The following is a 203,539-nucleotide window of genomic DNA, read 5'->3' on the forward strand; positions in this document are numbered from 1 at the left end:
AAGCAGATAACAAAGATAAACATCAGTATATATTAATTTAATACTGGTTTATACTGTCAATTTAATGGCAGTCAAATTGGGAACCCATACCCCCAGAAGGATGATGGTTCCTATTTTTCCAAATCTTCAAATAACTGTTTCCCCTATACAGGAGAAATGCTAGACTTTTGTTCATACATTCTCCTACTGAATAATGAAGACTAAATTCTCCTTTGTGGAGACATAATGAGTTAAAAGCACTCTATAGTAACCCTGGTACAATCACGTGACACAAAAGGAAGGGGTGTCCTTTAAAATTTTTTTGAAGCACTTTTTTTTTTTTTTTTTTTTTTTTGAGACGGAGTCTCGCTCTGTCGCCCAGGCTGGAGTGCAGTGGCGCGATCTCGGCTCACTGCAAGCTCCGCCTCCCGGGTTCACGCCATTCTCCTGCCTCAGCCTCCCGAGTAGCTGGGACTACAGGCGCCCACAACCGCGCCCGGCTAATGTTTTGTATTTTTAGTAGAGACGGGGTTTCACCGTGGTCTCGATCTCCTGACCTTGTGATCCGCCCGCCTCAGCCTCCCAAAGTGCTGGGATTACAGGCGTGAGCCACCGCGCCCGGCTGAAGCACTTTTTAAGTGCAAATATGGGAAAGACTAGCATCTCTAAGTAGTGACATTTGTCAGAAAATGTGTAGGGGAGCATTAAATCTGTAATGTAACTTTTCTAGACAGCAGAGCATGGTAAGTTTTGACTGCTGAGCTGCCCACAAAATGATCAGAGATTATTATTGTTAGAATAGGGGAAAGGAAAGTGATGTTTACTTAAGGAGAAGTAGCAGAGATTAACGTAAATCAAAATGTATATATTAGATAAAGGTCCCTGAGGATAGAAGAAACAGAATCCATAGGAGAAAAAAAACACGCCATGTCAAAAATACTAGGCTGGGCGCGGTGGCTCACGCCTGTAATCCCAGCACTTTGGGAGGCCGAGACGGGCGGATCACAAGGTCAGGAGATCGAGACCACGGTGAAACCCCGTCTCTACTAAAAATACAAAAAATTAGCCGCACGGTGGCGGGCGCCTGTAGTCCCAGCTACTCTGGAGGCTGAGGCAGGAGGATGGCGTGAACCCGGGAGGCGGAGCTTGCAGTGAGCCGAGATCGCGCCACTGCAGTCCAGACTCCGTCCGTCTCAAAAAAAAAAAAAAAAAAACTGAATGAAAAACATTATGAATTGGAATCTCAGCTTCAACTGCCAATATCTACGTTGCAGAACTTCACCCAATTCAGTCTAGAAAACTATACAAACAATGTTGAGTTTACATTCTAGTGAGGGGGAAGAAAACAAGTGTATCCAGTAGTTATAAATGTACTAGAAAGTGAAACAGTAAGAACAGAGTGTGACTGGTGGAGGGAAACCTCAAAGGACATGGCATCTGAGTTTACCAGAATGATGGGGAACCAGCCATGAAATATGATCGTACTGCTGAAACTAACAGATTTAAAATGCATGCTTTTGAAGATATGAGGCAATGTTATGAGATTTTTACCTGCCATAACTATTTTAATCTTAATAATAACGCTGTGAAATAAGAGCTATTATTGTCACGATTTCTCAGATGAGGAAGCTTGAGGCAGTGGAACTGGGATTTAAACCCAGGTAACATGACCAGAATCTGATATTAACCACTATGTAGTCATGACAAACTTTTATGGTGAATGGTTAAACACAAAGACCCTGAGATACAAAAGACGTGGTTTAAAGAAAGAATGCACTTACTATGCCATATTGTGATATTTAAAACACACATGCACATCCTTTGAGCTTCTGAATAATATGGAGTGTGTCTTGTCTTGCCCATAATAGATTCTCAACCAAGGCTCTTATTCACTACTTCTTATTATTTTCACAGCTATACTTTTCAAGTTTAGCACATGTACTGCATCCACTTGGTGAGTATCTTTTTATACCCAGTAGGTAAAAAGTATTTATATACAGTAGGACTATTACATTGAGTAAAATTGCAAGCTATTTGATATGGTTTGGCTCTGTGTCCCCACCCAAATCTCATCTCGAATTGTAATTCTCACGTGTTAAGGGAGGGACCTGTAATCCCCACGTGTCAAAGGAGGAAGGTGATTGGATCATGGGGGGCAGTTCCCCCGTGCTGTTCTCATGATAGTGAGTTTTCACAAGATTTGATGGTTTTATAAGGTTTTGGAAGTTCCTACTTTGCTCTCTCTCCTGCCACCCTGTGAAGAAGGTGCCTGTTACCCCTTCTGCCATGATTGTAAGTTTTGTGAGGCCTCTCCAGCCATGCAGAACTCTGAGTCAATTAAACCTATTTCCTTTATAAAGTACCCAGCCTCAGGTAGTTCTTAATAACAGTGTGAAAACAGACTAATACACTACTGCTATAAGAAACACACACTCGGCCAGGCACGGTAGCTCACGCCTGTAATCCCAGCACTTTGGGTGTCTGAGGCGGGCGAATCACCTGAGGTCAGGAGTTTGAGACCAGCTTGACCAACTGGAAAAACCCCGCTCTACTAAAAATACAAAATTAGCTGGGCGTGGTGTCACGCGCCTGTAGTCCCAGCTACTCAGGAGGCTGAGGCAGGAGAATCGCTTGAACCCAGCAGGCGGAGGTTGCAGTGAGCCAAGATCGTGCCACTGCACTCCTGCCTGGGTAACAAGAGCCAAACTCCGTCTCAAAAAAAGGCCAGGCGCAGTGGCTCACGCCTGTAATCCCAGAACTTTGGGAGGCCGAGCCAGGTGGATCACGAGGTCAAGAGTTCGAGAACAGCCTGGTCAACATGGTGAGATCCCCATCTCTACTAAAAATAAGAAAATTAGCCAGGCGTGGTAGCGGGTGCCTGTAGTCCCAGCTACTCGGGAGGCTGAGGAGGAGAACTGCTTGAACCCGGCCGGTGGAGGATGTAGTGAGCCGAGATTGCGCCACTGCACTCCAGCCTGGGCAAGAGTGAGAATCCATTTCGAAAAAACAAACACAAAAACAAAAACAAAAAACACTCATTTGTATGGTTAGTTATTTTCACCTGTACTTCTAAAACAATTACAATTCCTAATATAATCTTACCACCTGTGGTGCTACCCTATGGAATTCAGGATATCAAGGCATACAGGACCTGGGGAACAGATTTCCCCCACTAGCACTGAACACAATGCAATATTCCTTGTGAACAAGAGAACAATTTCATGTTGCTTTCAGAAGCACCAAAGGATGTCATAGTAACTGCTGCCTACTCAGGCTGACCTCTGTGGCATCCAGGATATAAATTAGGACAATACCCTGTAGTTTTTTCTTGGAGGCCTTGAATAGCAATGAAAACTAGACTCAAACTAGAGAGAGAGCTATATTCTGCCATCCTACTGTCCCTGTCTCTGTTGAGCTACACAATGGGAATCTCCAAAAAAAGTTATTCACCCCTTCATGTTAGCAGAACCCAACTGTTTTGTTAGCAGAACCCATACAGTGACTAGAACCCCCAAGATTAATAAGGTCTTTATTATTGTACAAACCAAGGCAGTAAGAGGCAGGTGGTTCCCACAGTTGGTGATTTGGAGGCTGGAAAACTCTATCAAGAGTCATGTGACACCAACAATATCCTGAAATATGTAGTCCTTCTTTTCAGGTCACCAGCAGAGTCCTCTGGGCCAAACCGGGTCAGGTCCATGGCCTAACTCATCAGAAAGGGAAACAAAAAAGAAGGGAATAAATGCTTAGGCTATTTACAAATTCCTCCCATGAATGGGAGAACACCAAGGTTCACTTACCTGAATACACTGGGGTGGGTGAGTGGTGCACACTGGTGGTCACTTGCCAGGTGGTAGAGGTAAAATGGCTTCCACTATAGTATCAGCAGAGACATACATCTGACATGGGCCCTGGGCGGGGCAAAAGGTGCAATGCAGTTCCCACATACCTGGAATTTATGCAGATGTTCAGATAGAGGATGTTTAATTCAGGCTGATGCCACCCTCATAAGGGATCTCCTTCAGAACTGTTATATCAACTGGACATCCCTACATATCAAAAGTGTCTTTCCCTTGTGCATTCTGTGGCACTCAATGAGATACAGCCTTCAGCTGAAGCTTTCTCACATTCACTGTGTACTCAAGGACTTTCTCCAGGGTGCTAACAGATTTTCCACATTTGCCACTCAAGGCTTTTATCGACTATGAATTCTCTGATGTTTAATAAGGCTGGAGTTATGGCTAAAGGATTTCCCACATTCAGTGCACTCATAAGGCTTCTCCCCAGTGTGAACCCTTCTGTGCTTAATGAGGCCGGAATTTTGAGTAAAGGATTTCCCACATTCACTGCACTCATAGGGTCTTGATCCAGTGTGAACTCTCTGGTGTTTTCGGAGACTGGAGCTGTAGGGAAAGAACTTCCCACATTCACTGCACTCATAAGGCCTCTCCCCAGTGTGAACTCCCCGATGTTGAAGGAGCGCAGACCTTTGGCTAAAGGATTTCCCACATTCGCTGCACTTATAAGGCCTTTCTCCAGTGTGAACTCTATGATGTTCAATGAGGCTAGAGTTTTGGCTAAATGACTTCCCACACTCGCTGCACTCATAAGGCCTGGATCCACTATGAACTTTCTGGTGCTTTATGAGACTGGAATGATATGTAAAGAACTTCCCACATTCACTGCACTCATAAGGCCTCTCCCCAGTGTGAACTCCCCGATGTTGAAGGAGTGCAGACCTTTGGCTAAAGGATTTCCCACATTCACTGCACTCATATGGCCTTTCCCCAGTGTGAACTCTCCGATGTTTAATGAGGTTAGACTTGTTGCTAAATAATTTTCCACATTCATCACATTCATGAGGTCGTACTGCAGTGTGAACTCTCCGATGCTGAATGAGACTAGAGCTTTGCCTAAAGGACTTCCCACACTCTCCACATTCGTAAGGCTTTTCTCCAGTGTGAACTCTCCAATGGTCATTGAGGCTGTAGCTTTTGCTAAAGGATTTCCCGCATTCACTGCATATGTAACATCTTTCTGTAGTGAGTGTTCTCTGCTGCTGAACAAGTGTGTGTTTACGGCTGAATGCTTTTGTGTACTCTCCACAGTTGTAATGAGTTTTTCTTCTGTGACTGACGGCCCCACCGTCGCTTCTGCTATTTGATTGCTCCCCAGTGTGAGTGGCCTGTTGATGGAGAAATCCCAACTTGGCCAGGAAGTCCTTCCCAGCTTCTCTGCAGGTGGAAGGCTCCCCTGACACATGGAATGTGCAGGTCTTCACAAACAAGGCTGTGCCCACATTGCTTCTGAAATGTTTTTCTCCAAGGTGCTGCTTCCGGTGATGAACATCTGCAATGAAATACAATTACTTCTCACATGCCCCACCCCTATATAATTTCTGCCTATGATGTGTCCCCTTGGACCCAGCCAAGAGCAAAATGTCTCTCAAGACCAAGCTACACGTCTCACGGTGGGGGCCTTCTGGGGAGAAAGACCTGCCTTGGAAGTCCTGAGTTGGGTCTCTCCTTCTAAAGAAATGCTCTGCTCAGAAGATGCCTCCTCATCCACCACTCTATGCCAAAAACCTAAAAGCAAGAAATGCAAGTGAAGTGCACATTAACTATGGTGGGAGGGGGCAGCCCCTATACAACTGTGTGTATGACAAACTCAGGAACAAGTCCATGGGATTGTTTGCATGACAGCAGAGTTGGGTTCGGGCTGCAGATGAGGCTGCATAGCAATTCTAGACTATAAAGATTACGAGAATGGGCTGGGTGCGGTGGCTCATGCCTGTAATCCTAGCACTTTGGGAGGCCAAGGCGGGCAGATAAACAAAGTCAGGAGTTTCAGACCAGCCTGGCCAATATGATGAAACCCCATCTCTACTAAAAATACAAAAATTAGCCTGGCGTGGTGGTGGGTGCCTGTAATCCCAGCTACTTGGGAGGCTGAGGCAGGAGAATCGCTTGAACCTGGGAGGCGGAGGTTACAGCAAGCCAAGATTGTACCACTGCACTCCAGCCTGGGCGACAGAAGGAGACTCCGTCTCAAAAACAAAACAAAACAAAACAAAACAAAACAAAAGATTACAAGAATGTAGGAGAACTTAAGAGGTAAAGGCCACAACCATGAGGTATCACAAAGAGAGAGGCAGGGTGTAATACTAAATCCTCTGAAGGCCGGGCGCGGTGGCTCAAGCCTGTAATCCCAGCACTTTGGGAGGCCGAGGCGGGCGGATCACAAGGTCAGGAGATCGAGACCACAGTGAAACCCTGTCTCTACTAAAAATACAAAAAATTAGCCGGGCGCGGTGGCGGGTGCCTGTAGTCCTAGCTACTCAGGAGGCTGAGGCAGGAGAATGGCGTGAACCCAGGAGGCGGAGCTTGCAGTGAGCCGAGATCACGCCACTGCACTCCAGCCTGGGCAACAGCGTGAGACTCCATCTCAAAAAAAAAAAAAAAAAAACAAAAAAAAAAACCTAAATCCTCTGCAAACAACTTTTGCAGAAGCTTATCTGCTGGTGACACTTGAGTGCTGTGTAGAATAGTATATGCAAGCCCAAGGAAATATGACTGCAACGCAGCAGCTGGCCTTCAAGGACTGTTTAAGAGTATGTGCAAGGACGGGCGCAGTGGCTCACACCTGTAATCCCAGCACTTTGGGAGGCCATGGCGGGTGGATAACGAGGTCAGGAGTTCAAGATCAACTTGGCCAAGATGGTGAAACCCCATCTATAAAAAAATACAAAAATTAGCTGGGTGCAGTGGCAGGCACCTGTAATCCCAGCTACTCAGGAGGCTGAGGCAGGAGAATCGCTTGAACCTGGGAGGCAGAGGTTGCAGTAAGCCGAGATCACGCCACTGCAATCCAGCCTGGGTGACAGAGTGAGACTCAGTCTCAAAAAACAAAACAAAAAAAGAGTATATGCATATCTCATGACGTACTATGTAGAGACTAACGTTGGAAAGAACTGCAGATGTAGCAGTGAGAAAAACAGGTAAAATATGGAGTCCAGAGATGTGAGGATTAGCCCCAGGCTGGATGTTAACAGCAGAAGTGACAAGTAGAGCTGACATGTCAGCAAAATGTCAAGAATGGTGAAGGGAAACCGGAAGTGAGCTGTGACCACTGGCATTGGCACCAAACTGCTCGCCAAACAGAATAGGTTGCTGCTATGATACGGCATCTGGATAATGTAAGTACTAAGGAAAGAAAGAACAGAAGAGCAGCCTGCACTGTCCCACAAAAAACTCAGCACATGACAGCCCACAGGAAAAACACACACACACACAAATACTACAAAGAAGATTTCAGAGGAATACTTTCTAAGAAGAGTCCATGGTCTACATAAGTAGTGACCATGTCAGTGACAATAACCCCTGGCATAGGCAGGCATAATGAAATGCCAGCTACGGGATGGAAGTAGTAGCTGGGGCACACAGGATCCTCAGATCTGGAAAAAGTCACCCAGACATGGAGGGGACAATCAAGGTGGGATGCACTTGGGTGACTGCAAGACTGCAGACTCTGCATCCTTCCCTGTGAGACTGTGGGGAGACAGGTATGGGGGCTCCTCAAGGAGAGGAGAAGACAGTATGCACACCTTAGTCTTACACATTAGTCTTACCAATGACAGAACTATGCAGGGAACTGAGAAAGAAGCAGAGCCCATAGTCTTGTCATGAGAAGGACAGACCTGCCGATAGGGAAAAGAGGAAGGGCACAGACTAGCTAAGGGCACGGGTAAAAGAACCTTACCTAGGGAGGTTAAAAGAGCCAAGTTCTCCAGCATCACATCACGGTACAGGCATCTTTGAGCCTCATCAAGGAGACCCCATTCCTCCCAGGAGAAGTGTACGGCCACATCTTCAAAGGTCACAGTGCCCTGCCACAATGGGAACAGATGAAACCACCAAGACCCCCTATCCCAAGGACCCATAATGCATACCCCCACATCTTTTTTTTTTTTTTTTTTTTTTTTGAGACGGAGTCTCGCTCTGTCGCCCAGGCTGGAGTGCAGTGGCGCGATCTCGGCTCACTGCAAGCTCCGCCTCCCGGGTTCCCGCCATTCTCCTGCCTCAGCTTCCTGAGTAGCTGGGACTACAGGCGCCCGCCACCGCGCCTGGCTAATTTTTTTTATTTTTAGTAGAGACGGGGTTTCACTGTGGTCTCGATCTCCTGACCTTGTGATCCGCCCGCCTCGGCCTCCCAAAGTGCTGGGATTACAGGCTTGAGCCACCGCGCCCGGCCTCATACCCCCACATCTTTACCCCATGCCCATTCTCTTCCCAAGCTCCCCAACGGAGAGGAGAAACCAGCACATGGATAAATAGGCATCTAAGCTGGGGGCCTGGCATGGAAGGATCCATACTATCACATCATGAAATCCCCTGGAATGTCCAAGGTCATCTAAGTCTCAATACCAGAGCCCTGCAACTGTCACTTACTCCCTTTCCAGATGCACATCATTCTTCAGAATACACATCCCTCCTATCTCCAGACACCATAGCCCCAAGCCCAGGGCTGCTACCTCACTGCCCACACCATAGGCATCTCCCTGTTCTTACCCCCCGTGTCACTGTTTTAATCTCTTCCCCTTTACCCCATTAGTGAAGGCAGGATTGCCACACTAGGGTTATGGATATGGCCAAATACACAAAACCTGACACTAGAAAGATGATACAGCAGCAGGGCACGGTGGCTCACGCCTGTAATCCCAGCACTTTGAGAGGCCGAGGTGGGTGGTTCACGAGGTCAGGAGTTCAAGACCAGCCTGACCAATATGGTGAAACCCCATCTCTACTAAAAATACAAAAATTAGCTGGGTATGGTGGTGGGTGCCTGTAATCCCAGCTACTTGGGAGGCTGAGGCAGGAGAATTGCTTGAACCCGGGAGGCAGAGGTTGCAGTGAGCTGAGATTATGAAACTGCACTCCAGTCTGGGTGACAAAGCGAGACTCCGTCTCAAAAAAAAAAAAAAAAAAAAAAAAAGATGATACAACAGTTTATTAATCATATGTCCATAGAACCTGGGAGATGAGGACAACATGTACCACACAGGGTCACATGGGGGGTCTAGTCCAGAAAAAAAGTGAATAACCAAAAGCTGTGGAATGCAAGCACTTTGAAAACAAAAAGATCAAGTGCCCCTGGTTCCCACAATGGGCTTCTTTGGAAAACTCCATGGCCTGGTAGGGAGCTGAAATCTGCTACAAAGTGATAGGCAGAAACTGTGCCTGGTCCCCTTGATAAAAAGAGTTGTCTGTCTGGGAGAAGGGTAGGGAGGGAAACTTGTACTCAGGCCATTTGATGTCACCCTGATTTTACCAGAGGTCATACTGGGCCTTAATTTTAGACTTTACACCATAACTTAGCACACAGCATCGAGGATATGCTTGACAAATTCAAACTAGGATCTAATACTACCCTAGATCTCCCAGGGCATCCACTAGTGGTAGCAGCCCCAAATCCTATGAAGGCTCCTTGGCTGGCTCCATTTTTTGCCTCAGACTTAGGCCACACAGAACCACATGTGCATCTCAGATAACCATGGCCGTATTACACTTCTGTGATGTACTTGCTATCCCCTCGGCAGTGACAACCTTCTTCTGTCCACTTAACACTCAAAGACTAGCTCCACTGATCACCTGCCCGAGGCCAAGTGACTGTCACAGATGACCACATTGGCACCTGGCCTTATCCTCCAGGTTGAATTAAACACTCCTGGCCCCATCAAAGTTATCAAAAAATCCTGATGATTCCACAGAATGCCAAATAAGCACTAAGGAAAAAAAGGACAGCCATTTGCCTCAAATACACCTATGCCTCTGCATTCACCTTACATCCACTCTTTCCTTGAAAGCGTATGCCACCTGCCCAACTATCCTCTCCAAACACCCTACCTCCATAGCCACTAACCTCCCTTACCTCTGTTTAGAAAGCCCAAGAACATCACCCACTTACCCAACCAAAAGGCTTAGTTGGTCTTTAGCCCCCACTCTGCCCTTCCTGACCAAATAACCTGTACCACCATGCCTAAAGATTAACCATTCTAGGCCGGATGCGGTGGCTCACGCCTGTAATTCCAGAACTCTGGGTGGCTGAGGCGGGTGGATCACCTGAGGTCAGGAGTTTGAGACTAGCCTGACCAACATGGAGAAATCCCATCTCTACTAAATAAATACAAAATTAGCCGGGTGTGGTGGCGCATGTCTGTAATCCCACCTACATGGGAGGCTGAGGCAGGAGAATTGCTTGAACCTGGGAGGCGGAGGTTGTAGTGAGCCAAGATCACACCATTGCACTCCAGCCTGGGCAACAAGAGCAACACTCCATCTCAAAAAAAAAAAAAAAAAAAAAAAAAAAAAAGATTAACCCTTCTAAATGTAATCCACAGCTCACTCACCTTAGTCCACACAATAACCACCATATTTTGGGTGTCTCCATTCTGAAGCACTCCCCAGATTTCCAGACCTGGGTGTTCACCCACCTACTTAATGCCTACTTAATGTCTCTGAAACATCTCAAACTCTTACATGACCAAATAAAGCTCCTGTTGTCTCCAGTGAATATTACTGTTAATACCAACTTCTCCATCTCAGTTGAAGAACTGTGGGGGTCATCGCTGAATCCTGTTTCACTCCCTCGCTGTCTACATCAGAAAATTTAGTTGCCCCCTTTAAAAATTTGCATCCAGAATGCAACACATCTAATCAATGATTCTGGTTCATTACCCTGGACTGGCTGTAGCTTCCACTCTGATCTTCTTTCCTCCTCCCTCAACCCCACAGTCTGCTCTCCACGCTAACAGGATGGACCCTGTTAGGACTTTAGCAAGATCACCTCCCTCTTTTAACCCATACCTCCTATTACCTCCAGAATAGGTACCCAGCTTTTCAGGCAGCCACTGCAGTCCTGACTCCTTTCCCCTGCTCTTTGTTCCCAGCTAAAAGGAAAGAGATCTATGGTTTCCTCAAAAATCTCAGCTTAGTTTTACTAAGCACTTGCGCCTCCTGATACCAGTGCCACAGATACCTTTCACAAGTTTCCACTGGCTGCCAAAAATGGAAACACCTCAGTATAACCCCTGCCATGGACTTAGAGCCCTGGGCTTGGAATTTCTCCAGGGCACCAGACCCAGGATTGGGGTAACAGCACTTAAGAATACTAGAAAACCACAATCCCAAGAACATGTGGGTGCAGGTGGGGGCTACTCAGGGACTGGAACACTCTCCACTTCCTGTGTGAGTTCAGTACGCCCTTCTACAACTAGGAGAACCAGCGAAAGAGGAATGCATCCCTGGTGAGGCTCGATGGGCTCAAGCCTCCCTGTACCCCTGCCTGGCCCTGAACTCAGGCTGGCTGTTTTACTTTCCGGCCTCAGTGCTGTCACCTCTTGCCAACTGCAGGGCAATGAAAAAAAGTTGCAGCCTCCCACTATCTCAATGTCCTCATCGCCCCATCGCTGCTCTTCCTGTGAACAGTCTTTGGAAAAGTTTTTAAACCCTAACATCGGGCGGGCGCGGTGGCTCACGCCTGTAATCCCAGCACTTTGGAAGGCAGAGGCAGGCGGGTCACTTGAGACCAGGAGTTCAAGACCAGCCTGGCCAAAATGGTGAAATCCCGTCTCCACTAAAAATACAAAAAAGTAGCCGGACGTTGTGACGGAGGCTTGTAATCCCAGCTGCTGGGGAGGCTGCGGCAGGAGAATCGCTTGAACCCAGGAGTCGGAGGTTGCAGTGACCCGAGATCGCGCCATTGCACTCCAGCCTGGGCTGGGAAACTCCGTCTCAAAGAAAAAAAAAAAAAAAAACTAACATAAATGGCGTCCCTCCTTTGTTCAAAACTCTCCGTGGCTTCTAGCGTCCTCACAAGAAAGGTACAACCCTAGGAGTAACTCCGCCTCATATTATTCGTTCCCTGCAGAAAACAGCTTTCCGAATTCTCCCGGCTCAGTCGCGCCTCCGACCTTTGCACGCGCCGGTTCCTCCGCCTGTCACGCCCTCCCACACCTCGTCACACGCAATGTCAGAAACAGGGCCCCACCCACGAGCGCCTCAGTGTCCCCGACCCTGGGCTGCGGAGACGCGAGCAGGCGCCCCTCACTGATGGCTTTAGTGGGTGGGGGAAGGCGTGTGAGGCGGTGAGACGCGGCACTCACCTGAGCTGGCGCCCTCAGAGCGGCCGCTGCCATCAGACTCTGTGGGGAGAGCTGGGCCGGGAGCGGCGGGCGACCAGGGTAGGGACCCGGGGACAGGCCTGACGTGGGTCACCCAGGGCGGCGTCGCGAGGCTTAGACGCTTTCGTGCAGCAGGGACGACGACTCCCCTCACGCCTTCGTGGCCCCAACCCGGCGCTCTGCTGTCCCTGATCCGGTGAACACACCCCAGAGAAGCCAAAATGGCCGCCACGAAGAGGACCCCCCCCCCCAAGTCCCTCCCTTTCTTTTTGTGACTCTCGTGGAAAGTCGGTCTTCTGAGCTCTTACCGGCTTAGTAGCGTGGCGTTCAACGCAGAGCATTCTGTGTAATGTAGTTTCCACAGATTCCCGAGGTCGGGGCTGGGGACCCTCTGCACCAGCCTCTTGGAGTAAAAGCGAAGCTCCAGGGCGCTGGGCGATGAGAAATGGCTTATCCAGGTCCTCGGGCAGTGAGGGGCTTCGCCCTTTCTTAAATGGGTTGTAATCAGACAGCGTATCAGAGGTGCCATCTGCAACTGATCACCCAAGTGTTTGGGGAATATTATTTCAAACTTCGTGAAGTTCAGCAGGCTCCCAGAGGCTAAAATTATTATCAGACGCTCCCTAAGGCTGCCAATCCAAATATGCAAATCATTCCATAGAGCCATTCAGACACGAAATATATCCACTAATAGGGAAGCTAATAAATATTACCATATTAAGTTTATTACTTTTTCTTTTCTTTTCTTTTTTCTTTTTTTTTTTTTTTTTAAGACAAAGTTTCCCTCTGCCCCCAAGGCTGGAGTGCAGCGGCGCCATCTGGGATCACTGCAACCTCCGCCTCCCGGCTTCAAGCGATTCTCGTGCCTCAGCCTTTCAAGTAGCTGGGACTATAGGCGCACACCACCACGCTCGGCTAATTTTTTGTATTTTTAGTAGAGATGGGGTTTCACTATGGTGGTCCCAAACTCCTGACCCCAGGTGATCTACCCGCCTCGGTCTCTCAAAGTGCTGGGATTACAGGCATAAGCCACGGCACCCAGCCTCTATCATATTACATTTCAAATGTATGCACTCGGAAGCATTGAAGTCAGTCTGTGCACTCTTGGTCAGGGACAGGTGAAAAACTACTTCAGATAGTGGCATGATAGTGCCTCCAGAAGATAGAAGAGAAATGTTGGGTCACCTTGAAGCGGTAGTACAAAGGTAGAATTCTGTCTGTGATTCCAACAAAAAACATCTTTTGTCTGCATAGTCAATTATTGTGTCCAATTACTGTGTCCAGTCAGTAACTGTATCCAATTCACTGAGCAACACTTTTATCCATTTCATAATTCTTACTTGATATCTGAGATATATTCAATTCCTTTTTTTTGTTTTTTTGTTTTTTTTTTTTTTTGAGACAGAGTCTCGCTCTGTCGCCCAGGCTGGAGTGCAGTGGCCGGATCTCAGCTCACTGCAAGCTCCGCCTCCTGGGTTCACGCCATTCTCCTGCCTCAGCCTCCCGAGTAGCTGGGACTACAGGCGCCCGCCACCTCGCCCGGCTAGTTTTTTGTATTTTTTTTAGTAGAGACGGGGTTTCACCGTGTTAGCCAGGATGTTCTCCATCTCCTGACCTCATGATCCGCCCGTCTCGGCCTCCCAAAGTGCTGGGATTACAGGCTTGAGCCACCGCGCCCGGCCTATTCAATTCCTTTTAGAAGTCTAACATCAATCTCAATAAAACAATGAAAGAAATGCTGCTTTGATAAGAGACAAAGGGGAGAGGTGGGACTTCTTAATCAGAAAGCCGGTGAAATGCACTTGAAGGAAGTGAGAGAAGAGCCATGTGCGTGTTTTTAGAATAAATTCCAGGCAGAAGAAGCAGGTTACTAGAATGCCTGCATGGATGGAGACTTCACAGGGCTCTTCAGCATTGGAGGGCCTAGGGCTTCAACCCAGAAGGCCTTCATCTGCTTTGCTGGCTGCAGAGGCACTCAGGGTATATAGGTGAGAAATATCTATGGGATGGAGCTTGATTTCAGAAGAATTAATAACAGAAATTCCCAGTAGGGACTTTTATGTCCCTCTGGCTGCATGACCCAAGCCAGCCTAGCCATTTATGCCAGGTAAAAGACAGCCGTAAAGACACGGAAAAATTTCAGAGTTTAAGCAGCACATTCTAACTCCCACTGCCTTTCTTTGCCAAGAGTCAAACTAGATATCCAGATGTCCCCAGAGATAAGCATAAAATTGTCCTATTTCAGCTATAAAGTATCTCTATTCTCCACAGTCATCCCTTTGTTGGCTGGGTATTTTTAATTACAAATCACTCCATCTTAATATTACCCTACATCATTTTCTCTATTTATAGAACAGAACAAACAAAAAGGGCAGCTGTCAAAATACTTTGTGTGCATTATTTGAGATGTGGGTATTGCTTCAAAGTATTTCAGAAAACGCAATAGCTCAGCACAAAGGTGTTCATAATCATGCACAAGATTGGCAACTATTTTACCTCCTTCCATCATCAACTTTAAGAACAGTATCAATAGATTCATTCAATTCAAAGTTAATTCTAGTTCCTCTTCTAGCCAGTATTTTCCATAGATAGAACATCTTGTGGTTGTTTTAATTCAATTTCTCACTTTATTTTATGATCTATATCAATATTATCATAAGCTTTGTTTGAATGTGATGCCATAAAGGAATACCTGAGATTGGGTAGTTTATTAAAAATTATAATAAAATATATAAGAATATAAAATAAAAATATATAAGAGGGAGATGTATTTGGCTTACAGTTCTGCAGACAGTACATGAAGGAAAGTGCAAGTATCTGCTTTTGGTGAGGGCCTCAGGAAGCTTACAATTATGGCAAAAAGTGAAGGAGAGCCAGCATGTCACATGGTGAGGGAGGGAGCAAGAGAGGTAGGGAGGAGGTGCCAGGCTTTTCTAAACAACCAGATCTTGCATGAATTCAGTGAGAACTCACTCACTACCATGAGGACAGCACCAACCCATTCATGAGGGATCTACCCCCATGACCCAAAGACCTCTGACTAGGCCCACCTCCAACGTTGAAGGTCACATTTCAACTTGAGATTTGCAGGGAACATACATCCAAACCATATCAGAACCCATCAAATTAATTTTACCAAATACACCAGTATTACACCAAATAGCAAATAACATTATGAGTCTGATCATGATCATTACAAAATAAGTCAAAATTACAGTATATTCTCTACCTTTCCTCCAAATTGGGGTTCTTGCACGTATACCAAATATATATGTTTTTTAGACATAGGTTCTCACTCTGTCACCCAGGCTGGAGTGTAGTGGCACAATCATGGTTCACTGCAGCCTTGAGCTCCTGGGTTCAAGTGATCCTCCCACCTCAGCCTCCCAAGTAGCAGCTCATATACCATATATTGTCCTACAAAAGGGTTTAAATCCAGGGCCAAGTATCATCAAGAGAATTTATTTATTTTTATCTATTTCTTTATTTGACTCTCGCTCTGTCACCCAGGCTGGACTACACTGGCACGATCTCGGCTCACTGCAACCTCTGCCTCCCGGGTTCAAGCGATTCTCTTGCCTCCACCTTGAGTAGCTGGGATTACAGGCACCCACCACCACGCCCAGCTAATTTTTGTGTTTTTTTTTAGTAGAGACGGGGTTTCACCATGATGGCCAAGCTAGTCTCGAACTCCTGACTTCAAGTGATCCACCAGCCTCGGCCTCCCAAACTGCTGGGATTACAGGTGTGAGCCACCATGTTCAGCCCAGAGAATTTATATGTTCTTCTGAGGGCAGAGTAAATGCATACTGGGGACTATCCCGAATGAATGAAAATTGGCTTTGGTTTCCTAACGGAAAAGAAGGCATGAGCCAAATCTAGTACAGAATACTGATCTCTCTGAGCTTGTAGCACAGCTTTAGTTGTTGATGCCATATTAGACATAGCTGATCAAATGGAGAGACACCAATTTATCAAGTCTTCCATAATCTATAGTTAACTTACCAGATCCATCAACTTTTCTTCCAGGCCATCCTAGACTGAGGCTGGAGTGCAGTGGTGCAAATACAGCTCACTGCATCCTCAAACTCCTGGCCTTGAGTGATCCTCCCCTCAGCCTCCTGAGTAGCTAAGACTATAAGCATGTTCCACCACACTCAGCTAATATGTTTTCAATTTTTTTGTAGAGAGGCGGTCTCACTATGTTGCCCAAGCTGGTCTCAAACTGCTGGCCTCAAGTGATCCTCCTGCCCTGGCCTCCCAAAGTGTCGGGATTACAGGCATGAGCCACCGCACCCAGCCCATCCTAGACTACTAAATAGGGAATTTTAGTAATATACCTGCATCTAAAAGATGCTCAATTCAAGCCAACATTTATTTCCCCCCAGGAATTCTATGGTGTTATAAATTAATCACTTGAGTGAGATTAGCCAATTCTAAAGGTTCCCATCTAGCACGCTCAATTAAAACAGGACTAAAAGCAGATTTACATGGCATTCTATCAATTCCAATAATGCCTTATGGTAACAGTGAAGCAAAAATCGTACCTAATTTCTGTCCATAAATTCCTCTATAGACCATATTTCTCCCGCTGCAAGCCTTCTCTAGCTGTATCACTATATTCGTGTAATTATATTTCCTTTTAAGTTTACATTAGCTAATTAAGTTATTGCAACATCAGTCATCAATTGTAGTAAAGTTTTCTCACTGCCTGCAGACCATTTACTTCATTCCAATGAAAGTGAACTTCAAGTCCCAGCTGGAGGTCATGAGACCTTAACCAGGCCATTGTCAAAGGAAATTAAATTTTGGGACCCCAAACCTTTTTAGCCAAGGGGAAAAGTCAAGCTGGGAACTGGGTCACACAAACTTGCCTCCACCTTTTGGTTCCTAAACAAAATGGCTACAAGATGAAAAGCTACCCACCTTCACCATATTTTGCCCACAAGGAAGTTACTGGTGAGCTGTTAAAACTTCACCATGGTGGCTGGGTGCGGTGGCTCATGCCTGTAATCTCAACACTTTGGGAGTCCAAGGTGGGTGAATCACAAGGTCAGGAGTTCAAGACCAGTCTGGTCAAGATGGTGAAACCCCATCTCTACTAAAAAAAAAAAAAAATACAAAAATTAGCCAGGTGTGGTGGCAGGTGCCTGTAATCCCAGCTACTCGGGAGGCTGAGACAGGAGAATCACTTGAACCCAGGGAACGGAGGTTACAGTGAGCTGAGATCATGCCACTGCACTCCAGCCTGGGGGACAAAAGTGAAACTCCATCTAAAAAAAAAAAACTTCACCATGGCAATGCAAATTGATAGTTTATCTTTACAGGTGCAGTCACCCCGGCCTGTCAGACACAAAATGCCTATCCGATTGTTCCCCTACCCCATTTCCTCTGTGTTATCTTACGTAAAATGCAGATTCCCCACATCTTTCTTTTGCCCCTTTTGTTTATGTGAAAACTGTGTGCTTCTCAATATCCCATCCTTTCTCCTTTAAATTTGGAGCCCTAAAAATCATCTTCGGAGAAAAGCATAGACTTGTCTCCCGGGTGCATCCTTAACTTTGGCAACTAAATCTCCAAAATGAGACTTGTCACTTTCTTCTATTGACATCATCATTCAGTCATAATACTCCCAATTTCCCTCCATGGTTATAATCAGAGCAGGCTCTGAAGAGATTATACTTGTCATTTTTTAATAATTTTGACATTTTGAAAAATTATCAAGACTAGGGTGAATTAATTAGTTCCAGATCTTTGAATAGACCAATTATTTTTAGTGATTCAATACTTTTTGTAACTACTCCATCTTCCTTTCCTGTTTAAGGTCATTTGTAATCAACCATCTAAACAATTTTATCCAATTCTGTTTTCCTGAGGTTTCTTCCATCTCTTTGATTTATTTATTTATTTATTTATTTATTTATTTGAGATGGAGTTTCACTCTTGTTGCCCAGGCTGGAATGCAATGGTGCAATCTCGGCTCACCGCAACCTCTGCCTCCTGGGTTCAAGCGATTCTCCTGCCTCAGCGTCCTGAGTAGCTGGGATTACATGCACGTGCCACAACGCCCAGCTAATTTTTTTTTTTTTTGTATTTTTAGTAGAGATGGGGTTTCACCATGTTGGTCAGGCTGGTCTCGAACTCCTGACCTCAGGTGATCCTCCCACCACGGCCTCCCAAAGTGCTGGGATTACAGGCGTGAGCCACCGCGCCCGGCCACCTCTTTTTAGTTACCTTTCTTCTGAATGATTCTTACTTTTCCTTCCCCCTCCAGTATTAAGTCTAATTCAAGAGAGTTCAATAAGGAGGTCCATAACATCATGCCTCATATCATGTTGTCTCCCCTTTTACCATGACATCAATTAGCTGGGTCCGCAGGATGGAGTTAGGAAAAGGTATGGTAGTGTACTTAATTACAGGCTAGAATCTACAGCTGATATAGTTTAGATGAGTGTCCCTTCCAAATCTCATGTTGAAATGTGACCTCCAGTGTTGGAGGTGGGCCTAATGGGAGGTGTTTGGGACTTTTGCAGGACATTTAGTTATCCCTGCCGACCTACAGACTCCAGGTCCCACTTATGTTCTTCCTCCTGTTTGTGAGTCAATCACATAACTTGTGCAATCTCAACTCAAGGACTAGAAGCCAACCTATTCACAAAAAATCTTCCTCACCAGCCTCTACCATATTTCATTCTGCCCAATAACTCCTTAGCCATTATTATTTGAAATGGACTCAGAGATCACAGCAAATATCTCATCTTCACCAACTGAAAACATTTCAAAAACGTAATTGAAAATACTCACGGCCGGGCGCGGTGGCTCAAGCCTGTAATCCCAGCACTTTGGGAGGCCGAGACGGGCGGATCACAAGGTCAGGAGATCGAGACCATCCTGGCTAACCCGGTGAAACCCCGTCTCTACTAAAAAATACAAAAAACTAGCCGGGCGAGGTGGCGGGCGCCTGTAGTCCCAGCTACTCGGGAGGCTGAGGCAGGAGAATGGCGTAAACCTGGGAGGCGGAGCTTGCAGTGAGCTGAGATCCGGCCACTGCACTCCAGCCTGGGCGACAGAGCAAGACTCCATCACAAAAAAAAAAAAAAAAAAAGAAAATACTCACAAAACTCTACAGAGCATACTCACATGAGGTTTTGTTAAGGCAAAGGGTATGGTGCAGCAAGAGAAAGAGAATGCATGCCCATATGCTATGTCAGACACAAATCCAGGCAGTTTTCCAGATTTCCCAGTCCAGATGGCACATTGATGTGATTCACTTCCAGATCAAGCCACCAGTATCTGAGAGAGAAATCCTGGCTTCAGGAGAGCTCAAGTCAGAGGATCGCAGCAGGCCAGCAGGGATTTTATGCCCTTCTGGGGTAATATAGTTGAGCCAGAGTGCCTACCTAATCACATATGCCAACCAGAAACCATCAGCAATCAAACTCACCCTCCATATTGTCATGGGATTTTTCCAGATGTTAAACAATACATAATAAAGCTCACTGCACTAAATGTCAAAATGAAATGAGATACCTGAAGTCCCTAGAGACAAAAGTAGAGCTTTTCCAGCCCAATTTTTTTTTTTTTTTTCGAGATAGAGTCTTGCTCTGTTGCCCAGGTCAGAGTGCAGTGGCACGATCTCAACTCACTGCAAGCTCCGCCTCCTGGGTTCACGCCATTCTCCTGTCTCAGCCTCCCAAGTAGCTGGGACTACATGCGCCTGCCACCATGCCCGGCTAATTTTTTGTATTTTTAGTAGAGACGGAGTTTCACCGTGTTAGCCAGGATGGTCTCGATGTCCTGACCTCGTGATCCACCCACCTCAGCCTCCTAAAGTGCTGGGATTACAGGCATGAGCCACCGTGCCCAGCCAACTAATTCCATCTTACACAAAACGAATGCACACTATATCAAAATTTGGGGGATGCTGCTAAAGTAGTACTTATAGGGAAATGTCTAGACTATATTATTATATAAGAAGAGAGTTCACAAATAAATGACAATTTATTTTAAGAAATTAGGAAAACCAGCCAGGCATGCTGGCTTATGCCTGTAAACCCAGTGCTTTGGTATCGCTTGAAGCCAGGAGTTCAAGACCAGCTCGGGCAATACAGTGAGACTCCATCTCCAAAAACAAAAACAAACAAAGAAGTTAGCCAGGTGCGATGGTACATGCCTGTAATCCCAGCTACTGAGGAGGCTGAGGATTGCTTAAACGCAGGAGTTCAAGGTTACAGTCAGCTATGATAGTGCCACTGTATTCTATCCTGGGTGACAGAGAGAGACCTGGTCTCAAAACAAAAAAGAAAACTGGAAAAACAGACAAGTCCTATAGGTAACCCTATATTGACTCTATTCTCTTGCCTCTTGCTTCAGGAGCAGCCCTGCCTCAGTGATAGCAAAAAGTGGCAACCAAGAAAGCTATTTCCATGATTCACCAGGAACACTGGCTAAATTGCAAAGCCACATCCCTGAAATGCTAGATCTTCCTTCTTTCAATCTTGGTTTTCCTACCCACTTGTGCACCCAGCGATGGTCTTCAGTTGAGCCATCGAGTCTTTGGGAATCCACAGAATGTTTAGATTTGCCCTGGGAGTGATGCTGACCACCAAAGAGACACAGCTGTGGCGGTTCTGAAACTTTCTGTACACTCTCATCCTATATAGCCATAGTATGGGAACATCTGAGCATGTACCTTTAGAAGTGGCACATCCGGCCGGGCGCGGTGGCTCAAGCCTGTAATCCCAGCACTTTGGGAGGCCGAGACGGGCGGATCACAAGGTCAGGAGATCGAGACCATCCTGGCTAACACGGCGAAACCCCGTCTCTACTAAAAACACAAAAAATTAGCCGGGCGAGGTGGCGGCGCCTGTGGTCCCAGCTACTCGGGAGGCTGAGGCAGGAGAATGGCGTGAACCCGGGAGGCGGAGCTTGCAGTGAGCTGAGATCTGGCCACTGCACTCCAGCCTGGGCGACAGAGCGAGACTCCGTCTCCAAAAAAAAAAAAAACAAACAAAAAAGAAGTGGCACATCCTAGGCCGGGAGTGGTGGCTCATGCCTGTAATCCCAGGACTTTGGGAGGCCGAGGCAGGCAGATCACCTGAGGTCGGGAGTTTGAGACCAGCCTGAACAATATGGAGAAAGCCCCATCTCTACTAAAAACACAAAATTAGCCAGGCATAGGTGACGCATGCCTGTAATCCCAGCTACTCAGGAGGCTGAGGCAGGACAATCACTTGAACCCAGGAGGTGGAGGTTGCAGTGAGCCAAGATCGTGCTACTGCACTCCAGCCTGGGCAACAAGAGCGAAACTCCATCTCAAAAAAAAAAAAAAAAAAAAAAAGAAAAGAAAAAAAAAAAGAAGTGGCACACCCTTTGTAGTGTGCTGCAATCTCCTCAACTCCCTATTAGTCTCACCCAGTGTTTCTATACCAATTGTAATTACCACCTGGCTCCTAGAGGTACTCCACACAGGGACACCTGCCTACTAAATTCTGAACACAGACTCCTTGACAAGAAGCAGGGGCCAGCTTCCCACTAAGTGCTTGGAAATATGGAACACTGGATGGGAACCAGTGACCAAACTCATGCTCCCAGGTGCTCTAGAAGTTGTTACAGCTGATCTCTCTTCATGGTTACCTCCAAACCCATAGAAAAACTGGCATCCAGGTCACATGATTTGTCTCACAAAGCCCTGCAGTCTGTCTTAGAAGGCCTTGAACAGCAACGCAAATTAGGTCAAAGCTGTAATCAGAGCTGTTCTCTGCCATGCTGTTCTTTGCTCTAAGGGACAGAAAACAAGGACTCCCAAAGCTGTTAACTTGTTCATGCTGAGAAGACAACTGTTTCCTCAATAGACTCCAAACAATAAACAGAACCCACAATATTAATTGTGGCTTAAAGAACACGCCTTTATTATAATGAGCAATGTGAAGCAGGCAGTTCGAGAGCTGGGTGACTTGGAGATTGGATATATCCATAATGAGCATCATATGAAACCAAACAATCAATGCAGGTAAGCCTCTGCAGGCTATTTGCAGAATCTTTTTGTGTCCTCTTGAACAAAGCTGATTATTTCCATGCCATTTACATCAAAAGAGAGAAAATTAAGACCCCTAGTGGGCTGTGAGACCACTTACAATCCTTTTAGGGACTGGGGAGAGAAGAGAGGTCTGCCTGTCATAAGCATGCTGGGGTAAATGGTAAACGCAGTATGACTCTGCCAAATGGTAGGGGCAGATGGCTCCTGCCCCAGCAAAGGCCAATAGCCATTTAAAAAGTGCGACACAGCTGTTGAAAGCATCTCACATACTTGGTGCTCACAGGGAATCTCCCCAGTGGGAATGTCCGTATCTATGAAGTTTCACTTCTGACTGATGGTTCCCTCACAATGGCTGCTCCCAGAGTTCCACTCTAGGGTGAGCTGTTAGGCTGAACAGAGATAGCACATTGCTTGGACTGCTAAGGCCTGTGTCTGGTGTGAAATTTCCAGTGGCGGGTAAGGTTCAGCCTCCAAGGAAAGGCTTTCCTGTATCTGCTGCACTCATTAACTACTGCTAGTTCCCCACCATACAGTAAGTTGGGGGCATTGGCCTAAGAGTTTCCCCACATTTGCTACACTCTTAAAGCTTTTCTCCAGCGTGAACCCTCTGGTGCAGAACAAGTGTCTGTTTCCGGATGAACTCTCTCCCGCACTCACTACACACATAAGGTCTTTCCCCAGTGTGGACTTTCCAGTGCCTGATGAGGTTGGGTCTTTGAGTGAAGGCTTTCCCACACTTGCTGCACTCATAAGGCTTTTCTCCAGAGTGAACTTTCTGGTGTTGAATGAGTTTAGAGATGCAGCTGAAAGCTTTACCACATCTGCTACACTCGTAATCACTGCTGTGAATTCTCCAGTGTACATTAAGGTGGGAGCTTTGGCTAAAGGCCTTCCCACATTCACTGCACTCATAAGGCCTTTCTCCAGTGTGAGTTCGTTGGTGCAGAACAAGTGTGTGTTTCCGACTGAATTCTTTCCCACATTCGCTGCATACGTAAGGCCTGGCTCCTGTGTGAACTTCCTGGTGTCGAATGAGATTAGACTTACTGCTAAAGAATTTCCCACATTTGCCACACTGATAGAGTCTTTCACCTGTGTGAACTCGCCTGTGCTCAATCAGGCCAGAGATTTGTCTAAAGAATTTCCCACATTCGCTGCACTCATATGGCCTTTCTCCAGTGTGAACTGTCTGGTGTTTAAAGAGGTCGTAGCTTTGGCTGAAGAACTTCCCACATTCGCTACACTCATAAGGCCTTTCTCCAGTGTGGATTCTCTGATGCCGAGCAAGTGTGTCTTTGCGGGTGAAGGCTTTCCCACATTGACCACACTTGTGATACCTCTGTCCCATGCGAAAGCCATTCACAAGCTTGGTGCTCTTGTGGGGCTTCATCCTGCTGTGAGAGGCCTGATGCTGAAGAAGGCCAGATGTGGCTGAAAAGTCTCTCCCACTTTTCCCACATGTGAGGGTCTTCTCTGGCACATGGACTCTGCAGCTTTTCACCGAGTCTCTACTCTCCTTCCTTGGGAAGAGTTTCCCTTCATTGGGCTGGTTCTGGTCAAAGTCTGTACTGAACCAGAATTGCTTTCCACATGCCCCGCACAAGTATGGTTTCTGCCTGGCTTTTCCCCCATGGTACTTAGCCGGGTGTAAGGTATCTTTCAATATTGGGCCACATATGTCACATGGGTGAGTCTGCAGCTCTGCCGTGAGAGTCCTGACCTGTGACACTCCTGCTACAGAAATGCTCTGCTCAGAAGATACCTCCTCATTCTCCACTCCATACCAACAACCTGAAGACACAGAAATGCTGATTAAATGCATGTTTACGGGTGGGAAGGGGCAACCCCATCATATATGTGCATTTGACACACGCAGGAGTAAGTTCATGAAACTGTTTTCAGGATGAGAAGCATGGTCAGAGTGAGGAAGGGACGGCTTTGAGGTAGTGAGCCTCTGGAGGTCATACCATGGGGGAGGGCCAATGAAGGGCCAGGATATAAGAATGGAACCAAACAGGCTGGCCATGGTGGCTCACACCTGTAATCCCAGCACTTTGGGAGGCCGAGGTGGGCAGATCACGAGGTCAGGAGATCGAGACCATCCTGGCTAACACGGTGAAGCTGCTTCTCTACTAAAAATACAAAAAAAAAAAAAAAAAAAAAAAAAAATTAACCGGGCATGGTGGTGGGCGCCTGTAGTCCCAGCTACTCAGGAGGCTGAGGTCAGGAGAATGGCGTGAACTCAGGAGGAGGAGCTTGCAGTGAGTGGAGATCACCCCACTGCACTCCAGCCTTTGCCACAGAGCTAGACTCCGTCTCAAAAAAAAAAGAATGGAAGCAAACAAATGGCTTCCAGTAGGGCCTTGACTGTTAGTGACTCATGAATGCTATGAAAAATGTATCCAGTTCCAGGAAAATCCAACTACAAGTGAGCAGTTGGTGTTCAAAGACTATTTAAGAATATATGCACATCTTGTGAACATTAATAGCAGGTCAATATTGCCAAAAATGCAGACAGACTAGTGGGAAAACATGGGTGTGAGGTGAAGGCCAGTGGTGAGGATGGCAAGGGGCTAACAAACTAGAAATGATATGTCTTCATGTCAACAACAGGGAAGGACAGATAGAAACGCTGTGTGGCCACTGGCCCTGGAAACAAACACTGATGTGAACAGTTAATGTTGACAGTTCTGAACCCAGCTTTGACATACATCATGCCCTTCCCCAATATCCACTCACCACGTCTAAGTCCGCTCTGGGCCTCTCTTTCTGTGGCTGAAGTCATATCCACCTGGTCATACACCCAGGGCTCTTCTGCTTGCTCTAGTTTAATGACTGCACATGATCTAGAAAATGCAATTCCTAAGAGAAAGTCAGAACAGGTGAGCAGCCAGCACAGGTCCATGGCAACCCACCCTATGATGAACTACAGGTAAGAAAAGTAACCTGGGAGGAGTTGTGCAGGAATAGAGCAAAGGTCCCTGTAAGTGACTATGTAAGTGCCTATAACTCCTGACAGGGTCAGGCCCTAGAAAATGTCACCTGGGCTGGGCGCAGTGGCTCACGCCTGTAATCCAACACTTTCAGAGGTCAAGTCAGGGGATTACTTGAGCTCAGGAGTTCAAGACTAGCCTGGGCAACATGGCAAATTCCCATCTCTACAAAAAAATTAGCTGGGCGTGGTGGTGTGTGCCTGTAGTCCCAACTATTCAGGAGGCTGAGGTGAGAGGATGGCTTGAGCCTGGGAAGTAGAGGTTGCAATGAGCTGAGATCGTGCCACTGCACTCCAGCTTGGGCAACAGAGCCAAACCCTGACTCAAAAAAAAAAAAAAAGAAAAAATGTCACCTGGAGAAAGGGGGCACAACCTTGGGCACAGAGGCATCATAATTTTGGACAGAGTCACCAGTACAGAAAGTGAACAGACCTAGTGAGAACCACTGGGCAAACCACAAGTCTCATGACCCCAAACCCTTGGCTGCATGGCTTCAGGACTGCTCAGCAAGTAGGAAGGACACTCCATACAGCTTAGCCCTGGCACCCTGAGCACTTGCTCCAGAAAACTGGTGAAGGAAGCAGTGCTCATGATCCGACCATGGGAAGAACAGAGTGGTAAATGGAGAAAAGCATGAGGACCTTACCTAGTGAGGCTAAAAGTGCAAAGTTCTCCAGCATCACATCATGGTACAAAAGTCTCTGAGCATCATCAAGTAGCTCCCATTCTTCCCGAGAGAAGTATACAAACACATCCTCAAAGACTACACAGCCCTGCAACAAAAGGGACAGGAAGGGTCATAAAAAGTCTCTTGACCCATGATCCCCTGTCTGCCTACCCACAACATCCTGCTAACTGACCTCCCAGGTTCCCAAGTCAGAGATACCAGGTACTGGTACCACTGGTTCTCACTCTCTCCTGATTACCCCAGAAATCACTGTGTCAGCCCACCGCAACAACAGGCAGGCTGACAGATAAATGCCATTTACACTCTGAGCCAGCCAACTCCCCTGGGGTACCCAAGAGCACAAATCCCAGGTATGAACCTAGGTTCATTTTTCTCAGTTAAGCCCCAAGTCACAGGACCATCAGCTCACACTTCCTCCACTCATACACATCACTCTCTGGACTACATCTCCCTCACATCTCCAGCTTTCCCACCACCCTACTGGCCCACCCTATCTCCCTGGACTCCCCAGTGTCACTCTACATATAGCATTAAGAGTGTTTGCCAAGGGCGGATCACAAGATCAAACCCTGTCTCTACTTAAAAAAAAAAAAAATTAGCTGGGCATGGTGGTGTGTGCCTGTAGTCCCAGCTACTTGAGAGACTGAGGCAGGAGAACTGTTTGAACCTGGGAGGCAGAGGCTGCAGTGAGCCGAGATCATGCTACTATACTTCAGTCTGGTGACAGAGCGAGACTCCATCTCAAAAAAAAAAAAAAAAAAAAAAAAAAGTGCTTGCCAACAATCAGTATCCCATCTTGCCCCAAACCACCAATGGCCCCATTGCCAAGGAAAGCCCTATTGTTGCTCTGAAAGCCTCCCAATCTGGCCTTTTTCCTTTTTTCAATCACAGGCACCTCAAACCACATGAAGATCTCAGGTATCCTCAACCCTCTTCCATTTCTTTGTTGCACATTGTACCACTGCTTGATATGGATTGGATGTGTATCCCCTACAAATCTCATGTTGAAATGCAACCCCTAGTGCTGGAGGCCCAGGGAAGCCAAAAGACTGGACACCCCTGATTTAAAGTGAGAGATGTGTAACTACTCCTTTAACTTGAACTCTTAGAGCCCACTGTAGGGTTATTAACTGATCTGATTTCAATATTGCTGTGCGTCAGGGAATAGGAACACTTGAAGAGAGGGAGAAGGATGGGGATCAGCTGGTCAGTGAGGCAGTCAGAAGACACACAATATTTAACAATTAAGACTGCCTGTCTCATATAAGTGTGGCTCGTGGTGCCACATGATGGCCCAAAACAATTACAGTAGTAACACCAAAGATCACTGATCACAAGAACAGGTATAATAAGGATGAAAATGTTTGAAATATTGCAAGAATTGCCAATGTATGACTTCAGGGATGCCACAAACCTTCAACTTGTAAAAACAGAGTATCTGCAAAGTGTGATAGAGTGAAGCACAGTAAGACAAGGTATGCCAGTATAGGGAATGTGAGCAGAAACATTTCCCGTGTTAGAACAATTTACCTTAGAGTAAACCTTTGGTAAGAACTTGCTGGCAGGGCATGGCTGCTAACACTTATAATCCCAGCACTCTGGGAGACCAGCCTGGCCAACATAGCGAAACCCTGTCTCTACTCAAAATACAAAAATTATTGTACACCCGCCAGGGCGTGGTAGCAGGTGCCTGTCATCCCAGCTACTCGGGAGGCTGAGGTAGAAAATCATTTGAACCTAGGAGGTGAAGGTTGGAGTGAGTTGAGATCACACCATTGCACTCCAGCCTGGGCAACAAAAGCAAAACTCCGTCTCAAAAAAAAAAAAAAAAACAGAACTTGCTGTGAGGCAGCTGCCCCCAATGAGCCTGTCTTTCTTGGGAAATGTATTTAGTCAAAAGAGCTAATGGATGGTCAGGCACGGTGGCTCACACCAGTAATCCCAGCACTTTGGGAGGCCGAGGTGGGCAGATCACTTGAGGTCAGGAGTTCGAGACCAGCCTGGCCAATATGGTGAAACCTCGTCTCTACTAAAAATATAAAAATTAGCTGGGCATGGTGGCACACACCTGTAATTCCAGCGACTCCAGAGGCTGAGAATAGCTTGAACAGGAGGCAGAGGTTGCAGTAAGCTGAAATCGCACAGCTACACTTCAGCCTGGGTGACAGAATAAGACTCTGCCTGAAAAACAAAAAAATGGTTCTAAAGGAGGTTGAGACAATCTATTGCATGGCATTTAAGGTATTTTGTGGCTTTGGCAACACTGAGTGAAGCAGGCTCATTCCCTGCACTGAAGGAACTTATCAGTGTGCGTTTCTCTTAGTTCAGGTGGTTCAAAAGTGAGGCTGAGAGAGGGGATGTCAGCAACATGGCGGAATACGAAGCTCCTGACTCTTTCCATCCACGGACACATGAAATACACGCCTATTTACAGACCATCCCCTCTGAAAGTGAGAAACTAGTTGAGAGACTGCTGATCACCAGGTAACGGAGAAAACATCTGTCTTAAACAGGTAAGAAAAGCTGAGGAACACTCAACCATGGACCCCACTGTGGGCACTGTTCATACAACGGAGAAAGGAATCCCCAACACACACCTTCTCCTGTGAAGAGGATGGTGTGGACCTCACATATAGTTCCTAACTCTAAGGTTATCCATGATTCGGCTCTTAATTCACCAACTCTAGAGAGCTAAGGGGAGGAGACATCAGCACCTCTGTACTACTCACAGGGAATGAAGACCCTGGAGTGCTAATGTGCCTATATCGAACTACTGCTTTTTTCCTGTGGTCTCTATAGACCACAGTCCACACAAGTGTCCCAACTTGTAATTCTTCTCTCCGAAGAACTGCACTCTAAACCTCCTGGCTCTGTGAACAGAGGAGACTGGAATACACATCTTTCTAGATCACAGAAAAAAGTTTGGCCGTTTGCTGGGCGCGGTGGCTCACACCTGTAATCCCAGCACTTTCGGAGGCCGAGGCAGGCAGATCACCTGTGGTCGGGAGATCAAGACCATCCTGGTTAACGTGGTGAAACCCCGTCTCTATTAAAAATACAAAAAATTAACTGGGCATGATGGCACGTGCCTGTAATCCCAGCTACTCGGGAGGCTGAGGCAGGAGAATCGCTTGAACCTGGGAGACAGAGGTTGCAGTGAGCCGAGACGGTGCCATTGCACTCCAGCCTGGGCAACAGGAACGAAACTCCATCTCAAAAAACAAACAAAAAAAAGTGGCAGTTTGATATGGGCACTCAAGCACTTCCAGGGTCTTCATGCCCTGTAAGTAGTGCAGAGAAGGGGCTTTAAAAAAACAGCCCTTCGGCCGGGCGCGGTGGCTCAAGCCTGTAATCCCAGCACTTTGGGAGACCGAGACCATCCTGGCTAACCCGGTGAAACTCCGTCTCTACTAAAAACTACAAAAAACTAGCCGGGTGAGGTGGCGGGCGCCTGTAGTCCCAGCTACTCGGGAGGCTGAGGCAGGAGAATGGCGTTAACCCGGGAGGCGGAGCTTGCAGTGAGCTGAGATCCAGCCACTGCACTCCAGCCTGGGCGACAGAGCGAGACTCCGTCTCAAAAAAAAAAAAAAAAACAGCCCTTGTTTCTCCCCAGAAGAGGTTTATGCCATGCATAGAGTGCTGCATCTTTTACAGCTACCTCCCGAAGGGCTCCATCGTAAACCTCTTACCTCTGAGAGCAGAAGGAACTAGGCAAGTCTTCCTGGATCACAGAACAAATAGGCAGAATTAAATGGGCATGAAAATATTTCTAGGAGCTACACCTCCTTGGAGCACTGCAAAAAAGGGGCAGGAATGTGCACCTCCAATTTACTCTCCAGAAGGGGCTTACAGCACACACTTCTAGTGGCTACTTAACAGTCTGGCTTCTACCAAATTTATATCAGGGAGCTGATAGGGCAAATAAAACAGCCAGAGCTGGCCGGGCACGGTGGCTCATGCCTGTAATCCCAGCACTTTGGGAGGCCGAGGTGGGCAGATCACGAGGTCAGGAGATCGAGACCATCCTGGCGAACACGGTGAAACCCCGCCTCTACTAAAAATACAAAAAAAATTAGCCGGGCGAGGTGGCAGGCGCCTGTAGTCCCAGCTACTCGGGAGGCTGAGGCAGGAGAATGGCGTGAGCCCGGGAGGCGGAGGTTGCAGTGAGCCGAGATCGCGCCACTGCACTCCAGCCTGGGCAAAAGAGCGAGACTCCGTCTCAAACAAAAACAAACAAACAAACAAAAAACAGCCAGAGCCAAAGCATGGCACTTCATGAGGCTTCCATATGGCTCAATGATAAAATCCAGGCCTACTCATTCTTCCTTTGGCCATGCACTGAGTATCACAAGTTCTGTAACTCCCACCCAAGAGACTGTCTCCTTAAAAACTACTCTGGAAGTCAATGGGGCTTTGCATTTCTGAGTGGCCCTAAACTACAGAAAATAAAAAGGTGGATACACAATGAGTCTACTTCCAGAGGCTATCTCCCGAGAATCAGAGGATGCTGCCCAAACACGACTTTAGGCATTTAGTCCTCTAACTAACTTAATGCAGGCAGCAGGAGATAAATACCCATGCTCAGCTGCATCATGAAAACAGAAGAAACCGGAACACATTCAACACCCTCAACACATCCCAGCGACATCAAGAGAGTCTGGTTCCTACCTTTTTTTTTTTTTTTTTTTTTTGAGACGGAGTCTCGCTGTGTCGCCCAGGCTAGAGTGCAGTGGCCAGATCTCAGCTCACTGCAAGCTCCGCCTCCCGGGTTTACGCCATTCTCCTGCCTCAGCCTCCCGAGTAGCTGGGACTACAGGCGCCCGCCACCTCGCCCGGCTAAGTTTTTGTATTTTTTAGTAGAGACGGGGTTTCACCGTGTCAGCCAGGATGGTCTCGATCTCCTGACCTCGTGATCCGCCCGTCTCGGCCTCCCAAAGTGCTGGGATTACAGGCTTGAGCCACCGCGCCCGGCCTGGTTCCTACCTTTCTGGCCTCAGGATAATGACAGAATGTAGTACACCCTAAGTTCCAGAGAGTTACCAAAAACAGAGACAGCATTCTGGACAAATACAAAGATTAGAGAAGCACCTTAAATCTTTGGCCAGATGGATTGGTGAGATCCTTCTACTACACTTGGCAAGACTGGGAGAGGTAGTGAACTTTTTTTTTTTTTTAAATGGGGTCTCAGCCGAGCGTGTGGCTCACGCCTGTGATCCCAGCACTTTGGGAGGCTGAGGCGGGTGGATCTCCTGAGGTCAGGAGTTCAAGACCACCCTGGTCAACATCGTGAAACCCCATCTCTACTAAAAATAAAAACAAATTAGCCAGGCGTGGTGGCGGATGCCTGTAATTCCAGCTATTCACGAGGCAGAGACAGGAGAACTGCTTGAACCCAGGCGGCAGAGGTTGCAGCGAGCCAAGATCGTGCCACTGCACTCTAGCCTGGGCAACATGGTGAAACCCCATCTCTACTAAAAATGCAAAAATTAGGTGGGTGTGGTGGCAGGCACCTGTAATCCCAGCTACTCAGGAGGCTAAGGTAGGAGAATTGCTTGAACCAGGAGATGGAGGTTGCAGTGAGCCGAGATCGCGTCACTGCACTCCAGCCTGGGTGACAAGGGCGAGACTCCATGTCAAAAAAAAAAAAAAAAACCTTGGCCAAGGCATGGTGGCTCACTCCTGTAATCCCAGCACTTTGGGAGGCCAAGGGGAGTGGATCACCTGAGGTCAGGAGTTTGAGACCAGCCTGGCCAGCATGGTGAAACTCCATCTCTACTAAAATACAAAAATTAGTTGGGCATGGTGGTGCATGCCTGTAATCCCACCTACTGGGAAAACTGAGGCAGGAGAATCACTTGAATCCAGGAGGCGGAGGCTGCAGTGAGCTGAGATTGCACCACTGCACTCCAGCCTGGGTGACAGAGGGAGACTCCATCTCAAAAAAACGAATAAATAAATAAATAAATAAATAAAATAAAACTAAAGCCAAGTGCAGTGGCTCACACCTGTAATCCCAACCCTTTGGAAGGCTGGGGCCGGTGGATCAGTTGAGGTCAGGAGTTCGAGACCACCTGGGCCAACATGGCAAATGTCCCCCTCCCCGCGTCTTTACTATAAATACTAAAATTAGCCAGGGGTGGTTGCGGGCTCCTGTAATCTCAGCTACTCAGGAAGCTGAGGCAGGAGAATTGAATCCAGGAGGTACAGGTTGCAACCACTGCATCCCACCCTGGGTGACAGAGTGAGACTTGGTCTCAAAAAAAATAAAAATAATAAACTAAAAGAAAACACACAAAATGAGGGTGAGATAATCAGATAGTAGCAAATTTATAGCACACCACACATCGTTGCCATCCCAGGCCAAACTCCTGATACCCTACAGCTCTCTCCTTCTACAAACACTGAAAAGAACCTTTTCAAATGCCAGGACCCTTCTCTTCTGGGGGGAGTCTCAAGAATGCCCACTCCCTTTTCCCTGTCCTCCAGTCCCAGCCTTCTCATCTCTTACCCCAGAGATCATCTGAAATAACATACTTAAGACTGCCCCACTTAAATCTGACCTCCTGGCCTTGACCTAGTCCAGACCACTCCCTTTACCCCAAAGACATTTTAAGCCCAGTCCCTTCCCCACAATTTCACACCTTCCTCTCTAGTTGCCTAAGTGAGGACGCCTCCACTCTGAGACATATCAGAGTCACCATTCCAAAATTCAAACGTTCATGAAAAAACACAACAAAAACACCTTGCTCTTTCATGCCTTACTTTCAATCATAGCTGCATATGCTGGAGCAGAAAATCCTGCTGGTTTCATATTTAAAACCTACCCAGAATATGATCACTTCTACCTACTCACCTGCCATTACTCTCGGTACATCCACCACCAAAGCATTCCTGGAATCCACTGCAGCCGTCTCCTTACCGGTCTCCTAGTATCCATCCTCACAGTCCCCACCCCGAACTAAAGTTCTCCCCTGAGCAAATTTCGAGACACTTAAAATCCCAGCTAAGATCACTTCCTTCTATTCAAAACCCTCAGGTAATCTCAACGCCCTGAGAATGAAGGGACAACTTTTCAGCCTGCCATTCCAGGCACAGTTCCTCAAACTCTGCTCCGTGTTGAAAAGAACACTGTCTCCCAAATGTCTGGGGATCAGCAGCACCCCCGAGCCTTTACCTGCGACGTCCCCTCCGCCCGTAACTCTCCCACACCCACCCACAGCGAGATAGAACCCCGCCCAAGAGTGCGTCGCTGTCCTGGGACACAGGGGCTGCAGGAACTTTACGATTCGGAGTCGGAGAAAGAGTGGCTGAGGGCCGGGAGGATGCAGCACCCACCCGCGCGGAGTCCGTTAGCTCCGCCACAGGACCGTGGGCGCGGACAGCTGCCGGGAGCGGCAGGCGTCTCGATCGGGGACGCAGGTACTTCCATCCCCGTAGAGCTTCGGACGCGTCGCGGGACGCTGGGGACAACATCTCCGCGCTTTCCTGACACCTCCACCTGCGGTCCACCCAAGCGTTACAGAGACCCAGATAGACGCAGTCTGACAGAAACAAACAAAATGTCCGCTAGGAGGAGGAGCCGGAAGTCCCGCCCACGCACCCTCCGCACGCACTGAAACACCCCTCTCTTGGGCCCTCATTGGATATGCAACGTATAGGTTTGTGGGTAGTGTAGTTCCCACGGAGACATCCTTCAAGGCGGAGGATTCTCGGCCTGGGACGGGGGCCAAGGTGTTTGGGGAAAGTAACCCGAGTTTCAAAGGACTGGCAGGACTTCCGTCCTCTTTTTTTTTTTTTTTTTTTTTTTTTAGGCGCAGTCTCGCTGTGTCTCCCAGGCTGCAGTGCAGTGGCGCGTTCTCGGCTCACTGCAACCTCCGCCTCCCGGGTTCAAGCGATTTTCCTGCCTCACCCTCCTGAGTAGTTGGGACTACAGGGGCCCGCCACCACGCCCGGCTAATTTTAGTACTTTTAGTAGAGACGGAATTTCACCACATTGGCCAGGCTGTACTCCTGACCTTGGGATCCGCCTGCTTCGGCCTCCTAAAGTGCTGGGATTACGGGAGTGAGCCACGGCGTCCAGCCCGACTTCCGTCCTCTGAAAAGGCCTGGACCTAGACTCCCCGGAGGGTAGAATGCACTGGTCGCAGAAATGTGGAGACATTTCAGATGTTCCCCAAAGCTGCAAAACTAAATAGACAAACCACAACACAATGTCTCTTTGCCTACACTCATAGCTAGGAGCTAATAACTATTATCTTGTTGCTTTGCAAGTACGGGTGCACTCAAGCTTTACGGGAACTTTTGTGAGCTTCAGTTTGGTCAGAGAGGGAAGAGAAAATACTCCAAACAAGGCCTTGCAGTGGAAGAAGGAAGAGGGATGATGTGGAGTCTCCCTGAAACCAGTGGGCAGATTTCCTCAGAAAACTCTTCCTGCCTAGGTAATCAGTGAGTGTATCCACCACTGCAAAACACAGTGCCATTACCATTTAATCTGTCATTGTAGGTACGGTGTCTGTATTAGGAGGTGAGATTATCCCGGAGGGGGAAAATCCTGAAAGCTATTAATAATGATTCTGTAGTTATTTGAAGATAATGAAAGACATTACTCCGAGGAATTATCTGTGATAGATGGACAAAGTTAAGATCTCAGTGAAGTTTGAGCCTGAATACTAAAGTATGAAAAGTGAAAGAATGAAGTTAAGCACGTGGTTGTATTGGGATCTTGACCACACTTTGTCCACAGAATGTGACTCTTTTTTCCTGAAAATGCTGAGCAGTTGTGAAGTTGTGCTGTCTTGATAATTCACTGTTAAAATATACATCCAAGAAACACCTACAAGCTCTGAGTAGGTGCTTTTCAGATGTATTAGTAGTGTGAGAGACATCACTAATAAAGTTTCCAAGATTCTATACATACAGGACATGTCCTGCATATAATGATTTTTGTCCTGCATCACCTTTTGACTTTGTCACAATACCCTAAATGATCCGTGCTCAGCTTTTTTTTTTTTTTTTTTCAATGAACTAATACAATTTAGCAGTTAGGGCTATTTTTCCATCACAGGAACTGGCTCTTAACTCATTTAAATGGCAACATTAACTGAAAAATCATACCTCCACGAATAGAGACCTAAACAATATCTATGACAGGGGTCCCAAAATCCCAGGCTGCAGAATGGTACTGGTCCATGGCCTGTTAGGAACCTGGCAGCACGGCAGGAGGTGAGTGCTGGCAAGCAAGCATTACCACCTACGCTCCGTCTCCTATCAGATCAGGGTAGCATTAGACTATCTTAGGAGCACAAGCGCTATTGTGAACTGTGCATGTGAGGGATCTAGGTTGCATATCCCTTGTGAGAATCTAATTAAAATTCCCACCTCCACCCCTTCACCCTGCATCCCCGTCTGTGAAAACATTGTCTTCCATGAAACTGGCCCCTGGTGCCAAAAAGGTTGGGGACCACTGGTCTATGGTGTCTCTGCAGGTTTGGCTAAAGGAAGACCAATAGGTGGCACTTAGAATTTAAAGTTCTTATTTTTTCAAATTCAAGAATAGAAAAGACTGTTCTTTTGACAAAGTCCTAAACAACTAACTCCAATTAATTTGAGATAACTATGGATCAATACACATGCTCTGAAAAATCAGCCTATCTGTGACAGCCTCACTCAGGTATCACACTTTTGAAAGGTAGCAGACGAATCACACTATCAAGCTTCTGAAAATCAACCAATGACACAACCCAGTCCAGAAAGACAACCAACACTGCACTCTAGCCTGGGCAACAGAGTGAGACTCAGTCTCAAAAAAAAAAAAAGTAAAAAGAAAACCCTACAATGAGATATCATCTCACCTCAGTTAAAATGGCTCATCTCCAAAAGACAGGCCATAACAAATGCTGGTGAAGATGTGGAGAAAAGGAAACCCTCATACCCTGTTGTTGGGAATGTAAATTAATACAACATTATGAGTAACAGTTTGGAGGTTCCTCAAAAAACTAAAAATAGAGCTACCATATAATCCAGCAATTTCACTACTTGATATATACCCAAAAGAAAGGAAATTTGAATATCAAGGAGTTATCTGCACTCCCATGTTTGTTGCAGCATCATTCACAGTAGCCAAGATTTGGTAGCAACCTAAGTGTCCATCAACTGATGAATGGATAAAGAAAATGTGGTACATATACACAATAGAATACTATTCAGCTATGAAAAGCAATGAGATCCTCCAGTTATTTGCAACAACAAGGATGGAACTGGAGGTCATTATGTTAAGTGAAATAAGCCAGGCACAGAAACAAAACAAAACAAAACAAAAACAAACATTGCATGCTCTCACTTATTTGTGGGATATAAAAATCGAAACAGCTGGGCACAGTAACTCACGCCTGTAATCACAGCACTTTGGGAAGCTGAGGTAGGTGGATCACGAGGTCAGGAGTTCCAGACCAGCCTGGCCAACATGGTGAAACCACTTTCTACTAAAAATACAAAAAATTAACTGGGTGTGGTGGTGCTCGCCTGTAATCCCAGCTACTCAGGAGGCTGAGGTAAGAGAATCACTTGAACCCGGGAGGCAGAGGTGGGGTGAACCTAGACTGTACCACTGCACACCAGCCTGGGCAATAGAGGGAGACCCCGTCTCAAAAAAAAAAAAAAAAAAATCAAAACAATTGACATCATGGAGATAGAGAGTAGAAGATAGTTTACCAGGGGCTAGAAAGGGTAGAGTAGAGGGTAAGGATGGTTAATAAGTATTAAAAAATTAAATCGTTAGAAAGAATGAATGAGATCTACTATCTGATACCACACCAGAGTGACTATGGTCAATAATTTAATTGCACATTTTAAAATAATTAAAAGAGTATAATTGGATTGTTTGTAACACCAAGGATAAATGCTTCCGGGGATGGGAACCCAATTTTTCATGACGTAATTATTCATTGCATGCCCGTATCAAAACAGCTCATGTGTGCCATAAATACATACACCTACTATGTACCCACAAAAATTTTAAATTACATTTTTTTTAAAAAAAAGAAGAATGAAATCCTCTGCAAGTCTGGCTGCTGAAACTGCCAGCTATAATGTAAACCAGGTTTACGTAACAGCTGCTGACAAAACCTCCTGCAACTCTAAGAATACTTTTTACTCGTTGCTGTCACTTACCAATAAAAACTTGCCAGCTCCACAAGACATTAGTAGTGCCAATGACCTGTGTGTGTGTGTGTCTGTGTGTGTGTGTGTGTGTGTGTGTGTGTGTGTGTGTGTGTGTGACGTGGTCTCTATTGCCCAGGCTGGAGTGCAGTGGCGCGATCTCTGCTCACTGCAAGCTCCGCCTCCCAGGTTCAAGCCATTCTCCTGCCTCAGCCTCCGGAGTAGCTGGGACTACAGGCACCGGCCACCACACCTGGTTAATTTTTTGTATTTTTAGGAGAGACGGGGTTTCACCGTGTTAGCCAGGATGGTCGAAATCTCCTGACCTCGTGATCCGCCCGCCTTGGCCTCCCAAAGTGGCACCTCTCCCACTCACTCTTTCTCTTGCTCCCTCTTCAGTCATGTGAGATGCCTGCTCCCCCTTCTTTTTTTTTTTTTTTTTTTTTTTTGAGATGGAGTCTCACTCTGTCACCCAGGCTGGAGTGCAGTGGCGCGATCTCGGCTCACTGCAACCTCCGGCTCCCAGATTCAAGCAGTTCTCTGCCTCAGCCTCCCGAGTAGCTGGGATGACAGGCGTGGGCCACCACACACAGCTAATTTTTGTATTTTTAGTAGAGACGGGGTTTCACTGCCTTGGTCAGGCTGGTCTTGAACTCCTGACCTCGTGATCCACCCGCCTCAGCCTCCCAAACTGCTGGGATTACAGGCGTGAGCCACCGCTCCCGGCCTCCCCCTTCTCCTAAAGCCAGGATTGTAAGCCTCCTGAGGCCTCAACAGAAGCAGATGCGAGGTCTATCCTTCCTTTACAGCCTCCAGAACTATGAGTCAATTAAACCTATTTTCTTATAAATTACCCAGGTTCAGGTATTTCTTTTAGCAACGCAAGAATGCTTAATACACTGACTCTCATGCTTTAGAATGCACGCATTTGAATTCAATAGAATGATTATTAGCTTCTGCTAACTGTAGACGCATTTTGTGTCTGAATGATCTGTTCCTTTGAATTTGTAGCCTCTGGGAGCATGCTCGGTTCCAGACCCTGAAATACTATGTCTCCTAATACTTGGGTAATGAGTGCAGAAATCTGAGTCTTGCCCACTTGAGAAGGTGCAAATCCGCTGCTCGGCCTTTGGACGTGGGGAGTCATTTCCCAGCGTCCCTCGCGGTGGCGCCTAGCCTTTCCTCTAGAATCCGGTGAGAGGCCCCGCCCCGCGGTTTGTGGATCCGGGAGAGCTGTATTTCCCAGAATGACCTGCGTTGGCGGCGTTTCCGTGTACGCAGCGTAACAGCTGAGGCGGGATTTTCGGCGTCCTCTTTGAGGCCGACAGTTTGGCCTCCCTCCGGCTCCTTCACTCTATCCCCGGTTCCCGAGCGCTGCGGCGGAACCCTAGAGACGGGACCGAGAAGGGTCGTTGTCCTCGCTGCACAGTGGCGGGGCTGAGGCTTGGCGCCGCTCCGAGTGAACCGGCCAACCCTGGGATAGGGACCGCCAAGCCCGGGTCTCCGTTGTTCCCAGAGTCCAATGGAGGCGGCCGCGCTGAGGGCCCAGGCTCAGGTGAGCGCTGCGGCCTCCTGGTCTCCCCCGCCCTCCCCACCCATATCCTAAAGCCCAGAGTGAGAGGGGCCTGCTCGCATCCCTGCCTTCCAGGCCCCAGAGTTGGGAACAGGGAGGCGATGGTGCTGGGGCCCCTGTTTTGTACACCTGGTGTGGTGGGGAGGGGGCAAAGCTTGAGAAACACAGGGAACCGCACGTGCAAAGGCTTGGAGGCACGATTGAGCTGGGAGGATTGGGGAACCTGGGCTCCTCTTTGTCCTGTGAGGACCTGTATGAGGCAGAGTTAAGCCTGGAATAGCAGAGTAACGGTTGTACCTTTGGTGTAAGGATTCTAGAAGCCGTGGAGCTTTCGAACAAAAGGAAGGCACAGTCTACGTTAGGATTTTAAGTTTTCCAAGGGCTGTTCAGGACTAGTGGGAGTGATGAGGGAGGGCATTGAAGCACTGGGTGTTTGAACCTTTGTTCAAGGTCACACAGCTGGTAAGAAGAGACACTGAGCACTGAGGCACAGTGCGTAGGCATTCAACTAGAAATCATCTGGTTCCAGGGCTAGGCAAAGACACAGGTAGGCATGAGCTCATTGAACCCCACTTGGACACATTCTTATAAGGCCTGCCTCTTCCCACAGGTTCCTGTGGCTGCAGAAGCTCTTATGGAACCAATACAGGTGAGTGGAAGGTGTCCCAGTCCCTCACTGGTCTCAACCCCCACCCACATGTTCTGAAGAACTCTCAAGTGCTATTCCCCAGGTCTTTGGGTCTGAGAACACTGGGGAAACCCCAAACCGGGGTCCTAAGCTCATGTCAGATTTTCATATAGAGGTGTTCACATTTTTTCCCAACCAGTGTAAACAGGTGTGGAGGATTACACCAGGAACTAGTACCAAGACATGCAAATGCTTAGAAGTGAAACTGCATTGGGATCAGTATAGCATGCTTGCCTGAAAATTAAAATTGCTATTCTGGAGGTTTGGGTCAGGAGAGGGAGAGGAGAGGGAGATCTTAACAGACTCCCTCTGGTGGCAGAATGGAGAACAGAGGGGGATGGAGGGAGGTCCTAGGAAGATCAGGGTGGAGGCCACTGCCATTATCCAGGTGAGGGTTAATGGACCAGAGTGTTGGTTTAGGAAAAGTAGTTAGATTCTGAATACATGTTTGAAAAGGGTGCTACTAGGTTTTCTGATTTGTACAGTGAAGTGGTAAAACAGGATTCAGGGATGACCCCAGAGTTTTCAGTCTTAGCAACTATAGGGAAGGAAGTTCCATCATCTGTGATGGAGAATATTGTGGTACGCCTATATTCACGAGGGACTTCAGGTGCTTTGTGTGGCCATAGTAAGAGTCTGAGGTGTTTCATCCACTGAGTAGAGGTATGAAGAGGGCAGCTGTACACACAGGTCTGAAAATCTCGGGGGTTCACAGTAGAGACATCCATAATGTGACTACTCTGTGGACTAAGGTGCGTGAACTGTGGTCATTTAGGAGGAGCAATCTTCAAGATAATGGTGAAGCTACAGAGGAACAGGAACAGAAGAGCGGGGGATGGGGGCTGGATCTCTTACTTCAGTACCTGGGTGATGGGATTAGGATTCACAGATACAGATGAGGCACACAAGTGACTATGCAGGGAAAATGGATTGGCAGCATAGTTTGACAGGTGGCATGGAGGAAGAATGGGCATGGGATGGATCAGAGGCAAAAGAGAGAGGTATTGAGAGAAGATGACATTCAGGCCAAAGCTGGTGCTTATTCACCACTTTATAGATGCATTTGGATTTTGTAATGACTTCAGTAGGGCCTGAGGTCACACGCATATGTGGTCATCTATGAGAGTCAGTAGTCTTCCGGTGGGTGACCAGTGCAGTTGGACTTTTAATAAGTGTTAGGTGGATAGAGGAAGGTTGTGACTGGTGAGAGGTTGGCAAGTGCAACACAGAAATGGAATAGGGCCATGGGTATCTGAAGGAACATGTGGTTCTGTGTGGCAAAGTCTCAGATGAGGAGTAGAGCCAGCCTGGGAGCAGTGGTTTACAGCTGTAATCACAGTACTTTGAGAGGCCATTGCAGGTGGATCATGAGGTCAGGAGTTTGAGACCAGCCTGACTAATGTACTAAAACCCTGTCTCTACTAAAAATACAAAACTTAGCCAGGCGTGGTGGTGCGTGCCTGTAGTCCCAACTGCTTGGGGAGGCTGAGGCAGGAGAATTGTTTGAACCCGGGAGGTAGAGGTTGCAGTGAGCTGTGTTCACACCGCTGCACTCCAGCCTGGGCAACAGAGTGAGACTGGACCTCAAAAAAAAAAAAAAAAAAAAAAAATCAAACATGACCAGGCACAGTCGGTCACACCTGTAATCCCTGCACTTTGGGATGCCAAGGCAGGTGGGTCACCTGAGGTCAGGAGTTCAAGACCAGCCTGGCCAACATGATGCAACCCTGTCTCTACTAAAAATACAAAAAATTAGCTGGGTGTGGTGGCACGCACGTAATCCCAAATTGCTTGAACCCGGGAGGCAGAGGTTGCAGTGAGCCAAGATCGTGCCACCGCGCTCCAGCCTGGACAACAAGAGCAAAACTCTGTCTCAAAAAAAAAAGGGAGCAGAGTCAGGCGGGGAGGACTACTTTTGGAGGCCTCATGCTCAATTTGAAAGAAGCCTCCTGTCCTGCAGGCAATCCCCTGGACTTCTTTCTGGGTGTGTTAAATACATATTTGTACTGGGGCTGTCTCCTCCTACACTGTCAGCATGCACTTCACTGTCATTTCATTGTCTTTAGATTGTTGGTGTGAAACAGAGGATGAGGAGGTACCTTCTGAGCAGAGTGTTTCTGTAGAAAGACTGTCACAAGTTAGGGTTCCCACACCAAGTTCATCTTCCCAGCAGGCCCACTCCTGTGAGATATGCGGCCCAATCTTAAAAAACATTGCTCCCCTGGCTGAGCACAAGGGAACACATCGAAGGGAGAAAATGTACATGTATTGGACATGTGAGAAACAATTCTTTTCCAATATAAATCATCAGTGTCAGAAGCAGCACATTGGAGTGAAACCCTTCAGAAGTGAGGTGAACAAAGTGTCATTAGTGAAGAGCTGCACATGCAGTGAGTCTCAGAAGCCCTCTACCTGCAGGGATGTTGGGAAGGACTTCCTGGCCAGCTCAAGATTTCTCCAGCAACTGGCCACTCATACCAGGGAAAAATCAAATAGCAGAACCTTGTGTTGGACTGCCTTTCACAGGAGAAAAATACATTACAACTGGGGAAAGATCAACAAAGCCTTCAGCTACAAACACATACTTCTTCAGCCTCAGAGAGCCCTCACTAAAGAAAGGTGTTACATGTGCAATGAATGGGGGAAGTCCTTTAGCCATAACTCTAGCCTCATTGAACACCAGAGAGTTCACACTAGAGAAAGACCTTATAAATGTGGAGAATGCGGTAAGTTCTTTAGCCAAAGCTCAACCCTCTTTCAACATCAGAGAGTTCACACTGGAGAAAGGCCTTATGAGTGCAGGGAATGTGGGAAATCCTTTAACCAAAGCTGTAGCTTCAATAACCATTGAAAAATTCACACTGGAGAAAGACCTTATGAATGCAATGAATGTGGGAAATCCTTTAGCCAAAGGTCTAACCTCATTCAGCATCAGAGAATTCACACTGGAGAAAGGCCTTATGAGTGCAGCAAATGTGGGAAATCTTTTAGCTAAAGCTCTGCACTACGGCAACACCATACTTACTGTTCACACTGGAGAAAGACTTTATGAGTGTGGTGAATGTGGAAAATTTTTCACCTACGATTCCAATCTCATAAAACACCAGAAAGTTCACACTGGATTGAAGCCTTATGAGTGCACCGAATATAGGAAATCATTTAGTCATAATTAAAGCCTCACTCTACGTCTGAGAGTTCACACTGGAGAAAGACCTTATGAGTGTGGTGAATGTGGAAAATTTTTCACCTACGATTCCAATCTCATAAAACACCAGAAAGTTCACACTGGATTGAAGCCTTATGAGTGCACCAAATATAGGAAATCATTTAGTCATAATTGCAGCCTCACTCTACGTCTGAGAGTTCATACTGGAGAAAGGCCTTATGACTACAATGAATGTGGGAAATCCTTTAGCCAAAGATCTGTGCTCCTTAAACACCAGAGAGTTCACACTCAATAAAGGCCCTATGAGTGCAGTGAATGTGGGAAAACGTTTAGGTGAAGGTCCAACTTCAGTGATCATTGGAGAGTTCACACTGGAGAAAGGCGTTATGAATGTGGCTAGTGTGGAAAATCTTTTAGTAGAAGCTCTGGCCTCACTCGACACCAGCGAGTTCACACTGGAATAGGGCCTTATGGGTGTGTTGAATATGAGAAAGCCATCCACCAAAGGCCTTACCTCATCACGTACCACAAAGTTCACATGAGAAAAACACCTTCGATATACTGGGAATGTGCTATTTCCTTATTCAACATCACAGCATTGTAGGAGATCCAGTAAGGGTGCCATCTGCCTGAATTGAACCTCATTCTTTCAGACATCCACATACATTCCAAGTACGTGGGAGAATTTGAGGAATTGTGTTGTGCTTTCAAATCTGCGTGGGGCTCTTGCCAGATTTTTATCACTCTTAGGATTGTAGCCCAAGCCATTTGACTTCTACTAGCTGGGTGGAACACACAGTGAGCATCATTGACCCACCTTAATTTGCTGTAAGGAAGTGTCTGTGTTCTCCCATTTGTTGGAGGGATTTGTGAGAAGCCTGAGCACTCACTTCTCTCTCTCTCTCTCTCTTTTTTTTTTTTTTTTTTTTTTTTGTGACAGAGTCTTACTCTGTCACTCAGGCTGGAGTGCAGTGTCGTGATCTTGGCTCACAGCAACCTCTGCCTCCCGGGTTCAAGCAATTTTCCTGCCCCACCCTCCCGAGTAGCTGGGATTACAGGTGTGTGCCACCACGCCTGGCTAATTTTTGTGTTTTTAGTAGAGACAAGGTTTCACCATGTTGGCCAGGCTGGTCTCGAACTCCTGACTTCAGATGATCTACCCGCCTTGGCCTCCCAAAGTGCCTTGATTACAGGCGTGAGCCACCGCGCCCAGCTGCGGATTAAACTTAAAAGTGTATGGTAAACCTGGGCAATATAGTGAGACTTTGTCTCTACAAAAAAAAAAAAATAAATTAAAAATTAGCCAAACATGGTGTCGTGTGCCTGTAATCCCAGCTATTCAGAAGGCTGAGGTGGGAGGATTGCTTGAGCTTAGGAGGTAGAGGCTGCAGTGAGCTAAGATCATGCCAATGCACTCCAGCCTGAGTGACAGTAAGACCCTATCTCAAAAGAAAATGATGTGGTATAAATGTCCATTACATTGTGCACAGCACAAAAACAATGAAAAGAATTACGAAATATTTTTCCAATATTCAAAGCGATTATTACATACAGCAAGGAAGTCATTCACATCTTTCAAGAAAGAGCCCAGCATGGAACCCCCATCCCCACATCGGGTGCATTGAGGACCCAGGACCCACCAGCTCGTGGGACTGAGTCCTTCAAATCAAGGCTCTTAAGTGGATGGGGGTGACCTGCTGTGGCCCCAGCTTCTAGCATGACTTCCTGGAGTCAAGGTGTTTGGAAAAGCAGCCCAAAGTGGTGGTGAAATCCATCTAAGGTGAATACCTGTTGGAGACCAACAGTCAAGTTTGGGAATGGAAAGATGAACATTACTTTAAGGAGAGGGTTCAGAGAGCGCACACCCCTTACAAGGTAAGAGGTAGGGTCAGAGAAACCAACCCACAGGGAGTGTTGCTATGCTGGCTGCAGGGGGATCTCTCCCAGCCCCAGTTCCACTCTGTCCTCTACCCCTACACTAATCCAGTTCCTTGGGAGAGGAAAAGTATCTGCTAAGATGTAGGGTTGTTCCTAATGTGGAAGGCCTCCACTGACCACTGGATGCTCGGAGTGGCCCACGCCCTCTGGCCAGCCAGTGTCTCTGACACTATATGGCCTCTGCAGCTTCCATCCAGCTCACAGGCTCAACAGCTGTTCTCTATTGAGCCTGGTAAAGTCTCATTCTACACAAGCTAACTTTCATTTTTCACAATAGACCTAGGCGATCTGGAGTAGATTTTTGCAGCTGTTTTTTGGAACACATTCCAGTCTCTTGCTGGAAGAATTTACAAGAGGAAACTTGGTAAACACTACAAACAAGGACTAGATTTGTCATATTTTTAATAGCCTGGATTTAAGAAAATCATGGAGAATATGTTAATAATACAGACTAAACCAGATGTGATGGCTTCTACCTGAAATCTCGGCTACTTTGGGAGGCTGAGGCAAGAGGACCACTTGGGCCCAGGAGTTTCTGACCAACCTAGGTGATACAGCAAGACCCTGTGTTAAAAAAAATAATAATATAGATAAATAAGTTAAATGTGTATAATGTATGTTATGACTTTGTGCATAACACAAAGAATTTAGGGAAAAACTGAGAAAATGTTCTGCAAGCATTTCTTTTTATTTTATTATTTTTTGAGACAGAGTCTCACTCTGTTGCCCAGGTACAATGAATGGCATGACTCACTGCAACCTCCGCCTCCTGGGTTCAAGTGATTCTCCTGCCTCAGCTTCCTGAATAGCTGGGATTACAGGCGCCTGCCACCATGCCCAGCTAATTTTTGTATTTTTAGTAGAGATGGGGTTTCACCATGCTGGTCAGTCTTCCTGGTAATACAGGGAGTTCTTCGAGATCTCATCCATGACCACCACAGTGCTATCTCTAGAAGTCTGCAGCAGCCACGGCATTACTGGGCTTGGGGTTGCTCCCTAATGCAAATACAGCTGCGGTGACCAAAAACTTAGATCACAACACTCAAGCCCCTGTGAATACCTGGAAAACCTTCCCAAGAAGGATGCGTCCAAACAAGCCCAGGCTTGTTTGTGAAGACTACAACAGATACTTAACTCTTCAATGTCCAGACACTGATGAATGTCCATAAGCATCAAGACCATCCAGGAAAAAAAGACTTCACCAAATGAACTAAATAAGGAACCAGTGACCAATCCCAGAGAGACAATGATATGTGATCCTGCAGATATAATTCAAAATAACTGTTTTGAGGAAACTCAGTGAAATTCAAGATAACACAGAGACGGAATTTAGAAGAAATTCCATCTGTACTATCAGATAAATTTAACAAGGAGATTGAAATAATTAAAAGGATTTTCAAGGCTGGGCGTTGTGGCTCACGCGTGTAATCCCAGCACTTTGGGAGGCCAAGGCGGGCGGATCACGAGGTCAGGAGATCGAGACCATCCTGGCTAACATGGTGAAACCCCATCTCTACTAAAAATGCAAAAAATTAGCCAGGCTGGCAGCGGGCGCCTGTAGTCCCAGCTACTTGGGAGGCTGACGCAGGAGAATGGCGTGAACCTGGGAGGCAGAGCTTGCAGTGAGCTGAGATCGCGCCACTGCACTCCAGCCTGGGCAACTGAGCAAGACTCCGTCTCAAAAAAAAAAAAAAGGGATTATGAATTCCAGAGTTGAAAAATACAGGCTGGGCGCGGTGGCTCAAGCCTGTAGTCCCAGCACTTTGGGAGGCCGAGACGGGCGGATCACGAGGTCAGGAGATCGAGACCATCCTGGTTAACATGGTGAAACCCCGTCTCTACTAAAAAAAAAAAAAAATACAAAAAACTAGCCGGGCGAGGTGGCGGACGCCTGTAGTCCCAGCTACTCGGGAGGCTGAGGCAGGAGAATGGCGTGAACCCGGGAGGCGGAGCTTGCAGTGAGCTGAGATCCGGCCACTGCACTCCAGCCTGGGTGACAGCGTGAGACTCCGTCTCAAAAAAAAAAAAAAAAGAAAAATACAGTTGACAGGCTGGGCGCGGTGGCTCATGCCTGTAATCCCAGCACTTTGGAAGGCCAAGGCTGGCAGATTACCTGAGGTCAGGAGTTCGAGACCAGCCTGGCCAACAAGGCAAAACCCTATCTTTACTAAAATTACAAAAATTAGCTGGGTGTGATGGCAGGCACCTGTAATCCCAGTTACTCCAGAGGCTGAGGCAGGAGAATCGCTTGAACCCAGAAGGCGGAGGTTGCAGTGAGCCAAGATCACGCCATTGCACTCTAGCAACAGAGTGAGAATCTGTCTCAAAGAAAAGAAAAGAAAAGAAAAGAAAAATAGGATTGACATACTGAATAATACATCAGGGTCTTTTAATAGCATATCTGATCAAGCAGAAGAAAAAATTAGTGAGCTTGAAGTCAGGCTACTTGAAAACACATAGGAGACAAAAAAGAATAAAAAAGAATGAACCATGCCTATGCGATCTAGAAAATAGCCTCAAAAGTGCAAATTTAAGAGTAATTGGCCTTAAACAAGAAGTGGATAGAGATATAGAAGTTGAAAGTTTATTCGGAGATTTTCAAGATGGTTGGCCAGATGCAGCCAGGAGGAACATCTGCCACCAAGGGACCAGAACATTGGGAAGACTGGTGCACTCGTAGCAGATTTTCAGAGGGATGACAGGAGTGCATGGAGGGAAGACACAGATGCTGAGTTGTAGTGGGAGGAAGCTAGGACCCTGAACGTGGCTACAACTCACCACTCCCCAAGACTTGTTCCTAGCTCTCAGTGACGCCTAGGGAAGGGGTGAATTGAGCAGGCACAGAGTAACCCACTCTTGCCATTGGCCTCTGGAAACCTGCCAGCAGGAGACTTCATGACCCCAGTGGAGCACAGCCAGACAAGCCCATTCCCCAAGGCTCACCTTGCTCCCCATACACTGAGCATTCCCATACACTAACAACATTCAAGCTGAGACCGAAATCCAGAATGCAATTTCATTCACAATAGCCACAAAAAGAGTAAAACACCTAGGAATACAGCTAACCAAAGAGGTGAATGATCTCTACAATGAGAATAACAAAACACTGCTCAAAGAAATCAGAGATGACACAAACAAATGGAAAAACATTCCATGCTCATGGATGGGAAGAATCAATATTGTCAAAATGGCCATACTGCCTAAAAAACAATTTAAAGTTCATATGAGCCGGGCGCGGTGGCTCAAGCCTGTAATCCCAGCACTTTGGGAGGCCGAGACGGGCGGATCACGAGGTCAGGAGATCGAGACCATCCTGGCGAACACGGTGAAACCCCGTCTCTACTAAAAAATACAAAAAAACTAGCCGGGCGAGGTGTCGGGCGCCTGTAGTCCCAGCTACTCCGGAGGCTGAGGCAGGAGAATGGTGTAAACCCGGGAGGCGGAGCTTGCAGTGAGCTGAGATCCGGCCACTGCACTCCAGCCTGGGCGACAGAGCCAGACTCCATCTCAAAAAAAAAAAAAAAAAAAAAAAGTTCATATGGTGGCAAGACGTGGTGGCTCATGCCTGTAATCCCACCACTTTGGGAGGCCAAGGTGGGCAGATCACTTGAGATCAGGAGTTCTATTGGGGGAAACCCCACCCCCGATATTCAACATGGGTTTTTTTCTATTTCCCTAAGTGTTGGCTAGTCTGAGAAATAAAGGGAAAGAGTACAAAAGAGAGAAATTTTAAAGCTGGGTGTCTGGGGGAGACATCACATCTCAGCAGGTTCCGTGATGCTCCCTGAGCCATAAAACCAGCAAGTTTTTATTAGTGATTTTCAAAAGGGAAGGGAGTGTATGAATAGGGTGTGGGTCACAGAGATCACATGCTTCACAAGGTAATAAAATATCACAAAGCAAATAGAGGCAGGGTGAGATCACAGGAGGGGGTGAAATTAAAATTGCTAATGAAGTTTCGGGCACGCATTGTCATTGATAACATCTTATCAGGAGACAGGGTTTGAGAGCAGATAACCTGTCTGACCAAAATTTATTAGGTGGGAATTTCCTCATCCTAATAAGCCTGGGAGTGCTACAGGAGACCAGGGCTTATTTCATCCCTTTGGCTTCAACCGCAAAAGACAGCCACCCCTAAAGCGGCCATTTCAGAGGACTGCCCTCAGGGGCCATTCTCTTTCTCAGGGATGTTCCTTGCTGAGAAAAAGAATTCAGCTATATTTCTCCTATTTGCTTTTGAAAGAAGAGAAATATGGCTCTGTTCTGTGTGGCTCACCAGCAGTCAGAGTTTAAGGTTATCTCCCTTGTTCCCTGAACATTACTGTTATCCTGTTCTTTTTTCAAGGTGCCCAGATTTCATATTGTTCAAGCACACATGCTCTACAAACAATTTGTGCAGTTAGTGCAATCATCACAGGATCCTGAGGTGACATACATCCTCCTCAGCTAATGAAGATGATGGGATTAAGAGATTAAAGTAAAGACAGACATAGGAAATCACAAGGGTATTGATTGGGGAAGTGATAAGTGTCCATGAAATCTTCACAATTTATGTTCAGAGATTGCAGTAAAGACAGGCATAAGAAATTATAAAAGTATTAACTTGGGGAACTAATAAATGTCCATGAAATCTTCACAATTTATGTTCTTCTGCCACGGCTTCAGCCAGTCCCTCCGTTCGGGGTCCCTGACTTGCTGCAACAGAGTTCAAGACCAGCCTCACCAACATGTTGAAACCCTGTCTCTACCAAAAAATACAAGAAGTAGCCCGGCATGGTACTGCACACCTGTAGTCCCAGCTAGTCTGGAGGCTGAGGTGGGAGAATCGCTTGAACCTGGGAGGCCGAGGTTGCAGTGAGCCAACTTCACACCACTGCACTCCAGTGTGGGCAGCAGAGTGAGACCCTGTCTCTAGATTAAATAAATAAATAGATGAATAAATTTTATACGGAACAATAAAAGGCTTAAATAGCCAAAGCGATCCTTGGCAAAAAGAACAAAGCAGGAGGTGTCACAGTACCCAATTTCAAACAATACTGCAAGGCTACAGTAACAAAAACAAGGTGATATTGGTACAAAAACAGGCACATAGACCAATGGAACAGAATAGAGAGCCCAGAAATAATACTGCACACCTACAACCATCTGATCTTTGACAGACTCTACAAAAACAAGCAATGGGGAAAAGACTCCCTATTCAATAAATGGTGCTGGAATAAATGGCTAGCCATATGCAGAAGATTGGAATTGGACCCTTTCCTTACACTGTATACAAAAATCAACTCAGGATGGTTTAAAGAATTAAATGTAAAACCTAAACCTATAAACCCCCTAGAAAGAAAACTAAGAAATACTATTCTGGACATAAGGTCTGGCAGTGATTCATGACAAAGACTCCAGAAGCAATTTCAATAAAAACAAAAATGGACAGTTGGGACCTAATTAAACTAAAGAGCTTCTGCACAACAAAAGAAACTATCCACACAGTAAATAGACAACCAACCGAATGGGAAAAAATATTTACAAACTATGAATCTGACAAAGTTCTATTATCCAGCATCTATAAGGAACCTAAACAAATTTACAAACAAAAAACTAACAACCCCATTAAAAAGCAGGCAAAGTATATGAACAGACACTTTTCAGAGGATGACATTCATGTAGCCAACAAGCATATCAAAAAAAAAAAGTTCAACATCACTAATTATTGGAGAAATGCTAATCAAAAAAACCCTAATGAGACACCATCTTGCACCAGTCAGAATGACTATTACTAAAAAATCAAAAAAATAACAGATGCTGGTAAGGTTATGGAGAAAAGGGAATGCTTATGCACTGCTTGTGGGAATGTAAACTAGTTCAGGTATTGTGGAAAGCAGCTTAGTGATTTCTCAACTACTGTTTGATCCAACAATCCCATTATTGGGTATATGTGCAAAGGAATATAGATTGTTTTGCCATAAAGACATGCACACATATGTTCATTGCAGCACTATTCACAATATCAAAGACATGGAATCAACATAAATGCCCGTCAACATGAGACTGGATAATGAAAATATGGTACATATACACCATGAAATACTATACAGCCATAAAAAAAAATGAGATCGTGTCCTTTGCAGCAACGTGAATGAAGCTGAAGGCCATTATTACAAACTAACTAATGCAGGAACAGAAAACGAAATACTACACATTCTCACTTATAAGTAGAAGCTAAACATGGAGTACATATGGACACAAAGAAGGGAACAACAGACAGACACCGGGGCCTATTGGGGGAACAAGCCTCCAATGTTTCGATGTAGGTTCTTTCTATTTTCCCTAAGTGTCAACTGGTCTGAGAAATAAAGAGAAAGAGTACAAAGAGAGGAATTTTATAGCTGGGCCTCCGGGGGTGACATCATGTATTGGTGGGTCCGTGATGTCCCCTGAGCTGCAAAACCAGCAAGTTTTTATTAGGGATTTCAAAAGGGGAGGGGATGTACGAACAGGGAGTAGGTCACAAAGATCACATGCTTCAAAGGGCAATAAAGATCACAAGGCAAAGGGCAAAGCAAAGATCATAAGGCAAGGGCTAAATTAGAATTATTGATGAGAGTCTATGTTCCACTTTGCACTTACTGTCTTGATAAACATCTTAACAGAAAACAGGGTTCGAGAGCAGAGAACTGGTCTGACCAAAATTTACCAGGCTGGAATTTCCCAATCCTAGCAAGCCTGAGGGTACTGCAGGAGACCAGGGTGCATTTCAGTCCTTATCTCAACTGCGTAAGATAAACACTGCCAGAGAGGCCGTTTATAGACCTCCCCCCAGGAATGCATTCCTTCCCCGGGGTATTAATTCTTAATATTCCTTGCTGGGAAAATAATTCAGCAATATCTCTCATACTTGCAAGTCCCTTTAAAGGCTCTTTGCAAGAAGAAAAATATGGCTCTATTCTGCCTGACCCCACAGGCAGTCAGACCTTATGGTTATCTTCCTTGTTCCCTGAAAATCGCTGTTATTTTGTTCTTTTTCAAGGTGCACTGATTTTATATTGTTCAAACACATATTTTACAATCAATTTATACAATAGTGGCCCTGAGGTGATGTACATTCTCAGCTTACGAAGATAACAGGATTAAGAAATTAAAGACAAGACAGGCATAAAAAATTATAAGAGTGTTATTTGGGAACTGATAAATGTCCATGAAATCTTCACAATTTATGTTTAGAGATTGCAGTAAAGACAGGCATAAGAAATTATAAAAGTATTAATTTTGGGAACTGCTGTATGTCCATATTAAAATGAAATCTTCACAATTTATGTTCCTCTGCTGCAACTCCAGCCTGTCCCTCTGTTTGGAGTCCCTGACTTCCCTCAACAGAGGTCTACTTGACTTCCTGCAACAGGATGGGAGGAGAAGGATTGAAAAAGTAACTTTTGAATAGTATGCATGTGACCTAGATGATGAAATTGTACATCAAACCCCTGCAACATGCAATTTGCCTATATAGCAAACCAGACCATGAACCCCTGAATCTAAAATAAAAGTTTTTTTTTTAAGTTTATTCAAAGGGATAATATCAGAGAATTTCCCAAAGATATTAGGAAGGAAAAGCTTTCCAAGAGAAAGATATCAATATTCAAGTACAAGAAGGTTATAGAATACTAAGCAGATTTAACCCAAAGAAGACTACCTCAAGACATTTAGTAATCGAATTACCAAAGGTCAAGGACAAAGAAATGATCCTAAAAGAAGCAAGAGAACAGGAACAACACACAAAGGAGATCCAATATGCCTGGTAGAAGACTTCTCAGTGTAAATCTTATAGGCCAGGAGAGAGTGGCATGATGGATTTAAAGTGTTGAAGGAAAAAACTTATATCCTAGAATAGTGTATCTGCTGAAAGTGTCCTTCAAACATAAAAGAGAAATAAAAACTATTCTGGATGAACAAAAACTGAAAGATTTTTGTCAACACCAGACTTGTCTTACAAGAAAAGTTAAAGGGAGTTCTGTAATCCAAAAGGATGTTAATGAGCAATAAGAAATCATCTGAAGGCACGAAACTCACTGGTAATACTAACTATACAGAAAAAAATATGGTAACACTGTAATTGTGATGTGTAAACTCATATCTTGAGTAGAAAGACTAAAATATGAACCTATCGAAAACAATTACAATACCTTTTCAAGACATAGACAGTACAGTAAGCTATACATAGAAACAAAAAATGTAAACGCTGAGGGACAAAGCTAAAGTGTAATGTTTTTATTAGTTTTTCTCTTTGCTTGTTATTTTTTATGCAATCAGTGTTGTCATCAGTTTAAAATAATGAGTTGTAAGATATTATATGGAAGCTTCGGCCGGGCGCGGTGGCTCAAGCCTGTAATCCCAGCACTTTGGGAGGCCGAGATGGGCGGATCACGAGGTCGGGAGATCGAGACCATCCTGGCTAACACGGTGAAACCCCGTCTCTACTAAAAAAATACAAAAAACTAGCCGGGCGAGGTGGCGGGCGCCTGTAGTCCCAGCTACTCGGGAGGCTGAGGCAGGAGAATGGCGTGAACCCAGGAGGCGGAGCTTGCAGTGAGCTGAGATCCGGCCACTGCACTCCAGCCTGGGCGACAGAGCGAGACTCCGTCTCAAAAAAAAAAAAAAAAAAAAAAAAAAAAGATATTATATGGAAGCTTCATGGTAAACTCCATTCAAAAAACCTACAATGGATACCAAAAATTTTTTTAAAAAGAAATTAAAATATACAACCAGAGAAAATCACCTTCACAATAAGGAAGACAGGAAGGAAGAGAAGACCACAAAACAACAAGACGGGAGTAAATCCTTACTTATTAATAATAACAATGAATGTAAATGGACTAGTCTCCAATCAAAATACACAGAGTTGCTGAATGAATAAAAACAAAGACCCAATGCTCTATTGTGTACAGGAAACATACTTCACCTATAAAGACACACATAAATTAAAATAAAAGGGATAGAAAAAGGTATTTCATGCCACTGGAAATCAAAAAATAGGAGGAATAACTACACACATATCAGAAAAATAGATTTCAAGAGAAAAACTGTAAACAGACAAATAAGGTCATTATATATAATGCTAAAGGGATCGATTCAGCAAGAGGACATAACCTTTGTAAATATGTCTACACCCAACACTGGAGCACCCAGATATAAAAGCAAATATTATTAGAGCTAAAGAGACAGATACACTCCAACACAATGATAGCTGACAATGATAACACCCCACTTTCAGCGTTGAACAGGTCTTCCAGACAGAAATGGACTTAATCTGCACTATAGAACAAATGGACCTAATATATATTTATAGAACATTTCATCCAACAGCTTCAGAATACATATTCTTCTCAGCACATGGATCATTCTCTTTATTTTTATTTTTTTATTTTTGAGACGGAGTCTCGCTCTGTCACCCAGGCTGGAGTGCTGTGGCCGGATCTCAGCTCACTGCAAGCTCCGCGTCCCGGGTTCCCACCATTCTCCTGCCTCAGCCTCCCGAGTAGCCGGGACTACAGGCGCCCGCCACCTCGCCCGGCTAGTTTTTTGTATTTTTTAGTAGAGACGGGGTTTCACCGTGTTAGCCAGGATGGTCTCGATCTCCTGACCTCGTGATCCGCCCGTCTCGGCCTCCCAAAGTGCTGGGATTACAGGCTTGAGCCACCGCGCCCTGCCGGATCATTCTCAAATACTATATGTTAGGCCATAAAATATGACTTGAAAATTTTTTAATTGAAATAGTATCAAATATCTTCTCTGACCACAATGCAATAAAAGCACAAGTGGACTTTTCAAAATGCTACAAAGAAATGGAAATTAAATAATTGGCTTCTGAATGACCAATGGGTCAATTAAGACACTGAAAAGTTGGGCTGGATGTGGTGGCTCATGCCTGTAATCCGAGCCAGGAGGATCACGAGGTCAGGACTTCAGCCTGACTAGGGAAAGGGGGACAGGAGAGCATTAGGAGATATACCTAATGTAAATAATAGTTAATGGGTGCAGCACACCAACATGGCACATGTATACATATGTAATAAACCTGCACGTTGTGTACATGTACCCTAGAACTTAAAGTATTTAAAAAAAAAAAAAAGACCACCCTGACCAACATGGTGAAACCCCGTCTCTACTAAAAATACAAAAATTAGTTGGGCATGGTGGCACGCACTTGTGATCCCAGCTATTCAGGAGGCTGAGGCAGGAAAATTGCTTGCACCCAGGAGGCGGAGGTTGCGGTGAGTGGAGATTGCGCCATTGCACTCCAGCTTGGGTGACAGAGCAAGACTCCATCTCAAAAAAAAAAAAAAAAAGAAAGAAAAGAAATCGAAAAGTTTTGAGGCCAGGCGTATTGGCTCATGCCTGTAGTCCCAGCACTTCGGGAGGCCAAGGCAGGTGGATCACCTGAGGTCAGCAGTTCGAGACCAGCCTGATCAACAAAGTGAAACCCTGTCTCTACTAAAAATACAAAAATTAGTCGGGCGTGGTGGTGGGCACCTGTAGTTCCAGCTACTCGTGAGACTGAGACAGGAGAATTGCTTGAACCCAGAAGGTGGAGGTGGCAGTGAACCGAGATTGTGCCACTGCACTCCAGCCTGGATGATGGAGGGAGACTCCATCTCAAAAAAAAAAAAAGAAAAGTTTTTTGAAACAAATGATAATAGAAACACAGCATGCCAAAATCTGTGGGATACAGAAAAAGAAGTACTAAGGAGAATGTTTATAGCTATAAGTGCCTACATTATAAAAGTAAAAAAAAAAAAAAACCTTTAAACAAACAACCTTATAATGCATCTTAAAGAATTAGAGAAGTGAGAGCAAACCAAACTCAAAGTGAGTAGAAGAAAATAAATAGCTGCGCGCAGTAGCTCATGCCTGCGATCCCAACACTTTGGGAGGCTGAGGCAGGTGGATCACCTGAGGTCAGGAGTTCGAGACCAGCCTGACCAACAAGGTGAAACCCCATCTCTACTAAAAATACAAAAATTAGGCATAGGGCAGGCACCTGTAGTCCCAGCTACTCAGGAGGCTGAGACAGGAGAATTGCTTGAACCCAGGAGGTGGAAGTTGCAGTGAGCCAAGATCGGTCACTGCACTGTAGCCTGGGTAACAGAGTTAGACTCCGTCTCAATAAATAAATAAATAAATAAATAAATAAATAAAAATAAAATAATAAAGATTAGAGCAGAAATAAATGAAACTGAAACAAAGAAAACAATACGAATGTGTTCAACAAAATGAGAAATTGTGGTTTTTGTTTGTTTTTTGTTTTTTTTGAGATGGGGTCTTGCTCTTGTCGCCCAGCCTGGAGTGCAATGGCAGGATCTCAGCTCACTGCAACCTCTGCCTCCTGGGTTCAAGTGATTCTCCTGCCTCAGCCTCCCAAGTAGCTGAGATTACAGGTGCCCATGACCACGCCCGGCTAATTTTTTTTTTTTTTTTTTTTTTGAGACGGAGTCTCGCTCTGTCACCCAGGCTGGAGTGCAATGGCCGGATCTCAGCTCACTGCAAGCTCCGCCTCCCGGGTTCACGCCATTCTCCGGCCTCAGCCTCCCAAGTAGCTGGGACTACAGGCGCCCGCCACCTCGCCCGGCTAGTTTTTTTTTGTATTTCTTAATAGAGACGGGGTTTCACCGTGTTAGCCAGGATGGTCTCGATCTCCTGACCTCGTGATCCGCCCGTCTCGGCCTCCCAAAGTGCTGGGATTACAGGCTTGAGCCACCGCGCCCGGCCTAATTTTTGTATTTTTAATACAGACAGGGTTTTGCCAGTTAGGCTGGAGTTGGAGACCAGCCTGACCCTGTTTGTTTTTAGTAGACAGGAGAAATTCTACCTCTACTAAAAAAAAAAAATAATACAAAATAGTCCGGGCCGGGTGGCGCATACCTGTAATCCCACCTACTCGGGAGGCTGAGGCAAGAGAATCGCTTGAACCCGGGAGGTGGAGGTTGTGGCAAGCCAAGGTCGCGCCATAGCACTTCACATTGAGCAGCAAGAGCGAAACTCCATCTCAAAAAAAAAAAAAAAATTAGCCGAGCGTAAAGGCACTGTAATCACAGCTGCTTGGGAGGCTGAGCCCTGAGAATTGCTTGAACCCAGGAGGTGGAGGTTGCAGTAAGCTGAGATTGTATCACTGCACTCCAGCCTGGGTGATACAGCAAGACTCTGTCTTAAAAAAAAAAAGGGGGGGGGAGGGATAGCATTAGGAGATATACCTAATGTAAATGACGAGTTAATGGGTGCAGCACGCCAACATGGCACATGTATACATATGTAACAAACCTGCACGTTGTGCACATGACCCTAGAACTTAAAGTATAAAAAAAAAGGCCGGGCTCAGCGGCTCACGCCAGCACTTTGGGAGGCCGAGGTGGGCGGATCACGAGGTAAGATCGAGACCATCCTGGCTAACACAGTGAAACCCCGTCTCTACTAAAAATACAAAAAATTAGCAGGGCGTGGTGGTGGGCGCCTGTAGTCCCAGCTACTCGGGAGGCTGAGGCAGGAGAATGGCGTGAACCTGGGAGGCTGAGCTAACAGTGAGCCGAGGTGGCGCCACTGCACTCCAGCCTGGGTGACATAGCAAAACTCCGTCTCAAAAAAAAAGTCAAAAACCACCATGCAATGATAAATAATAATGGATCATTGCGGAAGAATTCATGGGACTTACATAGTCCTTTGTATTTGTGTATATATTTGGAAAAATCCATTACAAAAGTACAATATGGTCTTGCATCAATAACTTTATACAGGCATACTTTGGAGATAAAGCAGGTCAATTTTTTTTTTTTTTTTTTTTTTTTTGAGACGGAGTCTCACTATGTCGCCCGAGCTGGAGTGCAGTGGTGCCATCTCGGCTCACTGCAACCTCTGCCTCCCGAGTTCAAGCAATTCTTCTGTCTCAGCCTCCTGAGTAGCTGGGATTACAGGTGCCCCCCCATCACGCCCGGGTATTTTGTATTTTTAGCAGAGATGGGGTTTCACCATGTTGGCCAGGCTGGTCTTGAACTCCTGACCTTGTGATCTGCCTGGCTTGGCCTCCCAAAGTGCTGGGATTGCAGGCGTGAGCCACCATGCATGGCCGACAGGCTTCTTTATTCCATAAATATCTCTAAATCCCATCGTCAAGGAGGCAGATTTGGGAACTGTTCTCCCACCTCTGCACTTGGCAACCTTCTGAATACATGCTTTTCTGCTGTAAGACTTGTCATCTCAGTGATTGGCATACTGTGAGATGGACAGAACAGGCCTGGTTCTATATCAATAGTGTGAAGGAATTGTTTCATTTTATAGACTGGTATCCTCAGCTTCCTGAGGAACTTTTACTAACATGGATAGTGAGAGTAACTTATTTAGGGTAAATATCTTTGGTTTTAAATAATGCAGAGTGGAAGAACATATTTGGATTGATGTAGGACCTACAGCTCACTCTTGAACAATTGCAGATAGGTATGTATCATCCACACACACAGGAGTTTATTCCTGAAGGAACAGCCAGCCTGGGAGGGTGGATAAAAGCTACTCTAAAGTCTGTCTACTCGGCAAAGCGGGACTGTCTGACTCCACCTAAAATGCCAAGTGGGACTCCCCAGATGAACCAGCTTAATATGCTTCCCATGCAAGCCATGTGGCACTAACATTATGATGATAGGAATATTTTACCTACTGAATATGTTTATTACCCAGGTCAAGGTAAATGTCTTGGTTTGAGGAACCCCATTTTCTTGGGCACCTCATGTAAACTTATTGCTGCAAAATTGAGCTATAGTCAATCTTACCAAACTTGCTTCCTATTATGGGCCTTTCAGATGCTAATAAAACCATTAGAATAATTAATAAGAAAATGATGAAAGGTATGGGGAGAATCAAATACCTCCTTCCAGGAAGGTAGAAATTTTTAAATGGTTATAAAGAAGTAAGACAAGTAGACCGGGCGCGGTGGCTCACGTCTGTAATCCCAGCACTTTGGGAGGCCGAGACGGGCGGATCACAAGGTCAGGAGATCGAGACCATCCTGGCTAACGTGGTGAAACCCCGTCTCTAAAAACACAGAAAATTAGCCGGGCGAGGTGGCGGGCGCCTGTAGTCCCAGCTGCTTGGGAGGCTGAGGCAGGAGAATGGCGAGAACTTGGGAGGCGGAGCTTGCAGTGACCCGAGATCGCGCCACTGCGCTCCAGCCTGGGCGACTGAGCAAGACTCTGTCTCAAAAAAAAAAAAAAAAAAGACAAGTAAAGAAAACATGGATAGGAATGAAACTAAGAGGTAAAAGAAAAGGTGGAAATCATGATACTCATCCCAGCATGGTGGAAATCTTTGGATGGCTATTAGATTAATAAAATAAAAACTGATGGGATTAAAACAAAGGTCTGAATATAACACTATTCAAGGTTGGATGGACCAAAGAAAGTTCCTGTTGATCCCCCAACATTAAAGGGCCTTAAGCTAAGTTGCTGTAGTTCCTGAAGTTTGGATAAATTTGAAAAGCCAGAAGGTAAAGATACTATGAGAAACTCCACCTGGAATTGCCTAGGGTGATGGTTAGACTGGTTAATCAAGGTAGCACTTGGAAAAAAGGCCAAAGTCTCCTGGCCTGAACCCTGGGTGGAAACCTGAAGATGTCTGCACAAGACAGGGTAAAATGGTCTGGAGAGAAGAGTCCTGGGACTAGAACATAAAGTAAAAGTTGACAGGATTATGAAAGTTGGAAAGTTAAACATGCTTTTTTTTTTTTTAAGTTGTACTACCAATAAACTGAGTTCTTTCCCTACTTTGTGTTGGTCACAAAAAAAAAGAACACTCAATTTGAAAAAAAAAAAAAAGGCAAGCAGGTTTTATTTCTGACCAGAAATGGAGAATGAGTAGTTCTTGCCCTAAATGCCTCTTCTCCCTGAACATAGAAGGCATAGGGTTTTTAGGGCCAGGCATGGTGGCTCATGCCTGTAATCCCAGCACTTTGGGAGGCCGAGGCGGGTGGATCACGAGGTCAGGAGTTCAAGACCAGCCTGGCCAACATAGTGAAACTCCGTCTCTACTAAAAATACAAAAATTAGCTGGGGGTGGAGGCGTGCGCCTGTAATCCAAGATACTCGGGAGGCTGAGGCAGGAGAATCGCTTGAACCCAGGAGGCAGAGGTTGCAGTGAGCCGAGATTGTGCCATCACACTCCAGCCTGGGCAACAGGGCGAGACTCCGTCTCAAAAAAAAAAAAAGAAAAAGGTGTGGGGTTTTTAAGAACTGAGAGGCCAGGCGTGGTGGCTCATGCCTTTAATCGCAGCACTTTGGGAGGCCGAGACAGGTGGATCACCTGAGTTTGAGAGTTTGAGACCAGCCTGACCAACATGGAGAAACCCCATGTCTACTAAAAATACAAAATTAGCTGGGTGTGGTGGTGCATGCCTGTAATCCCAGCTACTCAGGAGGCTGAGGCAGGAGAATTGCTTGAACCTGGGAGGTGGGGGTTGCGGTGAGCCGAGATCGCGCCATTGAACTCCAGTCTGGACAACAAGAGTGAAACTCTGTCAAAAAGAAAAAAAAAGGACTGACCAACGAGGTGAGAGGAATGTTAGCATGTACAAGGTGGGACTCCAGATGCACAAGCTCTGTTCATAAACATGCTTTTTCATAAAGCCCATGCATGCAAAATGTCAGTGATTACATTTGGGGGGAGGAAATTTTAGAGTTATAATGGTATGTTAATGTTGTAAAGGCAACCAGGGGTCATCTATTCCAGTTGCACCAGTTTGGGAGTCTTATTTTTTTCTGGTACCAGTCAGGACAATCTCTGTCCTAACCACAGAATACAAGACAGCCACAGTGAAGAATCCTCACTGCTCCCTCCTCAACTCGACACCAGACACTGAAGCCTAACCCACTCCAAACCACAAAAGATGATGATTCTGGGTTTCCTGGACTGGAGTGGCATCAGCAACCTCAAAATACTATGCCAGCACTACCTGTTCCTGGTTTTCAATCCATGGGACACCTGAGAGAAGGCAGGTGGACAAGACACATCCACAAGAGCCTCCAAGAAATTTTCCATGACTTTGGAGGTGAAAACTTGCAGGGACCAACAGAACAGTAGGCTGGCCAGATACCCACATCAGCTAGCCAGCCATGGAGCTTGAATAAAATAAAATGCAAAGCAGTCTAAAAACAGGCATGTTTAGTTCTACTACATGTGGACATAAGGAGATATTAGATTGTCTGGGATGATGGGTTTTTTGGTTTGTTTGTTTTAGAGACAAAGTCTCACTCTGTCTCACAGGCCAAAATGGAGTGACATGATCATAACTCACTGTAGTCTTGACCTTATGGGATCAAACCATCCTCCTGCCTCAGCCTCCCGTGTAGCTGGGACTACAAATGTGCACCACTACAGCCTGATAATTTATTTTTACTTTTTTTTTTTTTGGAAGATACAGGGTCTCAATATTGTGCCAAGGGCAGTCTCGATCTCTTGGCCTCCCAATGTTTTGGGATTACACCCGTGAGCCATCATGCCTGCCAAGTTTATGTGTGGGGGTGGGAGTTATTTTCTTTTAGTTTAGAGAGATTGAGTCTTGTTATGTTACCCAGGCTGCACTTGAACCCTTAGGCTCAGGTGATCCCCATACCTCAGTCTTCTGAGCAGCTGTTATGACAGGCACATGCCACCATGGCCAGCATGTCTGAGAAATAGTCAACTGAGAAAACAAAACTGCATATCTGTAGGCAAAGTCTAACCGTATTGTATTGTATTGTATTGTATTGTATTGTATTGTATTGTATTGTATTGTATTGTACTGTATTGTATTTTTTTGAGATGGAGTCTCACTGTCACCCAAGCTGGAGTGCAGTGGTGCGATCTCAGCTCACTGCAACCTCCGCCTCCCGAGTTTAATCAATTCTCTTGTCTCAGCCTCCCGAGTAGCTGGGACTACAGGTGCATGCCACCATGCCTGGCAATTTTTTTGTATTTTTAGTAGAGACAGGGTTTCACCATGTTAGCCAGGATGGTCTCGATCTCCTGACCTTGTGATCCACCCGCCTCAGGCTCCCAAAGTGCTGGGATTACAGACGTGAGCCACCACACCCAGCTATTATTATTATTATTTTTTTTTTTTTGAGATGAGGTCTTGCTCTGTCGTCCAGGCTGGTGTTTAGTGGCACAATCTCGGCTCACTGCAACCTCTACCTCCTGGATTCAAGCAATTCTCCTGCCTCAGCCTCCTGAGTAGCTGGGATTATAGGCACCTGCCACCACACCCAGCTAATTTTTGTATTTTTAGTAGAGATGGGGTTGTACCATGCTGGCTAGGCTGGTATCAAACTCCTGACCTCAAGTAATCCACTTGCCATGGCCTCCCAAAGTGCTGGGATTACAGGCGTGAGCCACTGCGCCCGGCCTAGTTTATTTTTGATGCAAGGTTTTTTTCAGTGCCTCTTTGCCAGTCAGAAACTTCTGTGGCTGAGGGGGCTTCTACTCATTTGTTCCTGTTGCCTCACTTTGACCCACAGCTACTGGGCTGGTCTGGCCCTGCTGCCACTTCCTGTTGCATGGGGTGGTCGCCTGGCACCAGCAGAGGACAGGAGGGCTCCTGCATTACAGCTTCTTTTGCACCCACTGTTTGGCAGGTCCCAGGTTCTTGTCCCATGTCGAAGAAGAATGAGGTTACCTGGACAACTGAAGGATGAGAAGGGTGGAGAAGAGTTTTTATTGAATGATGAAACAGCTCTCAGCAGAAAGTGAACCCCAAGTGGGTGGCACCTACCTGAAGTAGACCTCCCCACTCGAAGGTAGGCAGTTCCCCAGTGTGGCAGTCCTGGACTTGTATGGGTTCAGAATGGGGGAGTGTATGCTGATTGGTTTGTGAGTATGCAAAAAAGGTTAAAACAAAGTCACAACTCAGAGGTGGGCACAACAGTGTAAATAACCAATTAGGGAAGGGTACGCATATGTAAAATAGGTGAAGGGTGGGGAACAGAGCAAAGTGTGCCAGACAGGAAGAAAGGTTCTCAATCTGGTCCATGGATTTATCCTGGATTGTAGCTAGGCTTTAAACTGTCTTTGGCTTGAAGGTCTGGTTTCACCAGGAATCTGCCCCTGTCTGCCTAGGATTTGTCTGCCTGCTGCTGCTATCATTTTAGCTAAGATTAACAACTTTTATAGGACTATAGTGGAACACACAACACAGAATAACAAACATATGTGCAGACACAAGTATTATAGTGCAAACCTTGGCTTCTCTGTGTATGTTTACATTTCTGCCTACCTTAAATATCTGCATTATTGTTTCTATCCACACTGGTATTGCTCAATACTCTCAAGAATGAAGACGAATCTCATTTTAGAGACAAAACTATCAGAGTGATAATCCTAATCAGGTACTGGTCTTAATTCTATCTCTCCTTAGATATCACTACTAAAAGTTTTATCAAGATTTAATTTTTAAAATTTTATTTATTTATTTATTTTATTTATTTTTACCATCCACTAATGTTGCAACAGCTCTATTTCTATTTTCTTTTTCTTTTCTTTTCTTTTTTTTTTGAAACAGAGTTTTGCCCTTGCTGCCTAGGTTGGAGTGCAGTGACGTGATCTCGGCTTACTGCAACCTCCGCCTCCTGGGTTCAAGCAATTCTCCTACCTCAGCCTCCTGAGTAACTGGGATTACAGGTGTGTGCCACCATGCCTGGCTAATTTTTGTATTTTTAGTAGAGACAGGGTTTCACCATGTTGGCCAAGCTGGTCTCGAACTCCTGACCTCGTGATCCATCCATCTCAGTCTCTCAAAGTGCTGGGATTACAGGCGTGAGCCACAATGCCTGGCCTTCTTTCTTTTTTAGAGACAGGGTCTGGTTCTGGTACCCAGGTTGGAGCGCTGTGACCCTCTCTCCCTGGGCTCCTAAGCATTGGATTTACAGGCATGAGCCACCGCCCCTGGCCTCAACAGATCTATTTCTGTCACCACCATTAAATCAAATCACTACGTAATTATTCTATAATTCTAAAAATTTTTTATTTTTATTTTTATTATTTATTCCTTCTAAAAAAAAAGAAGGAATACATGTGCAGAATGTGCAGGTTTGTTACATAGGTATCTTCTCTTTAGTTGTTGTTGTTTTTTGTTAAGGTGGAGTCTCACTCTGTTGCCCAGGCTGGAGTGCAGTGGAGCGATCTCAGCTCACTGCAACCTCCACCTCCCGGGTTCAAGGGATTCTCCTGCCTCAGCCTCTAGCTGGGACGACAGGTGCACGCTATCACGTCCGGCTAATTTTTGGTTTTGTTTTGTTTTGTTTTTGAGATGGAGTCTCACTCTGTCACCCAGGCTAGAGTATAGTAGAGTATAGTAGTGTAATCTCGGCTCACTGCAACCTCTGCCTCCCAGGTTCAAGTGATTCTCCTGCCTCAACCTCCCAAGTAGCTGAGACTACAGGCATGCACCACCATGCCTAGCTAATTTTTGTATTTTTAGTACAGACAGGTTTCATTATGTTGGCCAGGCTGATCTTGAACTCCTGACCTTTGGATCCACCCGGTTCAACCTCCCAAAGTGATAGTTTTTTTTGTTTTTTTTTTTTGAGACGGAGTCTCGCTCTGTGGCCCAGGCTGGAGTGCAGTGGCTGGATCTCAGCTCACTGCAAGCTCCGCCTCCCGGGTTTAGGCCATTCTCCTGCCTCAGCCTCCCCAGTAGCTGGGACTACAGGCGCCCGCCACCTCACCCAGCTAGTTTTTTGTATTTTTTAGTAGAGACGGGGTTTCACCGTGTTAGCCAGGATGGTCTCGATCTCCTCACCCGCCTGTCTCGGCCTCCCAAAGTGCTGGGATTACAGGCTTGAGCTACCGCGCCCGGCCAGTGATAGGTTTACAAGAATTTTTGTATTTTTAGTAGACACAGGGTTTCTCCATGTTGGCCAGGCTGTTCTGAAACTCTTGACCTCAAATGATCCACCCACCTCAGCCTCTCAAAGTGCTGGGATTATAGACGTGAGCCACCATGCCGGGTCTTTTTTTTTTTTCTTTTTTTTTTTTGAGATGGAGTTTTGCTCTTGTTGCCCAGGCTGAGTGCTACAGCATGATCTCAGCTCACTGCAACCTCTGCCTTCCCGGTTCAAGTGATTCTCCTGCCTCAGCCTCCCGAGTAGCTGGGATTACAGGCATGCACCACCATGCCTGGCTAATTTTGTGTTTTAATCGAGACAGGGTTTCTCCATGTTGGTCAGGCTGGTCTCGAACTCCCGACCTCAGGTGATCCACTCACTTTGGCCTCCCAAAGTGCTGGGATTACAGGTGTGAGCCACTGCACCTGGCCATTTTTAAAAATTATTATTATTTTTTTCACTTTTTTTTTTTTTTTTTGAGACAGAGTGTCTGTCTTCCAGGCTGGAATACAGTGGCAGTATCTTGGCTCACTGCAACCTTCACCTCCCAGGTTCAAGTGATTCTGCTGCCTCAGCTGGGATTACAGGCGCTGTTACCATGCCCGGCTAATTTTTGGATTTTTAGTAGAGGTGGGGTTTCACCATGTTGGCCAGGCTGGTCTCAAACTCCTGACCTCAAGGGATCCTCCCACCTCAGCCTACCAAAGTGCTAGGATTACAGTCCTGAGCCACTGCACCTGGCCAACATAGTCATTCTTAAAAGAGTTTTGGAATTTATATTTTACAACTGTATTCCTTTTTTTTTTTTTTTTTTTTTTTTTTTTTTTTTTTTTTTGAGACGGAGTCTTGCTCTGTAGCCCGGGCTGGAGTGCAGTGGCCGGATCTCAGCTCACTGCAAGCTCCGCCTCCCGGGTTTAGGCCATTCTCCTGCCTCAGCCTCCGGAGTAGCTGGGACTACAGGCGCCCGCCACCTCGCCCGGCTAGTTTTTTGTATTTTTAGTAGAGACGGGGTTTCACCGTGTTAGCCAGGATGGTCTCGATCTCCTGACCTCGTGATCCGCCCGTCTCGGCCTCCCAAAGTGCTGGGATTACAGGCTTGAGCCACCGCGCCCGGCCTACAACTGTATTCCTAACATAACGTTAATTCATTATGCAAAACACTCCTTGCAATGGAAACAGAAATAAAGAATAGCCACTTCACAGCAATAACATGAACTCCTGGATTTAAGACACAACCAATATCAACAGGTGGAGAGCATCTTCTGCATACGTGCTCCGCCTTTGAAAACTGCAGCCATTTATCACTACCAAATAGCATTTCTTTCATTGGTCTTCTTGTAAGATTGATAAATCTTAGATAAATTAATCCAGAATTAACTGAATGTAAGTTAGAATCTCAAGCAAGGGATACTAAGTAGATAAAAGTGTTGCTCAATGTACTGGATACTATGATTGATTTTATAGGCAGGAGAGTTGTTTTCTGTGGGAATCACAGACAAGAGATTCAGCGTGTATTCCTACTTTAGGCAACACAACATTTCTCCTTTATCTTCCTTTTCTTGTCCTATCTGGATTAGTTCTCTCTTGTCCCTGACAGACTGAGAAACTGACTCTAAGGCCTCAGAGTGCATTCATGTGAATTTATAACACAATAATGTTTATCAGCCTTTGCTCCCAGTGCAGGGATTTTGCGACTGAAAGACTGTTCAAAACATGATAATTTGGATTTTTAGTCTTTGGGGGCATCCTAAATAATAAGTTTAGCATCGGAGAGCTCGAGTTCCCCAAAATCTAAAATAATATTTTTTCAAATACTTGAGTGATCAGTTACAGACGCTAATCTCCAAAACTCCCAATACGGGTTCTAAGGCTAGGTGAGACTATCCTCTACCCCAGAAGAACGTGCAGTTTAAGGACAGACCGCTGAGGTGGAGCTGGGCCTTTCCTGCAAGTAAGTGAATATGATGGTAGGGTATACCTGACAGCATAGTTTGACAGGGGACATAGACTTTCAAGGAGAGAATAGACATGAAATAGACACATGCGGAAGTATAGTCAAATTGAGGAAAGATGACACTTAAGCCAGAGTGATGGTTATTCACCGCTCTGTCCAATCAAGCGCCTCTGAGAAGCGCTTTCTTTACCGCCTGGGAACCGTCTTGGAACCTGAGGAAACTACATAACCCAGAAATCTCTGCGTCGAATGACAGCGCGTCAGAGCCAATGAATGCTCAAAATAAAGGCGTTTCCGCGGAAACAACATAAAGGTGGGACTTCCGGCGTCCTCTACTAGCGGCCATTTTGATTGGTGTTGGATGTATTTTCCCGTAAGAGCCCGCGGGTTGCTGGGGCGTGTAGAAGGTGGAGAAGAGACGTTGTCCCGACTGCACAGAGGCTGCTCTGCAGTTCCTTAAAGGCGCTAGGCGTGACCTGCGCCAAGGCCGAGATCGGGATCATCGTGCCCGGGTACTTGCCCTGCTCGCCCTCTGCTTTCGACCCGCTTTCTCCACCCAGTCGGATGGCGGCGGCCGCGCTGAGGCCCACGGCTCAGGTAATTGTGGCGTCTTCCGTGCCTTCAGGTCACGTCATCTTTACCTAAGTCCAAAAGCAGAGAGGAAGCGGCGCCTGCCCAAGGCTCTACAGCCTGAACCCGGCGTCGGGACACAGGCGCTCGCGTGATGGGCCCCCGTTTTTAACACCCGCGGGATGCGCTGAGGAGAGCGACAGGCACAGGGACTGGTGCAGGCAAAGGCCTGAAGATGAACTGAGCCGAGAGGATCGGAACCTAGGGTCCACAGGCACCTGTCGGGAGCAAAGTGTGAGGCAGAGCTCCTCCTGGAAGAGCAGGCTGGGGACTGTGTATTCACCCTGGGAACGCTAGAAGCCATGGACAGCTTCCAACAAAGGAAGGGCAAGATAAAAGTCCAGGCTTTAAAGGTTTCCCAAAGTCCAGCCAAAAAAAGAACACAGAGGCCGGGCGCGGTGGCTCACGCCTGTAATCCAAGCACTTTGGGAGGCCGAGGCGGGTGGATCACGAGGTCAGGAGATCGAGACCATCCTGGCTAACACGGTGAAACCCCGTCTCTACTGAAAATACAAAAAATTAGCCGAGCGTGGTGGTGCGCGCCTGTAGTCCCAGCTACTCGGAGGCTGAGGCAGGAGAATGGCGTAAACCCGGGAGGCGGAGCTTGCAGTGAGCCGAGATCGCGCCACTGCACTCCAGCCTGGGCGACAGAGCGACAGAGCGAGACTCTGTCTCAAAAAAAAAACAAAACAAACAAAAAAAAAAACAGGGCATGACTTTCGCGCCCTGGGAGGTTGAATTCTTGTTCAACCTCTATAGATCACATAGGTGCTAAGAGATGACATTTTGTACTGAGGCGCTCAGTTCAGCCAATCAACCCGCGTTTACCTGGTTACAGGGCCAAGAAAGGGTTCAGGGAGGCCAGAGCTTATCAAATCTCATCAGGGACACATTCTTGTAGCTTGTACCTCTCCTCACAGGAACTCCTGGCTGCAGAAGCACTTGCAGAACCTCCACTGGGAAGCGGAGGATGTTATTCCCTCACTGGCCCTAACTCCTATCCACATGCTCTTTAGATTGGGATGTCCTGGGACTGTTGGGTACCTGTTTTTTTTTTGTTGTTGTTTTGTATTTTTTTTTTTTTTTTTTAAGTTTTTCGATCTGGGACCCCTGGAGGAACCTTAAACCCAGGATCCTAAGTCTGTGACACAGGATATATGGTGGTATTCCCATTTCTGTCAACCAGTATAAACATACTTGGAAGGTTAACCCAGGAGTTAGTACCAGGATGTGAAATACTTAGAGGTGAAACTGAACAGAGGGAAGAGGTGATGTTGCCACAATTTCATCTGGCTGTAGTCTCCTCTGGCTCTACAATGAACAGACAGTGGGGTTGAGAGAGGAGGAAGTAAGATGAGAGTTGAGGCTTTTGCCATAATCCAAATGAGGATTAACAGACTAAGATTCATGGCTAAGGAGATGTGGCTGGATTCAAAGTTGATATTTTGTAACAAGCATCTAGGTTTCCTAATACACAAAGAAAGGGCATGAAGAGAGCAATCAGGAGCCCAAGGTTTTTGGTCTTAGCCGCTGTAGCTGTGGAAGCTGCATCAGCTGAGATGAGCATGTTGGTAGTAAACATAATTAGAATATTATGCAGATATCAAGATGACTGTTTTGGCCATGTGAAAAGTCAGAGACGAATAAGTGTAGGCATCAATTGGGTATGGACATGCAGGTTGGGGTATCTGGGAAGGGATTGACACTGGAGACATCTAATATATGGTAGCTAATGTGTATGCTATGGTGAGTGAGCCATGGGTCACAATAAGGAGAGCACACTTCAGATTCTGGTGGTAAATCTTTTAGGGGACCAGAAAGCAGTGGTTGAAAGATGAGGACTGCATCTGTTGCTTGGGTCCCTGGGTAATGTTATTGGGCTTCCTAAACTGGAGAGGTAGGTGAGTGACCGTGATGGTAGGGTATACCTGTCAGCATGATTTGACAGGGGACATAGACTTTCAAGGAGAGAATAGACATGAAATAGATACATGCAGAAGTATAGTCAAATTGAGGGAAGATGACACTTAGGCCACAGTGGTGCTTATTCACCACTCTGCAATCAAGATTTGAGATGATCCTATCCTGGCTAACATGGTGAAACCCCGTCTCTACTAAAAATACAAAAAAAAATTAGCCGGGCGTGGTAGGGGGCGCCTGTAGTCTCAGCTACTTGGGAGGCTGAGGCGGGAGAATGGCGTAAACCCAGAGGGCGGAGCTTGTAGTGAGCCGAGATTGCGCCACTGCACTCCAGCCTGGGAGACACAGCGAGACTCCGTCTCAAAAAAAAAAAAAAAAAAAAAAAAAAAGATTTGAGATGATTTTGGTAGTGTGTAGGGGGTTTCATTACGTGTGCTGAATATGCTCAGGGAGAAATGTGGTCATCTATGACAGTAGGTCCTGGGCCTTAAATGGATTAAAAACAGGACTTTTTTTTTTTTTTTTTTTTTGAGAGGAAGTCTTGCTCTGTCACCCGGGCTGGTGTATAGTGGCGCAATCTTGGCTCACTACGACTTCTACCTCCCAGGTTCAAGTGATTCTCCTGCCTCAGCCTCCCGGTAGCTGAGAATACAGGCGCGTGCCACCACGTCCCGCTAATTTTTTTTTGTATTTTTAGTAGAGACGGGATTTCACCATTTTGGCCAGGCTGGTCTCAAACTCCTGACCTCATGATCCACCCGCCTCGGCCTCCCAAAGTGCTAGGATTACAGGAGTGAGCCACTGTGCCTGTCCAGGACTGTTTTTTTTGTTGTTGTTGTTGTTTGTTATTTGTTTTTTTGAGATGAAGTCTCACTCTTGTTTCCCAGGCTGGAGTGCAGTGGCACGATCTCGGCTCACTGAACATCCGCCTCCTGGGCTCAAGCGATTCTCCTGCCTCCCAAGTAGCTGGGATTACAGGTGCGTACCACCACACCCAGCTAATTTTTTGTGTTTTAAGTGGAGATGGGGTTTCACCATGTTGGCCAGGCTGGTCTCGAATTCCTGACCTCAGGTGATCCACCCACCTCAGCCTCCCAAAGTGCTAGGATTACAGGCATGAGCCAGCGCGCCTGGCCAGGACTGGTCTTTAAATGGCAATGGTATTAGGTGAATGGAAGTTGGTCTGTGTTGCTGAAGGGTAAGCCATTGCAGCACAGAAGTGGAATAAGACCATGGATATCTGAAGTTACATGTGGTTTTGCATGGCTGTGGAGTAATGCAAAGAGGCATTCATAGAATTATTAGGCACTACCATTGCTAATGGGAACAATAGTCATTTTGTGTTATTATTGGATCCTGTTTGAATATGTGAAGCATACTTGATGCTGTCAGCCATATTGTGGTATAAAGCCAAAAATGGAGGCCCAGTGTGATGTGCCACCTTGACATCTAGTGATATTGGTATGACCTGAAATGACCTGAGAGCCAATTCACTTCCCACTAGGCTCTTTCAGATAATAATCAACATGGCCTAATAATCCTTTTATTAGGGAGACCAGGCAGAATTCCTGGTTCTTTTTTTTTTTTTTTTTTTTTTTTTTTTTTTTTTTTTTGAGACGGAGTCTCGCTCTGTCGCCCAGGCTGGAGTGCAGTGGCGCGATCTCGGCTCACTGCAAGCTCCGCCTCCCGGGTTCACGCCATTCTCCTGCCTCAGCCTCCCGAGTAGCTGGGACTACAGGCGCCCACAACCGCGCCCGGCTAATTTTTTGTATTTTTAGTAGAGACGGGGTTTCACCGTGGTCTCGATCTCCTGACCTTGTGATCCGCCCGCCTCGGCCTCCCAAAGTGCTGGGATTACAGGCGTGAGCCACCGCGCCCGGCCGAATTCCTGGTTCTTATACTTTGTAGTGAGTTTCAATTTTATCCTTACCCACAGTGTTATTCAAACAAGCCAGTTGCATCCTCCCAAGAGATTCAGGGGTCATCACACCCTCTTCATTTTAAAAGCTTGCATACCATAGTTTCTGGTTATGCACTCTTATCCATAGTGCAACCCCTATGTGGTCCTCCATGGTGAGGGATGTCCTCTTCTAGACTTTGAGTGTATTTGATTTGTAAACATATTTATGGCACCTGTCTAGTGTTTGATGTCATGTGTTTGATCATTAATATAACTGTAAGGTGAAAATCCCACCCTTCTTGGTAGAAGGAAGAAGAGGATATAAACATACTTTAACTTGTGGGGAGGCAGAGGCCAATGTGGGAGGCAGTTTGGTGGGGGTGGCCATGGGCATGTGTCTGTGCAATCTAAAGAATGATATGTATTTTGGCCTAGCACAGTGGCTCATGCCTCTAATCCCGGCACATTGGGAGGCTGAGGTGGGTGAATCACTTGAGCTTAGGATTTTGAGACCAACCTGGGCAACATAGTGAAACCTTCTCTCTACCAAAAAAAGAAAAAATTATCTGGGCACGGTGACGTGCATCTGTAGTCTCGTCTACTGGGGAGGCTAAGGCCAGAGAATTACTCGAGCCCAGGAGACAGAGGTTGCATTGAGCTGAGATCACATCATTGCACTCCAGCAACGGGAGTGAAACACTATCTCAAAAAAAAAAAAAAAAAAAGGAATGATGTGTATTTAGAGAAGGAGTATGTCTGATAGACCAAGGATGCTTCATTGGGATTTACATGACTTCATCTCTAGCAGGGGCATTGGCTCTCAGAAGGCATAGACTGCTTTATGTCAGCACCAAAACATAGAAACCTATTGGTTCCCCCACTTCTTGTTGCTGATGGCTGTACACCATCGCCATGTGAGCCCATGAGAAGATAGTGACACCAGTGGGCCTAGTTTCTCCTTGTAGTTTAGGACCTTGGGAGGAGGAAGGGCAAAGGTGGATAAGTGGATGAGCATATGGAGTGTTTGTGGTTTCATCTATCGTCATCATGGCAGGGCACTGTGACCTTTGAAGATGTGGCTGTGAACTTTTCCCAGGAGGAATGGAGTCTCCTTAGTGAGGCTCAGAGATGCCTTTATCATGACGTGATGCTGGAGAACCTGGCACTTATATCTTCTCTAGGTAAGGCACTCACACTCTTCTCTGTGACCTCAGCTAGTGTCTGCCCGTCCCCATCTTTTTCCCCATGGCAAGACTGTTTTCCTCACTTCAGGAGCCTGGGCACAGGTTCCTCTCTTAGTTCCCTGGGTAGGTTCTGTGGTAGGTAGGACTGAGGTGTGTGCACTGCCCTCTCTTCTCCTTGAGCAGCCCCAACACCTGCTTTGCTGCAAGCTCCCAGAGAAGGAGCTTTACATGCACCATAATGCATCCCACCTTGCTTGCCCTCTGGCTGTTGAGTAATTTTTCTGGATCGGAGACTGGTATGCTCAGGTTCTGCTTCCTTGCTCTAGGTGACATTTATTCATGACTACCTGTGCTAGGAATTCCTCCCATCATTGATGTTCTCAATACTTACTTGCACCATAGGCTGTTCTTGCAAGACCCTCCTTATAAATTATCTTGTTTGTTTTGTTTTGTTCTGTTTTGTTTTCAGAGACAGTCTTACTCTGTCACCCAGGCTGGAGTGCAGTAGTGCGATCATAGCTCACTGTAGCCTCAATCTCCCAGGCTCAAGCAATCCTCCTTCCTCAGCCTCTGGAGTAACTGGGACTAGAGGCTTCTGCCACCACATCCACTAATTTTTATTTTTATTTTTAATAGAGATGAGGTCTGGCTGTATTGCCTAGACTGCTCTCTGACTGCTGACCCCATGTGATCCTCCCACCTCATCCTCCCAAAGTGCCGAGATTACAAGCATGAGCCAGTGTGCCCTGACCGTTTTTTTTTTTTTTTTTTTTTTTCCAGACAGGGTTTCATTGTCATCCAGGCTGCAGTCTACTGATGCAATCATGGCTCACTTCATTCTCAACCTTCTGGGCTCAAGTAATCCTTCCACCTGACTCCTAAGTAGCTGGGACTACAGGAGCATGCCACCCTGCCTAACTAATTTTTGTTCATTTTTTGTTTTGTTTTGTTTTGTTTTTGAGATGGAGTCTTGCTCTGTCACCCAGGCTGGAGTGCAGTGGTGCGATCTCGGCTCACTGCAACCTCTGCTTCCTGGGTTCATGCCATTCTCCTGCCTCAGCCTCCCCAGCAGCTGGGACTACAGGCGTACGCTGCCATGTCTAGCTAAGTTTTTTGTATTTTTAGTAGAGATGGGGTTTCACCATGTTAGCCAGGATGGTCTCGATCTCCTGACCTCGTGATCTGCCTGCCTCGGGCTCCCAAAGTGCTGGGATTACAGGTGTGAGCCACCGCACCCGGCCTTGTTTGTTTGTTTTGTAGAGATGGTGTCTCATTATGTTACCCAGGTTGGTCTTGAACTCCTAGGGTCAAGCAGTCCTCCCAGTTTGGCCTCCCCGAGTGCTGGGATTATAGGTGTGAGCCACTGCACCTGGCCAAAAATTCTCTTTGTAATATTTAGTTTTCTTTCCTATGGGCTATGATGTGCTGATTTTTTCTGAACTATTGGCTGTTCTTTTCTCTTGTCTTTCTCTTATTCTTTATGTCATCCATTTCCCATGTAAATTCCATGTGTATCTTTGCAGTGGGACTGAGAGTTCTCAGTGATGCAGAAGTTGCAGCTAAACCCGGGCTCATGATGGGCCCAGAGGGAGGCCACCTCTGAGGAGTAACACCCTGGAGTAAGATATAACATTAGGGATTTAGGAAAGTCATACTAGAAGCTCTCCGATTTCACAAGTATTTACCTAGCAACATGACTAGCCATATGCTGTTTCTGTCTTCCCCATTCTTGAGGGTTTCAGACTTCACCGTTCTATACCCTGTCACTTCTACTCTGATGCCAGCCCAGGACTAATCTTCACATCTCTGGATCCCACCTGTCACCCATTTTTCTCACATTTCCATCTGCAGCGGACTCCAATACTGGCATATCAGTTTTGTATTAGGAAGTGTGTACACATTGCTAAGCTATACCTGACCAACAGCTGCTTTGTTGTACTCATATTTTCATGTGACACACAAACAGGTATATCTAACAGAGGTATTACTCCATGGAAATAATTGCAGAAACAGAATGTTTCCTTTAAGTTGAAGACAAGTCTTCTTCCAATTACTGGGTTAGAATCATTATAGAATGGAGGGGGCCACATGATGTGAAGGAACCAACAATACATACACTACAGGAAGTAGAGGCAAGGTCTACAATTCCTTCCTGTGAAAACATCTAAAGGACCTTCATAAAGCATGTGGATGCTATATAAAAGGATGTGTATAGGCCCAAGTAAATATAAGTACAACAAAGCAGCCATTGATCAGGTATGGCTTAGTAATACTTTCCTTCAGAAGTACCTTGCATTTTACCAGCATTTTATTTCTTTTAGGTTGTTGGTATGGAGCAAAAGACGAGCCACCTTCTAAGCAGACCCTTTCTATACAACAAGAGTCCCCACTCAGGACACATTGGACAGGTGTATGTACCAAGAAGGTCCACCTCTGGGGAATGTGTGGCCCTCTCCTGGGAGATATCTTACACCAGGGAACACAACACAATCAGAAATTGAATGGGTTTGGGGCACGTGAAAAAACATTGGATGACGATGCAAAGCATCATCAAGAACAGAAGCGGCACATAGGAGAGAAATCGTACAGAAGCAATGCCAAGGGAACATCATTTGTAAAGAACTATAAATTCCATGTGTCACATGAGCCATTTATCTTTCATGAGGTTGGGAAAGACTTTTTGTCCAGCTTGAGATTACTCCAACAAGAGGACATTCATGCTTCAGGGAAGTCAAACTTTGAAACTAAGCATGGGATACCCCTTCAGGGTGGAAAAACTCATTACATCTGTGGAGAGTCCACAGTACCCTTCAGCAACAAACACTCACTTGTCCTTCACCAGAGACTTCTCCCTGGAGAAGGACCTTATGTATGCAGTGATTCTGGGAAATTCACTAGCAAAAGTAATAGTTTCAATAATCACCAGAAAGTTCACACTGGAAAAAGACCTTATCAGTGTGGACAGTGTGATGAATCATTTTGGTATAAGGCCCACCTCACTGAACACCAGAGAGTTCACACTGGAGAAAGACCTTATGAGTGTGGAGAATGTGATAAATCTTTTAGTCATAAGCACAGTCTTGTTGACCATCAGCGAGTTCACACTGGAGAAAGACCTTATGAATGTAATGAATGTGGGAAATCTTTTAGCCATAAGCGCAGCCTTGTTCACCACCAGCGAGTTCACACTGGAGAAAGACCTTATCAGTGTGGAGAATGTGGGAAATCATTTAATCACAAGTGCAACCTCATTCAGCATCAGCGAGTTCACACTGGAGAAAGGCCTTTTGAGTGTACGGCATGTGGGAAGTTATTTAGGAGCAACTCCCACCTAAAGGAACACCAGAGAGTTCACACTGGAGAAAGACCCTATGAGTGTAAAGAATGTAGGAAGTCATTTAGGTACAAGTCACACCTCACTGAACACCAGAGAGTTCACACTGGAGAAAGGCCATATGAGTGTAGAGAATGTGGGAAATGTTTTCATCAAAAGGGCAGTCTCATTCAACATCAGCAGATCCACTCTGGAGAAAGGCCACATGAGTGTGGAGAATGTGGGAAATGTTTTCATCAAAAGGGCAGTCTCATTCGACATCAGCAAATTCACTCTGGAGAAAGGCCACATGAGTGTGGAGAATGTGGAAAGTGTTTTCGTCAGAAGGGAAACCTCATTAAACATCAACGAGTTCACACAGGAGAAAGACATCATGAATGTTGAAAATTTGGCAAATCTGTTGGTTAAAAGGGCACCCTCATTCACCATTCGTGAGATCACACCGGAAAGTGCTTATGAGTGTGGAGAATATGCAAAATCATCTAACCAAAAGGTTGGCCTCATTCAACAATAGCAAGATCACACTCGGGAAAGGCTTTGTGAGTGTAGAGAAGGTATGAAATCCTGTACATAGAAGTTTTGTCTCACTAAATACCAGAGGGATCACACTGGAGAAAGACCCTATAGTTATGGGGAGTTTGGGAAATTACTTAACAAGAAGTCCCACCTCACTGAACACTACTGAGTTCACAGTTGAGAAAGGCCATATGACTGTAAGGAATTTGTGAAATTAGCCAGAAAAGCTGCATTACTATTCATCAGAGAATTTACAATGGAGAAAGGCCATATAAATGTATAATAAATGTGAGAAATCATTTCCGTACAGCTCTGTGCTTCATGTTCATAAGAATTCACACTGGACAAAGCCTTATGAGAGCAGCGAGTAGAAAATCCTTTGTGGGAAAACTCTGGTCTCATTAAACACAGGAGAGTTCATACTAGAGAAAGGCCTCAACAGTGTAGCAGATGTGGAAAGACATTTACCAGAAGCTCTGCCCTGCAAGTTCACACTAGAGAAAGCCCTTCTCAGTGAAGTAAATTTGGAAAATTGATTAGTCAAACCTCTATGCTCCTTCAAGATCAGAGTTCACACCGGATCAAGGCTCTATGGTGTGACAAATGTGGCACATTCTTTGTCTAAATGTCTAACTTTATTATGAACAGACAAGCTCCTGCTGTGGAAGTGCCTTTTGAGTGCAGAGAATTTGATGAAGGCGTCACTCTTTCATTGGATACCAGAATGTTGACAGGAGAAAAATAACATAGGTGTGTGGGAATATTACTTCTTGTCCAGTGTAACTGTGGGGGAGAGCCCTTATGAGGATGCCATCAACCTATATTGAATGTCATATGTCCAATAGCTGCATAAATTCCAGGTATACTGAAGCTGTATTGCATTTCTCATCTTGCGTATGTCCTTGCCAGATTTATTGCATTCTTAGGTCTCTGGCAAAAGCCATTTCACCTCTACCACTTGGCAGGTACCTATAGTGCATCACTTATGCACTCCATCATATTCCAGAAAAAAATTCAAGTTGTCTCCCATTCAGCAGTGGGATTTTTGAGTAGCCTCTGTACTCATTCCTTTCTCATTTCTCTATGAGGAGTTGGGTCATGGACCTGACTCAGTTTTGGCCTAGAGCAGAAGTGTCCAATCTTTTGGCTTTTTTGGTCCACATTGGAAGAATTGTCTTGTGCCACATATAAAATACATTGACACTAATGATAGCTGATGAATTAAAAAAAAAAAAATCACACAAAACCCCTCATAATGTTTTAAGAAAGTTTACAAATTTGTGTTGGGCTGCATTCAAAGCTGCCCTGAGATACATGCGGCCCACAAGCTGTGGCTTGGACAAGCTTGGCCTAGAGAATTTTTCTGATTACCTGACAAGATGGGCTGTCTTTCCTAGGAATCTCATGATTCTCACGATTCTTAAGATGGAATTTTCTAGCCTCTAACTCACCAACCCAAGTACAAGCTGCCTCTCATTGTTCTAGTTTCTGCTATGATGAAGTCCTTATTTAAGCTTCCTTCAATCTTGGGAATTGTGTTGACTGTGTTGTGTGAATTGTATATTTACTGCATTGTGTGGCTTAGATACAACATGGTTCTGGTACCATGAAGGTTTGTTGGGATTACTAAACTGTGTGACTCTTAGGGGACAGTATGAAGGCAGAATATAGCTCTACATTTGTGGCCTAGTTTGGATGGCTGCCTGAGTCCTCCAAAGAAAGACTTCAGGGCTTTGTGATCTTTATTTTTAGACCATATATTGCAATATGTGTTTTCATAAATTAACCTGAGTAAGGGACAGTTTTTGTGACACACTTTGGTGCTTCTGAGAACAGCACAAAATTATTCTCTTGTTTATAAGGGATATTGCATTCTGCTTAGTACTGGTGAGGGAAATCTCTTCTCAAGTCCTATAGTGCATTCATGTGTCCTGAAGTCCAGAATTCTGTAGGATAGTGTCCTACATTATAAGCCTGGAGGAAGAAATCATAATTCTTTAATTTTTACTTTTTTAGGGACATGATGTCACTCTGAAACTCAGGCTGGAATACACTGGCATGGTCATACCTCACTGCGGCCTCAAACTGCTGGGCTCAAGTGATCCTCCTGCCTCAGCCTCCCGAGTACCTGAGATTAGCCCAGGTAATTTAAGAATTTTTTATAGAGATAGGGTTTTGCTATTTTACCCTGACTGATGTTCAACTCCTGGCCTCAACTAATCCTCTAGCATACGCCCTTGAAAGCACTAGGATTACAGGTGTGAGCCACCATGCCCAGTCCACAAATAATTTTTATAGAATTAGCATTTCTAGGTAGTAAAGCAGACTGCAACAGAATAGTTGGGATACACTTTTTTAAAAAAGGCATCCACAATGATTCAGTCACTATGTCTGTGATGGATAAGCAGGTATAGAAATTTTCAGGACCTCCATAATTATGAATCTAGTGTAGCTTAGGTCATTGTCAGAGTAAATCTAAAGGTTTTGTGGATTTCTGTAGCCTATCTGGGCTGTTATCAAAAAGCCATCCCTGAATTAGTAGGAGGAAGAGGATAGGGAGTCCAGTGATGTGGCCTTTGCAACCAGCCAGCATTCCAATTAGGTGGAAATTATCTTCCTGGCTCATAAGTATTTGGTATCACACAGGCTAGTTGCCCCCCTTAGGGCATGATGAGAGTTAGTAGAGTCAATGTAGAATCACATAACCTGTTTATCAAAAATAATGTTAAAAACAGTTCTTTCAAATTATATTTTTAAAGCTGTTATAAGACTGGGCATGGTGACTTATGCCTGTTACCCCAACACCTTGGGAGTCCAAGGTGGGAGTATTGCTTGAAGTAAGGAGTTTGAGACTATCCTGGGTCCCATAATAAGACCTTGTCTCTTAAAAAATAAATAACTCTCTTCCTCTCTGGCCTCTCCATCCTCCAGACAATCACTGAATTACAATATTTGCTTAACAGTAGATTAGTGTCAATTTTCTGAAATGTTATATGACTGATATAACATGTTTCCTCTTTTCATACCTGAGTGCTCTCCTGAGTCCTGTTTATTTTGATGTTCTTATTTTTTCTTTATTATTATTTTTATTTCACATAGCAGGGATGCATATTTTGACATTCATCAATCATGATATATGAGTAGTTCATTCTTTTTATCTTAGAATTTGACATGCTATGGAAATCACTATAAGAATTCATCTGCTTATGGATATGTTATTGCTTCTCGTTTTTGTCTGTTAGGAATAAAACTGCTTGTTACACACCTTTGAATGCAATTCTTCATATAGATAATGCTTCACTTCTCTTGTGTGAATGCCTTGGTGTGCTGTGCCCAACTCACATGGTAGGTGAATGTATACCCCTCTTCCAACCCCAGGCAGCACAGCTCACAGCTCCAAGAGAGACTCCTTCCCTCCACTTGAGGAGAGGAGAGGGAAGAATAAAGAAGACTTTGTCTTGGAACTTGGATACCAGCTCAGCTACAGTAGAATAGGGCACCAGGCTGAGGCCCCTATTCTAGGCCCTAGCTCTGAATGACATTTCTAGATATACCCTGGGCTAGAAGAGAACCCACTTCTTTGAAAAGGAGGATCCAGTCCTGGCAGGATCCATCACCTGCTGACTAAAGAGTCATTGGGCCCTGAATAATCAGCAGTAGTACACAGGCAGTACTCACCATGTGCCCCTGGTGAGACTCAGACATGCTGGCTTCGGGTGTGACCCAGCACATTCCCAGCTGTGATGGCTTTCAGGAATGACTCCTGCTTGAGAAAGGGGAAGGGTAAAGACTTTGTCTTACAGCTTAGATACCAGTTTGACCACAGTAGGGTAGAGCACCGAGTAGGCTCTTAGGGTCCCTATTTCAGGTCTTGGCTCTTGGATGGCCAGAGGAAAGCCCACTGCCCTGAACAGTGTCCCAGTCCTGGCAGCACTCACCACAAGCTTACTGACAAGCCCTTGGGCCTTGAATGAACATCAATGGTAGCCAGGCAGTGTCTCTCTTCACGATCCTCATGAGTCCCACAGTCCTGGACTGGTGAGGACCATGGGGAGAGACACCTCTGCTTGTGAAAACAGGAGGGAAGAGTGAGAAGGACTTTGTCTTATGGCTTGGGTGCCAGTTCACCTGCAGTAGAACACCAGCTAGATTCCTAAGGTTTCCCACTATAGGCTCTGGCTCACAGATGGCTTCTGAATGTGCCTAGGATTGGGAGGGGCTTGCCACTCTGAAGGGAAGGAGATAAACCTAGCTGATTTTGCCCCCTGCTGATTGTAGAGTCCTAGGGCCTTGAACAAACACAGGGAGTAGCCAGGGAAGTGGTCAGTATGAGTCTTGGGCAGCATCCAGTTTTCTGCTGGCTACAGGTCTGACCCCATATAGTCCCAGTGGTGGTGGCACAGGGGTACTTGTGTTACTCCTCCCCCAGCTAAAGGCAGCTCAGCACAAAGAAACTTTGGAAACCTGCCAGCAGGAGACTCCATGACCCCATGAACACTTGAGTGGGCAGGGAGAGCTGCTTAGAGAAGCGGTAGGGACAGAACTCCAGCCAGTGCAGAGCCCAGAGAATTTGGGGTAGGAGTATCTCTAGTGGAGCACAGCCAGACACGTTCATATTTCGAGGCTCACCTTGATTCCCTAATAGACTTTAGCCCTAGGGAAGTCAGACCTGATCAGTGCAGGGCATTCTTGCCAGTGAGTTGGGGATGGTTGCCCCTGAGCACCCCTTGGTCAGCTGGCCTTTCCCAGGGCTCTAGCTTACCTACACCTGCTTGCAGTGTGACCTCGGATGCCCAGGTGGGGTCCCTTGTGGGGGTATACATCATAGCTCCTGTGCTGGTGAACTGCAGCAGAGAAATCCCATAGTCATGCAGCAGCTCACCTGCACCTTCCCAAAACTGCGACCTCCCTGAGACACTTTGCCTGCACGCATTCACCTATGGCCACCCCCAACATTGCTTTGCCAGCATATGTGCACGCGAGTAGACCTTGTCTTCTCTTTTCCACTAGCATGTGTGTGCATGTGCACCCTGTCACGCTACAGCTGCCCGTGTGAGCATACCTCATCCCCCCGACTTCTCGCGCACCACCATTGCTGTCAGAACATTTGCGATCCCAGAGACTGCCAGCCCGCACCTGCCAGCACCCCACCCCTGGACCAGCACAAAACTACACAGAGAGACCAGCAGACACACCCCACACAGCAGCAGCAGCTGCTACCCATGTGAATGCATGCACAGAGGGTACAAACAGTTCTGTACCTGCCAGCACCCTGCCTCCATATTAACACCACTGCTGGTGTGAATGTGTACTGGGACATCAATGGAACCCCCTTCCCTACCCCCCCCCCATGTTGTGCTGCCACCACCAGCACTGTGAACACTCACGTGGAGGCTGGCACCCCTACACCCACCAGCACTCCATCGCAGCCAATAAACGTACACCCCACCACTGCCATTGCTGCTGGCATGTGGGAACAAGGATGGCTCCTGCTGCCACCACCCTAAGCACTGGGGCTGGCACTGCCCTTCAGAGTGTTGTTACCAGTAGTCTGGGAACAACTTAGACCCTCCAGCATGGCAGGTTTCTGATCTCCAGGGGCCATAGAACAAAGTTGGATGCCTGATACCAGGCCCTGTGTATTAGAACATATAGTCTAGCAGTCCTGAGCTGAGCGTTGGACCCCTAAAATGCTTCAGAAATTAAGGCAGTTGACTAGAGCCACACTATACCATAAACTCTCGAGGGCACCAAATAGGATAAAACAAAAAAAAGTCCATCCAAAGATCAGCAACTTCAAAGATTGAAGAAACATCAGCCAATAAAGATGAGAAAGAACCAGGGCAAGAACTTTGGCAACTGAAAAAGCCAGAGTGTCTTCTTATTTCAAAACAACCACACTAGTTCCCCAGCAGTAGTTCCTAACCAGACTGAGATGGCTGAAATAACATAAATAAAATTCGAAATACGTATAGGAATCAAGATCACTGACATACAGGAGAAAATCAAAAACTAATCCAAGGAATCTATTGATTGCAATAAAATAATACAGGAGCTGATAGACAAAATGGCCTTTATCAGAAAGAACCAGACTGACTTAATAGAGCTGAAAAATGCTCTACAAGAATTTCATAATGCAATCACAAGAATTAACCGCACAGGGCCGGGCGCGGTGGCTCACGCCTGTAATCCCAGCACTTTGGGAGGCCGAGGCGGGCGGATCACAAGGTCAGGAGATCGAGACCACGGTGAAACCCCGTCTCTACTAAAAATTACAAAAAATTAGCCGGGCGCGGTTGTGGGCGCCTGTAGTCCCAGCTACTCGGGAGGCTGAGGCAGGAGAATGGCGTGAACCCGGGAGGCGGAGCTTGCAGTGAGCCGAGATCACGCCACTGCACTCCAGCCTGGGCTGGGCGACAGAGCGAGATTCCGTCTCAAAAAAAAAAAAAAAAAAAAAAAAACCGCACTTTGGGAGGCCAAGGTGAACAAATCGCTTGAGGCCAGGAGGTTGAGACCAGCCTGACTAACATAGCAAAACCCTGTCTCTACTAAAAGAAAATAATAGAAAAAAATCAGCCAGGTGTGGTGGTATGTGCCTGTAGTCCCAGCTGTTTGGGAAGCTGAGGCATGAGAATCGCTTGAACCCAGGAGGCAGAGGTTGCAGTGAACCGAGATTGCACCACTGAACTCCAGCCTGGGTGACAGAGTGAGATTCCGTCTCAAAAATAAAAATTTAAAAAAAGAGAACGCTGAATATGGGATCCCAGTCTCTTTTGTCTTGTAGGATTTCTGCTGACAGGTCTGCTGTTAGCCTGACGGGGCTCCCTTCATAGGTGACCTGTCCCTTGTATCTAGCTGCCTTTAATATTTTCTGTTTCATTTCGACCTAGAAGGATCTGATGACTATGTGTCTTGGGGATGGTCTTCTTTGTAGTATTTTGCAGGGGTTCTCTGCATTTCCTGAATATTAATGTTGGCCTCCCTAGCGAGGTTGGGGAAATTTTCATGAATGATATCCTGAAATATGTTTTCCAAGTTGCTTGGTTTCTCTCTCTGTCTCTCAGGCATGCCAAAGAGTCATAGTCCACTTTATATAATCCCATATTTCTTGAAGATTTTGTTCATTCTTCTATATTGTTTTCTCTTTTTCTTTTTCTTTTCTTTTTTTTTTTTTTAAGACAGAGTCTTGCTCTTGTCGCCCAGGCTGGAGTGTAATGGCGTGATCTCGGCTCACTACAACCTCTGCCTCCCTGGTTCAAGCAATTCTCCTGCCTCAGCCTCCCAAGTAGTTAGGATTACAGGCGCCTGCCACCATGCCCAGCTAATTTTTGTATTTTTAGCAGAGGCAGGATTTCGTCATGTTGGTCAGGCTGGTTTCAAACTCCTGACCTCTTGATCTGTCCACCTCAGCCTCCCAAAGTGCTGGAATTACAGGTGTCAGCCACCGCGCCTGGCATGTTTTTTATTTTCCCTGAGTTATTTCAGAGAGCCAGCCTTCATGCTCTGAGATTCTTTCCTCAACTTGGTCAATTCTGTTAATTCTTTTTTTTGAGGGGGGACAAAGTCTCAGTCATGAGGTCTGGATCAAGACCCCTTTTCTGGTAACAGTCTCAATTGTCTACAGACTTAGGTAAAATTTTAATGGCCACACCAGTACAGATAAAGGTGGCTCCAGATAAACCACTTCCCAATATTAAACAGTATTCATTGAAGCAGGAAGCTATAAGCTGGGCATGGTCTTGCACACCTGTAGTTTCAGCCTCTGTAAGCAGACAGGGACAAGATCCATGGATTATAGGAATATAATCAACTTGAGCAATTAACCTGCTTTATAGCCTCCTCCCCTGCTGCCTGTACCTCTCCAAACCCTGGTTTGAATCCAATCACCTTGTTGGGTTAAAACAGCTCCTGACAGACCCCAAGTAATGTATAGATGAACCCAAATAAACTTTCCTTATTAACATGCTGATGTCTTTACTCTGGAAGGAGCTATAGCTTCATTACCATAACATGCTTTCTATGTGCTGGTATGATGACTCACTGCATCTGTGCAACTGGGACCCCAATTCTACATGCAATGATGCACCTTCTCCCATCACCATTATACCATAAAACTCTCCTGTTACTTGTCCTCAGGGAGACACTGCTTTGGAGAATACTCCCAGTGTCCTCTTTACTTGAGCCAAGTAACAAAAGTATTGATCAAAACCTGTGTTCTCTGGCCGCGTGAGGTGGCTTATGCCTGTAATCCCAGCACTTTGGGAGGCTGAGGTGGACAGATCACCTGAGGTAAGGAGTTCAATACCAGCCTCGCCAACAAAAACAAACCTCGCCTCTACTAAAAATACAAAAATTACCTGGGCATGGTGGTGGGTGCCTGTAATCCCAGCCTCGAAAAGCTGAGGCAGGAGATTCACTTGAATTGGGGAGGTGGAGGTTGTAGCAAATGGAGATTCCACCATTGTACTCCAGCCTGGGCAACAAGAGTGAAACTCCGTCTGAAAAAAACAAACAAAAAACCTGTGTTCTCATGGAAAGTCATTTGTTACGCACCAGGTGAATGAACCTGGTATTTTTCAGGTAATACTACTCAAGATGCTGAGGCAGGAGGATCCCTTGAGCCCAGGAATTTGAAGCCACCTTGGGCAACATAGGGAGACATCATCTCAAAACAAGAAGCTATAATAGGAATAAAACAAATAATCAAAGATTTCCTTGAAAAGGGATTGATTATCCCTTCCACCAGTCCTAATACTCCCATCTTCCTGACACAAAACCTCACAGGGAAGGATGAAGATTTGTACAAGATTTGAGAGCTATTATTAATACTACTGTGATTCCTCATCAACCAGTAGTTCTAAACCCCCACACTCTTTTATCCAGCGTACGTGTAAACTGTGAATATCTTAACTGTTAATGATTTATGCAGTGCTTTTTAGGCATACCAATACACCCTAACAGTATTTGTTTGTCTTTACCTAGATTGGATATCAATATATCTGTACTGTTGTGCCTCAAGGTTATACCAAAGGCCCAACTTATTTTTCACACATATTAAAGACTGACCTAGCTTAGCTAAATTTCTCTTGTTATGCTTCTCCAATCTGCATAATTGTAAAAAGGACTCCTTGTACTTCCTGGAACAAAAAGCAAAAAGAGATCATTATCTACAGAAAAACTCCAGTTTTGCTTTACAAACTACAGAAAAACTCCAGTTTTGCCTTACAGAACTAAAAGATTTGGAACATTTAATTCCTAAGGAGAAACCACATATACATCTGGATTGAGTAACTGGACTTCTTTGATACCCTACTCCAAAAAGTAAAAGACATCTCCGGCTGGGCGCAGTGGCCCACACCTGTAATCCTAGTACTTTGGGAGGCCGAGGCGGATGGGTCACCTGAGGTCAGGAGTTCGAGACCAGCCTGACCAACATGGAGAAACTCCGTCTCTACTAAAAATGCAAAATTAGCCAGGCGTGGTGGTGCATGCCTGTAATCCCATCTACTCAGGAGGCTGAGGCAGGAGAATTGTTTGAACCTGGGAGGCAGAGGTTGCAGTGAGCCGAGGTCTCAGCATTGCACTCCAGCCTGTGCAACAAGAGCAAAACTCTATCTAATATAAAAAAAAAAAAAAAAAAAAAAAGACAATTCAAGGGGATTTTAGGCTTGGGTGGCTACTGCGATAGCTGGATGTCCAATTTTTCTCTAATGCCACAGACTTTATATGCATTGTAGAAAGATCAACCTAACCTCATACATTGGACATCAGAAGGACAAATAATAAATAAAGAAAAATCTTACAAGCCCCCATTTTGGCCCATGCAAATTATTAGCTGCTGTTTTTCCTTTGTTTGTTTTTTGCAGTTTTTTGTTCGTGCAAGCTATGGCAGTTCCCTTGGTGTTCTAACCAAAAAACTGGAGGACAATGTAGGGCTATTGGTTATTACAGTCAGCAATTAGACTTTGTAGCACATGGGTGACCTCTTTGTCTGAGGGCCATTTTCGCCACTGCCATGCTCTTTACAATTACTCAGAAAATTGTAATGGAGGCTCCTCATTCTGTGGAAGCTCTTTTGAATTCACATAATACACAGCAATTTTCCGTTAATAGATTGGTTTCTTATGACATACTTGTACTGTTTGCTTCATATACTGCCCTCTCTATCTGTAATCCTCTTAATCCTGCAGTGCAACTTCCTGAAACAACAGATGAAATATTTCATCACTGTATTCTACTCACAGAAGAGCTGTTGGTGTCCAGACAGGATTTATAGGAGACATCATGTAAAAATGTTGATATTCTCTGGTTCACAGATGGATCAAATCTGAAGGATAAATTTTGAAAATACTAATCAGGCTATAGCCTTGTGTCTCTTGTGGACATCAGAAAGAGCAATCCCACCAGGTGTGGTGGCTCACGCCTGTAATCCCAGCACTTTGGGAGGCTGAGGCGGGCGGATCACAAGTTCAGGAGTTCAAGACCAGCCTGGCCAATATGGTGAAACCCCGTCTCTACTAAAAATACGAAAATTAGCCGGGCATGGTGGTGGGCGCCTGTAGTCCCAGCTACTCAGGAAGCTGAGGCAGGAAAATCGCTTCAACCTGGGAGACGGAGGTTGCAGTGAGCCTAGATTGCACCAGTGCACTCCAGCCTAGGCAACAGAGCAAGACTCTGTCTCCAAAAAAAAGATAAAAGGAAAAAAAGAGCAATCCCTTGCCTCAACTAAAATCAGCACAGCTAGCTGAATTAACAGCACTCACCAGTTTGTCAACTGGCCAAAAATCAAATGGATAATATTTATACTTAAAGGTATTATCTGTTGGTGTGGCTCATGACGTTGGGATGTTATGGAATCAGTGAGGCTTTGCTTTTTTTTGTTTTTTTTGATACAGAGGCTTGTTCTGTTGCCCAGGCTGGAGTGCAGTGGCGCGCTCTCGGCTCACTGCAAGCTCCACCTCCAAGGCTCATGCCATTCTCCTGCCTCAGCCCCCAGAGTAGCTGGGACTAGAGGCACCCGCCACCACGCCCGGCTAATTTTTTGTATTTTTAGTAGAGATGGGGTTTCACCATGGTCTCGATCTCCTGACCTCGTGATCCGCCCACTTTGGCCTTCCAAAGTGCTGGGATTACAGGCGTGAGCCACTGCGCCCGGCCAATTTTTGTATTTTTAGTAGAGATGGGTTTCACCATGTTGGTCAGGCTGGTCTCAAACTCCTGACCTCATGATCCACCCGCCTCTGCCTCCCAAAGTGCTGGGATTACAAGCGTGAGCCACCACGCCTGGCCAGTGAGGTTACTTAACCTCCCCCAGATATCTAATTAAACATAGCTCTCAAGTTTCTGATATTTTAGAAGCCGTCGATTTAAAGAATGTGTTTTATTAACATTCCTGAGCATTCAAACTCACCTCTCCAAAGAATTAAAAAAAGTTATTTCGCAGATGCAGCAGCAAAAGACTGTCTTGACACCAATATCATATGAAACTATAAAGGTCACTACATTCCAAATAAGTGCCATTGAACAGGAACTCCAAGGGATTCAAAAAGAGGCTTCAGATAAGAAAAAGTAGATATGGCTAACAGAGGGGTAATGCTTTTCCCCCACTTACAAATTTTGGTGTGGACCCAACAGGAGACCCATCTTGCCTTTGAGATTTCAATTTCTTAGGGTCCAACATGTTTGTGAGCCAACTCACTGAAAATCTGAGAAAATGATTGCTTGGGGAAAGAAATATTACTGGAAACCCTCACCTCCAATACCGAATAAGGTTTCCACTAAATACCCAACTTATACTAAACATAATCCAAGAAAGGTTTTTTTTGTTTTTTGTTTTTGAAACAGAGCCTCACTCTCTCCTCTGTCGCCCAGCTGGAGTGCAGTGGCACGATCTTGGCTCACTGCAACCTCCGCCTTATGGGTTCAAGTGATTCTCCTGCCTCAGCCTCCCGAGTACCTGGGATTACAGGCATGCGCCACCACGCCCAGCTAATTTTTCTATTTTTACTAGAGACGGGGTTTCACCATGTTGGTGAGGCTGGTCTAGAGCTCCTGACCTCGTGATCCGCGCCCCTCGGCCTCCCAAAGTGCTGGGATTACAGGCAAGAGCCACCGCACCCAGCCAACTTTTTAAGTATAGAAAATTTTACAGGTCGGGCGCTGTGCCAGGCGCCTGTAATCCCAGCTACTCAGGGGGCTGAGACAGGAAAATCGCTTGAACCCAAGAGTCGGAGGTTGCAGTGAACCAAGATCGCACCAATGCACTCCAGCCTGGGTGACAAAGGAAGACTCCATCTCAAAAAAAAAAAAAAAAAAAAGAGGTGGAGATTTCCCAGAACAGAGGTTCCCTCCCCCTTTTTAGACTATATAGGGTAACTTCCAAACATTGCCAGAGCATTGGTATACTGTCATGGCGCTGGCGGGAGTTAGCATGCTAATACATTATAATTAGCATATAATGAGCAGTGAAGATGACCAGAGGTCACTTTCATCACCATCTTAGTTTTGGTGCGTTTTAGCCAGTTTCTTTCCTGCATCCTGTTTTATCAGCAGGGTCTTTGTGACCCACATCTTGTGCCAACCTCCTGTCTCATCCTGTGACTAAGAATGCCTAACCTGGGAATGCAGCCGAACAGTTCTCAGCCTTATTTTATCCAGCCATTTTCAAGATGGAGTTGCTCTGATTCCAATGCCACTGACAATGATGAGCACTTGCCAGCAAAGAGGTGAACTCATGGATTTAAGGCACTTGAAATATCTCAGTGTAAAAGCACCCTGTGCATACAAACTCCATGTTTGAACACCGCAGCCATTGTCCTGTAACATAATAGATAATAGCATTTGTCTTATTCTCTCTTTGACGTTGATATCAGATTTCTAGAGGAATTTATAGGTTAAAGATATAGCATAAATAAAAGTGTTGCTAATGGGCTGAGCACGGTGGTTCACGCCTATAATCCTAGCATTTCGGTAGACCGTAGCAGGCGGATCATTTGAGAACGGAAGTTCGAGACCAGCCTGGCCAACATGAGGAAACCCTGTCTCTACTAAAAATACAAAAATTAGCCGGGTGTGGTGGCACACGCCTGTAATCCCAGGTACTCGGGTGGTTGAGGCACGAGAATCGCTTGAAGCGGGAGGCATAGGCTGCAGTGAGCCAAGATCACACCACTGCACTCCAGCCTGAGTGACAGAGAGAACTGTCTTTAAAAAAAAAAAAAAAAAACAAGAAGCCGAGCATCACAAATTCTGAAATAAGAAGCCTCCAAACACGCGGGCAATCAGTTGCACAGAATACCCCCAGAAATGTGTGTATGGCCTCTTCTAAGATGGGAGACCCTCCTCGGCATCTGGACCTGGAGTCGCCATTTCCTAGCGCCCCTCGCAGTGGAGCTTGGCCCTTCCGTAAGTCGGAAGAAAGTCACCTTCAGCGCTGCCCATCTCTGGGAACTACATTACCCAGAATCCGCCCTGTGGAATGGAAGCGTGACTGAGCCAATGAAGCTTCAGAGAAGACACGCCATTGCGGGGGCACGTAAAGTCAAGCCGAGACTTCCGGCGTCCTAGCCGTGGCAGCCATTTTGGCCTGTGAGGCCAGTGGAGGTTCTGGGTCTGGACGAGCTCGGGAGCAGTGGTTGTGGCCATAACGCACAGGCGGATCTGAGGCTCGGCGACGCCACTGGTCGCAGCCCGGGACAGGACAACCACAAGAACACCGCCGAGCCCACGTCCCCCCGCCCGCCAACAGAGTCATGGCTGCAGCGGCTGCTCTGAGGGACCCCGCTCAGGTGAGCGCTGCGACCTCCGGGCCTCACCCACCCGGACCCTGAGGCCCCTGATCGTTAGGGGCGCCTCCTCGCGTCCCTGCAGCCCAGGCCTCTGTCAGGGACAGAGAGGCGCCGGCGGGTGGGATCCCCGTTTCCGACACCCAATTGATGCGGTCGTCAGAGCGAGACTGGCCGAGGGTCCGGCATGGGCAAAGGCCTGCAGGCGCGACAGAGGCAGGAGGATGCGGAACACGGGGACATCTTGTGTCTACCGGGAACGAAGAGTGAGCCGCAGTTATTTCTTTTTTTTTTTCTTTTTTGAGACGGAATCTCACCCTGTCGCCCAGGCTGGAGTGCAGTGGCGCGATCTTGGCTCACTGCAACTTCCGTCTCCCGGGTTCAAGCGATTCTCCTGCCTCAGCCTCCCGAGTAGCTGGGATTACAGGCGTGTGCCACCACGGGGTTTCATCATGTTGGCTGGGCTGGTCTCGAACTCCTGACCTCAGGTGATCCGCCCGCCTTGGCCTTCCAAAGTGCTGGGAGTACAGGCGTGAGCCACCGCGCCTGGCCGAGGCAGAGTTGTTTCTTCAGTACCAGGCTGAGGGTTGACCTTTGATTTTGAGGTCGCTAGAAGCCATGGACAGTTTTGAACAAAGGAAATCTGTGTTAGAGTTAGGATTCCCAAAAGATGTTCAAAGGAAGTACAGAGTTGAAGGCGGTGATGAGGATATTGAGGCTCTGAGAGGTTGAATCATTAAGAGGTGACATTGAGCACTGGGCCACAAGATCATCTGGCGGCAGGGCCAAAAAAAGCTTACAGAGAAGCCTGAGTATATCAAATCTGAGCACGGACACATTTGTGAAAGCCCTGCCTTTTGGCACACCTCATGGCTATGGAATCACTTAGGGAACCCACAGAAGGAAGTAGGGGATGCTCTAGTCCCTCATCCTCACCCACATGTCTAGATCTTGGCGTCTTTTTAAAATTTTTTTTGGGGGCGACAGATTCTCACTCTGACACCCAGGCTGGATTGCGGTGACGCGATCAGGGCGCAGCTTAGCCTCGACCTCCCTGGGCTTAGGAGAGCCTCTCATCTCAGTCTCCCAAGTAACTGGCTTTTTGTATTTTTAGTAGAGATGGAATTTCGCCATGTTGACCAGGCTAGTCTCAAACCCTTGGGCTCAAGCAGTCATCCTGCTTCAGCTTCCCAAAGTGCTGGGATGACAGGCAGGAACCACCGCACATTCTAGGACACTTAAGTGCCTTTCTCCAGTCCTTCGATCTGGGGATCTTGGAAAAACCTCAAACCCCAACTCTACATCAGTGATATAGGTTATGGGGAGTTATTGCCATGTCTATCAACTAATGTAACACGTGTGGAAGGTTCACCCAGGAGCTGATACTGGGATGTGCACTTACTTACTTAGAAGGGAAACTGGAGGGGTGAGGTGATGTTACCAATTTCTTAATAGGCTCTGTCTGGTTACAGAGTGGACAACAGACTGTGGGGTTGAGGGAGGAGGAAGATCAAACTGGAAGCTACTGCCCTAGTCGAGGTAAGGATTAATGGACTAGAGTTGTGGCTTAGGCAATGTGGCTAGATCTGGATTTGTGTTTTTTAGAGGGGCAAGTCAATTTTTTTTTTTTCCAAGACAGAGTCTGGACCTGTCGCCCAGGCTGGAGTGCAGTGGTGGAATCTTGATTCACTACAACCTCTGCCTCTCGGGTTCAAGCAATTCTCCTGCCTCAGCCTCCCATAGCTGGGATTACAGGCGCGCGCCTCCACGCCTGGCTAATTTTTGTATTTTTAGTAGAGATGGGGTTTCACCGTTTTAGCCAGGCTGGCCTCGAACTCCTGACCTGGTGATCCACCTGCCTCGGCCTCCGAAAGTGCTGGGATTACAGATTACAGGCTTGAGCCATCATGCCCAGCCCAGCAATTCAATTTTTAAATGGGAACAGTGGGAGTTTGAGAGGATTCAGGAAACACCCTTGAGTTTTTAGTCTTAGCAGCTGTGGCAATGGGAGCTCCATCAACTGAGATGAGCAAGTTGATAGCAGGTGTAATATTCACTGAGGCTATCAGGAGGTTTGTTGTGGCCATTCTGAGTGGAACAAAACACAAATTGCTTTTGCTTTGCTCTCCCCCACAACAATCAACACAGAGTACTTCTGTGACTAGATATGTGTGGATGGTTTTCCTCATACACCAAGTAGTTCTCCAGTGGACATCAGATCCCACAGGTGAAGTCTCAGACCCATGGGACTGTCCGCCAACCCCTTTCGATGCCAATCACAAGCCCCGGGATGTGTTTTTCTTTTTTTTTTTTTTAACCTGTCTTTTGACTGACTTGCTATAAATCAGGTTCCTCGACTTCCATTAAATTGCTAGAGCCAGTCACAAAACCTCAGGAGACGCTTTAATTTGCCAGTTTATTTTAAAGAATATTTATTACAAAGTTTACAGATGAAGAGGTGCATAAGGGGAAGGGACCCGGAGCTTTTATGATCTTCAGGCACACCACCATCCAGGAACTTCCATGTGTTTGGCTATTTGGAAGCTCCCCAAACCCTGTCTTTATGGGGTTTTATCAAGGTTTTGTTACATAGGCACGATTAATTAAATCATTGGCCAATGCTGATCAGCTTAACCCTTGGCCCCCTCTCCCTTTTCTGGAGATTGCGGTGGGGGCTGAACTTTCCAGACCTCGAATCCCAACATAGTCTTTTCCCTGACCAGTCTCCATCCTGAAGTTATCTAGGGGTTACCAACCATCATTCAACTCATTACCATTGAAACTCACTTAAATTTGAGAATTTCGTGAATTTTAGGAGTTGCATGCCAGAAAAGGAGATGACCAAATATATATTTCTCAATATCACAGGCATGTTAAGATTCTAAAATGTATTAGATACTCTTAATGGAGCTATCAAATGGGCAGCTGGACACATAGATGCAAATATCTGGGGAAGGGTTGATATTGGAGGTATCTAATATATGGTGACTACTGTGTGGACCGAGATGATTGAGTCATGGCTCACATTTGGAAGGTACAACCTTCAGATTATGTTGATGACACTGTTGGACAGGAAGTGGGGATTGGGTTTCCTGCTTGTGTACCTGGCGATGGTATTGGATTTCAGAAACACAGGTGAGGGAGGTAAATGGCCATGAAGGGAGGGTATATCTGTTTCTTATTCTTTTTTTTTTTTTTCTTGGGACAGAGTTTTGCTCTGTCACCCAGACTAGAGTGCAGTGGTGCGATCTCGGCTCACTGCAACCTCTGCCTCCCGGGTTCAAATGATTCTCCTGCCTCAGCCTCCTAAGTAGCTGGGATTATAGGCGCCTGCCACCACATCCGGCTAATTTTTGCATTTTTAGTAGAGACGGGGTTTCACCATCTTGGCCAGACTGGAAAGGGAGGATATATCTGACAGCCTAGTTTGGCAAGTGACGTAATGCTTCCAAGGAATGAATAGACTTGAGATGCTTGCCGACGCATAGGAGTAGCTGAGGGAAGATGACACTCAGGCCGGAGCTTGTGTTTATTGGCTACTTTGTGGCCTCACCAAGATTTTGAGATGGCTTTGGTGTGGCCTGGGGTGTTTCATTCAGCCTGGTACCAGATATGGAGGCAAATATGGTCACCTTCTGAGAGTCACTATGCCCGAGATTGATGACCAATGGTTCTGGGCTTTGAATGGGGTTAGGTGGACAGAAGAAAGTCATAGGTGCCAGGATAGTGGCTCACACCTGTAATCCCCACACTTTGGGAGGCCAAGGTGGGCAGATAATGTGAGGTCGGGGGTTCGAGATCAGCATCGACAACGTGGTGAAACCCCATCTCTACTAAAAATACACAAAAAGTAGCTGACATGGTGGCAGGCACCTGTAATCCCAGCTATTCGGGGGCTGAGACAGGAGAATCACTTGAACCTGGGAGGCAGAGGTTGCAGTGAACCGAGATTGCATCATTGCACGCCAGCCTGGGCGACAAAAGTGAAACTCTGTCTCAAAAAAAAAAGTCAGCCGGGCATGGTGGCTCACACCTGTAATCCCAGCACTTTGGGAGGCTGAGGCGGGTGGATCACTTGAGGCCAGGAGTTCAAGACCAGCTTGACCAACATGGAGAAACCCTGACTCTACTAAAAAGTATAAAATTAGCCAGGCGTGGTGGCACATGCCTCTAATCCCAGCTACTCGGGAGGCTGAGGTAGGAGAATCACTTAAACCTGGGAGGTGGAGGTTGCAGTGAGCCGAGATCGCGCCATTGCTCTCCAGCCTGAGCAACAAGAGTGAAACTCCGTCTCAAAAAATAATAAATAAAAAGTCATAGTTTCTGAGGATAGCAAATGCAGCACGAAAGTGGAATAGCACCATAAATATCTGAAAATGCTAGTGGTTCTTTTTGTCTGTGGATTTATGCATGGAGGGGTTCAAAGAATGATTTGGGGCTACCACTGCTATTGAGAAACATTAGAATTCTGTGGTAATTTTGGATTCCTTTTTAATTTACCAAGACTACTGTGGATGATGTCAGCCACATTATGGTATAAGCCCTAAAGTTAAGGCCAGTATCATGTGCTACCTTTATGTCTGGTGATACCTCAAATGGTCTGAGTGCAAATCCCCCTCCCCACTCTGCTCTTTTGGATAATGTGTCCTAGCCTAACTACCCTTTTAATCAAGAGGACTAGGCAGAGTTCCTGGTTATTATTTATTTGTAGCAGGTTTCAATTTGATTTCTACCCGCAGAGATTCAAACAAGCCAGTTGCAGCTGGGTGTGGTGTCACACACCTGTGGTCCCAGCTACTTAGGAGGCTGAGGTGGGAGGATTGCTGGAACCCAGTGAGTTCAGGCTGCAGTGGGCTGTGATTGTGCCACTACACTCCAGCAGGAGTGACAGAGCAAGACCCTGTCTCAAAAATTAAAAATAAAAACAAGCCAGTTGCATTCTTTTAAGGGAATCAGGGACTATCACACCCTCTTGATTGAGCAAAGCTTACATACCACAGTCCCTGGTTGCACTCTCTCTCTTTTTTTTTTTTGAGACAGAGTCTCGTTCCATTGCCCAGGCTGGAGGCAGTGGCGCCATCTGGGCTTACTGCAACCTCCATCTCCCAGGTTCGAGAGATTCTCCTGTCTCAGCCTCCTGAGTAGCTGGGACTACAGGTGCATGCCACCACATCTGGCTAATTTTTGTATTTTAGTAGAGACGGGGTTACACCTTGTTGTTCAGGCTGGTCTCGAACTCCTGACCTCAGGTGATCCACCTGCCTCGGCCTCCCAAAGTGCTGGGATTACAGGTGTGCGCCACCGCACCTGGCCGCTCTCTCTTATGCATAGTTCAACCCCCACGTGGCTGTCTGTGGTGAGTGGTGTCCTCTTCTTTCAAGCTGTGAGCATATTTGATTAATGAACTTTCTTGATGACTTGTGTTCAGCGTCAGGTGTTGTGTGTTTGGCCATCACCATAACCCTAGGGTGAGACTCCTACTCTTACCAGTAGAAGAAAGGGTGATTAAAATACTTTAACTTCTGGCAAGACCAGAGAGAGGCCTATGGTGTGGGCAGTTAGGTAGTGGCGGCAATTGGCATGTGTCTGTGGTGTCCAAAGATGTGAAGGATGTGTATGTACATAAAGATTATGTTTGAAAGGCCTCAGGCACTGCATTGGGATTCACGTGACCTTTGCTCTACCAGGGGAATTGCTAGAAAGGAGAGGATGAAACCCTTTATTTCAGGACCACAGCAGAGATACCTGTTTGCTTATCTGCGTCTTGTTGCTGATGGCTATGTGTCATGATTAATGGTCCCATGAGGACATAGTGGCACTAGTGGGCAAAGTTTCTCTTCTGAGTTGGGGATCCTGGGAGAAGGAGGATGGGCAAGGGTAGATATGTTGGGGAAGTGGATTGTGGGTCTTCAGCATAGGGGCCATTTGTGGTTTCATCTATCCCCATCATGACAGAGCAGTGTGACCTTTGAAGACGTGGCTGTAAACTTTTCCCTGGAGGAATGGAGTCTTCTTAATGAGGCTCAGAGATGCCTGTACCATGACGTGATGCTGGAGACCTTGACACTTATATCCTCCCTGGGTAAGGTACTCATATTCACCTGTGACCTGAGTTAGTCTCTGCCCCTCTCCTTTATGCCTTATCGCTTTCTCACATCAGGACCATGGACACAGCTTCATTCTCCAGTTCTCTGGAGAGGTTCTGTTGTTGGTTGGACTGAGGTGTACTTACTCTCCTTTCCTTAAGCAGCTCCAGCCTGCTTTGTTGCAGGCTTCCAGAGAAGGAGTCAGGGTCAGGAGTCTTAAAGTCACCCTAATGTATCCCACCTTGGTTGTCCTCTGCCTGTCTAGGTGACTGTGCAGATCCAAGGCTTCTGTTTTTCTCAAGTTCCATTTCCTTCCTCTAGCTCACATTTGTTCATGTCACAAATTGCCGGCACTGATATGGTCATTATGTACATGAACCACAGCCTGTTCTTGCAATACCCTACTTCAAAATTCTTTTTGTAGTATTTCATCAGGCACAATAATACCTGTCATCCCAGCTCTTCAGAGGCTACTCAGATCCCAGGAGTTTGAGGCCACCCTGGCCAACACAGCAGGTCCTTATCTCTAAAAATTTATAGGAAGGAATTCTTTTTATAATATTTAGTTTCCTTTCCTGTGGAATATCAAATGCAGAGTTGTTCTGAGCCAGTATTGGCTGTTCATCTGTCCTATGTTTCTCTTAGTACTTAACATAATCGAGTTTCCATGTAGTTGCTCATCTTGGTGGTGAAATGAAGAGCCCGTGGTTGTCCCTAAGATGTAAATGAGTCCAGCCTTAGCAAGGACTTGGGGCAGCTTTCTTCTGAAGAATAGCATGTGAGTGAGGTCATGACATCAGGGCTCTATTCAAATTATGCCATATACCTCTTCTATTTGACAATATTTCCGTGCCAATAGAAGTAGCCCCACTTTATGTCTTTCCTTCCCCATTATTGAGAGTGCCAATTTATTAGTCCTACACCTTGTCGCTTCTGCTGTTACATTCAACCCAGGACTAATTTTCATATATCCGGACTCCACATCTCACCTATTTTTCTCACTGCTCTGTCTGCAGTGGTCTTCAATATTGACTCATGTATTTTGTATTATGAAGTATATACCCATTCTTTTTTTTCTTTTGAGATGGAGTTTCACTCTTGTTTCCCAGGCTGGAGTGCAATAATGTGATCTCAGCTGACTACAACCTCCGCCTCCCAGGTTCAAACAATTCTACCTCAGCTTCCCAAGTAGCTAGGATTACAGGGGCCCACCACCACATCCAGCTAATTTTTTGGGTATTTTTAGTAAAGATAGGGTTTTGCCATGTTGGCAAGACTGGTCTTGAACTCCTGACCTCAGGTGATCCACCCCACTTGGCCTCCCAAAGTGCTGGGATTACAGAGCCACCACGCCCTGCCTCTATGAAGTATATATCCTTTTTTTTTTTTTTTTTTTTTTTTTTCTTGAGACAGATTCTTGCTCTGTTGCCCACGCTGGACTAGGCTCACTGCAACCTCCGCCTCCCAGGTTCGAGTGATTCTCCTGCTTCAGCCTCCTGAGTAGCTGGGATTACAGGCGCACGCCACCATGCCTGGCTAACTTTTTTGTTTTTAGTAGAGAAGGGGTTTTGCCATGTTGACCAGGCTGGTCTCAAACTCCTGACCTTGTGATCCACCCGCCTCGGCCTCCCAAAGTGCTGGGATTAGAGGCATGAGCCACGTTTCTTGGCCATGTATATACTCATTCTTAACAGTCCCTGACCAAAGGATGTCGTGCTCTAGTCATGTTGTGGTGGCCTGGACATATTCTTTATATAGTACTCACATGTCATCAGCAAATAAGGTCCCACAGGCAAGTTGTTTGCAAATGAAGGAGTTATAGACCCTGCCGTTATTCTGTCTGTTGCCTCATTTAGTCATGCCCTTGACAACATGAGGCCTCCTATATCTGTGATAATGCTAAACAGCCCCAACCTCAACCTGAACCCAACTCCCTCTGCGTGCAGATAACTCCATAGACTAGTTTTTTTGTTTGTCAGTTACTCTTGTAGGTAGACTGCATACTCAACAAAGTCAACATGTACCTCACCAGCGTTTCTTTGCTTTTAGGTTGTTGGCATGGAGGGGAAGATGAGGCAGCACCTTCTAAGCAGAGCACTTGTATACATATATACAAAGACCAGGGAGGTCATAGTGGAGAAAGGCCTTATGAGTGTGGGGAATATAGGAAATTATTAAAGAACAAGTCCTGCCTCACTGAACCCAGAAGAGATCACAAACACAGGAATGTTCGCACTGGAGAAAGACCTTATGAGTGCAGCAAATATGGGAATTTATTTCACCAAAACCCTACACTCCATATTCGTGAGAGATTGCATACTGGGCAAAAGACCTATGAATGCAGTGAGTGTGGAAAATCATTTCACCAAAGCTCTTCACTCTTGCAGCATCAGACGCTTCACACTAGAGAAAAGCCTTATGAGTGTATTGAATGTGGGAAAGGCTTTGCTGAAAAGTCCGGTCTCATTAACCACAGGAAAGTTCACTCTGGAGCAAAGCGTTATGAATGCAATGAATGTGGGAAGTCCTTTGCTTATACATCTAGTCTCATTAAACACAGGAGGATTCACACTGGAGAGAGGCCTTATGAGTGCAGTGAATGTGGGAGATCCTTTGCTGAAAACTCCAGTCTTATTAAACACTTGAGAGTTCACACAGGAGAAAGGCCTTATGAATGTGGTGAGTGTGGAAAATCATTTCGCCGAAGCTCTTCACTCTTGCAGCATCAGAGAGTTCACACTAGAGAAAGGCCTTATGAATGTAGTGAATGTGGAAAATCCTTTAGCTTAAGGTCCAACCTCATTCACCATCAGCGAGTTCATACTGGAGAAAGGCATGAGTGTGGGCAGTGTGGGAAATCCTTTAGCCGAAGATCTAGCCTTATTATACATCTGAGAGTTCACACTGGAGAAAGGCCTTATGAGTGCAGTGAATGTAAGAAATCCTTTGCTGAAAACTCCAGCCTTATTAAACACTTGAGAGTTCACACTGGCGAAAGGCCATATGAATGCATTGATTGTGGAAAATCATTTCGCCACAGTTCTTCGTTCCGTCGCCATCAGAGAGTTCATACTGGAATGAGGCTTTGTAAGTGAAGCAAATTTTGGGAATTCTCTTGCCCAGGCTTTTTGCTCCTTCAAGGCGAGAGAGTTCACACTGGATCAAGGTGTTATGAGTGTGGCAAATGGGGAATGTTCTTTAGCTGGAATGCTAGCTTCTTTACATAAAAGAGTGCTACCACTGAAGAAGTGCCTTTTGAGTGCAATGAATGTGAGAAAGCCTTCATCATCTCTCATTGATTACCAGAATATTTACATGAGGAAAATACCACAGATGTGGAGGCAGTATTATTTCTTCTTCAGTTTAACACTGGAGGAGACCCCTTATGAGGATGCCATCTGCCTAAATTGAATGTGCCATACATCAAATAGCTGCATACATTCCAGGTATGTGGGAACCACATAGTATTTTTCAACCTGCCCAGGTCTCTTGCTAGACTTCTGTGACTGACAGTTCTCTTCTAAAAAGCATTTCACCTTTACCACTTGGCAGGTGCCCACAGTACATCATTCGCCTAACTCATCATGATCCAGAAGTAACTTTGATTTTGTTTCATTCAACAGAGGGATTTTTTAGTATCCTCAGTACTCACTCTATTCTCATTTCTTTCTCTCTGATGAGTTAGGCCATGAAACTGACACATTTTTGGCACAGAGGACTCTTCTGATAACCTGAAAAGATGGACTGCCTTTTTCAGGGATCTTTTGGATCTCACAGAATTCTTAAGATGGAATTTTCCAGCCTGCCAGTCATGAATCTCAGACAGCCTGCTGCCTATTACCCTGATTTGTGTTATAATAAAGGCCCTGTTGTTTAAGACACCTTCAGTCTTTGCAAGAGGGCATGGAAGCTCCAAGCGCTTTTCTCATACTTTACCCTATGCATCTCTATCTGCATCTTTTGTACTATTTATAATTAACCAGTAAATTATTTTCCCTGAGTTTTATGTGCTGCTCTATCAAATTAATCAAATCTGGTCATGGGGGGTCCATGGGATTCCTGGTTTATAGTTCATCAGTCAAAAGCAGAGGCTCTGGGGCTTTGATTGGCATCAGAAATGGGAGCATCAGTTTTGGTGACTGAGTCCTCAAACTGGGGGATGTGATGCTATCTGCGGGTAGATAATGACTGAGTTGAACTGGAGGACCCCTAGCTTGTATCCACTGGAGGATTGCTTGGTGTGGGTAGAAAACACCCTGCATATCTGGTCACAGAATTATTCCATATTGATTATTGTTGTGTGACAGACAACAGAGGAAAAGTTTATTTTTTTCGACAAATATGCTATGGCTTCCCTTCTATTCCACATCTTTCTACTCCTGCCATACTATTTCTTTCTCTCCAAGTTTGTTATTCCTCAGAGTTCTCATAAATGGAAAGGATATGCACTTTGTTGAAATAAGAATTTCATGTTAACCAAGTTTTCATGATAGCCGTGAGTTTCACTTAATTATCTCAGAACTTAGAGCTTACTGTTCTCTACTTACTATCCATTGAGACTTAATGTGTTCTTGGCCATCACAGAAACTTTACTAGCTACTTATGTCATTGTCAATGGATAACTCTCTGAATCCACATTAATTACTTTGTAATTATCTCGGTCCTCAACTGTGTTTCAGAGATAATCTCCAGTCTTCATGCAGACGCTATCACTGCACCTACAGGTGAAATGATAATCACTTCCTAGCAAGGAAGTTGGATCATGGAATACAAGATAATTTATCAAGAATCAGATAGTCTTGTTCCACACCTGCAGGAATGTCAACATCGCAACCACCATGGCAAATATTGATTTAATAAGCAACTACTATTCCCAGATAAGTGTCAGAATCTTAGAAGAAATTGTAATATCTTAGACAATTTAGACGTGATGGAGGGTGGATGATGAGAAATTACTTAATGGGTACAATGGATACTATTTGAGTGATGGATACCCTAAAGCCCTGATTTAGCTTCTACACAATCTGTACATGTAACCAAATCACACTTATACCACATTAAATTATTTAAAAAAAAAAAAAAAAAAAGAAGTGTTAAATAGAAAAATGCTGCTGCTTTGTGGGATTGGAACACAATACAGAAGAAGATATAGAACATAGTCGGAGGGACTCAGAGGCATGGTACCACCTTGTGTAATTCCCTTAGGACTGCCTAGGATCTCTTCTCCATATTGTCTCTCATACTCTCTTTAAAGTATTCTCATTGATAACCAAAACATTCTCACAACATTCATTATAAGCTTTACTTGGGCAAGTGCAGTAGCTCACGCCTGTAATCCAAGCACTTTGGGAGGCCAAGACGGGTGGATCACAAGATCAGGAGATCGAGACCATCCTGGCTAACATGGTGAAACCCCATCTCTACTAAAAATACAAAAAAAAAAAAAAAATTAGCTGGGCGTGGTGGCGGGCGCCTGTAGTGCCAGCTACTCGGGAGGCTAAGGCAGGAGAATGGTTTGAACCCAGGAGGCAGAGCTCGCTGTGAGCCGAGATCGCACCACTGCACAATAGCCTGGGCGACAGAGTGAGACTCTATCTCAAAAAAAATAAAATAAGATAAAAAAACCTTTACTCACATAAAGTGAAGAACAAGAAGACTTACCCATAGTTTTTGAGTTGACGTTTAGTGTCCTTATAACATTTTTTGGATATGCATTTTTATCCTTTTGGGAACATGATTTACAAATGCGAGCTGCAGGACTATTTCATTAATGTGTTGAATGCAAGAGTTAAAACTTCCTGTCCCATTTAGTGAATGGAAAAATACTTAAGTTACATGAATAAAAAGATCGTAAATTACCAACAGCAAGATAATCAGGGACGTAAAACATCTCAATTTCTAAATGTTGCTTAATGACAACATGTTTTGTAGGTACATTTTATTTTCACAGTTATTAGTATTTTATTCCCTTCTCGCTGGAAAGATGTCCAGTGATTCTGAATCAATACAGGTGTGTGGGGTGTCATCTAGAAGTCATAAAATGACTTATTCAAATTAACCATGTTATGACCACTCACACTCGCTGATACATATCTTCCTGTAACTTCTGTGGAGAGTGAAATTTTCTTTTCTTTTTTCTGTTTTTTTTTTTTTTTTTTTTTTTTGAGACAGAGTTTCACTCTTTTACCCAGGCTGGAGTGCAATGGTGTGATCTTTGCTCACTGCAACTTCCACCTCCCAGGTTCAAGTGATTCTCCTGTCTCAGCCTCCAGAGTAGCTGGGATTACAGGCGCCCACCACCACACCTGGCTAATTTTTGTATTTTTAGTAAAGAAGGGGTTTCACCATCTTGGCCAGGCTGGTCTCGAACTCCTGACCTTAGGTGATCCACCTGCCTCGGCCTCCCAAAGTGCTGGGATTACAGGCGTGAGCCACCACGCCCAGCCTATTTATGTTAATTTTTATACCATAGAAGCGACTAAGGGCAGGTCTAGAGTTAGTTAAGGTGGAGGTGGTGATAAAGAGAAGGACAGGGTTATATTGACAAGGCTGACAGAAGGGGTAGTCCTTTTAGTGAAATAGATGAGGGGTTTTAGATCTGCACAAACCTTTTTGTGGAAGTCTAACTTTGCTCTTGGGTAGTTTATGGGATGTAGTCTTATTTACTACAAGGTTGCCAGGCAGTAGGAGCAGAAAATCGGTCCTGGCTGCAGGTCATTACAACAATGAGTGCTTGGGATAACTGTGTCAATTAGAGGGCTGCGACATAAATATTTGTGTGAAAAGGCTAGCTGTTGATCTTTTACATTTCTACAAGGTATGACAGAGCAAGCATTAAAAGCAATAGTCTGAGGTGAGTCAGACTTAGTTACATTAATAAAAAAGGAGCTAGTAACAGAATAAAGAAAGCAATATAAAAGGTGTATGAAAATTAATTTTTCTTTAACTTAGTAGGGCTTGATCCTAGTACAGTAACCCATAATTCTCAGAGGAAGATGTTTTCTTGACTTGAGTATGGTGGGTCCATTTTTTCTTTCTCAGCTGTGCGGACGGCAGTCTCAGTGGTTAACGGTGTAAAATAGAGTTCTTCCCAGGCTGGCTTGAGCTTTTTCTATCTTTTGATGAGGATGTGCTTTTCAGGCTGGTGCTGGTGTACTGGAAATTCTAGGGGTGGTACCTGTGCTAAAAGACTTTTAGTTCCGAGGGAAAGGAAAGTGGAAGATAAATTAAGTATATAATTTTTACTGCATATTCTGGGGCTTTAGGCCACATGGTGACGCCTTCTGCTCCACTGTTGTTCAGCGCCGGCCAGGGGATGCTGCGGCCCTGCCCCTTAATGTCTTGGGCCTTCTTGTGGCCTTCACCGCCCTTGCTCCCTGTGGCCTTGGGGATGAGGGGCCTTGTGACTTACCTGGCCACCTTAGGGCCTTAAGAAAGCTAAATACCATTGTATATTTGACAATGTTTTTTTGTATGATTTTATATCAGGTAAGTTAAATTTTATCTTTATATTAATGTGCTATTAATGTTAAACTTAATTTTAATAAAATCTTATAGACACTATCTAATTTTAATGTCTGACTATAAGGTAAGACTTTTACAGACTCTTTTTATAATTTTTGTTAAAGAGCAGGTTGGTGCTTTAAGAAAAATCTATCATGCTTTAATTTTAATGTCCAGTTCACAGAAAAACTGGATGATACCCTTTTAAGTTTAGCCAGTATGTTTACACACAGAATTTCCTTTACAATTAACATTGTAAAACTTGCTTAAACCTTTAAAACAAAAATTTTTTTTAACCTTTAATGTAGGTAAACATCCATATTCTTATGCCTCCTTGTAATCTTATTAAAAGTAGATTTTATTTTTCTTACATACCTTGTACATAAACTGTTTAATAATAATTTTACATCCAGGAGGTCTAATTACTTTTAAATTATACAATATTTATTGCATAAATTCCCTTTTATAGCTTTTCTTACAACTTTCACAATCTTCAACATGTCTTAACTTTCTGCCTTCCTTTTACACTATTTTTTTTCCTAGTTTCACCTTGTCTTTTTTTGATTTCTGTCTCTTCCACTTTCTCTCACTCTTTCCTTCTATTTATCTCTCTCATTTGCACTCTATTTTCCGCGCTCTCTCATCCCGTTTCCCTTTCTTCTCCTGAGTTCTCCAGCTCCTGCGGCAAGCAGGGCTGGGCCACCGCACAGGCCCCGCCCCCGCGCTATTTTTCCTGGTTTTTTTTTTTTTTTCCAGATTCCCCTTTTTACTCCCCCACCCCCTCTTCTTTTTACACTTAGTTTCTTGGATTGAATGGGATTTTCGCGACTGCAGTCTGGGCGCTGGGCAGTCATTGGCCTAGCGGCTTGACAGATATGCCGGCCGCAAATTGCAAGAATTATGTCTTTTCACCTCCTATGCCCTCCACCCGGAGCCGGTCCCCAACCTCTTTTCGGGAAGAGGGACTTAATCTTTGGCGTGCCTGCCTAGCTGTTTGGCTCTGCGCTTGCTGTTTTTGTTTTCTTTCTCTCTGACTTCCTCTCCTAGTTTCTTTTTCTTTTCTGCTGGTCTTTCCTTTGTCTCTGCCAGCCACCTATGCTGCTGTTTTCTCCTCTGCTTTCCACTCCCCTAGGGGAGGGACCGGCAGGAGCGGAGCTATTGTTTCTTCCTCTGAAAAGGAAAGGGGAGTTCTGAATATTTTTCTTACTACCAGAGGTTTGTGTGAGGTTCAACCCCCGACTGGGGATTTCTCACCTCTTTCTGACCTCCGAAGACATCCTAAGGAATATTTTACCACCCCTGCGGTTTTTCTCTCCTTGGTATGTCCTAACCAAGGAATACTTTACCATCCCGGCTTTTTCCTTAGTCCCTGACCACCCACCAAGGAAATACTTTACCAGCTCCTGCAGCTTCTCCTTCCGTGGTCTGTGCACAGTTGTCTCTGCATTATGTGAGGATCTTTAAGCTAGGTTCCTGGCCAGTTTTGTTTTTGTTTTTGTTTTTTCCATTGCTGAGAGTACGGATTTATTCGTCACACCGGGTGGGTCTCAATTTCTTACCCTTAGACGACCTTGCAATGAGGTAGGGGAGCACGCTACCCCATGAGAGAGGACTGGACACCGCCCCAGAGGAGAACGTGTGCCTGTACGGATTGCCACCAAATTGCTTGAAATGCTTGTTCTCCAGTGCGGTAAAGAAATAGCACTTGAACATAAATTTATTTAGTAAGGCCATTTTTACTTCCTGCAGAAAGGGTACACTAGTGTACTAGTGGCACTAGTGTACTAGTTTTGCCACTAGAGTACGCGGAACTAAGGAGACAGGGTCATTTATAACCTGAGGCCTCCACGCTACCGCTGTGTCGGTTTCCATTGGCTGAAACGGGACCTCACATTCTGTATTTGTCCCGATTGGCTAGCAACTTAAAACTTTTTTTTTTTGACTGAGTTTCACTGAGTCCTCCAGGTTTGAGTGCAGTGGCAGGATCTGGGCTCACTGCAAGCTCCGCCTCCCGGGTTCATGCCATTCTCCTGCCTCAGCCTCCCAAGTAGCTGGGATTGCAGGCTGCCCCCACTACCCTGGTTAATTTTTTGTATTTTTCATAGAGACGGGGTTTCACCTTGTTAGCTAGGATGGTCTCGATCTCCTGACCTCGTGATCCGCCTGCCTGGGCCTCCCAAAGTGCTGGGATTACAGGCCTGAGCCACCGCACCCTGCCCTCAATTTCTTTTATCACATTGACATCTGTCTCAAAGGAAGGGCAACTTAACCAATGCCACTGTGGTACACATCAGCGGCTACAACTTTCACAATTACTGCACAGGTAAAAAAGGCCATCTGAATGGTAGCATAAACATGGCATCTGAGCTCCAAAATGTCATCTACTTACAAGCAAGTAGTTATTATTTTCCAGTGACTGCAGGAATAGTTTCACACTGGGAACTGGGATTATCTCAGAATAAATGTTTTTATTTATTTAATTTTTTTTGAGACAGAGTCTGTCGCCCAGACTGGAGTGCAGTGGTGTGATCTCAGCTCACTGCAACCTCTGCTGCCTGGGTTCAAGTAATTCTCCTGCCTCAGCTTCATGAGTGAGTAGCTGGGATTATAGGCATGTGCCATCACACCTGGCTAATTTTTGTATTTTTAGTAGAGATGGGGTTTCACCATGTTGGCCCACCTGGTCTCAAACTCCTGACCTCAAGTGATCCGCCCACCTTGGCCTCCCAAAGTGCTGGGATTACAGGTGTGAACCACCACGCCCAGCCTCAGAATCAATTACAGGTGTGGTGGCTCACAGCTCAGGCCTGTAATCCCAGCATTTTGGGAGGCCAAGGCAGGCACATCACTTGAGGCCAGGAGTTTGAGACAAACCTGGTAACATGGCGAAACCCCATCTTTTCCAAAAATACAAAAAAACAGCCGGGCATGGTGGCTCACGCATGTAATCCCAGCTACGTGGGAGGTTGAGGTGGGAGAATTGCTTGAACCTGGGAGGTGGAGGTTGCAATCAGCCAACATCATGCCACTGCACTCCAACTTGGTCGACAGAGTCTTAAAACAAACAAACAAAAAAAGCAAGCAGCAACTCAAATATCCATAAATGGATGAATGAATGAATGAATGAATGAATGAATATACAATGACATATCATGGCAGACTATACTTCTCAGCAATATAAAACAAATGAACTCATATATCTACATTGATATCAAAATAAGCATGATGCAGGACGCCACCCAGGAATTATAAGAGGAAACACTTTATTACATCAGTCAGAAAATTCCAGAAAATGGAAAGTACTCTATTATAAAGCAGAGTAAATCAATGGTTGTCTGGAGAGCAGAGAGAAAAACTTTATAAAGCCTCCATGTAAATACAAAGGCGATAGATTAAATTCATTATTGTGACTCTGATGATGATTTCATGGGATTATAAGAAAATTCAAGCCAGGAGCAGTGGCTCATGCCTGTAATTGCAGAACTTTGGGAGGCCGAGGCGGGCAGATCACAAGGTCAGGAGATCGAGAACATCCTGGCTAACAGGGTGAAACCCCGTCTCTACTAAAAATACAAAAAATTAGCCGGGCGTGGTGGCAGGTGCCTGTAGTCCCACATACTTGGGAGGCTGACGCAGAATGGCATGAACCCAGGAGGCGGAGCTTCCAGTGAGCTGCGATCACGCCACTGTACTCCAGCCTGGGCAATGGAGTGAGACTCTGTCTCCAAAAAAAAAAAAAAAAAAAAAAGAAAATTCAAGACTTACCCTACAACTCAAATATGCATACTTTATTGGACATCATTTATATCTTTATTTTAGACAGAGACAGGGTCTCTGTCACCCAGGCTAGATTGCAGTGTTGCGATCTCGGCTCACTGCAACCTCTGCCTCCCAGGTTCAAGCAATCTTCCTACGACAGTTATCCTGTGAGTTATGAAGCCAGACTTCTGGAAATATCCTATATTTGTCACACTAGTAAGGCATTCAGTGTTAACTATAATCCTGAAGGAATACAGAGGTGTGGCTATAAAACTGCCCGAATTTATTTTACTTATAAGGACTCTTCTCTAGTGTGAACTCTCCAATGTCCAAGGAGAGCAGACCTTCGGGTAAACATTTTCCACATTTGCTACAATCACAGGATCTTACTAAGGTGTGTGCTCTCCTGTATTTACTGAGACTGGACTTACTGCACTCATAAGGCCTTTCTTTTGTGAACTCTCTGATGATGACGAAGTGAAGAGATTTGCCTAAATTTTTTTTCACATTCACTACACCCGTAAGGCTTTTCTCCAGTGTGAACTCTCCTGTGTTTAGTGAGACTGGAGCTTTCAGCAAAAGATTTCCCACATTCACTGCACTCATAAGGCTTCTGACCAGTGTGAACTCTCTTATGAACATGGAATGTAGAGCTGTGGGTAAATGACTTCCCACAATCACTGCATTCATATGGCCTTTCTCCAGTGTGAACTCTCTGGTGTGCAATGAGGTGGTACTTGTGCCTAAAAAATTTCCGACAAACCTCACATTCATACGGCTTCTCTCCAGTGTGAATTCTCTGGTGAACAAGGAGGTGGGACTTACTGTTAAATAATTTCCCACATATCCCACATGTATAAGGTTTTTCTCTAGCATGAACTCCTTGATGATTACTGAAGCTATTGTATTTGCTAAAGGATTTCCCATATTCACACCACACATAACATTCTTCTCTAGGGAGCAGTCTCTGGTGCTGACTGAGTATATGTTTGGTGCTAAAATGTTTCATGCATCCTCCACAGCTGTAATGAGTCTTTCCCCCATGAAAGGGAGACACACACTCAGTTTTTCTGTTTGACTTCTCCCCAGTGTGAGTGGCCTCTTTCTGGAGTAATCCTGACCTGGGCAAAAAGTCTTTCCCACTCTGACTGAAGACAGATGACTCCTCTGACACATGGAACTTACACCTCTTCACAAACGATGCTTCCTTAACACTGCCTCTATAGGGTTTCTCTCCAATGTACTCATTGTGGTGTTGATGAAAGTTTCCACTGTCATACAATTTGTTCCCCCAGGCCTCACAGCTGTGCAGTTTCTGCTTGGGATGTGTTCCCTGATGATCTCCCACGTGCAGAATGTCTCCTAAGATAGGGCCGCACATCTCACAGGGGTGGACCTTCTTGAGAGACACACCTGCCATAGGAATCCTGATCTGAGTCTCTCTTTGTATATATATACTCTGCTTAGAAGGTCCCTCCTCATCTTCCACTCCACACCAACAACCTGAAAGCAAGAAAATGCTGGTGAAGTGCATGTTAACTCTGCTGGGAAGGCACAGACCACCCACAAGTGTATCTGACAAACTGAGGAATTACTCCAAGGAAATACTTGGAGGAACAGAACGTTGGCTTCAGGTGGAAGATGGTGCTATTTTTTATTACTGGACTCTAAAGGTCACAGAATGTAGGAGGCCTCATGACGTAAAGGACACAACCATGTATGTAACACAGGGAGTAAAGGCAGGGTCCACAATTCCTGCATCTGCAAACCACTCATCTGCAGAACTTTACGTCCTCATGACATGTGAGTGCTATAGAGAGGGATTTGTCCAGGCCAAGGAAAACAGGAGCACAACACAGCAGCTACTGCTTGAGGACAGTTTAACAAAGTGTACCATTTGCTAACACAAAACCTGTATGCTAATACTGGAAACCACTGCAGATGAAGATGTGAGTAAAATTAAGATGTGGGGTCCAGAGACATGAAGATTATTTGGGGGACTAAATATCAGACTACAAGCTCATGTACAAAGCATTAAGAAAAAAAAAAAGGGTACAACTGACAATTCTGATGCTCTTAACAATGGGGAAGAGAACAGGAGCAGTGGCTTACAGCTGTAATCCCAACGTAGGAAGATCACCTGAGCCTAGAAATCCAAGACCAGCCTGGGAAATATGGTGAGACCCCATCACTACAGAAATTATTTTTAAAATGGTCAAGTGTGGTGACTCATGCCTGTAATCCCAGCACTTTGGGAGTCTAAGGCAAAGGGATTGCTCAAGTTCAGGAGATTGAGACCATCCCGGGCAACACAGCAAAACCTCCTCTCTGCAAACATAGCCAGGTGTGATGGCGTGCACCTGTAGTCCCACCTACTCAGGAGACTGAGGCTGGAGGATCACTTGAGCCCAGGAGGTTGAGGCTGCAGTGAGCTATATTCACACCACTGCACTCCAGGTAACAGCAAGTGACAGTGTGAGAACGTGTCTCAAAAAAGAAAAGAAAAGAGAGGAGAGGAGAGGGAAGAGGGAAGAAAAGGGCCGGGCACCGTGGGTCACACCTGTAATCCCAGCACTTTGGGAGGCCAAGGTGGGCAGATCACCTGAGGTCAGGAGTTCAAGACCAGCCTGACCAACATGTAGAAACCCTGTCTCTACTAAAAATACAAAATATTACCTGGGCATGGTGGCACATGACTATAATCCCAGGTACTCAAGCAGGAGAATCGCTTGAGCCTGGGAGACAGAGGTTGCAGTGAGCCGAGATGGCACCTTGCACTCCAGTCTGGACCACAAGAGTGAAACTCTGTCTCAAAAAAAAAAAAAGAATGGAGAAGGCCAGTAATGGATCATGGATCCATTGGCGCAATGGATCATGCCTGTAATCCCAGCACTGTGGGAGGCTGAGGCGGGCGGATCATGAAGTCAGGAGTTTGAGACCAGCCTGGCCAATATGGTGAAACTCCGTATCTACTAAAAATACAAAAATTAGCCAGGCATGGTGGCACGCGCCTGCAGTCCCAGCTACCCGGGAGGCTGAGGCAGAAGAATTGCTTGAACCCAGGAGGCGGAGGTTGCAGTGAGCCAAGATCACACCACTGCACTCCACCCTGGGCAACAAAGTGAGACTGTGTCTCAAAAAAAAAATAATTAGCTGGGCATAGTGGCATGCACCTGTATTCCCAGCTTCTCAGGAGGCTGAGGCAGGAGAATTGCTTCAGCCCGGGGGGCAGAGGTTGCAGTGAGCCGAGATCAAGCTACTTCACTCCAGCCTGGGCAACAGACCAAGATCCTGTCTCAAAAAACAAAACCAAAAACAAGAATGAAGGAGAAAAGACGATACAGAAATCATATGTGCCTACTTGTCTGGACCCAAAAATACTACTGAACTAGAATAGGTTTCTGGCATGATTTGAAGAAAACTCTGACATCATGCCCCACTGTTCTAGGATGCTATTCTGCAGGGACTCACAACCCGTAATGCTGAGGTGGGATTCATTTGCATCTTCTGACCACAGAAGATGATCCCACCACCAAGATAACCAAGTACAAGAGAAATACATGATGTAAGAACAAAGGGAAAGAAAGAACACAGAAACAGCCAACACTGGCTTAGAACAGCTCAGCACATGACAGCAGACAAGAAACTAAATATTACAAAATTTCTGTTTTTTTGAGACAGAGTCTTGCTCTGTTGCTCAGGCTGGAGCACAGTGGCACAATCTTGGCTCACTGCAACCTCTGCCTCCTGGGTTCAAGCAATCCTCCCACCTTAGCCTCCCAAATAGCCAGGATTACAAGCGTGCACCACCATGCCTGGCTAATTTTTATATTTTCAGTAGAGACAGGGTTTCACCATGTCGGCCAGGCTGTTCTCAAACTCCTGGCCTCAAGTAATCCACCTGTCTTGGCTTCCCCAAGTGCGGAAATTATAGGCATGAGCCACCGCACCAGACCTACGAAGAGAATTTCTAAGAAGGGTATTTCAAGAACACTCTATAGTCTATGTAGGCAGTGACAATGTCAATGAAGACAATTCCTGGCACAGGGAGGCATGAAGAAATAGCAGGGAGAGGAATTAATGAGATCCTGAACCTGAAATCTGGATGAAATCATACAAACATCCACAGGACAAACAAGATAGCCTGCATTAAGATGCCTGTAAGACTTTTGACTCTGAATTCTTCCCTGGGAGCCTACAGCTCCCTGGGAGCTCACTAGCAGGTATTGGGGCTGCTCCAAGAATGGAGAGGGCAGTATGCATACCTCAGTCCTACCAACCAAGAAATTACCCACAGAACTGAAGTAGGAAGCTGTGTCCATGCTCCTGACATGAGAAAGTCTTGCCAATAGAAAAAGAGGGGGAGGGCCGGGCGCGGTGGCTCAAGCCTGTAATCCCAGCACTTTGGGAGGCCGAGATGGGCGGATCACGAGGTCAGGAGATCGAGACCATCCTGGCTAACATGGTGAAACCCCATCTCTACTAAAAAATACAAAAAACTAGCTGGGCGTGGTGGCGGGCGCCTGTAGTCCCAGCTACACGGGAGGCTGAGGCAGGAGAATGGCGTGAACCTGGGAGGCGGAGCTTGCAGTGAGCTGAGATCTGGCCACTGCACTCCAGCCCGGGCGACAGAGCAAGACTCCGTCTCAAAAAAAAAAAAGAAAAAGAAAAAGAGGGGGAAAGACGGAGACTAGCTCAGATCACAGGGGTGAGTGTGGGCAACTTACCCAGGGAGGATATAAGTGCCAGGTTCTCCAGCATCACATCACGGTACAGGCATCTCTGAGCCTCACTAAGGAGATTCCATTCCTCCTGGGTAAAGTTCACAGCCACGTCTTCAAAAGTCACTGTGCCCTGTTATGACGTTGACAGATGAAACTACAAACGGCCCCTATGCTGAGGTATCACAATCCCTCTCTCCCATACATCTACTCTCACACATCTTCTCAAGGTTCTTAAATCATAGGAGAAACTAGTCCCACTGGTCATGGGGTACAGCCACCACCAACAATAATTAGGTGAACAAATAGGTATTTAATGTGTTGGCTGTGACATAAAGTTCACCCCCTCCTGACAGGCACTTCCCCTAGAATGGCCGAGGTCATGGAGAGCCCAATGTGGCACCTTCAGCACAGCAGAGATACCCTCTCTGAAAGCACATTCTTTAGACTTCCCAGGTACATATCCATGTCCATCCCCAGCTGACTGCCACACACCACTGGCCTCTCTAGCCTTTAAACAACTTGAAGTATTAATGCCCTCCTTTTTCTTCTACTAGTGTGGGTGGAAATCTCCCACTAGAGTTATATTGTAAAGGGGCAAAATAAATGACAACTGATACTCGATGGATGCCATTAACAGCAGTTTAAAAATAAAATATATTCACAAACTGGTAAGAGGGACACCACTCACCACAGAGGGGTTTCACTGTGGATAAGAGAGAGTAACCAGGAATTGTATAATGCAAGCTTTCTAAGATGAAAAGGGTGTAAACCTAATTCCCTCAGAAGGATGCCACTGGCTTCTTAAAATAACTCTGGTTGTAGAAATGGAATTGAAACACACTACAAAGTATAATAATCAGGAACTCTACCTGGTCACACTGATGGAAAGATTTCTTAGGCTACATTACTTAAGATAATAGAGGACTGGGCGTGGTGGCTTACATCTGTAATCCCACCACTTTGGGAGGCCGAGGCGGGCTGATCATGAGGTCAGGAGTTTGAGACCAGCCTGACCAACATGGCAAAATCCCATCTCTACTAAAAATACAAAAAAATTAGCTGGGCATGGTGGCGGGTGCCTGTAATTCCAGCTACTTGGGAAGCTGAACCAGGAGAATTGCTTGAACCTGGGAGGCAGAGGTTGCAGTGAACCGAGATTATGCCACTGCACTCCAGCCTGGGTGACACAGCAAGACTCTGTCTCAAAAAAAAAAAGACAGTAGAGTGGGAAAGAAATTTGCACTCAGGTCATTTGAGGACATACCAATATCGCCAGATATCCAAGTGGCAAATCACACTGGGCCTTCATTTTTGGGCTCACATGACATCATGGCTGACACCATCCAGACTATGCTTGGCCAACTCAAACAGGATCCAGTATCACCACAGAATTCCATTTCTATTGGATCCTAAAAGAAGTGGTAGTCTCAAATGATCCTATGAAGGCCTCCTTGCACGGCTCCATAGCGACGCAGAACTATGCATGACTTCAGATATCGGTGGCGCTATTCCACTTCTGTGCCATACTTGCTGACCCCTCAGCAATTATGACCTTCCTGTTTTCACCTAACACCATTTAAAGCCAAGCCCCACTGGTCGTCCATACCAGGCCGAGTGACTGTCACAGATGAGCATATTTCCTCCTTACCATATACTCCATGGTGAATGAAACTCCCCAGGCACCAACATAGTTATGTCACAATCTTGGCAAGTGCATACAATGGGAAATAAGCACCAACTGCAGTCTAAGTGTCACCTTCCCTCAATTACTCCTATACTTCTGAATGCATATCATGTCTATTATCTCCATGGAAGTCCATGTCCCCTGACAAAGTATGCTGTCAGATACAGCTTACCTTCTTTGTCACTTATCTCCCTGTTCTGTGTTTATGAATGACAATAATGTCAGCTAGGGATCCAAGCAAGGAATCCAGTCCTCAGTCTCTAATCACTGCTTCCTGGCCCGCTAAAAGATTTACCACATTAATCTGAAGTGTGCCCTCCTAAACGTGACCCTTGGCTAACTCACCTTAGTCCACATGTTCATTTCTATATATTGCATGGCCCCAATATCAGTTCGTTTCCAGATATCCCAACCTATGTGGACATTACTGACTTGTTGCCTCTACTTACTGGTCTCTGAATCATCTCAGATTCTTAACAACCCTCCTTATAACCCCAGTGAATGTTATGCCTACTGTCAATTTGCTCATCTCAGCTGATACAGCCTCTATCAGTACAGCTGCTAAGACCAAAAACTATGGGGTCATACCTGAAACCTCTCTTTCACACATTTACCATCATATTAAAATCTAGCTTCCCCTTTGCAAAATGTGAATAGTGAATCCAGCCACATCTTCTTAGCCATGAATTGTTCATTAACCCTCACCTGGATTATGGAATTAGCCTCAACGTTGATCTTCCTTCCTCCTCCCTCAACTCCACATTCTGTTCTCCAGTGTGGAGCCAAACAGAACTTTAGTAACATCAACTCCCGGCTCTCATCAGTCTTACCTCTAAGGATTTTGCTTCCTGGCACAAAATACAGGGTTAACCTTCTAAGTGTATTTACACAGGTTCACTGGAATGGGAATACCTCCATACAACGTGTCATGGAGTTAGGACCTTGGCCTTCGGGTTTCTACAAGGTTCCCAGATCAAATGTCTGAAAAAACACCACTTAAGAGTCCCAGGGCCAGGTGTGCTGGCTCAGGCCTGTAAGCTCAGCACTTTGGGTGGCCAAGGTGGGTGGATCGCTTGATCCCATAAGTTTGAGGCCAGCCTGGACAACACAGAGAAACACCGCCTCTACTTAAAAATAAATAAAATATAAAAATAAAAATTTAGCCGGGCATGGTACTGCACGTCTGCAGCCCCAGCTACTCAGGAGGCTGAACCAGGGAAGTCGAGGCTGCAGTGGGCAGAGATCGCGCCACTGCACTCCAGCCTGGGCGACAGAGTGAGAACCTGTCTCAAAAAAGTTTTAAAAATTAATTTATTTACTTATTTATTTTTTGAGACAGAGTCTCCCACTGTCGCCTAGGCTGGAGTGCTGTGGCGTGATCTCGGCTCACTGCAAGCTCCGCCTCCCCGGTTCACGCAATTCTCCTGCCTCAGCCTCCCCAGTAGCTGGGACTACAGGCGCGCACCACCACGCCCGGCTAATTTTTTGTATTTTTAGTAGAGACGGGGTTTCACCGTGTTAGCCAGGATAGTCTCCATCTCCTGACCTCGTGATCTGCCCGCCTCGGCCTCCCAAAGTGCTAGGATTACAGGCGTGAGCCACCGCGCCCGGCCATATTAAAGTAAATTTTAAAAAGACCCAGGCCACCACAAGCTAGAGAACATGTGGATAGAAGTCAGGACCAGTGAGGGAGTAGAACACCCTACACTTTCTTTCTTTCTTTAGTTTTTTTGAGACGGAGTTTCGCTCTAGTTGCCCAGGCTGGAGTGCAATGGCGCGATCTTGGCTCACGGAAACCTACGTCTCCCAGGTTCAAGCGAGTCTCCTGCCTCAGCGTCCCAAGTAGCTGGGATTACAGGCATGCGCCACCACGCCTGGCTAATTTTGTATTTTTAGTAGAGACGGAGTTTCTTCATGGTTGGTCAGGCTAGTCTCTAACTCCCAACCTCAGGTGATCCGCCCGCCTAGGCTACCCAAAGTGCTGAGATTACAGGAGTGAGCCACCGCACCGGCCACACCCTCCACTTTCTTGCATGCGTTCCTTAAACGCTTCTACAGCCATAAGGACCTGAGGGGAGAGGCTGACTTTACAGGACTGTGTCCCTGATAGGATCTGGTAAGCTCAGGCCTCCCTGAACGCTTTTGTGTGCATGGAGCCAGGTGACCTTGGACTGTTGTCTGACCTGCGTGTCTCAGCACAAAATGTGATCTACAAGGATTCCGTCTCAAAGGGCCCCAACGTCATCCTCTCTCTACTCTGTTCTTTATTTGGCCTTGGGGAACTTTAAAAGCCCGGACTTTGATCCAGTCCCTTCTTTCTTGGAAATTCTCCATATTTCTAGTGTCCTCGCAATGATTTCACAGCCCCCAGCCTCTTTGCTTTTCCAGGAGGAGTTCCGCCTCACAGGTTGTTCCCTATAGGCGCCTGTGGACCCCAGGTTCCATCCTCCCGGATCCGTCCATCTCCAGGCCATTGCCCTCGCCCCTCCCTGTACCTGTCGTTCTCCCCACCGCATCCCACTGGTGTCTGAAACAGGGATCCCTTCCGAGAGCGTCTCAGTGTCCCGACGCCAGGTCCGGGTTGCAGAGCCGTGAGCAGATGCCGCTCCCTCGCTGCTTTAGGACTTGTGTGACTACGAGGTGACCGGAGAGCACGGAAGGCGTCACAATTACCTGAACCGGGAACCTCAGAGCGGGGGCCGCCATGGGACCACGTGGGGTAAGCTGGGTTGAGAGCCGCGGGCGCCCTAAAGAGCTGCAGAGTTAAGTCTGTGCAGAGAGAAGAACGACTCTGGACCTTCTGGATCCATTCACCACAACGGTCCCTCCACAGCGATCCCAGGCCTCTCATTCCACAAACACACCTAAAGCCAATCGAAATGGCCGCTACTAAAGGGCGCCGGGAGTCCCGCCTCTACCGTACGTGCGCATACGGAAGCGCCTTCAATCTGAGCTCTCACTGGCTCTGCCGTGCTGTCATTTGACGCAGAGCTTTCTGGGTACTGTAGTTTCCCAGGTTCCAACATGGTAAAAAGAGCGATCCCCTGGGGCTCTTGGGAAGGGAAAGCCCAGCTCCATCTCCTGGGCTCTCAGGGAGGAGTCCTGACCCCGCACAGTGGCGCGCGCTTATAATCCCAAATTTTGGGAGGCTGAGGTGGCAGGAATGATTGAGCCCAGGTGGTCCAGGCTGCACTGAGCTATACCTGCACCTCTGCACTCCAGCCTGGGCAACAGACCCTGTCTCAAAAGAAAAGTTAATTAAGCATTTGTGCTGTTAAAGGAGAAGACCACCCCCATACTGTTTTATGCCCAATTTCTGCCTCCAAAGAAAGAAGTAAAAACTAAAAGGCAGAAATGAAATCCACAGGCAGACAGCCTGGCGCCACACCCTGGGTCTGGTTAAAGATCAACCCCTGAACTAACCGGTTATGTTATCTATAGATTCCAGACACTGTATGGAAAAGCGTTGTGAAAATCCCTGTCCTGTTCTGTTCAGTTCTGATTACCAGTGTGTGCAGTCCCCAGTCACATACCCCCTGCTTGCTCAATCGATCACGACCCACTCACGCGGACCCCTTTAGAGTTGTAAGCCCTTAAAAGCGACAGGGATTGCTCACTTGGGGAGCTTGGTTGTTGGATAGCTCCCGGCTGAATAAAACCCTTCCCTCTTTAACTCAGCGTCTGACGGGTTTTGTCTGCGGCTTGTCCTGCTACATTTCTTGGTTGCTTTACCAGGAAGCAAGGTGATTAACGGATGGTCGAGGCAGCCCCTTAGGAAGCTGAGTCCTGCCCTTTGGAGCATCCCTACAGGGGACTCTGGCCAAGCTTGAGGGACGCGGATCCTGGGAGCGATCCCAGGTAGGTAGTTGCCCGGGTGGAACACCTTGCCAGAGCAGTGCGTGGCAGGCCCCCATGGAGGATCAACGCAGTGGCTGAACATTGGGAAGGAACTGGCACTTGGAGTCTGGACATCTGAAACTCCGTCTCAATCAATCAATCATACAGGAAGCATTGTCAGATATAAAATAGTGTTTGACTTCTTTAGTCTAAAAACTAATAAAAATAGGTCTTAAGGAAATTCCTCAGTAGAAAGTCACCAAGAACTAGAAAGTCCACTGCTGATGTCCGTCCTCACATTTAAAACAAAAGGTCAATTTCTTAGAAATTATATACTTGGTTTATCTTCCACTTTACTTTCCCTCAAAACTAAAAGTCTTTTAGTGCAGGTACCACCCCCTAGAATTTCCAGTAAACCAGCACCAGCCTGAAGATCAAAGGTGGGAAGAAGGTGGAAAAGGTGGAAAGGTTTCTCATCAAAAGGTGGAAAGAAGAAAAACTCGAGCCAGACTAGGAAGGACCCTACCTTGTGCTGTTAACCACCAAGACTGCTGTTTGTAGAGTGGAAAAGGAATGGACTCATCATACCCAAGTCAAAGCTCCATGCCCTCCGGACTCGTGGGCCACAGTCCCAGGAGAAAACCTTACCAAACTAAAGCTAAGAAAAATTTAACGCTTTCATCTATTCTATTACTCTTTCTTCTTTCCTCGCTCTATTGCTGACCATCTAGTTATTAACATAACCAAATCAATTTCACCTCAAACTATTGCATTTAATGCTTGCCTTGTTATACCCTTGGGGACTTGCCAAGTCAAAGACAGCTCTCTACTTCAGAAAAGTACTTCTGTCCCTCCTGACTCTCCTCAGACTGGGCATTAGTAAACTAGGACCATTTAATCCAGGTAGATTTCAATAAAGACCCCAGTGTCAACCAGGAGTCTTGCCCCCAGTGGAGAGCTTTTATGCCATAGTTGGTCAAACGTTCTGTGGACCACTAAAGAGCAAGGATGGATGGCCCCAACTGGTTTTTGTAATTTCCTAAAATCATACATTCATTTTACTAGAGGATCATAAAAGTTAAAGACTTAAAACAAACTTTGGCAATTAAAACAGGATACCAAGATGCAAATGCCTGGTTGGAATGGATCAAATATTCCATCCACATGTTAAACAAAAGCAATCGTTATGCTTGTGCACATGGTAGGCCAGAGGCCCAGATTGTCCCCTTTCCACTAAGGTGGTCCTCCAGTCAACCAGGTGTGGGCTGCATGGTAGCTTTTTTCCAGGATTCTACAGCCTGGAGTAATAAGTCGTGCCATGTTCTCTCTGCTATATCCCAAAGTCTGGCACCCTACGGGTCAGCCCCTGAGGGCCATCCAGCTTCCATCGCCCAATGCTAAGTTCACTTCGTGTCTCTCACGACAGGGAGGAAACTTAGCGTTCCTTGGAGACCTGAAGAGATGCAGTGAACATAAGAATTTTCAAGGCCGAGTGCGGTGGCTCAGGCCTGTAATCCCAGCACTTTGGGAGGCCGAGACGGGCGGATCACAATGTCAGGAGATCGAGACCATCCTGGCTAACAGGGTGAAACCCCGTCTCTACTAAAAAATATAAAAAAACTAGCGGGGCGAGGTGGTGGGCACCTGTCGTCCCAGCTACTTGGGAGGCTGAGGCAGGAGAATGGCATAAACCCGGGAGGCAGAGCTGCAGTGAGCTGAGATTCGACCACTGCACTCCAGCCTGGGCAACAGAGCGAGACTCTGTCTCTAAAAAAAAAAAAAAAAAAGAATTTTCAAGAGCTCATCAATCAGTCAGCCCTTGTTCATCCCCAAACGGATGTGTGGTGGTATTGTGGTGGACCTTTACTGGACACTCTGCTGAATAACTGGAGTGGCACTTGTACTTGGTCCAATTGGCTATCCCTTCCACCCTGGCATTTCATCAACCAGAGGGAGGAAAAATAAGACATCGTAAAGCGAGAGAAGCTGCTGACCAACACCCACCCCCCTTCTCTCTATCTCTTTTACTCAATAAATATGAAGGGTGCTAAAAGCTCAGGGCCCTTGTTCACTAGAAGCAAGGAGCCCCCGACCCCTTTTTCCAAATACACACTTTTGTCTTTTTTTTTTTTTTTTTTTTTTTTTTTTTTTGAGACGGAGTCTCACGCTGTTGCCCAGGCTGGAGTGCAGTGGCGCGATCTCGGCTCACTGCAAGCTCCGCCTCCCGGGTTCCCGCCATTCTCCTGCCTCAGCCTCCTGAGTAGCTGGGACTACAGGCGCCCGCCACTGCGCCCGGCTAATTTTTTTTGTATTTTTAGTAGAGACGGGGTTTCACTGTGGTCTCGATCTCCTGACCTTGTGATCCGCCCGCCTCGGCCTCCCAAAGTGCTGGGATTACAGGCTTGAGCCACCGCGCCCGGCCTTGTCTTTTTTTTATTCCTGCATTCATCCCCCTTTGTTAAGTCCAGCAAGGTCCGTGGCAACTTTAGGCCTTATATAGCTGTGTGTTTCTGTTAGGATAGCCACAGTCAGCTGTCACCACAAAGCTCCCTCCTGCATCCTGGACTGGACAAATGAGGATATCTGTTCTACATCTTACTTGTGAGCAGACAATACTTTATTTAAATTATGCTGCAATTTGGGGCAATCCTGATTCACAAGGAAATAAACTTTCAGGATGAAATAACACTTATAAGGCTGAGGCAGGCAGATCACAAAGTCAGGGGTTCAAGACCAGCCGGGCCAACATGGTGAAGCCACCTCTCTTCTAAAGATACAATAAAATTATCTCGACGTGGTAGTGGGCACCTGTAGCCCCAGCTACTTAGGAACCTGAGGCAGGAGAATAGCTTGAACATGGAAGGCAAAAGTTGCAGTGAGCCGAGATCGCACCATTGCACTCTAGCCTGGGCGACAGAGCAAGACTCCATCGCAAAAAAAAAAAATAGTAATAACGTTTATGGTAATAAGTACATAGACAATCAAATTTAGGTAGTTGGAATTCAAACCTCCCCAAGCTGTATGCCCAATAGAAAATAAATGCCCAGATGAGCAATTAACATTTCAAATAGTCTTAATTACAGTCGTAAATGAATCCATTCTCCCTTTGTCGCCTGCAATGGAGTGCAGTGGCGCCATCTCTGCTCACTGAAAGCTCCGCCTCCAAGGCTCCCGCCATTCTCCTGCCTCAGCCTCCTGAGTAGCTGGGACTGCAGGCGCCTGCCACCATGATGGCTAATTTTTTTTTTTTTTTTTTTTTTTTTTTTTTGTATTTTTACTAGAGACGGGGTTTCACCGTGTTAGCCAGGATGGTCTCGATCTCCTGACCTCGTGATCCGCCCACCTTGGCCTCCCAAAGTGCTGAGATTACAGGCCTGAGCCACGGCGCCCGGCCGGTTTTATACATTTTAGGGAGATATGAGACATCAGTGAATATATGTAAGAAGTACATTGGTTCTGACCAGAAAGGCGGGGACAAGTAGGTGAGAGACAAATAGTTGGATTCTTTTTTTTTTTTTTTTTTTGAGACGGGAGTCTCGATCTGTCGCCCAGGCTAGAGTGCAGTAGTGGGATCTGGACTCCCTGCAACCTCCCCCACCCAGGTTGACTCCATTCTCCTGCCAAGTAGCTGGGACTACAGGCGTCTGCCACTACGCCCGGCTGATTTTTTGTGTTTTTGTTAGAGACGGGGTTTCACCATGTTAGCCAGGATGGTCTCGATCTCCTTACCTCGTGATCCGCCTGCCTCGGCCTCCCAAAGTGCTGGGATTACAGGCGTGAGCTACTGCCTCCCGCCAATAGTTGCATTCTTTTTAGTTTCTGATAAGCCTTTCCAAAGGAGGCAATGAGAATATGCATCTATCTCAGTGAGGAGAGGGATGACTTTGAATAGAATGGGAGGCAAGTTTGCCCTGAGCAGTTCCCAAATTGACTTTTCCCTTTAGTTTAGTAATTTTTGAGGCCACAAGATTTTCCTTTCACAGATTCTATGAGCAGGAGAGTTGTTTTTTGTAGGAATCACAGAGATTCAACTTTGAACTCCTGCTTTAGGGGAGCACATCTCTCACTTTCTTGATTTGCCTTAGGGACTCTAATGCTTCTGAGGGCCTTCAGAAACATTATAACACAATAACGTTTATCAGCCTCTGCTTCCAGTGTAGGTATTTTACGACTGAATGACTGTTTCAAACGGTGAGGTAATTTGGATTTTTAGCCTTTGGGAGAATTCTAAATAATAGTTTTAGCTTGAGCTTCCTATTATTTAGCTTGAGCTCCCCGAAATCTGAAATAGTATTTTTCCAATTCTTGAGTGATTACTTACAGACACTAGTCTCCAGGAATCTCAGTTACGGTTTCTAAGGCTAGGTGAGGCCCGTCCTCTGCCCCGGAAGGGCGCGCTTTTAAGGAAAGCCCCTGACCTGACGGCGGGCTTTTCCCGCAAATGCGCCTCTGGGTAGCGCTCTCTTTACTGCCTTGGAACTTGCTGAACTACAATACCCAGAAAGCTCTGCGTTGAAGGACAGTGCGTCAGAGCCAATGAGGGCTCGGAAGGGAGGCATTTCCGTGTGTGCACCTAACGTAGGGCCGGTACTTCCGGGGTCCTTCAGTAGCGGCCAAGTTGATCCGCGATTCGCGTGTTTGTCCAGTGAGTGGCCCGGGTCTGCTAGGTGGGGCCGCGGTGACTGAACCCCGAAGGTGGAGAGGAATCGTCCTCGGTGCCCAGAGGCCGCTCTGCAGTCCTGTGGCGGCTCCCACTGCTCCTAGGCCGTGCTTCCCCAAGTAGTCCGATGGCAGCGGCTGTGCCGAGGCGCCAAACTCAGGTAATTGTGGCGCCTTCTGTGCCCTCAGGTCACCTCATCGTCACCCAGGTCCTAAACCAGCGAGGGAGCGGCTCCTGCTCACGGGTCTGTAGCCGGTACCTGGCGTAGGGACACTGAGGCGCTCGCAGGAGGGGTCCCGGTGTAACCGTCCAGTGGGTTCACCTTGCCAGCTGCCTACACAGAGCCGGTTTATGAAGACTGGGGAATGGCAGTGGAGAAATAGTAATTCACGCAGAGCCGTCTGGCTGTTCGGGAGACAGGAGTTTTATTATTATTCAAATCAGTCTCCCCAAGCATTCCGGGATCAGAGTTTTCAAAATTAATTTGGCGGGTAGTGGCTTGGAAAGTGGGGAGTGCTGATGGGTCAGGTTGGAGATGGATTCATAGGGGGTTGAAGTGAGTTTTTCATGCTGTTTTCTGTTCTGGGTGGGATGGGAGAACTGATTGACCCAGATTACCGGTCTGTGTCTTGTCAACTGATCCATCCAGTGCAGAATCTGCAAAATACCTCAAGCACTGATCTTAGCTTTTACAGTAGGATGTTATCTTCAGGAGCAACTTGGGAAGGTTCAGACTCTTGGAGCCAGAAGCTGCATGACCCCTAAATGGGGTCATGCTTTTTTTTTTTTTTTTTTTGAGAGGGAGCCTCCCTCTGTCGCCCAGGCTGGAGTGCAGTGTCGCGATCTCGGCTCACTGCAAGCTCCGCCTCCCAGGTTCACTTCATTCTCCTGCCTCAGCCTCCCCAGTAGCTGGGACTACAGGCGTCTGCCACCACACCCGGCTAATTTTGCCTAGTTTTAGTAGAGACGGGGTTTCACCGTGTTAGCCAGGATGGTCTCCATCTCCTGACCTCGTGATCCGCCCGCCTCGGTCTCCCAAAGTGCTGGGATTACAGGCCTGAGCCACCGTACCTGGCAGACAGATAGGTTTTCTTTTTTTTTTTTTGAGGCGGAGTCTCGCTCTGTCGCCCAGGCTGGAGTGCAGTGGCGCGATCTCGGCTCACTGCAAGCTCCGCCTCCCGGGTTCCGCTCCGCCTCCCGGGTTTCCGCCATTCTCCTGCCTCAGCCTCCCGAGTAGCTGGGACTACAGGCGCCGACACCACGCCCGGCTAATTTTTTTTTTGTATTTTTAGTGGAGACGGGGTTTCATTGTGTTAGCCAGGATGGTCTCGATCTCCTGACCTCGTGATCCGCCCGTCGGCCTCCCAAAGTGCTGGGATTACAGGCTTGAGCCACCGCGCCCGGCGGACAGATAGGTTTTCTAATGTTGATGATAAGGACATGAAAGAGGAATCGGGCATGAGCCCAAAGGCTTTTGATCTTTGCAGCTGTAACCATGGACGCTGTGTCAGCTAAGATGAAGTTGGTATTGACATAATATTCACTGTGGATATCTTTTTTTTTTTTTTTTTTTTGAAACGGAGTCTCACGCTGTTGCCCAGGCTGGAGTGCAGTGGCGCGATCTCGGCTCACTGCAAGCTCCGCCTCCCGGGTTCCCGCCATTCTCCTGCCTCAGCCTCCTGAGTAGCTGGGACTACAGGCGCCCGCCACCGCGCCCGGCTAATTTTTTGTATTTTTAGTAGAGACGGGGTTTCACTGTGGTCTCGATCTCCTGACCTTGTGATCCGCCCGCCTCGGCCTCCCAAAGTGCTGGGATTACAGGCTTGAGCCACCGCGCCCGGCCTTCAGGATTATATTTAACACTGAATGAAGGCCTTACTAGTGTGACAAATATAGGACATTTATCCAGAAGTCTGGCTTCATAACTCACAGGAGAGCTGTCACTATGGAAATGCCTTTTGAGTGTAATGTTTGCAAAAAAGCATTGTGCCTTCTCATTGGATCCTAAAACACTGAGATGAGAAAAACACTGTAGATGTATAGGGAATGTTATTTCTTCATTTTTTTGGAGAGGGTCTCACTCCATCACCCATGCTGGAGTGCAGTGCTGCGATCATAGCTCACTGCATCCTCCGCCCCCTAGGCTCAAGTGATCCTCCAATCTTAGTCTCCATGTAGCTGGGTCCACAGGCGTGCACCACCATGCCTGGCTATTTTCTTGTATTAGTAGAGATGGGGTTTTACCGTGTTTCCCAGGCCAGAATTGAACTCCTGAGGTCAAGCAATCTGTACACCTCCGCTTCCCAAAGTGCTGAGATTCTAGGTTTGAGCCAGTGCTCTGCCAATTATGCTTTTCTGTGTAACATGAGAGGAGATCCTTTGAGGGTGCCATGTGCCTAGATTGAAAAAACTCCAGGCATGTGGCATCTGTACTATATTTTTTAGTATGCCCTGTTACCTTGCTAGATTTATGTGACTGCCACTTCTCTGGCAAAAGCCATTACACCTCAGCTACTTGGTAGGTGCCCACATTGCATCATTCACCTATTTCGTATTCTAGAAGTACCCATTCACGAGGAATTGTATTGTATCCCATTCACGAGGAATTTTTAAGTTTTTTTGTTTGTTTGTTTGTTCGTTTTTTGGTTTTTTTTGTTTGTTTGTTTGTTTTTGAGACAAAGTCTCACTGTCGCCCAGGCTGGAGTGCAGTGGTGTGATCCCGGCTCACTGCAACCTCTGCCTCCCAGGTTCAAGTGATTCTCCTGTCTCAGCGTCCTGAGTAACTGGGATTACAGGCACCCACCACCACGCCCAGCTAATTTTTGTATTTTTAGTAGAGACGGGGTTTCACTATGTTGGTCAGGCTGATCTTGAACTCCTAACCTCATGATCTGTCCACCTCCGCCTCCCAAAGTGCTGGGATTACAGGTGTGAGTCACTGCTCCCAGCCTTTTTTTCAAAGTTTTAAAATTTATATTTTTTGTAGAGACAGGGTCTTGCTGTGTTGCACAGGCTGGTCTCAAACTGCTGATCTTGAGTGATCCTTCTGCCTGGCTTCCCAAAGTGTTGGTATTATAGGCATGGTGTGAGTCAGCATGCTGGGGCTTTTTTATTTCTTTAATTTTTAATTCCTGATCTAGTCACAGAAGGATTTGTTGAGTAGCCTCAGCACTTCTTGCTTTTTCATTTCTTTCTGTTAAGTTACACCACGGACCTTCCCCATTTTTGTCCCATAGGACTCTTGTACTGACTTGAAAAGATAGACTATTTCGGTTGAGCGCGGTAGCTCATGCCCATAATCCCAGCACTTTGGGAGGCCAAGGTGGGTGGATCACAAGGTCAGGAGTTCGAGACCAGCCTGGGCAATATGGGAAAACCCTGTCTCTTCGAAAAATACAAAAATTAACCAGGCATTGTGGCACACCTGTAGTCAGCTACTCAGGAGACTGAGGCAGGAGAATTGCTTGAACCCTGGGAGGTGGAGGTTGAAGCGAGCCGAGATCACGCCACTGCACTCTGGCCTGGGTCCTGCTACCTTGAAGGACAGCATAGCTAAACTATGTGGCTCAGGGGACTGCATGAATGCAGAATGTAGCTTTCTCCACTTGTGGCCTTTTTGCATAGCTGCCCAAGGCCTCCAAAGGACGACTTCAGGGCTTTGTGGTCTTTTATCTGTAGCATGGATACTACAGATTGTGGGTTCATAGGTCAGCTGGGTACAGGACAGTTTTTATATAACAACCTCTGGTGGTTTTTTTATTTTAATGTCAATACCACACTGAAAGATGGGTGATTTTTTTTTAACACGACAAAATTTTATCTTATGAGGTATATTGCATTGTGCTCAATACTGTTGAAGGAACTCTGTTCAGCAGATCTTACAAGGCACACATGTGCCCTGATATCCAGAAATCTATAGGGCAACATCACAGGTTGTAAGGTTACAGGGTGAAATTATAATTTTATGGTTACTTAGTTACTGCATTTATAGTCAGCAGAGGGGACAGCAACAAAGTTTTTGAAATGCACCTTTTTTTTTTTTTGAGATACAGTCTCACTCTGTCACCCAGACTGGAGTGCAGTTCCGCCATCTTGGCTCACTGCAACCTGTGCCTTCTGGGTTCAAGCGATTCTCTCACCTTAGTCACCCAAGTAGCTAGAATGACAGGTGCATGCCACCACACCCAGCTAATGTTTTGTATTTTTAGTAGAGATGAGTTTCACCATGTTACACAGGCTGGTCTCAAATTCAACTATTGAGCTCAGGTGATCTGCTCACCTCTGCCTTCCAAAGTGCTGGGATTACAGGTGTGGGCCACTGTGTTCGGCTGAAATGTATGGCTTTTAAAGGAGTGTCCACAGTTATGCAGTCACTATGTCTGTGATGGATAAGCAGATACAGAAATTCTCTCAGGACTTCCATAATGATGAATGTTGGTAGCTAAGCTTTGATCAGAGGAAATAATCTAAAGGTTTTGTGGATTCATGTGACCTTTTGGGCTGGTCACCTTAAAGTAACTCTTGTATTAACAGGAGGAACAGGATAGGGAAAAAGAACTCAGTTCAGTGATGTAGCTTTGTGACCAGCCTGATCCAGTTTAATCAGGTAGAAATAACCTTCTTGTTACATCAATATTTGCTTCTATGGAGGCTAGTTTCCCCACTTAGGGCATGAGAAGAATTGGTAGCGTCAATATAGAATTGCCAAACCTGTCACCAAAAATAGTGGCAAATCTGTATTTTTCTCTTATATGATAAAAGCTGTAATAAGGTATAGGCCGAGCGTCATGGCTCATTCCTGTATTCCCAGCACTATGGGAGGCTGAGGGAGACAGATTCCTTGAGCCCAGGAAGTTGAGACCAGCATGGGGAACATGGCAAAACCTTGTCTCTAGGAAAAATAGCCAGGCATGGTGTCATGTACCTTAGTCCTAGCTACATGGGAGGATTGCTTGAGCCTGGGAGGCAGAGGTTACAGTGAACCAAGATCCCAATGCTGCAGTTCAGCCTGGGCAACAGAGTGAGACCTTGTCTCAAAAATAAAGATATAAATGACATCCAATAAAATATGCATATTTGAGTTGTAGGATAAGTCTTGAATTTTCTTATAATCCCATGAAACTATCATCAGAGTCACAATAATGAATTTATCTAATCTATCACCTTTGTATTCACCTGGAGCCTTTATAAAGTTTTTCTCTCTGCTTTCCAAACAACCATTGATTTACTTTGCTATATAATAGAGAACTTTCCATTTTCTGGAATTTTCTGACTGATGTAATAAAGTGTTTCCTCTTATACTCCCTGGGTGCTCTCCTGCATCATGCTTATTTTGATGTCAATGTAGATATATGAGTTGTTCATTTGTTTTATATTGCTGAGAAGTATAGTCTGCCATGAAATGTCATTGTATATTCATTCATTCATTCATCCATTTATGGATATTTGAGTTGCTGCTTACTTTTTTTTTTTTTTTAAAGACTGTTGACCAGATTGGAGTGCAGTGGTGTGATTTTGGCTGATTGCAACCTCCACCTCCCAGGTTCAAGCAATTCTCCCACCTCAGCCTCCCACGTAGCTGGGATTACATGTGTGAGCCACCATGCCCGGCTGTTTTTTGAATTTTTAGTAGAGATGGGGTTTCGCCGTGTTAGGTTCATCTCAAACTCCTGGCCTCAAGTGATCTGCCTGCCTTGGCCTCCCAAAGTGCTGGGATTACAGGCCTAAACTATGAGCCACCGCATCTGTAATTGATTCTGAGGCCAGGCGCGGTGGCTCACACATGTAATCCCAGCACTTTGGGAGGCCCAGGTGGGCGGTTCACTTGAGGTCAGGAGTTTGAGACCAACCTGGCCAACATGGTGAATCCCCATCTGTACTAAAAATACAAAACTTAGCCAGGGGTGATGGCACATGCTTTTAATCCCAGCTACTCACTCTGGAGGCTGAGACAGGAGAATCACTTGAACCTGGGAGGCAGAGGTTACAGTGAACTGAGATCACACCACTGCACTCCAGCCTGGGCAACACAGTGAGACCCTGTTTCAAAAATAAAAATAAAATAAAAACATGTATTCTGAGATAATCCCAGTTCCCAATGTGAAACTATTCCTGCAATCACTGGAAAATAATAACCACTTTCTTGTAAGTAGATGAAATTTTGGAGCTCAGATGCCGTGTTTATGTTGTCATTCAGATGGCCTTTTTTTACCTGTGCAGTAATTGTGAAAGTTGTAGCCGCTGATGTGTACCACAGTGGCATTGGTTAAGTTGCTCTTCCTTTGAGACAGATGTCAATGTGATAAGGAAATTGAGTACACCTTAGCATGTGGATTAAGAAACATATTGACATAGTGATCCTCATAGTGACATAGATCATCAGGACTTGTTTTCTAAGCACTGGTCATGACCCTGCTCATGATGAAACAGGATCTGGTCAAAGCAGGATGCAATAAAGAAACCAGCTGAAAGCAGTAAAACTAAGATGGCAATGAACATGAACTCTAGTTACCCTCATTGCTCATTATATGCTCATTCTAATGAATTAGCATGCTAAAAGACAATCCCACCAGCACCAAGACAGTTTACAAATGCTATGGCAATGCCCAGAAGCTACCTCATGTAATTTAAAAGAGAAGGAACCCCTGGTTCTGGGAACTACCCCTCCCCCCCCCCGCCTTTTTCTAGAAAATTCATGAATAACCCACCTCTTATTTAGCACATAATTAACGAGTAGCTGTAAATATAGGTAGCCAACAATCCACGGGTGCTACTTTGCCTGTGGAGTAGCCCTGCTCTGTCTGTGGAGCAACCATTTTCCTGTACTCTGTTGCTCTCATAAACTTGCTTTGCCTTCACTTTACACTGTTGGCTTGCTCTTGAATTATTTCCTTTATGAAGCCAAGAACCTTCCTGGATTGAGCCCCAATTCTGGGGTTTGCTAGCATCAGTAGAGCAATTATCTGTGGGAACCAGTGGCCAACTGCCAGCTTCACTACCTGCTTCAGGGTGTACCAACATCTGTCTATTTCCCTGTCATTAGATCTTTATTATTTTATTTATTTATTTATTTATTTATTTATTTATTTATTTTTGAGAAGGATTCTAGCTCTGTCACCCAGGCTGGAGTGCAGTGGCGCGATCTCAACTCATTGCAACCTCAGCCTCCCGAGTTCAGGTGATCTTCTGCCTCAGCCTCTCGAGTAGCTGGGACTGCAGGTGCCTGCCACCACACTGGGCTAATTTTTGTATATTTAGTAGAGACGTGGTTTCACCATATTGGTCAGGCTGATCTTCAACTCCTGACCTCGTGATCTGTCTGACTTCACCTCCCAAGGTGCTGAGATTACAGGCATAAGCCACCGTGACAGCAATTTATTTATTTATTTTTTATTATTTTTTGAGACAGAGTCTCGCTCTTGTTGCCCAGACTGGAGTGCAATGGCATGATGTCAGCTTACCGTGACCTCCATCTGCAGGGTTCAAGTGATTCTCCTACCTCAGCCTCCCGAGTAGCTAGTATTAGAGGCATGCACCACCACGCCTGGATCATTTTGTACTTTCAGTAGAGATGCGGTTTCTCCATGTTGGCCAGACTGGTCTCGAACTCCTGACCTCAGGTGATCCGCCCGCCTTGGGCTCCCAAAGTGTTTGGATTACAAGCGTGAGCCAGTGTCTGGCCTTTATTTTTATTTTTTGTGGGTATATAGTAGTGTATGTATTTGAAGATTACATGAGATACTTTGATGTAGCCATGCCATACGTTATAATCACATAGGGTAAATGGGGTCTCCATCACCTCAACATTTATCCTTCATATTATAAACAATCCAATTATACTCTTTTATTTTTAAATGTATGACTAAATTATTTTGACTATAGCCACTCTGTTATGGTAGCAAATATTAGGTCTTATTCATGTTTTCTCACTGTTTTTTGTAGCATCCTGTCATTGTGTCTTATGGAGAATTTTCTTTTGTTCCCAACAAAACAATGAAACTGACAAAACTGACTATAATGATTCAGTCTACATGAATTTAAAGAGCAATCAATACTTAATATTCTCAGCTCTGGGTGCACACATTGTAAGTCTGAATGATGCCAATGATGATATGGCCACTTAGATAAGTAAAGTTTAGGAGCATCTCAAATAGTATTTTTATTCTCTGGGGGCAGGATGAGCTTTCTAGAGTCTGATGTGATACCTATTTGATGCTTTTACAAAGAATCAATAGCCTTCCTCCCTTGAGGTGTGAATAGGGCTTTCCAGCAGCCCTCAGAGTGTCACATGGTCTGCATTCTGCTTGGTCTTGGAGGATCCCACCATTGTTGACTGAGAGCTCTGGGAAATACTTTTCCCAGAAGGCACTAGTTGCAAGGCCCAGGATGAGGGCTTTCTGGGCATGCTTGTCAGGCCAGGGAGTACTCGGTTGGGACTGAGAAGGCACAAGAGGAGGAGTCATCTCTGCTCCCAAGTGGCAGGCCTGAGGCTCACAGGCACTGCGTGGAGTGATGCCTGCTCCACCCACAGTTGATGGCAGCAGCCACACTGAGGGACCTAGCTCAGGTAAATGCTGTGTATTACAGACTTCGCCCCAGGTAGACTAATACAGGTGGAGGAACCAACAGGTGCAAAGGCTTAGAGGTGCATCTGAGCCATGAACTTCTCAGAACCTATTAACCATGTTGTGTCATGATCATGTAAGTCCAGAAGCTTAAGACCAGCCTGGGCAACATAGTGAGACCCCGTCTCTCAAAAAGAGAAAAGCCCTAGTAAAACCTGAACATGAGCCAGAGTCACACCTGTCTTAGGGGTTGTGCCTTCAGTCTGAGTGTCCTGGGATGTATGGAGGGTTGTGAACAGAAAGAGGGTTATGTCCTTGGTAGGACTTTTAACAGTTTCCAAAAGCCTCTCAGAGAACAGACTGGAATGAGGATGATGAGGAGAATGAGGCACGGAGAAGTACAGTCTTCATTCAAGGTCACAGATGGTAAGAAGGAGCATTGAGAATTGAAATCGGCCAATCAGTTAGCCCCAGGGCCCCTGGCTTTATGGTTGTGTAGGGATCAGCGGAGGTTTGATCAGCTGGAGCTGGTCACAGTTGCCTTCTTATTTTCATGGGATATGAAGACTGAAAATGCTTATGGTGCCAACACAGGGAAAGAGAAAGTGTCCCAGTCTCTCCCTGAACCTGACACTACCTGTGTGTTGTCTGAGATTATGGTGTCTTGAATGTTCACTTGATGTTTTCCCAGTTCTTGGGAGTGGGGAACCTGTGGATACACCAAGCTCAGAGTCCTGAGTGCCAGCCAAGGATTAATGGAAGTGTTCTTATTTCCAATGGAAACAGGTGTAGAAAGCTATTTTAGGAACCAGTCTGTGCAAATGCTTTGAGGTATGGCTGAGTTTGGACCTGTGTACAGCAGGCATCCATTCTTTCTCATAGGAACAAAAAGCCAAGGGTCAAGATTCAGGCCTGTAATGTGGTTGCCTGAAAAGCTGAGTGTCTGTTTTGGAGGTGCTGGGATGCTTGGACGGGGAAAGAGGTGGTCTAACCCAGATCTTCATTGGATCTATCTGGTTGCACACTGGAGAACAGACTCCTGGGTTAATGAGGAGGCAGTGAGCATGGGGGGAAATATACTGGCATAATTCAGATGAGTTGATGGACCAGGTGAGTGCCCTGCAGATGGGAGAAATGGAGGAATTCTATGCAACATGGTGAAACCTAGTCTATACTAAAAATACAAAAATTAGCTGGGCGTAGTGGCGGGTGCCTGTAATGCTAGCTACCTTGAGGGCTGCCTCAGGAGAATCACTTGAACCCGAGGGGCGGAGCTTGCAGTGAGCCGAGAACCCGCCACTGCACTCCAGACTGGAGGAAGAGCAAGACTCCGTCTCAAAAAAAAAAAAAAAAAAAAAGTTTATTTTGCCAAGGTTGAGGAAGCATGCCTGTGACACAGCCTCAGAAAGTCCTGACGACATGTGGCCAAGGTGGTTGGGGTATAGATTGGTTTTATACCTTTTAGGGAGACATGAGACATCAGTGAATATATGTAAGAAGTACATTGGTTCCGACCAGAAAGGCGGGGACAACTTGAAGGAGGGCGCGGACTTCCAGGTCACAGGTAGACAGGTAGAGAGACAAATAGTTGCATTATTTTTACTTTCTGATAAGTCCTTCCAAAGGAGGCAATCAGAATATGCTTCTATCTCAGTGAGGAGAGGGATGACTTTGAATAGAATGGGGCAAGTTTGCCCAGAGCAGTTCCCAGCTTGACTTTTCCCTTTAGCTTAGTAATTTTGAGGCCATAAGATTTTCCTTTCACAGATTCTATGAGCAGGAGAGTTGTTTTCTGTAGGAATCACAGAGATCCAACTTTGCACACCTGCTTTAGGGGAGCACATCTCTAACTTTCTTGATTTGCCTTAGGGACTCTAATGCTTCTGAGGGCCTTCAGAAACTTAACGTTTATCAGCCTCTGCTTCCAGTGCAGGTATTTTGCGACTGAACGACTGTATCAAATGGTGTAGTAATTTGGATTTTTAGCCTTTGGGAGAATCCTAAATAATAGTTTTAACTTGAGCTCCCTATTATTTAGCTTTGAGCTCCCCAAAATCTGAAACAGTATTTTTCCAAATTCTTGAGTGATTAGTTACAAACACTAGTCTCCACGAATCTCAACACAGTTTCTAAGGCTAGGTGAGACCCCGTCCTCTGCCCTAGAAAGGCGGTCTTTTTCTTTTTTATTTCTTTTTCTTTTTTTTTTTTTTTTTTTTTTTTGAGACAGAGCCTCCCTCTGTCGCCCAGGCTGGAGTGCAGTGGCGCGATCTCAGCTCACTGCAAGCTCCACCTCCCGGCTTCACGCCAGTTCTCCTCCTGCCTGCCTCAGCCTCCGGAGTAGCTGGGACTATAGGCAGCTGCCAGCACGCCCGACTTCTTTTTGTATTTTTAGTAGACAGGGGGTTTCACCGTGTTAGACAGGATAGTCTTGATCTCCTGACCTCGTGATCCGCCCATCACTGCCTCCCAAAGTGCTGGGATTACAGGCGTGAGCCACCGCGCCCAGCCAAAAGGGCGCGCTTTTTAAGTAGAGCCCCGACCTGACAGAGGCTTTTCCTGCAGACCCGCCTCTGCGTAGCGCCCTCTTTAGCGCCTTGGAACTTGAGGAACTACATTACCCAGAAAGCTCTGCGTTAAACGATAGCGTGTCAGAGCCAATGAGGACTCGGAGGCATTTCCACGTGTGCACGTAAGGAAAGGCCAAGACTTCCGGGGTCCTCTAATAGCGGCCATGTTGATCCGTGTTGTGGGGGATTGCCCAGTTTATGGCTGCTGAATGCTGGGAGGGACCGCGGTGACTGAACCTGGAAGGTGGAGAGGAATCGTCCTCGGTGCACAGAGTCGGCTCTACAGCCCCGTGTCGTCACCCACTGCTCCCCGGACGTCCTTCCCCAAGTAGTCCGATGGCAGCGACTGCGCCGAGGCGCCTGGCTCAGGTAATTGTGGCGCCTTCTGTGCCCTCAGGTCACCTCGTCGTCACCCAGGTCCTAAACCAGGGAGGGAGCGGCTCCCTCTCACGGGTCTGTAGCCAGTACCCGGCGTAGGGACACTGAGGCGCTCGCGGGAGGGGTCTCTGTAACCGTCTAGTGGGTTCACGTTGCCAGCTGCCTAGACAGAGCCGGTTTATGAAGACAGGGGAATTGCAGTGGAGAAATAGTAATTCACGCAGAGCCGTCTGGCTGTTCGAGTGACAGGAGTTTTATTATTCAAGTCAGTCTTCCGAGCATTCCGGGATCAGAGTTTTCAAAATTAATTTGGCGGGTAGTGGCTTGGGAAGTGGGGAGTGCTGATGGGTCAGGTTGGAGATGGATTCATAGGGGGTTGAAGTGAGTTTTTCATGCTGTTTTCTGTTCTGGGTGGGATGGGAGAACTGATTGACCCAGATTACTGGTCTCTGTGTTGTCAGCTGATCCATCCAGTGTAGGATCTGCAGAATTCCCCAAGCACTGATCTTAGATGTTGGGGAAACCAGCCCCACACCACCCAGCGGGTACCCCGAGTCCGGCGGAGACAAAGGAGTTAGAGACAGAATAAGTGTTTAAAAGGTGGGTCCAGGGGACCGGAGCATCGGAGGCTTCCTGGAGGCTTCCTGGTGTCCCCGAGCTCTTGGGCTCCGCCCAATTTATTGGTTTACAAGCTCTTTGTTCTTATGGCAGATTGGAGGTGGAGGAAGGAATGAGGAAAAGAATTAATCAGTGAAGGAGAACTCGTGAGTCATTTGATAAGATGTATACCAGTGGCTGTTTCTGTGAATTTCCCTGAGCAAAGGCGTCTGTCTAAACTACTTAAGATCTTTAACTTATCGGGACTGAAACAGGTGGCAGCGGGTTTCAGAGGAGCCAAGATGTTTGATTATACTCCACTGTTTCAAGGGAGTGTTATCTCCCTGAGCAACCTTTGGAATGCCGCTGAGCAGTTATGTTTTCAGGGCATAAAGACACATCTCCTTAAAAAAAATGAGACTTTTCTCCTCAGAGGCCACCCATGGCTTCCCATGGGTGTCTCACACAGGGGAGACCAACTCAACTGGCACCCCAGAAACTCTTTCTCACATTAGGTTCTACAATAGCGATGTTATCTTCAGGAACAACTTGGGGAAGTTCAGACTCTTGGAGCCAGAAGCTGCATGACCCCTAAACCGTAATTTCTGATCTTGTAGCTAATTTGTTAGTTCTGTAAGGCAGGCTGGTCTCCAGGCAAGAAGGGGGTCTTTTCAGGAAAGGGCTATTATCAGTTTCGTTTCAGAGTGAAACAATGAACTGAATTCTTTTCGTAAGTTAATTCAGCCTGTGCCCAGGAATGAACAAGGACAGCTGAAAGGTTGCAAGCAAGATGGAGTCGATTAGGTCTGATTTCTTTCACTGTCATAATTTCCTCAGTTACAATTTTGCAAAGTCTGTTTCACCTCTTTCTGACACCAGTGGGATGCAGTGGGGAGAGTGACAGGCACAGGGAGGGGTGCAGGCAATGGCCTGGAAATGGATGGAGCGGGGAGGATGGAACCTGGGGTCTACAGGCGTCTGTCAGGAACAAAGTGTGAGGTGGAGCTCTTCCTGGTAGAGCAAGGAGGCCAAGGGCTGTGCATTCATCATGAGGACGCTAGAAGCCATGGAAAGTTTTGAAGAAAGGAGGGACATGATCCAAATCCAGGCTTTTAAGAAGTTTCCCAAAGGCCAATCAAAGGAAGAACATTGTACAGCGAGAGGGTGAGGACTTTGGGGCCTTGGGAGGTTGAATCCATTTTGTAGATCTCATAGGTGGTAGAGATGACAGTTTGCATTGCAACAAGCAGGTCAGACAACCAGCCTTAGGGTTACCTGGCTCTAGGGAGAAGAAAGGTTCAGGGAGGCCTGAGCTTATCAAATCCTGTGACATGTTTGTAATGTCTGCCTCTCCCCTCAGGCACTCCTGGCTGCAGAAGCACTTAGGGAACCCACACAGGGAAGTGGAGGGTGTTCCATTCCCTCATTGGTCCTGACCCCATCCATAGGTACTGTAGCTTGTGGTGTCCTGGGACTCTGAAGTGCCATTTTTTCAGTCCTTTGATCCGAGGACCCTGGAGAATCTCTAAACCCAGGATACTAAGGCCATGGCAGGTTATATGGAGGTATTCTCATTTCTGTCAACCAATGTATGCACTCTTGGAAGGTTAAGCCAGGAGTTGCTTCCAGGTTGTGAAATGCTTAGAGATAAAACGGATCAAAGTCAGGAGGTGATATTACCCCAGTTCTATCTGGCTATAGGCTTCATCTGATAGGACCTTGTTGCACAGACTGTGGGTTGAGGGAAGAGGAAGAAAGGTCAGAGATAAGGCTACTGCCATAATCCAGGTGAGGGTTAATGGATCAGATATGTGGCAAATCACATGGGTCTGGATTCAGGATTCACTTTTTGTAGAGACAGCTAGGTTTTCTTTTCTTTTGTTATTTTTTTTTAATGCGGAATTTTGGTTTTGTTGCCCAGGCTGGAGTGCAATGGCACCATCTCGGCTCGATGGAGCCTCCGCCTCCCAGGTTCAAGCAATTCTCTTGCCTCAGCCCTTAAGGTAGCTAGCATTACAGGCACCCGCCACCACACCCAGCTAATTTTTATATTTTTAGTAGAGAGGAGGTTGTAGCATGTTGGCCAGGCTGGTTTCGAACTCCTAACCTCAGGTGATCCTCCCGCCTCGGCCTCCCAAAGTGCTGGGATTATAGGCATGTACCAATGCGCTCAGCTGAGGCAGCTAGGTTTTCTTTTTTTTTTTTTCCTTGAGATGGAGGTTCACTATGTTGTCCAGCCTGGAGTCTAGCGGCACAATCGTGGCCCACTGCAACCTCCGCCCCCCCGGTTCAAGTGATTCTCCTGCCTCACCCTCCCAAGTAGCTGGGATTACAGGCATGTAATTACACAGCTAATTTTTGTATTTTTAGTAGAGTCGGGTTTCACCATGTTGGCCAGTCTAGTCTCAAACTCCTGACCTCAGGTGATTCACCCTCCTTGGCCTCCCAAAGTGCTGGGATTGCAGGCCTGAGCCACCGTACCTGGCAGACAGATAGGTTTTCTAATGTGGATGATAAGGGCATGAAAGAGGAATCGGGCATGAGCCCAGGGTTTTTGTTCTTAGCAGCTGTAACCATGGACGCTGCTTCAGCTGAGATGAAGTTGGTATTGACATAATATTGACTGTGGATATCAAGAGAGTTGTTTGACCATATGAAGAATTTGAGGCCAATAAGTGGTGGCATCAAATGGATAACTAGACATACAGGATGCGGTATCTGGGAGGGTGTTGATAGTGGAGATGTCTGATATATGAAAGCTAATGGGTGAACTACGGTAAGTAAGTTATGGGTCCCACTTAGGAGGACATGCTTCCGATTATGGTGGTAAATCTTTTCAGGGGCCAGGAAGGTGTGATTACAGGCTGAGGAGTGGATCTCTTACTTACATCCCCAAGGGATGTTATTGGGCTTCCTAAACACCTGGAGGGTGTGAGTGACCATCATGGCAGGATGTATCAGACGGTAGAGTTTGGAAGGGGACATAGACATCCAAGGAGAGAACAGACAAGAGATAGATGTATGCAGAAGCATAGAAGTAATTCAGGGAACATGACACTTAAGACTGAGTCGGTGCCAAAGTTGCAACTATTTATCACTGTCTGGACTCACAAACGTTTTGAGAGCACTTTGGAAGTGCCTGGGGAGTTTCATTCAGCCTGGTGCATGTGTGCAGTGAAAAATATGCTCATCTGTGATAGTAGATTTGGTTTGGTTCACAAATCCGGGGCTGGGCTTTAAACGGCATTAGGTGGACAGAGGAGGGTTGCTACAGCTGAGGTCTCAGTTGGTGCATCACAGAAGTGGGATAGGGCCTTGGATATCTGAAGCCACATGTGGTTCTGTGTGGCTATGGAGTCACTCAGGGAGACATTCACAGGATGATTTGGGATTACCACTACTCTTGGAAACCATGGAAATTCTGTGTTGATACTGGATCCTGTTTGTATTTGTCAAGCATACTCTGGATGCTTATCCACATGTTGGTATAAGGCCAGAATTGAAGGCCCAATATGATGTGTCACTTTGACACCTTGTGATAGTGGGACAACCTTAAAAGGTGTGAGTACAAATCTCATTCCCACTTTGCTCTCTTGGATAACGTTTCCTAGCCTAACAATGCTTTTTATCAAGGCGATGAAGCAGGGTTCCAGGTTGTTACACTTTGTAGTGGGTTTCAACTCAATCCTGACGAGCAGAGTTACAGAAACAAACCATTGCATATTCCCAAGGGAATCATGGGCCATTATACCCTCTTCATTTTGTGAAATAATTTTATTTGTGGCGACTGGGTAAATAATTTCATTTGTGGGGACTGGGTGCCGTGGCTCACCCCTGTTGGAGGCCAAGGTGGGTGGATCACTTGAGACCAGGAGTTCAAGACCAGCCTGACCAACATGGTGAAACCCTGTCTCTACTAAAAAAAAAAAATACAAGCCGGGCGCGGTGGCTTACACCTGTAATCCCAGCACTTTGGGAGGCCAAGGCGGGTAGATCACGAGGTCAGGAGATTAAGACCATCCTGGCTAACACGGTGAAACCCCATCTCTACTAAAAATATAAAAAATTAGCCGGACGTGGTAGCAGGCACCTGTAGTCCCAGCTACTTGGGAGGCTGAGGCAGGAGAATGGTGTGAACCCGGGAGGCGGAGCTTGCAGTGAGCTGAGATCACACCACTGCACTCCAGATGAGTGAGAGAGTAAGACTGCGTCTCAAAAAAATTAAAAATAAAGCCGGGTATAGTGTTCCATGGCTGTAATCCCAGCTACCTGGGAGGGTGAGGTACAAGAATCACTTGAACCTGGGAGGCAGAGGCTGCAGTGAGCCACGATTGTGCCCCTGCACTCTAGCCTAGGTGACAGAGCTAGACTGTGTCTCAAAAACAACCTCCAAAAACAAACCTTTACTTGTGGGGATGCTAGAGAGGGGCTGCAGGTGTGGGAAATTCAGGTGGGGGTGGCCATGGGCATGTGTCTGTGCAGTATAAAGAATGATGTATATTTAGAGAACAGGTTTGTCTGATGGAATCAGGCAGCCGTCCTGGGCTTTACATCAGCTTGGATATCGCTATTCAGAAGGAGGTGGCCTTTTTTTTCTTTTTTTTTTTTTGAAATGGAGTCTCTGTCAGCCAGGCTGGAGTACAGTGACGCGATCTCTGCTCTTCACGCCATTCTCCTGCCTCGGCATCCCAAGTAGCTGGGACTACAGGCACCCGCCACCACGCCCGGCTAATTTTTTGTATTTTTAGTAGAGACGGGGTTTCACCGTGTTAGCCAGGATGGTCTCAATCTCCTGACCTCATGATCTGCTGGCCTCGGCCTCCCACAGTGCTGGGATTACAGGTGTGAGCCACCGCACCCAGCATAGAAAGGGGTGGACCTTTTTATGTCCGGACCTCAGCATGGATACCTATTTGTCCACCTACTTCTTGTTGATAATTGACCAGTGGGCCCATGAAGACACAAAGGCACCAGTGGACATAGTTTCAGCTCTAGGTTGGGGACCTTGGGGAGGAGGATGGGCAAGGGTGGCTGTGTGGGAGAGGTGGGTTGTGTTACCTCAGCAGAGGGGCTGTTTGTGGTTTCATCTGTCACTATCATAGCAGGACACTGTGACCTTTGAAGATGTGGCTGTGAACTTTTCCCAGGAGGAATGGAGTCTTCTTAGTGAGGTTCAGAGGTGCTTGTACCGTGATGTGATGCTAGAGAACCTGGCACTTATATCCTCCCTGGGTAAGTTGCTCACGCTGTGAGCTGAGCTAGTGTTGCCGTTCCCCTTTTCATTGACAAGACTGTCTTTCTCACTTAAGGAGCCTGGACACAGGTTCCTTCTACACTTTGTGTGAGTTGTGTGGTTGGTAGGAGTAAGGTGTGTGTATTGCCTTTTCCTCTCCTTAAGCAGCTCCAACACATCCTGTGCTCCAGGCTCCCAGGGAAGGAGTCCGAGTCGGGAGTCTTATAGCCACCCTCATGTATCCACTTTGCTTGCTCTCTGGCTGTCAGGTGACTGTCCAAATCGGTAGCTCTTGTGTGCCCAGGTTCTATTAACATTTCTTTCCTCTATCTGACAATTCTTCCTACCTCCCTGTGCTGAGAATTGCCTTCATTGACATTGTCACTACCTACATAGACCATAGACTGTTCTTGCAAGACCCTGCTTAGGAATTCTCTTTTAATACTTAGTTTACTCTTCTGTGGGCTGTCAGGTGCTTACTTGTGCTGAGCTAGTGTTGGCTGTTCATCTCTGCTGTCTCTCCCTTCATGCTTATATCATCTGGTCCCATGAACTGGGGGTGAGATGGAGAGTCCTTGGTGTTTGATAAAATGTGGTTCAATTCAGGCTCATCATGATAGGCTCAAAGGGAGCCTGTCCCTCAGGAGTGCCATGCTGGGGGAGGGCATGACTTCAGGGATTTATCCAAATCGTACCAGAAACCATTTATATTTGCCAAATATTTTTGTGGCAATACGAGTAGGCACACACTATTTGTCTTTTTCTCCCTATTGTTGAGAGTTTCACACTTGTTAGTTCTGTACTTTTCCACTTCTACTGTGATATCCACCCCAGCACTAATACTCACATCTCTGGACTCCACTTTAGATGCATTTTTCTTGTGCTTTCATCTGTAGTTGTCTCTGATGTTGGTGTATCGATTACATATTAGGAAGTATATGCCCATTGTTAAACCATCTATGTCCACCCCCTGCGGTATTATACTCACGTTTTCTTGGACTTGACATATGCTTCTACACGTGTGTGTATATATATGTATATATGTGTATACATATACATGTGTATATATGTGTGTATATATGTATACATGTGTATACAATGTATATATATATGTGTGTGTGTATATATGTGTGTACATATATATATATATATATATATTTTTTTGAGACAGTTTCACTGTTGTTGCCCAAGCTGGAGTGCAATGGTGCCATCTCCGCTCACTGCAACCTCTGCCTCCTGGGTTTGAGCAATTCTTCTGCCTCACCCTCCCGAGTAGCTGGGATTACAGGCATGCGCCACCACACCTGACTCATTTTTTGTATTTTTAGTAGAGACAGGGTTTCACTATATTAGCCAGGCTGGTCTCGAACTCCTGACCTCAGGTGATCCACCCGCCTCAGCCTCCCAAAGTGCTGGGATTACAGGCGTGAGCCACCGCACCCGGCCAGCAGCCCCATCTTCAGCTTGAAGCCAACATTGTGTTCCTGCAAATATTTCTATAGAATAATTCCTCAATTTGTGAGACTTACTTGTGGGTGGGCTGTGCCTTCCCGTCAGAGGTACTTTGCACTTGACCAGCATTTTCTTGCTTTCAGATTGTTGGTGTGGATCAAAAGATAAGGAGGCACCGTCTACGCAGAGCATTTCTGTACAAAGAGAGTCTCAGAACAGGACTCCTAGGGCAGTTGTTTCTCCTAAGAAGGCTCACCCCTGTGAAATGTGTGGCCTCATCTCGGGGGATGATTTGCACTTTGTTGAACACCAGGAAACTCATCAGAAGCAGAAGCTGAACAGGAGTGGGGCATGTGGAAAAAACTTGGATGACACTGCAAACCTGAATCAGCACCAGAAGCAGCATATTGGAGAGAAATTCTGCAGAAAGAGTGTCAGAGAAGCATCGTTTGTAAAGAAACGTAAGCTCAGGGTGTCACAGGAGCCGTTTGTCTTCCATGAGTTTGGGGAGAACGTTCTGCCCAGTTCAGGATTATGCCAACAAGAAGCCGCTTATCCTGTAGAGAACACAGACAGTGAAACTAAGCATGGCCCACCCTTTCAGGAGGGAAAAAGTAATTCCGGGTATGGAAAACGCACAAAAGCCTTCAGCACCAAACACTCAGTTATTCCACACCAGAAACTTTTCACTAGAGATGGATGTTATGTATGCAGTGATTGTGGAAAATCCTTTAGCAGATATGTCAGCTTCAGTAATCATCAGCGAGATCACACTGAAAAAGGACCTTATGAGTGTGGAGAGTGTGGGAAATCTTACAGTCAAAAGAGCAGCCTCATTCAGCATCAGCGAGTTCACACTGGAAAGACAGCTTTTCCCTGTGGGGAGTGTGAGAAATCTTTTAGTCAGAAGGGCAGGCTTATTAACCATCATCAGCATGTTCACACTGGAGAAGGGCCTTATGAGTGTGGAGAATGTGGGAAGTCTTTTGGTCAAAAGGGTAAATTCATTCAACATCAGCGAGGTCACACTGGAGAGACAGCTTATCACTGTGGGGAATGTGGGAAATCTTTTCATCAGAAGTTCTGCTTTATTAACCATCAGCGTGTTCACACTGGAGAAAGACCTTACAAATGTGGAGAATGTGGGAAATCTTTTGGTCAAAAGGGCAACCTCGTTCAACATCAGCGAGGTCATACTGGAGAAAGACCTTATGAGTGCAGGGAGTGTGGAAAATTATTTAGGTACAGATCCCACCTCACTGAACACCAGAGACTTCACACTGGGGAAAGACCTTACAATTGTAGGGAATGTGGGAAATTATTTAACAGGAAGTATCATCTTCTTGTTCATGAGAGAGTTCACACTGGAGAAAGGCCGTATGAGTGTGAGGTATGTGGGAAATTATTTGGCAATAAGCACAGTGTGACTATACATCAGAGGACTCACACTGGAGAAAGGCCATATGAATGCAGTGAATGTGGGAAATCATTTATTTCCAGCTCTGCGCTTCATGTTCATAAAAGAGTTCATTCTGGACAAAAGCCTTATAAGTGCAGTGAATGTGGAAAATCCTTTGCTGAATGTTCCAGTCTCATTAAACACAGGAGAATTCACACTGGAGAAAGGCCTTATGAATGCACCAAATGTGGAAAAAGATTTCAGCGAAGCTCTACCCTCCTTCATCATCAGAGTTCACACAGGAGAAAGGCCTTGTGAGTGCAGTGAATGTGGGAAATCCTTCGCTGAAACGTCCAGTCTCATTAAACACAGGAGAGTTCATACTGGAGAAAGGCCTTATGAGTGCTGTCAATGTGGAAAAGTTCAGAATATATGCTCTCCTTGGTCTTAAGAGACTTCGCGTTGAGACCCTCTCATTCTGTCACCCAGGCTGGAGTGTGGTGGCACAATCTTGGCTCGCTGCAACTTGGGCCTCCTGGGTTCATGAGATTCTCCTACTTTAGCCTCCCGAGGAGCTGGGATTACGGGTACACACCACCACGCCTGGCTAATTTGTATTTTTAGTGGAGACGGGGTTTTACCATGTTGGCCAGGCTGGTCTTGAACTCCTAACCTCAAGTGATCCACCCACCTTGGCCTCCCAAAGTGCTAAGATTACAGGCATGAGCCTCTGCACCCGACCTTCATTCTTTTTGTATCACTTGGAATATGACATGCTGAACCAGGCATGGTGGCTCATGCTTGTAAACCTGATGCTTTGGGAGAATGAGGTGGTTCACGCGAGGCCAGGAGTTAAGAGATCAGCCCGGGCAACATAGCCAGACCTTCTCTGCAGAAAGAATCACATGCTATGAAAACTTATTGTATATCATTTATCTGTTGAAGTGTATTTCAGTTGCTTGTTTTTGTCTGTTATAAATGCAACTGCTACATTTGAATGCAGTTGTTTATATAGGTATCCTTCACTATGTTAATACAGTGGTGTGTAGTGCCTGAGTCACATGATAGATTAAAGTACAACTCTTTTGTGAGACAGACTCGCTGTGTCACCCAGGCTGGAGTTCAGTGGCATGATTTTGGCTCACTGCAACCTCTGCCTCCCAAGTTCAAGTGATTTTCCTGCTTCAGCCTCCCGAGTAGCTGGAATTACAGGTGTGCACCACCATGCCTGGATAATTTTTTGTATTTTTATTAGAGATTGGTTTCACCTTGCTGGCCAGGCTGGTTACAAACTCCTGACCTCAAGTGATATGCCTGCCTCGGCTTCTTGGGCGTGAGCTACCACGCTTGGCCTAATGTACAACTTTTTAAGCAATCCCAAACTATTATATAAGAATAAAATTATTGCTCGTTTATGTATCTACCATCAGTGTCCAAGAATTTCTGTTCTTCTATCTTACGAAGAGGGAGAGTATGGTTAGTATTTGAAATTGTTCATTTTAATAAGTGGTTATAGCATTTTGAGTCAACTATTTATGTTTTACATGCTTTTTTGTTTTGTTTTGAGACAAGGTCTCACTCTGTCCCCCAGGCTGGAGTGCAGTGGCACAATCTCAGCTCATTGCAGCCTCTGCTTTCTGGGCTCAAGCACTCTTCCTCAGCCTCCAGAGTAGCTGGAAATACAGGGGTGCACCACCCCTGGCTAATTTTTGTATTTTCTGTAAATTTTTTTTTTTACCTTGTTGCCCAGTCTGATCTCAAACTCCCGGGCTCAGGCAATCCACTTGCCTCGGCCTCCAAAAGTGCTTGGTTTACAGGTGTGAAGCACCCTGCCTAGCCTCACACCTCTAGGCTTGTTTTTTAAAATGAATTTTATCTTTCCCATTTCATTAAGATATTTAAAAATAATGAAATAAAGACTTATGTTGGACTGCCTCCCCCGCAGGAGGAACCATTTTGCCCTCATATTTCATTTCTCAGTCGGCCCCTGATATCCAAAAAAAATTTAAGAAGGCGGAGGAAGGCCCTCAAACTCCCATCCAGGATTTAGTCAAACTGGCCTTCAAGGTCTACAACTCCACAGAGGAAGCAGCTGAGGCCCAACGACAGGCCAGGCTAAAACAGAAGGTACAACTCCAAACCCAGGCCTTGGTAGCAGCCGAGGCCAGCCGGCTCCAGGAGCTCCCAGAAAAGAGGTACTACCCGAGCGCCACCTGGTGCCTGCTTCAAGTGCGGCAACGACAGCCACTGGGCCAGGCAGTGCCCTAACCCAAAGGAGCCAACTCGCCCCTATCCGAATTGTCGGCAGATGGGCCACTGGAAGTCGGACTGCCCCAACCTGAGGACGGTAGCTACGTAGCCACGTGACGACCCTCCTCCAGGTACTGGAGGCGCCTTCCAGCTCCTCGACACTGATGAAGATTGAAGAAGCCCAGACTCGGGGACCCCTCTCACTCTCGCCGAGCCCAGGGTTATGCTCCAGGTAACGGGTAAGTCCATATCTTTCCTTATGGACACGGAGGCTACCTACTCTGTTTTGCCTTCCTTCAGTGGCCCCAGCCACCCCTCCACTGTCATGGTCATGGGAATTGATGGCACTCCCTCCACCTACCGCCAGACTGCTCCTCTGTCTTGCCGACTGGATGGCTCCCTCTTCCCGCACTCATTTCTTATCATTCCTTTGTGCCCAGTCCCCTTGTTAGGACGAGATCTCCTCTCCAAGCTAGGGGCCTCAGTTCACTTCCCACCCAACCCCTCCCCACACCTCACGTTCCTCTTCCCCCTCCTCTCACCTGACAAGCCCCACCAGGCTGACCCCCCACTCCTGTTTCCAGTCCCCATTAACCCTAAGGTGTGGGACACCTCCACCCCAATCCTCGCCCAGCACCATACTCCGTCTGCATCCGGCTAAAAGACCCTTCCAAGTTTCCCTCTAGACCCCAGTTCCCTATCTCCCTTGAACATCGACAGGGATTAAAACCTATCATTACACGCCTGCTCTGGCAGCACATTCTAGTTCCCGCCAACTCACCATGTAATACTCCTATCCCGCCTGTACGGAAAAGCTCTAGGGCCTATTGCCTCGTGCAGGACCTACGCGTCATCAGTGAGGCAGTAGTCCCCACCTTTCCAGTTGTTCCTAACCCATATACACTTCTCTCGCACATTCCCCCCGATACCACTCACTTTATTGTCCTTGACCTAAAAGATGCCTTCTTCACCATTCCCTTACATCCGACTGTCACTTTGTTTGCTTTTACATAGGAAGATCCAGACACTCATATTTCTTCCCAGCTGACTTAAGACTGTTTTGCCTCAAAGGTTCCGTGATAGCCCCCATTTTTTCGGACAGGCACTGGCACAGGATGTTGTTCCCTGTCCCCTGACCCACAGCACACTATTGCAGTATGTCGATGACTTACTACTATGTAGTCCTTCCTAGCAGTGCTCCCTTGCAGATATTGCTACACTTTTAAATTTTCTAGGCGACCAGCGTTATCAGGTTACCCCGGCTAAGGCTCAACTTTGCAGCCCTTCTGTCACCCACCTACCTAGGCATACTCCTCACACCCACTACAAAAAGCCTCACAGCAGATAGAATAAGCCCCCACTGGTTGCGGTACCCTTACCCAGCCCTTTTAACTTCTCTAACCTAACCCCCTCCTTTCCCCTTCCTGGCCGAACACTACATCAATGAGTCAGGACTAGTAGAAACCAATTTCCTCACTCTAGAAAAGATTCAGGAAAGACTCCACCAGAAAAACCTCGGATCAAGGCCCTCACTTAGCGGCAGTCGTCTGTGGCCGGTTAAGTCCTACCCTTTCTAAGCCCCTTACTAATCATTGGCTTCTTGCTACTCATAGCTCCCTGTGTCCTCTGCTTCATCCAGGACCGCATGAAAGAAGTCTCCCAGGTCACTTTCAATCAGATGCTGCTCCACCCCTATACCCGAGTTCCGACCTCCGAAGATCCCCACGATGACCCATACCAGCAGGAAGCAGCCAGATGAACACGTTGCCCCATTTTCTTATTAGAAAGAGGTCGGAATGTTAGGCAGGAATCTAGACCCAACATGGCGGCATTACCTGGCATAGCAGGCCTTTTGTTAAAGACTCCCTTCACCCTTGTACACACCTGCAGACTTACATGCGTCAGAGTTCCGGCTGGGCAACCACACTCCCCCATGACCTGCAGCTCACCTGCATTCCACAAGGTCGTAAACAGCAGTTTTGGTTAACAGTTTCCAAAGACCCCTTCCTCATGAACCTTACTCAACTCCTGCCCTAGTAGTTTCAAGACCCCCCAGGCCCCATTTGCACAACCAGCTTCCCTACCTCTCAGGCTATAAAAAGCCCCTACCCTCCTCCCTCAGCGCGACTTCCTCGGCCCATGCCTTTGGACTGAGGAACCTCGCCCGCAAGCCCTAATAAAAGGCTATTCTCACTGCCATTTGCCTTGTGTCTTCATTCCCGGTTCGGTTTTTTTTTGTAAAAAAAAAACCTTTACACTTTTTTTTTTTGAGCTACAGTCTGTCACCCAGGCTGAAGTGCAATGGCGTGGTCTCCGCCCACTGAAACCAGGTTCAAGTGATTCTCTTCCCTCAGCCTCCTGAGTAGCTGGGCCTATTGGTTCGCGCCACCACGCCCAGCTAATTTTTGTATTTTTAGTAGAGATGAGCTTTCACTATGTTAGCCAGGCTGGTATCAAACTCCTGACCTCATGACCCACCCTCCTTGGCCTTCTAAAGTGCTGCGATTACAGGCGTCTGCCACCACCCCCGGCTTATCCCTAGAAATTCTATGATAGCATGATGTATAGGCACCTAAAGGCATAGCACTTGAGAAATGTGAATAAAAGATTGTAAGTTATAAATAGCAAGGTATAATCAGATGTTAAGTCTCAATCCCTAAATGTCACCTTGTATTACAGCATGAGCTGTATGTAAGCATATGTAAGCACATATAGGCACATATATGAAATAGTGATAGTTCATTCTCACTAGTATTTTTCATCCTTCTCACTGGAAAGATCTTTGATCATTTTTAATCAACGTAGGAGTTTCAATGATATCTAGAAGTTTAAAAGGGCTTGTTCAAATTATGACCGTACACACTGACGAGTATGTGTCTGTCTCTTGTGTAAATATTTTATTACACCAAATTATGTTTGCACAAAACCTTTATAATCAGGGGGAATTAAAGAGCCTTCCAGCCGGGCGCAGTGGCTCAAGCCTGTAATCCCAGCACTTTGGGAGGCTGAGACGGGCGGATCACGAGGTCAGGAGATCGAGACCATCCTGGCTAACGCAGTGAAACCCCGTCTCTACTAAAAAATACAAAAAATACAAAAAACTAGGTGGCGGGCGCCTGTGGTCCCAGCTACTCGGGAGGCTGAGGCAAGAGAATGGCGTGAACCCGGGAGGCGGAGCTTGCAGTGAGCTGAGATCCGGCCACTGCACTCCAGCCTGGGTGACAGAGTGAGACTCCGTCTCAAAAAAAAAAAAAAAAAAAAGAGCCTTCCTGGAAAATGGAGGTTGCAGTCAGCCGAGATGGTGCCATTGCACTGTAGCCTGGGCAACAGAGCGAGACCTGCCTCAAAAAAAAAAAAAAAAATCCTTTATTTTATCCATAAACTACAGTTTATATAGGCAAAACTACAGTTTATATAGGCAAAAACAGTACTAAGCAATTTTAGGCTCTGCAGGCTCTTGTCTTGAATTAATACAACTTTTGCTAATTCTCTTATGAAGTTAATCTTCCTGCTTGTATGTGACTTAAATATATGTCGGAATTTTTTTGTACAAAAGATTCATACATCTTTTCCTATTTGAAATTCCATGTCTTGAGGGGTGTATGTTGCTTATCAATTTCCAGAGAAAATAGATAATGTAATATGTTAAAATAGATTAAAAATTGAGACAGAAAAACTGCTCAATTTATGCTTCACATGAAAATTGAAAATTAAATCAAGTCTACACATACAAAGGCATTATATATACGTGTGTGTGTATATATGTCTATACACACACATATACTTTTTATTTTATTTTTGGAGACAGAATCTTGCTCTTCTGCCCAGGCTGGAATGCAGTGGCATGATCATGGCTCACTGCAGCCTTAGACACCCCCAGGGTTCAAGTAATCCTGCCACCTCAGCCTCCTGGGTAGCTGGGACTACAGGCAGGCACCCTGCCCGGCTAATTTTTGCATTTTTTGTGGACACAGGATTTTCCCATGTTGCCCATGGTGGTCTCAATCTCCTGGGCTCAAGTCAACAGCCTGCCTCTGCCTCCCAATGTGCTGGGATTACAGAAATAAACTACTATGCCCAACTCAAGATTTTTTTTTAATATTTTCTTAATAAATTGGGGTGCACAAATCATTAAAAGCAAGGATTAAATTTCAAGAGAAAAAAACATTTTACTTTTCTACATAAAATTAAAACCAAAGCACATTAAAAGCGACAACCCGGCCAGGCACGGTGGCTCACACCCGTAATCCCAGCACTTTGGGAGGCCGAGGTGGCCAGATCACGAGGTCAGGAGATCGAGACCATCCCGGCTAACACTGTGAAACCCCGTCTCTACTAAAAATACAAAAAAATTAGCCTGTAGTCTCAGCTAGTCGGGAGGCTGGGGCAGGAGAATGGCATGAACCCAGGAGGCAGAGCTTGCAGTGAGCCAAGATCATGCCACTGCACTCCAGCCTGGGTGACAGAGCGAGACTTCGTCTCAAAAAACAAAAAAGCAACAACCTAAGATGGAAATGACAAAAATTACTTAAAATGTGTAACATAAAAAGTAGTCATTTAGGCTGGGCGCAGTGGTTCATGCCTGTAATCCCAGCACTTTGGGAGGCTGAGACAGGTGGATCACTTGACAGGAGTTCGAGACTAGTCAGGCCAACACCTTGAAACACCATTTCTACTAAAAATCCAAAAATTAGCCAGACGTGGTGTCGTGCACCTGTAATCCCAGCTGTTCGGGAGTCTGAGGCACGAGAATCGCTTGAATGCAGGAGGCGGAGATTGCAGTAAGCTGACATCATGCCCTCCAGCCTAGGCAACAGAGCTAGACTCTTGTCTTTAAAAAAAAAAAAAAAAAGGCGTCATCTATAAATTTCACTACACAGATTACATTGAGATAAATCATAAAATATTAGGCAAAACTTTAAAACAATTTTTAACTATCCAGTATATCAAAGAGGCCACACATTATATTTGTTTGCAAGAATGTCACTGTGATTACAAAACTGACCACTAACTATTCAGTTAAAGTTGACTGAGAACTTAAAAATATTTTCTTTTTTTTTTTTCTTAGATGGAGTCTCACTTTGTCACCCAGGCTGGAGTGCAGTGGCGTGATCTTGGCTCACCACAACCTCCGTCTCCCGGGTTCGATTCTCTTGCCTCAGCCTCCCAAGTAGCCGGGATTACAGGTACGTGCCACTAAAAGCCCAGCTCATTTTTGTATTTTTAGTAGAGACGGGGTTTCACTATGTGGGCCAGAGCCACCGCACCCGGCCTGTAATATTTTTAAGCCAGGTGTGGTGGCTCATGCCTGTAACCCAGCACTTTGGGAAGCCGAGGTGGGTGGATCACCTGAGGTTGGGAGTTCAAGACCAGCCTGACCAACATGGAAAAACCCTGTCTCTACTAAAAATATAAAAACTTAGCCGGGCGTGGTGGCAAGTGCCTGTAATCCCAGCTACTCCGCAGGCTGAAGCAAGAAAATGGCTTGAACCCGGGAGGCGGAGGTTGTGGTGAGCCAAGATCACGCCACTGCACTCCAGCCTGGGTGATAACAGCAAGACTCCGTCTCTAAATAAATAAAGATTAAAAAATAAACATGATGATCACAGATGCAGTCACATTTTCTGAGTTCTTGCCACCCAGGTAGCCTCCCAAAACTTTGACCCAGTCGCTGTCAGTGTTGCCACCACCCGTAAAGGAGCTGAGCCCAGCAGGAGCATTGCCTGGGACTCTGTAGGCAAAAGGCTACAGCAGGAGCTGGTGACCCTCACAATGCCTGGTGACAAAAGAATTTCTGCTGCCGGGCGCGGTGGCTCAAGCCTGTAATCCTAGCACTTTGGGAGGCCGAGACGGGCGGATCACAAGGTCAGCAGATCGAGACCATCCTGGTTAACACGGTGAAACCCCGTTTCTACTAAAAAATACAAAAAACTAGCCGGGCGAGGTGGCAGGCGCCTGTAGTCCCAGCTACTCGGGAGGCTGAGCCAGGAGAATGGCGTAAACCCGGGAGGCGGAGCTTGCAGTGAGCTGAGATCTGGCCACTGCACTCCAGCCTGGGCGACAGAGCTAGACTCCAACTCAAAAAAAAAAAAAAAAAAAGAATTTCTGCCTGCCCTGAAAGCCTTATCAAATGGAGACTATCCATGGAGCTGCTGGCACAGTGTATGAAGACCTGAGGTATAAACTCTTGCTAGAGTTCCTCAGTGACTACCCACCCTTACAATGCACCCATGGTGAAGTTCCTCACACCCTGCTACCACCCTAACATGAACACCCAGGGTAACATATGCCTGGAAATCCTGAAGAAGTGGTTTGCCCTGTATGATATCAGGACCATCCTGCTCTCTACCCAGTGCCTGCTAGAACCCAACATTAATAAATAGCCCTTTGAACACACATGCTACCAAGCTCTGGGAAACCCCACAGCTTTAAGAAGTACTTGCAAGGGCCGGGCGCGGTGGCTCACGACTAATCCCAGCACTTTGGGAGGCCGAGGTGGGTGGATCACCTGAGGTAGATAGAGAGTCCAAGGCCTGATAAACATGGAGAAACCTCATCTCTATTTAAAAAAACTAAAAATTGGCCAAGCGTGGTGGCATGTGCCTGTAATCCCAGCGACTCAGGAGGCTGAGGCAGGAGAATCACTTCAACCCGAGAGGCGGAGGTTGCGGTGAGCTGAGATCTCACTATTGCACTCCAGCCTGGACAACAAGAGTGAAACTCCGTCTCAAAAAAAATAAAAATAAGGAAGTACCTGCAAGAAAGCTACTCAAAGTAGGTCACCAGCCAGGAGCTCTGACCCACGCTGCGCAGCCTATCCTTGTGTTTTTTTAATTTTTCCTTAGATTGTCTGCCCTTTCCGTGATTTCTGTATAGAACTCTGTATCTTGAGCTTTGGTACTATTTTTCTTTTGTTTTTTAATTTAAGCCTTGGTGGAGGCCTTGTGATTAATATTAAATAAATACATTTTGGGTCAGGTGCGGTGGCTCAAGCCTGTAATCCCAGCACTTTGGGAGGCCGAGGCGGGTGGATCACGAGGTTAAGAGATCGAGACCATCCTGGCTAACACGATGAAACCCCGTCTCTACTAAAAATACAAAAAAATTAGCCAGGCATGGTGGCGGGCGCCTGTAGTCTCACCTGCTCCGGAGGCTGAGGCAAGAGAATGGCATGAACCCGGGAGGCGGAGCTTGCAGTGAGCCAAGATCGCACCACTGCACTCCAGGCTGGGCACAGAGCAAGACTCCATCTCCAAAAAAATAAATATATATATATATACTGGTCATTAAAAAACAAAAAAATGATACAAGAGAGCACCCAGGGATTATATGAGGAAACACTTTATTACATCAGTCATCTAAAATTCCAGAAAATGGAAAGTACTTTACTGTACAGCAAAGTAAATAATTGATCGTCTGGAGAACAGAAAGAAAGACTTTAAAAAAAGGTTCCAGGTAAATATAAAGGTGTTAAATTCATTATTGTGACTATGTCAGTGGTTTCATGGGATTATATGAAACTCCAAATTTATCACATACTACAGTTTAAATATGCATACTTTACTGAATGTAATTCATAACTTATAACTTATCACTGCTTTAAAATATACTTCAGACTGGGAGCAGTGGCTCACACCTGTAATCCCACCACTTTTGAAGGCTGAGGCAGGCAGATCACCTGAGGTTAGGAGTCCGAGATCAGCCTGGCGAACATGGCAAAACTCCGTCTCTACTAAAAATACAAAAATTGGCTGGGCATGGTGGCACATGCTTCCAGTCCCAGCTACACGGGAGGCTGAACCAGGAGAACTGCTTGAACCTAGGAAGTAGAGGTTGCAGTGAGCCTAGGTCATGCCACTGTACTCCAGCCTGGGTGACAGTGAGACTCTATCTGAAAAAAGAAAAAAAAAAAATTGCTGGGCGCAGTGGCTTATGCCTGTAATCCCAGCATTTTGGGAGGCCCAGGTGGGCAGATCACAAATTCAGGAGATCGATACCATCTTGGTTAACACGGTGAAACCCCATCTCTAGTAAAGATACAAAAAATTAGCCAGGTGTGGTGGCGGGTGCCTGTAGTCCCAGGTACTTGGAAGGCTGAGGCAGGAGAATGGTGTGAACCCAGGAGGCAGGGCTTGCAGTGAGACGAGATCGTGCCACTGCACTCCATTCAGCCTGGGCAACACAGTGAGACTCCATCTCATAAAAAATAAAATTTAAAAATAATAATAAAAAAATGCAATTCAAAAGAAAAATATTTATCATTATTTTTGGAGAATAGGTTTGGCAACTCTATACTGACTACACCAATTCTTCTCATGCCCTAAGTGAGAAAACTAGCCTCCGTGGTAGCAAATATTGATGTGGCAATAAGGCCATTTCCATCTGATTAACTGGCTGGCTGGTCACAAAGGCCACATCACTGAACTGAGATCTCCCTTCTCCCTATCATCTTCCTCCTGCTAATGCAGGAATGACCTTGAGGTACACAGCCCAGAATGGGTACAGGAATTCACAAAACCTCTAGAGTATTTCCTCTGACAATGGCCTCAATAATACAACATTCATCATTATGGAAGAACTGAAATTCCTGTATCTGCATATTCATCACATACATAGTGACTGGATCATCGTGGATGCCCTTTTAAAAGACATGCATTATGTCAGGCACGGTGGCTCACACCTGTAATCCCAGCACTTTGGGAGGCTGAAGCCAGCGGATCACGAGGTCAGGAGTTTGAGACCAGCCTGGCCAACACGGTGAAACCACATGTCTACTAAAAATACAAAAATTAGCTGGGTGTGGTGGCACGTGCCTGTAGTCCCAGCTACTCGGGAGGCTGAGGCTGGAGAATCATTTGAACCTGGGAGGCAGAGATTGCTGTGAGCCAAAATTGCACCACTGCACTCCAGCCTGGGCAACAGCGCGAGACTCCGTCTCAAAAAAAAAAAAAAAAAAAAAGTGTTGCAATTACATTATTCTGTCTCCTCCAATGCCTATAAATGCAGTAATTCTATAAAATTATAATTTCACCCAATAGCATTACAATCTGTGATGTTACCCTACAGAATTCTGGATATCAAGGCATGTGTCTGCATTGCAAGAGCTGGGGAACAAACTTCCCTCAGCAGTACCAAGTACAATGCAATATACCTCGTAAAAGTGAGAATTTTGTCTTGTTCAAAAAACACCAGAAATTGTCACAAAAAATGCCCTGGAGCCAGCTGACCTATGAGTCCACAAATTTTAGTATCCATGCTACAGATAAAGACCACAAAGCCCTGAAGGCCTTCTCTGGAGGCCTCTGGCAGCTATGCAAAGCAGTCCACAAGTCGAGAAAGCTATGTTCTGCATTCATACTGTCCCATGAGCCACAAAGAGTTTAGCTATGCCAACAAAAGCTGTGACCCCCTTCATGGTAACAGGACCTACTTGTTTCTGAACCACGCATACAGTGACAACAACCCTCAAGATTGAAGAAGGCTGAAACAATAAGGCCTCCATAATAGCACAAACTGGAGAAATGGGAGGCAAGCTGTCCTTAGGATCATGACTTGGAGGGTAGAAAATTTGTCAAGATTTATGTGATACCCACAAGATCTCTGAAAGACATAGTTCATCTTTTCAAGTCAACATAAGAGGCCTCTGGGATAAAAATGGGTAAGGTCCATGGCACGACTTATCAGACAGAAAAAAATGACAAAGGAAGAAGTGCTGAAGCTACTCAACAAATCCTTCTGTGACTAGATCAGAAATTAAAAGTTTAAAAAAAAAAAAAAAAAAAGTGAGGCACAGTAACTCACACCTGTAATCCCAGCATGCTTGGAGGCCAAGGTGGAAAGATCACTTGAGTCCAGAAGTTGAAGACCAGCCTGGGCAACATGGTGAGACCCTGTGTCTCCAAAACTTAAAGAATTAGTGGAGCATGGTGGTGCATGCCTGTGGTTTCAGCTACTCAGGAGGCTGAGGCAAGAGAATCACAAGTCCAGGAGATCAAGAAATGTGAACACATCACTACACTCCATCCTGAGCGACAGAGTGACACACTATCTGAAAAAAAAAATCTAGCAAGGCACCTGGGTAGAGTGAAAAATGCACTGTAGCTGCCCCATGCTTGGAAATTTTGCAGATTCTTGATAAATGACATTCAATCTAGGCAGGTGGCACCCTCAAAGGAGCTCCTCGAATGTTACATTGAAAAAGAAATAACGTTCCATATACATCTATTGTGTGTTTCTCATGACAATGTTTGAGGCTCTAATAAGAAGGCTGAAGGCTGGGCTGGGCGTGGTGACTTATTCCTGTAATCCCAGCACTTTGGGAGGCCGAGGTGGGCGGATCACGAGGTCAAGAGATCAAGACCATCCTGGCTAACACGGTGAAACCCTGTCTCTACTGAAAATACAAAATATTAGCCGGGCGTGGTGGTGGACATCTATAGTCCCAGTTACTCGGGAGGCTGAGGCAGGAGAAGGGTGTGAACCCGGGGGGCAGAGCTTGCAGTGAGCCTAGACCACACTACTGCACTACAGCCTGGGTGACAGAGTGAGACTCCATCTCAAAAAAAAAACATGCTGAAGCCTTTCTTGCATTCATTACATTCAAAAAGCGTTTCTGCAGTGGGAAGTCTCCTGTGTATTATGAAGCTAGATTTCTATATAAATATGTCACATTTGTCACACTGGTAAGGCCCTGATCCAGTGTTAACTCTCTGATGTTGAAGGAGCACAGAAGTGTGGCTACAAAATCGCCCAAATGTATTTCATTTGTCTAGTGTGAACTCTGATGTTCAAAGAGAGAAGACCTTCAGGTAACTTTTTTTCCACATTTGCTGCAATCACAAGACCTTACTCCAGTGTGAACTCTCCTGTGTTTAATGAGACTGAAAGTTTTGGCAAAGGATTTCCCACATTCACTACACAATTAAGGCCTTTCTCTTGTGAACTCTCTGATGATGAAAAAGTGAAAAGCTTTGGCTAAATTTCTCCCCACATTCACTCCACCCATATGGCTTTTCTCCAGTGTGAACTCTTTTTTGTTTAGTGAGACAGGAGCTTCCAGCAAAATATTTCCCACATTCACTGCACTCATAAGGTCGTGTGACCAGTGTGAACTCTCTTATGAACACGGAATGCAGAGTTGTGGGTAAATGATTTCCCACAATCATTGCATTCATATGGCTTTTCTCCAGTGTGAACTCTCTGATGTGCAATGAGGTGGTCCTTCTTGCTAAAAACTTTCTGACAATCCTCACACTCATATGACTTTTCTCCAGTGTGAACTTTCTGGTGTACAAGGAAGTGAGACTTCTTGTTAAATAATTTCCCACATTTCTCACATTTATAAGGCTTTTCTCCAGTGTGAACTCTCCTGTGTTTAGTGAGACTGGAGCTTTCAGCAAAAGATTTTCCACATTCACTGCACTCATAAGGCTTTTCTCCAGTGTGAATTCACTTATGAACATGGAACGTAGAGCTGTGGGTAAATGATTTTCCACAATCACTGCATTCATAAGGCCTTTCTCCAGTGTGAACTCTCTGATGTGCAATGAGTTGGTACTTGTGCCTAAAAAATTTCTGACAAGCTTCACAAGCATATGGCTTTTCTCCATTGTGAATTCTCTGGTGTGCAAGGAGGCGAGACTTCTTCTTAAATAATTTTCCACATTCCCTACACACATAAGGCCTTCCTCCCATATGGCCATGCTGGTGTAGAACGAGGTTACCCTTGTGACTAAAACATTTCCCACATTCCCCACACTTAAAAGGTCTTTCTGTAGTGTGAACTCGCTGATGATTCCTAAGGTGTCCTTTTTCAATAAAAGATTTCCCACATTCTCCACACTTGTAAGGTCTTTCTCCAGTGTGAATGCGCTGATGGTGAACAAGGCTGCGCTTATGACTAAAAGATTTCCCACATTCTCCACACTCATAAGGTCTTTCTCCAGTATGAACACGCTGATGGCTCCTAAGGTGCCCGTTTGAACTAAAAGATTTCCCACATTCTCCACACCCATAAAGTCGTTCTCTAGGGTGAACTCGCTGATGTAGAATGAGGGTGCCCTTATGACTAAAAGATTTCCCACACTCTCCACACTCATAAAGTCTGTCTCCAGTGTGAATGTGGTGATGGTTCCTAAGGTGTCCTTTTGAACTAAAAGATTTCCCACATTCTCCACACTCATAAGGTCTTGCTCCAGTGTGAACTCGCTGGTGTAGAACGAGGTTGCCCTTTTGACTGAAAGATTTCCCACATTCTCCACACTGATAAGGTCTTTCTCCACTGTGAACTCGCTGATGGTGAACAAGACTGCGCTTATGACTGAAAGATTTCCCACATTCTCCACACTCATAAGGTCTTTCTCCACTGTGAACTCGCTGGTGTAGGGCGAGGTTGCCCTTTTGACTGAAAGATTTCCCACATTCTCCACACTGATAAGGTCTTTCTCCAGTGTGAACTCGCTGATGGTGAACAAGACTGCGCTTATGACTGAAAGATTTCACACATTCTCCACACTCGTAAGGTCTTTCTCCAGCGTGAACTCGTTGATGGCTCCTAAGATGTCCTTCTGAACTAAAAGATTTCCCACACTCTTCACACTCATAAGGTTTTTCTCCAGTGTGAAATCGCTGATGTTGAATGAGGCTTCTCTTTTGACTAAAGGATTTCCCACATTCTCCACATTCATGTTTTTTTCCAGTGTGAACTCTCTGATGATTACTGAAGCTAGCATATTTGCTAAAGGATTTCACACATTCTCCACATTCATAAAGTCTTTTACCAGTGTGAACTCTCTGATGATTACTGCAGCTAGCATGTTTGCTAAAGGATTTCCCACATTCACAGCACACATAACACTCTTCTCTAGGGAGAAGTCTCTCGTGCTGACTGAGTGTATGTTTGGTGCTAAAATGTTTCATGGATTCTCCATGGCTATAGTGAGCTCCCCCCCACTGAAAGGGAGACACACACTCAGTTTTGCTGTTTGACTTCTCCCCAGTGTGAGTGGCCTCCTGCTGGAGTAATCCTGAAATGGGCAAAAAGTCTTTCCCACTCTGACTGAAGACAGATGACTCCTCTGACACATGGAACTTACACCTCTTCACAAACAACACTTCCTCAACACTGCCTCTGTAGGGTTTCTCTCCAATGTACTCATTGTGGTGTTGATGAAAGTTTCCACTGTCATACAATTTGTTCCCCCAGGCCTCACAGCTGTGCAGTTTCTGCTTGGGATGTGTTCCCTGATGATCTCCCATGTGCAGAATGTCTCCTAAGATAGGGCCACACATCTCACAGGGGTGGGCCTTCTTGGGAGACACACCTGCCATAGGAATCCTGACCTGAGTCTCTCTTTGTATATAAATACTTTGCTTAGAAGGTGCCTCATCTTCCACTCCACACCAACAACCTGAAAGCAAGAAAATGCTGGTGAAGTGCATGTTAACTCTGCTGGGAAGGCACAGACCACCCACAAGTGTATCTGACAAATTGAGGAATTACTCCAAGGAAATACTTGGAGGAACAGAACATTGGCTTCAGGTGGAACATGGTGCTATTTATTATTACTGGACTCTAAAGGTCACAGAATGTAGGAGGCCTCATAACATAAAGAACACAACCAGGTATGTAACACAGGGAGTATAGGCAGGGTCTACAATTCCTGCATCTGCAAACTACTCATCTGCAGAACTTTACATCCTCATGACATGTGAGTGCTGTAGAGAGGGATTTGTCCAGGCCAAGGAAAACAGGAGTACAACACAGCAGCTACTGCTCGACGTCAGTTTAACAAAGCATATGTATTTGCTAACACAAATCTCTATGCCAACACTGGAGAACACTGTAGATGGCGATGTATGTAAGACGGATGAGATTTGGGGTCCAGAGATGTGAAGATTAGACAGGAGAATGGATATTAGGGTACAAGTAGGTCAAAGGTTAAAAAAAAAAAAAAGAGTAGAAGTGATAAGGTAGACAAGTGACAAGTGTGATGCTCTCAAGAATGAGGAAGAAAAGACAAATTATGTGTGCCTACTTCTCTTGCCACAGAAATACTACTAAAATAGATTAGGTTCCTAGTATGCTTTCAATAAAGCCCTGACTCCATGACCTCCTCCAGGGTGCCACTTTTTCTTTTCTTTTTTTTTTTTTTTTTGAGACGGAGTCTTGCTCTGTCGCACAGGCTGGAGTGCAGTGGCGCAATCTGGGCTCACTGCAACCTCCCCTCCCAAGTTCAAGCAATTCTCTGCCTCAGCCTCCCAAGTAGCGGGGATTACAGGCATGTGCCACTACACTCGACTAATTTTTTGTATTTTTAGTAGAGACAGGGTTTCACTATCTTGGCCAGGCTGGTCTTGAACTCCTGACCTCATGATCCACCTGCCTGGGCCTCCCAAAGTGCTGGGATTACAGGCACGAGCCACCTCACCCAGCCCAGGGTGCCAGTCTTGAGGGACACATTCATTCTGAGCCCATTATGCTGAGGCTGAATTCATTTGCATCTTCTGCAGCATGGAGGACTGTGCATCCCACCACAATGATCAAATACATGGGAAATGAATAACGTACAAACTAAGGGAAAGACAGAACAAGGGAACAGCCAACATTGTCTCAGAACAACTCAGCCCATGAAAGCCCACGAGAGAAAAAAACAGTATTTCAAGGAGAATTTCTAAAGAAGGTCTTACAAGAACAGCCTCTGGTCTATGTAGGCAGTGATGTAGTGTGTGAAGGCAATTCCCACCACAGGAAGGCATAAGAAAATAGCAGCTAGAGAAAGGAAGTAGACTCTGGGTACACAGGAACCTGAAATCTGGACAAGGACACCCAAACATCCACAGGACTAACAAGGTGGGCTTCTGACTATGAATCCCTCCCTGGGAGCCTGCAGTAAAGCAGGTGTTGGGGCTGCTCCAAGAAAGGAGCAGGGCAGTATGGACACCTCAGTTCTGCCAACCAAGAACCTACTCATAGAACTGAAGCAGGAAGCTGTGTCCATGCTCCTGACATGAGAAAGTCTTGCCAATGGGGAAAGAGGGGGGAAAGCAGAGACTAGCTCGGGTCACAGGGTAATTGTGAGCAACTTACCCAGGGAGTATATAAGTGCCAGGTTCTCCAGGGTCACATCACGGTACAGGCATCTCTGAGCCTCACTAAGGAGATTCCATTCCTCCTGGGTAAAGTTCACAGCCACGTCTTCAAAAGTCACTGTGCCCTGTTATGATGTTGACAGATGAAACTACAAACGGCCCCTATGCTGAGGTACCACAATCCCTCTCTCCCACACATCTACTCTCGCACATCCTCCTCTCAAGGAGGAGGTTCCTGGTATGCTTTCAATAAAGCCCTGACTCCATGACCTCCTCCAGGTGCCACTGGAGAAACTAGGCCCACTGGTCATGGGGTACAGCCACCAACAATAATTAGTTGAACAAATAGGTATCTGTGAGGTGGCTGTGACATAAGAGTCCACCCCCTCCTGACAAGCACTTCCCCCAGTATGACCGAGGGCATGGAGAGCTCAATGTGGCACCTTCAGCACATCAGACATACCCTCTCTGAATGCACATCATTCTTTAGACTTCCAGGTACATATCCATGTCCATCCTCAGCTCACTGTCACACACCACTGGCCTCTCTCTTGCCTTTAAACAACTTAAAGTATATGTTTTTGTTTGTTTGTTTGAGACAGAGTCTCACTCTGTCGCCAGGCTTAAGTGTAGTGGCACAATCTCGGCTCACTGCAACCTCCACCTCCTGGGTTCAAGCAATTATCCTGCCTCAATCTCCCGAACAGCTGGGATTACAGGTGTGTACCACCACACCTGGTTAATTTTTTGTGTTTTTAGTAGTGATAGGATTTCACCATGTTGGCCAGGCTGGTCTCGAACTCCTGACTTTGTGATCTGCCCATCTAGGCCTCCCAAAGTGCTAAGACTACAGGCATTAGCACAGTGTCCAGCCAGCTTAAAGTATCTTAATTCCCTCCTTTTTCTTCAACTAGGGTGGGTTAAAATCTCCCCCTAGGGTTATAATGTTGGTAAAACAAATGACATCTGATATTCTACAGATGTCATCAAGAGCAATTTATAAATCAAATGTATTGAGCCAGGCGCAGTGGCTCACATTTGTTATCCCAGCGTTTTGGGAGGCTGAGCCGGGTGGATCGCCTCAGGTCAGGAGTTTGAGACCAGCCTGGCCAACAATGTGAAACCTCGGTCTACTAAAAATACAAAAAATTAGCAGAGCGTGGTGTCGGGCACCTGTGATCCCAGCTACTCGGGATGCTGAGGCAGAAGAATCGCTTGAACCTGGGAGGCAGAGGTTGCAGTGAGCCGAGATCGCGCCACTGCACTCCAGCCTGGGCAACAAGAACAAAACTCTGCCTCAAAAAAAAAAAAAAAAAATCAAACATATTAACAGCCTGATAAGAGGGACACCACTCACCACAGAAAGCCACATGGGGGATGCATTGTAGATAAGACAGAGCAACCATGGCCATGGCATGCAAGCTTTGTAAGATGAAGAGAATGTAATGGCCTGATTCCCTCAGGAGGATGCCATTGACTTGAACTCTGCCTGGTCCCATCGATGGAAAGGCTTCAGAGGCTAGGACACATTACCTATTTTTTTCTTTTCCTTTTTTTTTTTTTTTGTGACGGGAGTCTCGCTCGGTCACCCAGGCTGGAGTATGGTGGTGCAATCTTGGCTCACTGCAACCTCTGCCTCCTGGGTTCAAGCAATTCTCCTGTCTCAGCACCTCAGTAGCTGGGATTACAGGCATGTACCACCATGCCCAGCTAATTTCTGTATTTTTTTTTTTTTTTTGAAACAGAGTCTCGTTCTGTCGCCCAGGCTGGAGTGCAGTGGCCGGATCTCAGCTCACTGCAAGCTCCGCCTCCCGGGTTCTCCTGCCTCAGCCTCCCGAGTAGCTGGGACTACAGGCGCCCGCCACCTCGCCCGGCTAGTTTTTTGTATTTTTTAGTAGAGACGGGGTTTCACCATGTTAGCCAGGATGGTCTCGATCTCCTGACCTCGTGATCTGCCCGTCTCGGCCTCCCAAAGTGCTGGGATTACAGGCTTGAGCCACCGCGCCCGGCCTAATTTCTGTATTTTTAATAGAGATGGTGTTTCGCCATATTGGGCAGGCTGGTTTCAAACTCCTGATGGAAAATGATCCACCCGCCTCAGCCTCCTAAAGTGCTGAGATTACAGGCGTGAGCCACTGCACCCATTCAGATACATTACTTAAGAGCATGAAGTAGCCAGTCATGGAGTCTCCCACCTATAATCCCAGCACTCTGGGAGGCCAAAGTGGAAGGACTGCTTGATCCCAGGAGTTCAAGACCAGCCTGGACAACATGGCCAAGACCCTGTTTCTACATACATACACACACACACACACACACACACACACACACACACACACACACGAGAAAAAAATTTAAAATATACAAAAAGATAGTTAAATGGGAAAGAAACTTGCACTCAGGCCATTTGGGGTTGTACCAATATCACCAGGCATCCACGTGGCAAATCACATTGGGCCTTCATTTTTGGCCTTACACCACATCGTGGCTGACACCACCCAGAGTGTGTATGGCCCATTCAAACCGATCCACTATTACCACAGAATTGCAATTCTACTGGATCCTAAAAGGAGTGGTGGTCTCAAGTAATTCTATGAAGGCCTCCTTGCACGGCTCCACAGCAACACAGAACCACGTGTGGCTTCAGCTATTCCTGACCCTATTCCACTTCTGTGCTTCACTTGCCAACCGCTCGGCAATGATGACCTTTCCCTCAATTCCTCCTGTACTTCTGCCTACGTCTCATGTCTATTATTTCCATGAAGTCCGCGCCATGACAAGCTATGCCGTCTGATACACCCGACATTGTCACTTACCTCCCTCTCCTGTGTTTATGAATGCCAATCATGTCACCCAGGAACCCAGGCAAAACATCCAGTCCTCAGCCTCCAACCATTCCTTTCTGGCCCCCTGAAACATTTACTACCTTATTCTGAAGTGTGCCCTCCAAAACGGGACCCGTGGCTAACTCACCTTAGCCCACACATTAGCTATCATATATTGGATGTCTCCGATATCAATTCCTTCCCAGATATCGCAACCTATGTGGACATTACTTACTTGCTGCCACTACTTACTGGTCTTTGAAGCATCTCAGGCTCTTAGCATGGTGAAAACAACCCTCCTTATATCCCCAATGAATATTATGCCTAATCCCAACTTGCTCATCTCAGCTGATACAGCTTCTATCACTGCTGCTTCTAAAACCAAAAACCCTAGGGTTACCGGGCATAGTGGCTCTAGCCTGTAATCCCAGCACTTTGGAAGGCTGAGGCAGGTGGATCACCTGAGGTCAGGAGTTCGAGACCAGCCTGGCCAATATGGTGAAACCCCGTCTCTACTAAAATTACAAAAATTAGCCAGGCGTGATGGCGTGTGCCTGTAGTCCCCGCTACTCAGGAGGCTGAGGGAGAAGGGCTCGAACCCAGGAAGCAGAGGTTCAGTGAGCTGAGATCGTGCCTCTGCAGTCCAGCCTGGGTGACAGAGCAAGACTCCCATCTAAAAACAAAAATAAAAAAACCCCAGGGTCATGCCTGAAACCCTCTTGCATGTCCTTACCGACCACATGAGAAAATCACACTGCTCCTTTACCAAATGTAAATCACAATTCCAGCGACATCTCCTTGGCCAAGGATTGTCCATTAAACCTCACCTGGATGACAGAATGAGCCTCAATGCTGTCTTCCTTCCCCCTCCCTTAACGCCATGCTCTGTTCTCCAACGTGGAGCCAGACAGAACTGAAGTAACATCACCTCCCCACTCTGATCAGTTTTATCTCTAAGCATTTCATATACTGCTACCAAATCCAGGCCTGACCTTCTAAGTGTTCACATAGTTTCACTGAAATGGGAATACCTCCATACAACCTGCGTTATGGACTTAGCGCCTAGGGTTTAGGGTTTCTCTAGTGTTCCCAGTTGAAAGCACTGAGTTCCAGAGGTACAACAGAGCAGGATGGCAGAATAGAAAGCAGCATCCATCATAACCTTAACAGAACACCAATTTTTTTTTTTTTTTTTTGACAGAGTCTTGCTCTGTCACTGTGGCTGGAGTACAGTGGCATGATCTTGGCTCACTGCAACCTCTGCCTCCCGGGTTCAAGCAATTCTCCCTAATTCTCCCTGCCTCAGCCGCCCAAGTAGCTGGGATTACAAGCACCTGCCACCACACCCGACTAATTTTTGTACTTTTAGTAGAAACGTGGTTTTGCCATGTTGCCCAGGCTGGTCTCGAATTCCTGACCTCAGGTGATCTGCCCACCTCAGCTTCCCAAAGTGCTGGGATTACAGGCATGAGCCACCATGCCCGGCCCACACCCCCAAATTTAAAAACTATCTACACAGAAAAAAATCACCTTCATAAGAACCAAAAATCAAGTGAGCACTCACTTGATTTTTGGTTAATTCCAGGTGAGCACTTCTACCTGGAATTAACTTTGTATTATGGGAAATGGCACTAGAAGGGGCTGTAGTCTTGACTTGCCAATGCCAGCCCTCCCCATCCCCCAGCAGTGGCTGCCTGTTGTGGATAATCTGTGCTCCTGGGAAGGGAAAGTGCAGTCACTGTCAGACATTGCACGGAAATCAGTGCTTCCCTGTCATAGCAGAAAGCAAAACTGGGCTGAACTCAAAGGACACCATCCCAGGGAGTGAGCATATCGACCAGCCCAGCCAGAGGGGTATCGCCCACCTCAATGGTCAGGACTTGAGATCTGGCAAGCCTTGCCACTGTGGGTTGGAGGGCTCTAAAGTCCTAAATAAACTTGAAAGGCAGTCTAGGCCACAAGGACTGCAACCCCTAGAAATGTCCTGTGCTGAGCTGCGCTCCAAGTCAGTGGACCTGGTTGGGTTGGGGGAGCACAACCTAGTGAGACACCAGCTGGAGTAGCTAAGGGTGTGCTTGTGCCACCCCTCCCGCAACCCCAGGCTACATGGGTCCTTCCTTCCACTCAAGGAGAGGAGAGGGAAGAGCAAAAAGAACTTTGTCTTGCATTTTGGATATCACCTCAGCCACAGGATAGGGCACTGGGCAGGTTGTGAGGCCCCATTCCAGGCCCACCCAGACAATATTTCTAGATACACTCTGGACCAAAACAGAACCCGCTACCTTGAAGGGAAGAACTCAGTCATGGGAGGACCCATCACCTTCTGACTAAACAACCCTTGGCCCCTGAATAACAAGCAGCAGTGCCCAGGTAGTACGCGATGGCACTGGGTGAGACTCTGAGACGTGCCAGCTTCAGATGTAACACAGCACACTGCTAGCTGTGGTGGTTACGGTCAGAGACCCCACCTGCTTGAGAATAACAGAGCAGAGAGTAAAGGGGACTTTTTGGCACCTCAGTTACCAGCTCAACCACAGAGGGATAGAGCACCAAGAAGCCTCCTGGGGTGCCTGATTCCAGGCCTTGGCTCGTGGATAACATTTCTGGACCTGCCCTGGGTGAGTCTTGAAGAGTGAGCCTCAGACCAGGAAACATTCACCACAAGCTGACTGAAGAGCTCTTAGCCCTTAACGGAACCTCAGTGGTCGTCTGACAGCACTCCCTGTGGGCCTGTGCTGGTGGTGGCCACAGAGTGAGGCTGCTCTGCCTATGGAAAGGGGAGGGAAGAATGGGAAGGACTGTATCTTGTAGTTTGAGTGCCAGCTCAGCTGCAGTGCAAAGGAACACCAGGTAGATTTCTAAGTTTTTCACTCCAATCCCTGGCTCATGGATGGCATCTCTATATCAACCTGAGGCCTGGGGAACTCACCGTCCTGAGAAGAAGGACATAAGCCTGTCTGGTTTTGCCACCTGCTGACTGTACAGGGCTAGGGCCCTGAGGAAACACAGACGATAGCCATGTAGTGGTTACAGGAGCCTTGGGTGAAACCCAGTGCTGTGCTGGCTTCAGCTGTCACCTAGCACAGTCCCAGTGGTGGTAGCTAAAGGGGTGCTTCTGCCCCAACCCCCAGTTTCAGTCACTTCAGCACTGACAGAGAGACTCCGGGAGAAAGTGAGGGAAGACCCAACAAGAGCCTCTACCTGTTAATCCAGGGAATTCTTTCAGATCTTATTCAAGACCACAAAGGTGGTAGAGCTCTCTGGGTCTGCAAGAGTCACAGCATTACTGAGTGTGGGTTTCCCCCTAAAGTAGATCCAGCTTAGATCACAACACCTGAGCCCGTTCAAATACCTAGAAAGTCTTCCTAAGAAGGACAGGAACAAATGAGCCCAGACTGTGAAGACTACAATAAACACCTAACTCTTTAATGCCCAGACATGACGAACATCTACAAGCATCAACACCATTCAGGAAAACGTGACCTCACCAAACAAACTAAAGCACCAAGCACTAATCCTAGAGAAACAGAGATATGTGACCTTTCAGAGAGATAATTCAAGATAGCTATTTTGAGGAATTTCTCAAGTAAAACACAGAAATAATTCAGAATTCTATCAGATAAATTTGGCAAAGAAATTAAAATAATTAAATAGAACTGGCCAGGCGCACTGGCTCACACCTGTAATCCCAGCACTTTGGGAGGCCAAGGTGGGCAGAACACGAGGTCAGGAGATCAATATCATCGTGGCCAACATGGTGGAACCCCGTCTCTACTAAAAATGCAAAAATTAGCCAGATGTGGTAGTGCACACCTGTAGTCCCAGCTACTAGGGGGGCTGAGGCAGGAGAATCGCTTGAACCCAAGAGGCAGAGGTTGCAGTGAGCTGAGATCGCACCACTGCACTGCAGCCTGGGCAACAAAGGGAGACCCTGTCTCAAAAAAAAAAAAGAAAAAAAAATCAAAATGGATTTTTGAGACTTAAATCTAAGACCTCAAACTCTGAAACTACTACAAAAAAACACTGAAGTGGGCAAAGACCTCCTTTTTTTTTTGTGTGTGTGAGATGAAGTCTCACTCTGTTGCCCAGGCTGCAGTGCTATGGCACAATCTCGGCTCACCGCAACCTCCACCTCCCAGGTTCAAGCGACTCTCCCGCCTCAGCCTCTGAGTAGCTGCGATTACAGGCACGTACCATCACACCCAGCTAATTTTTGTATTTTTAGTAGAGGCAGGGTTTCCCCATGTTGCCCATGCTGGTGTCAAACTCCTGACCTCAGGTGATCCGCCCACCTTGGCCTCCCAAAGTGCTGGGATTACAGGTAGTGAGTCACTGAGCCTGGCCGACAAAGACTTCCTGAGTAATACCTTTCAAGCACAGGCAACCAAAGCAAAAATGGACTAATGGCATCAGATCAAGCTAAAAAGCTTCTGCACAGCAAAGAAAACAATCAACAAAGTGAAGAGATAACCCATAGAATGGGAGAAAATATCTGCAAACCACCCATCTGCAAAGGGATTAATTACCAGAATATGTAAAGACTTCAAACAACTCTATAGGAAAAACTCTTAATAATTCCATTTAAAAATCTGAATAATCATAGCAGTTTGGGAGACTGAGGCAGGAAGATCGCTTGAGCCTAGCAGTTGGTAACCATCCTGTTTAACCAGTGAGACCCCCATCTCTACAAAAAAGTTTAAAAACTAGCCAAGGCAAGGTAGCACATGGCTGTGGTCCCTGCCACTTGGGAGGCTGAGATAGGAGGATTGCCTGAGCCCAGGCGGTCAAAGCTGCAGTGAGCCATCATCACACTACAGCACTCCAGCCTAGGTGACCCAGCAAGATCCTGTCTTGAAAACACAAACGAAAGACAGCGACATACAAATGGCAAACAGGTACAGGAAGAGGTGCTCAACATCACTAGTCATAAGAAAATGCACATCATCTCACCCCGTTAAAATGGCTTATTTATATCCAAAAGACAGGCAATAACAAATGCTGGTGAGGATGTGAAGAAAAAGGACAGTCTCGTACACTGTTGGTGGGAATGGAAATTAGTACCACCGCTATGGAGAACAGTTTGGGGGTTCCTCAAAAAACTAAACATTAAGCTACCATATAATCCAGCAAGCCCACTGCTGGGTATAAACCCAAAAGGAGTCCAGTATATCACAGAGATATCTGCACTCCCGTGCTTGCTGCAGCAGTGTTCACAGCAGCTAAGACCTGGAAGCAACCTAAGTGTTCATCAACAAATGAAAGGATAAAGGAAATGTGGGCCGGATGTGGTGGCTCACACCTGTAATCCCAGCACTTTGGGAGGACGAGGCCAGTGGATCACGAGGTCAGGAGATGGAGACAATCCTGACTAACACAGTGAAATCCCATCTCTCCTAAAAATACAAAAAATTACCCAGGCGTGGTGGCACACATGTTTAGTCCCAGCTACTCAGGAGGCTGAGACATGAGAATCGCTTGAACCTGGGAGGCGGAGGTTGCAGTGAGCCAAGATCCCAGCACTGCATTCCAGCCTGGGTGACAGAGAGGGACTCTGTCTCAAAAAAAAAAAAAAAAAGAAGGAAAGAAAATGTGAGGGCACGGCGGTGGCTCACACCTGTAATCTCAGCCCTTTGGGAGGCTGAGGCAGGTGGATCACGAGGTCAGGAGTTCAAAACCAGCCTGGCCAAGATGGTGAAACCCCATCTCTACTATAAACTACAAAACTTAGCCAGGCCTGATGGCAGGTGCCTGTAATCCCCAGCTACTCAGGAGGCTGAGGCAGGAGAATTGCTTGAATCTGGGCAGCAGAGGTTGCAGGTAGCCAAGATCATGTCACTGCACTACAGCCTGGGCAACAGAGTAAGACTGTCTCAAAAAAAAATAAAAATAAAGAGAATAAGATCTAGTATTTGGTAGCACAACAGGGTGACTACGGTAAAAATAACCTAATTGTACATTTTTAAATAACAAAAAGTTTAATTGTATTGTTTGAAACACAAAGGATAAATGCTCGAGATGATGGATAGACCATTAACCCTAGTAATATTATTACACACTGCATGCCTGTTATCAAAATATCTCATGTAACTCATAAATACATACACCTACTATATACCCAGAAAAATTTAAAATTTAAGAAAAGAAAATATTTTTAAAATTATAAAAAACAGTCCCATGACACCATAAGCTAGAGAACATATGGGTCGGGGTCAGGACCAGGGAGGGAATGGAACACTCTCCACTTCCTTTTCTGAGTTCCTTAAATGCTCGTATACCCACGAGTGCCTCGAAGAGAGGCGGACATTACAGGAATGTATCCCTGATAAGATGTGATAAGCTCAGACCTCCAGGTACCCCTTCTTGGCACTGGAGTCAGGTGACCTCAGACTGCTTGTATGACCTGTGTGCCTCAATATAAAATGTCATCTCTACCACCTATGTGATCTACAACAAAGATTCAACCTCCCAGGGCCCCAAGGTGCTCATCACCTCTCCACTCTGTTCTTCCTTTGATTGGCCTTTGGAAAACCTTTAAAATCCGGATTTTGATCCTGTCCTTTGTATAGAGCACACTTGACATAACTAACTCCATCTCAGAAAAAGACAATTTGTATTTCACAGGGCACTCTGCCATCAAGGGTAAGATGCTTTGTTTAATAAACAAAAAAATAAAGATGGTCAGGCGCAGTGGCTCACGCCGGTAATCCCAGCACTTTCGGAGGCCAAGGCTAGTGCTTCTAAACCAGCCTAGGCAACATGCTGAAACCCCGTCTCCACTAAAAATACAAAACATTAGCCGGGCTTGGTGGTGGATTCCTGTAATCCCAGCTACTCGGTGTCAGGCCTCTGAGCCCAAGCCAAGCCATTGCATCCCCTGTGACTTGCACCTATACGTCCAGATGGCCTGAATTAACTGAAGAATCACAAAAGAAGTGCAAATGCCCTGCCCCGCCTTAACTGATGACATTCCACCACAAAAGAAGTGAAAATGGCCGGTCCTTGCCTTAAGAAATGACATTATCTTGTGAAATTCCTTATCCTGGCTCAAAAAGCTCCCCCACTGAGCACCCTGTGACTCCCATTCCTGCCCGCCAGAGAACAACCCCCCTTTGACTGGAATTTTCCTTTACCTACCCAAAACCTATAAAACGGCCCCACCCTTATCTCCCTGCTGACTCTCTTTTCGGAATCAGCCCACCTGCACCCAGGTAATTAAAAAGCTTTATTGCTCACACAAAGCCCGTTTGGTGGTCTCTTCACACGGACGCATAAGACACTCCGGAAGCTGAAGCAGGGGAATCCTTTGAACTCGGGAGGCGGAGGTTGCAGTGAGCCAAGATCACGCCACTGGACTCCAGCCTGGGTGACAGACTGAGACTCTGTCTCAAAAAATTAAAAAAATTAAATAAGCTGGGCGCGGTGGCTCACGCCTGTAATCCCAGCACGTTGGGAGGCCCAGGCAGGCGGATCACCTGAGGTCGGGGGTTTGAGACCAGCCTGACCAACACGGAGAAACCCCGTCTCTACTAAATATACAAAAAATTAGCCGGGTGTGGTGGGGCATGCCTGTAATCCCAGCCACACGGGAGGCTGTGGCAGGAGAATCGTTTGAACCCCGGGGGCGGAGATTGCGGTGAGTCGAGATCGCGCCATTGCATTCCTGCCTGGGCAACAAGAGTGAAACTCTGTCTCAATAAAATAAAATAAAATAAAATAAAATAAAAAATAAAGACTGTATCTAACCAGGTAAGGTCACAAACAAGCAAACTCTTCCACTATCAGTTCTCCCCAGAGGATTCTGTAACTATAAAAGATTAGGTCTTCAGCAGCTCAAAAGGGCCGTCCTGACAGTCACTCATAATAAAAACTCAGCATCTGCTGCCTAAGGCTCTGCCACCTTAAAGATGCTTCCTTGTAAGACTGCAGGCCAGTCGCCCACCAACTGGCCCAGACAAGGATGCCTTTTGTCTTCTTTGCTCCCTCTAAACTGGTTCCATAACGTTTGCTCCTATATCTTTTTCCTCTTGATGCTAAACATTACTTTGTTCGTTGTGGAATGTTTAACCTATAACACTTATATGTTAAGTATACTATTGTGTATGGTTTGCTATATTGACTGACTTGAGTGTCTTGAGCCTCTGTGCCCATGGCCGACTACCAAGTGAACCGGAATCACTAAAGAGAATTGCCTCCTTCGAACTCCATTTAGCTCATGGCTTTTGTTGACTCAAATAACATCAGTTAACACCTGACACTGTGGAAAGACACAAACACGGTGAACCTGATTATCTCTACCCTTGCAATGCTCTAGACATCCCTCCTTTCTTCCAAACTCTCCATGGCTTCTAGCGTCCTCATGATGAGTGCATAGCCCCCAGCCTGCTTGCTCTTCCAGGGGGCGCTCCGCCTCATAATTTGCTCACAACAGGCACCTGTCGACCCCAGATTCCATCCTTCCGGCATAGTTCACCTGCAGGCCTTTGCCCGAGCCAGTTCCTATGCCTGTAGGTCTCCCCACCGCATCCCACAGGTGTCGGAAATGGGGCCCCTCCCGCGAGCGCCTCAGTGTCCGGACGCCGGCGTCCGGGCTGCAGAGCCGTGAGCAGGCGCTACCACCTCGCTGCTTTTGGACAATGAGATGACCTGAGGGCGCCACAATTACCTGAGCTGAGAGCCTCAGCGTGGCCGCCGCCGCCATCGAACCACGCGGTTTTAAGCCGGGTCCAGAGGAGAGGGCGACCAGCCAAGAGATATGGGCACGGCGGTCCCTATCCTGTCCCAGGAGTGGGACACGCTGGGCACCGTCACAGAGCTCCAGAGTCGCCTCGTGCAGCGGAGGACAACTGCTCTCCGCCTTCTGGGTTCAGTCACCGTAGTCCCGACCTAGCGCTGACTAGCCTCTCCCACAAATAAACCCAACACCAATCAAAATGGCCGCCACTAGAGGGCGCCGGAAGTCCGGACCCATTGTCACGTGCACACAGGAAACGCCTTTATCCTTAGCCCTCAGGGCCTTTCCACGCTGCCATTCGACGCGGAGTTTTCTGGGTAATGTAGTTCCCTAAGTAAGAAGGCGGGTGGGCGCGCTTCCCAGAAGCGCTTCTGCAGGGAAAGCCTAACTCCACGTCAGGAGTACCTTTAAGAGGTGCGTCCTAACTGGTATGGTGGCTCCCACCTGTAATTCCACCAGTTTAGGAGGCCAAGTCACAAGGATCATTTGAGGCCAGGAGTTAGAGATTAGCCTGAGCAACAAAGCAAAATCCTGTCTCTATAAAAAATAAAAAAAATTAGCGGGGTGTGGTCGGGCGGGCCTGTGATCCCAACTGACCCAAGGTTGGGGTTAGGTTTAGGGAGCCTGAGGAGGGAGGATCGCTTGAGCTGGGAGTTCGAAGCTTCGGTAAGCCGAGATCGTGCCACTGCACTCCAGCCTGGGCAACAGAGCCAGACCTCTCCTCTAAAAAATAAAAATAAGGGCCGAGTACAGCGGCTCACACCTGTAATCCCAGCACTTTGGGAGGCCGAGGCGGGTGGATCACCTGAGGTCAGGAGTTCAAGACCAGCCTGGCCAACATGGTGAAACCCCGTCTCTACTAAAAATACAAAAATTAACTGGGCGTGGTGGCATGCGCCTGTAATCGCAGCTACTCAGGAGGCTGAGGCAGGAGAATCTCTTGAACATGGGAGGCGGAGGTTGTGATAAGCCGAGATGGTGCCCCTGCACTCCAGCTGGGCGACAGAGCAAGACTCCATCTTGGAAAAAATATATAAATAAATAAATAAAAGATGGCAGATCTTTCTACTGGGCAGAGGATCATCCTGCCTTTTCTTAGAACTCATATTGAGATTTCTTGGGATTATTGGCTGTAACTGATTACCCCAGTGTATGGAAAAATATTATTTCAGAGTTAGTGTAGATGCTCCCAAAGGCTACAGATCCAAATTCACCTATCATTTCAAATGGTCCTTCAGATGCAAAATTATTCCACTGGAAGCAGAGATTAATGCAAACGTTAATAACCATTATTGTATTGTTAAAATGAATGTGTAAACACCCAGCGGGTTCATTTTGTCCACTGCCCAAACAGAGCCAATTTATCAGGACAGGGGAATTACAAAAGAAAAAGAGTTTGATTCACATAGAGTTGGATGAACAGCAGACTGGAGACTTATTAATATTACTCAAATCAGTCTCCCTGAAAATTGGGAGACCAGGTTTTTTGCTGTTGTTTGTTTTTTGAGACGGAATTTTGCTCCTGTTGCCCAGGCTGGGGTGCAATGTCACGCTGCAACCTCCACCTCCTGAGACTGGGGTTTTTTAAGGATAATTTGGTAGATAAGGGGCCATGAAGTCTGCAGTGCTGATTGGTTGGGTCGGAGATGAAATCATAGGGAGTCAAAGTTGTTATCTTGTGGTGAGTGGGTTTTGGGGGAGGGGGAGGCACAAGACGAGATGATCCAGTTTATCCATCCGAGTAGTGCCATCAGATCCATCAAGTTCAGGGTCTGAAAAATATTTCCAGCACCAATCTTAGCTTTTACAATAGTGGTATTATCCCTAGGAACAACTGGGGACGTTTAGTCTTGTGGCCTCTAGCTGCATGACTCCTAAATGATAATTTCTAATCTGTGGGGCCCTAATAAGTCAGTAAGTTAACAGGAATTGGGAAGGAGCCAGGCTGGCAGAACAGGAACCTAACCCCAGCTGCAACCTCTTTGTGTGAAGAAACCACAGCTGTCAGAAGTGTTTAACAGAGCAACTCCATCTTGAATAGGGGTTGGATAAAATGAGGCTGAGACCTACTGGGTTGCATTCCCAGATGCTGTAGGCGTTCTAAGTCACAGGATGACATAGGATGTCAGCACAAGATACTAACGGAGGAGACCACCCCTCATATTGTCTTATGCCCAATTTCTGCCTCCAAAGAAAGAAGAAGTAAAAACTAAAAGGCAGAAATGAAATCCACAGGCAGACAGCCCGGCGCCACACCCTGGGCCTGGTAATTAAAGATCGACCCCTGACCTAACTGGTTGTTATCTATAGATTGCAGACATTGTATAGGAATGCACTGTGAAAATCCCTATCTTGTTTTGTTCAGATCTAATTACCGGTGCATGCAGCTCCCAGTCACGTACCCCCTGCTTGCTCAATCAATCACGACCCTCTCACGTGCAACCCCTTCGAGTTGTGAGCCCTTAAAAGAGACAGGAATTGCTCACTGGGGGAGCTTGGCTCTTCAGACTGAAGTCTCGCCAATTCCCCCAGCCGAATAAACCCCTTCCTTCTGTAACTCGGTGTCTGAGGAGTTTTGTCTGCCTCTCGTCCTGCTACAATACAGGCCATAAAGATGTTGCTGATAAAACAGGTTGAAGTAAAGAAGCCAGCTAAAACCCACCAAAACCAAGATGGCGATGAGAGTGACCTCTGGTGTTCTTCACTGCAACACTCCCACCAGCGCCATGACAGTTTACAAATGCCATGGCAATATCAGGAAGTTACCCTATATGGTCTAAAAAAAGGAGGCATGAATAATCCACCCTTTGTTTAGTATATAATCAAGAAATAACCATAAAAATGTGCAACCAGGCCAGGCGTGGTGGCTCACCCCTGTAATCTCAGCACGTTGGGAGGCCGAGGCGGGAGGATCATGAGGTCAGGCGATAGAGACCATCCTGGCTAACAGGATGAAACCCAATCTCTACTAAAAATACAAAAAAAAATTATCCGGGCTTGGTGTCACAGAACAAAACAACGTCTCAAAACAAAACAAAACAAAACAAAAGGCAATCAGCAGCCGTCTGGACTGTTCTGTCTACAGAATAGCCATTCTTTTATTCCTTTGCTTTCTTTTCTTTTTTTTGAGCAGGAGTTTCACTCTGTCACCCAGGCTGGAGTGCAATGGCATGATCTCAGCTCACTGCAAAATCCACCTCCCAGGTTCAAGCAATTCCCCTGCCCTCAGCATCCTGAGTACCTGGGACTACAGGTGCGCACCACCATGCCAGGCTAATTTTTCTATTTTTAGTATAAACAGGATTTCACCATGTTGGCCAGGCCAGTCTCAAACTCCTGACCTTGTGATCCGCCCACCTCAGCCTCCCAAAGTGTTGGGATTACAGGTGTGAGCCACTGCACCCAGCCCAAACCAATGCATTTCTTTAATGTATTTGATTGCTGTTTCATGCCTCCTTAAAATGTATAAAACCAAGCTGCGCCCCGACCACCTTGGGCACATGTTCTCAGGACCTCTTGAGGGGTGTGTCACAGGCCATGGTCACTCATATTTGGCTCAGAATAAATCTCTTCAAATAGTCTACAGAATTTGACTCTTTTCATTGACACTGGAGAAGCCCCCAGCCCAGAGGAAAATCATCCGCGTGCACCAACTGGCTGACTTTGAGTGGGTGGAGTGCATATACCCAGATAAAGAATGGGATTGGTTTAGAGGCCCAACTTAGGGGAGTTCGTGTCTCTCCTGGTTAAAGGCTCCTCTCAATAAAAGGCAAGGAAACTTGACCAAACTTTGGTTCAATGCCCAACTTAGGAAGGTTAGAAGGTTAGATTACTTCCTAAGAGTTAGGGGGTTAGAGGCCCCTCTCAGTAAAGTCCCTCTTGGCTAGGAATGGGTTTGGCACAATGGGATGTTAACTGGTGTTCTCTGGAATAATCTGCCTTGCTGATGGCTATGGGTGACAGGACTAGGAATGTACAGGATCATGGGACATGGGGAGCTTTTTCCTCCCCAAAAGGGAAAACTTGAGAGCTGATGGGACTGCTGGAAAAGATCCCTTTGCTACTGACAAGTGGCCGCTTGAACTTGTCAGTGTCACTGCAATGGGGGGGGGGGGTCTTCCCTGGCCTCTCTAAGCTCCTGGCCTTCCCCACCCTGCCACAGGCAATGTTTTGTTTTTGTTTTTTTAGAGTCTCGCTCTGTCACCCAGAGTGCAGTGGTGCGATCTGGACTCACTGCAAGCTCCTCCTCCTGGGTTCATGCCATTCTCCTGCCTCAGCCTCCCCAGTAGCTGGGACCACAGGTGCCCACCACCACGCCCGGTTAATTTTTTGTATTTTTAGTAGAGACGGAGTTTCACTGTGTTAGTCAGGATGGTCTCAATCTCCTGACCTTGTGATTTGCCCGCCTCAGCCTTCCAAAGTGCTGGAATTACAGGCGTGAGCCACTGTGCCCGGCAGGCAATGTTTTTCTCTGTCTCCTTTCCCTTTCTTATATTTTCTGTTATTCAGGGTGACCATCTTGCCCAGAGACCAAATTGAAACTCCTGGTCAGAGGTTAAAGATGATGGTGCCCAACCAGGGTAAGTTTGAGCCTTGCCTGTTGGATATTCCAGTCAAAGCAGAGTGGCTAATGTGTATGTTTTGTCACACGTATTTTGCTCTGGCCAGAATGGAAAAAGATAATTTAGCTTTGTGTTGCGGATTGGCCCCCAGGGCTGTGGTGCAGCCAGCTGGGTCATTAGAGCCTCTCAGGGAAAGGGAAACCAGAAGCCTGGAATGCTGGAATGCCAGCAAAAGGGTAAGAATTTCTTTTTTTGTTTGTTTGTTTGAGACAGAGTCTCACACTGTTGCCAGGCTGGAGTGCAGTGGCATGATCTCGGCTCACTGCAACCTCCACCTCCTGGGGTCAAATGATTCTCCTAACTCAGCCTCCTGGGATTACATGCTTGCACCACCATGCCTAGCTAATTTTTGTGTTTTTAGTACAGACGAGGTTTCACCATATTGGCCAGGCTGGTCTCCAACTCTTGACTTCAGGTGATCTGCCCTCCTGGGCCTCCCAAAGTACTGGGATTACAGGTGTGAGCCACCAGGCCCAGCAATAATTTCTTACCAGTTAGTTGGCTGGGTGTGGTGACTCACACCTGTAATCCCAGCACTTTGGGAGGCAGAGGCAGGTGGATCACATGAGGTCAGGAGTTCGACAACAGCCTGGCCAACATGGTGAAACAACATCTCTACTAAAAATACAAAAAATTAGTCATTGCCAGGCGCAGGGGCTCACACCTGTAATCCCAGCACTTTGGGAGGCCAAGGTGGGCAGATCACTTGAGGCCAGAAGTTCGAGACCAGCCTGGTCAACATGGTAAAACCCCATCTCTACTAAAAACTGAAAAAATTAGCCGGTGTGGTGGCGCATGCATGTAATCCCAGCTATTCCCGAGGCTGAGACAGGAGAATCGCTGGAACCTGGGAGGTGGAGGTTGCAGTGAGCCGAGATTTCACCATTGCACTCCAGCCTGGAAAATAACAATGAAACTCCGTCTCACACTTGATCTTAGCCAAAAGGCTGAGAAGCGTTGAACCAAAGCCACCGCGCCCGGCTGGGAAAGTTCTTTACAGATTTATAGTTCTTCTTTATATATTCTTTCTTACTAAGTGTTGAAAAGATAACTACAGGCCAGGCGCGGTGGCTCAAGCCTGTAATCCCAGCACTTTGGGAGGCCGAGACGGGCAGATCACGAGGTCAGGAGATCGAGACCATCCTGGCTAACACGGTGAAACCCCGTCTCTACTAAAAATACAAAAAATGAGCCGGGCGTGGTGGCGGGCGCCTGTACTCCCAGCTACTCGGGAGGCTGAGGCAGGAGAATGGAGTGAACCCGGGAGGTGGAGCGTGCAGTGAGCTGAGATCCGGCCACTGCACTCCAGCTTGGGCGACAGAGCGAGACTCTGTCTCAAAAAAAAAAAAAAAAAAAAAAAAAAAAGCGCACCCTTCTGGCAGGGCGCAGTGGCTCACGCCTGTAACCCCAGCACTTTGGGACATAGAGGTGGGCGGATCACGAGGTCAGGAGATCGAGACCATCCTTTCTAACATGGTGAAACCCCGTCTCTATTAAAAATACAAAAAAAAAGTTAGCTGGACGTGGTGGCGGGCACCTAGTCACAGCTACTCTGCAGGCTGAGGCTGAAGGAGAATGGCATGAACCTGGCAGGCGGAGCTTGCAGTGAGCTGAGATCACTTCACTGCACTCCAGTCTGGGTGACAGAGGGAGACTCTGTCTCAAAAAAAAAAAAAAAGACGCCTTTCTACGGCAGTGGACAGGTCTCAGCTAGCCTTAGAAGCTGTATTCAGATTCCTGGAGACTAGTGTCTGTAACTAATCACTCAAGAATTTGGGAAAAAAAACTATTTCAGATTTTGGGGAGCTCAAGCTAAAACTATTATTTAGGATTCTCCCAAAGGCTAAAAATCCAAATTACCATACCATTTGAAACAGTCATTCAGTCGCAAAATACCTGAACTGGAAGCAGAGGCTGATAAAAGTTATTGTGTTATAACGTTTCTGAAAGCCCTCAGAAGCATTAGAGTCCCTAAGGCAAATCACGGAAGGGAGAGATGTGCTCCCCTAAAGCAGGAGTGCAAAGTTGAATCTCCGTGATTCCTACAGAAAACAAATCTGCTCATAGAATCTGTGAAAGGAAAATCTTGTGGCCTCAGAATTACTAACGGAAAAGTCAAGCTGGGAACTGCTCAGGGCAACCTTGCCTTCCATTCTATTCAAAGCCATCCCTCTCCTCACTGAGATAGATGCATATCCTGACTGCTTCCTTTGGAAATGCTTATCAGAAACTAAAAAGAATGCAACTGTTTGTGTCTCTACCTGTCTACCTGTGACCTGGAAGTCCCCTCCCTGCTTCGAATTGTCCCCACCTTTCTGGTCAGAACCAATGTACTTCTTACATATATTCACTGATGTCTCATGTCTCCCTAAAAGGTATAAAACCAACCTGTACCCCAACCACCTTGGGCACATGTCGTCAGGACTTCCTGAGGCTGTGTCATGGGCATGCGTCCTCAACCTTAGCAAAATAAACTTTTTTTTTTTTCTTGAGACAGTCTTGCTGTGTCGCTCAGGTCGGAGTGCAGTGGTGCAATATCGGCTCACTGCAACCTCTGCCTTTTGGATTCAAGAAATTCTCCTGCCTCAGCCTCCTGAGTAGCTGGGATTACAGGTGCGCACCACCACGCCCGGCTAGTTTTTGTATTTTTAGTAGAGATGGGGTTTCACTATGTTGGTCAGGCTGGTCTGAAACTCCTGACCTTGTGATCCCCTCCACCTCGGCCTCCCAAAGTACTGGGATTACAGGCGTGAGCCACCGCACCCAGCCAACTTTTTTGTTTGAGACGCAGTCTCGCTCTTTGGCCAGGTAGGAGTACAGTGGCGTGATCTCGGCTCACTGCAACCTTTGCCTCCAGGGTTCAAGTGTTTCTCCTGCCTTAGCCTCCCGAGTAGCTGGGAGTACAGGCACGTGGCACCATGCCCAGCTAATTCTTGTACTTTTAGTAGAGATGGGGTTTCACCTTGTTGGCCAGGATGGTCTCGATCTCCTGACTTCTTGATCCGCCTGCCTTGCCCTCCAAAGTGCTGGGATTACAGGCGTGAGCCACAGCGCCTGGCCAACAAAATAAACTTTTAAAATTGACTGAGACCTGCCTCAAATCTGGGGAGTTCACAAATCATTGTAGCAATTAATTGAACAACACCTTTTCCCACTTAGTATCCTTTACCTGACATTCTTATATTCAACTACTTTTAGTAATTTGACATCAGTCTTTTTTTTTTTTTTTTTTGAAAGGGAGTCTCGCTCTGTCACCCAGGCTGGAGTGAAGTGGTGCAATCTCGGCTCACTGCAACCTCCGCCTCCCGGGTTCACGCCATTCTCCTGCCTCAGCCTCCCGAGTAGCTGAGGCTATATGTGCTCACTACCACGCCTGGCTAATGTTTTGTATTTTCAGTAGAGACGGGGTTTCACTGTGTTAGCCAGGATGGTCTCGATCTCCTGACCTTGTGATTCGCCCACCTCGGCCTCCCAAAGTGTTGGGATTACGGGCGTGAGCCACCACATGACGTTAGTCTTATAAAGAACAATAACACTGGGCACGGTGGCTCACGCCTGTAATTCCCACACTTTGGGAGGCCGAGGCAGGTGGATCACCAAGTCAGGAGATCAAGACCATCCTGGCTAACACGGTGAAACCCCGTCTCTACTAAAAATACAAAAAAAAAAATTAGCCAGGTGTGGTTGCATGCGCCTGTAGTCCCAGCTACTCAGGAGGCAGAGACATAATTGGAATGGTCAGTCTGATGGTTTTGGCTTCAAAATGAGGTTCTTCTTCTTCCTTTTTTTTTTTTTGAGACAGTCTCTGTCGCCCACGTTGGAGTGCAGTGGCGCGATCTCAGCTTACTGCAACCTCCACCTCCCGGGTTCAAGTGATTCTCCTGCCAGGTACGGTGGCTCATGCCTGTAATTCCAGCACTTTTGGAGGTTGAGGCAAGTGGCTCACCTGAGGTCAGAGGTTCAAGACCAGCCTGGCCACTTGAACCTGGGAGGCAGAGGTTGCTGTGAGCCGAGATCATGCCACTGCACTGCAGCCTGGCGACAGAGCGAAACTCTCTCTCTCAAACAAACAAAAAACAATAAAAGAAATGGTATCTTGGTAGTGGTGATGGCTACAGTCTGTAAAAAGTAAAGTAGAGGTTCCTCTTCAAAGACTTTCCTCCCCATCTAATTAGGAATAAATGGTAACTTCTTTTAGAAGCAAAATTTATTCAAAGACCTGTTTTAACATTCTTAGGTATCTGCTAGCTGTGATAAAAAAAAATCTATGTACTTTATGTTCTTAGCTCCCACAATTTAGCCTAAGTATTTGCCCTGACATGGTTACACTGGTCCAAGGAAGCATTAAGTCATATCCTGTTCCTCTTCCTTATTTGAAAGTGTTTTTGCCTTTCTTAGCATTCCACAAGTTAATTCCTCCTTCATTTTCCTCTGCCTTTGCCTCTTTTAAAAAAGTTCTACGTTGCTAGCCAATCAGGACAAATACAGAATGCGAATTTGTATTTAGTCAATGGAAACCAGACATAGCAATAAGGTGGACGCATCAGGTTATAAATGATCCTGTCTTCTTTGTTCAGTGTACTCTCATAGCAAAACTGCCAGCGAGTGTACCGTTTCTGCAGAAACTAAAAATGGCCTTGCTGAGGAAGTTAATGTTCAAGTGCTATTTCTTTATGGCACCAAGGAACAAGCATTTCAAACAGTCCTTAAAGGTGGTGCTCTCCATCTGGTCATACTGGGCGTTTGTTAAAGCCATGTGTTCATGTCATTGATGGGAAGTGATTATCATTGATTTATCTTGAGAGTAGGGAGTGTTCTGCATGAAAAATTAGTATTACATGAAAGGAAGAGTTGTAAATTGCAAGATACAAAAGCCTATTAATACTGACCAGGTAGACTGGGCACAGTGGCTCATGCCTGTAATCCCAGCACTTTGGGAGGCCAAGGTAGGCGGATCACCAGGTCAGGAGTTCAAGACCAGCCTGGCCAATATGGTGACACTCCGTCTCTACTAAAAATACAAAAATTAGGCCGGGCGCAGTGGCTCACGCCTGTAATCCCAGCACTTTGGGAGGCCGAAGTGGGCAGATCACGAGATCAGGAGATTGAGACCATCCTGGCTAACATGGTGAAACCTGTCTCTACTAAAAATACAAAAAAATTAGCCGGGCATGGTGACGGGTGCCTGTAGTCCCAGATACTTGGGAGGCTGAGGCAGGAGAAACACGTATACCCAGGAGGAGGAGCTTACAGTGAGCAGAGATGGCGCCACTGCACTCCAGCCTGGGCGTCTCAAAAAAAAAAAAAAAAAAAAAAAATTAGCCGGGCATAGTGGCACGTGCCTGTCGTCCCAGCTACTTGGGAGGCTGAGACAAAAGAACTGCTTGAACCCGGGAGGCAGAGGTTGTAGTGAGCTTAGATTGCGCCACTGCACTAAAGCCTGGGCAACAGAGCGAGACTCCGTCTCCCCTACCGCCAAAAAAAATACAAAAAGCAAAAAACAATAAAACAGGCTGAGGCAGGAGAATGGCGTGAACCCCGGAGGCAGAGCTTGCAGTGAGCTGAGATCCGGCCACTGCACTCCGGCCTGGGTGACAGAGCGAGACTCCATCTCAAAAAAAAAAAAAAAACAAGAAAACACTGACTAGGTAATTATCAAACAGTTTTGACAGAAGTGGGTCTATGGAAGCATCAGTAGATGGTGAAAAAACTTAGGACCTCAGAGAAATGTTAGCACCCACGTCCAAGAGATGAAATTATGCTCAGCACATAATTGGAATGGTCAGTCTGATGGTTTTGGCTTCAAAATGAGGTTCTTCTTCTTCCTTTTTTTTTTTTTTGAGACAGTCTCTGTCGCCCACGTTGGAGTGCAGTGGCGCGATCTCAGCTTACTGCAACCTCCACCTCCCGGGTTCAAGTGATTCTCCTGCCAGGTGCGGTGGCTCATGCCTGTAATTCCAGCACTTTTGGAGGTTGAGGCAAGTGGCTCACCTGAGGTCAGAGGTTCAAGACCAGCCTGGCCAACATGGTGAAACCCTGTCTCTACTAAAAATACAAAAATTAGCCGGGCATGGTGGCGCATGCCTGTAATCCCAGCTACTTGGGAGGTTGAGGCAAGAGAATCACTTGAACCCGGGAGTCAGAGGTTGCAGTGAGTGAAGGTTGCACTGCATTCCAGCCTGGGTGACAGACTATGTCTCAAAACAAAACAAAACAAAACAAAGAGATTCTCCTGCCTCAGCCTCCAGAGTAGCTGGGATTACAGGTGCCTGCCACCACGCCCAGCTACTTTTTGGATTTTTAGAAGAGATGAGGTTTCACCATGTTGGCAAGGCTGGTATGGAACTCCTGACCTCAGGCAATCCACTCACCTCGGCCTACCAAAGTGCTGAGATTACAGGCGTGAGTCACCATGCCTGGTCATGAATTAAGTTGGTTCATACAATCCTCCATCCAACCTCATGGGATGATAGGTAATTTTCTCACAAGGGAATACTTGCTTTCTGAAGGGAGTTGTTTATAGGTTAAGCAAAACCAATTTAAGAGCCTTCAGCAAAGTAATATGAAAAGCTTCTGCTAATTTCACCAGGTGAGAGACAGGGTCTTGCTCTGCTGCCTAGGCTAGAGTGCAGTGGAGCAATCATAGCCCGCTGTAACCTCAAATCCCTGGGCTCAAATGATCCTCCTGCCACAGTCTCCCACACAGCTAGGACCACACAGCATGTGCCACCATGCCCAGCTGTTTTGATAGAGACAGGTGCTGTGTTGCCCAGCTGGTCTCTATCATGATTGATCCCTACCCTATTGACTCCAATAAGGATGGCACCATGTACAAGAAGTGAATGAGAGCCAGAGCTAGAACTGAAACATAGGGCCAGGCATGGTGGCTCATGCCTGTAATCCCAGCACTTTGGGAGGCTGAGGCACATGGATCACCTGAGGTTGGGAGTTCAAGACCACTCTGACCAAAATGGAGAAACCCCACCTCTACTAAAAATACAAATTAGCCAGGTGTAGAGGCACATGCCTGTAATCCCAGCTTCTTGGGAGGCTGAGGCAGGAGAATCGCTTGCACCGGGAGGTGGAGGCTGTGGTGAGCCGAGATCATGCCATTGCACTCCAGCCTGGGCAGCAAGAGCGAAACTCCATCTCAAAAAAAAAAAAAAAGAAAAGAAAAAAGAAAACGAGACACAGGGTTTATTGAGGACTTAGATACAGGGCAGTCCAGGAGCAGCAGGCTGGACAAGAAAACCACTATCATTTGTAAGAAGCATGCAGTTCATACAGTATTTTCACTTATCACCCTCCACCCAGCTCAAAACAAAGGGCCTCATTGCAAGGAACAGGCCAGGGGTTCAGAAACCTCTGGGCTGGCCACTCCCAGATTCCTTCGTTTGGAACGTTGAACCAACACTCTTCTTAGACCACAGGGTCATTCTTAAGGTGTGCTTATTACTGTCAGATGTATCTGTTATACAGTCTCGAACTCCTGGCCTCAAGGATGTTCTTGTCTTAGTCTCCCAAAATGCTGGAATTAAAGGCATGAGTCCCTGTACATGACATGATGAGTTTTTTTTGTTTTTTTTGTTTTTTTTTTTTTTTTTGAGACAGAGTGTCGCTCTGTCGCCCAGGCTGGAGTGCAGTGGCCAGATCTCAGCTCACTGCAAGCTCCGCCTCCCGGGTTCACGCCATTCTCCTGCCTCAGCCTCCCGAGTAGCTGGGACTACAGGCGCCTGCCACCTCACCCGGCTAGTTTTTTGTATTTTTTAGTAGAGACGGGGTTTCACCGTGTTAGCCAGGATGGTCTCGATCTCCTGACCTCGTGATCCGCCCGTCTCGGCCTCCCAAAGTGCTGGGATTACAGGCTTGAGCCACCGCGCCCGGCCCATGATGAGTTTTTATTAATCTCTGTTAGTTTCATCAACCCAGAAGACATGGGAGGGTATGTAAAATAAAAATGTTAGAAAATGGGCCACACTTTACAAATTCAGATTGTATCTCCAGTTAAATGAGTTCCTCTATTGCTGTGTAACTCACAAGAAATTCTCCAAGAGGGAGTTACCAATCCAACACATATTTACCCACGACTTCCACGGTGGCTCTTCTGTAAGAATATGCTTGAATCCAATGACAGAACATGCAGATCATAATCAGTTCATATCTATAATCTTGGGCTGGAGGCAAATGCATATAGTTTGCCAAATATGAAAAGGTGAGGTGGGCAAAGGGAAATGCCCTTGAGATCCTTGAAAAGAAAGAAAATTCAGTTATAGTTTGATACTTAAATACATGGGACAGCACTTTGTTAAATTTCAAGATAAAAACCAAAAGCATGCCAGACGTTGGCTCAACCTGTAATCTTAGGAATTTGGGGGGCCAAGGTGGGAAAATCCCTTGAGCCCAGGAATTTTGAGAGCAGCCTGGGCAACATGGTGAGACCTAATCTCTACAGAAAAAATTTTAAAATTAGCTGAGCGTGGTGGCACATGCCTATCCTAGCAAGTTGGGAGGCAAGAGGTGGGAGGACAGCTTGAGTCCAGCAGGTCAAGGCAGAAGTGAATTGTGATTGTGTCACACTGTACCCAGCCTGGGCAACACAGTGAGACGGTCAAAAAAAAAAAAAGCCAGGCACCATGGCTCATGCCTGAAATTCCAGCACTTTGGGAGGCTGAGGTGGGTGGATCACAAGGTCAGGAGTTCAAGACCAGCTTGAACAACATGGTAAAACCCCGTCTCTACTAAAAGTACAAAAATTAGCCAGGCATAGTGGTGCATGCCTGTAATCCCAGCTACTTGGGAGACTGAGGCAAGAGAATCACTTGAACCCTGGAGGCGGAGGCTGCAGTGAGCTGAGATCGTGACACTTCAGCCTGGGCAGACAGATGAAGACTCCGTCTCAAAAAAAAAAAGAATCATAAGCAACCTTCTAATTCATTGCAGACGGGAGTATTTTTCTATTTAGTGACAGACTTACTTAATCCATTTATGCCAAAGGATACAAAAATATATATATATATATATTTTTTTTTTTTTTTTTTTTTTTTTTTTTGAGACGGAGTGCAATGGGATAATCCTGGCTCACTGCAACTTCTACCTCCTGGGTTCAAGCGATTCTCCCGCCTCAGCCTCCCAAGTAGCTGGGATTACAGATGCCCACAACCATGTCCTGCTAATTTTTGTATTTTTAGTAGAGAGGGGTTCCACGTTGGCCAGGCTAGTCTTGAATTCCTGACCTCAGGTGATCTGCCTGCCTTGGCCTCCCAAAGTGCTGGGATTACAGGCATGAGCCACCGCGCCCAGCATAATTTTTTATTTTTTTCAGACAAGGTCTTGTTCTGTCACCCAGGCTGGAGTACAGTGGTGTGATCATAGCTTAGAGCAGCCTTGATTTCCCAGGTTCACGTGATCTTCCAACTGCAGCCTCCTGAGTAACTAGGACTACAGGAGCACACCAGCACACTCCACCATTTTTTTTCTCTTGAGTTTCGCTCTTGTTGCCCAGGCTAGAGTGCAATGGCACAATCTTGGCTCACCGCAACCCTGCCTCCCAGGTTCAAGCGATTCTCCTGCCTCAGTATCCCCAGTAGCTGGGATTACAGGCATGCGCCACCCCGCCCAGCTAATTTTGTATTTTTAGTAGAGACGGGGTTTCTCCATGTTGGTCAGGCTGGTTTCAAACTCCTGACCTCAGGTGATCTGTCGCCTTGCCCTCCCAAAGTGCTGGGATTACAAGCATGAGCCACCGCGCCTGGCCTATTTTCTTATTTCTTAATGTAATGGAAAATAAACAAAATTCACTTTTGTGAATTTTTTTCACAAAGTTCATTTTTGTGAAGCAACAGACATGAAGAGACACTTTACCTAAAAAGAAATACCCATGTATTTAAAAAATGAATTTTTTTTTTTTTTTTTTTTTTGAGACGGAGTCTCACGCTGTTGCCCAGGCTGGAGTGCAGTGGCGCGATCTCGGCTCACTGCAAGCTCCGCCTCCCGGGTTCCCGCCATTCTCCTGCCTCAGCCTCCTGAGTAGCTGGGACTACAGGCGCCCGCCACCGCGCCCGGCTAATTTTTTGTATTTTTAGTAGAGACGGGGTTTCACTGTGGTCTCGATCTCCAGACCTTGTGATCCGCCCGCCTCGGCCTCCCAAAGTGCTGGGATTACAGGCTTGAGCCACCGCGCCCGGCCGAATTTTTTTTTTTTTTTTTTTTTGAGACGGAGTCTCACTCTGTCGCCCGGGATCGAGTGCAGTGGTGCAATACTGGCTCACTGCAAGCTCCGCCTCCTGGGTTCACGCCATTCTCCTGCCTCAGCCTTCAGAGTAGCTGGGGACTACAGGCGCCAGCCACCACGCCCGGCCATTTTTTTTTTTTTTTTTTTTTGTATTTTTAGTAGAGACGGGGTTCCACCATGAGGATGGTCTCGATATCCTGACCTCATGATTCACCCCCCTTGGCCTCCCAAAGTGCTGGGATTACAGGCATAAGCCACCGTGCCTGGCCTAAAAAATGAAAATTTAAAAGGCTAACCATACTCTCTCTGTAAGAATTCTCAGACACTGGTGGTAGGAATACAAAAGGAAGTAATCATTTTAATTTAGGTCAGTTTGGTTTTTTTTTTTTATTTTTTCAGAGTTTCGCTCTTGTTGCCCAGGCTGGAGTGCAGTGATACGATCTCAGCTCACTGCAACCTCCGTCTCCTGGGTTTAAGAAATTCTCTTGCCTCAGCTTCCCGAGTACTTGGGACTACAGATGCGTGCCACCATACTCGGCTAATTTTTTATTTTTAGTAGAGATGGGGTTTCACCATGTTGGCCAGGCTGGTCTCGAACTCCTGACCTCAGGTAATCCACCCGCCTCAGCCTCCCAAAGTGCTGGGATTACAGGCATGAGCCACCATGCCCGGTCCAGTTTGGTGGTACTTTTCTTTTTTTTTGAGACGGAGTCCTGCTCTGTAGCCTAGGCTGGAGTGCAGTGGCACGAGCTGGGATCACTACAAGCTCTGCCTCCCGGGTTCATGCCATTCTCCTGCCTCAGCCTTTGGAATAGCTGGGACCACAGGCGCCGGCCACCTCGCCCGGCTAACTTTTTGTATATTTAGTAGAGATGGGTTTTCACCATGTTAGCCAAGATGGTCTTGATCTCTTGACCTCATGATCTGCCTGCCTCGGCATCCCAAAGTGCTGGGATTAAAGGCGTGAACCACCATGCCCGGCCTTTTTTTTTTTTTTTTTTGAGACGGAGTTTCACTGTTGTTGCCCAGGCTGGAGTGCAACGGTGTGACTCAGCCCACTGCAACTTCTGCCTCCCAGTTTCAACTGTCTCAGCCTCCCAAATAGCTGGGATTACAGGCATGCGCCACCGCACCCGACTAATTTGTATTTTTAGTAGAGATGGGGTTTCTCCATGTTGGTCAGGCTGGTCTCGAACTCTCAACCTCAGGTGATCTGTCCGCCTCCGCCTCCCAAAGTGCTGGGATTATAGGCATAAACCACCGCGCCCAGCTAAGCCACCACGCCCAGCCTGGTATTTCTTAAAAAGTTTTACCTACCATGTGACTCAGGCACTGCACACGGAGATATTAACATAAGAGGAGTAAAATATATGGATATGAATAATTATATTTAAATGTCTGTATCAGTATTATTTATAACAGACAAAAGTGAGAAGCAAATCAAATATAAACAGATGGATTAATATGCACGCACTGATGTTTCACACCATGTCATACTTCTCAGGAATATAAAAGGAATGAATTAGTCATATATCATCACTAATAGCAAAATAAATGACACAGTAGAGAACCCAAAAATGAAAAGAGGAAATAGTTTAAGATATCATTCATATAAAATTCCAGAAAACACAAACTAATCTGTTTTAAAGCATACTAAATCAATGGTTGTCTGAAGAGCAGAGAGGAACATCCTATTAAAAGGCTCAAGCCATGCACAGTGGCTCACACCTGTAATCCCAGAACTTTGGGAGGGCAAGACAGGCAGATCACTTGAGGTCAGGAGTTCGAGACCAGCCTGACCAACAGGGTAATACTGTCTCTAATAAAAATACAAAAAAAAATTAGCCAGCTGTGATGGTACATGCTTGTAATCCTAGCTAATAAGGAGGCTGAGGTGGGAGAATTTGTTGAACCCAGGAGACGGAGGTTGCAGTAAGCCGAGATGGCAACACTGCATTCCAGCCTGGGTGACAAGGCTCTAGGTAGGACAACATAGGAGGCTTCATCGCTTTAAAAAATAGTAACAGTAATGCCGGGTGCAGTGGCTCACACCTGTAATCCGCACTTTGGGAGGCCAAGACAGGTGGATCACTTGAGGTCAGGAGTTCGAGACCAGCCTGGACAACATGTTGAAACTCCGTATCTACTAAAAATACAAACACTAGCCGGGCATGGTTGTGCATACCTGAAGTCCCAGCTACTCTGGAGGCTGAGGGAGGAGAATCGCTTGAAGCCAGGAGGTGGAGGTTGCAGTGAGCCGAGATCACGCCACTTCACTCCAAGCTGGGCGACAGAGTGAGAGTCTGTCTCAAAAACAAAACAAAACAAAACAAAACAAAGTAGGCATGGTGGCTCAAGCCTATGATTCCAGCTACTCAGAAGACTGAGGTGGGAGGACTGCCTGAGCCCAGGAATTTCAGATTACAGTGAGCTATGATGATGTCGCTGCACTCCAGTCAGGTAACAGAGTGAGACCCCGACTCCAAAAAGTAAATAAAAAACAATAGGCTCCAGGTAAATATGAAGGCGATGGATAAATTATACTTCCAAGGGTTTCTTTCTTTTTTGTTTTTTTGTTTTTTTGAGATGGAGTCTCACTCTGTCACCCAGGCTGGAGTGCAGTTGCATGATCTCAGCTCACTGCAAGCTCCGCCTCCCGGGTTCATGCCATTCTCCTGCCTCAGAATCCCGAGTAGCTGGGACTACAGGCACCCACCACCACACCCGGCTATTTTTTGTATTTTTTAGTAGAGACGAGGTTTCACCTTGTTAGCCAGGATGGTCTCGATCTCCTGACCTCGTGATCCACCCGCCTTGGCCTCCCAAAGTGCTGGGATTACAGGCGTAAGCCACCATGCCCAGCCATTTTTTTTGTATTTTTAGTAGAGACGGGGTTTCACTGTGTTAGCCAGGATGGTCTCAATCTTCTGACCTTGTGATACACCCGCCTCGGCCTCCCAAAGTATGGGGATTACAGGCGTGAGCCACTGCGCATGGCCACTTTCATGGGTTTCTACGAAAGTCTAAACTTATCACATGGTACAGTTTAAATATGTATAGTTTACTGAATGTCATTTATTCCTTATTATGGCTTTAAAGAATTGGTTTGGCCGGGCGCGGTGGCTCAAGCCTGTAATCCTAGCACTTTGGGAGGCCGAGACGGGCGGATCACGAGGTCAGGAGATTGAGACCATCCTGGTTAACACAGTGAAACCCCGTCTCTACTAAAAAATACAAAAAACTAGCTGGGCGAGGTGGCGGGCGCCTGTAGTCCCAGCTACTCGGGAGGCTGAGGCAGGAGAATGGCGTGAACCCGGGAGGCGGAGCTTGCAGTGAGCTGAGATCCGGCCACTGCACTCCAGCCTGGGTGACAGAGCGAGACTCCGTCTCAAAAAAAAAAAAAAAAAAAAAAGAATTGGTTCAAAAGAAAAATGTGGGCTGGACGTGATGGCTCAGGCCTGTAATCCCAACACTTTGGGAGGCTGAGGGAAAAGGATTGCTTGAAGAGTTGGAGGCTGCAGCGAACTATGATCTCGCCACTGTACTCCAGCCTGGGTCACAGAGCAACACCTTGTCTTAGAAAATAAAAAAAAAAGAAAAACATGGATTTTCTATTATTTTTGACAAAAATGCTTGACAACTATACAAAATCTCCTCATGTCCCAAGTGTGGCAATGAGTCTCTGCGGTAGCAAATACTGATTGAGCCAGGAAGGCCATTTTCACCTGATTAGACTGGAACACTGGTTGGTCACACAGACCACATCACTGGACTAAGAGATCTCCCTTCTCCCTATCCTCTTCCTCCTGCCAGTGCAGGCATGGCCCTGAGGTGAACAGCCAAGAAAAGGTACAGGAATCCACAAATCCTTTATATTATTTCCTTTGACAATGGCCTCAGCTACACAAGATTCATAATTACGGAGGTTCTGAGAATTTCTGTACCTGAAGGTCCACCACACACATAGTAACTGCATCAATGTGGATGTCCATTTGAATGACGTGCATTCCAACTCTGTTCTTGCCGTGTCCTCCACTGCCTATAAATGCAGAAATTCTATAAATTATGATTTCCTGTTACAATCTCATAACCTGGGACACCACCCTATGAAACTCTGGATATGAGGGCACATGGCTGCATTGCAGGATCTAGGGAACTGATTACCCTCAGCAGGACTGAGCAGAATGCAATATCCCTTGTAAAAGAGAGAAAAATCTCAGTTGATCTCAGAAGCACCAGAGGATGTCACAAACACTGTTCCCTTCTCAGGTTGATCTATAAACCCAGAAATTATTGGAGTATCTAGTCAACAAATAAGGACCACAAAGTTCTGGAGTCTTTGGAGGCCTTGGGCAGCCATGAAAACTATGCCACAAGTGAAGAGACAGTATATTCTGTCATCATACTGTCCCCTCTGGGGCACTCCAAGTCCAGTGATCCCAACAAAAGTTGTTTGCCCCTTTAGGACATCAGAACCCAGTTGTTTCTGAACCACCCCAAAGAGTAAATACAACTCTCAAGATTGAAGGAAGCTTAAACAATAAGGCCTTAGTCATTGCACAAATCAGAGCAATAAGAGGCAGAATGTTCTTCGGTTGGAACTTAAGAGGCTGAAAAATTCCACTTAAAGAATCTCATGAGACTCATAAGGTCCCTGAAAAAGGTAGTCCATCTTTTCAAGCTGACAGAAGACTCCTCTGGTCCAGTACTGAGACAGATCCATGGTCTCACTCATCAGAAATAAATGAGAAAGGAATGACAGCCAAGACTACTCACCAATTCCTCTGGCCAATGAAAGACAACCAAGGTTTACTTCCGGAACATCATGGGGTGAGTGAAAGATGCACGGTGAACACCTGCCTCGTGGCCGACATAGAATGGTTGCCAGATACCTGGCAGTCACATAAGTCTGGCAAGGGAACACGGCAGGGTGAAAAATGCCATGCAGCTCTAACATAATCGAGTTTATGCAGATGCTGGATGTATGTCATTCAATTTAGGCAGATGGCTCCCTCATAAGGCATCTCCTCCAGTGTTATGTTTTACAAGAAATAATATTTCCTGTATGTGTACAGTGTTTTCCTTAAGAGAACAATCTGTTATCCAATGAGAGAAGGCGGAAGGCTTTCTCACATTCGTCGCACTCAAGAGGCACTTCAGCAGAGGAAGCTCTTCTGTATGTAATAAAGCAACACTTCTGCATAAAGAATATCCCACGTTTGTCACACTCATAAGGTCCCGATCCAGTAAGAACCCTCTGATCAAGAGGATGCACAGAGATTTAGCTAAAGAATTTCCCAAATTTCTTTCACTTGTAAGGACTTTTTTCTGTGTGAACTCTCTGATGTCGAAGGAGAGAAGAGCTTCGATGAAATGATTTTCCACATTCGCTGCACCCATAAGGCCTTTCTCCAGTGTGAACTCTCCTGTGTTCAGTAAGACTGAACGTTTCAGCAAAGGATTTCCCACATTCACTGCACTCATAAGGCTTTCCTCGAGTATGAAGTCTCTGATGTTTAAAATGCGCAGATCTTCGAGTAAATGTTTTTCCACATTCACTGCATTCATAAGGCCTTTCTCCAGTGTGAACTCTCCTGTGTTCAAGGAGACTGGAGAAGAATTTCCCACATTCTCTGCACTCATAAGGTCTTTCTGCAGTGTGAATTTTCTGATGTCGAAGGAGGGAAGAGCTCTGATGAAATGACTTTCCACATTCTCCACACTCATAAGGCCTTTCTCCAGTATGAACTCTCCTATGTCGAAGAAGGGAACAGCTTTGAGGAAATGATTTCCCACATTCACTGCACTCAAACGGTTTTTCTCCAGTGTGAACTCTCTGATGAACACGAAACCCAGAGCTGTCTAGAAATGATTTCCCACATTCATTACATTCATATGGCCTTTCTCCAGTGTGAACTCTCTGGTGTTCAATGAGGTGGGACTTGCCCCTAAATAATTTCCTACAGTCTCTACACTCGTAAGGCCTTTCTCCAGTGTGGCTTCGCTGATGCTGAATGAGGTTGCCCTTTCGACTAAAAGATTTCCCACATTCTCCACACTCATAAGGTCTTTCTCCAGTGTGACCTCGCTGATGGTTCCTAAGGTGTCCCTTTCGACTAAAAGATTTCCCACATTCTCCACACTCATAAGGTCTTTCTCTAGTGTGAACTCGATGATGTTCAGTGAGGGTGCCCTTTTGACTAAAACATTTTCCACATTCTTCACACTCATAAGGTCTTTCACTAGTGTGACCTCGTTGATGTTGAATCAGATTGCCCTTTTGAGTAAAACATTTCCCACATTCTTCACACTCATAAGGTCTTTCTCCAGTGTGAACTCGTTGATGTTTAATGAGGGTGCCATTTTGACTAAAAGATTTCCCACATTCTCCACACTCATAAGGTCTTTCTCCAGTATGAACCCGTTGATGCTGAACAAGGCTGCCCTTATGACTAAAAGATTTCCCACATTCTCCACATTCATAAGGTCTTTTCCCAGTATGAACTCTCTGATGATTACTGAAGCTATCATATTTGATAAAGGATTTCCCACATTCGCAGCAATAACATTCTTCTCTAGGGAGAAGTCTCTGCTGTTGAACAAGTATGTGTTTGGTGCCAGAATGTTTCATGCATTCTCCAGAGCTGTAATGAGTATTTCCCCCCTGAAAGGGAGACTCACACTCAGGTTTGCTGTTTGACTTCTCCCCAGTGTGAGTGGCCTCCTGCTGCAGTAATCCTGAGCTGAGCAAAAAGTCCTTCCCACTCTGAATGAAGACAGATGACTCCTCTGACACATGGAACTTACACCTCTTCACAAACAATGCTTCTTCAACACTGCTTCTATAGGGTTTCTCTCCAAGGTACTGATTCTGGTGCTGATGGTTTGAACTATCATACAATTTATTCCCCCAATCCTCACACCTGTGCAGTTTCTGCTTGTGATGTGTCCCCTGATGATCTGCCAAGTGCAAAATGTTCCGCTTAGAAGGTGCCTCCTCATCTTCCGATCCACACCAATAACCTGAAAGCAAGAAAATGCTGATGAGTTCAAGTTAACTCTGGTGGGAAGGCACAGCCCAACCACAAGCGTGTCTGACAAACCGAGGAATTACTCCATGGAAATATTTGCAGGAACAGAATGAATGTTGGCTTCACGTGGAAGATGAGGCTATCATTAACGGGCTATAAAGGTCACAGAATGTAGGCACCGTGATATGAAGGGCATAAGCATACATGAACACAGAGAACTGAGCCAGGGTCTACAATTCTTTTTTTTTTTTTTTTGCTTCTTGAGAGACAGGGTCCCACTCTGTGATCCAGCATGGAGTGCAGTGGGATAATCTCTGTCTCCTGGGCTCAGGTGATCCTCCCACCTCAGCCTCCACAGTAGCTGGGACCACAGGCACATGCCAATATGCCCAGCTACTTTTTGTTGAGGTGGGGTTTCGCCTTGTTGCCCAGGCTGGTCTCAAACTCCTGGGTTCAAGAAATCCGTCCACATCGGCCTCCTAAAGTCCTAGGATTACAGGTGTACGCCAATGTGCCTGGTGTACAACTCTTTCCTTTGCAAACCACTTGTCTGCAGGAAATTATCTGATGACATGTTAATGCTATATAGAAGGCTATGTCCAGGCCTAACAAAATGATTACAAGACAACAGCTCTTGCTCAGAGCAGTTTAACAATTTGTATACACTTGCTAATACACAATGTGTATGCCAGTATTGGACAGCACTTCGGAAGGAAACATGAGAAAATAAATGGTTGAGATGTGGAGTCCAAAGACTTGAAGATCATTGGGGGATGGATATCAGAGTACAAGTGACAAGGTGTACAACCGACAAATTCGAGGCTCTCAAGAATGCAGAAGAAAAGACAGAAATAGTGAGTGCCTACTGGCCACAAAAATATTAGTCAAATAGAATAGGTTTCTGATATGATTTGCCTAAAATCTCAAACTCATGCCCTCCCACCAGGTGCCACTCCTCAGCGACAGGTTCCCTCTCAGCACATCACGCTGAGTCTGGATTCAGTTGCCTCTTCTGGAGCACTGAGGACTCTCCATCCCACCACCAAGACGATGAAGTACATGGAACCTGGATGACATAAGTACTAAGGCAAAGATAGGGCAGAACTGGGGCAACTAGCCTCTGTGGCAGCAAATACTGATAAGCCAGGAAGGCCATTTGCGCCTGATTAAACTGAAATGCTGGCTGGTCACAAAGGCCACATCACTGGATTCCCTATCCTCTTCCTCTTGCCAATATGTGCTGGGTAGTTTTCAGCAACAGTGGCTCTAAACATGACAACACACAGGAAAGAAAACTAATTACTAAAAACAGAATTTCTAAGGAGGGTCTTGCCTTTGGTCTATGTAGGCAGTGACAATATGAGTGATGGCAATTCCTGCCGCAGGCAGGCATCAAGTAATGTCAGCCAAAGGAAGGAAGTAGAACCTAGACACACAGGAGTCTCAGATGTGGACCAAGTTAAACAGCAACGAGGGGACAAGCAAGGTGAAATGCATTAGATTGATTACGAGACACCTGACTCTGACTCCTTCCCTGAGAGTCTGCAGCAAAGCAGGTATTGGGACTGCTCAGAAGGTAGTACACAAACCTCAGACTTATGAACCACAAAACCTACCCAGAGAAGTAGAGAAGGAAGCTGTGCCCAGGGTCCCGATATGATGAAAACAGTCTTGCCAATGGGAAAAAAAGGGAAGGGCAGAGACTTATTCAAGAAATAGGGGAGCTGTAATCCCAGCACTTTGGGAGGCCGAGACGGGCAGATCACGAGGTCAGGAGATCGAGACCATCCTGGCTAACACGGTGAAACCCCGTCTGTACTAAAAAAAAAACAAAAAACTAGCCGGGCGAGGTGGCGGGCGCCTGTAGTCCCAGCTACTCGGGAGGCTGAGGCAAGAGAATGGCCTGAACCTGGGAGGCGGAGCTTGCAGTGAGCTGAGATCCGGCCACTGCACTCCAGCCTGGGCGACAGAGCGAGACTCCGTCTCAAAAAAAAAAAAATAGGGGAGGGTGTGAGGAACTTACCCAGGGAGGATATAAGTACCCAGTTCTCCAGCATCACATCATGGTAAAGGCATCTCTGAACCTCACTAAGGAGACTCCATTCTTCCTGGGAAAAGTTCACAGCCACGTCTTCAAATGCCACAGTGCCCTGCTATGATGGTAACAGATGAAACCACAAACAGTTCCTATGCTGAGGTACCACAATCCACCTCTCCCATATCCCCACCCCCTTGCCCCTCCTCCTCCCAAGATCCTCAGCACAGAGGAGAGACTAGTCCACCGGTGCCTTTGTCTCTTTGTGAGCCCACAGGTCACTCAGTATAGCCATCAGCAATTAAGAAGTAGGAGGAAAATAGGGATCTATGCTGCACTTTTTTTTTTTTTGAGACGGAGTCTTGCTCTGTCACCCAGGCTGGAGTGCAGTGGCATGACCTCGGCTCACTGCAACCTCTGCCTCCTGGGTTCAAGCAATTCTCTGCCTCAGCCTCCCGAGTAGCTGGGATTACAGGCACCCACCACAACTTCTGGCTCATTTTTGTATTTTTAGTAGAGACAGGGTTTCACCATCTTGGCCAGGCTGGTCTTGAATTCCTGACCTCATGATCCACCGCCTCGGCCTCCCAAAGTGTTGGGATTACAGGCATGAGCCACTGCACCTGGCTATGCTGTGCTCTTAACATAAAAGGGTCCACCCCCTCCTGACAGCCAATGCCTCTGGTATATCCGAGCTCACATAAAGCCCAATGCAGTTGCCTGAGTCCATTAGACATACTCCCTCTCTAAATACACATCCTTCTTTTTTTTCTGAGACAGAGTCTTACTCTTGTTGCCCAAGCTGGAGTGCAGTGGTGGGATCTCAGCTCACTGCAACCTCCACCTCCCGGGTTCAAGCGATTCTCCTGCCTCAGCCTCCCAAGTAACTGGGATTACAGGCACCTGCCACCACACCTGGCTAATTTTTGTATTTTTAGTAGAAATAGGGTTTCACCATGTTGGCTAAGCTGATCTCAGGTGATCTACCCGCCTCGGCCTCCCAAAGTGCTGGTATTATAGGCATGAGCCACCACACCCAGCCTTACACATTATTCTTTAGACACAGGCACATGCCATGGCCACCCCAACGTGACATCCCCCAACCATCAGCCTCTTTTGAGCCTTAACACAAATTATAGTTTTGGTTTATTTTAGTTAGGTTCTCCTTTGGTCGCCCAAGCTGGAGGGGAGTAGTGTGATCATGGCTCATGGAAACTTCTTTTTTTTTTTTTTTTTTTTTTGAGACGGAGTCTTATGCTGTCGCCCAGGTTGGAGTGCAGTGGCGCAATCTCGGCTCACTGCAAGCTCCGCCTCCTGGGTTTACGCCATTCTCCTGCCTCAGCCTCCTGAATAGCTGGGACTACAGGCGCCCGCCACCGCGCCCGGCTAATTTTTTTTTGTATTTTTAGTAGAGACGGGGTTTCACTGTGGTCTCGATCTCCTGACCTTGTGATCCGCCCGCCTCGGCCTCCCAAAGTGCTGGGATTACAGGCGTGAGCCACCGCGCCCGGCCTGGCTCATGGAAACTTCAAACCCTTTTTTCCCAGGCCTCAGCCTTCTGTGGAGATGGGATCTTAACATGTGCAACATCAACCACTTTCTTTTAAGAGATGGGGTCTTGCTAACTTGCCCAGGCTGATCTCAAACTCCTGGCATCAAGCAATTCTCCCACCTCAGCCTCCCAAAGTGCTGGGATTACAGCACAAGCCTTGAAGCCTGGTCAACAACTTAAAGTATTTTAATCCCCTTCTTTTCCTTCTACTGCTCTGAGTGGGATTCACCCCTTAGGGTTATAGTGTTGGGGAAACAACTGATACCTGAGAGTACAGATGCCATTAACAGCAATTTCAAAATCAAATAACTCACAGCCTGGCAGACAGGGCCACATGGGGGTGCACTGTGGACAGCAGAGGGAAACCAGGGACTGTGTTATGCACACTTTGTAGGATGAAGAGGGTGTGACAGCCCCTGATTTCTCAAGAGGGTTCCACTGACTTGCTTAAATAATTCTGAGTAGAAATGGAATTGAAACCCAGAACAAAGTATAATAATCAGAAACTGCCTGATCCCTTAATGAAAAGGGTTGTTAGGCCAGGATATATTATCCAATAGAACAGAGTAGGAAGGGGGTTTGCGCTCAGGCCATTTGAGGTCATGCAGTATCACCACACATCAAGGTGGCCCATCACATTGGGCTTTCATTTTTGGCCTTATGCCACAATGTGGCTGAGAGAATTCACAGTATGCTTGGCAAATTCAAACAGGATTCAATATTACCACAGAATTCTCATGGTTCCCAATAGCAATGCAGTTCCCAAGTCATTCTGTGAAAGCCTTCTTGCATGGCTCCACACCCCCACAGAACCAGGTGTGGCTTTAGATATCCATGGCCGTATTCCAGGATATCACAAGCTAGAGAACATGTGAATGGAGAATAAGGCCAGTGAGGGAATGGAACACCCTCCAGTTCCCTCTGTAGGGTTTTTTTTTTTTTTTTTTTGCCAGAGTTTCGTCTTGTTGCCCAGGCTGGAGTGCAATGGCTCACCGCAACCTCTGCCTCCCGAGTTCAAGCAATTCTGCCTCTGCCTCCCAGGAGCTGGGATTACAGACATGCGCCACCACGCCCGGCTACTTTTGTATTTTTGTTAGAGACGGGGTTTCTCCATGTTGGTCAGGTTGGTCTCGAACTCCCGCCCTCAGGTGATCCGCCCGCCTGGGCCTCCCAAAGTGCTGGGATTACAGGTGTGAGCCACCTCACCTGGCCCCCTCAGTGGGTTCTTTAAGTGCTTCTGCAGCCAGGAGTGTCTGAGGAGAAGGCAGACATTACAAGGGGGATCTGATAAGCTCAGGTCTCCTTGAACCTGTTCTTATCGCTGGAGCCAGGTGACCTCGGAGTGGTTGTCTGACCTGCGTGTCTCAGTGCAAAATATCATCTCTACCACCTATGTGATCTATCAACAAAGGAGTCAACCTCCCAGAACCCCAAGGTCCTCATTCCCTCTACTTTGTTCTTCCTTTGGCCTTTGGGAAACACTAAAAGCCTGGACTTGGATCGCATCCCTCCTTTCTTCGAAACTCTCCATGGCTTCTAGCGTCTTCACAGTGAATACACAGCCCCCAGCCCGCTCTTCCAAGAGAAGCTTCGCCTCACATATCGTTCCCTACGGGCGCCTGTGGACCCCCGGTTCCATCCTCCCGGGTCCGTTCAACTCCAGGCCATTGCCCGCGCCGGTCCCTGTGCCTGTCGCTCTCCCCACCGCTTCCCATAGATGTCAGAAACAGGGACCTCTCCCGCGAACGCCTCAGTATCCCGACGCCGGGTCCGGGCTGCAGACCTGTGAACAGTCGCCGCTCCCTCGCTGCTTTAGGACTCGGGTTAGGATGAGGTGGCCTGAGAGCAGGGAAGGCAGAATTACCTGAGCCGGGAGCCTCAGTGCGGCCGCCGCCATCCGAGTACGTGGGGAAAGCACGGCCGGGAGAGGCGGGCGCCGTTACGGGGCCTACGATCCGCCTCTGTGCAGCGAGAAGGACTCTTCTCCAACTTCTGGGTTCAGACACCGCGGTTCGGACCCACAGCTCCAGCGCCTCTCACCTCACGAACCGCACACACGCCCCCAACATTAACCAAAATGGCCGCTACCAGTGAACGCTGAGATCCCGCCACTACGTTACGTGCGCACCCAGAAACGCCTTTATTCTGAGCCCTTACTGGTTCTGTAGCGCTGTCATTCAATGTAGAGCTTTCTGGGTAATGTAGTTCCCCAGGTTCCAAGGTAGTAAAGCTGCCGCTTCCCAAAGGCGCTTCTGCAGAGAAGTCCCAGCTCCACCTCAGGGGGCTCATTAAAGCGCGCATCCTTTTAGGGCAGAGGATGGTCTCGCCCCTCCTTAGAGGCTATATTGAGATTCCTGGGGAATCCCTGTTTGTAACTGACCACCGAAGTGTTTGCAAAGATATTAATTCACATTTTTAGAAATTTAAGCTCCCAGGAGCTAAAAATATTGTGAATGCTCCCAAAGGCTACAAATCCAAATTCGTGTATCACTTTATACAATGGTTTAGACACAAAATGCCTGCACTGGAAGCAGAGACTGATAAACATTACTGTGTTATAATTCACATGAATGCACTCTTGTTACTGGATGGAAAATCTTGACCGTGAATTGTCCAGGTTGTTGGTGCATTGAACAAAGAAGTGAACAAAACGCACAAAAATAGCAACGAAAGAACGAACCAATGAAAGCGATTTAGTGAGGTGAAAGTACACTCCACAGAAGTGGAATGCAGGTGTGGGAACGGGCGACCAAGGGGCTCAAGAACCCCGATTACAATGTTTTTTAGTATTTTATTAGGTTGCTGCAAAAGTAATTGCGGTTTTTGCCATTAATAATAAGCTAGAACTTTATAGTACCCCAAGAGCTCTTTAAAGGCTTCCAAGCCTATAAAGGATTGGTGCACAACCAATCAGGCTGAAGTGGAGACTTCTGTCTTGTTATCACAGGAGTGAGGGTGTGGCCTGCGTGCTGCCTCATCTTGCCTAGAACTAGCTGCACCTGCTGTTCTTTCGCTTATGCCTTCATCCTTGGTTCCCCTAATTCCCTATTCTCCCGCCTCACTCTGAGGCATTAGAGTTGGTTTTTCAGTCTGCCAGGAACAAAAGAGAACTAATCCAGATAGGACCACGCCAAGGAAGATAGAGGAGAGGCTAAAGCAAGAGTACAAAGATGAATCAGTCGTTCCCACGGAAAAATAACTCTCCCGCTTATATAGTCAATTATTGTGTCCAATTCATTGAGCAAAACATTATTCATGTAATGTCCCTTACTTGGTATTCTAACTTATATTTTCAACCCATTTTAGGAACTTGCAGTCAGTCTCAGGTAAAGAACAATGAGAGAAATCCCAGTTTGGTATTGGCAATGGCGGTGATGATCTCCACCTGGAGACATTGGGCGTATGTTAAATTATCGAGCTTGTATCTTTCCTGGGAAGTGATTATCATTTGTTTCTCTTGTGACAGCGGGGAGTGTTCTGCATGAGGAACTAATATGACACCAGAAAGAGGTGAAATGCCAATTACAGAAACTTATTACCAATGACTGTCTAATAAATGTGATGACAGAAATAGCCCTATTGAAATATTAGTGGATGGTGACAAAAATTTACACTTCACAAAAGTTTTTTCCTTTTTTTTTTTTGAGACAAAGTCTCGTTCTGTCCCAGGCTGGAGTGCAATGGCGCCATGTTGGTTCACTGCAACCTCTGCCTTCTGGGTTCAAGCGATTCTCCTGCCTCAGCTTCCAGAGTAGCTGGGATTACAGGCACAACGCCACTGTGCCCAGCTTATTTATTTATTTATTTATTTATTCATTTATTTGTGAGACAGAGTTTTGTTCTTGTTGCCCAGGCTGGAGTGCAGTGGCACAATCTCGGCTCACTGCAGCCTCCACCTCCTGGGTTCAAGCGATTATCTTGCCTCAGCCTCCCGAGTAGCTGGGATAACAGACGCCTGCCACCACGCCCAGCTAATTTTTGTATTTTTAGTAGAGACAAGGTTTCACCATGTTGGCCAGGCTGGTCTCAAACTCCTGATCTCTGAGCTCCCTGCCTCGGCCTCCCAAAGTGCTGACATTGCAGTTGTAAGTTACCACTCCCAGCTGACTTTACAGGGGTTTTTTTTTTTTTTTTTTTTTTTTAATGGAGTTTCTCTCGTTGCCCAGGCTGGAGTACAATGGTGCAGTTTCAGCTCACTGCAACCTCCTCCTCCTGGGTCAAGCAATTCATTCTCCTGCCTCAGCCTCCCAAGTAACTGGGATTACAGGTGCCTGCCACCACACCCGGCTAATTTTTGTATTTTTAGTAGAGACGAGGTTTCACCATTTTGGCCAGGCTGGTCACAAACTCCTCACCTCAGGTGATCCACCAGAGGCAGCATCCCAAAGTGCTGGGAATACAGGCGTGAGCCACCTCACCTGGCCCAGAAGTTTTAACAGTGATGTCTAAGAAGACATGGAATTAAGGTCAGCATGTGATTAAAAATGGTCTCCTTGTTGGTTTTGTCATTAAAATGAGATTCTTTTTCTTTATTAAAAACATTGAACAATACCAAGGTGGAGAAAAAGTGTGCCTGTTCACCCACCTACTTGGGAGGCTTAGAGGGAGAATCACTTTAGCACAGGAGTTTGAGGCCAGTCTGGGCAGCAGAGCAAGACCCTGTCTCTAAATAAATAATTTAATGAATAAGTAAAAACAGAAGGTGAAATTTGCAGTATAGTATTATCCTCATAGAATTGTGTCTCCCGGGCCGGGCGCGGTGGCTCAAGCCTGTAATCCCAGCACTTTGGGAGGCCGAGACGGGCGGATCACTAGGTCAGGAGATCGAGACCATCCTGGCGAACACGGTGAAACCCCGTCTCTACTAAAAAATACAAAAAACTAGCCGGGCGAGGCGGCGGGCGCCTGTAGTCCCAGCTACTCGGGAGGCTGAGGCAGGAGAATGGCGTAAAAACCCGGGGGGCGGAGCTTGCAGTGAGCTGAGATCCGGCCACTGCACTCCAGCCCGGGCGACAGAGCCAGACTCCGTCTCAAAAAAAAAAAAAAAAAAAAAAAAAAAAAAAAAAAAAAAGAATTGTGTCTCCCTTTGCTCATTATTTGGTGTGTGTCAATTATATTATAGGTTTTCATCTTATAGGAAAAAAAGTCATAGATTCTATACATATCTGTACTTTGCTTTTCTCACTTAGCAATATGGTTTGAACAATGAAAAGCTTTTCACTTCACATTTGAAATCTGCTTATCTCCACATTCTATTTTTTTTTTTTCCTTTTTTGAGACAGCGTCTCACTCTGTTGCCGAGGCTGAAGTGCAGTGGGACGATCAAGGTTCACTGCAGTCTCAACCTTTCAAGCTCAAGTGATCCTCCCATCTCAGCCTTCAGGAGTAATTGGGACTATAGGCGTGCACCACTACACCCGGCTAATTTTTGTATTTTCTGTAGAGATGCGGTTTTGCCATGTTGCTCAGGCTGGTATCAAACTCCTGAGTTCAAGCAATCCTCCCACCTCGGCCTCCCTAAATGCTGGCATTATAGGATTCAGCCACTACACCTGGCCTGTTCATCTTTTTCTGACGTAGAATCCACTCAGTGACAGTGTAAGGAAAATGTCAAGAATCAAGAAAGAGGCCAGATGCAGTGGCCATGCCTGTAATCCCAGCACTTTGGGAGCCCAAGGTGGTCACATCACTTGAGGTCAGGAGTTTGAGACCAGCCTAACCAACATAGCAAAAACCCGTCTCTACTAAAAATACAAAAATTAGCTGGGTGTGGTGGCACACACCTGTAATCTGAGCTACTCAGGAGGCTGAGGCAGGAGAATTGCTTGAACCCGGGAGGCAGTAGTTGCAGTGAGCTGAAATCGTGCCACTGCACTCCAGTGTGGACAACAGAGCAACTCCGTCTCAAAATAATTAATTAATTAATTAAAGCCAGAATACAATACACAAGCAACTGAAATATTTCAACAGCAAAGAAACCCTCAAACAATCCAATTTAAAAATGTCAAATGACTTGAATAGGCATTTTTCAAAAGCACATACAAATGGTCAACAAATATATTAAAACACACTCATCACTATCTGGGAAATGCAAATCAAAACCGCAATGAGGTATCACCTCTCCCCGTTTAGGATAATTATCATTAAAAAGACAAAAACAGATGCTGGCAAGGATGCAGAGAAAAGGGAACTCATGGTCGGGCGTGGTGGCTCACACCTGTAATCCCAGCACTTTGGAAGGCTGAGCTGGGTGGATCACGAGGTCAGGAGTTCAAGAACAACGTGCTGAAACCCTGTCTCTACTAAAAATGCAAAAATTAGCCAGGCGAGGTGGTGTGCGCCTATAATCCCAGCTACTCAGGAGACTGAGGCAGGAGAATTGCTTGAACCCAGGAGGTGGAGGTTGTAGTGAGCCACTGCACTCCAGCGTGGGCAACAAAGCCACTGCACTCCAGCGTGGGCAACAGAGCAAGACCCCGTCTCTAGAAAAAAAAAAAAGGCTGGGCGTGGTGGCTCACGCCTGTAATCCCAGCACTTTGGGAGGCTAAGGCAGGCGATCACCTGAGGTCGGGAGTTCGAGACCAGCCTGACCAACATGGAGAAACCCCATCACTACTAAAAATACAAAATTAGCCAGGTGTGGTGGCGCAGGCCTGTAATCCCAGCTACTTAGGAGGCTGAGGCAAGCGAATTGCTTGAACCTGGGAGGCGGAGGTTGCGGTGCGCCAAGATGGCACCATTACACTCCAGCCTGGGTGACGAGAATGAAACTGTCTCAAAAAAAAAAAAAACCAACAAAATACAAGAAAAGGGAACTCATACACTGGTGGTGCAAATGCAAACTAGTACAGCCACTACGGAAAACAGTATTGAGGTCCCTCTAAAAACTACAAATATGCTGGGCGTGGTGGCTCACGCCTGTAATCCCAGCACTTTGGGAGGCTGAAGCAGGCAGATCACGAGGTCAGGAGTTCAAGACCAGCCTGACCAACATGGTGAAACCCTGTCTCTTCTAAAAATACAAAAATTAGCTGGGCGTGGTGGCACACGGCTGTAATCCCAGTTACTCAGGAGGGTGAGGCAGGAGAATCACTTGAACCCGGGAGGCAGAGGTTGCAGTGAGCCGAGATCACGCCACTGCACTCCAGCCTGGACAATAGAGTGAGACTCCGTCTCAAAAAACAAAAGAACACACAAAAAAACTACAAATACAACTACCATATCA

General features: G+C 46.3%; 8 protein-coding genes and 1 long non-coding RNA gene across 33 annotated transcripts; 3 read left to right on the forward strand and 6 right to left on the reverse strand.

Moving 5' to 3' along the window:
- Positions 1 to 602: 602 nt before the first annotated feature.
- Positions 603 to 12,319, reverse strand: LOC105488078 (zinc finger protein 154). 2 transcript variants are annotated; one of them, XR_011618001.1, is made up of 4 exons: positions 12,140 to 12,319; positions 7,738 to 7,864; positions 3,780 to 5,328; positions 603 to 3,682 (listed from the first exon to the last, which is right to left on the reverse strand). XR_011618001.1 is itself a non-coding variant. In XM_071088108.1 (3 exons), exons 1-3 carry the CDS (start codon positions 12,170 to 12,172, stop codon positions 4,175 to 4,177), a joined length of 1,314 nt encoding a protein of 437 aa, XP_070944209.1. In that variant the 5' UTR covers positions 12,173 to 12,319; the 3' UTR covers positions 603 to 4,174. The 2 variants fall into 2 exon arrangements, 1 of the variants encoding a protein (XP_070944209.1); XM_071088108.1 differs by having other exon boundaries at positions 603 to 5,328.
- Positions 12,320 to 22,044: 9,725 nt separating this feature from the next.
- LOC105488077 (zinc finger protein 671) lies at positions 22,045 to 33,446 on the reverse strand. 3 transcript variants are annotated; one of them, XM_071088106.1, is made up of 5 exons: positions 33,213 to 33,320; positions 27,946 to 28,058; positions 25,836 to 25,962; positions 24,936 to 25,058; positions 22,045 to 23,987 (listed from the first exon to the last, which is right to left on the reverse strand). In XM_071088106.1, exons 3-5 carry the CDS (start codon positions 25,867 to 25,869, stop codon positions 22,777 to 22,779), a joined length of 1,368 nt encoding a protein of 455 aa, XP_070944207.1. In that variant the 5' UTR covers positions 25,870 to 25,962; positions 27,946 to 28,058; positions 33,213 to 33,320; the 3' UTR covers positions 22,045 to 22,776. The 3 variants fall into 3 exon arrangements, with proteins under 3 accessions (XP_070944207.1, XP_011750108.2, XP_011750109.2); XM_011751806.3 differs by lacking the exon at positions 27,946 to 28,058 and having other exon boundaries at positions 33,213 to 33,446; XM_011751807.3 differs by lacking the exons at positions 27,946 to 28,058; positions 33,213 to 33,320 and adding an exon at positions 32,731 to 32,920.
- A 4,891-nt stretch (positions 33,447 to 38,337) lies between these two features.
- LOC139360541 (zinc finger protein 256-like) lies at positions 38,338 to 43,753 on the forward strand. The gene is made up of 3 exons (XM_071088109.1): positions 38,338 to 38,589; positions 39,218 to 39,256; positions 41,362 to 43,753. Exon 3 carries the CDS (start codon positions 41,553 to 41,555, stop codon positions 42,144 to 42,146), a length of 594 nt encoding a protein of 197 aa, XP_070944210.1. The 5' UTR covers positions 38,338 to 38,589; positions 39,218 to 39,256; positions 41,362 to 41,552; the 3' UTR covers positions 42,147 to 43,753.
- Positions 43,754 to 66,399: 22,646 nt separating this feature from the next.
- LOC105488075 (zinc finger protein 776) lies at positions 66,400 to 106,846 on the forward strand. Of its 5 annotated transcripts, XR_011618000.1 has the most exons (6): positions 66,400 to 66,833; positions 71,741 to 71,867; positions 74,192 to 76,470; positions 77,737 to 77,863; positions 90,977 to 91,043; positions 100,270 to 106,846. XR_011618000.1 is itself a non-coding variant. In XM_071088107.1 (4 exons), exons 3-4 carry the CDS (start codon positions 71,834 to 71,836, stop codon positions 75,586 to 75,588), a joined length of 1,431 nt encoding a protein of 476 aa, XP_070944208.1. In that variant the 5' UTR covers positions 66,402 to 66,833; positions 69,674 to 69,764; positions 71,741 to 71,833; the 3' UTR covers positions 75,589 to 76,590. The 5 variants fall into 5 exon arrangements, 3 of the variants coding, with proteins under 3 accessions (XP_011750103.1, XP_070944208.1, XP_011750107.1); XR_011617999.1 differs by lacking the exons at positions 90,977 to 91,043; positions 100,270 to 106,846 and having other exon boundaries at positions 74,192 to 76,580; positions 77,737 to 78,984; XM_071088107.1 differs by lacking the exons at positions 77,737 to 77,863; positions 90,977 to 91,043; positions 100,270 to 106,846 and adding an exon at positions 69,674 to 69,764 and having other exon boundaries at positions 66,402 to 66,833; positions 74,192 to 76,590.
- On the forward strand, positions 77,746 to 143,371 carry LOC105488070 (zinc finger protein 586). Of its 9 annotated transcripts, none has more exons than XM_071088105.1 (3): positions 77,746 to 77,863; positions 95,460 to 95,586; positions 97,640 to 106,846. In XM_071088105.1, the coding sequence occupies exons 2-3, from the start codon at positions 95,553 to 95,555 to the stop codon at positions 98,683 to 98,685; spliced, it is 1,080 nt and encodes a 359-aa protein (XP_070944206.1). In that variant the 5' UTR covers positions 77,746 to 77,863; positions 95,460 to 95,552; the 3' UTR covers positions 98,686 to 106,846. The 9 variants fall into 9 exon arrangements, with proteins under 9 accessions (XP_070944206.1, XP_011750092.1, XP_070944205.1 ...); XM_011751790.3 differs by lacking the exon at positions 77,746 to 77,863 and adding an exon at positions 88,137 to 89,507; XM_071088104.1 differs by lacking the exons at positions 77,746 to 77,863; positions 95,460 to 95,586; positions 97,640 to 106,846 and adding exons at positions 89,107 to 89,507; positions 138,969 to 139,095; positions 140,692 to 143,371.
- Positions 79,400 to 86,050, reverse strand: LOC105488076 (uncharacterized). Its single transcript, XR_011618002.1, has 3 exons — positions 85,963 to 86,050; positions 84,787 to 84,857; positions 79,400 to 79,483 (listed from the first exon to the last, which is right to left on the reverse strand). It is a non-coding gene; the product is annotated as an uncharacterized lncRNA (long non-coding RNA).
- On the reverse strand, positions 107,152 to 116,588 carry LOC105488071 (zinc finger protein 552). 4 transcript variants are annotated; one of them, XM_011751796.3, is made up of 3 exons: positions 115,756 to 116,064; positions 111,580 to 111,706; positions 107,152 to 108,355 (listed from the first exon to the last, which is right to left on the reverse strand). In XM_011751796.3, the coding sequence occupies exons 1-3, from the start codon at positions 115,774 to 115,776 to the stop codon at positions 107,289 to 107,291; spliced, it is 1,215 nt and encodes a 404-aa protein (XP_011750098.2). In that variant the 5' UTR covers positions 115,777 to 116,064; the 3' UTR covers positions 107,152 to 107,288. The 4 variants fall into 4 exon arrangements, with proteins under 4 accessions (XP_011750098.2, XP_011750094.2, XP_011750099.2 ...); XM_011751795.3 differs by having other exon boundaries at positions 107,289 to 108,355; positions 115,934 to 116,571; XM_011751792.3 differs by lacking the exon at positions 111,580 to 111,706 and having other exon boundaries at positions 115,934 to 116,588.
- Positions 133,498 to 198,420, reverse strand: LOC105488194 (zinc finger protein 418). Of its 7 annotated transcripts, none has more exons than XM_071088101.1 (10): positions 198,179 to 198,420; positions 194,751 to 194,880; positions 190,473 to 192,719; positions 189,641 to 189,735; positions 187,882 to 187,999; positions 170,775 to 183,710; positions 169,346 to 169,491; positions 159,286 to 159,412; positions 140,626 to 141,105; positions 133,498 to 133,967 (listed from the first exon to the last, which is right to left on the reverse strand). In XM_071088101.1, exons 1-3 carry the CDS (start codon positions 198,209 to 198,211, stop codon positions 191,005 to 191,007), a joined length of 1,878 nt encoding a protein of 625 aa, XP_070944202.1. In that variant the 5' UTR covers positions 198,212 to 198,420; the 3' UTR covers positions 133,498 to 133,967; positions 140,626 to 141,105; positions 159,286 to 159,412; positions 169,346 to 169,491; positions 170,775 to 183,710; positions 187,882 to 187,999; positions 189,641 to 189,735; positions 190,473 to 191,004. The 7 variants fall into 7 exon arrangements, with proteins under 7 accessions (XP_070944202.1, XP_070944199.1, XP_070944204.1 ...); XM_071088098.1 differs by having other exon boundaries at positions 133,498 to 135,594; XM_071088103.1 differs by lacking the exon at positions 133,498 to 133,967 and having other exon boundaries at positions 194,751 to 194,877.
- On the reverse strand, positions 147,335 to 170,906 carry LOC105488073 (zinc finger protein 814). Its single transcript, XM_071088110.1, is given in 5 exon segments — positions 147,335 to 155,291; positions 155,545 to 156,883; positions 156,965 to 157,606; positions 159,286 to 159,412; positions 170,775 to 170,906. Coding segments are annotated over 5 exon segments (2,325 nt in total). The 5' UTR covers positions 170,811 to 170,906; the 3' UTR covers positions 147,335 to 155,110.
- Positions 198,421 to 203,539: the final 5,119 nt, after the last annotated feature.

Source organism: Macaca nemestrina, chromosome 20, assembly GCF_043159975.1.
Source record: "Macaca nemestrina isolate mMacNem1 chromosome 20, mMacNem.hap1, whole genome shotgun sequence".
NCBI classification, from domain to species: domain Eukaryota; kingdom Metazoa; phylum Chordata; class Mammalia; order Primates; family Cercopithecidae; genus Macaca; species Macaca nemestrina.

Bases quoted from the DNA above. Each gene is read 5' to 3' on its own strand.
- LOC105488078 (XM_071088108.1), bottom strand. From the start codon at position 12,172: ATGGCAGCGGCCGCTCTGAGGGCGCCAGCTCAG. The intron at 7,865-12,139 runs GTGAGTGCCGCG...CCATTGTGGCAG, and splicing joins CTCTGAGGGCGCCAGCTCAG to GGCACTGTGACCTTTGAAGA. The intron at 5,329-7,737 runs GTAAGGTTCTTT...ATTTCATTGCAG, and splicing joins GGCTCTTTTAACCTCCCTAG to ATGTTCATCACCGGAAGCAG.
- LOC105488077 (XM_011751806.3), bottom strand. From the start codon at position 33,350: ATGTTGTCCCCAGCGTCCCGCGACGCGTCCGAAGCTCTACGGGGATGG. The intron at 25,059-25,835 runs GTAAGGTCCTCA...ACTTTCTCTTAG, and splicing joins TGCACTTTTAGCCTCACTAG to GAATTGCATTTTCTAGATCA. The intron at 23,988-24,935 runs GTGAGTGGATAT...CTGTGTCTTCAG, and splicing joins CCAGAGCGGACTTAGACGTG to GTTGTTGGTATGGAGTGGAG.
- LOC139360541 (XM_071088109.1), top strand. From the start codon at position 41,553: ATGTACATGTATTGGACATGTGAGAAACAATTCTTTTCCAATATAAAT.
- LOC105488075 (XM_011751801.3), top strand. From the start codon at position 66,801: ATGGCGGCGGCCGCGCTGAGGCCCACGGCTCAG. The intron at 66,834-71,740 runs GTAATTGTGGCG...TCATCATGGCAG, and splicing joins CGCTGAGGCCCACGGCTCAG to GGCACTGTGACCTTTGAAGA. The intron at 71,868-74,191 runs GTAAGGCACTCA...TATTTCTTTTAG, and splicing joins GGCACTTATATCTTCTCTAG to GTTGTTGGTATGGAGCAAAA.
- LOC105488070 (XM_071088104.1), top strand. From the start codon at position 89,472: ATGGCTGCAGCGGCTGCTCTGAGGGACCCCGCTCAG. The intron at 89,508-138,968 runs GTGAGCGCTGCG...CTATCATAGCAG, and splicing joins CTCTGAGGGACCCCGCTCAG to GACACTGTGACCTTTGAAGA. The intron at 139,096-140,691 runs GTAAGTTGCTCA...TCTTGCTTTCAG, and splicing joins GGCACTTATATCCTCCCTGG to ATTGTTGGTGTGGATCAAAA.
- LOC105488071 (XM_011751792.3), bottom strand. From the start codon at position 116,111: ATGAGAGGCCTGGGATCGCTGTGGAGGGACCGTTGTGGTGAATGGATC. The intron at 108,356-115,933 runs GTAATTGTGACG...TCTTGCTTTCAG, and splicing joins CTCTGAGGTTCCCGGTTCAG to GTTGTTGGTGTGGAGTGGAA.
- LOC105488194 (XM_071088101.1), bottom strand. From the start codon at position 198,211: ATGGCGGCGGCCGCACTGAGGCTCCCGGCTCAG. The intron at 194,881-198,178 runs GTAATTCTGCCT...TTACCATCATAG, and splicing joins CACTGAGGCTCCCGGCTCAG to CAGGGCACTGTGGCATTTGA. The intron at 192,720-194,750 runs GTAAGTTCCTCA...TCTTGCTTTCAG, and splicing joins GGTACTTATATCCTCCCTGG to GTTATTGGTGTGGATCGGAA.